Consider the following 243,793-nt stretch of genomic DNA (forward strand, 5'->3'; position numbering starts at 1 on the left):
TAATTTTTAATAACATTCTTTGTTCTGGTGGTTATTTTGTCTGATATTAATAAAGCTACCTAAGCTATATTTTAGTTAGTGTTTGTATAGTTTATGTATTACCATCTTTTTGCTATTAACCTGCCTATGTTTTTATTAAAGTGTTTTGGGGTTGTTTTTGGCAGGCAAAATTTAGTTTTCCTTAATTTTTTCTTTTTTGAAACCGACCTAGTAGTGTGTCTTTTATTGATTGTGTTGAGCCCATTGATATATAAGATGATAGCTGACATGACTAAATTAAAATCTACCATCTTGCCAGCTTTTATCCATTTGTTCCATCTGGTCTTGGTTTCTTGTATTTCCTTTTTCTGTTTTCTCAGATGAATTGAGTATTTTTATAATTCTACTTTATCTTCTTTGTTGTCATTTATTTACAGCATTAGACAATTAGGTTATACCATAGTTTGTGCAATACCATAGTCTGTACACAAATATATAATATGTGTACATATATATAATATATAATCAGAATGCAATATATATATTATATATTTTTTATGATTCTGATTATATATTATATATAATTCTGATTATGGCCAGGTGCAGTGGCTCAAGCCTGTAATCCCAGCACTTTGGGAGGCCTAGGCGGGTGGATCACGAGGTCAACAGATCTAGACCATCCTGGTCAACATGGTGAAACCCCGTCTCTACTAAAAATACAAAAAATTAGCTGGGCATGGTGACGCGTGCCTGTAATCCCAGCTACTCAGGAGGCTGAGGCAGGAGAATTGCCTGAACCCAGGAGGCGGAGGTTGTGGTGAGCCGAGATCGCGCCATTGCACTCCAGCCTGGGTAACAAGAGCGAAACTCCGTCTCAAAAAAAAAAAAATTCTGATTATATATTATATATATGTACACATTTATATAATAATCAGAATTTAAACTAATACTATTTAACATCGGATGTAGAGGAAATACTTTGTAGTAGTACATTCTCATTATTATCTTCATTTTCTTGAGCTATTATTGTAATATATTTTGATCTTACATATGCTCTAAGAACAACACATTATTGCTATATTGTTCTTTATGTAGTTACTGGCCCTTTAGAACAATTAAAAATGTTCTAAAAACTTTATTTTACCTTTATTTATTCTATTTCTAGTGTTCTTTATTTCTTTTTTTCAATCCATGTTTCTGTATGGTGTGATATTACTTCTGCCAAAAAAAATTATTGTTTCTTATAGTTTATTTTGCTGTCAATTAATTTTTCTTTTGTTTATAAAGGTCATTATTTTTCCTTAATTGTTTAAATTAATAAACTTTATTTTTAGAGATATTTAGGTTCATAGCAATTAAACAGGAAATACAAAGTTCCATTAACAATATTCTACACCAGAGTAGTACATTTGTTATAATCAATGAAACTACAGTATTACTCAAAGACCATTGTGTAGTGTTTATTCTTGGTGGTGTATATTTTATGAGGTTTATAAATATATAGACATGTATGTACCATTTTGGCTTTATACAAAATAGTTTCATCACCCTCAACTCTGCTGTGCTCTGCCTTTCCATTCTTCCTTCATGCTAAACATTGGAAATCACTGATTTATTTTTTACTATCCATAATTTTAACTCTTTGGGAATGTCATATAGTTGGAATTATATGGTATGTAGCTGTTTCAGATTAACTTTCACTTAGCTATATGCACTCAAGTTTCTTCTATATATTCTAGTGTCTTATAATGTCCCTGTAATATTATGCTTACATTTTTAGCATGAAATAATATTTCATTGTCTGAATGTATTACAGTTTATTTATCCATTTATCTACTGTAAGACATCTTAATTGCTTCCAAGTTTAGCAATTAGAGCTGCTATAATTATCCATATACAAACTTCTGTTTGGACATAAATTTTCAACTCCTTTGGGTAAAGTAGTATTGCTGGATCACATGGAAAATCCATATTTAATAAGAAATTGCCAAACTATCCTCTAAAGTAACTGTACGATTTTTCATTCCACATGCATTGAATGAGAGTTCCTGATACTCTACATTGTAATAAGAATTTGGTGTTTGTCAATGTTTTGAATTTTTGCCATTATTTTTAATGGCAAAACCACAATTACTTTTGTACCAACCTAATAATAGATATGCAATGGTATTTCATTGTTTTAATTTGCAGTGATATATGATGTTGAACCTCTTCATATGTTAACATGCTATTTTTTGGTGAGTCCCCAATTGTTATGGCAATAGAGTGTATTTCTTTTGCTCTAATAATATTTGCTTTATACCTCTGGGTACTCTGGTTTGGGATGCATATATTATTTAAAATTGCCATATTCCCTTGCTCTGTCAATTCCTTTTTTACTATATAATGACTCTTTTATTTCTTTTTATGGTTTTATCTTAAAGCCTATTTTGTCTGTTATACATATAGCTACTTTTTCACATTTTTGGTTTGTTTGCCCAGAATATGTTCTTCCATTCCTCACTTTAGTCTATGTATGACTTTACAGGTGAAGCGAGTTTCTTGTAGGCAAGTTACAGATAGGTCTTTATTATTATTATTATTATTATTATTATTATTATTCAGCAGATCTGTTTTTTAAATTTAAACCCTTTACATTCAAGCTTGCTATTGATAAGTGAAGAATTAATCTTATCCTTTTGTTTCTCGTTTTCTGATTGTACTGTATATGCTTTGTCTATTTCTTCCTGCCTTATTGCTTATCTTTGTAATATGGTGGCTCTCCCCAGTGATAGTGTTTGATTCCTTTATCTTTCTCCCTTGTATATTTTCTCTTTCAGTGAATTCTTTAATTTTGTGTCTCAGACTGTGTGGTTTTTAACACTGTAGTGAGACTTTGTGGGAGACGAGGAAGGGGGCACTGAGTAGACTGGTCCTCAGTCATCTAGGTGGCATGTGCAGACATGGCAGTGACAGTGGTGTGCCTCAGGTGGGCCAGTCTTTGGGCCCTATGCAGGGTGTATGAGTATTTCTGATGGCAACAGTAGGTTGGGTGGGCCACTTCTGAGTCTGTGAGTGACATGCATAGGCCCCACTAGCCTGGGAAGTCTGCTTCCAGGGCTTCTACATGGGGTGAATAGACACCAGCAGTGACCATGTCAGGGAAATTGGGCCAGTCCCTGGAACCTGAGTGAATTGCAAGGGTTAGCCAACCTCTGGCTCCTGGCCTTGGTGCTGGAAGGGAGTGGGCTCACTGTCTGTCGAAGTGTCCCTGGAAAGTCTTTCTGGCTCTAAGGAGTGCATACTTCAGTTCTTCATGTCCTGAGGGCAGACTCCCTCATGTGCTGGACTGCCTGTTCCCTGGGGTGTAAGTGATGTGCAAGCAGCTTGGGTACCAGTGATGTGACTACCCTGGCTCCAGTCAGCACAATAATGCTGCAGGCCTCTGAGTGGATATGAGGGGATATTAGCAGGGCCCCAGGCACGTAGAGATACAGGGGATACTGGATCCTAGGGAAAGATGTAGTCCAGGGTTTTCTCTGTTCTCAAAATGGTGGCATGCTGGAGGAGCTTGGGTACAGCATGAATTCCCTCTCTGGAAAAATGCAGCATGAGTCCTTCACCATATTCAGCTGCCCAATCTTCAACCTTCCTGCCACCAGTATTGTGAGCCAAATAAACGTATTTTTCTTATAAACTACCTAATCTTGGCTCAGGTATTCTGTTACTAACAACACTAAACAGACTGAATCATTGGGGAAAACTAGAATACAGTCCCAAAATTTTAGATAGAGCAATCCACAAATTGATCTCTTTGATATTAACTTTCTCATAAACATGCATACCCTGCATTTGAATGTGGACAAAAACTGAATATATTTTCGGTAGAAGAAATATTATGTTTTTCAGTAGAAGAAATATTATGTTTTTCAGTGGAAGAAATATTATGTTTTTCAGTAAAACAGATGCTAAAATTTAGTCTCTGGAAGAAAGTTTTTTAATTATAAAATGTAAATTGTTTTTAAACATTAAATCTACCTACAAATCACCAAATAAAGTGAATACAACTTTATTTGCTAAAAGAAACTTAAGCCCCATAGGACTTGGGCTAAATTTTTAAACTTCTGCATTCGAAAGAAAATGTCAAGGTAAGTTATGACTCAAAATTCTGTGGCCCAAATTAGGCCTCTAATCAAATGTCTTATTTATAATATTCTTGTATCTAATTTATCTCACAGTAAACAATCAAGAATTAGAAATGTCAGCCTTACTAGAAAGCACCTTTTCTGAATAAAGATTTATCAACGTTTCAACTCATAGTGCTGAGCACTTTTTTTTTTTTGAGACAGAATTTCACTCTTGTTACCCAGGCTGGAGTGCAATGGTGCCATCTCAGCTCACCGCAACCTCCACCTCCTGGGTTCAGGCAATTCTCCTGCCTCAGCCTCCTGAGTAGCTGGGATTACAAGCATGCGCCACCATGTCCAGCTAATTTTTTGTATTTTTAGTAGATACCAGGTTTCACCATGTTGACCAGGATGGTCTCGATTTCTTGACCTCGTGATCCACCCACCTCGGCCTCCCAAAGTGCTGGGATTACAGGTGTGAGCCACCGTGCCTGGTCAGTACTGAGCATTTTAAATGAAGTTATCAATGTAATGCTGAACATTGTTTTGAGATTTTGAAAGTTCAGAAGTATACTATTATATAATGTTTTAGATTCAATTTCATTTATTGTCTCTTAGAGAGGGTTCATTATGTTCTCCAAGTTCATTTTTATTTGTTACCTTAGAAATAGTCATATTTATGGACAACATTTTTTAACAAATATATTTCTTAAAAATTAGAATTCCTCTGTATTTATAGATTATAATCATTGTATAAGTAAGGCAGCAAAGGGAGTTACTTAAAGATGAACAAATTTCTATGGATTTATTTTTGCATGTGTTTGCTAAGTAACTAGACATAGTTGATATTAAAGAGTTATTCAAATATACTTTATGAGACATTGGTTTAAACTGGGGTCTCAGTTATAAAAAGTGCTGAAGTTCAAAAAAATAAACTATCGTTTACATTTCAATGCTTAGAATAATTATCTGGCTAAAGCAAGTTGACTGTCTCCCAGGAAGCCTCACAAGATGGAATTATGCTGGTAAATTTGCCATTGTTTGACATTTTTGCATTAGTCTTACTGTCTCATAAACTTTAATGTGTTCCATATTAAGAGTTTTCTAAAAAAGACATACTAAACTGATTTATGATACAAGAATATGGTTTTGTTTAGTTTACTTTAAGAAAAAGGACCAGAGTTTAGCCATCTAGCTAGCATTTTAAGCAAGTACTCAAAGATCGGTCTATGCTCAGAAAAGAAAAGTATTTTAAAATATAATGATAACCTTGCTGATATTATAGGGCAATACTAGTGCTATAAGCAGTGCTATCTCCCTCCAGAGAAATGACATACAGGAAATCTATTATCAGAAAGTTGTTCATTGTTAGTGGACAACAACGTGGGATCAAATGGTTCTTGTTTTAGTTACAACAAGGTAAAGAAAAGTTGAATTCTTTCAACTCTACTAAAATATATCTTTCAGATAAAATGTTTCTTGATTTTTCTATAAAACTTAAGAGTGTTGACTATAAATTTATTCTTGAAAATTCTTTATACTTAATTGATTCCATGCTTACTTCCATTTCTCCCTTCTTATTGAATGCTTATCCATTTCTTTTGTGGATTTTCTCCCTGCTATTTGTTGGAGACTTTGTATTCCTTGTGATTATTTCTCACTCTGTGATTCTATGACAATCAGTGATTACATTCACTAGGGCCTACATTGTTATCTATGTAATGGTAATTCCTAGCTTTCTCTCTTGAGTTTGAGGTACCTATATCCAAGGAAATACTAAGCCTTCCCTTTGTTGTCTTACAAATTTACCAACCTCCTTTGCTTACTATCTTAGTTATGATACTAATAGCCTCTCTATCTGAGGTCTCGCCTGACACTCTCAGGTACCTATTCCTGATATTGGAAATCTATTGCCTCTAGAATTTCCTTTTATAGCACTCCATGCATCTCCAGACAGAAGTTAAGTGCTTATAGAGCATGAACCATTTCTCAGTTCATGGCATATAAGAGGTATTTAAAGTATTTGTTGAATAAATGTCTATATAAATACATATGTTGTGTTTTGTTTTACTTTTTGGTTTTACCAATGCTTAATTCCCCTTGGATTTTTTTGAATATGAGATTTTCTAATATTTCTCTCCTATGCTTCTAGAAGGAACCACTCTTACTAGGCTTGACATATTATTTCTCTAGATGTGTTGGTACATTCACTTAGATTATAGCATGATCTAGTCTAGTAGAAACAGATTTTATTTTGTACATACCAGAGCTCTGCACATTCCTCTTCTTAATCCTCCTTTGTTGATTCTAATTTCTTTCTCATGCAAGCAATCACATCTTATGGAAAAATTTTTTGTAGAAGTAGGAACCAAATACCTATATCAGATAATATCACAGAAGTGATAGATTGCTTTGTGATTTAGCTTGTTATTATAATTTGAATATACAACTCTTCATATAAAAGATTAATGACGTAGAAATCTTACAGTCCAACCACCTATTTTCTTTTTTTTTTTAATTGCATTTTAGGTTTTGGGGTACATGTGAAGAACATGCAAAATAGTTGCATAGGTACACACGTGGCTGTGTGATTTGCTGTCTTAATCCCCTTCACCCACATCTGGCATTTCTCCCCATGCTATCCCTCCCCAGCTCCCCCCGCCCCACTGTCCCTCCCTTATTCCCCCCAATAGATCCCAGTGTGTAGTGCTCCCCTCCCTGTGTCCATGTGTTCTCCTTGTTCATCACCCGCCTGTGAGTGAGAATATGCTGTATTTCATTTTCTGTTCTTGTGTCAGTTTGCTGAGAATGATGTTCTCCAGATTCATCCATGTCCCTACAAAAGACACAAACTCATCGTTTTTGATTGCTGCATAATATTCCATGGTGTATATGTGCCACATTTTCCCAGTCCAGTCTATCGTCGATGGGCATTTGGGTTGGTTTCAGATCTTTGCTATTGCATACTATCTAAGGGGCTGCACAAGATTGCAAAACTGAATGATAGCGAAAAGATTAAAACCCAGAACTCCTAGAACAAACAGTCAGGGTTTCATTTATGAGATATTGTGTCTCTCTCAATAAGTTACAATGCTAGTATGATAACTAACATTTGTTTAACACTTAAGAGCTTGATAAGGATGGCAGTGGACATTATTTTCCTTAATTCTTACAAATTTTTTTGTGAAATTTGTCTCTTCTAAGATGAGAAAATTAACCAAATTGGAAAAGTTATTGTATTCTATATTGTTTTTAATTTCTGTCTCTCACAGTCCATTCCAAGTTATTATTTTATTAAGACTAAGGCATTGTGTAAATATTTAATCGTTTATTCACATCTAAAAATAATTTTGTTCATAAGTTAAAGTAGAACTATTTCCAGGAACTGGAAAGACTTGAAGCAGAAGCAATAACTATCTTTCAAGTGGGCATATCAACTTATGAGAGAATTAGGGCCAGAAATGTTTGTGAAATTATGAGGCAAGAATGCACATTATAAATACTGTAGAAGCAAGATAAGGCACACCATGCAGAAGGCTGAAAATCACCTTTTGTTACACCCAATCCTGTTCTGTGTTTGGCTATCTACAGTTGTGAGTCCGTAATTCTATGGGGGAATGTAGGGTTATGTTAGGCAATCTGTTTAGAAGGGTAAGTTAAAGATAGCTATTAATTATGTATTCACATAATAACTACAGTTTTATTTATATTGTAATTTTGTTTGGGGTGATTTTCAGGATGAGAAAAATTGAAGTCCCAAATCTTCCCCAGTCATTTCCTTTGGACAGCCACTGATGAGTTTATTCAGTGGCATATGACACACAAATCTGACTTTTAACTTCAGGAAAAATCTAATCATAATGGCCTAGTTTGCCTCACCTTTAATCTGTTAACCACATACTTGAAGTTATTTGTCTAAAAACAAATCTGATCATATAAGTTCCATAATGGAAGCCCAAAATTCACAGTATGGCATTAAAGTGCCCTTACTATATGATTCTAACATGTGCTGTCCATGGCTTTCTTCTACTCTCTGGTAATATTTTTGACATTTCAAATATTTATTTATTTCAATAAAATTTTAATCATCCTTGCTTCTATGGATACTATTCAACTTCTTAGTCTCACTCAATCATTATCTACCTGAGAGTTTTCCTAACGACTTTTCACCTCAGGAAGAATAAAATATTCCACATTAGTTGTGATCTATGTTGGATAATGAATTTTCTTTTATAGCGCTTTTGCCCTTACATGTTTGCCTGTTTCTCCTTCTAGATATAGAGCTCTTTAAAGATATAGAATGGGGCTGGGTGCGGAGGCTCACACCTGTAATCCCAGCACTTCAGGATGCCGAGGTGGGCAAATCATGAGATCAGGAGTTCAAGACCAGCCTGGCCAACATAATGAAACCCTGTCTTTATTAAAAATACAAAGAAATAGCTGGGTGTTGGTGGCACATGCCTGTAGTCCCAGCTATTCGGGAGGCTGAGGGAGGAGAATCACTTGAACCTGGGAGGTGGAGGTGGAGGTTTCAGTGAGCCAAAATTATGCTGTTGCATTCCAGCCTGGATGACAGAGTGAGACTTGGTCTTAACAACAACCACAACAACAAAAACAGATGTAGAATGAAATTTAATTTATCTTTTTCTTTTCTACTCCCCTTTACTAATCTTCTAGCCTAGAATCTGCCATAAGGTAGGGATAAATAAATATTTAGGGTAAATTTAATTCAAATTTAAAAGGATATAGCTGACAATGACAAAAACAACCCTTAAAAAAAAAAAAAGAACGAAAAGAAAAATGACTCTGGGAAGTAGGCATTCCAACATGTCTGACAGGAGTTTGACAAAACATGTGCCCAACGTGCAATAATAAAACTGTAAAACATTGACAAAAATAATTGTTGACAGTCTCTGGAAATTAACAAAAGGCATACAGCAAATTGAAAAGAATGTATTAAAGAAAATCTATTGGATTCCAGTCAGAAGAACAGGAGATTGTGGCGGTTTCATTCAAGGCTGCTTTCATCTCTCTCTCCCCAGCTACAATGCATTTAAGTTCTTTCTTGGCTGGAAGGGCAAGCCATGATATTGGGCAGCCCTTTTTCTTTGCTGAAAGATACTTAATTTATTTGGAGGTGAATATGCAAAAAAATTATTGTACACAACAGCCAAAAAGTGGAAATGACCCGAACATCTATCAACCTGTGAGCAAACAAAATGTAACCCATCCATATAATATTGAGCAATTAAAAGGAAAAGTACAGATATGTGCCACACATGGCTGGACCTCAGTGTAATTTTGCGACAGGAAAGAAGCCAGCCACAAAAGTCCACATAGTGAATGGCTCCATTAATGTGAAATGTTATTTAAGACATATATCTTCCTTGTTTTATTTGCATCTTACTCATTGCCTAAATGAAAATGCCAACCAACATGTTGATTGTCCTATCAGAAATATGTTCATAGTATGTCTTCAGAGATAGGAGTCCAGCAAAAATCAACAAAAGCATTTGTGGGCACCAATTGCCAATATGGAATCTATAATATGGGGCAATATAATTTGTTATTGTTTGTAAATTGTGTGCTATCATTATTTATATGAGTCAAGTGTATAATAAATGAATGTATTAGTATATAGGCACACAATTTTTATGTCCAGTAGTTAAACATAAACCTGACCACCAATGGATGAAGACAAGACCAACAGTTGCCTGAGACAAAAGATGGGTGCATAGGTGGAGTGTTTGACTACAAGCATGAGCATAAAACTGTGCACAAAAAATAATAAATTTTATTGTATGTAATTTAAGAATAAAATGTAGAAGTGCATCCAAGGGCCAACACTTTAAGTAAGATAGGGCCAGAGGGGCTCATTTTTCTGGCAAGCTTGGTTACAACATTCAAGACAAGCCTGCATTTGTCATTTAAGGATCAACAGACAACTTTGGGATTCTATTTGACCATTGGCCTTGATCTATACAGGTCTATCAAAAAAATAAAGTCATTATGATTTTTGTTATCACTTTGTTTACACATCTTTAAATATGATTTCAAGATTAGAATCTATTTTCCTGGGGTTTAATTGATGGGAGAGCTTTCCAGAAAAGTAAAAGCAATGCAAAGAAAAAGAGAAAATTTATTTTTGGCTCCAGACATAATACGCTTTCTCCTCCCCCAGATTTCAAATTATTTGATGCTTATTATGTGCTGCCTTGAAACAATCCTCTAAAAATAGTGCTGAATAAAATATTATATTTTAAATAAGTCATTGACATTCATGATTTCCAAAAGGAAAAAAATGGCTTTGTGTTTCTGAAATATTTAAAGATATAAAAGTGTATGTCTAGGGCCTGGAAAATAAGTCATTTGATATAAAATGCAATAACCTTTAAATTTCCTTATGTACATCTTCTACTTAAGAAATTAGTTTTCTCAGGAGGAAAATGCAACAGAAAAAATAATGTATGTAAAATTAGTAACTTGATTTGTAATAATCTGAAATTACTAGCTAATTCTGAACTTCAGTCTTCTGTATTTTATTTGCATAACAATACTACAATTTACAAATGTACTTGATTGGTATTGAGACGATTTAAAGGAAGTTTTTTGTTTAACATGGTTGATTGTGTCAAATTCTTCTTTTTGATTGCCCATCTAAAACATGTGGAATAAAATAGTGGAAAAGATAGCAGTTTGTATTTTCATATTCCTCTTTTCTAATTCAAGTCAGAAAAATAATTTAAGCCTCACTTGACACTTCTCCTATTATTTAAACATGACTAAACACTAGAATCTTAGAATTATAGTTAGTTGGAGACTGTTTTGGGCTTAGTTCAAGATTCTGACATTATCAGATACATGATTTACATTACTATACCACACCAAAATCTGGCCTCAGATTTTGGTTTTGTTGCTCATTGACTCATCTTAATGGGGATAGGGAAGAGAGGGGAAAATAATTTTTACTTGTAGATCCCAAGAACATGAAATAACCATCTAATTTTACAATAACCGAAAACAATAGTTACAGTGAAATGGGACATAGACATAAATTGCTACTCTTCATTCTTTCCCTTTCCCTCAGATCAGGTGTTTGAGGGGACACCTGGTTTCTGAAAGGAAAGAAATGACTTTGTATTTTCCCTTCCCCTCAGATCAGTTGTGGGGACAACTCTAAGTAAATAGTTAACTCTGTAATAGGTAACTCTGACAAAAGTTACCATTATCACCTTTGTTTCCAAATCCAATATGCCCACCTGTGTCCAATTACTCAATGCAACTTAAGATGCCATTAACTCTGATTTACTGTTCGAGAGGTATTTCTTTCTGGGTTTCTGCCTACATAAGTGATGTTTTGTTTGTTTGTTTGTTTGTTTTTTCCCTTGGCTCCCTTACCAGGTCCTTTTACTCTACGTTACAAAATAGTGGTGTTACCATGGTTTTTACCATATATACTCAATCTCTCCTACTTTAATACATTTTCCTGGGTAGCCCCATTTGTTCTCCTGATTTCAATTTCCAGCCAATGTTCATAACTTCTCCAAATGTATATGTCTAGCCCACATTCATTAAAATTTCTGGGACATATAAAGATACCTAAATTAAGAATATGGGACATTTCAAAAACAATACCTTAGAAGCACATCAAAAGTAACATAACAAAAACAACCCATTTTTCTTCCATTTTCACTATGAAACATAAATACATACATAAACCTTCCTAGTTCTGTCTTTTGTATCTCAGCATATATCATCATGAACTACTTTCCCCCTTTTCCCAAGTCACCAGAAGGAGGTGAGTGACTCAGGAATTATGTTATACCATTTTCTCTTTTGGTCCCAGTTTTAGTTGGTAGTAAAATCCTATTACTTCTGTTTCAATATATTATCTTCTACCAGTCTATTATCACCTCTACATTTTTAATTTTTTCTCACTTGACTATTTCACAAAATGTGTTTCTTTTTTTCTACTATATAGTAAGATTTCTAATATTAGCTATATAATTTATATTTTAAATATAATTGACCAAGATTACTTTCTAGTCCACCACCTACTTACATAACTAGTTTATGCACAAAAAAAGAAAAACAGATCCCTTCTTTAGACACCTTATTCCCTTTGACTATTGCCTTAGAAAAGATACAAATCTTATAAGGATGAGACAAATGACACCCCTGGAACTATTCAGTATAATACTTGCAAATAAGAGCATCACTCGTTCTTCATAGTATGGATCTGTTCACGTTGATGTCCTGTTTAAACTCTTACAGAATTTTCTTTTATCTACCACATTAAATTTACTCTTCATAAAAGAAGATATTCTCTAAGATTTTATTTCTATAGAGATCTCTTTGCTTGCATGTCTTCCCATGCTCTACTATTCGCCAATATTTTTAAATTCCAACTTTACAGAACTATATATAGACCCATACATTTTTGTTCACAATGTTTCCAAATACATAATCCTTATATCATTGCTTCAATTAATCTTTATTTAAACTCTACTTTTACAATTTTTCTGATAAAATCAACCATATCCTTTTCCATATGCTTATGAACAGCTCCATTCTAATATCTATGACAATGTATTGAATGGCATTTGTAAGTCTTATTCCTTGTATACCTCAGGACTCCTGCAACCAAGGATGGTCTTACTTGTTTTTTGTCCCCATGGCAAAAATGAACCATATATTTTTGTTGGATTAATTAATTAATTAATTAATATAACTGTACTAATTAATAATGTTAGGCAAAGAAGAGAAAAGGTGGGAGTTAAAATAGTTCTGGTTTCTAATACCATGCTAGATTCCTTACGTATACTAAACGATTATCAAACATAAGAGAAATTATATGGATTATGGATGCCTTTCTCATTTTCCAGAAAAGTAACTGAGGCTCACAATGGTTAAGTGACTTATCCAACGTTTTAGACAGCTGCTTTTTTTAATATATACTTTAATTTCTGAGATACATGTGCAGATCATTCGGAATTGTTATGTAGGTATACATTTGCCATGGTGATTTGCTACCTCCATCCCCCCGACCCCTACATTAAGTATTTCTCCCAATGTTATCCCTTCCCAATCTCCCTGGCCCCCACTGACCTTCCCTATCCCCCCACTCTCCAAAGATCTGACTGTATGATGTTCCCCTTTCTGCGTCCACGTGTTCTCATTGTTCAACACCCCACTATGAGTGAGAACATGCAGTGTTTGGTTTTCTATTATTGCATCTGTTTGTTGAGAATGATGGTCTCCAGATTCATCCATGTCCCTGCAAAGGATATGAACTCATCCTTTTTAGTAGCTGCATAATATTACATGGTGTATATGTGCCATATTTTCTTTATCTAGTCTATCATTGATGGGCATTTGGGTTGATTCCATGTTTTGTTATTGTAAACAGTGCCACAATGAACATACATGTGCATGTGTCTTTATAATAGAATGATTTATAATTCTTTGAGTATATAGCCAGTAATGGGATTGCTGGGTCAAATGGTATTTCTATTTCTGAATCCTTGAGGAATTGTCACACTGTCTTCCACAATGGTTGAACTAATTTACACTCTCACCAACAGTGTAAAAGCATTCCTATTTCTCTGCATCCTCTCCAGCATCTGTCCTCTCCAGACTTTTTAATGATTGCCATTCTAATTGGTGTGAGATGGTATCTCAATGCGGTTTTGGTATACATTTCTCTAATGACCAGTGACGGAGAGCATCCTTTCAAATGTGTGTCGGTCACATAAATGTCTTCTTTGTCTGAGAGAGACTTTATTTTTTCTTTATTTAGGAAGCTGACTTTGGCCATATATAAAATTCTTGGCTGGCATTTGTTTTTTCCTTTAAGAAGAATAAAAATAGGCTCCCAATTTTATCTGGATTTTAAGGTTTCTCTTGAAAAGTTTACTATTAATCTGATAGCATTTCCTTTATAAGTAATTTATTTCTTTTTTTTTTTAGCATTGACTTTGGATAGTCTGATGACCATATGCTTTGGCGATGGTTATCTTATATAGTATCTCACAAGCGATCTCACAAGCGTTCTCTGAATTTTTTGAATCTGGATATCCACCTCTCTAGCAAGATTAGGGATATTTTCCTAGATTATTCTTCCAAATTTGTTTTCCACATTGATTATTTTTTCTTATTCTCTTTCAGTAATGCCTATAAGTCAAAGGTTTGGTCACTTTACATAATCCCACATTTTTTGAAGTCAATATTCATTTTTTAAAATTCTTTTTTATTTATTTTGTTCTGACTGGCCTTATTCAAAAGACCACTCCTCAATCTCTAAAATTCTTTCTTCTGCTTGGTCTAGTCTATTGTTAAAGCTTCAAACTATATTTTAAAAATCACTTGGTGAATTTGTCAATTCCAGCTCTATTTTTTAAATATAGCTAATCCATCTTTCATATCCTAAATTTTTTTTATGTTTTTGTGTGTAGTGGCTTTCAACTTTCTCTTGCATATCAATGAGTTTCCTTGCAGTCCATAATTTGATTGATTTATTTGTCATTTCAGACTTTCCATTTTGAGTAAGAGTCATTGCTAGAGATCTAGTGTAATCCTTGGGAGGTGTCAATATACTCTGTTTTTTGTACTGCTGGAGTTCTTGCACTGATTCCATCTCGTCTGAAGGAGCTATTGCTTCTTATTTTTGAATCTGTCTATTGTTTGAATGGGACTTTTATATTTTTAGATTCTCATTTTCCATGAGGGAATGACTGTAGTGTATGTTTGGTATGAATGCTTACCTTTATTTCTAGGTTGTTTTAGAAGGCCAAGTATTTGTATGGGTTCCTTGGTGGTGGTTTTTTTTTTGGTTTGGTGTTTTCATTAATACTACTTGTTTTCACAATGTATTGGATGCATCAACTAACAACTGTCTCCTTCAGGGCTGAGCATGTGCAGGTATCAGGTTGCTTATCCACTGCACTAGCACTATGCCCTTTTGGAAGCAGGTTTTTTTATTTGGTTGTGCAGTTCAAGATTCAGTTCAGTGGGTGACAATTATTGGTAAGAGCTTGCTTGCCCTCAGGTAAGCAATGATGGGTAGAAGGCCTTGCTCTCATGGGACCAGTGGTGGTGGGAGATTTTGTTGGGGTGCTCTAAGATATCCTGGACTGGACTTGGGGAGTGCAACACCTCTTCATTGTGGGAAGATGAATGCGATCCGCTTCCTTTTCACACTCCTGTCACAGGGCTCAGGACTTTCAGTCTATATAGACTTTGTCCTTTGGCTCCAAGCCACAGCGTGGCTATGGACTACAAATATGCCCCTCTAGAGGCTTTCAACCAAATGGGCCAGGGCAGAGCTTTTCCCTGAGTCCAGAACTGACTACTCTGTGGCTTGTTTGCCTCTGTTGCTGGGATGTTCTGTGTAGGAAGCAGGAATCGAGCCCCACCCTTCATGCAAGAACTAGCTACACAGGCTCACTTTCAGTTGTCATAGAAGTCCCCCAGAAGGTCTGAAGTGACTTTCCCCCAGTGCATACAACTGCCCCAGTGAGAACAGTGTCTGCTGTGTCTGCAACAGTGAACAAGGAAAGCAGGAGATGACCCCCTCTCCATGTCTTTGTAAGTTGCTTTCTGAAACTCATTTATGTTTTATTTTTCACACTAATAGTTATAATTACTTGCATTCATAGGTATTTAAGTATTTTTCTTTCATAATAATCTGTGTTTTACAGCTGTGTCAACAATTCATAAAACATAATAATATGAGGAGGAAATGAAAAAATAAACAAATTAATCTCATTATCATCTGCTTCAAAGATACTACTAAAAAGTTACTAAGAAAGAGGAATGAATTCAGTAAATAGCTTCACAAGTTTTATTTAGTAGTTTGCAGTACTTATCACTGCTTCTCAATCACCTTAAAATCTGTGACAGTTAAAACAACATACACCTGAACTAGTTAATACTTTTAAATGTTCTGCCTTAATTCATTATCTTCATGCATATATATGTTTATAATATATTATTTAATTTAACTTTTACTGAGATTACTTTTGCTATGTTTGGTTATTTGCTATCTCTTCAGTGCCTCCCTTTACCCCATATCTTTTCCAGATTACAGATAATCGTAGTATTTTATTTCCAGGGCAAGAATTTATGTTTTAAAAATTCAAGAATTTAAAAAATTTTCTCGCAACAATGATTCTGTGTTTAAGTATTGTGTTATGCAGTATTAATTTTCATCTTTTTCCTTGTAATGTGTTTTAATCTGCTTTGAAGGTAAGCTTGAAAGCACCAAAATTATTGATATTTCATGTCTTCCATGACACTCCTGCATTGATTGTTAAGGTGTTGAAACTTCTACCATGTAATTTTTTCCTCTACACTCATAGAGAGGCTTATGGTAAACTTCTGAAGCATCTTATTAAAACAGGTTTCTTGCATCTAGGCCCTCAAACTTAACCCTTTTTTCCAATATTTAGAAAAGGCTTTTTGATTTAACACAGGTCTTTCTTGCCTCAAATTTTATTTAAAATTGTGATGCAAATATAATTATCTGTAGTGAATCTCCCTAACCTTTTCTATATTGAAAGCATTATGCAAGCATTTACATTAATTTAAACAATCCTTTTAGATAGCAATTTTATGAGTCAATATTTCTTTTCAAAAGAATGTTTGGCAAACTACAATTCTGGAAAATATATTAAGATTAACATTGTAGTTTCTAAAAATGCTTGTATTTGTACTATGAAGCCGAAAATGTATGTATGTACATTATTAAAAATAAAAAACTAGTTATTTTTAAAAATAACTTGAGTGCTCAAAAATGTAAATATCATATTTTATTATACAATATTAGTATTGATAAAAGATTAATATCATACTAATATAAATATTATCCATTAATACTTATACTAAATAATATTTTGAGTGGTTACTATAATTTTATATCTGTTTTCTCATTTAATCCACCCAAATATTATAACAAGTAGTTACTATTGTTATCAGCAATCATAGATGAAGAAATCGGGATGTAAGCATGTTGTTCAGGTCACATCTAATGAGTAATGAGGCTGGAATTCGAATCTATGTTCATATTATTCTTAAGCCTCATCTCTTAAATACTTATAATTAATATATAATATATTCTTTGAGTTGGCCACCTAGTATATCCCAGAATGTAAAATTACAGAAAGTTTCAAGTTTTGTGTTAATGTCAGTTTTAATCAACATAAAACATGTATAATATTTGATTTAAACTTTCATTACATTTATAATCCAATTTGGAACAGTGAATTCCATGGTAAATGTTTAAATACATTTTACATGTTCTATCCACTTATTTATAAGAGCATGAATCTTTGCTGAGTTATGCAAGGCAGAAAATTACAGTTCTTCCTATATTTAACCCCTTCCCTTAAGTTCCTTTGCCAAATGCTCCTTCCCTTTTATTTTCTAACTTTTAAACCTGTTAATTCTGCTTCATCCATTCTAATACTAATGCCACCATCTCATCTCATCAGGTCGTGACTGGATACATGCATATGTGTTTTACTGGTTTCCTTTGCCCATAATTTATTGTCACTGCAATGTAGCCCTGCCAACCCAACCCCTGCTGTCTCAATTTTGTTTTTAAAAAGGAAATCTCTAGTTTTTATTCTTTGTTGAAAAGCTACAGCCTTATTGAGCTCCAGTGACTAAATCCCCACCTACCACTACTTGACTGTTGCAGTCCCTAAAGCCCACCAAATTGCAGAATACTTGCTGGTTCTCAAACCACTAGATTACTTCACAATTTGGAATTTCACACGTATCCATTGCCTGATGTCCTTAGTATCTATTACTCTTGGAGACTTAGTTTCAATATCAAGCAATGAAGCCTTTCTAAAATACCTAGGAAAATCAATAATCCAGTTTTTCATGCCACCTTTGTGCACACTGCTTTCTGTTGTTACCTTTTTCAAATTATTTCACTATTATTTCTCTATGCATTTATTCATTATTTCAACAAGTATTTATTGGGTATCTACTATGTGTATAGCTCTTTGCTTAGCACTGAAGTTATACTTTGCTGTGGCACCCTGGTTAAACTCCACAGGGAAAAGATTGACACAAACAATCTCTATGAAGGACACATAAATAAATAGTTTGAGGGTACATCATGCCTGTGACTGATAGGAAGAAGATGTAAACAAATGTCTATTGAAAGAAAGAATACCTTAAATATTAGTTTGTAAGAGATACAGTTTTAGTGTTTGTTACAATAGTTAGAAAAGGCTTTCATGAATATGGGCAACTGTCTTGCATGTTCTGCACATGTACCCCCAAACCTAAAATGCAATAAAAAAAAAGAAAAGGCTTTCATGAATATGGAATGAAAGCTTAGACTACACTATTTTACAAAGTGATCTTAAAAGTAACTACTAAAATAATCTAGTAACACTTTTAGAGTCATTTAGAATAGAGTAAAATAATCTCAGCCTAGCTAATAGGATATTCCAATAAAACTGTTGTGATGTGGTAGGACTCTTGATTATGGTGAGAATAGGTCAGAATGAATGAATCAACACATTTGTATAAAGAATAATATCTAGAAATAATGACAATGTATATTTGAAATAAAAGAATATTAAAAATGTCTTTAAATTCTCTAGTTTGTTATATTCATAGAAAAATAGAATGTGCAAATGAAATATTTTAAGATATCTAATTTATTTCAAGAATTTGAGATAAACTGGAACTGCTCTTCCCAGTTAATATGTGAGATGACCAATTTAGGAGGGAGAGCAGGCTGGAAATGTGAATATACTGAACACCATGATAGTCATGTTGCTTAATGACTTAAGAATAGATAGTAAGAGAGGTTCCTCTATCATACCCCTGCATTCTCTGGAAATATATATGCTACATTAAAATTTGCATTTCTATTTCCATATGCTTTGTATGACCAATGGCAGAAACTGTAAAGAATCCTAGGAGAAAAATGGTCTGCATTTGCTTCATGCTAGTTGCAAAGCCCATGTATGAAGGAAAACATATTACTTCTAATTCTACGTGACCATCACCTGCATGAGTCCCTGTGACACCTCCTAAATCCATCTAAGTGCTAAGTGAAGTTTGAATTTATTATTTTCAAGTCTGATTTAAAGGCTCTTCTTTTTAAACTTGACACTGTATACTGTGCCTTAAATATTTAAGTAAGGCTCTTTCGAAGATTGAGGAAGAAACACTCCCACATCAAAAGGATCTAATGTTTAATTCAGTGAGGTAAACTTTCTCAAACCCTGAAGCTTATGTGAAGCTGTTTAGAATTTTTTCAGAGGTCTTTTATCTCTAAATCGAAATAGAAATTAAAAAGAAAATTATAGTAATTCTTCAAAATAAAAAATCTTCTGTCAGAGTTTTTTGGTTTCTACATGAAAGAAATAGTTACATGACAATTGTTTATTTATTTCTACATGAAACCAACATGTTCAAATTCTGAAAGAATTAGACAAGCTTGCTTCAGTCATACATAAAGGTTTGGAAAACGTATTATTCAAGCCAACTAAAATTCTTGCTAAAAAATTAAAATGAAGAAGAAAAATAATTAGTTTGAAAACTCCAGAATATACTTTGTAGATTTTGACTCTTCACTGACAAACAGAGATATAATCACCCACAAATTAAAAAAAAAAAGATTTTCCTTGAGAGAGTTTATAGAATTTGCTAATTTTCTCTTTTTTGTCTCATTTAATGTTAGTTGTCAAAGACAAGTCCTCCCAGGTCCTTACTAATTAATCTCAACAATTTGTTTCTGAAATTTTTAAAACATAGAAATATTAGAAGAATCTCCATTGGAGTGATTCAAGAGAGTTCTAAAACATAGGGATTGTCAAAAATATTTAGATAGAAATCCTGCAGTTAATAGTAATTAAATGATGGCAGTCACTGTGATGATATGATAATTGTGATGATTAGACTGCTGGTTTGGAATCCTGGATGAATCACTGAAACTAGCTTGATGGCTTTTAGCAAGTGATGCGGCCTTTGAAATACTCACCTTTTTTTAAAAAAACCACATACTGTGGATATAAGGTTTAAATAAGATAACATATATAAATAATGTAATATTATGTCTCGCACATACCAAGCACATGCTAAAATGTTTCCCATGCTTTCTTAAGCCTTTGTCCCTTTGTCCTTGAAAATCCTAATTCTTTTATTTATCAGGTTATGTGCCTGTGATAGACAAAGTTGTCTAGAATATTTTTACTGCTTTTAGCATGGCTTTTTCACCTTTCCTTCAATAAATGCTGGCTCATTTTAGGGTTCATTTTGAACACCGAGTCTAAAGGAATCCCCTCATAATCTAGACTGCTTATTATGATTTTAATAGCCTATGTATTCTTATTACTTATCACAATTTTTTTTTTTTAGCATTTCAGGAAAAGGTATTTAAACTGTGTCTTGAACATAGTTAATATTTTAAATTATTTGTAATGTTAAAACCTTTTCTATTTACTTTTCCCGCAGTTTTTAAGTTCTTGAGAATTGGACACTTGTTCAATTTTTACCATTTTATCTTGAAAACCTAAATGAAGCCTATATCTTATAAGAGCTCAATATTTGTTAATAAGCAAATTATTAAGTGAATGCATATTTATAAATTATGTGATTTCCCTACAACATCAATGTAAACAAAACATATTGTATAAATTAGAAGTAAAAGTTATGTGAATTATAGTATCTAATTACATTTGAGGGCTGTGCTGCAGGGTAAGAGACTTGTGTGAACTAGATATAGTGATTAGTATCCTTTTATATGGTGTTACTTTCTACTGTCAGCAATGACACATTAATTTTTAGAACTAGTTTCTTGATCTACATATTGGTATGGAAATATTTAGGTCCCCTAACACACACACACACACACACACACACACACACACACACAGAGAACATAAACATTTTTCTCTAGAACATAAAAATTTGTGGAAAAAGTAAATAAGAATCTTTTCTAAAAATTACAAATAACTGAAAACATTAAGTTCTAGGCACAGTTTAAGTAACTTTCACTGAAATGTTCAACAAATAAACTGAAAAATATATAGATAATAAAATAATAAGCAGTCTAGATTGTGAAGAGATTAACTTAGATTGGGTGTTCAGAATAGATCCTAAAATGAGGCAGCACTTATTTATTTTATGTTATTATTTATTTATTTATATCATTATAGTATTGAGGATGAAATTATTACATAACAATGTTTTCCAAAATACTGATTATTCAAGGACATATATTGGCAATTTTTTTGGCAGCAAATTCATGGATAAAATAGTTTCATTTATAAATGATATGGGAAAAATAAAAATGTTAGTGTATTTTTATTTTATTTATTTATTTATTTGGAGATGGAGTCTCTCTCTGTTGCCCATGCTGGAGTGCAGTGGCGCAATCATGACTCACCACAACTTTTGCCTCCCAGGTTCAAGTGATTCTCCTGCCTCAGCCTCCCAAGTACCTGGGACTAAAATCAGGCACCCCCATGCCCAGCTAATTTTTTGTATTTTAGTAGATACAGGGTTTTACCATGTTGCCCAGGCTAGTCTCCAACTCCTGATCTCAGGCAATCCACCTGCCTCGGCCTCCCAAAGTGGTAGTATTACAGGCATGAGCCACCACGCCCATCCTGTTAGTATATTTTTAATAAGTGTATAGTCTGTAAACACTTCAGTATGAACCTATTGAACATAAGACATAACCTAGCAGTCTAACACATTTCCTAGTATAATTATTTTACAAGCTCTATGTTATATCCTACTATTTGAATATACTGTATGGAATTGAGCAGACAGAAGTGTTTTTGTTTTTTGTTTTTGTCTTGTTTTTGAGACAGGGTCTCACTGTTGCCCAGGCTGAAGTGCAGTTGCATGTTCTCTACCCACTACAACCTCCATCTCCTGGGTTCAAGCAACTCTCCTTCCTCAACCTCCCAAGTAACTGGGACTACAGACGTGTGCCACCATGTCTGGCTAATGTTTGTATTTTTATTTATTTAGTAGAGACAGGGTTTCCCTATGTGCCCAGGTTGGTCTTGAACTCCTGGGATCCACCTGCTTTGTCTTCCCAAAGTGTTTTGTTTGGAACATGTTTGTTCGGCTTTGTTTTTGTTTTCCTTAGCAGGACTTAGAAGATAAACTCTTTCTACAATATGACTTTACATTCCAAGTTCTAATTTTCTGTTGTTCACTTGCTAGGAAAATGAGAACAAAAACATAATTGTTTATACACACACACACACACACACACACACACATATACATAATTGCACTTTAGATTCTGGGGTACATGTGCAGAACATGCAGGATTGTTGCATAGGTACATACATGGCAATGTGGTTTGCTGCCTCCATCCCCCTGTCACCTATATCTGGCATTTCTCCCCATGTGATCCCTCCCCATGTTATCCCTCCCCAACCTTCCTATCCCCTGCTGTCCCTCCCCATCCCTATCCCCTGCAACACACCCCAGGGTGTAATGCTTCCCTCCCTGTGTCCATGAGTTCTCATTGTTCAACACCCGCCTATGAGTGAGAATATCAAACAGATTTACAAGAAACAAACAAACAAACCCCTTCAAAAGTGGGCAAAGGACATGAATAGACGCTTTTCAAAAGAAGACGTATATGAAGCCAACAAACATAGGAAAAACTGCACATCATCACTGGTCATTAGAGAAATGCAAATCAAATCCACATTGAGATACAATCTCATGCCAGTTAGAATAGCAATCATTACAATATCTGGAAACAACAGATGCTGGAGTGGATGTGGAGAAATAGGAACACTTTTACACTGTTGGTGGGAATGCATGTTAGTTCACCCATTGTGGAAGACAGTGTGGCAATTCCTCAAGTACCTAGAAATAGAAATTCCATTTCACCCAGCAATCCCATTACTGGGTATATATCCAAAGCATTATAAATCATTCTATTATAAAGACACATGCACACGTATGTTCACTGCAGCAAGTTTCATTTAGGCAAGATGAGTAAACTCTGGAGATAATATACACCATGGTGACCATAGTTAGCAGTACTGTGTTGTATACTTAAAATTTGCTAAGAGGGAAAATCTTAAGTGTTCTTCTTTAAAAAGAAACAAAAGAAGGAAGGAAGAAGGAAGGGAGGAAGAAAAATCATACTATGTGAGGTATTGGATATGTTAATTAGCTTGATTATAGTGATCATTTTACAATGTGTACATATATGAAAATATCAATCTATGTACCTTACATATATACATTTCTTATTTTGTCAAATATATTTATACAATGTTGAAAACTGAATTTATATTAATTTTTCCTTTTGGCTCAAATGATAATAGAGCAAAAATGAGGAAAAACATTATTTCGTCTAATATTTTTTTTTTCTTTTTTCTTTTGAGACAGTCTTGCTCTGTCACCCAGGCTGGAGTGAAGTGGTGCGATCTTGGCTCACTCAACTTCTGCCTCCTGAATTCAAGCATTTCTCCTACCTCAGCCTCCTGAGTAGGTGGGAATATAGGCACATGCCACCATGATGGCTAACTTTTGTATTTTTTAGGGATGGGGTTTCACCATGTTGGCCAGGCTGGTCTTGAACTCCTGACCTCGTGATCCACCCACCTTGGCCTCCCAAAGTGCTGGGATTACAGGTGTAAGCCACTGTGCCTAGCCTCCCCTAAGTTTTAAACATAAGAACTTTCATATTTTCCTGTTCATGAAATAAAATATATTAAAAGTACAAATATATAAAACATTGTTTTATTACTACCTAAAGATGAACAATGCTGAAATATTAATGTATTTCTTGGAGGCCTATTCTTTCTCTCTTTCTCTCTGTCTCTCTCTATGTCTCTCCCTCTCTCTTTCTGTCTCTCTCTCTCACACACACACACACATACACACACACACACCCCCCTCCCTTTCACTTTTCCCTCTGTCTCCCTTTCCTTTCCGTCTTCGCCTTCTCCTAGTCTTTCTTTTTTTTTTTTTTTTAAATTTTTTATTGGATTTTAGGTTTGGGGGTACATGAGCAGAGCATGCAAGACACTTGCGTAGATACACACATGGCAGTGTGCTTTGCTTTTCTTCTCCCCTTCACCCACATTTGGCATTTCTCCCCAGGCTATCCCTCCCCACATCCCCCTCCCACTGGCCCTCCCCTTTTCCCCCCAATAGACCCCAGTGTTTAGTACTCCCCTTTCTGTGTCCATGTGTTCTCATTTTTCATCACCCGCCTATGAGTGAGAATATGCGGTGTTTCATTTTCTGTTCTTGTGTCAGTTTGCTGAGGATGACGTTCTCCAGATTCATCCATGTTTCAAATAACTGGTCATGTAGTTTTATGTCCTGCTGCTCTTACTTAACACATAACCAAGTTGCAAAACTCAACAGTAAAGTAACATAGTTAATCTGGACTCATCTAGTTCTGGGAGTTGGTAGTGGGCAGAAGTGTGAGTGTCATATAGCTATATAGCTTTGTTGTTTGGGCCAAGGAAAACAAAGACAAGAGCAAGTGCTTATAGCATGACTACAGATTAACTTAATTATTTTTTCTAACAATGCTAAAACAAGAAAGTGGGGCAAAGTGATATAGCATTTCCAGTTTCTGCTCAAGTATTCAAAATAATTTATGAATAGTTTCCCCACTATTGGAAGACTTAAACTCCAGTATTGATCATTCAAATTATTATGTAGTACTATCTTTAGTAGAAAATAAAAGGTGATTTCTTGAATAAAGTTCTCTCACCAATGTACCATCATCTGTTCTGAATATTTTCCTTTTAGCCTTGCAAAAAGAAGTCACTGGTTAATGTAGATATGAGGAAAAAAGGGAAATTTTCTGAATTTTAGCAAAGGGTTCCTCATATTTTATATATATATATATAATATATATATATAATATATATATAATGATTGTTATACTCAATTACAGTTACTTTATTGAACAGAAGATTACAAAACCCCACCTTCTCATATATATATATAGTATAACTGTAATTGAGTATAGCAATACTATAATTGAGTATAGCAACTGAACTATAATTTTATACGCAAACTGCAGCTGGGCTCCTCGTGCTTCTCCATTGGCCACCATGTGTCTGCAGTCACCACTCTATTCTGCTAGATGCAGCAGCTAGTTAAAACCCGCTTGCTTCTTCTTAAGCCTAGAACATCATCCCCTTCTTTGCTAGCAATAGCTCTGACTGCTTCCTTATTTTTCTGAAGCTATTCAGCTTTCTGAATATTTTACCTTTATGTATACCTTTCTTTCTTGTTTTCTACAGTGCCAAGTGAAAATACTCCTTTTCACTAATGAAGGATGATGCTTTCATTAGAAACTTGACAAGGGTGCTTACTCAAAAGACTACTACCACCTTTGTTTCATGCTTTCTTTATTGATTTCTTCTTTTAAGCAGTCTATCTACTTTTTTTTCAATTGTAAGAATCAAAACAAAAAAATAAGGAAGAAGAAATCTGCCTCAGGTCAACAACCTCTTTCCATTACTTCCTTTGCAAATATATTAAATCAACATTTGACCATGGCTATTATTTCTGCTTCTTTACTTCTTCTCACTAGTTACTAAGGACTTACACATTGCTAATTGTGATGTATACATGACAAAGTTAGGAGAGTATAGTAGATATGTACACAGGTTTAGGAATCAGATTGCTTGCATTTCAATCCTGATTCCAACTCTTTTGATCTATGCAAACTCAAGAGATTTTGTTGTTCTCTCTTTAATTTAGATTGCATATAAAAAGGGAAAAAATGCACTACTGATGGCATGGAGTTAGTAGAAGATTAACATGGTAAATTTATGTATGTCCGATATTGTTAGTTTAATCTTTGGAACATTTAATATTTTTGTCCACCCCTTCTACTTGTAGCATATTTGTAGCCCTCAATTAAGGTAAATCTCTTGATTTTATGCATATTTCACTAGCCTCAAGCTGCCTCCTTTTAAAACTCCTCCAACTGTAATCTCAAATGTGAATTATCTCTAGGAATAGGACCTCTACAACTTAATACTTAGTTTTGTTGGCATCCAAATCTGGGGTTAATTCTGTAGATTCTGAAACCAAAATGCATGAGTTCAAAACATAGTTCTACCACTTAGGAGCTGTGGGAGTATAAGCAAGTTACATAAATAGTCCATGCCTTAGTCCCTGCCTATATAAAATGGAGCTGATATATTCATACCCACAGTTGTAAGGATCAAATTAGCTACTGTATGTAATGATGCTCAGAATAGTGTTTGACACTAAAGCACTAAATAAATTTTATCTACTATACCCTCAGAGATGTTCTAAAAGCTTCAAAATCAACATAGCCCAATTGAAGTCATCTTCTAGCCACCCCTAATCTCCTTTTTCAAGGAATTGCATGCTATTTGCTCAGTTGGACAAATTCAACACCTGGCTACTCCCTTAACCTTATCCTCATATCATATACATTACTAAAATTCTGCCCATAATACCACCCTTAGACCAAGAAAATAGGGACCTCTGCCCTGGGTCCCTTGCTTTAGAGGGTCTGCTCTGGCCCTTCTCTAGCTTTTTACTTCTCCACACTAGTAAAGAACCTTTAGGGACCAGAGATTGTGTCATACTGGAGCCTAAAACTGTACCTCTTTCGCCCTCAGACTTTTGGTTGGATACTTAACAACTAAGAATAATCTGCCTAAATGGTATCTAACCTACTAAGTAGAGAAGATGTCTAGAATTCAGAAGGTACCTAGCTATTACAGGGATGAAGGGAAGGAGAAGAAGGTACAATAGGTTGAAATAACTTGAAGTATTAAACAGAGGATTACAAAACCCCACCTTCTCATATACTCTACCAGTTAAGAGAAAGAGACAATGTATTGACTTCATGATTTATGAAAGTTGAAAAGTGGGATGTTAAACTGAAAAAATTTGTTTTCCTGAAAAGAATTGGGTGGTGGTCATTTCTCCTTATAATTTATTTTTTTAATATAAAAATCTATTTAAAAATATATTTTCCTGATACATAATATAATAAACTGTATAATGATAAAATATTTACATATCTACATATTGCTTTCTGTTATTCATCAAAGAAGCTACTTCTTCATATGAAATTTGTAAAAATGAGCTTACCACTGACTTCCTTACCACTAATCAATCAACACTTTTGTTAATATGATATAGGAATTTTCTTCTTAGAATCAGGTGTTTGATTTGCTTATGCTGGTCCTTTTTAAAAGATATTTTATTTTGAAATAATTATAGATTCACTGCAAAAATAGGACTGAGATATGCCTTCTGCTCTTCACCCAGTTTCAACCAATGATTATAGTATACAAAATAATCGCACAATATCAAAACCAGAATATTAACACAGGTGCAATATTCGTGAAAAGTTATGTGCCATTTTATCACGTTTATAGCTGTGTAACCAGCACCACAGCTCAGATGTAGAACTATCCCACTGCCATCAAGACTTCCCTCATGCTGCTCCTTTATAAAACCACTAATCTGTTTTTCACATCTATTATTTTGTCATTTCAAGAATGTTACATAAACAGAAACATACATCATGTAACCTTTGAGGCTGGCATTTCTCATTTAGATAATTCCCTGAATTCCATTCAAGATTTTGTATATGTAAATAATTCGTTCATTTTTATAGCTGAATAGCTTTCCGTGGTATGGATGTATCACAATTTGCTCATCCATTTAAATGTCTATGAACTTGTAGGTTATTTTCAATTTTGTCCTATTATAAATTTACTGGGAAAAAGTATTATACAAATTTTTGTATGAACATAAATTTTTATTTCTCTGAAATAAAGTCCTAACAGTGCAATTGTTGTGTTATCATGGTAAGCACATTGCTTATTTTGCAAGAAATTGTTATACTCTTCCAGAGAAGTTGTATCATTTTACATTCCTACCTGCTAAATGTAAGTAACCCAGTTTGTCTGCATCCTCTTCAGCATTTGGTATTGTCACATTTTTTAAATTGTATCTATTCAGATAAATGTGTAGTGATACCATTGTAGTTTCAATTTATATTTTTTAACAGCTAATGATATTGATCACCCTTTTATGTGCTTATTACCATCTATAAATTCACTTAAATATAACAACATGCCACATAAATCATTTTAGATTGCTTATTATTTTACTGATGAATTTTGAGACTATTTTATATATTGTAGATAAAAATCCTATGTCAGATATGTGGCCTCAAATATTTTCTTCCTCGCCTAGGCTTGTCTTTTTCTCATCTGTCTTAGTCTGTTCAAGCTGCTATTACAACATACCTTAGTCTGAATAATCTATAAACAACAGAAATTTCTTTTGTACAGTTCTTTATGCTGGGAAGTTGAAGATCACGGTGCCAGGAGACTTGGTGTCTGGTGAGGTCTTCCTTTCTGCTTCGTCAGTGGTGTCTTCTTGCTGGGTTCTCACATGGTGGAATGGGCAATCAAGCTCTTTCAGGCCTCTTTTATAAAGGCATTAAACCTAATAATAATGGCAAAACGCTCATGACCTTATCAGCTCCTAAAGGCCTCACCTCTTAATACTGTCACACTGGGAATTAAATTTCAGTATATGAATTTGTGGGAAATGCAAACATTCAGATAACAGTACCATTTTAAAAGGATCTTTTGCATAGCAATGCCTTTAATTTTTATGGTGTACAATCTACTTTTAAAAATTTTCATGAATTATGTATGCTTTTAGTTCAAATCTGAGACCTCTTTGCTTAGCCCCAGGCTCCAATGATTTTTCTTTCTGTTTTTGTCTAACAGTTGTGTAAGTTTACTTTATAAACTTAAGTATGACCCATTTGAGTTAATTTTTTATAAGGTGTGGAGTTAAGGAAAAGCTTTGTTTTTTGCCTGTTTTTCATTTCTGGGTCCTATTTTGTCTGATATAAACATAGTCATTCCTACCATTTTATGTTTTAATGATACATACTTTTATATAGTATTACTTTCAACCTACCTGTATCATTTGATTTTAAGTGTGTTTCTCATAAATGGCATCTAGTTACCTGTTTTTTATCTCTGTCAATTTCTGTCTTTTAATTGGTATACTGAGACCTCTTACTACTATAATTATTGGTATGTCAGCGCTTAAATCTTCCATTTTATTTTTTGTTTACTGTTTATTTCTATATTTCATTATTTATGTATCTTTTTCTTATCCTCTGTGGGTTATTTGAATATTTTTTTAGAATTCCATTTGTATTTAATGTTGTGAGTATTCCTCTTTAACAGTGGGTTTTATAGTGGTTGTCTAAGTATTATTATACATTCAATAAATGTAACTTGCCACAATATATTAATATCAATAATTTTACCACTTCAAGTGAAGTTCAGATAGCTTACTTCCCTTTATGTTATTTTACCCTTTCCCATTTATAAAAGAGAAAAGAGAGAGAAGAAAAGAAAAGAAAATATAAAAGAAAGAGAAGAAAAGAAAGGGGAACAAATCAGGGAGTTGAACACTGTTTTGTTTCTTAGATCCTGAAATCCCTGTGTCATGTGCTGTTTTTGCTATATACTTCAAAGTCTTCCCATATTTTTTAATAAGTGTTGTCACTGCCATTTAATGAAACAAATTAGGAAAAGTATGTTTATTTTTTATTTCCAGAAGTGGATATCTGTTATAAAACTTTTTGGTCAGCATTATTTAGGTATGCTTTTAATACAATAAAATACACTTAAATGTACAATTTGGTGAAATTGTATATTTGAAAAATATATGCATCCAAGCTTTTAGATATTAGTTTTAGTAGCCCTGAACTTCCTAATATCAAAATCTGTATTGGTTTATTAGAGATGTTATCAAAAATTATGATAAAATAGGTAGCTTAAAAAAATGTACCTTCTTACAGTTCTGCAGGCCAGATGTCCAAACCAAGGTGTAAGCAGGACCGTACTCCTTCTTCTTATAAAAACACATCATTGAATTTTGGGCCCATCTTGCATTCAGTATTATTTTATATCAAGATCTTTAACTAATTACATCTGCAAAGACTCCATTTCTAAATGAGGTCATATTATGAGGTTCTGAATGGATATGCATTTTGGGGAGATACTATTCAACACACTATAGTGCCATAAACAAGTCTTCCTGTTTTTAAAAGGATTATGATACAATGCATGTATTCCAGCTAAAACAAATTAGAAATCAATGATTAGAAAAATATACATTTTTTATAATGTCTCAAAATTTTACAACTTCTAAATAACTGCTAGTTTAAAGAAGAAATCATAAAGAAAATTAGAAATATTTGGAGCTGAAAGAAAACACACACAAAAAAACCTAATACAGCCCACTCTTGAAATACAGCTAAACCAGTGCTTAGAAGAAAGTTTATAACATTAAACACAAATATTAGGAATAGATAAAATGAATTAATGTCTCATGTTTCTACCTTAAGCTAGAAAAGGAATAATAGATTAAATAAAAAGTAAACAGAATAAAATAAATGATATAGATAAGAATATAAATCAATGAAGTAAAAAGCAAGAAGGTGATTTTTAAAATATTTTAGTCTTATTCTTGGAGAAGATTGATTTAAAACAGATTTATCTGGATTTTAGAAAATAATAGGGAAGACATGAATTATAAATGTGAAAATAAAAGACAGTGCATCACTAGACTGTTACATGTAGTAAATAGACATATAATAAACAACTTTATGCCAATATTTGTAACAACTCAGATAAATTGGACAAAGTTCTTGAAAGACATAAAGTTCCATATTTATACAAATGAAAATAGATAAACAAGGAAACTTGGTTTGTAGGTAAAAACCTTTCCACATAAAAACAGTAGTTCTAGGTAAATTCATATGTAAATTCTATTCAGCATTTCAGAAAGATGTGCTCTCAATTCTACCCTAGACATTTTATAAATTATCCTATGAGACCAGCATCATCTTGATATGAAATCAGGAAATAATAGTACAAGGATACAAAAGTCCAAATCAATATCATTTCTAAATATAGATGTAGAAATCATTAATAAATTGAACTTAGTGACACAAGACAGTGTTACATCATAATCAAGCATGGTTTGCTTCAGTAATATGAGATTGGTTTAGCATTTTAAAATCAATCTATGTCTTTCGCTATAATAAAAATTTTTTAAAGAAAAACTTAAAAGTGATGAATTCAATAACTTGGAAAAGACATTTAACCAATTTAACACCCACTTATTTTAAAAACTCTTGGCAAATTAAAAATTTGTGGGAATTTTTTCAGAGCATCTACAAAAAAAAAACTAATTTATCAAAAAAACAAAAACAAAAACACCAAGAAACTAGTTAGCATCATACCTAATGGTGAAAACTGAAATGTTTCTTTTTAGGATTGGAGACAGAAAAAAATATGTTTACTTTGACATATTTTGCTTAGTATGTTACTGGAAGTTTTAGACAAGTGCAGTAAAAAAATTTTTTTTAATAAAATACATACTTATTGAAAAGCAAGGAACAAAACTTTCTTCATTCAGATTTATTTACTCTGTAGGAAGTCATAAGACATGTAAAAAAAATCTTCAAGTAGTATTAAATAAGTTTAGCAAAGTTTTGGGATGAAACGTCAACATAGAAAGACCAACTGCACTTCTCTTTTTAATAGTAAAAATGTAGAAATTAAAGCATTTTAATATTATTTATAATGGTTTACTAAATATGACTTAGCAATGAATTTAAAAAGAGATAGTTCTGTTCTTTTATTTTTTTATTATACCTTAAATTCTGGGGTACACATGCAGAATGTGCAGGTTTGTTACGTAGGAATATACATGTCATGGTGGTTTGCTGTATCCGTCATGTCCTCATCTACATTAGGTGTTTCTCCCAATGCTGTTCCTCCCCAATCCCCTCTACACACTGCTATCCCTCTCCTTGCTCCCCACCCCCCGGCAGGTCCCAGTGTGCGATGTTCCCCTCCTTGTTTTCATTGTTCAGCACCCACTTATGAGTGAGAACATGCGGCGTTTGGTTCTCTGTTCTTGTTTCAGAACAGTTGGAGTGAGAACCTGCAGTATTTGGTTTTCTGTTCTTGTGTCAGTTTGCTGAGAATGATGGTTTCCAGCAAAGGACATGAACCCATCCTTTTTTTTGGCTGCATAGTATTCCATGGTGTATATGTGCCACATTTTCTTTATCCAGTCTGTCATTGATGGGCATTTGGGTTGCTTCCAAGTCTTTGCTATTGTGAACAGTGCCACGATAAACATATGTGTGCAAGTGTCTTAATAATCCTTTCGGTATATAGCCAGTAATGGGATTGCTGGGTCAAATGGTATTTCTATTTCTAGATCCTTGAGAAATCGCCACACTGTCTTCCACAATGGTTGAACTAATTTACACTCCCACCAACAGTGTAAAAGTCTTCCTATTTGTCCACATCCTCTCCAGCATCTTTTGTCTCCTGACTTTTTTAATGATTGCCATTCTGACTGGCGTTCTAACGTGGTATCTCAATATGGTTTTCATTTGCATTTCTCTAACGACCAATGCTGATGAGCTTTTTTTATATGTTTGTTGGCCGCATAAATATCTTTTTTGGAGAAATGCCTGTTCATATTCTTCACCCACTTTTTAATGGGGTTGTTTTTTTCTTGCAAATGTGTTTAAGTTCTTTCTAGATTCTGGATATTAGCCCTTTGTCAGATGGATAAATTGCCATTTTCTTTTTCTATTCTGCTTGTTGCTTTTTCAATCTAATGATAGTTTCTTTTGCTGTACAGGAGCCCTTTAATTAGATCCCATTTGTCTATTTGGGATTTTGTTCTTTTAATATTTTGCTGCAGTGATTACATTTGTGTAATAATCTGTTCATCTTTGTGTTTATAAAAAATACATTTCTAGAAGTGGAAGCAAAAGTTGAGCACATTTTAAATATTTGATACATTCAAACAAAAATACTTCCATAAACATAATTTGCTAGCATAAAATTCCATCAGTATCAATGAGAGTGACTCTATCTTTATACTCTTGCCAACATTAGATATTAACAGTGCTGTAGTTGAATGATATTTGCAAATATAATAGCTGTTATAGGTTGTATTATGCCACTTCAAAATTCATGTGCTGGAGTCCTAAATTCCAGTACCTCAAAATGTGACCTTGCTTGAAGATAGGTTTGTTGCAGATGTAATTAGTTAGGTTAAGATGATGTTGTAGTGTTTATATAATTTCCTTTGATACATATTATTTTAATAAACTCTATCCTTGATCTTAATAATCATTACAGTCTCTTGGTTTAGATACAAAGTTGTTGAACTTTCTATGATAAAAGATTATTGTATTTAAATTTTTACTTCCTTTTAATATCAATACACAGCACTTTCATTCAGATAATGCTTGCCATAATGTAAGTATTTATGCCTCCATTCTCCTCTGTGCATGAGCTCCATGGTGGTAGCAACTGGGTCTCTCTTGTTCAGCATTATATTTGCAGTGAATAACATATTGCCTGACATAAGATAAATGCTCAAGGAAATTTTTGAATGTATAATTTATTAAGAAAGAAGCTAATCTACTATTAGGTGCACCAACAAACCTTAGAGCAAGGAGTTTTATGAATGAAGTTAGGATTTTATTCTACTTATTTTATGGATTGTGGAATGGAAAGAAAGTCTATTGTGTATCAAATGCCTAATTAAGAATATAAATGTCAATCACGATTGATAATATTCTTAGTTTTCAGCAAATAGAAAGGAAATGAAACTTTTCCTTTACTTTATATAATATTAACTTCTATTGTAAAATATAAAATGCTATGAAATAAAAAATATAAAGTATAAATGTCATTATTTTTAATTAAATATTATCAGTTTATCTTCTGCATTTGCCTCTATTACCATATACTAAGGTAATATAAGAAAGTATGTTTCAAAGCAGTGACGTTGGAATATATTTCCTCTGGCACAAATAACAGGCCTTTCAAGATTAACATTCGCTCTTTCCACAGTGTTGAGTTCAGTGCCATGCCTACCACAGTATTCAATATCACAACCTAATGGCAAGAGACTACTGGGAAGTAGAATGAAGATCAGATGAAATCACCTAAGAGTGTGACAAAGTGTACCATATGTTACAATTTCCCTTAGCTCATGAAAATACCAGGAATTTGAAGTCAGAATGAGATTAACAGACCTTTAGTCTTGTCAGTGCTTGGAATATAAATTCAGAGCAGGGTGCATATGAGGCAGAGTACTTGTCTATCAAAATAATTATTTCAGAATGACTGCAAAAGTGTCGTTAGGAAAAATAGCAATGCTAATGACTCTACCATCTAAGGCTTTCTTTTCAAACCAAAGAAAAACTGCTTTCAATATTTACAAGAATAATTTCAAAATTATGTAGCAGAAGACTTCTTAGACATAGAAAAATCTCAGAAGGACTCTCCAAGAGGAGTAATATTTTTGCAGAACGAATGACACCTGTTTGTCTAATTTCTGTTTTCACATTTATATTTTGTTATAGAAATAACATTTTTGGAATGATTTGGTGACAAGTAGCAGGCATATTAAAACTCAAGTCCAAGTTTTAATGGATAATTGAAGGGCTAATTATTCTAGAGAATAGGTAATGTTTATTACCTACAGATGGCTGGTTACAGCTGATTTTACAATGCGTTCATCCTTAATTGTGGCAGGGTTTGTTCTGCTGTGTATCTGTCAAATGATTTAAAACAATGCCAGAAAGGTTTTTCTTTTGTTTCAGTCAAGGAATCAAAAATGACTCAAAAATGTTTTCAGAGCAATGTGATTTGACTCCAACCCAATATATCCCAATTATGGCAGAATGAAAAAGAAATATATAAAATAATTATGCTCACCTACCTAAAGTAAGCTGTTATCTATATAATGGCACAATATATTTAAAGAAGAAACAGATGTAAGCAATATTTCTTAATAGTAACAACATTCTAGTTGGCTAGATATAAAAGCAAATTGTACTTTTGGAATCTGATTCTTTTTAATATTGTGGGGAATAATTGTTGCAATTATGACTATTCAAAGTAATCACAATTTTATTGGTTCATTGTTTTCCCTCTTATTTTGCATGTACTTGAGATAAGCAAGTGGAACATTTAACAGTAATCTAGCTTTAAGCCATATGTAAAAATTATTAAAGGTATAGGCTATAGAAATTTCAGAACTTACAGCGCCAGTTACAAGAAATGGAATACAAAAGAGGTGAAACTGTTAATTTCCCTGACTATCCTGGGCTTGTTATCATTAATAGCTTCCCAGAAATATACTGGAATGGTGCCTGCAGTAAATGTCCTGTTAAAAGTAGTAATTCAGAAGGCGGTGATAAGGAAGGGAAGGATAGAATAGATGTTTAACAACAGTTTACTTTACCTTTCCCCTATGTGATGTTACAGTTCTAAATTAACTTGAATAAATATATTTTGTAAAATCATCAAAGAAGGTGGAAGAAAAACAGCCAAGCTTTCTCTGCTGACATGATACACAACGATTCTACACTGCTGATGCTTATAAGTAATTGTGGCATTTTATTGAATGATTAGTTTTAAAACTCTGTAGAAAAATATCTAACAGATTTTATGTCCTTCACATTCTCCAAATTCAGCTGTACTTTGTTTCATGTGTTTTCTATATTTCCTTCCCCCGACTCCCAAATCAGAAAAGCGAAAGCATGTCTTTGTCCAGTACTGTCAAGTGCACAATGAGACAGGATTTTCTTTTATGAAAAGGAAAAACGTTGAGTGAAAGTTAAATTCATTTCTTGAAAAGTCAAAGCAATTTGCTATAAATCAACTTATAATGTTTTGTGGTGCAATCGGTCGTATTCTTTTTCGAAACTCTTACTTCCCTCAGTCAGCAATATTATCATTTTGACACATGAGGTCTATATCCATGCGTTTGGTGAGGTCTTTAAAACAGCTTTGACTAAGGATGTCAGTGTTTTATGAAGCCTTACTGAGACTTTGGGAGAAATTCCTCAAAGAATACTCATTGAGAATCAATTGCTTCTTCAGTAAATGTAAACATGGTGTGTATGTTCTGATGAAAGATAAAAGCTAATAGGAATACACTGGTTAAGGTTACTGAGACCCTTCTGAAGGTATAGTTCAAAATAACTCTGCTGGACATCATTCACTGCTATAGTTCTGAGTAAGTAATGGGCAGTGCCTACTGATACAGCTTTATAGCTTAATCTTTCTTATGGTTGTCATATTTTTGTCAAAGTGGAAGGGATTCTTATTATGTATCAAATGCTGTGGAGGAGGAAACGTTTGCTTGATTATATGGAAAGATGGCACCAATGAATATTTTTTCTTGCAAAGCATACAGTCTTCATCGTTTTCAATATTGAGTAGAAATAATTTTCATGATAAATGAGCATATGCTAGTGTTCTTTTTAAAAATGCAGCTTAGTTCTAAGTTCTCTAAGTTGTTACTTCAGTGTGATGAATATTGCCATTATTTTTACTTATGGTATTTGTCTGAGAACATATCAGGTTGAACATATAGAACAATTGCAAGTCTCATTTTGAGATAAACCTCCTTTTTTCCAATAACCACTCCCTTTATCTTTTACATATTATTAGTACATTGTGAGGAACCTATTTTTATACTTGTAGTTATTAGAATCTTAGTAAATCCTAAGCAACGTTTTCAAGTTCTACTGATTCTATTTATAACAACAAAATTCCAAAAGTATATTCAACTTCTTTAATGTCAACTGAAAAACTCCATATGACATATGGCTATTCAAAAATATCATTTTAATCAATTAGTTGGACTGTGTAGAAGTATCTTACCCAGTGTGATTAAGAAGACAATTACTTCTTTTTTTTTTAATTTTTTATTGGATTTTAGGTTTTGGGGTACATGAGCAGAGCATGTAAGACAGTTGCATAGGAACACACAGGGCAGTGTGCTTTTCTTTCCTTCTCCCCTTCACCCACATTTGGCATTTCTCCCCAGGCTATCCCTCCCCACCTTCCCCTCCCACTGGCCCTCCCCTTTTCCCCCCAATAGACCCCAGTGTTTAGTACTCCCCTTTCTGTGTCCATGTGTTCTCATTTTTCATCACCCACCTATGAGTGAGAATATGCCGTGTTTCATTTTCTGTTCTTGTGTCAGTTTGCTGAGGATGATGTTCTCCAGATTCATCCATGTCCCTACAAACGACACGAACTCATCATTTCTGATTGCTGCATAATATTCCATGGTGTATATGTGCCACATTTTTCCAATCCAGTCTATTATCAATGGGCATTTGGGTTGATTCCAGGTCTTTGCTACTGTAAACAGTGCTGCAATGAACATTCGTGTACATGTGTCCTTATAGTAGAACGATTTATAGTCTTTTGGATATATACCCAGTAATGGGATTGCTGGGTCAAATGGAATTTCTATTTCTAAGGCCTTGAGGAATCGCCACACCATCTTCCACAATGGTTGAACTAATTTACACTCCCACCAACAGTGTAAAAGTGTTCCATTTGTTAAACAAGGAATCCTTTCCCCCTTGCTTGTTTTTGTCAGGTTTATCAAAGATTGTATAGTTGTAGATATGTTGTGTTGCCTCCGGTGCCTCTGTTTTGTTCCATTGGTCTATATCTCTGTTTTGGTACCAGTACCATGCTGTTTTGATTACTGTAGCCTTGTAGTATAGTATGAAATCCGGTAGTGTGATGCCCCCCGCTGTGTTCTTTTTGCTGAGAATTGACTTGGCTATGTGGGCTCTCTTTTGGTTCCATATGAAGTTCATGGTGGTTTTTTTCCAGTTCTGTGAAGAAAGTCAATGGTAGCTTGATGGGGATAGCATTGATTCTGTAAATTACTTTGGGCAGCATAGCCATTTTCACTATATTAATTCTTCCTAACCATGAACATGGAATGTTTCCCAATCGGTTTGTGTCCTCTCTGATTTTGTTGAGCACTGGTTTGTAGTTCTCCTTGAAGAGGTCCCTTACATTCCTTGTGAGTTGTATTCCAAGGTATTTTATTCTTTTTGTAGCAATTGTGAATGGCAGTTCGTTCTTGATTTGGCTTTCTTTAAGTCTGTTATTGGTGTAGAGGAATGCTTGTGATTTTTGCACATTGATTTTATATCCTGAGACTTTGCTGAAGTTGCTTATCAGTTTCAGGAGTTTTTGGGCTGAGGTGATGGGGTCTTCTAGGTATACTATCATGTCGTCTGCAAATAGAGACAATTCGGCTTCCTCCATTCCTATGTGAATACCCTTTATTTCTTTTTCTTGCCTGATTGCTCTGGCTAGAACTTCCAGAACTATATTGAATAGGAGTGGTGAAAGAGGGCATCCTTGTCTAGTGGCAGATTTCAAAGGGAATGCTTGCAGTTTTTGCCCATTCAGTACGATATTGGCTGTTGGTTTGTCATAAATAGCTTTTATTACTTTGAGATACGTTCCATCGATACCGAGTTTATTGAGGGTTTTTAGCATAAAGGGCTGCTGAATTTTGTCAAATGCCTTCTCTGCGTCAATTGAGATAATCATGTGGTTTTTGTTTTTGGTTCTGTTTATGTGGTGAATTATGTTTATAGACTTGCGTATGTTGAACCAGCCTTACATCCCTGGGATGAATCCTACTTGATCATGGTGAATAAGTTTTTTGATTTGCTGTTGCATTCGGCTTTCCAATATTTTATTGAAGATTTTTTGCATCTATGTTCATAATGGATATTGGCCTGAAGTTTTCTTTTCTTGTTGGATCTCTGCCGGGTTTTGGTATGAGGATGATGTTGGTCTCGTAAAATGATTTGGGAAGTATTCCCTCTTTTTGTATTGTTTGAAATAGTTTTAGAAGGAGTGGTACCAGCTCCTCTTTGTGTGTCTGGTAGAATTCGGCTGTGAACCCGTCTGGACCTGGGCTTTTTTTGTGTGGTAGGCTCTTAACTGCTGCCTCGACTTCTGACCTTGTTATTGGTCTATTCATAGTTTCAGCTTCCTCCTGGTTTAGGCTTGGGAGGACACAGGAGTCCAGGAATTTATCCATTTCTTCCAGGTTTACTAGTTTATGTGCATAGAGTTGTTTGTAATATTCTCTGATGATGGTTTGAATTTCTGTGGAATCTGTGGTGATTTCCCCTTTATCATTTTTTATTGCATCTATTTGGTTGTTCTCTCTTTTCTTTTTAATCAATCTGGCTAGTGGTCTGTCTATTTTGTTGATCTTTTCAAAAAACCAGCTCTTGGATTTATTGATTTTTTGAAGGGTTTTTCGTATCTCAATCTCCTTCAGTTCAGCTCTGATCTTAGTTATTTCTTGTCTTCTGCTGGGTTTTGAGTTTTTTTGATCTTGCTCCTTTAGCTCTTTCAATTTTGATGCTAGGGTGTCAATTTTGGATCTCTCCATTCTCCTCATATAGGCACTTATTGCTATATACTTTCCTCTAGAGACTGCTTTAAATGTGTCCCAGAGGTTCTGGCATGTTGTGTCTTCATTCTCATTGGTTTCGAAGAACTTCTTTATTTCTGACTTCATTTCATTGTTTACCCAGTCAACATTCAAAAGCCAGTTGTTCAGTTTCCATGAAGCTGTGCGGTTCTGGGTTCGTTTCTGTATTCTGAGTTCTAACTTGATTGCACTATGATCTGAGAGGCTGTTTGTTATGATTTCAGTTGTTTTGCATTTTTTGAGCAGTGCTTTACTTCCAATTATGTGGTCAATTTTTGAGTAGGTGTGATGTGGTGCTGAGAAGAATGTATATTTTGTGGATTTGGGGTGGAGAGTTCTGTAAATGTCTATCAGGTTTGCTTGCTCCAGGTCTGAGTTCAAGCCCTGGATATCTTTATTGATTTTCTGTCTGGTTGATCTGTCTAATATTGACAGTGGAGTGTTAAAGTCTCCCACTATTATTGTGTGGGAGTCTAAGTCTCTTTGTAAGTCATTAAGAACTTGCCTTATGTATCTGGGTGCTCCTCCATTGGGTCCATATATGTTTAGGATCGTTAGCTCTTCTTGTTTTATCGATCATTTTACTTTGTCTCTTTTGATCTTTGTTGCTTTAAAGTCTATTTTATCAGATATGAGAATTATAACTCCTGCTTTTTTTTGCTCTCCATTTGCTTGGTAAATCTTCCTCCATCCCTTTATTTTGAGCCTTTGTGTATCCTTGCATGTGAGATGGGTTTCCTGGATACAGCACACTGATGGGTTTTGGATTTTTATCCAATTTGCCAGTCTGTGTCTTTTGATTGGTGCATTTAGTACATTTACATTTAGGGTTAATATTGCTATGTGTGAATTTGATACTGCCATTTTGATGCTAAGTGGCTGTTTTGCCTGTTAGTTGTTGTAGAATCTTCATTATGTTGATGCTCTTTAACTTTTAGTGTGATTTTGGAATGGCTGGTACTGGTTGTTCCTTTCTCTGTGTAGTGCCTCTTTTAGGAACTCTTGTAAAGCTGGCCTGGTGGTGACAAAATCTCTGAGTACTTGCTTGTTCACAAAGGATTTTATTTTTCCTTCACTTCTGAAGCTCAGTTTGGCTGGATATGAAATTCTGGGTTGAAAGTTCTTTTCTTTAAGAATGTTGAATATTGGCCCCCACTCTCTTCTGGCTTGTAGTGTTTCTGCCACGAGATCTGCTGTGAGTCTGATGGGCTTCCCTTTGTGGGTAACTCGACCTTTCTCTCTGGCTGCCCTTAGTATTTTCTTCTTTATTTCAACCTTGTTGAATCTGACGATTATGTGCCTTGGGGTTGCTCTTTTTGCAGAATATCTTTGTGGTGTTCTCTGTATTTCCTGCATTTGAGTGTTGGCCTGTCTTGCTAGGTGGGGGAAGTTTTCCTGGATGATGTCCTGAAGAGTATTTCCAGCTTGAATTCATTCTCTTCGTCCCCTTCTTGTACACCTATCAAACGTAGATTAGGTCTTTTCACATAGTCCCACATTTCTTGGATACTTTGTTCATTCCTTTTTGTGCTTTTTTCTCTAATCTTGGTTTCTCGTTTTATTTCATTGAGTTGTTCTTCGACTTCAGATATTCTTTCTTCTACTTGGTCAATTCAGCTATTGAAACTTGTGCATGCTTCGCGAAGTTCTCGTATTGTGTTTTTCAGCTCCTTTAATTCATTCATATTCCTCTCTAAGTTATCCATTCTTGTTATCATTTCCTCATATCTTTTTTTTAAGTTCCTTAGTTTCTTTGCATTGATTTAATACATGTTCTTTTAGCTCACAAAAGTTTCTCATTATCCACCTTCTGAAGTCTAATTCCGTCATTTCGTAACAGTCATTCTCCGTCCAGCTTTGCTCCCTTGCTGGTGAGGAGTTTTGGTCCTTTCTAGGAGGCGAGGTGTTCTGGTTTCGCGTGTTTTCCTCCTTTTTTCACTGGTTTCTTTCCATCTTTGTGGGTTTATCCGCTTGTCGTCTGCGTAGTTGCTGACTTTTCGATTGGGTCTCTGAGTGGACACCCAGATTGTTGATGATGAAGTATTTCTGTTACTTGGTTTTCCTTCTACCAGCCTAGCCCCTTCGCTGTACAACTGCTGAGGTCCACTCCAGGCCCTGCTTGTTTGGGGTGCACCTCTAGCAGCTGTGGCACAGTGAGGGATGCTATCCGTTTCTTTTTCTGCTATCTTTGTCCCAGGATGATGCCTGCAAAAATGTCAGTCTTTTGGATATAGAGGGTTCAGGGAGCTGCTTGAGGAGACAGTCTGTACTTTTTTGGAGCTCAATTGCTGAGCTGTGAGCTCTGTTGTTCATTCAGGGCTGTTAGGCTGCTATGTTTGATTCTGCTGCAACAGAGCTCATTAAAAAAATCCCTTTTTTTCTCAAATGCTCTGTGTTGGGGTGTTCGGGCTTTATTTTTCGATGTCCGATGAGGTGTCCTGCCCAGCTAGAAGGCAGACTAGCCACTGTTTGGCTGCCGAGGCTCCGCCCTGCTGTTGTGTGATTCGCCCTGTTCCTGCAGGCTCTGCTGTGGTCTCCGCCACTCCCTGCGTCGGAGTCTTTTTTTGTAGCATGTTGCCTTGGCAATGGCAGGCTGAGTCAGCAGTGGGCGTGTATCTCAGTAGGGACGGGTTGCCTCGGCAATGGCTGGCTGCGTCAGCAGTGGGCGTGTATCTCAGTTGGGGCAGATTGCCTCGGTAGTGGTGGACGCCCCTCCCCCACAGAGCGTCTTGGACCATCTGCTCCGGATAGTTTGAAATCGCGGTTTTGTTCATCCCACTGGGTGTCCTAAACGATCTGTCCCTGCAATCCCCTGGGCTGGCCTACTGTCCAAGTCTCGTTCAGTCTCAAGTCCAGCCCTCTCAAGTCTCAGGTTGCCCGTTCAACAGGGCACCTGGACAAGCGCGCCCTGTGGGGATTGCTGGGTAGGGCCGGCCGCCGCCGACCCGGCTGCCGGCTTCACCAGGCAGACCTACTGCCTGGCGTCCTGTGTCTTTTTTATACTTGGGAGTTTCCCCGTTCTGTGGGCAACAAAGATCAGTCTGGAAATGCCGCTCCAACTCACCGTTTGCGGATTCAGCGAGAGCTCCAATCCTGGGTTGTTCTCACAGCGCCATCTTCCTGAGGTTTCTGACAATTACTTCTTTAAATAAAATTATGAGTTATATAAAATCATGGCCACGAAATGATCTTATAATTAGCCTTCTAAAAATTCATTATAATTAATTCTATGGCTGATTAAGAAAATTAGAAATTGATTCTAAAGTTCTTTCTTCAATACATTGCATGTGCAATATGAGAAATAGTAGGGATACAAAAGATAAATCCATATTAGACAATAAGTAGTAATATAACTGTAATCTTCATTAACAGAGGACAACAATATATAAATTTATAATATTGTATATATAAGGAGAAATTGGTAGAAATACAAAATAAAGAGCTTTAACAAATGCTAGTAGGTCAATTACAGATGAACTGTATGCATAATAACAGTAATGATAACCAAAAACTAACAAATGGAACTTGAAATTGAATGAAAACTATCATAAAAGTAGAAAATAAGTATCCATTTTGCATCCTAAGAACAAGTATAAACTTGAGTACTACATTTTGCCTATAATAAATAATTACATAAAACAGAAACTGGACTGCTTTTACATAATAATCCTAGAGAAGGATTATATTCAAAACCTAAACAGAATCAAACAGAACACGAGATATTTTGAGATGAAAATTAAAGGCAACATATGAAATCTGGTATGGATAGAGAAAAAAAAGATAATTTTTAAATGTAAATTAAGGTTTACATTTACATTTACAAAAGACAGGATTTATTCTTCCACTTCAAAAGAAGGCAAAATATATTAAGCAATTGCTTCAAGACACTGGATATTAGGTAACAAAGGTCAATGATATCTGAAACATAGAAACAAATGCCCCATATTACTTCATTGAATGAATTTCTAGGCCAGAGAAAAATTAGGTGGAACTCAAGTGAAGCCCAGGGATTTGCCAAATTGAGGAGAATAAACTGACAATTCAAGAAATCAAAGTTGCTAGAGTCCTACATGACAGAATACCAGAGAGCACAATGCTACATATAGAAAAAACTTAGGAAATGTGCAGAGTCTTTCCAAGTATTCAGTGAAATATTAAAAAGCCCATAAATAAGAGGAAAGGGTCTGAAACCAAGTAAAATCTCCCTGAAAGAATTAGAGGAAACTGTATCTGACACTCATGCAGCACAAAGAATTAACTATATTAACTGTTTATATCAAAATTCATACAGAGGTGTTGGGTAGAAAACAAAGATATTCCCCAATAATTAATAAAAATTAGAGACTAAATTCTATTAAGGTGTCTCCTTAAAAAATTCTTAAAAGCAAGGTCCTAGAGAATCAAATTTTACCAAGTAACTTAACTGAATTCTATAATGATGTTCAGGTATTAGGAACACCAAAATATCAATCATCCAAAAACATAAAATTTCCAATGTCAGTCTTCTAATCAGAGCATAACCAGCATTTGAAGAAACATGGAAATAGACTTATAATCCAGCAAACAATGAAAACTCACAAGAGGAGGCCTAAATGTCAGAATTATCTGACATGCAGTAACCTGCAGATAGTACTGAATCCTCCATATATGTCTTTTCTTATATATATAGCTATAATCAAATTTAATTTAATTTAAATTAAGTTAATCTATCAAAATATATTACTGACAATCAGAACACATTTTCTTTTAATATCTTTCACTGACAAAGTTTGTCTTAATTAACAACTATGACACACTGTGCTATAACTTTTAAAGTTTGAAGTATGACAGCAAGACAAGCACAATTTTATTTTTCCCAGTTCCATAGATTGAATATTTAGTCTTACTATAGATCTTAGTAACCTTAACACAAGCATTTTTTTTTTCTTATTAAGAACTTTCACCTTTTCACGTCAAGGAAGCACTTTAAATGTTTCCTTTGGTATATCCAAATTTCCCATCTCATACTCTCACACTTTGGGGACATTATTAAGTACAGTAAGCATTACTTGAATAGAAGCACTGTGATACCATGACAGTCAACATGATAACCAAGATGGCTACTAAGCAGCTAATGCGTAGGTAGCAAAGTCAGCATTGATATACTGGACAAATGGATGAATCATTTCCCAGACAGGCCAGACCAGGACAGCATGAGATTTCATCACACTACTCAGGGTGGTACGCAATTTTAAATTTATGCATTCTTTCTGGATTTTTCCATTTAACATTTTAGACAGCAGTTGACCTGGGTAACTGAAACTACTATTAATATATTTCATATGCTGAAAATGTTAGGTAGAGACATGGAAAAAATAGAGTGACCCAAATCAAACTTTAGAATATGAAAATAAATATGTCTTAGAAAAATTACGCTGCATGAAGATAACATGAGATTAAAAAATTTCAGATGAAAATATTAGTGAGGTGGAAGACTAACAATGGAAAATAGTAAAACTGAAATAGGGGACAGAGGGAGGAAAGACAAAAAGCATGAGTGGATTAAGGAAAATGTTAAGCAGACAAATACAGGAGTGATGGGAGTTCTCAAATAAGAGAGAAGAGGGCAGAACAGGGTACAGGATAAAGTATTGGCCAAATGATTTCAAATTTGGTAAAGCTATGGACTGTCCCAAGCTTAATTAATCCAAAAAAAAAAAGAAAATGAAGAAAATTACAGTAGAGCACATTGTAATTACAGTGCAGAATTAGTCAACTAAATGCAGTTAAAATGAGAAAATACAAAACAGCTTTCAGAAATAAAAATATGTATTACATACAGAGAAAAAAATATAAGAACTGCAATAGATACACTATGGAAACAATCCAAACAAATAGATGGCAAAGAAACATTTTTAAAGTAAAAGGGAGAAAACTGCCCATCTAGAATTCTTCAGAAACAAAATCTCTTTAAAATTTTTCAGTTGATTACATTCTTGAACATAATAAAACTAAGAAAAAGTATTATCAACAGACCTATACTCCAAGAAATGTTATACAATGCCCTTCAGGCTGAGGAAAATGAAATCAGTTGAAATGTTTTAGATTTTTGTCAAATGTTGTTTCTATGGCTGTTGAGATGATCATGTGATGTTTGTCTTATGTTCAGCTGATCTTGCATTCCTTGGATAACTTGATCATGGTATCTAATCCACTTTTTAGGTTGTTTGATTTGATTTGCTGGTATTTCATAGACAGTAGATGTGGCTAGCTATATTCATTAAATTAATGGTTTGCTGTTTTATTATCTTGTTTGGGTTTGGTCTGAAGGGAATATTGACTTCATTAAATGAAAAGTGAAGGGTTTCCTTCTTTTCTATTACTTGAGAAAGTTTGCAAAGTGTTGATGTTAATTCTGCTTTGAAAATTTTGGAGGATTCACCAGTCAACCTATGTAAGTTTGGATATTTTATTGGAAAATGTTGTATTACTAAGTCATGCTCTTTGCTAGTTGTGGATGTATTCTAATGCTTATATCTTTTTGAGTCAGTTTTGGTAGTTTGTATCTTTCTAAAAATTTTCTCTTTCATCCAGGTTATTGACATTAAAATTTTTCATAGTATTTTATTGTAATAATTTTAATTCCTATAAGTTCAATAATAATGATCCCATTTCTATCTTCATTATAGTAATTTGAGACTTTACTTTTCCATTATTTATCTGAGTAAAGGTGTATAAATTGTATTGATTTTTTCCCCCCAAGAACCACTGCAGCTTGTCCTTTTTGCTTTGGTTTTCAATCTTTATTATTTTCTTCTGCTTATTTGTGTTTAGTTTGCTTCTTTTTTAAATTTCTTAAAAATTTACATTCATGATTTGAACTCTATCTTCTCTTATAATATAGGTATTGACAGCTATCTATTTTCTTCTAAGCACTGCTATAGCTGTGTCTCCTAAGATTTGTTACAGTGTGTTTTCATTTTTGTTCATCCCACAGCATTTTCTAATTTTCATTTGGATTTATTCCTTGACTCATTGCTTATCTAAGAGTACAATGTTTAATTTTCATATGTTTGAAAATTTACTTACGTCCTTTTGCTATTGATTTCTAACATTTCACTGTGATCAGAAAACATATTTTGTATGACTTTATTTTATCCTCCAGGCTTTCCTTTTAAGTTTTTCCCCTGCTTTGGTCAGCTTCTAGTTTTTCCCAATTTTTATCCCTATTCCAGGTAGCTATGATATTAAATACTTTTTGTCTTTGGCACTTATTGCTTTTGATTTTGCCACTAATTGTTTTTGATACTCTTCCCCCAATTGGAAAAAAGATTGTTGTCACTGAGCAAGATCTGGGTCAAGTCAAATGAAGGCAAGCCCCTGTGAATTCAAGTTCCTAGCGAACTCCCAAATCATTCACATAATAATTCTTCTCTGGGAATATTTGCTTTGGAAGAGTTCTAAACCCATTTTATTCCCCCTAGTGGGCCCAAGACAGCTCATTTTTATCATGATTATTAAGCCAAAATAAGAAGGAATACATGAAACAAAATGTTATTAATTGAAGATGGGCACTGTGGCTCACACTGTAATCCCAGCACTTTGGGAGGTTATGACGGGAAGTGTTTGAGTTCAGGAGATAGAGATCAGTCAGGAAACATAAAGACACCTCATCTACATAGAAAACAAAAGATTAGCTCTGCATGATGGTGTGTGCTTGTGGTCCCAGCTACTAGGGCAGCTGAAGTTGGGACGATTGCCTGAGCTCTGGAGATGAAGGCTGCAGTGAGCTGTGATAAAACCATTACACTCCATCATTGGTGATAAAGTAAGACTTTATCTCAAAAGTAAAATAAATAAATTAAAAAAAACAGAAAACATTCTTAACTATAAAAGAAAAACCAAAAAAAAAAAAAAAAAAAGAAGAAGTAAAAGAAAAGGAGAACGGATTGTACCAATAGAAAACAAGCAACAAGGTAATCAACATAACCCTAACCTTAACCATGTAGTCACATTAAATTGAAATACCTTAAACATATTAGTTGAAAGGCAGAGATTGTTATATTTTACTTTTAAAAAGGCAACATTATGCCACCTAAGGAACTATTTTTAAATAGAAAGAAATAGGTTTAATGTAAACTGATAAGGATATACTATGTAAACAATATGAAAAAGAAAAAAAAAGTTGTAGTGCTTATATTGATATCAGGTAAAGTAAAAGTCAAAGCCAAGAATAAAACCAAGAGTTCATGAGAGTCATTTACTAATAAGCAGTGATTTATTTAATCAAAAAGACATAAAAATTCTTTAAAAAGTAGTTACTAATAACAGAATTCTAAATATGTTAGGCAAAAACAAATGGAACTAGAAAGAGAAATAAACAAATCTACAATTAAAGATAGAGTTGTGAATACCAATATGTGAATAATTAATAGAAAGAGCAGGAAGAAAATCATTAAGAACCCTGAAATAACACTGCCAACAACTTGACCTAATAGATAATGATAGGACACTCGATTTAACAATAGCTTATCTTTTTCAAATGTGTTTTCTTTACAAATGTACACAGAACATTTATGAAATTAGACTATATTCTGTGCTATAGAACAAGTCCCAAGAAATGGAAAAGGATTCAAATCCTACAAAGTGTATTATCTGACAAAAAAAGAAAATAAATTAGAAATTAAAAGCAATGATTTTCAAGTATTTGTAAATCAAGTGACACATTTATTATTAACCCATATATTAAAAAAGAAATGAATTATAAAGCTATTTTGAACTGAAGTAAAATCAAAGCAACAAATGAAAATCTGGGGTACAAATAATTCAATACTTAGGGGGAAATTTATAGCATTATATACTTTAAAAAAATTATCCTTTAAGTTCTGGGGTACATGTGCAGATTTTACAGGATTATTACGTAGGTATTTACATGCCATGGTGGTTTACTCCCTCCATCCCCCCATCACCTACATTAGGTATTTCTCCTAATATTATCCTTCCCAAATTTCCCCATCCACTGCTATCCCTCCCTTAGTCCCCCAACCCCCTGCAGACCCCAGTGTGTGATGTGCCCCTCCCTGTTCCATGTGTTCACATTATTCAACACCCACTTATAAGTGAGAACATGTGGCATTTGGTTTTCTGTTCTTGTGTCAGTTTGCTGAGAATGATGGTTTCCAGATTCATCCATGTTCCTACAAAGGACATGAACTCATCCTTTTTTATGACTGCTTAGTATTCCATGGTGTATATGTGCCACATTTTCTTTATCCAGTCTATCGTTGATGGGCATTTGGGTTGCTTCCTTGTCTTTGCTATAGTGAACAGTGCCTCGATAAACATGTGTGCATGTATCTTTATAATAGAACAATTTATAATCCTTGGGGTATATAGCCAGTAATGGAATTGCTAGGTCAAATGGTATTTCTATTTCTAGATCCTTGAGGAATCCCCACACTGTCTTCCACAATGGTTGAACAAATTTACACTCCTACCAATGGTGTAAAAGTGTTCCTATTTCTCCACATCTTCCCCAGCATCTGTTGTCTCTAGATTTTTTTAATGATTGCCATTCTAACTGGTATGAGATGGTATCTCAGTGTGGTTTTGATTTGCATTTCTCTAATGACCAGTGATGATGAGCATTTTTTTCTTATGTTTGTTGGCTTCATATATGTCTTCTTTTGAAAATTGTCTGTTCATAACCTTTGCCCACATTTTGATGGGTTTGTTTTTTTCTTAAATCTGTTTTAGTTCTTTGTAGATGCTGAGCATTAGTCCTTTATCAGAGGAGTAACTTGCAAAAATTTTTTTCCCATTCTGTTGGTTGCCTATTCACTCTAATGATTGTTTCTTTTGCTGTGCAGAGACTCTTAAGTTTAATTAGATCCCATTTGTCTATTTTGGCTTTTGTTGCCATTGCTTTTGGTGTTTTAGTCATGAAGTCCTTGCCTATGCCTATGTCCTGAATGGCTTTGCCTAGGTTTTCTTCTAGGGTTTTTATGGTGTTAGGTCTTATGTTTAAATCTTTAATCCATCTAGAGTTAACTTTTGTATAAGGTGTAAGAAAGGGGTCTAGTTTCAGCTTTCTGCACATGGCTAGCCAGTTTTCCCATTACCATTTATTAAACAGGGAATCCTTTTTTCATTGCTTGTTTTTGTCAGGTTTGTCAGAGATTAGATAGTTGTAGATGTGTGACGTTACTTCTGAGGCCTCTGTTCTGTTCTGTTGGTCTACATCTCTTTTTTGGTACAAATCCCATGCTCTTTTGATTACTGTAGGCTTGTAGTATAGTTTGAAGTCAGGTAGTATGATGCATCCAGCTTTGTTCTTTTTGCTTAGTATTGTCTTGATGATGTGGGCTCTTTTTGGTTCCACATGAAGTTTAAGGTGGTTTTCTTCAGTTCTGTGAAGAAGGTCAGTGGTAGTTTTATGGGGATAGCATTGAATCTATATATTACTTTGGGCAGTATGGCCATTTTCACAATACTGATTCTTCCTAACCATGAGCATGGAATATTTTTCCACTTGTTTGTGTCCTCTCTTACTTTCTTCAGCAGTGGTTTGTAGTTCTCCTTGAAGAGGTCCTTCACGTCCTTTTTTAGTTGTATTCCTAGGTACTTTATTCTCTTTGTAGTAATTTTGAGTGTGAGTTCACTCATGATTTGGCTCTTTCTTTGTCTGTTATTGGTGTACAGGAATGCTTGTGATTTTTGAACATTGATTTAGTATCCTGAGACTTTACTGAAGTTACTTAACTTAAGAAGCTTTTAGGTTGAGATGATGGGGTCTTCTAAATATACCATCATGTCCTCCCTAAATAGAGACAATTTGATTTCCTCTTTTCCTAATTGCATACCTTTTATGTTTTTTTTCTTGCCTGATTGCTCTGGCTAGAAATTCCAAATCTGTGTTCAATAGGAATGGTAGGAGAGGGCTCCCTTGTCTAGTGCCAGTTTTCAAAGGGAATGCTTCCAGTTTTTGCCCATTCGATATATTTTCTCTGCATTTGTTGTAAATCATAAAATAGCTTTTATAATTTTGAGATACATTCCATGGATACCTAGTTTATTGAGAGTTTTTCGTATAAAGAGCTGTTGAATTTTGTCGAAGACCTTCTCTGCATCCATTGAGATATGGTCTGGTTTTTGTCTTTGTTTATGTGATGGATTCCTTTTATGAATTTGTGTGTGTTGAACCAGCCTTGCATCCCTGGGATGAAGCCTACTTGATCATGATGAATAAGGTTTTTGATGTGCTGTGGCATTCGGTTTGCCAGTATTTTACTCAAAACTACACAACTACACAGAAACTGAGCAACCTGCTCCTGAATGACTACTGGATACATAATGAAATGAAGGCAGAAATAAAGATGTTCTTTAAACCAATGAGAATGAAGACACAACATACCAGAATCTCTGGGACACATTTAAAGCAGTGTCTAGAGAAATATTTATAGCACTAATTGGCTGCATGAGAAGTGAGGAAAGATCTAAAATTGACATTTCATCATAATGAAAAAAAATAGAGGAGTAAGATCAAACAAATTCTAAATTAGCAGAAGAGAATAAATAACTAAGATCAGAGAAGAATTGAAGGAGCTAGAGGCACAAAATCTTTTTTAAAAAAATTAATAAATCCAGTAGCTGGCTTTTTTAAAAGATCAACAAAATTGATAGACCACTAGTCAGACTAATAAAAAAAGAATAGAGAGAAGAATTGAATAGATGCAATATAAAATGATAAAGAGGATATTACCACAGATTTCACAGAAATACAAACTACTATCAGAGATTACTACAAAGAACTCTATGCACATAAACCAGTAAATATATAAGAAATGGAAAAATTCCTGGACATTTACACACTCCTAAGTCTAAACTAGGAAGAAGTCGAATCCCTGAATAGACCAATAACAAGGTCTGAAGTTGAGGCAGCAAATAAGAGCCTACAAACCAAAAGTCCAGATCCAGATCAGGTTCACAGCTGAATTCTGCCAGACATGCAAAGAGCAGCTGGTACCATTCCTTCTGAAACTATTCCAATCAACACAAAAAGACAGAATCTCCCCTCTCGTTTAATGAGACCAACATCATCCTGACACCAAAACCTAGCAAAGATGCAACTAAAAAAGAAAATTTCAGGCCAATATCCGTGATGAACATCAATGCAAAAGTCTTCAATATATTTTTATATTAAAATGAGAAAAGTCTTACATTAATAAACTCTGAAACTAGTAAAAGAAAAACAAATATATTCCGAAGTTAGAAAAAGAAAGGCAATGATAAATAAGATCAGAAGTCAATGAAATAGATACTCAGAAAAGCAATAAAGTTAGAAATCTTTATTCTTTGAAAAGATCACCAAAGTGGAAAAATTTCTAGCAAGTTTATCATAAAAATACAGAAAACATAAACTAGCAGTATCAGGAATCAGAGAGTTGACATCATTGCAAATTCTTTAGGCATTTAAAGATTAAGTAGGGAACAGAGAAGAAATGACTAAACTTTAATTATTGCTAAAGAGTATGATTAAAAAGAAAGTAAGATATGCTAAAGATTCAATATCAATATTAATATGACTGTTGGTCTAAGATTATTCATAAAAAGTAAACCAACATACAAAAATCAACAGTGTTTCTTCAGAAGCATGATAACCAGTTTCAAAGACAGAAAAATAATTTAAAATGTTATTAATAATACTAACCATGGTTATAAAAAAGTTACAACATTTACTTTTTCCAAAATAAATCGAACAGTGTTGTGTAAAATCTGTACAGAGAAGTATAACCCTTTATTGAAGAAACAGAAAGAATACCTAAGCCAATATACTGTTCAATCCAGCATATAGAAAGCCTCTATATGATCAAAAGTACAATTCATTGCAAACTAATTTCAGAATTATATAAAATTCGCAATCAAAGATTTTAACATATATGCACAAATTCATCTTTAAAATTATATGGAGTTAAGTGTATCAAAAAATAACCAAAACTGTATCTATAATAAGAATATAATCCTTAGAAAGACATGATCAACATGATATCAAGCTAATAATGAAGCTATTATACATAAGATAATATTTTCTTTATGTTATTGACCAAGTATAGATAGATAGCTAATGGATCTGAACTGTGTTCCCATATGGAAATGTGGGGGAAATGGGAGGTTAGTATACAACATAATTGGCACAATACATCAATAGGGAAGCAACAAACTCAGGACACTTCATAGTCCACATATAAAAACTAAAATACAGTTTTGACTCACATTATACACAAAAATATATTTATATTAAGACATAATTATAAAATGCAAAATTTTAACATAGAATGGAATGCAGAACAACAGCTATATGACTTTGGAGTAGGAAAGACTAACATAAGAAAAAAACAAAGGACAATTAAAGAGGACAAAACTGATTAGTTTTACTATATTCAAACTTAAAAACTGATTTGCATATTAAGAAAGCATTTTATTTTTGCAAAAGTTAAATAATATGCTGAATATTTACAGAAGATATCTTGTATGTATATAAGTGATAAATCAAAACCAGGTTATAAAATGAATGTCATTAAAGCAATTTAAAAATTCAAAATAAAACATGACAAAATACATAAAGATGTTTTTCTAGAAAAATAAAACTGAATGCCCAGTCAATATTTTAAAAAATGTGTAACTTCAGTATTTATCCGGGAAATGCAAATTAGTGCAACCATGTATTAATATATACATTGGCATTGGCACTGAGAAATACTTAACACTAAGAACTTGAGTGTTGATGAAGTTTTAGGACAAGTAAAACTCTCAAGTACATTTGTAGAGAGTAAGTAGATATACATACTTTGTAAAGCAAAGTATAAATCATTGTTAAATTTACTTAAGTTTGCACATGTCTATGGCCAATAAATCACATCTAGTTTGAGTTAGTGTAGGCTCAACTGCTCTAATGAATGGATTTCCAAATAGAGAAAGGCTTAAATACAGTAAATTTTTTTTCTCATTTATGTATATTTTGAAAGCAGAAATATCTCCTTGGCAGGTGGCTCTCATCTACATCATGATTGAATAACCTAGGCTTTGTCCATATTGTGCTTTATTTGCAACGTGTCATTGTCTGCTTTAAACTAGAGGAAGAGGAAAAGGACAGCAAATGCCTCTTAAAACCCTTGAGCTGTCTTTTTGTTAAGAAGTATAAAAATACAGTTACGTAGAATAAATAAGTTATTGTATTAGATAGTACAGTAGGGAAATTATAGTTAATGATAAGTTATTGTATATTTAAAAATAGCTAGAAGAGTAGAATTATAATGTTCCCAACACAAAGAAAAGGTAAATGTTTGAGGTGATGGATATCCCAATTACACTGATTTTATTATTACACATTGTATACAGATATCAAAATGTCATATTTATTCCAAAACTATGTACAACTACAACATATTTCTTAACCGCCTTGAGCTGGATAGAGTACTCTTTTTTTTTTCTTTTTTATTGCATTTTAGGTTTGGGGGTACATGTGCAGAACGTGCAAAATAGTTGCATAGGTACACACATGGCCATGTGTTTTGCTGCCTTCCTGCTCTTCACCCATATTTGGCATTTCTCCCCAGCCTATCCCTCCCCAGCTCCCGCCTCTGCTGTTCCTCCCCATTCCCTCCAATAGACCCCGATGTGTAGTACTCGCTTCCCTGTGTCCATGTGTTCTCATTTTTCCTCACCCGCCTATGAGTGAGAATATGTGGTATTTCATTTTCTGTTCTTGTGTCAGTTTGCTGAGGATGATGTTCTCCAGATTCATCCATGTCCCAAAGGACACAAACTCATAGTTTTTTATTGCTGCATACTATTCCATGGTGTATATGTGCCACATTTTCCCAATCCAGTCTATCATCGATGGGCATTTGGGTTGGTTCCAGGTCTTTGCTATTGTAAACAGTGCTGCAATGAACATTCATATGCATGTGTCCTTATAGTAGAACTATTTATAGTCCTTTGGATATATACCCAGTAATGGGATTGCTGGGTCAAATGGAATTTCTATTTCTACGTCCTTGAGGAATTGCCACACTGTCTTCCACAATGGTTGGACTAATTTACACTCCCACCAGCAGTGTAAAGTGTTCCTATTTCTTCACATCCTCTCCAGCATCTGTTGTCTCCAGATTTTTTAATGATCGCCATTCTAACTGGCGTGAGATGGTATCTCAGTGTGGTTTTGATTTGCATCTCTCTAATGACCAGTGATGATGAGCATTTTTTCATATGATTATTGGCCTCATGTATGTCTTCTTTTGTAAAGTGTCTGTTCATATCCTTTGCCCATTTTTGAATGGGCTTGTTTGTTTTTTTCCTGTAAATCTGTTTGAGTTCTTTGTAAATTCTGGATATCAGCCCTTTGTCAGATGGGTAAACTGCAAAATTTTTTTCCCATTCTGTTGGTTGCCGATTCACTCTAGTGACTGTTTCTTTTGCCATGCAGAAGCTGTGGAGTTTCATTAGGTCCCATTTGTTTATTTTGGCTTTGGTTGCCATTGCTTTTGGTGTTTTAGTCATGAAGTCCTTGCCTACTCCTATGTCCTGGATGGTTTTGCCTAGATTTTCTTCTAGGGTTTTTAATGGTATCAGGTCTCATGTTTAAGTTTTCAATCCATGTGGAGTTAATTTTAGTGTAAGGTGTCAGGAAGGGGTCCAGTTTCTGCTTTCTGCACATGGCTAGCCAGTTTTCCAAACACCATTTATTAAACAGGGAATCCTTTCCCCATTGCTTGTTTTTGTCAGGTTTATCAAAGATTGTGTGGTTGTAGATACGTTGTGTTGCCTCTGATGCCTCTGTTTTGTTCCATTGGTCAATATCTCTGTTTTGGTACCAGTACCATGCTGTTTTTTTTTTTTTTTTTTTTTTTTTGAGACAGAGTTTTGCTCTTGTGACCCAGGCTGGAGTGCAATGGCGCTATCTCAGCTCACCACAACCTCCGCCTCCTGGGTTCAGGCAATTCTCCTGCCTCAGCCTCCCGAGTAGCTGGGATTACAGGCACGCGCCACCATGCCCAGCTCATCTTTTGTATTTTTAGTAGAGATGGGGTCTCACCATGTTGACCAAGATGGTCTCGAGCTCTTGACCTCATGATCCACCCACCTCGGCCTCCCAAAGTGCTGGGATTACCATGCTGTTTTGATTACTGTAGCCTTGTAGTATAGTTTGAAGTCCGGTAGTGTGATGCCTCCTGCTGTGTTCTTTTTGCTTAGAATTGATTTGGCTATCTGGGCTCTCTTTTGGTTCCATATGAAGTTCATGGTGGATTTTTTCAGTTCTGTGAAGAAAGTCAATGGTAGCTTGATGGGGATAGCGTTGATTCTGTAAATTACTTTGGGCAGTATAGCCATTTTCATGATATTGATTCTTTCTAACCATGAACATGGAATGTTTCTCCATCTGTTTGTGTCCTCTCTGATTTCATTGAGCAGTGATTTGTAGTTTTCCTTGAAGAGGTCCCTTATGTTCTTTGTAAGTTGTATTCCTAGGTATTTTATTGTTTTTGTAGCAATTGTGAATGGCAGTTCATTCTTGATTTGGCTCTCTTTAAGTCTGTTATTGGTGTATAGGAATACTTGTTATTTTTGCACCTTGATTTTATATCCTGAGACTTTGCTGAAGTTGCTTATCAGTTTCAGGAGTTTTTGGGCTGAAACGATCGGGTCTTCTGGGTATACTATCATGTCATCTGCAAATAGAGACAATTTGGCTTCCTCCTTTCCTATTTGAATACCTTTTATTTCTTTTTCTTGCCTGATTGCTCTGGCTAGAACTTCCAGTACTATATTGAATAGGAGTGGTGAGAGAGGGTATCCTTGTCTCGTGCCAGATCTCAAAGGGAATGCCTCCAGTTTTTGCTCATTCAGTATGATATTGGCTGTTGGTTTGTCATAAATATCTTTTATTGCTTTGAGATATGTTCCACCACTAGCCAGACTAATAAAAATGAGAAGAGAGAACAACCAAAGTAATAAAAAACGATAAAGGGTAAATCACCACAGATTCCACAGAAATTCAAACCATCATCAGAGAATATTACAAACAACTCTATGCACATAAACTAGTAAACCTGGAAGAAATAGATAAATTCCTGGACTCATGTGTCCTCCCAAGCCTAAACCAGGAGGAAGCCGAAACTATTAATAGACCAATAACAAGGTCTGAAGTCGAGGCAGCAATTAAGAGCCTACAACACAAAAAAAGCCCAGGTCCAGATAGGTTCACAGCTGAATTTTACCAGACACACAGAGAGGAGCTGGTACCATTCCTTCTGAAACTATTCCAAATAATCCAAAAAGAGGGAATCCTTCCCAAATCATTTTATGAGACCAACATCATCCTGATACCAAAACCCAGCAGAGACTCAACAAGAAAAGAAAACTTCAGGCCAATATCCATGATGAACATAGATGCAAAAATCTTCAATAAAATACTGACAAACCGATTGCAACAGCACATCAAAAACTTATCCATCATGATCAAGTAGGATTCATCCAGGGGATGCAAGGCTGGTTCAACGTACGCAAGTCTGTAAACGTAATTCACCACATAAACAGAACCAAAAACAAAAACCACATGATGCAGAGAAGGCATTTGACAAAATTCAACAGCCCTTTATGCTAAAAACCCTCAATTTGTTTTGTAACATTCTATCTTTCAAACGTTGCCCTATTATTTTTAAAAATGTTTATCAGCTTGTCTTTCACATAAGAAAGTAGCACGATTTTATTTTTCAGATTATAATTCTCAAAATACTATTTTGAAAATATTGCCATCATAGTTCCTTCATTTGTTTCATCCATATTCCCATTATCCATCTATTCATTCATGCATTTATTCATCCATACATTTCTCAGAAAACTTAAAACATTTTTATTCTAAATGAAAAAATTCTTTCAGTCACGAATACTGCTGTTCTTTTTTTTTTTTTTTTTTTTTTTGAGACAGAGTTTTGTTCTTGTTACCCAGGCTGGAGTACAATGGCACGATCTTGGCTCACCGCAACCTCTGCCTCCTGGCTTCAGGCAATTCTCCTGCCTCAGCCTCCTGAGTAGCTGGGATTACAGGCATGTGCCACCATGCCCAACTAATTTTTGTATTTTTGGTAGAGAGGGGGTTTCACCATGTTGACTAGGATGGTCTCAATCTCTTGACCTCATGATCCACCTGCCTCAGTCTCCCAAAGTGCTGGGATTACAGGCTTACAAATATGGCAGGCAAAGTCCTTGTGTTTTTCAAGTTTTAGAGGATAGGAGGATATAAAGAAAACTAATATTTTTTAAATTACATATTTGATACATGTTTTCAAAACATTTTATATTAGAACCATGATATTCTCTTGGTGGTGATGACATTTAAGTTGAGCCCTAAAAGGTTAGACATGGCTGGGCACCATGCATGAATTGGTGCTATTCAGATGATTAGAGTATGTTTTTAAAAGTCATTTGATGCAAAAAAGCATTATGGACTTTAGTGAATACCTTTCGAGATTAAAAAAAATCTTAGAGAATGTATAATAATTACGTCCCTTCATATAGAGATGCTTAACTTCCTTTATTCTCTTTCTTCTTCAGGTGAAGCAATACTGATTAGAGGCAAAAACAAACAAATAAACAAAACCCTACCATGTAAATTAGTGTCCAAGCTCTGTCAATTACCAGCTGAGTGAACTGGGCTACTGAGAATATGTTACTGTATCTCTGGTGTTTAAAGCTGAAACTTAGTATCTCACTTTTTTGCTGTTTCTTATAAGGTTTAAATTAGTACATATATTACTTACAATTATAAATTACTCAGAAATGACAGATTGTATGAGCTACATATATCTTAGCTATTATTAACATTTAAAAATTTACTCTTTTATTTTTTCTTTGATTCCCAATTTTGAAGGGTTATGTTATTTTGTTTTTTTGATATTACATTTGTTCTAAGACTTGAAATCTCATTAACTTTTTAGTGTCATCTCCCATCACCTCATGAGATGGTTCTCACTAATAACTGCAACATATTTCCCAATCTTGCCCTCAGTAACATTTGACACAGTTAAACCTCTCATATTCCTTAAAGATCTATTGGCTTCTATGATGATATCTTATATTCTTCACCTTCCACATTTCTACTCATTCCTTTATGACCTCCATAAAGGATGCTTTTTCATATCCTCTATCACTGATAGGTAAGCATCCTGTAGCATTTCTCAGGTAGTCTTCTATTCTCCTTATATTCTAATGGTGGCCATATTTACATTCACAGCTTCAGGTGATGATTCTCAAGATCCCTAAAATTTGTGTCTTTAATGTATACTTTTTTCTTTCATGCTTCAGATCGTGTTTCAGATTTCATGTAAAACAATCATCTTCAAACTCCCAAATGTTTGAAACATATATTTACTCAGCATAAAATCCTCCTTCTTAATGTTTTCCTGTATTGACCCCTACTTATACTCAGTTATCCAAGAAAAAAACTTGACTGAAATACCCCTGTTCCTCTAATCTGTAACTAAATCCTAACTTTTCTATGTATTTGATATCCCAAGTCTGTCTCCCTCTATCTCTAATGAAACAATGTTACTCAAACCCCAACAACTTTATCCGGATTTTTTTTCAGTTGTTTCCTAATTGGATTTTCTCTCTCTACTCTTGTGTCACTTTAATCAATCTGCTGCTCTGCAGAGCATCTTTCTATAATCCATGTTAACTCAGATAGCAAGTTATAAATAAAATCTTGGATGCAGTAAACAGTATTTCCAGAGATTATTTTTCTCCTCTTAATGTTAAAGGATATCTAACTTCTAACACATACTTTTCTGCCTCAATTACATGCCGTTTATTTTTTTTTTAATGTTTTTATTTGTGTACCTTTGCTGAGGCAATTTCAGCTATCCAGGAGGCCACATGACAGCTTTCCTGCCTTATTCTGTGTCTTCCTATATCTCCTTGAAACCTTAAGCTGAATTATATATGTCTTAGAAAATCTTGTCTGTCCACACACTATTAACCTGTGGCCTGCTTCTTCAAACTGTCTAAGACTCCAGCCCCGTTAAGTTGGTCAGAAATAGAAGCAGAAATTTTCTTTCATAAGCATCTGTATATAAACCACTTCTTCAAAGACTCTTAACAATCATTCTAGATAATACATGAACTTGGGGATGAGTTGATTCCAACAGTCCATAAAACACACCTAATCTATGAATGTCACTTTAGATTTAGCTGAATACCCAGCTTTAAAAATTTGGCACTTAAAATAGTGCTCCTCATTTTGGAAGTAAAAATGTTTAAACATAGGTATGGATACAATATCTAGAGAGAGAAAATAGAGATAATATAATTTTTTTATCTCTAAATAGTCTTTGGTTTTTCTCTTGATAATAAACAAGAAGCGATTTGGGTTCACAATAAGACAGATTAAGTTCAATACTGGTGAACAAGAAAATGATTAAAAATGGTTTCTGACATTCAGTAAATATTTGATGAATCATGAAATGGATGGTTAAATGGCAGAGAGAGTACTGTGTTGATTGATGAGACAAGTCCAACTGAAAGAGCATTTTAGAAACAAAGGTAATTGCTATTGGCGCTGCAGAACATCTTTAAATATTGTTTTATATCTTGAAACAATAGGAAATAAGATAAATTCTCTTATTTGATATGTTTATTAAATTGCTGTTCTCTTATGTCTTCTATATGCACTTTTATGCCTAGCCTAAATATAGGCACTTCATAAATAATTAAATCAACTTCATATGGCTTGCCAATTTTTTTCGGGTCTGTTTAATCCCAAAATTCTTGAGTTATGCATTAAAAATAATCACTATTTTACTTTTCATGAATGAAATGTAATATTCTTTGGTTTCTTTAACATTTAATATTACTCTAAGGTACTCAATTTCAGATCATTTTAATATAACTTTACGCATCTTCAAGTTAATCCAAAATTATGTCATTATTCTTTTATAGACCTTATATCTATTCATGTTCTGTTCATTCCTAAGTGTATTTGCTCACCATAAAGATAATTTGTATAAAATGTCTAAAACAATACTTGATTTATTCAATCAAAGGTAATTTTTATTCAGTAACAGGCACTTGCTCTCTTCTCTCCTAAGGTTCTTCCCTGATCTCATTAACTCCATTTCTTCCCTTATGTTTTGAAACATTTTTACTATTTTTATTCTAAAACCTCCGTTAGATTGTTTTATTATATGTAATCCAAAAGGCATTGTGCTCTATTTTTTTAACTATAATTTAACCAGTTCTCCCATTTTTGAGGGGTGGGAATAAGGTGATGACAAAGCCTTTATGTTTCCCCTATTTGGTAGATGTTTTAGATGGCCCCTCTCTTGCTAGCTGTGATTAAGCAAGCTGCTATGTTGGGCAAACTGGTTATCACCAAGTGAGTAACTGAGGCCTTCAGTTATAATAGGCCCTGAAAACTGAATAATGCCAAAATTAGGTGAGTGAATTTCAAAGCAGAACTCTCCCTACTGGAGCTTTAAAATAAGACAGCAGCATATAAGAGACACTAAATGAGAATCCAGCTACACCAACTAAATTGCTGAACCATAATTATTGAAAGAAAAAAAAAATCTGGGTTACTGTAAGATACTAAGTTTTGGGGTAATTTTAATTTTTTTCTTTTGCTTTCTTTTTTCTTTCTTTCTTATTTATTTATTTATTTATTTATTTATTTATTTATTTATTTATTTTTTGAGATGGAGTCTCACCCTATCGCCCAGGCTAGAGTATAGTGGCACGATTTTAGCCTACTGCAACCTTTGCCTCCTGGGTTCAAGTGATTCTCCTGCCTCAGCCTCCCAAGTAGCTGGGATTACAGGTGCACCATGCCCAGCTAATTTTTTGTATTTTTAGTAGAGACGGTGTTTCATCATGTTGGTCAGGCTGATCTTGAACTCCTGACCTCAGGTGATCTTCCTCCTTGACTTCCCAATGTGCTGGGATTACAGGTGTGAGCCACACAACCGGCCAAGTTTTGTGGTAGTTTCTTATGAAGCAATAGATAATTAATACACACTTATGTTTGAATAATGTTTGGTGTGGGGGCTATATATAGAGCATTAGTTGGCAATTACCCCCACCCTCATCCCAACACTTTAAAGATGTTTTTACATTCCTTTGTATTTTATATTTTGTATTGTTTCTTGGATATTTATATTTTTTATCTGGCTGTTTCTAAGATGTTTTTCTCCATCTTTATTTTGAACAAAATGATTTTGTAGTGCCTAGGCAAAATTTTCCTTGTATTTATTCAGGTTAAAGTTACTGATCTTACTGAATTCATAGATGGATGTCTTCTTTCACATTTTTTTAAATAAGTTTTTATTATTTCAGTATTTCTCTGTTCCATTCTCTCTTTCTCTGTGAAGCTAATAATATTAATGCTAATTTTTTTCTTTTTTTTTTGAGACGGAATGTTTTTCTTTTTTTTTTTGAGAAACAGAATGAGTTTCTCAGGCTGGAGTGCAATGGCACAATCTCAGCTCACTGCAATCTCTCCCTCCCAGGTTCAAGTGATCCTCTTGCTTCAGCCCCCGCGCCCCCCCCCCCCAGTAGCTGGGATTACAGGCACCATGCACCACCACACCCAGCTAATTTTTAGTAGAGATGGGGTTTCACCATGTTGGCCAGACTCATTTAACTTTCCATTTTAGTGTGTTCCACTTGTCTTTACACTTTACTCTCTGACATTTCTTTTCTTAATCCTTTGATTTCTGTATTTCATTTTAGATATTATTTCATTAAACTCTTGAATTTAACCCTATACAGGAACTCCTTAAGTTTGTATTATTATGTTTTCCAATTTATGATCTTCCATTGGTTTTTCTGAAGTCTATATTTATCTGTTGAAATTGTTAGCATATAGGATAACATGACTTAGGTTTTAAAAAATCATAACCAAACTTATGTTAGATTGATATCAAACCTAAAATTTGGAACCAGAAAATGTTTAATCTCCTAGGGAAAGCTAAAACCACAAACAAAAACAAAACATGAGTACCACAATAATACAAACAAGAGAGACACCAGCATCAATCAGCAGAAAGTAGAAATGGATGACATTTCTTTGGCTCATGCCTAGCAGGGAGGCTGACGATCCTTTGCATGTGCTGATAACCAGAGGATATCCAGTTAGGAGCTTCCATTGGAGAGGAGCTCAGTATATGAATTCTTCAAGAGTCACATGTATCATCAAAAAAGTGATTGTGGGCCAGGTGCGGTGGCTCTCACTTGTAATCCCAGCACTTTGGGAGGCCAAGGCAGGTGGATCACAAAGGTCAGGATTTGAGACCAGACAGACCAACATGGTGAAACCCCATCTCTACTGAAAAAACAAAAATTAGCCAGGCATGGTGATGTACACCTGTAATCCTAATTACTCAGGAGGCCAAGGCAGGAGAATCACTTGAATCCGGAAATAGGAGGTTGCAGTGAGCCGAGATCACACCATCGCACTCCAGCCTGGGGACAGAGCCAGAATCTATCTCAAAAAAAAAAAAAAAAAAAGCGATCGTGGTGCCGCATGTTAACACTTACTGCACAGAAACCCAGAAGATCTATGAAATTTGACAGACTACCTTTCACCATGAAACACTTTGGGAATCATCCACTTGAAAGCAAAGAGAAGCCAATTTTCTGTCCATTCAATTTTGGAAGACTGACCATGGGGAAAGTAAGTGAACAAGCAAACAAGAGAAATACCAGGAAAATAGCAGCCAATACTGATTACTCACTTGTGGTTTAATAAGAAATACACTTGGTATTTTTTTCTCAGTTCCTAGCACAGCTCCTAAAACTCTTGAAACTTCCTAAGTGACAGGAGTGTCTTTTTTAATTCATAATAAGCTCCTTTTGATCACCCTTGAGGTTATGCTAATAAGGTGGTTTCGTGTAGGGCTCCAGATATCATCAGGAAGGGTCTACTCACAAAACAAAAAACCAAGTGATTCGAAGATGGACTAAGTGATTGGAAGATGAATCCAGCCTCACCCACCACCAACCAGAGAAGAGAGTGGGAAGGAGTAGGGACTGGAGATTAAACTGAATAAAAGCTCTCCAACCATGAGATTTGATGAGCTTTCCAGTTGGTGAATGCTTCCACATGCTGGGAGAGTGGTGCACACCAACACCAAGGGGAGAGAAACTCCTGTTCTTTGGAGCCTTCATCTGACTGTTTCTAGGTACCTTTTCATCTGGCTGTTCATCTGTATCTTTTGTAGTAACCCAGAACACATAAGTGTTTCCCTAAATTCAGTGAGCCATTCTAGCAAAATATCAAACCTTAGGAGGTCACAGGGACCCTCCCTACAGATTATTCGTCAGAAGAATGGGAGGCCCAGACTTGTGTTTGGTCTTGAAGTGGGAGTGCCTTGTGAGACCAACCCTTAGTTATGGAATCTGATGCAAAATCCAACTAGATGGTGTCAAAATGCAATCAAATTACAGAATACTAGCTGGTGTTAGAGAACTAATTGGTTTGAGGAAAAAAATTCACACATCTGGTCTCAGATGTATTTTGTTTGGGTATAGAGAAACAATTTTCCCCAGAGCATTATTTTTTTAGACTAAATATATCAACAAGTTGATGAGGCCTCTGGAAAATATTAGTTATAATATTGCTAAAGGGGCTCCTAAAAGTTCTATATTTTATATTCTAATCAGAATTTCCAGTATTTGTCAAATATTACCACGTAAGCAATCCAAGTTTGTTCCAGCAGGACCTAAGAGGGTAGTTATAGATTATAAATACATGACATTAAATTAGTAGGACAAATATAGAGAGATCAGTAAGAACTCTCTATATTTGTCTTACTAATTTAAATAAAGTACAAATAGTACAAGCCTTTTCCCTTCAGGAAAAAATAATTCTAAAGCTTTAATCTATTTACCTTGATTCATGTGACATATCAGACACTGAAAAGCAGGAGCACTGAGGACATAGTTTACAAGGTGCTGATGCCTTTTATTTTTGAAAGAGAAACACGGAAACCAGTGCAATTCCTAGTAAAATGACTGTCAATTCATCTTTAAGTAAATTAAACATTTATAGAATATTTAAACTTTCACAAATAGCCTCCTGGACACTAAAACTGCTTGTATTCTGTATCTATCTATGAAAAGATAAAGAGCCGAGTCAATTATGTGGAATTTAAAATTATGGCTCTAGGGAGTCTGAATATTTTGAACATAGAGCAGAAGATAGGGCACCTGAAGATTCATTTATAATATAAAGCTCTCTGCTACAGTATGGTGTTTTTTGGATTGACTCTCACTTTGAATTTTCATGACTTATTTAAAACGTATTTATTACAGAAGAAAAATTGGATTTTAGGTTCCCACAATAAAGGGCATAAATAAATATAATATGTGAAATTGTAAATATTTTATTGATTTATTCAGCTTTCTAAATTTATCTTAATTAAAAGTGTTTTTTGTGTGCATCAGTACTTTTGCCATCACATATTTAATTCCTTCCAGAAAAGAGTTATATAAATGTTCAGTTTTGAATATCACCCATAAAATACCTTTCAGTAAGCAGAATAGATTAGATGTGCCATTGCATACTTATGTAGCAGTTTCAGGTCTCTTTTTTCATATTATTAAGTTATCATGGCATGTAATTATCATAATCCAAAACAAGGCTACTTGGAAATTTTTAAATGCCATAAAGAAAACAATGCACTTGTCTCAGTTACAAATCCTGGATTTATAATAATAAATGCCAAAGATTCTTCAAGAGGATTGCAAAGGTACAGCTTAGGGAAAGCTAACTAAGAGAGTTTAGGAAACTTTTCAATCCCATTCTTATTTGCCTTCTAAGAAGCATTTGACACAGTAGAACAATCACACGTTGCCTTTGTGAAAGTTACTTCTCATGGATTTTGTAATAACACAGTATCCTTTGATGAATTCCTTTTCTTGACTGGACTCCTAAATGTTGAGTCTCTCAAGGCTTCGTCCCAAGCCCTTCTTTGTTCATTTTCTACATTTTCACCTTAGGCTCTTTACCTGGCTTTATATGCCAGCTATATGCTAATATTAAAAATGGAAGAAAGAGTTAAAGCCCTAGAGACAGAAGGAAATTCTTAGAAAGTTCTTGGTTTTAATTACTAGCTGCTAAAAAGTTGATCTCATAGAAGTAAAAAATAGAACAGAAAATACTAGAAGCTGGGAAAGGTTAGGAGGAAGGGAGGGATAGAAAGATTTGTTAAGGATGCAAAATTACAACTACATAGGAGAAAAAAGTTCTAGTGGTAAAATACCACTAGGCAATGATAGTTAAAAATAACATAGTTTCAAATAACCTGAAAGGAAATATTGAACATATCCATCCCAGAGAAATGACAAATACTTGAGATTATGGATATGCTGATTATCCTAATCTGATTACTATACATGATGTGTTTTGAAATATCATTATGTACCCCATTAACATGTACAATCATTATTTATCAATTAAAAGTAAATTTTTAGAAAATCAGCCATATTCTATATGTCTTAAATGTGAATTCAATCTCAGACCTCTGCTCTCAGCTCCAGTCATTTATTTAACTTGCAGTTTAGTTATTACTCTTAGAGCCACACAAGTATCAAGATTTATCATGTCCTGCCAAAATTTAATGTACTCTAGGTCTTCTTTATTTCAGTAAGTGACTTTTCATCCACACTCAGTGCCTTAAAGTCATCATTAAACTATTTAGAACTTGGAAGACATTGTTAACAATTCTTTGTTACTTTCATCCCAATGCTCTATTAGGAAGTAGTGGCGTGGATAGCTATAAAATCTGTCTGAAATCACTCGTAAAACAAACTAAAATCCTTGTCACCTGAATACAAATGTCTTTCAGTAGTGCCCATTTCTATTTTGATTCTATCCAAAGCATGTTTATACCTTTATTATACTAATATAATAATATAGAAAAAACATATAGTCATTTAAATAGATGCTAGAAAAGCATTTAACAAAATTATATACATATTCATGTTGAAACAACCAGAAAAAGAGTAATATAAGGAGGTCACTTCAATCTTGTAAAGAGTATCTATGAAAACCTTACAGTTAAAATCATACTGAAGAAGAAACACTGAATGTATTCCTCCTAAAATTAGTTAAGGCAAAGAAGTTTGCATTTACAACTGTTAGTCAATAGTTGATTGGATTTTCTGTTAGCGAAATAAAGCAAAGAGGAGAGAAGTGATAGATATTAGAAAAGAAAAACAAAATAAATTTACTTGCAGAGGGCATGATTTCTTATGGAGAGAATTCCAAGGATTCATTAAACAGACACAAAATTATGAATGTAGTAAGGTTGCAAAGTACAAGGTCAATGCAATTATAATTCTATATACTGGCAAATAATACATGAAACAAAAATTTTAAAATGCATTTACAATAGCACTAAAAACATGAAATACTTACGAATGAATTTAGCAACATATATACAAGACATGTACAATTGAAACATATGATATTCTGCTGTGAGAAATTGCAGAAGAGGTGAACAGATGGTGAGATATACCAAGCTCATAAATTGGAAAACACAATTTTTTATATTATCCTAAAATTTATCTAAAGAACCAATACACTACCAGCCACAATCTCTAGGGCTTTTCTTTGTTTTGTTTCATTTTGGTTTGGTTTTAGTAAAAATTGCCATATTGATTTTAAAGTGACAAATACCTCATTATCTCACTTCACATATTTATATGTAGAATACAAAATTTGTCCTCTTAGAAATAGACAGTAGAATAGTGGTTACTAGAGGATTGGGAGAATAAAGAGGAGGTGGGAATGGGGAGAGATTGGTCAATCAATACAAAGTTACAGTTAGAAAAATTTCAATTGTCCTATTGTACATTATGATGACTCAATAGTAGTGTATTGTGTATTTCAAAATAACTGGAACAAGTTCTTTAATGTTCTTAATACAAGGAAATGATGTTTAAGGTGATGGATATGTTAATTACCCAGATTTGGTCATGTGTAATGTTTACATGTAAAAAAAACACATTATAACTAAAAAATATGAGTCAATCATAAATTTTAAGAATGAAATGAAAAGAATCTTTAACAGCCAAAACAATTTTGAAAATAGAAGACACATTTAAAGACTTTATTTCAAGACGTTTTTTGTTTTCTTTTTGAGACAGGGTCTTGCTTTGTCACCCAGGCTGATAGGCAGTGGAGTGATCTCTGCTAACTGCAGCCTCAACCTCCTGGGTTCAAGCAGTCTTCCCACTTCAGGCTCCAAGTGCTGAGACTGCAGGCATGAACCCAGATAGTTTTTCTATTTTTTGTAAAGAAGGAGTCTCATCATATTGCCCAGGCTGGAAAACTTTGATAAGGCTATTCTAATAAATATTTTGTAAAGATGGAATCTCACCATATTGCCCAGGCTAAAGAACTATAATGAGGCTATTCTAATAAATAGCCTTATTATATTATGTTGGTATAAGAATAGGCATAGAAATCAATCAAGCAGAGATGTTAAAAGCATTTCACTTCTTAAAAGAGCATAAAGGGGAAAAAAATCTACAATCTCTGTGATTTTGTTGTTGGTAATTTTTAGATAAGAATGCCCCAAATCATGAACTGTAAAAATATAAATAAGTAATTTTGTTATTCCTAAAACATAAATGATATGGTTTGGCTGTTTTCCCATCCAAATGTCATCTTGAATACCCATGTGTTGAGGGAGGAACCCAGTGGGAGGTAACTGAATCATGGGGTCAGGTCTTTCCTGTGCTATTCTCAAGATAGTGAATAAGTCTCACAAATCTGATGACTATTCAAGGGGGAGTTTCTCTGCCCAAGCTCTTTTCTCTTGTCTGCCACCATGCGATATGTGCCTTTCACCTTCCACATGATTGTGAGGCCTCCCTAGCCACGTGGAGTCCATTAAATCATTTTTTCTACCCACTCTCAGGTATGTCTTTATTAGCAGCATGAAAACAGCCTAATACAATAAATTTCTTCTTTTCAAAAGAGATTCCCCCCAAAATAAAAATGCTTAGTCCAGATTGGGAGAAAATATACATACATCTGAAAAAAACTGGTATGCAGAATAATGAATTCTTATAATTCAACAATAAAAGGACAATACAACAAATGTAGGTAACAGATTTGAACAAATATTTTATATACGAAGTATAAAAATGATCAGTAAGCACAGGAACAGGTGCTCAATAACCAAGAAAGCTTTTATATAATTTAATAAATTGTAATGAGATGCTATTACATAACCACTAGAATACCAATAAAAATCATACCAGCAATATTAATTGTTGGTAAAGATGTTGAGCAATTTGAATTCTCATCCATTGTGGATACAGATGAAAAATTGTGCAGTCACTTGGAACACTGGTTATTTCCTATAAAGCTAAACAATTACCATATGACACAGAAAATCTACTTTTAGATAGTTACAAGAGACAGATTAAAATATATTTACACAAAAATTATTTGTGTGAAAATGTTCATAACAACTTTATTTACCATAACGAAAAATGAAAAGCAGCCCATATGTCCATAAGTGAATTAATGGATAAGGAACTATGATATATTAAAATAATGGAATATTGCTGAGCAATAAAAAGGAAGAACTTCAGGATATGCAAATTGTTGTCAAATTTTAAAACATGCTGAATGAAAGAAGGCAACAAAAAAAAATACACATTGTAGAATTCCATTTGTATGAAATTTTAGAAAAAGCCAAAGTAACTTATATTTCTAAAATAAAATCCAATTGTTGCCTGAGACTGAAAAAAGCAGAAATAATTTTTTGAAGTGATAGAAGTTTTCATACTTGTATTGTGGTGGTGATTACACAGAGGATATATTTGTCAAAATTTATTCTACTTGACTCTTAAACTGGGGCCTTTTATTGTATGTTAGCAAGCGATGTTGCTTTAAAATATATAACCTAGAAAAGAGAAGATAAATAAGCCTCCTGACATAATACAAATACCACCATTTATTACTTACTGAGCATGCACTAGGTCTTTGTCTAAGTATTTTAAATGCACTATTCCACTTAATCCTCATAACATCCTTAACTAGCAGAAATTATTGCTGTCCCTGTCTTATAGATGATGGAAGTAAGTTTTAGAGAGCAAGAAACCAGACTTTTTCTTGCATTAAGCACTCAAAGATTATTTAGTGTTGTCTTACATTTTCTAGAATGCTAAAAATATTTCCTGTTTCTACTTTTGAAATTGCTTTTTCTTGGCATTGAGATTAAGTCTACTTCCTGTGGAGTGAAACCTTGAAAATCAATATATCTGTTTAAGTTTGAAATCTCTGGAATTCTCACTGAGGCTTTCTTCCTATATAAAAAAGCAGGCCAAATTGATGACTTCAACATTATCAAGTGTAAAATGAAACCTACAAATAGAAAAAGCATTCTACATTTTAATGTAAATTTTATATAAGTATCTATGCTATATTCATGCAGTTTCTTCAAAAACATGATAATCTTCCCATATTTAAATTTGTATAGGGATAAACTGAAAACACAAAAGAAAAAAATACTTTTAAAATATATACAGAATAATATTATACAATAATATATGAAATATGAAAAAGACAATATTTTGCTAAAAGTTATGCTGATAGCAGCATATTGGATTTTACACACAAAAAAAGTATTAGCAGAAGGAAATTTTCTGGAGAGAATATTTAATCTTCCTCAAATTTCTATTCCCACTGTGTGTAGTAGAGAGTCAGAATGCCATTTCCAATAGTGTTCTTAGTGTCTTCCGAAGAATTCTTCCTCTTGCATGTCCTGGCTACTCTACAATTAGTTATTACTAGAAGCAGACAGCAAGCATGCAAATGAAATAGAAATTATCTATTTCAGCTATTTAAGATATACGTAATATTTGTGACAAACAGCTTCATAGCATGTCTCTTTTTTAAAGTTTATCTTATAACCTATGTGTCGAATTCAGAATATCTTATTATAGGTGATGCCTTTCACAGAACACACAGTGTATGCTCATCATTGTCCTTTGCCTTTATGACCCAAATTTTCTCTGCAAATTTAGGTAAACTGTTTTCACAGCCACTTTATTCAAAGAATACCTTATTCAGAGACTAAGATTATATACATATACATACTCACATATGCACATGCCTTCATGTATACTCATACAAACACACACACACATATACATGTCTATATTATATGTTTATAATTTATGTCTCTGGAAGCAGTTTAAGCAGCAAATGTACAATATGATCAATGACCTAGATTGTCCCTTGAAATTCACTATAATCATATCTAACAAGTAACATTAATAGTAGCAAGAAGCAAACAAATTCCTTGGCAAATGGAGTGGGCCTGGGTCCCCATGAAACCTGACCTTTAAGCCAAAATCAGCCTGAAGCCTGAAAATAGGGTTGCCAGTTTAGGATGGAGTCTGCAACAGTAGTGAGAACTTCTGTTCCTGTTCTCCCACTCTTTCCTGACTGGTTCTTTCTAAATAGTGCTTTCTAACCAATTGAATGTTGCCTTTTCCAAGCCTACCTTCAGCCTACACCTCCCCCATTATAAGCCTGTAAAAACCCCAGATTCAGCCATACAGGGGGACTATCTGCCTTTAGGTATGAACTGCCCAGCTCAGGTTGCCTCTGTGCTGAAAGCTGTTCTGTCATTCAATAAAACTGCTCTATGCTTTGCTCACTCTTCAGTTGTCCACAAAATGTCGTTCTTCTTGGATACAGGACAAGGGAACCAGTGGGTGTGAAACGAGCTGCAACACTGTAGCCCTTCTGCCCTCTGCTGGTGTCTGGTGACCACCTTACACAACAGGAAGCAGTGGCAGAACTGGACCAGTCCAGGAGTAGTGAGTCGGAGCAGTGCAATGGGACCAAACAAGCTGGGACACACTGCAGGAACCAATGAACTGTAACACAAATGAGCTGCAACCCTTCTGGGGCCCAGACCTCAGGACTCCCCAAGACAGAGTGGTAACATACTGTAACACCCCCTTTGTGGTTCCATGGTTCCTGGTGTCTCTGAGTTTTTCAGGTCCCATTGCATACCCCTCATCCAAACATCAGAACCCAAGCCAGAAGCTGCTTGCAGTACGCCTCATCCAGCTGCAGCCTCACACAGAGCCAGCACCTGGAGCTGCCTGCCCCACAACAGCAGCCAACATGCCTGGCTTGCCTTTGGCAGGCATTAGATGCAGGCCACTAGCATGAGCTAAGTGCAGTCTGCCAGGGCAGGTGGGTGGAACAAAACCCAGCAGGTGCAAACAAAACTAAAGCAGAGGTGCTACTGGCCATGGACATCTCTGACTGGTGAAGCAACAATGAAAAACTCCTGTGTCAATATCTTATCTCAATGGATACTATCTTTCAGAAATAAGAAAGCATTTTATACAGAAGGCTTTATGAAAACCCACCATAAAGGAATATTTTTGGTTTATATACAATGATCTTTCTACAAATAATAATTTTGAACATTTCTGCCTGTCATGTTTGACCATACAGCCTGCCTAGTGATTAAACAATAACCATAAGTCTGTGTCCAGGCATGCAAGTGAACATATACTCACAGCACAAAAGTAAACAAAAGCCACTTATGATGATATGTTCAGTCCTGGAAGATCAGAGAGGAGGATATTGCTGACCTTTTGTAAACAAACATCAAAGAGCCATTTCTCTTTAGTTGTCTTTTGTGTGAAACAACTCTAACAATGCCAATACTATATTCATCTGAACTTCCAAATCCTTCAGTAATCACATGAAAACTGGATACTACAAGTTTTGAGATTTCGCGAGAAAGCAAAGCATGGCATGGACAAAACTACCTCTTAGTGCGTTTGTATGAAATAAACTCAACAGAATTTATCAAATATGTGCTATGTACAAGTTATTGAGTAATAGTCTGAGGGGAAAAAGCCAGACTCTGTTCTCACCTACGTAAAGCTTACAGTCTACTCTCAGGTTGGGTTATTTTTATTTGTTCATCAGTACACTTAGTGAGCAGCATCTGTGATCCAGGCTAACTACTGGGAATAGGGTGCTAGATATTAGATCAGAACTTCAAATTTGAATAGACAAGCAAACAATTAATAGCACTAAACACTATGGTGTGAGTGATGTGTGATCATGAAGAATAAAATGGTATGCCATGAGATACTGTAAAAAAAAAAAAAAAAAAAAAGAAAGCACCAGTATATAGTTTCCTTAAGAGGCCAGAATCATTACAAGCTGCTCTAGATTTGTAAACAGCATGGACACTGTAGCAAAATAAGCATGATAAGAGATAAATTTCATAATAATGTGCCTTGCTAATAGATCCAATTCTCCTAACATGGATATTATGGAGAGTAAGAAGTTCTTTGCCAAGTCTCATTAGACCCTTTAACAAGTTTCTATACAAACTGATGCTTCAATTACTAGGTTACACAGTTTAATTGACAACCACAGAAATGGAAATCATGTTATTTTTCAATACAGACTTGACAACTAAGTGACTGTGGTTCTGACAAGTCACTTAAAGAAAGTGCTTATTTTACCCTAGATGTTGAAGAGAGTAATATTTATTTGCTCATCTACTTTACAATGCTTGTATAGTAATGGATGGGAGAGATTGTAATGAAGCAACACATTTAGGCTCCAGAAAAGAAAAATGGCATGTATAAACGAAATATTCTAATGCTGTCATTTAATATTGCAGAGAAAGAGTTATAATAAATTTCAGCATTTTTACCTTTAAAAAGACCTTTCTCTTCATTAAGTTGTCAGTGGCAACAGAGGAGGCAGTTTAAGGGTTGCAAGAGGACGAGCATGAACAGATTCCCTCTAGGTCCAGATTAAATTTCAACTTTCATTTGAAAATTTAAAAAACTCTAGACTCTTAGAGTTGGTCAGAAAAAAGTGTGACTAATATTCTTTCTTCTGAAAAGTAGTTACTGAACATTTTAACTGTGGGGAACCTCATCAGTCCAAGTCATTTCAGCTTAACTCTGCATCAAACTGGCAACAAATGCGTCATTGATAGTATACAGATAGTATACAGATGCTTGTAAAAGAATACTTTATGACGCACATTCTGTCCATATTTTGCTATTAAAGAGTCATTAATGAATGTCTGTGAAACAGGAATATATGCAACATACATCCATGATTCATTCTTAGATGGTCAAATATAAAATTGTAAATTAAAAGGAAATGGTTTGAGATCACATAAAAAGACACCGAAAGAAAGGAAGAGAGAGAGAGAGAAAACATCAAACTACTTGCAAAAGGATACATAGAAGAATGTAGTATTCAGCCCTGACCCAGTTTCACGTGTGCCACAAAAGCAGCTTTGGTCATTCACAAAAAAGATTCAATGAAATTCCAAATTTAGTATGACTTCCAAGCTAATAAGCAAATTGGTTTCCATTAGTAGGTGGCCTGCTATTCAGCTTGAGAAAATAAAAACCATCAGTGAATTCAACAACTGAAAGGCACTTTTACTCAAGCCATCTAAGTGAGCTTTAGGCATTTTATTTACTTATTTTCATTTTTTAATTGACAGATAAAAGTTTATGTGTTTACCATGTACAACATATTGTTTTGAAATAAATGTGCTAATGGATGAATACATCTAGCTAATTCACATATGCACTACATCATAAACTTGTCATTTTTATGGTGAGACTCCTCCTTTACATCCACTCTCTCAGCAATTCCAAGAATCCTGTATCTTGCCACCTGTAGTCACCATATCACAGTATAGATGATGCTGATGTTCCTTTTGTGAATTTCACAAAAGAAGCCAGAACAAAAGCCAGAGAGAACCAATGGGTGAAGCAAGGGAGTTAAGAAATTAATATAGATAAAATTAAGTGACATGTATTCTCTCCTCACTGTTTTTTACTCAATCTACAACTCTAGACCACATATTGAATTTTTAGACATAATCATTTCAGTTTCTCTAAATCATTTTACCAAATGTTGTTCTTCTGAAGGCAGTGAAATAATACACTATCCAAAAAAATTGTATGGATATAAAGTCACATGTTCCCAAGGGATAGTGCATCCTAACAGAAAACTCTGGACCCTATGAATAAATTCTTAGCACCGGTTGAGGGAGACTAAAACAAAAGAAATCAGAAAGTAGCAAATGCCATGTAACCGAATGCATTTAAAATAGAGAGCTCCTGCCTTCTGTGTGTGGCTGGTATCTGGACCACAGGTCACCTTATGTTTCACATATATCTATAAATCTCATTTATCAATTATGTATATAACAGCATCTCTAATGATTTGTAAAGAGTAAGGAAGCATAGGACATAAACTCTTTCCTTTAAATGAACTGGGACACACAGATTCACATCAAATATTTTAAAATGATAAAAAATATATAACAATGAACTTTTGATTTATTGTTAGATTTCTCTTTTTAGTTCACACATGAGACTTCTTCTGTGATCAAATATCTATTTCCTAATATATATGCTTGTAGAAACCTTACGAACTATTTTGCTACATAACATGTTGTAAAGTAAAAACTTATTGGAGATTATTATAATAAGAAAAATTAATGATTTTATCAGGAAATGTCTGATAGTTTCTTGCAGCATGGAAAAAATCATAATGTGGAATAAGAAAGGCACAAAAACCTTTGTCCTCTAGTGAAAATGACAGATTAAACACTATATTATGAAATCACAAGCAGAAACAACTTAGTCACTTTCTATTTTATAACACTGCAGAAAGACTTGTAGGAAATATACCAAATATACTAAATTAGAAGGCTAAAGAACTAGATTCTAATTCAACCTTTGTGACTTACTAAAGATAAGCTCTTTGAGTTTTAGCTTCCTCATCTATAAAATTGGTAAGCATTATTACAGTTAAGCAATTATAATTATCTGTGTGAAACTGTTTCACTTGTTTTGGATTTATTATAATTACATGCTTAGTTCCTAGAATGTAACACACAAAAGAAACAACCTTTGAAAAGAATGCTGTTTTAGGTATGAGATAATTTTAATGTTAATTTTGCCATATGACAGATGAAATCAAACCCCTTGGATACTTAAATTTGAATGGAAAAGTAAATAATACATATGGGTTAAGCATCCCTAATCTAAAAATTTTAAAATGTGAAATGCTCGAAAATCTAAAACATTTTGAAGGCTAACATTATGCCACAAGTGGAAGGCCCCACACTTGACCTCATGTGATATGCTGTAGTCATAAGTTTGTTTTATGCACAAAATTATTTAAGATATTATATAAAATTACCTTTAGGCTGTATGTTTAAAGTATATGAAAAACATACATTTTGTTTTTAGACTTGGTTTCCATCCCCAAGATATTTTATTATATATATGCAAATATTCTAACCCCCGCAAAAAATGTTCAAAGTTTGAGACACTTCTGGTCCCAAAGCATTTTGGATAAGAGATACTGTATCTGTACAGCTTTTTATTGTTTCAGTGGGCATTAAAATTGACTTCCAAAGTCAGTTCTTGATGGATCTTACATCTTGACTTAACCTAAAGCTCTCATTATGTCATTTGGATTAGAAGACATGAAGCATCAATGTGTCTTAGGAACTCTCTGCACATTTTCTATGGCCCAGAATTGTGCAACCTTTGTAGCTGTTTTTGTGAGTGTTGTTGGTAGAATGTGGATGTACGCATGTATGTAGGAAAAAAAAGTTTATGAATGATGGGGCCCCTGGACCTAGTCTTTACTTCCTCTTCTGAATATCGTAATGTCAGAGACTTGTTATGGGTGGGTCAAGGCTGGAAAGTCCACTTGGCTAAAAGCTATGCATTCCATATCCTCAGCATTCCGAAGAATGCATTACAGTATCTGTCTTTCCTTCGAAATTCTTCAAAAATATTTTTGATATGTGCAGCTCACAGATAGTAATGGTTTATTACTCCCTTCTTAGGCCTTACCTGTTTATTTTTTCTCTTATATTCAAAGTGTGTAGAAGAGTGAACGCAGTTTGAATTTCTATCTTGTTCCAAAAATCTGGCATCCATTAAAACACAGTAGAAGTCTAATTAGACACTCCGGATTCTTCTAACATCTGATTAATCCTCAAAATAGTGTCACATACAATTGAGTATTAACATTTTGTCAGAATATTTGAAATCTTCAAAACTTTTATACTTTTTTTTAATCTAAAACTTGATGGCAGAGTTGCTTCTAAGACATCTATAGACTCCAGGAAAATACTTTAGGGGAGAAGGAGAAAGCAGCAGCAGCAATTCCTTGCTCAGCTGACATCCTAAATTGGGCATAACCGCTGACTAATCCCTGCAAAATCTCATAGGTGTAAGGCATGGAAATTTTCAAAGCCTCTAGTTAATCCTTCTTGGGGAAGAGAGGGAGTTTTGGAAATTAACTTAAAGGGAAAAAGAAGAACAGGTCTCACATAGGTCAGCACTTAGGTGACATTAGCAGAGCTGGTAGATCATATCCTCATGATATGGGACACTAGAGGAAAGCTTGCTATTTTTCAAGGAAAGCGTTCCAAAACATAGGGCCAGGGTAAGAGTTCTACTTGTTAGTACAAAATGGTGGCACTGCTTAGAGAAAATATTTATTGGCCTTATCAAAATTCCCGTGGTTCTGTTAGAGGAAGCAAACTACAAGCTCCGTGCAAACTAGACTGTGTAGAAAGAAGGCTCTTTGTCTAAGAGTTTAAGTAGGTCCTTATAAACAATAACATTAATATCAATACTGAGTTTTTGCAATTGCAAAAGATAATCCCTTGCTATATTTCCAGACATGGGACATGGAAAAACCCTAAATACCTTTGCATACAAAAGGAAGGTTTTTTTTCCTCCGGCCCTGAAAATGGTCACTTGAAATAGAGAGTAAGAGAAGGTCCAGCAAGAAAATGAAATAACCAAAGTGTGTTTGAAACAAGGACTTAAGTTTATTCTACAGTGATGTGAAAAGTTAAAAAACTAAAACCTCTTCTGTTTCCCTAAGCATGATATTAGTCAGGGCTTTATAAAGGAACAGGATTAAAAGGATAGATGTATATAAAGAGGGGAGTTTATTAAGAAGTATTGACTCACAGGATCACAAGGTGAAGTCCCACAGTAGGCTGTCTGCAAGCTGTGGAGCAAGGAAGCCAGTCTGAGTCCCAAAACCTCAAAAGTAGGAAAGCCAACAGTGCAGGCTTCAGTCTGCTGCTGGCTGGAGGTTCCAGTGCCCCTGGGAAACCACTGGTGAAACTCCAACAGTATAAAGTTGAAGAACTTGGAGTCCGATGTTCAATGTCTAGAAACATTCAGCACAGACAAAGTCTCAGACAGTCTAGTCCTTTCATGTGTCTGTGCCGGTTTATCTCCTAACCATGGTGGCAGCTGATTGGATCGTACCCACCTAGATGGAGGGCGGGTCTGTATCTCCCAGTCCACTAACTCAAATGTTCATCTCCTTTGGCAACACCCTCACAGACACATCCAGACACAACACTTTGCATCCTTCAACCCAATCAACCAGAAAATAAACAATGCAGATAAAAATGTATGGCTATTAATGATTTTAAAAAATTTAACTTCATTTAGGAAAAAAATGAAAGAATAGTTATCAGACAAAATGCAGAGAACAAGAGTTCCAAAGGGGTAGGAAGTCCAAGATGAAAGAGCCCATGAAACTTCTGGATGTTTTGTTGAGAGTCTCAGCAACAGTTGTGGTGGGGTTTTTTTGTCTTTCTTTTTTATTATTAATATAACAGTGAAAGGGAGGTTCTTGTCACACTTTAGTTAGATCTTAATGAGTAGCTGACAACCAGACTTCAAGTGCATCTCAAAGGCCCTCCTTGGGTCCTAATTATCATTTAAATCTGATCCAGTATACTGATTAGGATTGCCAGATGAAATCCTGAAAGCCCAGTTAAATTCAAATTACAAATTTAAAAAATAACTTTTTTTGTGTGTTACAAATGATATATAGGCCATGGCTTTACTAAAAATTTAATCATTGTTCTGTAATCCTGGCTCTTGGGGAAGCTGAGACTAGTGGATCACTTGAGATCAGGAGTTTGAGAGCAGCCTGGCCAACATGGTGAAACCCCGTCTCTACTAAAAATACAAAAAGTAGCTGGGCATGCTGGTGCACGCCTGTAATCCCAGCTACCTGGGAGGCTAAGGCACAAGAATTTCTTAAACCTGGGAGGCGGAGGTTGCAGTGAGCTGAGATCGAGCCACTGTACACCAGTCTGAGTGAAAGAGCAAGACTGTCCCAAAAGAAAAAAAAAAATTATTCATTGCATGTCTGAAATTCAAATTTAACTGGGTATTCTGTATTTTATTTTAGTTGTTCAATCTGGCAACTATAACATAGATATAATTTTTCTTTTTGTTTACTTAAGCTTAATTTCTGACTGCTCAAACTGTCTCTCATTAGTCTTCATCATCATGGTGGTTCTTCAGATGGAGTCACTTTGTCTTATCCGTCAACTTGGTATTAAGTTTCTGTGAGTGATTTCTATTATTGGATGTCTTTTAATATGTTAGCTAACAGAGCTGCCTTCTGCCTCTGGTGAACTGAATATATACAGGTTCCTTTTCATTAGGGAATAACATTTTGCCATAAATAGACATAAATATCATCCCAAGCTTCACAGATAAAAGTAGACATTCTAATTATGATAGTTGCTGTGGATACCTTTTTAGGCATCTTTCCAATTAATAAATGCATCATAGATGAGGCAGTATTCTAGGTAATCATAATAAAAAATTAAAATATAAGATAGGATTCTTGTCCTTAATATTTTCACATTGCATTTGGAAAAAATGTGAATAAATGAGTAATTTCAATATTAATTGCAAGAGAAGAGGTTTGCACAAGAAGTGGCCACTAGAAGCTGAGGCAGGTGGATCCCTTAAGGTCAGGAGTTCAAGCCTGGCTAAAATGGTAAAACCTCATCTTTTCTAAAAATACAAAAATTAACCAGGCATGGTGATGCATGTCTGTAACCCCAGCTACTTGGGAGGCTGAGGCAGGAGAATCGCTTGAACCTGGTGGCAGAAGTTGAAGTGAGCCAAGGCTGCACTACTGCACTTCATCCTGGGTGACAGAGGAAGTATCTGTCTCAAAAAAAAAAAAAAAGGAAGAAGAGGAATTACAATATTTGATATTAATACTTACAACAATGTCATAGTAATTTTAGCCTTTGTACTTGAATAAACAATTAGATCAATGGAGCTAAGTAGAGAACAAAGAAACTTACTCATGCATATACAGAATTTTACTCCTACTGGTAGACTTTAGCGATCAGAGGAAAACAATGACTGATTCAATAGGTAGTGCTGATACATCTGATTATCCATATAGAAATCAAATTTGATTCTATGTCACATCATTTTAAAAAAATCAAATTAAGGTAGAATGAAGACTTACATATTAAAAACAATGACATAACTTTTATAAACCAATCAAGGAAATTATTTCTGACTTTGAAGTAGACAGTACTTCCTCAAAAAGACACAAAGAAATTTGTACATTTGAAGACACTAAGCACTAAAGACACTGAAGGTGTAATATATCAAGCCACAGACTGTGACAAACCACAACCCATTGAACGATGGATCAACATTGTTAAATGAACAAATAAGTGCTACAGATCAATAATACAATATTGTCATTACTATAGAGAAATGAACAAAATAATTGGCCGGTGTGGTTGCTCAAGCATGTGATCCTAGCACATTGGGAGGCCGAGGTGGATAAATCACGAGGTCAGGAGTTCAAGACTTGTATGGCCAAGATGGTGAAACCCCATCTCTGCTAAAAATACAAAAATTAGCCTGGTGTAGTGGCAGGCGTCTGTAATCCTAGCTACTCAGGAGGCTGAGGCAGAAGAATCACTTTAACCCAGGAGTCAGAGGTTGAAAAAGAAAAGAAAATAGGTAAAATATATAAGCAGTCAATTTTGTATAATGGCCAAAAAGCCCTATAAAAGGATAACAAATATCATTTAATAAACAAAGAAATATACAATAAGAAGAAGGAATATTTCTAGAACAGTAAAAATTAAAAGATTTGACAACACCAAATGCTGTATGTACATGCATTAGGTCTTTTCACATGGGACTTTTTAAATGAAACTTGGCACTATTATTTTTGAAAATCTTTTGACAATTTGTAATAAATTTTTACATGAGAAGATAAAATGATCCAATAATTCCATTTTAAGGTACACACTCTGAAGAAACTCTTAACACATGTGAACCAGGAGACAGGTCCAAAAATTTAGAAGTTGCAATGTTCATTGCTACTTTGTCATTTTGAAAATCTAGAAAAAGTATCATTGCCAGTAAAACAGATGGGTACATTGTATGTGGACTGAACCAAATGCAAAGCAGTCAAAATGAATAAAATACGGTTGCGGCCGGGCGCGGTGGCTCAAGCCTGTAATCCCAGCACTTTGGGAGGCCGAGGCGGGTGGATCACGAGGTCAACAGATCGAGACCATCTTGGTCAACATGGTGAAACCCCGTCTCTACTAAAATTACAAAAAATTAGCTGGGCATGGTGGCGCGTGCCTGTAATCCCAGCTGCTCGGGAGGCTGAGGCAGGAGAATTGCCTGAACCCAGGAGGCGGAGATTGCGGTGAGCCGAGATCGCGCCATTGCACTCCAGCCTGGGTAACAAGAGCGAAACTCCGTCTCAAAAAAAAAAAAAAAAAAAAAAAAAAATACAGTTGCACATTTCATCAGGGATTAATCTCCGTACAGTGTTTCACAAAATATTTTTATTAGAAAGTTAATAAAATACGTATTATATAATTTTATTTATATGCAGTGCAAAACAAATATATAGGATAGTAGTTTTCATAAAAAAGAAAGATAGGTGTAAAATTAGAAAGTAAAATCCAGAAAGCATTCAATGAACAGGTAATATTTTATTTTAAATCTGTATAGTCTATTCATAAATGTTTATTTCATTTTTGGACTGTTAATACATTATGTGTATCATTTATATAATGCTTTTTTGAATAAATCCAATAATTGATGCCTCAGTTTCTATGTTGATAATGTCTTAGATGCAAATCTTGGCACCTACCATAATAGTCTAGATATTCTGCCTGATCATCATTATCACACATTTCAGATCTATTTGTTCCTGGCTTCCATGATGAATAACCAAACAACATTTTTTTCTTCCTCAAACAACTTTCTTGGTGTCCATCTTTAGAAATATTGTGAATTATTCACTAGTTGAATTCGTTTGTGATCACAGAACCTCCAGATTCTTCCAGTATCTGGTATTACCATTGCTGCTTAGCCAGCTCCTTAGTAGCCCAATTTTAGGCTAATTATTGCCTGGGCAAAATGTCTGTGGTTTGCATGTTTTACATCATAACATTATATTTTCCTGTAAACTATCATATCTGCCTGGTTGATGTATTTCTTTACCTGTAACCAATTATACTTTGTCCAACAGTTACTTTACTTCATCCAAAGGTTTTATTTATTCACAGCGTGCTTGACACCATTGTCAATTGTAAAAGTCATAAAATCACTTTTATTTCATCCAGCCTTGTTAAAGTTTTGGGAGTAGTTTGAGTTTATATTATGTTTTCAATCCCTAAAAGATCTTTTACACATATCATGCATTTTCCTACCATAAGCCCTAATAACTTTAATTAACCTGCCAGCATTCTTTCTCCAACTAAGGCCAGTTTAGTGACAATGTAATGCATTTCCTCATTGAACCTGACTATAGTTCAATACATACTTTTTTTAAAAAAATGATGACAGTTTTTTTGTTTGCTTGTTTGTTTCCTCAGTGCAAAACCTCTTTACCTCTCTCAGATAATGGTGGGGAGATTTCTATGTAATGATAATATTTGAAGGTAATCAGAATTTTACCTCAGAAGAGAGAGCCAATAAGAATGGATTTTCATAAGTTAGGTTCATCATTTTTTGGTCTTATAAAAAGATTTGTTAGGTCAGAATGAGAGGAGTAAAGGCCTCGACCATTCATCTTTTACCTGATGGCAAAAGATGCTCTGATTTTGGCTCTTCTCAAGAGCAGTCCTTGTAGAGGTAATGACTTTGATAATGAGTTCCTGCTGAGCTATCTAAACCTCTGGGCTTAATCCATAATACATTCCCCACCCTTCACCCTGCTTTTCTGCAAATCATTCATCAATATGTATTGTTGCTTATTATTTTCTAAGATCTTATTTGTAATTTAGAGAAAATATAGATACAACAAAATGACAGGTAAATTAAATTGGAAGGCAGAAACACACACACACACACAAAGACCCACAAATACACAGCCACACTGCAACTGTCATCATGAATCATGAACACTACCACCATTACCAACAAACAGTAATCCTAAATTGGAGTGATGAAGGGGAATAAATCTAGAAAAATATCACACTTTCAAAACTGTAAAAGTGATTAGATGTTTGAAAATGAAAACTTTATTTTAATTAATATAGGTATTACACTGACTCATAATTAGCTGATACTTTTGAGAACAAGAAAATATAAACTATGATTTTTGTGTTGTTATGCAGGAGTATCTTTTATAATGAATTTGCAAGTAGAGAATGTAACAGAATTATACGCATGAAGGGCTTTTTTTTTCTTTTGCATACTCAGAATAAATGCTATTTGTTAAGGTTAACAAAGCTCACACAGAAGCTTTTCTGATCCAGGGTTTAATAGTGTAAACTCGAAGGCATTACCTTGTGGATTTACCTTACATCCCTGGGTTGAATGTGTTTGTGACTGGCTTTGATCAAAACTAAAGTAGAGGCAAATCCTCCTCTGCCTAATGAGTATCAGGTCAGTCTGGAACAGGATATTGTTAAATCTACAAAGATACTGACTAAATCTAGGCTCAACAAGATAAAATGTATTATCATTTTTAATTTTGATACATGAGTGTCTCAAAATCAGTTGTATACTCATATTAAATATTACTGTAACATAAAGGTCAAAAGATCTTCTCAAAGCCAAATTATTCAGAAAAGGAAAATGTACTAGAAAGAACATAGGCTTGAAATTTAAACAGACTGGTTATGTTCAAACTCTTTTTACAACCTACCGTTTGTGTGATTTGAAGCAATGCACTTAAATTTTCTGTGTGTGTTTTCTAAACTTTAAAATGAGAAAAACATTATTTACTTTAGAGATTTTTAAACTTTTTTATGTATGGCACGTGAGATTAAATAAGAGGCAATGTGTGAGTATTTATGTGGAGCTTGGCAAAATATAATCTTTATATTACATATTTATTAGAAAAATACAAATCAAGTTGGGCAAAATATTGTATTAGTTTGTATAATACTTCCAAATAGTTTCATAAGTTTGCTTAAACTTTCATAATCTTTCCAAATAGTTAGTTGTCATGAATATGTAACTTTGCACAAGTGCATAAAGAAATATAAAGCATTGGTCAGGTGTGGTGGCTCACACCTGTAATCGCAGCCCTTAGGGAGATTTAGGCCGGGGGATCATGAGGTCAAAGAGATTGAGACCATCCTGGCCAACATGGTGAAACCCTGTCTCTACTAAAAATATAAAAATTAGCTGGGCATGGTGGTATGTGCCTGTCATCCCAGCTACTCTGGAGGCTAAGGCATGAGAATCACTTGAACCTGGGTTGTGGAGGTTGCACTGAGCCAAAACCAGGACACTGAATGCCAGCCTGGTGACAGTGAGACTGCATCTCAAAATATAAACACACACACACACACACATATATGATTTTAGAACAATGCAAAATTGTTCAACTGAATTGTATTTAGAGTTGAATAACTCTTCTTTTATTAATGAATATAATATTCAATGTATTGGTATAATGTTACTGTATTTTAAACATAACTGAATTTTTCATATAAATGATTTCACAGTAAGATGAAGCCTTTATTGTGAATGTATTTTAAATATAACTGAATTTTTTATATAATTGATTTTACAGTAAGATGAAGCCTTTATTTGCAAAGTTTTGTATACTTTCTGAGCAATTAGCTATGGAGCAAGTTTAAACAGCACTATTAGTTCCAGTTATCTATTGCTACATAACAAACCACCCTTAAATTTTTCAACATAAAACAATAATATTAATTTAGTTTTCTCACAAACTTGCAATTTGGGTAGGGTTCAGCAAGAATGGCTTATTTCCCCCCAACCCCCACTCCAGTGGTATCAGTTTCAATAGCCTGAGTGCAGCTAAAGGATCTATTTTCAAGAAAGACCATTTACATGCTGACACCTTGATGTTGGATGCCGGCTGGAAGCTCGTCCAGGTGCTGTCAGCCCGGGGCCTTAGTTTATATTCATGTAGGCAACTTCATAGAGATCCTGTGGCTTCTCTCAGAATGATGACTGGGTTCCAAGAGCTAGTATTCCAAGAGACAGGAACATATAAGCTGCTAGTTTTTTATTACCTGGGCTTAGAAACTAGGCATCACTTCTGTTTTATTCTATTGATGAAACAGTTACAAAAATTCACCCAGAATCAAGAAGAGGGAGGGACTTCCACGATTTTCAGTCCACAACAATATTTAAAGATAGAAACTTGGAAGTTCCACTCATAGCCATGTGTGTCATGAGACAGTTGGCCTGCTTGTTATGCTCCACAGAGCTCTGAAACCCAAACCCCTTCAGCGGCATCACCAGTTCCTTGTGAGTAATGGGCAGTAGTGAATTCTGCATCAATTACAATTGTTGAAGTAGCTATCTAGGTAATAGAGCATTTCCCTGGCCAAGCCCAGAATATTAATGAATATCAGCAAGTACCTATGCTGCTCACTGTTTGTAAAGATCATGGAGTGTTCATCTGCCTGTGCTGTGCTCTGCTACCCATGGGGTACTTCTCATTGACAGAATGCATTTCCAGGAAGTCTGACAACTGGAAACCCTTCAAGTTATCTTGAATGTTCAACATCTTGTACACCTGTTTTAGTCAGTTTGGGCCATAGACTGAGTGGCTTATAAACAACAGAATTATATTAAGTAGTTGCATTCTTTTATTAGGTTGATGCAAAAACCACAATTATGTTTGTACCAACTTAATATTTCTCACAGTTCTGGAGACGCAAAGTCCAAGATCAGTATACAGCTTGGCCAAGTTCTGGTGAGGGCCTCCCAGGTGCAGACTGACCTGGGAGTCTTGTTACAAGTTCTTACATAATAAAAAGAGGAGAAGAGAGGTTGAAAACTCTCTAGAGCCTTTCTTTTTTTTCTTTTTTTTGAGACAGACTCGCCTTGCCTTCCCAGCCTAGAATTCCTGGGCTTAAGGGATCCTCCCACCTTAAGCTCCCAAGGAGCTGAGATTATAGGCACAAGCTACCATGCCTGGCACTTGGGGTCCCTTTTATAATCCTGTTCATAAGGGATCCATCCTCATGAACTAATTATTGGTAAAAAGTTTCACCTCCTAATTTCATCAAAATGGAGCTGGAATTTCATGTATGCGTTTTAGGGAGACAAAAAGTTTCAGTCCATAACAACACCTATAACTTATTGCAGCAAATTAGGTGTGAAACTTGTTTACCTTCATAGAAGGATTAACTGTGATGCATATAATATGAGCTAATAGTAGGTATATAAATACTGGTTAAAAAGGTGGGCTCTGGATTCAGACCATTAAAATTCAGTTTCTGGTTTTATCTTTATCTAGTTGTTTGAACTTATTGGAAAAATAGAGATTAAAAAAGGTTTTACCTGGGGTTATAAGAAATAGATAGGATAAGCCATATAATAGATAAGATCCAGCATGTATTCCATATTATAAGAAAATAACCTTATTGCTCTAATTATAATAAATCTCATACATCACATATCTGCAAGCCATGGGTAAACCCAAGGTTTTCAGTGGAGCTTACTTTTATTACCTTTTCAAAACAATAGTTAATGGTCCTTTACTCCATTTGATAAGTTAGAAACAATTTAGCCATTTTTTCTTACACTTAATGTTCTCTAACTATTTTCCTCTCATTTACACTGCTTGAAACACCTCCTATTTCAATGTTGCCTATGGTATGTGATAAAGCACTTCAAATTTCATACAGTACAATATTAATGAAGAGGCCAAGGAAAAACAGACCACAGATTTGCTAGACCTATAACTTAAAACTTTAAATTTATTATTATGTTTTCTTTATAGTCTCGAAGCCAGCTTTCAATCTAATAGACTCAATTTTTATATAGGATTTTTTTTAAACAAAATTTCAGAAACGCTACATAGTAAGAGAAAATTAAATTTTACAACTCGAAAGTTCATTTAATTGATTTTTAATGATATAAGTTAAGCTTTCCAAGGGTTAGGTTTTTATTAAAAAAGCATAGTTAATCAGTAAATGCATGGTGCCTCCCTGCCTTTCCCCCATATACTTCTGTTAAGATTGGCACCCAGAGATGACTGACGAGATCACAATATGTGGGGACATCTGCCTCTTAGTGTGCTGAGTGTCATTGAGGGACAAGGCTGAGTAGAGAAGGGACGGCAAGGAAAAAGAGCAGAGACCCAGAAAATTGAAACAGAATAATATTATTTTCTCAAGAACAAACTAAGGGTGATTTCTTAGAATATTATAGGTATTTCCAACCCACTTGTGTCCAAATAATATTTAAGAAACAAAGGAAATCTGTTCCTGGGCGAGCAGAATAGATTATATATATGTAGTGGTAAAATAATCATGAGACACTCATAGAAATCCAGTCATTTGGCGAAGTTTGCCAAACATAACAGTAGAGACAAAAGAAAAATTCAGATGCCCCCAGAAATAGGGATTAAGAAAAAAGGAGAGTGAATTAATAGACTTGGATCAGATGGCTGAAGTCCTTCACAATATTTCATTCTCAAAATATCAGTAGTTTGCAAGGAGTAATCAGAGACCATCATACCAAAGGCATGTGTCAGAAGTGAATCTAATAGAGAAGACTGACCTATTTTCCCTGCTTTCCTTTAGTTTCAGGGAGTTATCTATTAGTATCACTCAAATTTACTGTGGCTTTGTCAATTTTTCTTTATGTATCTCCAACTTATGTTGTGTTTATTTAGCCCTAGTTTCAAAGCCTTCTGTAGAACTTGAAAGGCCTTCCTTTCATTCATTACCTTCCTTCATTATCTTCTTTCACCTAATTTATCTTTCCTCAGAACCCTGTGGGTAAACTTTCCTTCAGAGCCAGGTAGCAAATCCGCTATGTTTGAATTTTTAGGGGGTGGTTGAATGGACCCTGTTACAAGTTGTCAATTCTGCCTTTGCCATGCAAAAATAGCCATAGACAGTAAGCAAATTCATGGGTGTGTCTGTGTCCTAGTGAAATTTTATTTACACAAATATACAGCCTGTTGTCTGTAGTTGTAGTTTACTGACCATTGCCTTTAGAGAGTAAATACGCCCCTTTCCTGAAAAAGCTTTTGATGTTTGTTTTTTCAAATTCTTAGTTTTGCTATTACTAGGATATGACTTCTTGGAGAATTTTTTTATTTCATTAATCCTGAATGTCAAACAATAACTTTTTTCCAAAGACTGGAGATTTTATTATGGAAAATGTCCTTCTGTTAGACTGATGATTTTCTCTGCCCATTCTCTCAATTATATTATTTTGTGTTTATATTAAAGAATAGTTGGAATTCTTGAACTAGCCATTTTCTGTTTCTTTTTTCTCTGGTCATTATAAAAAATAATTAAGATATTTCTTTATCTCATGTATTTTAACATTGATTGGGTCAAATTTGCTATTGACTTTTTTCTAAAAATAGTATTTGGTGGGTTTTTTTCACAATAATTTATTAAGATAATTCTGTTTTATTTTTATTTATTTGGATGGGTTAATTTTCTCTTTACCATGTTTGCTATTTCAGTTTTTTTGTGCTAGGCAGAGTAAAATGCTTATTTTTGTTTATTACAAATATACTTTGTCATATAAGCAGAATAATATTTATCCCTAAAATGTGTGGATGAGAATTTGAATGAGGAGGAATTTTTATTCACCATTTAGTGAAGTTCAAGTGTTTGCTGCAGAAACCTTGTTCCTAATAATTAGGGTGCACATCGTGCAACTGGGGCAAGGCATGCAGGTGTTTTTTTAAATTCTGGGTGATTGAGATCCTTTCCCTCTTGGCAGTCCTAAATTACTTGTTATTCTATTGTGTTTTCTTTCCCAAGTGATCCATCTAGGTGTATCTTATGTTAAAATTCTTGCTGCAGAGAGCCATGATTGTAGTTTAAACTCAAATCCCATTAAAATAAAAACAAGAACAAACACTAATACTGCACTTAATATATTCAGGTATCATTCTAAGTACTTCCCATTTATTAATATTTTTAATATTCACAATTCCATATGAACAATTATTATCCCTTATATACCAATGGATACATTAAAATTTGCTATATCATACAATTTGCTCAAGTTTACACAGATAACAAGTGGAAGATGTAGTACTTAATCCGATAATTTGACTCCCAAGTCAGTGCTTTTAACCACCACCATACTATTCTAGTTACCTGCTGAACATTACCTAAGTCATTATCTCAGATTGTTAGGCAATGGTTGGTCTAATCTCATCTTTGACAAATCACTCAGTCCTTCTCTGATACTTGATCTTGTGATTCCAAAGTTATTTTGGAATATTTTAGTTGTTTTAGATGTCTGCCTTTTTGCCTATATAGAATTAATTCCTCAGTTCTAATGAGTTTCATTATTAATTTATGCAATTCATATTTATCTGAAATTCTTCAGTATTCCATTCTTCTTCTAGTTTATTCTTATCCTTCCAATGTTTCTATGTTTTTATGCTTATTCTTTAAATTGTTATTATATTATTTTAATGAGATCTAAGATGAAAGGAAAGGTAAATGAATTTAAAGAGTGATCTTGAGCTAGAAAATTCCCCTTGAGCTTTACAAAAATGTGGTCAATTCCTGAAAGAATTGCATTGGAATTTTGATTGAAGCCTCGACTAATTACATATTTACTTAAGGATATATGACACTAATTTTTTTTCTTTATTTAAAATTGTTCATGTGCATGCGTGCGTGTGTGTGTGTGTGTGTGTGCGCGCGTGCATAAATTTGTCTGGATGTCCACATATCATAGTGAAGTTATTTGAATGTTATGAAATATATTTTTGATGTTTTTAAAACAGAAAGCATGAAATTATACTCTTAATATGTATTCTTAAGACTTTCATTTTGCTAATATTACTGAACGTCTACTCGGCCCTCCTATAGGTGCTAGATATATAACGGTGAAAATAAAAAATAAACTTACTATTGTAACTTACGCCTAGTAGGAAAATCTATAGCCCATTTTTATAAAAAATAAATACATTATAAAATATACACATACAAATATGTAGATTGAACAAATTTAAACTATCCAATACCTTAGAAAGCCTAGAGAAATAAAGTATTTCCTCATTAACTGAAAATCAATTCCAGATTAGCACTTTCAAAATAAATGTAACCTTGATATTTTCTTACATGCCTGGGGAATGGAGCTTTCTTATAGGTATTCTTAGTGTTAGAAGGTGAATTTAAATCAGCAACCACTTATTGATTAACTATTGTGTAGTCAGCACCATGTACACAAAACTATTCTAGTGAATGCATTAAAAATCAGAAAAGAAATATTCACAACTAAAACACTTATCAATATCAGATGGTAAATTACTAAGATGCAAATCAGATGTATGATGAGTTCCCACAGGATTTCAGAAGTTATATAATGTTTGTACAAAAATACAATTATCAATAACAATAAACTGAAATAAATCTAATTTTGACTTAGCAACTCAGTAGGCATTCAGCATATTGTGCCTTCCTCAAGATATATTATGAACATCAAAATAAGGCACAGTATATGAGAGCTAAAAATTACTTTAATTCATTGATTATAATAACCCAAAACTTAAACAGAATACTTTTTGCCAATGGCACATATGTCTTGTTTACTTATTCAAAAATTCAGGGTATTTCTCTATTTTTTACATATGCATAATAAGACATTTTACTTTACCATGAAAAATGCTGTGTTTTGCCAAAAAATAAAATGTACTTTTGCATTATTTTGAAGCTTGTAATACATACAAAATATCTTCTTACATGGTCTGTAGTAATCTCTAGAATATAATATGTCATTATAAATAAAAAGATTTTATAAACACATAAGCATATAGTGATGGCACAGTATATAGGCACAGATTATATATTCACAGGGCATTGTATTAGGATAGTTTTTATGCCAGTGTTCACAAAACATAAAGATAGTTTTATGTTGAACTTTTAAAGCCTGTAATATTATTCCTTAGAGAAGGAGAAAATGAATGCCACACTTAAGTGAAAGTGTTACTATGAAATTATGGATTTTGTTACTATAAGACCATTTTCTGAGTAACGACAGTGATATTGTATAGTTGACAGAAAACTTGCTAATTAAAGTATGACTATAACTTTTCAAGCTATGTATATGATAGTATAAGACATTTTAACTTAGGGTACAATATGGAGTTAATTTTTTTTCAGTGCTATCAGTTTTAATTTGATGTGGTAAGCTAAAGATCCTCTATAGTATATTCCTCTATAGTATATTCAAGATTTGAATGGGGAAAGGAAGTCAAAATAGGGATTGACTTAAGAGTCGAATACACAAATGAATACTACATGCCAATTTCCTTGTTTCAACTATAAAACAAGGAATATGTAGCATGAAAAGATAGAGATATTGATATGAGAGTAGAATTGTCTGGAACTAACAAGGTTCAGGGGAAAAAAAGCCCCTTTTTAATTTTAACATATAACTATCTTCCTCACTTGACTGAATATCCCTAAAGGTAAGGACAAAATAGAAATAAACCTTGACACCATCTACAATTATTCATTGAAGTTGAGTACCCCCTATTATTTTTTTCTCACAATATTTATCAAACTGATAAATCACTTTATAATTATGGAAAATTATGTATAACATGATGTAATTTTAGCCATTTGTAAATACACAATTTAGTTGCATTAAATTTATTCACGTTTGTTGGCTGTATAAATGTCTTCTTTTGAAAAGTGTCTGTTCATATCCATCACCCACTTTTTGATGGGGTTGTTTGTTTTCTTCTTGTAAATTTGTTTAAGTCCTTTGTAGATTCTGGATATTAGCCCTTTGTCAAATGGGTAGATTGCAAAAAATTTTTTCCCATTCTATTGGTTGCCAGTTCACTCTAATGATAGTTTCTCCTTCATATGCGGGTGTTGAACAATGAGAACACATCGACACAGAGAGGGAAATATCACATACAGGGGCCTGTTGAGGGGTGGAGCCCTGAGGGAGGGATAGCAGTGGGTGGCGGGATTGGGGAGGGATAACATTAGGAGAAATATCTAATGGAAATAATGGGGGGATGGATGCAGCAAACCACCATGGCATGTGTATACCCACATAACAAGCCTGCATAATCTACACATGTACCCCAGAACTTAAAGTATAATAATAATTTATTCACAGTGCAATCAACCCTCACTGTTATCTATGCCCCCAAACATTTCTTTTCTTTCTTTTATTTATTTTTTTTTTTTGAGACAGAGTTTTGCTCTTATTACCCAGGCTGGAGTGCAATGGTGCAATCTTGGCTCACCGCAACCTCTGCCTCCTGGGATCAGGCAATTCTCCTGCCTCAGCCTCCTGAGTAGCTGGAATTACAGGCATGCACCACCATGCCCAGCTAATTTTTGTATTTTTAGTAGAGACAGGGTTTCACCATGTTGACCAGGATGGTCTCGATCTCTTTACCTCGTGATCGCCTTGGCCTCCCAAAGTGCTGGGATTACAGGCTTGAGCCACCGCACCTGGCTGTCCCCAAACATTTCAAACATGTTATCATCCCCGAGGTAAACTGTGTACCCATACCCATTAAACAATAACTCTCCTTTTTTCTCCTCAATAATCCTTTCAACCCTTAGTGTAATTTATAATGTCCTTTCTGTTTCTATGAATTTGTTAATTCTCAATACCTGACGCACATGGAATCATACAATATTTATTTTGTGTTGCCAATGCTTTTGGTGTTTTAGTCATGAAGTTCTTGCCTATGCCTGTGTCCTGAATGGTTTCACCTAGGTTTTCTTCTAGGGTTTTTATGGTATTAGGTCTTATGTGTAAGTCTTAATCCACCTGGAGTTAATTTTAGTGTAAGGTGTCAGGAAAGCATCCAGTTGCTGCTTTCTGCACATAGTTAGTCAGTTTTCCCAGCACCTTTTATTAAACAGGAAATCCTTTCCCCATTGCTTGTTTTTGTGAGGTTTATCAAAGATCAGATGGTTGTAGATGTGTGGCATTGCCTCCGAGGCCTCTGTTCTGTTCCATTGGTCTATATCTCTGTTTTGGTACCAGTACCATGCTCTTTTGATTACTGTAGCCTTGTAGTATATTGTGAAGTCAGGTAGTGTGATGCTTCCAGCTTTGTTCTTTTTGCTTAGAATTGACTTGGCTATGCTGGCTCTCTTTTGGTTCCATACAAAGTTTAAGGTGGTTTTTTCCAGTTCTGTGAAGAAGGTCATTGGTAGCTTGATGGGGATAGCATTGAATCTATTAATTACTTTGGGTGGTATGGCCATTTTCACGCTATTGATTCTTTCTAACCATGAGCATGGAATGTTTCTCCATCTGTTTTTGTCCTCTCTTATTTCATTGAGCAGTGGTTTGTAGTTCTCCTTGAGGAGTTCCTTTACATTCTTTGTTAGTTGTATTGCTATGTATTTTATTCTCTCTGTAGCAATTGTGAATGGCAGTTCGTTCTTGATTTGGCTCTCTTTAAGTCTGTTATTGGTGTATAGGAATGCTGGTGATGTTTGCACATTGATTTTGTATCCTGAGACTTTGCTGAAGTTGCTTATACAAATAGCAAAGAAGAAACAATTCCAGAGTTGGAGTTTAGAAAAAGTAAGCCCTAGAAGAAAACCTAGGCAAAACTATTCAGGACATAGGCATAGGCAAGAACTTCACGACTAAAACACCAAAAGGATTGGCAACAAAAGCCAAAATAGACAAATGGGATCTAATTAAACTCCAAAGCTTCCATACAGCAAAAGTAACAATCATTAGAGTGAACTAGAAACCAACAAAATGGGAAAAAATCTACCCATCTGACAAGGGACTAATATCCAGAATCTACAAAGAACTAAAACTAAGATTTACAAGAAAAAAATAAGCAAACTCATTCAAAAGTGAGCAAAGGACATGAACAGACACTTTTCAAAAGAAGACATTTATGCAGCCAACAAACATATGAAAAAATCCTCATCATCCCTGGTCATTAGAGAAGTGCAAATCGAAACCACATTGGGATACCATCTCAAGCCAGTTAGAATGACAATCATTAAAAAATCTGGAGACAAAAGATGCTGGAGAGGATGTGAAGAAATAGGAACACTTTTACACTGTTGGTGGGAGTGTAAATTTGTTCAACCATTGTGGAAGACAGTGTCGCAATTCCTCAAATACCTAGAAATAGAAATTCCATTTGACCCAGTAATCCCATTACTGATTATAAATTGCACTGTTATAAATACACATGCACACATATGTTCACTGTGGAGCTGCTTACAATAGCAAAGACCTGGAAACAACCCAAATACCCATCAATGATAGATTGGACAGGAAAAATGTGGCACTTATACACCAAGGAATATTATGCAGCCATAAAAACAATGAGTTTGTGTCCTTTGTAGGGACATGGATGAATGTGAAAACCATCACTCTCAGCAAACTGACACAAGAACAGAAAATCAAACACTGCATGTTCTCACTCATAGGCAGGTGATGAACAATGAGAACACATGGACACAGGGAGGGGAGCATCACACACTCGGATCTGTTGGGGGGGACCAGGGGGGAACTAGGAGAAGGACAGCAGTGGGTGGGGAGGGTCAGGAGGGATAATATGGGGTGAAACACCAGATATAGGTGACAGGGGATGGAAGCAGCAAACCACATTGCCATGTATGTGCCTATGCAACAATCCTGCACGATCTGCACATGTACCCCAGAACCTAAAGTACAATAAAAAGAAAAAATAAATAGAAAAAGAAAATAGAAAAAAGAAGCCCTTTATTAGACTAAAAGAGAGACCACTCAGATAATAAAATCAGACATGAAAGAGATCTTACAATGGATGTCTTAGGAATAAAAATGATAATGAAGACATAGTATGAATAATCTTATGCCAATGAGTTGCATAAGCTAGAATAAATGAATAAATACCTAGAACCATATAACTTAATAAAATGAAATCAAGAAGAAATTAAAAAACAAGAATAAATAAAGAAATTAAAAAGATTGAAGCAATAATCAAATATCTCCTAACAAATAAAAACTTAAGACTAGATAGCTTTATAGATAAATTCTAAGATTTTCAATCTAGCCAATTTTTTTCAAAATAGCACTGAAAGACCTAGCCAAAATGATTAGACAAGAAAAACAAATAAATGGCATCCAAATCTGAAAGATAGAAGTAAAATCATTTCTATTTTTTGATGACATAATCAGATATGTGGAAAACTATAAAGATTTTTTAAAACTGTTAGAACTAATATATCTTTAGTAAAATTGCAAGTTATAAAATCAAAATACAAAAATAATCACATTTCTATAAATACTCACTTATACACACAAGGAAATATTCTGTTTTAGGAAAGAAAAAATTCATGCCATTTATGACAACAGGCATAAAACTAGAGGGTATTATGCTAAATGAAACAAGCCTGAAAGACAAAGTACAGCATAGGTTCATGTGGAATCTGAAAAAGTCAAACCCGTAGAAACAAAAATTAGAATGGTATTCACCAGGGGTTGGAAGAAAGGGATATGGAGAGATGCTGATCAAAGGGTAAAAAGTTTTATTTAAGATAATTAAGTTCTAAAGATCTAATGTACAACAATGTGACTATAGTTAATAGTATTGTGTACTTGAAATTTACTAAGATAAATCTTGTTTTCACAACGAAAAAGTAAATATAGTGAGGTTATATATATGTTGGTTTAGTTGATTTGATGAACATTCCTGAATGTATTCATATATTACATTCATACACTAAATCTTCTGGTTGTACACTATATATATATATATGTGTGTATTCATAACATTTTTAACTGCAAACTGTATTTCAATAAAGTAGGAAAAGAATTCTTTTTATAGCTGAATAGTATTCCATTGTGTCTTTATACCACATGTTGCTTATTTATTTTCTATTAATGGACACTTGAGTTGTTTCTACCTTTTGCCTATTATGAATAATGCTGCTAAGAACATTGGTGTATGGGTTTCTGTTCCCTTCTTCAATTACTTTGGATAAATACCTAGTAGTGAAACTTCTGGGTCATATGATTATTCTATTTTTAACTTTTTTAGAAAGCAATGAACTGTTTTCCACAGTGGCTGCACCATTTAACATTCCCACCAGCAATGCAAGAGGGTTTCAATTTTTCCACATCCTCACCAATACTAGGTATTTTTCACAGTTTTTGGTAGTTGCTCTCCTAGTAGTTATGAAGTGGTGTCTAATTTTGGTTTTGATTTGCATTTTCCTAATAACTAATGATGTTGAGCATCTTTCCATGTGTTTATTGGCCATTTGTGTATCTTTAAAGAAATGTTTCTCAAGTGCTTTGATCATTTTGGCTTTTGTTGTTGTTTGTTGTAATTATTGTTGAATTTTATATATTCTACATATTAATCTTTTATCATTTATTTAATTTGTAATGCTTTAACTCATTCTACAGGTTTTCTTTTAATTTTTTGCAGGGTTGGGGAAATCCTCGTTTTGTTTTTGTTTTTGTTTTTTCATCTTGTTCTCTATAAACAAACTAAAAAACATTTTTTCCATTAGCAGAAGCCAGAATCAATCTCGTCATCTCTTAACCTCTCAAAACCACACCAATATATTCAATTTCATAACCTTTTATCCACTTTTATTCCTGTGACCACCTTGTAAGTTACTATCATCCATAGCATTCATAGGCTCTAAAAAATCACAGTAAACGTGTAGGAAATAAGTTACCATCATTCATAGCAATCATAGACTCTAAAAAATCACGGTAAACTTGTAGGAAATAAGTTACCATTATTCATAGCAATCATAGACTCTAAAAAATCACGGTAAACTTGTAGGAAATAAGTTACCATTATTCATAGCAATCATAGACTAAAAAATCGTAGTAAACTTGTAGGAAATAAGTTGTATAAACTTTCTGCAAAATATTTAAATAATTTATGCTAAGCAGCTTTTTTATTTCTTTTTCAACTTTTATTTTAGAATCAGGCTGTATATGTGCAGGTTTGTTATAAAGGTATATTGTGTGATGCTGACGCTTGAACTATGATTGAATCCATTGCCCACATAGTGATCATAATACCGATCCCAAAGGTAGTTTTTCATCTTTGCTCCTCTCCCTCCTTTTTCCCTATATTATTACCCAGTCTCTACTCTCCCCATCTTTATTTTTATGTGTACCCCATGTTTAACTCTCACTTATAAAAGAAATACGCATTATAATTGATACCACAGAAACACAAAAGATCTTCAGAGACATTTATAAACACCTTTATGCACATAAAGTCAAAAATCTAGAGAAAATGGATAAATTCTTGGAAATGTAGCCTACCAACATTGAACTGAGATGAAAGTAGAAACCTAAACAGACCAATAACAAGTTCTGAACCTGAATCAGTAATTAAAAAAAAAAAAAAAATCCTACAGAACAAAACAGCCCTGGACCAGATGGACTTACAGCCAAATTCTACCCGATGTACAAAGAAGAACAAGTACCAATCCTACTGAAATTATTCACAAAAAATTGAGGAGGAGGATTCTTCCAAGCCAACATCATCCTGATAACAAAATCTGACAGACACAATGAAAAAATAAAACTTCAGCCCAATATTCCTGATGAACATAGATGCAAAATTCTTCAACAAAATACTAGCAACCAGACACTTTTAACTTTCTTGATACTGTTTTCTGATGAACAAAAATTATTAATTTTGATGAAGTTCAACATTGGTGAATTTTTTCTTACTTATGTATTTGGTGTCATATCAATGAAATCATTACCAAATCCAATGTCATGAAGATTTTCCCCAATTATTTCCTCTAACACTTTTGTAATTTCAGTCGTTAAAGTTTTTGATAATTTTGAGTTAATTTTTATATATATTGTAAGGGTAAGGGTCGAAATTCATTTTTTTGGACATATAGTTTTCTCAGCACTATTTATTGAAAAGATTGACCTTTCACTCTGTGTGGTTTTGGCATCCTTGTAGATTATTTGACTAAGTATGCAAAGGTTACTTTTGCGCTTTTTATTATATTTTGTTAGTCCGCATGTTTGTCTTTATGTCAACACCATACTGTTTTAAGTACTGTAGCTTTGTGGTACATTGCAAAGTCAGAAAATATAAGACCTCTAGATTTATTTTTCTTCTTTATATAGTTCAGTATTTGGGGCCCCTTAAAATTCCATAGGAATTTGAGAATCTCTTTCCCATTTCTATGAAAAAGTCTGTTAGAATTTGTATAGGAATTGCATTGAATCTGCAGATCACTTTATGTGGTATTAACACATTAACAATATTAAGTCTTCCTGTCCATAAACACAAATGTCTTTATTATTCATGTCTTATTTATTTTATTTCAGCAATATCCATAGCTTTCAACATACAAGTATTTCACCTACCTGTTTAGAGCTATTCCTAAGTATTTAATTACTTTAGACTCTATTGCAAGGAAAATTGCTTTCTTAATCTTCGCTTTAATTGGGCATCATATTGTCATATAAACACTTAACTGATTTTTCTTTATTGAGTTTTATACTATAATTTTGCTGAATTCATTTATTAGCTATTGGAGATTTCTACTAGGTTCTTTGGGATTTTTCTATGTATAAGACCATGCCATCTATAAATAGGGATCATTTCAGCTCTTCTTTTTCTTTTTCAACATGAATGCTTTTCCTTTTCTTTCTTTTTTTTCTTTTGTAATAACTCTGGCAGGCACTTCCAGTTCCATGCTAAATAGACGTGGTGAAAGCAAGCATTCTGGTATGCTTCCTACTCTTAGGGGTAAAGCCTTCACTTTCACCATTGAATAAAATACTTGCTGTTTTTTTCATAAGAGCCCTTTATCATGTTGAGTAATTATTCTAAGTTTTCTGAGAGTTTTTATCGTGAATTTTTTCTCAATTTTGCTGAATATCTCTTCTTCATCAATCGAAATGTTCATGTGTTTGTTTTTTACCTTTATTTCATTTGTGTGATGTATTACATGGACTGATTTTCTTACCTTGAGGCACCCTTGGTTTTCTGATATTAATCCCACTTGATTGAGTTGAATAATACTTTGAATATGTTGTTAGATTATATTTGTTAATATTTTATTGAGGATTGATATTTGCATCTATATTCATAAAAGATATTGGTCTATAATTTAATTTTCTTTTTATTTTATTATCTGGCTTTGGTATCCAAGTAATGGTAGCCTCATAAAATGAGCTAGAAAGTGTTTCCTCCTCTTCTACTTATTGAAAAAGCTTAAGAAAGGTGCATATTAATTCTTCTCCAACTGTTTGTTAGAATTCACCTGTAAATACATCTGGTCCTGGGCTTTTCTTTGTTGGAAGGTTTCTAATGACTGATTCAATCTCTTTACTTAGTATAGGTCTGCTAAGATGTTCCATCTCTTTTTGAGCCAGTTTACCTAATTGTGCTTTCAGGATTTTTTTCCAGTTGTTCTTTATTATCTAATTTGCTTGAGTACAATTGTTAGTAGTATGCTTTTTTGATTGTTTATTATAAATATTGTCATACTTACTACCCATTTAGTCAAAGTTTCAAAAAATGTACACTTTGGGTTTGTCATGCTATAACAATAGTTCTTAAAGTGACAGAATGGTAAAAGAGTGGAACTCAAAGCATAGACATTCAGATCACAAAAGCTGGAGTTTATATGGCTTGAATTGTCATTGAGTAATGGATTGAGAAAGAGTGCTGATGAAGGAGTTAGAATGCCAAGTTAGGGACTAAATGCCTAATATTGTAAAGTCATTTATCACGTAGGTGTTGGGTGTAGGACTTTGACCCTTATTCTAGGATGTATTTTCAAGATATAAGTGAATATATTTCTATTAAGAGCTATAATTAATTACATAAATTATTCAACTGAGTTGAAAGTATTCAGGCTCTGCTGATGTTCTGATGAATTTTCTCTGCCATACTGAAAAAAAAAGAATTTGAAATCCTGTCAAAAATTGGTCATTTGACTGCATGCAAAATATAAATTGTAAAATTTGATTAATGCTCAGTTGTTCTCCTCTGGGACTCAAGTGACTTAACTCACCGATATTTCCTCTTTTTCTTTTTCAATTACTACACCTTTTCCAAATCATCTGATGAGTCAAAGTCATAAGAAGTTTATGGTGCAGTGAAAGTCAGCTGCTCTTAGGTATAATCAATGTTCAAAGAGCTTTAACCTATGTTTTCAAGATTCATGGCCTGATGCCCAGTTAAGATTACTTAAGATAGACCAGCTGTGTCATCACCCAGAATTCTGATTTCTTGTAGGCATGCTAAGTCAGAAAAACGATCAACATTATCTAATTACTCTCCTCATCTGCGTCCACACAGTGACCTTCTTCACTGAAGATTCAAAGTTTAAAATCACTATTCACCCTTTCCAGTTGTCAAGGACCTATCTACCAAAGAAATGCATTATGTAAGTTAGTCATCTGTTTGTGATTTTTCTTGTTTGATATGGCAAGGAGCCATGCTGACCCAGAGCCAAGTCAGTAGCCAAAGCTTTAGAAAATCACTTGACATGTAAACATATTCAAATCCTCTAATCTTTCAAACTCTACATTCTAAGGAAAGACTATATATAATCTCTGCCATTTTATAGCCTTCAAGCAACCACATTGGTGCTTTTGTCCTCAGTTTCCTCCTTTATAAAATAAGGAATTTGGACTCTATAACCTTCTGGATCATTTTGGGTCCTATACATTGCTGTTTCTCTTTTCAAGTTTTGCTGAAGTTGTATTGTTTACTTTGTCAACTGAAGAAAAGTTAGTGTGAATCTCAGCAGTTACTGAAATTGAAATATTCTATTATTTCAGAATTTCACCCAGGCATTTTTAAAAACCTGACAATCTATTTTTTAGATATTAAGCAAAAGATGGTCCAGAAAATCCAAAAATATTAGTAAATAAATTTTAAGAGCTATTGCAGGTAGACATTACTGTCCTAGCAAACCATTAGCAACTATTTGAGGAGGAATTTTCTATGTTCAACCCAAAAGGATCCAGAAGGTTATAGAGTCCAACTAGTATGGTTTGGAACTTTCCCTTTCCAATGGTGGGTGAAAAACAATGTATACTTAAAAGTATGTTCCCAAGTCATTAAAATTACTGATCATGGTGCTCTCTTGATGTCAAGGTAGGTATTATCTGGTTATTTAAAAAGAAAATTCTATGGGATATTATTTAGACACTAACTTTGGAAGAAGAAAAATGCTGTTTCTAATAGGAAGATTAGCAATCCAGCTAAGCCATCAACAGAGAACAAAAGTGTTAGAGAGGAAAGCTTTTCCTCTACTGTCTCAAATTCAGGATCTTGGTGGACGGATGGTCTGTGAAAATATAGATTAAGAAGATTAAAAAAAACAGATTATTTGCATAAAAGAGTTTACAAAAGAAGTAGTTTCCTAAATGGTTAAAGTTAGAAGTTTATATATCTATAAACAGAAAGCTGGGAGAAAAGGCTTCTATAAGAAAAATAAATGGATTTCTCTGGAAGGACAAATAAGTTTTCAGAAGAACAAACAGGAGATAAGAAAGTTTGTGATAACATTTGTTTATGCAGGTGTGAATGCTCTTTTCATCTTCTTTATGGCCATATCAAACTCCCCTGGAGAGGGGATTTATGGTAGATTTATCACTGGTCTTGTTTCTGGGAGTAAAACCACCCTCAAGAGAGAATTTATGGCAGCTTTATTTCCCAGAAGTGGCTGCCTTTAGTTAGATGAAGGAAGCTCTGAGAAGGTTCTTTTCTGCATCTGTTGAATCTCAAATGTCTTCAACTAAAAGCAATCATACCAACCCAAGGATTCTCTGTGAGTTTCAGCAATTCTTTCATTTTGAAACGTCTTGAGAAGTTTTACGAATGAGAACCTGTGTTGATTACTATAGAGAGAAGATTTTGATTAAAAGCTCTGAGGCAAAATATCTGCAAAAAGAGAGAAGAACATAGATTAGAAGAAGGATGAATAAACAGAAAATAACAAACCTGAGTACATTGCCTCATACCCCGCTGAACCTATTTCCCCATCTTGGGAATAGGCCAGCCTAGTTAAAAACTATGCCCTATTCATTTGATGGAGAGTATTAATCTTTTTTTAAAAAGATGTGAATTTGACACAATTCCTGCCTCATTTATATAGAAGCAGCATTGTTTTCCCATCAGTGCACAAGTTCCACCTTATGTTACACTCCAAAATTGGCCCATTCAGAATAATTCAGTGTATCCAGAATGGGACAATCTTGGAGCACAACAGAAGGTAAAATTAACTCCCAATTGGAGTGCTTCTAGAGACTTTATGTGTTATTGAATATTTATTCTAGTACTTTGGAAATATCTACCATCATTTTTTTTCCAAATCATATTTCCCAAACTTGGAAAAAAGGTCTTCATCACTAAATAGAGGATGGAGCTGTAATACACAAGTGGGTTTTCTATGATGTTTCATTGAGTACAGCCATGTGGTGATACCTTATGAACAAAGAGCTCAGATTTGTTATTTGGCTTACATTTAAGTTAGGTTTCCTAATGAAGGAGGGTGCCAGGTATCCAAATTCACATTGCACTCAGCATTTAGGTAGAAACACTTTATTAACATATGCTTTGTTGCCCTCTAAAATACAGAGACTGGTGTTGTTTATGAACAAGGTAAAATGGGAAACTGTGACTCACCAAGTTGGGATCTGATGCCTTTCACAACCTCTGTCATCAGTTCTGCTTCTATATTTACATATGTCTCTATCAGCATGTAAGAGCAAAATAAGTTGTGAAATATTTGCTAGAGAAAGCCTACAGCCTGATCTTGGCAGAAATGAAAATCAATTTTATTACTTAACCAAGTTAATAAAAAGTTTTGGTTTACCCACATATGATTTTGTATAATAAGCAGCCTGATCAGGGAAATAGTTAAGCTATTCCAGATCCTGCTGGCATGGCCCATAAACCAAGAGTGACACCCAGTGACCAGACAAATGCTTGTATCTTAAGTTACTAATAGAACCATCCATGACATTTGTCCAGGGTTTAAAATTACCCTGTGCTTTGATTCCAATGTTGTCATGGTATCTTACCTAGAAAGGCAATGAAAGGGAAATTTTTTTTTCTTATCTCCTGTTTGTTCTTCTGAAACAAAAACAAAATTTTGTTTTCAATGAAAGCGAAAATTGTCCATTCAGTAACGTCACCTGAACAAAGAACAGAACTTGAGCTTTCAAGAGAAGTTTCCAAGTGCCAAATCAGTTTACCCAGAAAGATGAGGAGTGATTTTTGTCTTCCTGTTTGTAGATGCCATACCCTTTTGTACAGTCCAGTGTCCACCAGGTGTTAGCATTGGCAAAAACATAAACTATTAGCTTCTTTTGTATACCTATATGTTGACATTAACAAAAATTCAGATTGATTAAAGTTGTCAGTGTTTAGAAGACTGGTGCAGGTGGGTGTTGGATTTGTGTTAGAATTGTCAAAAGAGCCATAAGGGTTAGTTGAAGCAAGACACAGTTGGGAAAACATCTCATTGTGGAGAAACAGAAGAAAAATACAGTAGCAATCTCCAGACAGTCCATCAGTAAATAAGATAGGAAGGTTTCTGTTTAGAGCTCAATGGGGTTTTTGAACTTTTTATTTACATTTTTTTTCTTCTGTTCAGAGAAGAGAAAGACATTAATGGAAAATAGGTAGAAAAGTAGTAATTGATCCAAGATATTGGAAAAAATAGTCCAATTTGTGTTGTCATCTGCTTTGGGACCCTGTGAATTGGCCCTGAAAATCCTTAGTTTGAAGTCAATTGTTAAGAATCGCCTTTCCATTTTCCTTGAAGTGACGATCTGGGTCTAGCTTGGCATGACTTGCATGAATCCAGGAAAGATTTATTGGTTGTTTTGATGGCAATGTAGGTGTTCAGTAGTGCTTCATAAGGTACTTCCCAGCAAGATGACAGTACATGATTTCCTGTCAAAATTTTGATGTATACTTTGGTCAAAAGGGATAGCAAGTCTTGTTGGTAGACAATGGCCATGATGTTTTTGCCTGTTTATGGTAAGCTCCAAGTTGTTTTAGTTATCTAGTCATAAAATTGAACCCTTCACCCAGGTCCCCGTAATGCTCGCTCATCTCAGGAACAAAAAGTTTGGAGGTGCAAATAGGCATAAAGCTATCAAAAATTAATCAAAAAGCAGCTAATCCATGTTCCTTGTTTGGGGCTTTCCAGATTTGATAGGAGTCCGGGGTGATGCTCTGGCTACTTAAGTCTATTGTATTGAGGTTTTTATAATTCTTTTACTGTCTAAATAATCATGTTCCACCTCTGTGAGGACTGAGGATGGTAAAGACTATAGAGTTTTAATAACTATCCTAGAATTTTTATGAGCATGTGATTCACTTCTGTAAAGTGTGTTCCTTGGTCTGACTTAATCCATAAAGTAATGCCAAAGTGAAGAATTATCTCAGTTATCAGATTCCTTACTACTACTGTGGCATCAGCATGTCTAGTTGGATAGCATTCAGTCCATCTACTAACTGTGCAGGTAATCACGAATTGTGAATTGCATATTCCTTATCTGAAATGCTTGGGTGGGACCAGAAGAGTTTCAGATTTGGCATCATTTTGTCCACTGAAATAGTGGCATCATATTTACTGGATGAGCATCCTTAATCCAAAGATGTTAAATACAAAATGCTTTAATGAGCATTTCCTTTGAGCATTATGCCAAGACTCAAAAAGTTCTGGGTTTTGTATAATTTTGGAGTTTGGATTTTCAGATTAGATATAGTCAGCCTATAGTGAGGTAATCACCAATTGTGAATTGCATATTCCTTATCTGAAATGCTTGGGTGGGACCAGAAGAGTTTCAGTCTGAGGGAAATCTAAAAACTCCACCAGGAGTGTTGCAAAGGGAAAGGTGGGTCTCAGAGGATTTCCTGGGGTATGCTACTTATACCCAGAACTCTGACAAGATTTACAAGTAACACGTTGATCAGAATATTACAAGTAAAGTTAGAAATAACTACAAGTAATAATTTGATCTGAAATGTTGTGGATTCCAGGGCAAAACCAAATCTTTTGATTTTCCCAAAATCAAAAGTAATTTAGCTCTTCGATTTTCCCTTGTTTACACATATGTTCCATTTGATGCGCGATAAATAGAAGCACGAAACATCAAAAGATAAGGGTCTATAGGAAGTCCATTTAGTTCAATGCATAATCCTTTTGACAATTGTCTGGCATCTTCTTTGAGCCTTTTTTTTAATGTCGGGCATCCGCCAAATATTATTGATATCAGACAGTGTTAAAGGCAATGTTGTAAGCTGGGTGAAAAAAGGATTATTGCCAGAGTAACGGGTCCATAGTTTTGCAACTTTGCCAGACATGCTGTCCGCCAGAGATATAGTGTCAGTCTCCTTGGTGTGTGCCAACAATAAACAAAAGCAACCTCGGTAAGAAGATGAATAGGCCATAATAGGGTAGCAATTATATGGCCGTTGGTACTAGGGGTATCAGCAGAGGTCAGAAATGAGACTTTTCAATAGTGTCAGACTCCAAAGCACATCTCGATTGTGAACAGTCTCAGTGTTCTCTTTGCCATGGCTCAGATAAGGTCCAGATCCAGTGGCTCAGGCTGATTAAATAGAAGGCAAAATTGGTCTCAAGTGTTTCATGTAAGGAAACTATGGCATAGCCACTTGTTATGTATCCGTGAGAATTCTGCTTATAACAGTCATGACAAAACAGAAGTCTGGACTGTCTAAGGATGTACCTCCTAAATCTTTTTGTAATTTTGAGATCATTTATATAGCTATATGGCAATTGTATAGAATAGAATGAGCTTTCCGTCACCAGGGAGGAATAATAGAATAGCACGGTTCAGGGTGTTACAATGATCCGAGAGAGAGAATTGTTAATAGGACCTGTTCATCAGTGGTCTGCTATTGTATAAAGAGGTGCTGTGTTTTCTGAGCTTGCAATCACTGACACAGCATAGGTGACACAGAGGTGAGTAGGGAGGTCTAACATAAGAATACTGGCTTTGTCAGTTAGAGTGGCAGCTGTAGCTTCTGCATACAAGCATGGAGGCATGCCAGATATCACAGGGTTGATCAAAATGAGAAATATACCATAGAATGTATTTGGGGACAAACGACTGTTCTGGAATACTAGCAACAGTCTCATTAATTTTATGGCAAAATTGCTGAAAAGGTTTGTCAAAATTTGATAAACTGAGAGCTGGGGGTGCAGACAATGCTTATTTTAATGCTTCAAGGAGGCCAGTGTCTCAGATGGCCAAAGAATTGGTTCTGAGGTTTTACTTGAGTGGAGAAAATATCAAGGCTTTGCTAGGGTGGCAAAATAAAGAACCCATTGATGGCAATAGCCAGCTGCCTCTGAAAATTTTCATTTTTTCTTTCTTTGTTCTTAAGAAAGAGATTGACAAAATTGGATCAAGGCATTTTGGTTTGAGTTTTTGAGTGTCCTGTGATGTTTTCTGGCCTAAATATGTCAGTTGTTTGTACCCATTGAAGTTTAGATTTGGAGGCTTGTAGCTTTGCTCAGTCAGCACCTTCAGAAGAATTAGGAAGTCTATAAGAACATTCTGTTCAGTTTGGTTGCAAAGTAGGAGGTCATCAACAAATTGGATAAGAGTTGAGTCCTGGATAATGATTATAGCATCTCAATCCATTTGAAGACTTGGGAAATATTGAGGGTGACTTTGCAACTTTTACTGGTGTGAGATTCTTGACTCTCCACATAATAGCAATTAACACAAGGTCACACAAATTTTTCCCAGATAAGGTCTATTAAAACTTATGTCCAGAAATGTTGGGCTTAAGGGATAGAGTGCAGGACAAGTGTTCTCTGGCTGGCTCCCCAAGGGTGGGTCTTTGTGGTGTCTTCAGGAGCATAACATGAATGATCTATTAGGTAAGCAAGCATCATTACAGGTGCAGAGTGGAGTGCTGAGTACACAGGCACAGTAAGAAATCATACTAACACATATATTGCATGATCAGAAAATGACAGATAAGATCCACCCTGAGCAAGGATCGTGATTTCACCCTGAGGGGAAGGTTACTGTCAGTCACCTTCCTGGTCTTGTGTGCCTGTGGGTGGTAGGGTCCACTGTCCTGGGTAAGCTTTGTAATGGAATGTTGTTTATCCTATCTCTCTAATAACTTACAGTATCTCAGTGAGTATGGCGGTGATAGGGCAAGGTCTGATGATTAGAGGGTATACATGAAAAAATACATTAGTGGGAATGGGTCCGAGTCCCATGTCTACTCTGTCTCAAGTTCAAATCTAGAGACATGTATTTTTAGATATTTTTATTCTATCATCATTTAATTTATAAGTTTCTATGTTATTTAACTTTTGTTAGAGTGCCAAGAAGTTAAAATATTAGAGACTTAACATAAGAAAATACTTTTTTGCTCAGATTAATTCATGTAGGCTCAGCTAAGCTTCATTTGTCTTCTCCCTCTAGAACCCCAGCTTAATGAGTAGTCCCTATTCAGAATGTGATGTTTTCAAGGAAGAAAGTAGAAGAAGGGGAGATGTAGAAAAACAAAACAAATGTATTTTTAATGCCTCTGCTGGGACATGGCATAATGTCACGTTTTCTCATATTCAATTCATCAAAGCAGTCACATGGCCAAGCCCGAATCAATGGGTCTCATAGGTATACTCCACACCCAGTAAAACATAGCAAGGGAGAGAGGAAATTAAGGGTTGTAAGAAAACAAAACATGTACAACAATGTGCAGGGTAAAATATTTAACTGAAGGTCAGAAAGTAAGTGTCTAATAAAAATATCTGTAATTATAATCATTACATTGTTTTACTTATTAGTGCAAACATGGTATGTATACTAAATTCTCACAAGTTACACAGTTATTAGCTTAGTAAACATGAGATGTCATAACATTTATTAATGTCTTTTTCCATTTTATTACATAGAAATCATTAGTAAAATAAGTTGCAAAAAATAAAACATGATTTGGTATGGCTTTATTATCAGCCATAGCACCGTGTTCTATAAATGAATTTGTCTTTAAAGGTGTGGAGCATAAGCAGTAATATCTGTACTTTTTAATTTAAAAAATAGCATTCTGGTGAATATTGGTAATACTTGATTTAGAGGAAATACAATAGAAAGAAGACAGTAATAACTTCAGGGTTTTACATAAGGAATTGGCACCTCCATCCTGAAATGCATCAGTAGTCCTCAAGTTATATTTGTGTTGGAGAGATAAACCAAATGCCATTACTCTGACCTACAGTGGTTTGTATTTTTAGAAAAGATGAAAAAACCAACACTTGCATTTTTATATCTGTGATATGAACCAATAACCCCATGAAATTGGTTGAGCACTAAACTTTTGTAAAAAATGATTAGTCCTACTTCCTAAGATAAAAATAATAAAATATGAAAATATTTGAAGGAGAGATTTTCGTCTTCTAAGCTGTGAATTAGATTTCTTTAAGAAAATGTTGAAAGCCACACATTTCCCTGAGAAGATGAAAAACTAAGCTGTATTATTTATTATTTTGAACTTAGCAAAGAGAGTGCTAAAATATTACATATTCTCCTAAAAACAATTTGCTCCCTAGCATATTTTTCCAACCCCTTTCATTTCTATGTGCAAAGAGAACAGAAGCACAGAGGAAGAGTGTGCCAGTAGTGATGTCAACTACAGAGGAATAAAGTTCATGGGCTGATGTAGAAGCATAAACAGCATACAAATCAATGCATTCTAAGGATTGCTAAAACCCAAATATAATCTGGTTTTTCTGAAACAATATGTTCTTTTGCTTGAGGCGTCAAACATATTATAGCATTACATTATTTTCCAAAAAAATTTTGGGAGAAATATTATTGAGCTTCAATAATGAATACATGCTTCGAAAGCTCATCTGCCTTCTGAGCATGTAGATATGCTTTATAATACAGATTTTCTGTTGTCATAAAAATACTAATATATGCTGTCATATCTTATGTTTACTAAGTTAAATCTGTTGATAAGACATAAGCTCATTAAAAGTTGAAGAAATCTATGCAGGGGGCCGGGCTCACGCCTGTAACCCCAGCACTTTGGGAGGCCGAGGTGGGTGGATCACGAGGTCAAGAGATCGAGACCATCCTGGTCAACATGGTGAAACCCCGTCTCTACTAAAAATACAAAAAATTAGATGGGCATGGTGGCGAACGCCTGTAATCCCAGCTACTCAGGAGGCTGAGGCAGGAGAATTGCCTGAACCCAGGAGGCAGAGGTTGCGGTGAGCCGAGATCGCGCCATTGCACTCCAGCCTGGGTAACAAGAGCGAAACTCCGTCTCAAAAAAAAAAAAAGAAAGAAATCTGTGCAATGCTACCTCTTCTGTTAAACTGTAGTAACGAATGATTTCAATTAAAATTTTAAAATGCCACAGTCATTATGATTTTAAAAATTCTCATTTCTAAAATTTATTTTGAAAAATATTTTGGCCTATTGGCTTATGTAGAAAAATAACTGGGAAAAAATGTGAAGGAACAATGCTGCAAATAAAGATTATGCTAAATTACCCATAGACTCATAATACGTTTGATAACTATTTAATGGAATTGCAAATAATAAGGCATATGTTTTATATATATTCTGTTGCTTAAGAGTCACAGTAAACTACAGACAAATTTATGGCATAATAAACCTTTATGATTTCCAATTAAATAGATTAAGTACATTTAGTTTATTTATGATGATATAACTACATGCTTAAATGATTAAGATGCTTCTTGAAGAACGAGCAGTAGAATGTAAGTCTATCAACTCCAAACTGGTGGCCTAATGAGGGCTCAGGGCTGTATTTCCTTTATTTTTCATTAGCTCAATGATATTAATCAAGGCTGAAGCAAGTATCTGATTATAGGGTTGGAAGGAGTCACTTGTATGAGAGGCAAAGAGGTTGAAGGCTGTTATCTTCATGGGATTGGTACTTTTACAAGGCTTGCCTCAGTAGATTGCTTCTTTGTATTAAACCCTCTATGTAGTCAGTGAGTACAATGAATTTGTGATGAAGAGCTTTTTGCTTAGATGGGCACTTTGTCCTGGGAAGACCAGAGATTCTAGGATAGGGCCCAGAGAAAAAGAGAATTTGGTATTTTTCGTATGTTGCTCTAGGCTTGGGAAAGAAAATGTCCTTTACTTATTTTTCATCTTTCTTGCCACTGGAATTATAAAATGCTAAATGTCTTTGGAAATGAGTCAAAAAAGCCGAAAGAAATTCTCCAACTTTACATGGTTCAAACTGACTTACCAGAGTAGAAGCCTACATAAGGCTTTGTGAGTGGAGGGCGAAGAACATCTTACAGCAACTGTAGAAGCTAACGTTCTCCTAAATGCTATTATTCTAGTAACTTCACACTTCTTTCACCCTAATTTTGAAGAATAAATATATACATTAATCTCAAAAATGCGATGCAGAATACTTGGAACTTGTACATGGGGGAAAAAATGACTTATCACTACATAATGTGCCAATGATTTTTCTATGTTTTGTACCAAAAATGGAAAAATAGGACAATTCCATGCAAAGAAATGTATCTAAATTATTTCTGTTGGATGATGAGAGAACTTGCTTGGTCAGGACAGCAGCCAGCTTTGTATTGTAATGCTATATTATGTAAATGTGATGAAAATGTTTTTGTGAAGTACTTGTAACTAAATTTCTACACCCATTTTTCTAAAAAACAAAATGTGATGCAGTTATAGAGCTAGAGGTGGAGCTTTAGGTATTTAGTTTTAAAAACCTAAAAAATGATTAGAAAAGTCTTTATTTGTCATTTTTGCATTATCCTCACTCTGTATATAACCCCTTGTGGAAAGACTGCATGAGATCTTTGCAAGAAATATGATCTTCTAGCTCATACTAGTGCTTTTCTTTCTATCTGGATCTGAGGGTTGGGGGAAGGTGAAATAGATTCATTACCTGCATTTAATTGTTCATTATTTTAATGTTCTACAATCTTATTTTCTTGGTAGCATTAATTAATTGCTTTACCTATATCTACTATTAGTTTTTTATGTTTTCTTCTTATTCCCTTTTTATCTTATGTGTTTGTTCCAGACTTTATATTTTAGAGCAGTTTTAAGTTCACAGAAAAATTGAGTGGGAAGTACACAGAGTTCTCAAGTAACTCCTGACTCTACACACATACAGCATCCCAAATTATAAATATCCCAGATAAGAGTGGCGTATTTGTTACAATCAGCGAACCTGCATTGACATGTCACTATGATCCAAAGTCCATAGTTTATGCTAGAATTCACTCTTGGTGTTGTACAGCATACGGATTCTGACAATGTCAAAGGCTACTTTTTATAGTAACCTAACAACACTGATACATGTATGTAGGTATATTAATATTCAAAGTCTGATTTTAAGCACAGGGTTGACAAAAATCATGGAATTTAATAGTAATTGGAAGTGCTATTATTCGAGAAACTTTCCTCTTGTCCTTTATTGGAGGCAGTTCTCAGGATTAGGGGAAGAGATAGAACTGGATAGAGTCTATTTTTTAAGGTAATATTATAGAAACTCTCCGTGAAAGTCTTACTCTCTGACTCGGGCCTACACAGTGCAGTTATCTGGCCCCCATAGCCTAGTCACCAGTACTTTATAAAAAGTCTAAGATGCTGTGATTAAAAAGTCTTTTGCTCCTTTCCACAGTTACCCAAGACCACAGGAGAAATAGTTATTGGGGAATAAATTCTAGTATAGGTGACAGCCTTGGTCTTATATTTTCTCCTTACTCTGTGCCCTATTTTTCTAAAATATGCCTACTCATTACTTAGAAATCAGTTCATACCTCATCCTGTTGAGGAAGGCTTTTCTTATTACTGTAACATGACAAAGTTAATCACTCCTCATTTTCTGCTTAATACATTATTCTATCAGTGCACTGCATATTAATTTCTGTGTTTACATGAACATATCCTAGAATAGATTTCCTTAGTTGAAAGTTGGAGGTCTCATTAATCTTTGTTGTACAGCACAAAGCACAATGTCCTGCCTGATGTATGTGCTCAATAAATAATTTTTATTTGAATTAACTAATGACTACACTACGGCTTGTATTTTATTCCCTTTAGTTTAGACTTATCTTTGTTTCTCCATATGGTTTTTCTGTTATATCTCAAAACCATTCACTGTTCAAATAAACAAAGAAAATGTGACTTTAATTTTTCTATAACTGACCTAATATTTATCATAAGCACCACCATCTCCAGCTGGATAACTCAATAAAATTAAATGAGATCCACTTTAGTTAACTCAGTCCAATTCCGTAACTTAAGCAGTCTCTTCTGATGACCCATTTCTACATTCATTGTTTTACCAATGTTAAGTTTTTGAGTTTTTCACTATGCTTATTTTCAAGATAGTATATGTGTATATGGTAGAGATGAGTATTTAAATCCTTCATCATTTATATGACCTCACTAGTCTCTCCTGTAAAGGCAATAATGTAGTCTTCTTCTTGGACTAGTGACTGATATAAAATGGTCTTATTAGGATTTTTGTTCGTTTTTTGTGGGGAAGACAATAAACTTTTATCAGAAACTGTAATCTCTATTTCTAATCATTGGTCTATTAACTCCTCACTCATTTTGCCTTCATCATCATGATCCCAACCCTTTGTTAGTGCCATTAAAATATAATTTCAATTAGTTCAAAATATAATTCTCATACATACAGCCCAATTATATGGTAAACGTGTTAAAAATGTCTTAACTCACAAATGAGAGAAACAGCAACATAGTAAAGCTTGCTGAAAGAAAAATTCAATAAGTGGAGGCTTATATATAAACAGTCAACAAAAGAAATGCTGAAATATGTTTTCTAAGATAAAAATTATTCATCATCTTTCTGGGCATGAAAACCTTTCTTAGTTATCTTTTCTCCTGAAGAGAAGTCAACCATTGAACATATAACTTTACAAAGTCTGGGTCCTAATAAAGGGTAAATAATGTAATAAAAATGGTATACTTTTAGAGTATTAAATAATCTTTAGGTAGACATGTTAGGCAATGCTTAACCATAATGTTGAAAAGTCATATCATCTTTTTTTACTATTTCCAAGTTTCGGATTATTTCTCTTAACAGTGATCAAGTCCTCTAGGGAATTTTGGTTTCATTCATTGTATCACATATGAATGTCTGGATTCTTACCATGCCATGCGTAGAGCATAGGAAATCAGAAGGCATACAAAAGGTTTTTCCCCAAACTCAGATAACAACCTTCCAACATAGCTGCTATTGCACTATTGCCTTTTAACATGTTAAAAGTGTTTGTTCATAGTGTTTTTTTTTTTCCAAAATATTGTGGGCTTCCTCTTTTAGCTCTTATGGAACTTAACATTAAATCTATATCTATCTGCATGTTTCTACCATTTCTCTTCTATTTTGTGGTATCAAATTGTTTAGTGTCAGGATGGGGCCAACAGAGTGGCTAAAGAAGAAAACTCATTCAAGTTATATATTTCCCCCAATGTTAAAGCCAAGATGATAAAGCTTTCAGATTTCTCTTTCTTTCTGGTCAGAACATCATATAAAATTTATAATCAAGTACATCAGGCCTTGCTTTCAGAATGTCAATGAAGGATATATGGTAATTATCATACCTTAATAATTATTTTCTCCAGTCTCATAAAATAGTGCAGAAATAAGTTTGAGTCCCAAATATCATCAGTTACTCCTTTGTTGCGTTATTCAAATTTTATAAGCCTTAAAGTCATTATTATAATTTTGATGTTTTATGGTTAATTTCTCATTTCTAATTTAGTCAAAGAAAAGAGTATGTTATACTCTAGTCTCTCTCTCAACTTATCTCTTAGCACTTCCCTCATCATATGCTATTCTCTAATCAAAATGTGATCTGTACCTGGGCTTGGTGGCTCATGCCTGTAATCCTAGCAGTTTGGGAGGCTGAGGCGAGTAAATGAATATTGACTAATGGTATATAGTAAATGCAATTTGGGAAAATATATACAGGTGTCCATTTTTCTGAATAATCTACAAATACAACAGAATCTTAAAAACTCAAACCATGTACTTGGGAAATATTCAAATTAGAATATATTGCAGTCAAATGCAAGCATCAATTAGGATATTACAGCTTGGGTTATCATTAGCATGTACACAAAGAAGGTAGTCACTAGAGTGAATCGGCAACCAACAGAATGGGAAAAAATTTTTGCAGTTTACCCATCTGACAAAGGGCTGATATCCAGAATTTACAAAGAACTCAAACAGATTTACAGGAAAAAAACAAACAAGCCCATCCAAAAATGGGAAAAGGATATGAACAGACACTTTACAAAAGAAGACATACATGAGGCCAACAATCATATGAAAAAATGCTCATCATCACTGGTCATCAGAGAGATGCAAATCAAAACCACATTGAGATACCATCTCACGCCAGTTAGAATGGCGATCATTAAAAAATCTGGAGACAACAGATGCTGGAGAGGATGTGGAGAAAAAGGAACACTTTTACACTGTTGGTGGAAGTGTAAATTAGTTCAACCATTGTGGAAGACAGTGTGGCGATTCCTCAAGGTCTTAGAAATAGAAATTCCATTTGACCCAGCAATCCCATTACTGGGTATATATCCAAAGGACTATAAGTCATTCTACTATAATGGCACATGCACACAAATGTTCATTGCAGCACTGTCTACAATAGCAAAGACCTAGAACCAACCCAAATGCCCATCGATGATAGACTGGATTGGGAAAATGTGGCACATATACACCATGGAATATTATGCAGCAATCAAAAATGATGAGTTCATGTCCTTTGTAGGGTCATAGATGAATCTGAAGAACATCATTCTCAGCAAACTGACACAAGAACAGAAAATGAAATACTGCATATTCTCACTCATAGGCGGGTGAGGAAAAATGAGAACACATGGACACAGGGAAGGGGGTATTACACACTGGGGTCTATTGGGGGGAATAAGGGAGGGACAGTGGTGGGGGAGCTGGGGAGGGATAGCCTGGGGAGAAATGCCAATTGTGGGTGAAGGGGAGGAAGGCAGCAAAATGCACTGCCACGTGTGTACCTATGCAACTATCTTGCACGTTCTTCACATGTACCCCAAAACCTAAAATGCAATTAAAATAAATAAATAAATAAATAATAATAAGGTAAAATTTACAATCTAGAGTCATATTATTGCCAATATAGGCATCTTGAAGCAATGGAAAAACTGAGAACAGTGGAAAATTTCCCTGAAAATAAAGAGGAATGCTCTGAAAAGGGACCAGCTGAAGGTGGCACAAATACTGTAGGACACCCAAGGTCACACCTAGAACACAGCCTGGATCAAAACAGACCTTCTGTTTCTGGGTCTAGTGTTATTTCCCTGACCCAATGGACCCTGGGCATTTTATTTTATCCATAAAATTTTTTTCATATTTACATGTAACTGTTTTAGTCAAAATTTCATAGTAATTTGCCATGTAAAGCTTTAGGAAAATTTGTGCTTTTGTAGATTATCCGACTTTTCTTTACTGAAGTGAGAATGATGCTCTTTCCAGATTTATATACCACAAGTGGAAGCCAAAAGACCTACAGAAGTGAATTTTTACTATTTTCTTAATACTGATAAAATTCTTCCTAGAATCATATTCACCTTTTAACATATATTCCTTATCATCTTCAGTCATATTAATGTTTTAAATGTCAACAAGAAACATTAGAGATTCGTGGATATTTTCTTGATAAGTTACCCAAATCTAAAAGAAGCTTGACTTTAAAATGTAAGACTGAAAGCACAAAGTTCTGTATCTTTGGGATATATGATAAAATTTATTTTGGCCTTTAAATATGTGTACAATTAATTAACTGTTTCCTTAACTGAGTCTCAAAAAAAGGCAGCTCACTTCAGTTTCACTCTCCAACATAAAGCAAAGTTTTTTTTCTTGTTTTTATTTTATAATGTTTTATTTTTTCTTCTAAAACAACAGCTGCTTTGTGGTCACCTTGGGCCTTAAAGAGAGTTAATATGATTTTATGTGTGATATATTTCACTAATATTTTATCCCTCACCTCCACAAGTTGTATTTAAAGCTAAGAACAATTTTAAATCTTCTTTATGTTAATAAGAACAATTTCATAAATTAGTTATTAATTTTCCTTGGTATGCAATCACATTAACCATGCTATCGCAGTAAACCTTGTTTTATTACATTATTGCTAGTATCTTTTCTGTATAGTTCAAATTTTCAACTACATATTTTAGTGATAGGTTTAAGTCATACAGATAAACATGCTTTAAAACTCAATTTAGTCATTTATTAAATTTGAAGATTTAAAACAAAATTCCATGACTGAGAGGAGTTTGCCATAATTTTAGTCTGCCTCTTTCTGTAAACAAACAGCAAATATAAGGGCCTATTTGTAAATATTTGGGGTTATAATATCATGCTATACCTTTATCAATTAATTAGGTAACACATTTCTGGAATCTGTTTTAAGAAGACTGAGTATTCATACAGGTTTCTCATATGTGTAGACATAATTTAAAAAATTTAAAAAGCTCATATTCTTAACTGAGCTCTTGGTAAATTCAGTGTAGCTTTATTATATTGGATTTATTAAATAATTTATTTTCTAGATTTAATTGTATTTATTTAATTGTATATTTACATTTGATATTTATTTATACTTATATTTATTATGTTTATCCTTAAGTTTATAATATATAAATATAGATTTATATAATAGATTATTCATAAATATTAAATTTATTTTCTATATCAGTCAGCTATTCTTCTAGTAAAAAGCTCTAACTGACACCAAAATGAGTTAGAAGTGTAAATGGACTAAATGCATGGACACATCAAAAATGGGAATTTTGTTTTAAAAATATTACTATCACTTTTTCAAATGCCAAGATAACATATCTAGTTTAATAAAATTTTCTACCTTTTTGTTTACCAATTTATAATCAGCTAGCATTTATTGCCTAACACTAGGTTGACACATTGTTGTAAAGCCATCTACTTTGCCAACAATATGTTATTTCTTAATTAATTGCTTTATATATGCATTCAGTTATCCAACTAATAGAGATAGGAAAATTAGTCACTTATTGTTCATTTTCTTGAAATTGTAATCAATAAGAGAAAATTCATTTTCTTACATAACAATTAAGAAGAGGAGACAGATATGTTAGGAACTAGTTGTAAGATAGAGTGATGAACGTTAATCACGTATGTATGTGTCACTTCTTAAATCTGATATGGTTTGGCTATGTCCCTGCTCAAATCTCTTCTTGAACAGTAGTTCCCATAATCCCCCTGTGTTGTAGGAGGGACATGGTGGGAGGTAATTGAATCATGGGGTGGTTACCCCCATGTTGCTATTCTCGTGATAGTGTGTTCTCAAAAGATCTGATGATTTTATAATGGGCTTTTTCCCTACCTTCACTCTGCAGTTCTCCTGGCTGCTGCTGTGTGAAGAAGGACATGTTTGCTTCCCCTTCTGCCATGATTGTAAGATTCCTGAGGCTTCCCCATCCCTGAAGAATTGTAAGTCAATTAAACGTCTTTCCTGGCTGGGCATGGTGGCTCATGCCTGTAATCATAGCACTTTGGGGGTCCTAAGTGGGCAGATTGCCAGAGTTCAGGAGTTCGAGACCAGCCTGGGCAACATGAAGAAACCCCATCTCTATTAAAAATACAAAAAAATTAGACAGCATGTGCCTGTAGTCCTAGCTACTCAGGAGGCTAAAGAATAAGAATTGCTTGAACCTGGGAGGCAGAGGTTGCAGTGAGGCAAGATTGCATACTGCACTACAGCCTGAGTGACAGAGCAAGACTGTCTCAAAAAAAATCCTTTTTCTTTTCTCAATTACCCAGTCTTGGTTATGTCTTTATTAACAGCATAAGAATATATTAATACCTTGTCCTTCCACTTACTCTAACTGGGGATATAAAACTAACATAAAGAAATTATCTGAGACCTCTCAAGAGTGTAACTAGGCTTTATTGAAAGAAAGATACACTGAGAGTTGACTTTTTTTATCCCCTTTGGTTGAAAGATAAATGTTTTAGAATCTGACAGACTTCAATTTGAATCCTGGCTCTGATATTTATTTGCTATATTATCTTAATCTCCAGGAATCTTACCAGGTTCTCAAAGTGAAAATCTAGGAAATATCTCCTTACATCCTACCATGGGAGGGCAAGAGTAATCCTTTTAAAATACAGAGAACATCCCTTGTAGGAAAAGCCTAATCTTCAATGAAAAAGACTTTAGCAGAGTCTTGCTTTAGAGCTTCTTGCCCCAGGGCTGTGATAGAAGGCCATCTCTCTTATTCTAGCTCTTCTAGCTTTTCTGTTTTACTTAATGGGTTGTGGGGACACTATACAAGAGGAAACTCTCATGAAACTCATTGACTAGTGAAATAGGTCCACTGAAAAACAGACGGAATTGGCTACAGAGTGCTCCTTCCCTTCCATGTTTCATTGTCACAACTACCAGATTCAAGTGCAGTAAGAGTAAATTACAGCTGAAAGACAAAGACTAAGTAGGTGTACATAACAAAGCCGAAAGTCAAGAGCGGAAACAAAAACGACAGCGGAAAATTTTCAAGACTCAAACCTAATAATTATTAAATACAATTCAACTTATAACCAAATTATTATAAGTCCACACACTAAAGGACTATTTTCCTGAGTTCCTAACTCTAATTTATTATGTTTGACTTTCATCAATAACAACAACAAAAATCACAAGGCATACTAAAAGGCAAGAAAAAACACAGCTTAAGGAGACAAAGCAAGCATCATAACATGACTGAGGTATGATACACCTGTAGGAGTTATTAGATAGGGAATATAATTAATATAGTAAACGCTTTAATGAATAAAGTAGGCATCATGCAAAAACAGATGACTAATTAGTATTTAACATGATAGTATTAGCCTACATATGAATATGCATTTTAGTTTATTCTTGTGATAAATTCATACTGATTTTAGCAGAACACTACACAAATAAAATGTCCCATTGCATGAGATTTAAAAAGTGCAAAGGAAAGAAAGAATATGAGTAAAAGTACTGAACATATTCTTAAAAAGAGTGAGGAATTAGCAACCTGATTAAGATCTGTGATGTAGTATGCAGCTGCTGGATATTTTAGCTGCCTTAAAACATTTTGAAAGATTTTATGAACTGTCATATAATTAAGATAGGAACCTTAGCAATTTATATATGTCTTGAAGACAGCAGGCAGTTTACCTCAATGGACAAAGTTTGCAATAATATATTTATTTTCTTAAATTCTTATTTTACTTAATACAAATAGCATTTCTTAAAACCTTGTTTCCTTCTAATAGCTACAAAATATTATTTAAAATTTAAAGTTAATTCTCTATTTGTTCAATAATATTAACCAAGATAGTGAAACAGGTACAGTTTATAAATGACATTTTTAGGTCTGCATCCAGCAATTGAAACTCTCTAACACTGCAATTACAGCAGCATTCTTTCAAAATAATTCTGTATAACAATGAGCCAATGGCTTCCCTTATGAAAGATAAATGGGTAGTAACTGTACTTTATTCGTGAATTTTCATATTAGAAAGGACAGAGGCTGAAATCATTTCAAAAGGTAAATTCTATGGAAGGTTGATTTAAGTTCATGGTTTTTGTGCCCTTTAAGCTAGTCATCTGCATCCTGAAGAGAGAATAGTCTACACTCTTTTTTCAATTGTTGAGTCATATCCCAATTATGCAATAAGTGATTATCTAACTGACAAACTATTTAAAAGTTCTAAAATCTCTCCCCACATCCCCAATAGTTTGATTTTAGTCATTACTTTCTTTACACAGGTTATGTGATACAGTAGGTGGGTTTATTTCTATGTGTAAAACATATTAGAGTAGGGCAGGAAACTTCTGGTTTCAAAACAGATGTGTAGAAGCAAGCTGGCTTTACTTCCACCATAAGGGAAAGCAAATTACATCATCATGGTTTTGACCAGCAATATCCCAGAACTCAAATATGAAAATGAGACAGCTTCCAGGACAACAGACAAGTGAAAAATCTCTGACAAAAGAAAATCAATCTTCCATTTCTGTGATGTGTCTCTAATCTCCTGGTACCAGGAATGTAGAAAATTCCCCCATGTCATGATTTCTACACTAGAAATAGTGAGATCAAGGTGAACAACCATATTCCCTACAATTTTGAGTTCCCCGTCAGGAGGTATGTTCCTGCCTCAACCCATGGGAAGCATTGTGAGTGTCTGAAGGAAGAAATCATCCCACGGACAGTCAGAGACAAAGGATGGAGTTAGAACTACTAACTCCAGCCCTAGAAGCTGTTCTTTAACTTGGCTAAAGGAGATACCAAATCACAGTAGTTGTTCAGCAGCACTACAGTACAGGAAATACATTCCACAAGATGCCTGGGCACAAATCTCTAGACAACCTTTCCATACTTCTTGGATATCCCCTTTGGAGCCTCTCCTATTCTACACAAGCAGCCCTCTATTGTGTACTAGAGCTAAGGCACACCTGGGATTAAGACATTATCCAGTGCCAAAAAGGAGGCAGAAACCTAGTGAGAAAAAAAAATCAACAGGTAAATTACCAAAAAGAAACCAACAAAAATTAATCAAATATATCCAATAAAAACCAAAACAAGCCACACAGACTGGAATAAATAAATAATAATTCAATGCAGAGACGTAGATGTACATCCACAAGAAACAATAGCAAATAAGAAATAATGAGTGCACCAAGCAGACAAAGCAAGGAACCAGTAATTGACCCTATGATATGGTGGAATGTGATCTCTCTAAGAATTCAAAATAGTGTGTCTTAGAAACTCAGTAATCTCCTAGATAATAGAGAAAAGCAATTCAGAGCAGAGAAAGGTAACAAAGAGATGGAAATAACAAAAACAAACAGAAAACTTGGAATTGAAAAACACATTTGCCGAACTGAAACATTTTACAAAGATACTCAACAGCAGACCATATCAAGGTGAGGAAAGAATCCATGAGCCCAAATATATGCTGTTTGAAAAGATACAGTCAGAGAAGAAAAAAAAAATGAGAAGAAACAAGCACCACCTACAAGATATATAAAATTATGTCAAAAGTTTAAATCTAAACATTATTGGTGTTCAAGAAGTAGCTGAACAAAAGCAACGTATAGAAAAACAACAAAAATCATTCTAAAACTTAAGGAAACTGTAAATAACCAAGTACAAGAGGGTCAAAGAACATAAAATAAATTGAGCCCATGTAAGACTACCCCAAGGCATCTCATAGTCAGACTCTCAAAGATTAAGCACAGAGAGAGTATCCTAAAAGTAGCAAATATCATACAAAGGAGAAAAGAAGCAAATATCATATAAAGGAGCTCTCATTTATCCAGAAACAGACTTCTCACTGAAAACCACACAGGCCAAGAGGCAGTGGAATAACGTTTTCAAAACATTAACAAACCAAGAACAAATAACATATGATCATTTTAATAGGTGGTAAAAAGGCAGTTGATAAAATTCAACATCCCTTTATGATAAAATCCCTGAAAAAACTGTGTATAGAAAGAACATACCCCAAATTAAGAAAGACTATATATGAAAAAGCCATAGCTAAGATCGTAATGAATGGGGCAAAATGGAAAGCCTTTTTTCAGAGATCTGGAATCAGATAAAGATACAAATTGACCACTTTTATTCAACATAATACTGTAAGTCCCAGCTAGAGTTATCAGACAAGAGAAAGAAATAAAGTGCATCCAAATTGGAAAGGAAGAAGTCAAATTATCTCTGTTCACAGATGACATGATCGTATATTTGGAGAACTCTAAAGACTCAACCAAAATCTGTTAGAACTGGAGAGCAAATTTAGTAAATCTACAGGATACAAAATCAACATATAAAAATCAGTAGTGTTTCAGTGTATCAGTACGGAAATAGCTGGAAAAGAAATAAAAAAGGCAATGCCACTTACAAAAGCCACAAAAAATATAAAATATCTAGGAAAAAAACAAGGAGGTGAAATATTTCTTCAAGAAAAACTACAAAAGACTGATGAAAGAAATGGAAGAGGATGCATGCCAATGAAAAGACATTCCATGCTCATAGATCAGAAGAATAATTGTTAAAATGTACATTCCCTAATGCTGTGTATTCATGTCAGTGGATTTTCTATTGGGTTGTGTCGTACAACCTCCAGGCCAGTAGGAGGCACTTAGGGATAAAAGCCAGCTGCAACCAATGCAGATGGACATAGACTTGATCTTTATTTTCTGTGGGAAGTACTATGCTGCCTCAGGCAATGGTCTGTCCTGGGGAATGCACCATGGTCTGAGCTCCCAGCTCAGCCTCTAGAGTGTGACCAAGCTAGGCAGGGCCCAGACTTCACCACTAAGCAATATATCCATGTAACACAACTGAAATTGTACCCCTAAGTCCAAAGAAATAAAAAAATAAATAAAGATAATATTTCCTTTAGGAAACAAGAGGGAAAAAATTTGAGGAACATAACTGTATAATAACATTTATTTATATAACATATTGTTATTGTCTTTATTTTTTCAGCCTCTGTCCAACTGTAAATTATGACTTTTTAAAGGGTTAACACTCTGTTTTGCTCATTTTAAAATCTCAACTTTCTATTATAGTATATTCCTATTTTATGTATAAAATAAATGTTTGTTGAATAAATATATATTTTTGTATGTAAACTATATATGGTTAAATATATATGATCTATGTATGTGTGTGTATGTGTGAATATATATAAATAGAGAGTTATGCATGTATTTATATGTGTGTGTGTGTGTGTGTATATATATATATATATATACATATAGTTAAAAAGACCATACTGCCCAAGGCAATCTACAGATTCAATGCAATCCCTGTCAAATACCAAGTCATTTTCAAGGAAATAGAGAAAAAAACCCTAAAATATGTATGGAGCCAAAAAGGCACTAGAATAGCCAAAGCAATCCTGGGCAAAAAGAAAAACATCTGGAGTCATCAACTACCTAACTTCCAATTATATTACAAGTCTATAGTAGTGAAACAACATGGTATAAAAATAGGCACACACACCAAAAGCACAGATTAGACAACCCAGAAATAAATCCATGTATTTATAGCTAACTGATCTTCAACAAAGCTGACAGAAACATTCATTAGTGAAATAATCCCCACTTCAATAAGGGATGCTGAGAAAACTGGATAATCTTATGCAGAAGAGTAAAACTAGACCCATATATCTTATTATATATAAAAATCAAATCAAAATGGATTAAATGTTTGAATCTAAGGCCTGAAACTATAAAACTACTAGAAGAAAACAAGGGGAAAATGCTCGAGGACACTGGATTGGACAGATTTTTGTGTAAGACCTGAAAACCCCCAGGTAACCTGAGCAAAACTAGACAAATGGAATTACATCAAGCTAAAAACCTTCTGCAAAGCAATGGAAACAACAAAGTGAAAAACAACCCAAAGAATGGGAGAAAATATTTGCAAACTATCCATATGACAAGGGGTTAATAATAAGAATTTATATGGAGCTCAAAAAACTCAATAGCAATAATAATCATCATAATAATCCAATTACAAAGTGTGTAGAAGATCTGTATAGAAATTTCTTAAAAGAAGTCACAGAAATGGTCAACAGGTGTATAAAGAAATGCTCAACATCACTAATCATTAGATAAATGTGAATCAAAACCATAATGAGATATTATCTCACCCCATTTTAAATGGCTTACATAAAAAACACAAGGAATAGTGGATGCTAAGGAGGGTGTGGAAAAAAGGGAACGCTCCTGCACTATTAGTAATAATGTAAATTATTGCAACCACTATGGAAAACAATATGGAGGTTCTTTGAGAAACTAAAAACAGAACTGCCATATGATTCAGCAATTCCACTACAGAGTATATATCCAAAAGAAAGACAACCAATATATCGAAGAGATACCCACACTTCCATGTTGATTGTAGCACTATTCACAATAGCTAAAATACGGTATCAACTTAGGTGCCCATAATTGCATGAATGATAAGGAAAATATAGTATATATACACATTGGAATGTTATGTAGCCATAAAAAATGACATCCTGTCATTTGCAGCAACATGGATGGAACAGGAAGATTATGTTAAGTGAAGTAAGCCAGGCAAGAAAGACAAATATAGCATGTTCTCACTCATAAGCAGGAGCTAAAAACGTAGATCTTATGGAGGTAGTAGATTGCTGGTTACCAGAGGCCAGAAACAGGAAGGAGACATAGAGTTTGAGTGAGTACAAATATACAGTCAGATAGAAGTAATAATACCTAGTGTTTGACAGATCAGTAGGGTGACTATATAGTTAACAATAATCTATTCAAAATCTATTTCAAAATATCTGGAAGAGAATTATACAGATGTTTCTAGCATAAGAAAAAATAAATATTTAAGGTGATAGAAATCTCAGTTACCCTGATTTGATCTTTACACAATATAATATACCTAAATATCAAATGTACCCTGAAAATGTGTACATCTATTATGTATCAATACAAAAATAAAATAGGGCAGTGAAAAACTTCTCAAACAAAACACAAGAAGCCCAAATTACAGAGAAAATATTGAAGAGTTTAACTGTAGCAAAAATCAGAAGTTTGGGTATAATAAAAACAACCACAGAGTAGGAGAACATATTGGCAACACATATACATGGCAGATTATGTTTATGTTTTGGAATCTCAGTTCAAAGCCTTGCTCCTCCATCTCTTGCATTCTTGAAGGAGGCTTTGTCTGGCCATGAGCTGACATTAAATCAGCAGTTCACAGTGACTTTTCTGCACTCATATTAAGAATATCAGAGATTCCAGGTCTGGCTGAAAAGGTATGTTGCTCTCTCCAACCTCCCTGTTGTATACAGCTTTTATACCCCATGGTCCTAGGTAATGAGTATAGCCTTTAGGCACACCCAAACTCTCAAGTTCCAGCCTGGTTCCAGTCCACCGATGCTTTAAAGTGTGTGTGTGTGTGTGTGTGTGTATGTGTGTGTGTGTGAGAGAGAGAGAGAGAGAGAGAGAGAGAGAGAGAGAGAGAGAGAGAGAGCCTGTATGTACAGCAGGTCATCCCATTACCTTTAAAGTTGAGTTCCAGCATCAGATTGCATAGTGTTCAGCATTTGATGGAGATACTTCCTGAGTTGTTGAGTTTGATTTTGTCAGTTACTTCCTCTTTTAAATATTTTTATTTATCATTGCTATGTACTTGCTTTAAAATGTTCTCAAAGCATGTGTTCACCATGCACATCTTGGCTAAAATTTGAGTCCTCAGCACTTTTACCCTAAGCATTTCATGTTTCATTAAAAAATAGTATGTTAGTATTATTTAGAACACCAAGGATTTCAGTATACATACTAATATTCAATTATAATATTCATTTAAACTAATGTTGAAATAGAAATGTTCGATAGTCTTACCCTTCTTCATTGTCTTCATTATTTGAATAAGCAATCATAGTTCTCAGCATGAGTTGGCATTTAAAGAGAAAAATTCTACTGAATATTATGATTCTACTGTTATTTAATGTAAATTAGTCTTTGCAATTTTAGTGACAGTTGTATGAATGGAATGCCTGCAGGTCTGAATCCTGTTTGATATTTCTAGCAGGTGGCTCTATAGGAAATGTAACATAAAATAATTGAATAGTTTCAAAGCTTTAAGCAACAAAAAACTTTGAGTTTATTGATTCAGCCCTTTCTTCCATCCTATTGTACCAATGATTTTTCATAGTTCTGTGTTTGACTTTGTAACATTTACAGTAAAAATATTTTAAAATATGTTTATATGTTCTACTATTTAGAATCAATGGCATCTTTTGTTAGTCCTACTATTTCTGCTAATGTATTGAAGAATTTAGTGTTATCAAAAAATATGTGATATTAAGCTCTCCATGTTTAGGGATATAGGCAATATAACATACCAGTGAAAACTCAGGGTTCAAACCCTGCCTCTACCGACAATTAGCTGTGTGGTTGGGCCAATAACATTACCCTTCCGAGCACTATATTAGAGAATTATTTGTAAGAAATATTTTTAAAGCACTAGAAAAATACCTTGCACAAAGCAAGTGCTTGATAGTTAACAGCTATTATTTTTATGAAGATTGTCTTATTTATCTTTGAATCCCCAAATGACCTATCATACTTCCTTGCATATTGCAGTTGCTGATTAGATTTTATCTGATTATGTATCTCCTTTTAACTAATTTTTCAACCTTAGGATTTTTTATTTTTTGGGAACTTAAAAGTATTTCAAATAAAAGTAATGTAAGTGGTGTTCAGCATTAAAATGTTATAAAAATACAAATTCTGTTGGCATGCCTTACTTTTAAGATGATACTGACCATATCTACAAGTGTACCAGTAGTAAGGGGTAAATTATATGAGCGTGAGCAGTAAAATCTCTCTCTCTCTCTCTTTTTTTTTAATTGTACTTTAGGTTCTGGGACACATGTACAGATCATGCAGTATTGTTGCATAAGTACACACATGGCAATGTGGTTTGCTGCCTCCATCCCCCCATCACCTATATCTGGCATTTCTCCCCATGTTATCCCTCCCCAACCTTCCTACCCCCCACTGACCCTCCCTTACCCCCTGCAACAGCCTCAGTGTGTGATGCTCCTCTCCCTGTGTCCATGTGTTCTCATTGTTCATCACCTGCCTATGAGTGGGAACACGCGGTGTGTGATTTTCTGTTCTTGGGTTAGTTTGCTGAGAATTATGGTCAACAGTAAACGTCTCTCTTATGCATAGTAAGCATGTGAAACTTTTGGTGTTGGTTTTGAAATAACATGAGGGGTTTTTGTTTATTTGCCTGCTTGCATGTTTGTTCCTAAGACTCAGTATTAGCCTGGATGAAGTTTTTTCTTCCAAATAGTGAAAAAGGGTGAATGTATCACTTTATTCCTTACCAAAATCATTCAACAGGAAACGGAGGGACACAAAGGTTAAGTAATTTGACAGTTAGCCCAGCAAATTGCCTTCTGAACATTACCATCTGTATTTCCTGGTATGCATGTAAAGATGTACAGTGTCTCTTTAAGATAAAATGACTTCACTTTAGTGGATAAAAGTACACAGGCACATCAGCATCAACACATCTATACTTTGCTCATGCTTTGTTTATTTCATCTGAATTTTTAACATTTTAAAGGGAGGTTGATTGAAACATTTTATTTTCCTGTGTCATTTTTCATACATTCTATAGATACTCTCAGTATCATTTCATTTCTTCTTAAAATCAGCTTGATTCCCTAGGAATTAGGTTACTCTCATTTCTGAGAGACTGGATTTCCAGAGAGTATACAGTCAGGGTCGTTTTTAAAAAAATTAATCTTCCAAACCTCCACTGTCTCTAAGTATTTTTAAGTATTCTATAAATATTCCATATGTATTCTTTCCTAAAATCATTCCCACCTAAAAATACACCCTGCTGTCTGTTCTTTATTTAGCACAACTCTGTTCATCATTACCTTTACCTCACTTCACACACACAAAAAAAGAAGAACAAAGAAAAGAATGCACACTTCCCTCTCTCCTTAAACCAAAGGATGGTGCACTGCTCTATGGAGTGTATAAAGCTCTGTGGCATCAACCAAAGACACAGATGGAGAATATATAGCTCTTGAAAAAGTGTAAGAGGAACCAAATATGAAGAAGTCTTTGTTATGAGATAATAACAGGGCCAACACTTATTCATCTAAGGCATGCTTTATACTAATGCTCGTCTTTCCATTCCATCTGTCTGTCTGTCTGCCTATCTACATACCTATCCACTCTTCAATGCATCTATGTTAGAATTAGATTTCAGAAGTGAGATATTAATTATAATGATTCATAAAATGCATGTTGATTTGAATTTTAAAAAAACAGTAAGCCTGACCAGGTGCAGTGGCTTACACCTGTAATCCCAGCACTTTGGGAGGCCAAGGTGGGCGGATTGCCTGAGCTCAGGAGTTTGAAACCACCCTGGGCAATATGATGAAACCCTGTCTCTACTAAAGTACAAAAAAAATTATCCTGGTGGATTTACAGGTGGTGGCAAACGCCTGTAATTCCAGCTACTCAGGAGGTTGAGACAGGAGAATTGCTTGAATCTGGGAAGCAGAGATTGCAATGAGCCAAGATCTTGCCATTGCACTCCAGCCTGTGCAACAGAGCGAGGTTCCAGCTAGGAAAAAAAAAAAAAAGTAAGGCTGATTTTCCTGATTATTTGAACAATGAGAAATGGCGTTGCCTATTGATTAGGGGGCAGCATTTTTCTTGAATTGACTGAGTTATATCTGCAGTTCTAGGGAATTTATATTTACTATATATATTGTATAAATTATTTATATGTTAACATATAAATATTTCAATTATTTCAAGGTGCCATAAAATATAAAAATATAATATTTATTTATTTTTTCACTTATATGCAGTTATTTATGCTGTTCTTTTAGTCACTAAAAAAAGCACCATAAACATTCCGTATCTCCCTATATACAAACTGAATATAGGAATTCACAGAAAACTGTCATATTATAATATTTGTACTTTTCCAACTTTATAATAGATATTTCAAAAATATTTTCAAACATGATTATATCACATTATATTGTAACTCTGGCACAGTTTAGGAATTTCTATTCATTCTCATTCTCTCTAATAATTGCTCTTATTACGGTTTAACTTTTTCTTTTATCTACTTTAGGAAGAAAATATAGTCACTTCTCATTCTTTGCAGTATATTCTATAAAATTGCTATGAACACTGAATAAGTGAATATTGAACTACTCCTCCAAGAGGAAATACAGAGTTAGGTTCCAATGAGCTGGTCACAGTTTCATCAACCAAAACACCATTGTATCGTATAGGTTTGTTTGTCCACATCCTCGTAAAACAAGCCAGCTTTATCAGTGTCAACAGCCTGCACTTCCACATGATCTGTTCCTGTATAATTCTTAGCAGGTATTTTCAGATTTCTTCTACAGCCTCCTGATCTGTAGATACTGCCACTCTTGTAAGTTTAACAATTTACAGAAACTTAAGAAATGGAAGCTAGCCAGCTACACAAGAAGAGTTTGACATTTCCTGACTCTGGCTTTCAGCCTCACAATAATGCTGTCCGCTATGCTTTTTCTCTTTTAATAGAGCATCATCCCATGAATCCATGTTTAGTTGCTTTTCCATCTTTCCAATAGTTACATCACAGACTATAGATGTTACTTTAGCACTTTCCAGAGTGGTCTCACATGCAGCTCAGTGAATTTTCTCTTCCTTTCTCTGGATGTACGGTATTATTGATTCATTAACATTGAACTCACAGCCAACAGCACTGGAACTCGTGACTGCATGAAGCTTATCTAACACATGTATTTTCTCCATATGGCACATCACAGCCTTCGTGTGCTTGGGAAGACTAGGCAGTATTTCAGCACTTTGCATAAGAGACCATTTTAACCAGAATCCCCCAAAAAAGACACAGAAAATATGAAAAACTTGTCACTCAGTTGACCACAAAAAGGAAACTTGTTTACTGCCTGAGAGCAAAACCAGGGAGAAAGGGCATTGTTTTCAACCTCAGCTGAGAACATGTGTGTTGAGTGACTCAAGTTTTGAGCACTCTGAGTATGCCCAGAATTTATTGGAAAAGTGCTATTAATACTAGCTTTGAAGTTATAAGTAATTTTAACAAATAGGCAAATAATGGTGATTGACATCACAAGGAGACAGAAAATACAAAAAGATGTTAACCAAAAAATTCGGTGGGCACGTTAACCAAAATTTGTCAGTGCTCTGCTAAACCAAAAAAATTATAAGTAATTTTACACAAAAACAATTGTACTTAAAATATTAAACAAAAGTAACATATAATGGGGGAAATCAAAATTAATACTTGATATGTTTGTCCATAGAAGAGTGTCATTTAAGTCAACTAAGAATATTGAAAAATTAATTGTAATTAAAGAATGGAAGTAGAATATTTTACATTCAAGCAATATAGAAAATAAATGGGAACAAATAAAATGCAATCAACCCATGATACAAAAAAAAAAAAAAATAGAAAAAGGCAAGGAAAAAACCATGTTAAAGAGAAAGCATAAATTAAAAAGTAAAAAGCAAATATGGGAATTTGGAGAAATAGAAATGTTTTTACACTGTTGGTAGGAGTTACTTCAACCATTGTGGAAGACGGTATGGCAATTCCCAAGGATCTAGAACCAGAAATCCATTTGACCCAGGAATCCCATTACTGGGCATATACCCAAAGAATTATACATGTTTTTATTATAAAGACACATGTACATGTATGTCAACTGCAGCGCTGTTCACAATAGCAAAGACTTGGAACCAACCCAAATGCCCATGAATGGGCATTTGGACTGGATAAAGAAAATGTGGCACATATACACCATGGAATACTGTCATACGAAAGGATAGTTCATGTCCTTTGCAGGGACATGGATGAAGCTGGAAACCATCATTCTCAGCAAGCTAACACAAGAACAGAAAACCAAAGTGGGAGTTGAACGATGAGAACACAAGGACACGGGAAGGGGAACATCACACACCAGGGACTGTCGGGGGGTGGGGGGATTGGGAATGGATAGCATTAGGAGAAGTAACTAATGTAGATGACAGGGTGACGGATGCAGCCAACCATCATGGCACATGTCTATGTAACAAACCTTCATGTCCTGCACATGTACCACAGAACTTAAAGTACATAATAAAGAAAGAGAAAAAAACTAAGATGACAATAAAAGACAGAGGTTGGAAAAGATCTATATATTATTTAAAAATATCATGGCACAGAAGCTGAGAAATAAGTTGAACAGTTTTACTCGATAAATGCTAATTAACAGCAACATTTACAACAAGCAAAATAGAATGCAGTCAAAATGCATTAATAGTAATAAATAATAAAAAGAACAATCCACCAAGAATCTTAGTCATGAACTTGTATTCACTTTAAAAATCTCAGAATTTATATAACAAAACAAACATAATTTCAAGGAAAATAATAACACATCTTTATCAGAAACAGACATAATAAGCTGACCAAACAAAGAGTTGTAAGAATACAGAAGATATAAATTATATGAGTAAAAGTCGTATAAAAATATTGTACAAAGACCTCTCTACACAGTATCCATTCTGCTCAAATACATGTGAAACTTTTATAAATGATCAAATTTTGGTTAATTTAGAATTGATAGCAAAAGGTTAATTGTTTAATATTTTATTTCTTATAAACTTATTTTAAAACTTTCTTATAAACTTATTTTAAATTTTTATTTTAAAACAATCTTAAACTTACAGAAAAAAAATGCAAGTACAATACATAGAAAGTCTTTTACATTTTTTCATGTGCTATATGAGAGTAAGTTGCCAATCTGATGTTTCATCACCCCTGACTATTTTAGTGTGTATTTCCTATAAACAAGGACATTATCCTGCGAAAGAAACAATCATGAAATTTAAATTTATAAATTATAAATCTAAATTGCATTTTGCCGGTTGTCACAATAATATTCTTTATACTAAAGGCATTAGGTTTGGAATTGTGTATTACATTTAGTTGTCATGTCATTATATATCCTTCAGTAATATATAACAGTTATTTCGACACTTGGGCATTTGGGGGAACTTTAGGCTATTTTGTACTATACTTTCTTGTGAGGCTACACTTTTCCCTTTTCATAACTAATAAATATTTTGTAGAGAAGTAATTTGAAGCAATGTAAACATTCCCTTTCTGTTCAAACTTTCATTTATTAGTATATTAATGTATATTAATATAGACTCATTTTCTTACTATCATTGTTTATTTGAATGGTTCACATTCCCCTAAGTTTGGTCAGTAGGATCCCACTGAAGCTCACTTCTGTATCCTTTGGACATGTCCCCACTACTCTGAACACTTTCTTACTTTCTGGTACATAAAGATATTTCAGGCTCATCTCTTATTTTCCCTGAACTTGGTGAATTCAGTCATTTCTGCAAGAAATCTAGTTACTTTTGGACAAGAATGGTATACATCATGCTCTTCAGGCTAAATTGCCTATTTAGGTATGAGGAATTTACTACTGAAAGGCACTCGCCATGGACAGAAGTAGGAAATGTATGTGTATATATGTGTGTAAACATATTTGTGTGTGTGTGTATATATATATACACACACATATAGATATTCAAATTTTTCTATCTATAACCTATTTATTGTTTATTGACCATAATTTATAAATTTGCATCAATATTTTAAATTCCATCACAAAAGGAGAACTTTTTTCCATTATCTACTTACTTGTTAATACTTTTTCGACAGAAACCTGATTCCTGTGTGCTTGCTCTTTTCCTAGTTCTATTCCAGTAGTTTTAAACATAACTACTGATATAGCTATATTTAACTAGTTTTAAATATGTAACTATATGCCTACTGATATAGTTATTTTTTCCTAGTTTTAAATATAACTACTGATATAATCAATCTCCATTATACAACCAACTTCTGATTGCAGCAGCCTACCTCTCCCTTCACATGATTGCCCTTCTCACCTGGTTTGGGTTTTATATCTCCTGATGCCATGTTCCCTCTCTATATGGGCACTCTGCTCAGGCTTTGACACACTGACCCAGGCTGCCATCAAGAAGATCCATGTTCTCACTTCCTTTGAGCACCCACTTCAGGCATCCCTCTGCATAAACACCCTACTAAGTCGTCTTGGACTCTGACACTATATGGTAACCAGTCTCTGAAATGATCTCAGGTGATCTCTGTCTTCCAGTGTTCATAATCTAACAAGAATAGCTACCATTTGTTGCTGTTTATATTACTTATTACTATGTGTTAATACAGACAAGAAGAGATACCACTTGCAATAACAAAAAATATATAAATATAACAAAGACCCAAAAGAAGTGAAACAGGTAGCATAACCATGATTGGCAATTTTCAATATAAAAAATCATTTTGAATTTAGTAAAGTTAATTCCATTTTTATCAAATTCCAATAGGAACATTCACTGGGCTTGATTAAATGAAATGGAATGTAATCATGAAATATAAATGCCAGATAAATGCCACTAGAGTTCTGAAGCTGAAAGAAAGGAAGAAATAGGAGGGTTAATGAGGTGGTGATGAGGATAGTTATTCCATCCTAGATATTAAAACGTAATATATAGTTATAATAATTTGAACAGCCTTCTGGTACAATAAAGGAAGCTCTGAAATAAGAACTTTCAATTTATAATAAATAATATATTATACAAAATATATTCTATACAGTCTTTAATAAAACTTGCAAAAAATTCCATATTTATTATTAAATACATTAAAATATATTGTCAGTAGATTAGAAACTTGAGGGTTAAAAATATAAAACTTTAGGTAAAAATATAAGCGATGAAGTTGATTATCTCAGAGATGCAAAATATTTTCTTAGGCAGACACAGAAAACACATTGAGAAAATAGGGATGTGTTATTAATACATTACAATGAAAACTTCTGTGTGGCAAAATACACCAAGAACAAACTAAAAATATAAGTAAGAGATGTGTTCAATATATTTGAATAAATTTAAAAGTTAAAAAACTCTGCCAAAATATAAGAAAAGACAAACAACCTTTTAGAATAGTGGATGTGGGCTAAAAATTGCTTAGTAACAAAGAGGAAAAAATGGGTCACAAAAGAACTAAAATATGCTGGATTGTTTGAAAGTCAAGATAATACAACAAGATTAAAATTAGAAATTATTTTTACACTGATCCTGTTGGCAAAAATCACAAATCTAATAAACTCCAGTGTTGGCAATGATATGGTAAATATTTTTTAAACCTGATAAGGGCATCAATGGGTATAATTGATTTTTGAGAGCAATTTGTTAATAGCTCTTAATGTCTCAGAAAAGAAACCCACTTGTTCATGATGAAGTATCACTTTTATATATTACCGTACCTAATTTGGTAATTTTGATTCAGAGTTTAATGCTAATGTTCATGAGAGATATTGTCCTGTGATTCTCTTTCTTGTGATATTTTCAGTTTTGGTGTTAGTATAGTATTGCTGTAATAAAATCATTTAAGACTTTCCTCCTTTATTTTTTGAACAAATTCTTTGGAGGTATGTTCATTTGTGTGTGGTGGGGTAGATAATTTAACTAAAAATCCAACATCTTTAGTTGATCTAGGGTATTAGTGTTTTATGTTTATATCTGAAATATTTTAAAATTTCTATGCATTTGTGCATTTCCATAAGTTGTCATGTTAGCATAAAATTGTTTATGATATCCTAATTTTTTTCTTTTAATGTCAGTAGGATACGTAATATGTTTCCTGTTCCATTCTAGATATTGACAATTTGTGGTTTCTCTGTTCCTTTCCAGATCAGACTGTCCAGATACTTATGTAGGTTCTTGATCTTTAAAAAAGAAAAAAAAAGGGGGGGAAGAAAAAGACAAACAATTTTGGTTTCATTAATTTTCTCTATTTTGTTCTTTGTGTTTAACTTTTTCCTCTTTTTCTAGTTTCTTAAGGTGGGAATTCTTACTTTGTATATTTATCTTTGTTTAATATAAACACTGATTTAGCAGCATTTCACAAATTTTTACAGGTTAGATCTTCATCTTTACTCAAATCAAAGTATTTTTTCAGTTTCTCTCATAATTTATTCCATGACCTATGGGGATTATTTATAAGCATATTTTAAAATTGCAACTGATCAGTGTTTTTCTAGTGACATCAGCATTTACATGGCTTAGTATTGGTAAGTTGTGTTTGTTTCCTAGGACTGCCATAGAAAAATACCATGGACTGGTGGCTTAAACAACAGTAATTCATTTTCTCACAGTTTTGTATGCTAAAATCCAAGATCAAGATGATGGCAGGGTTGGTTTCCTCTGTGCCTTGCTCTTTGGATTACAGATGGCTACACTCTAGCAGTCTCTTCACAAGATCTTTCTTCTGTGTGCACACATCTCTGGTGCCTCACCTGTTCTGCCTAATCTTTTCTTCTTGTAAGTACATAGATTCGATTAGGTTCCCCTCAAATTGTATTATTTTAACAACCATCAATTTGAATATCTTCCTACCAATATAATTACACTGAGCTCCTGGGGATGGGATTTCAACATATGAATTCTGGAGAGCACAATTCAGCCAATAACACATGATCAACTTTCTCTATGAATTTACTTTCAGCCTATCTGTATCTTAAAACTTTAAGCACTTCTCTTGAAAAGTGCATTTAGTTTTGTCTTGTTTGTTGTTTTAATCCACTAAGACTATTTCAAAATTTCAGTTGAAGATTTGCTATATTGTCTTTCTTTAAGTAACACACTATTTTTGATGGATATATTTAAGATATAAAACATGTTTATATACTACAGATAAGCAAATTAACATATTCATTAACCTTCATTAACCTTCTTTTTCTTCTAGTGTTAAGAGCACCTACTCTCTTAGCAAATTTTTATTATACAATATTATTAACTGTAATCCTCCTGCAGTACATTAGATTTCTAGGCTTATTCCTCCTACAAAATTGCTACTTTGTGCCCTCTGACCTACATCTCCCCATTTTCCCTCCACACTGTTTTAACCACCATTATACCGTTTTTATGTTTTCAGCTTTATTTTAGACTTCACATATAAATGGAATCAAGCAGCATTTGTATTTTTGTTCCTATACTAATTCACTTAGCATAATGTTCTCCATGTGATCCATGTTGTTGCAAATGACAGGATCTCCTACATTTTTAAGGTTAAATAATATGCCATTGTACATTTATGTATGTACCGCAATGTATACATTTCTTTCTTCATTTATCTGCTGATGGACATTTAGGTAGCTTTCGTACCTTGGCTATTTCAAATAATGCTGCAATTAATATGGGAGCTCAGATATCTCTCCAGGTGCTAATGTTATCCCCTTTGGGTATATAGATAGCAGAAAAACTACTGGGTCACATGGTAATTCTAATTAATTTTTTGAGGAACAATCATGCTGTATTACATAATGGCTATACTAATTTACATTACCAACAATGGTGCACAAGGGTTCCCTTTTCTCCACACCCTTGTCTGCACTTCTCTCTTGTATTTTTGGTAATAGCCATCCTAACAGTTGCGAAGTGATGTCTCATAGTTTTGATTAGTGATGTTGAGCACCTTTTTATATACCTGTTGGCCATATTTATAGCTTCTTTGGGAAAATGTCTATTCAGGTCCTTTACTCATTTTTATTTATTTATTTGTTCATTTGTTTGTTTATTTATTGATATTGAATTCTATCAGTTCCTTATGTATCTTGATATTAACCATTCATTAGATATATAGTTTGCCAATATTTTCACCCCATCTGTAGGTTGCCTTTTACTTTTGATGATTGTTTCCTTGGCTGTGTGGTATATTTTTAGTTTGATTTAGTTCCACTCTTTATTGGCTTCTGTTGCTTGAGTTTTTGGCATCATGTTGAAAAAATTATTGCAAACCCAATATCAAAGAAATTTCGTCTTATGTTTTCTTCTAGAGGTGCATTGGTTTCAGGTCTTTTAGTTAGATCTTCAATTCAGTTTGAGATAATTATTGTTTTTGGTGTGAGATGAGTGTACAAATTCATTTCTCTGCCTGTGGACATTTAGTTTTACCAGCACTACTTATTGAAATGTGTATCCTTTCCCCATTGTGTATTCTTGGCATTCATGTGAAAGATCAGTTGACCATAAATAGCAGACTTATTTCTGGGCTTTCTGTTCACTTTCATTGGTACCTATGTCTGTTTTCTGCCAGAAGCTTACTGTTTTGCTTGCTGTAGCTTTTTAACATGTTTTGAAATTAGAAAATGTGATACCTCTGGCTTTGTTTGTCTTGCTCAATTGATTCAACTATTTGGGACCTTTCGTGGTTGACAAAAATTTTGGAAATCTTTTTCTACTTTGTGAAATATGTTATCGAAACTTTGGTAGGGGTTGGATTGTATCTGTATGTTGGTTTGGGTAATATGGGTATTTTAACAATATTAAGTAATACAAGGCTGGCTTATAACATGCAGATCAGTTAATGTGATTATCACATTATTAGAAGAAAAACAAAAACCATATAGTCATCTCAATAGATGCAAAAAAACCATTTGACAATGATTAATATCTCTACGTGCTAAAAACTGTCAATAAAAAAAGATGTAAAAGAAAACATTCTCGACATAGTAAAGACCATTTATAAAAAGCCCACAAATAATATCATAATGAATAGGGAAAATCTGAAAGCTTTTGATTTAAGATTGGTATAAGGCAGGAACGCCCACTCTCACCTCATCTATTAACATAGTACTGGAAGTACTAGCATAAACAATCAGACAAGAAAAAGAAATAAAAGTCATCCAAATCACGAAAGAGGTAACACTATCCAAGTTTATGGATGACATGATTCTATATATAGAAAATTCAAAGGACCCCATCAAAACCTATTTGCACTAATAAATGAATTCAATAAAGTAGCAAGATACAAACTCAATAGCAAAATATACAAATTAGTTTTGTTTATGACAATTATGACCGATGAGAAAAATAAAGAAAACAATCTCACTTATATCATCTAAAAGGGTAAAGTACTTAAGAATAAATTTGACCAAAAATCTAAAATATTTTTACACTGAGAACTATAAAACACTGATGAAAGGAATTGAAAAAGGTATCAGTAGATGGAAAGATAACCCATGCTCCATTTTCAATTAATGTAATTATTGAAATGACTGGATTTAAGTCTATAATTTATTATAATATTTCTTTTTTTTTTTTTTTGAGATGGAGTTTCGCTCTTGTTACCCAGGCTGGAGTGCAATGGTGCAATCTCGGCTCACCGCAACCTCTGCCTCCTGGGTTCAGCCAATTCTTCTGCCTCAGCCTTCTGAGTAGCTGGGATTACAGGCAGGCACCACCGTGTCCAGCTAATTTTTTGAATTTTTAGTAGAGACTAGGTTTCACCATGTTGACCAGGATGGTCTCAATCTCTTGACCTCGTGATCCACCCGCCTCGGCCTCCCAAAGTGCTGGGATTATAGGCGTGAGCCACTGTGCCTGGCTAATTTTTTATTTGTCTCTTCTACTTTTTATTTACTCTCTGCTATTTTTGCCCTGTTATGAATCAGCTTTAGAATTCTGGTTTTAAGTTTTCTATTTTGCTAGCTATATCTTATTGTTTTTTGTTTGTGAGTTTAGTGATTGTCTGAGATAAAATATACATCCTTAACTTTTCTTAATTTATATGTAATTCTTATTGTAGTTCTTTGAATGAAGAACAGTAATTTTGCAAAAATATAGAGAATAAGTTGATATCTTCTCATTTTTTATATTGCAGTTCATATAGACACTACACAATTTGGCTTCCAAGAATTATGTAATTTGTAAAGTAGTTAGGAGGAAAAAGACAAATAGTTTTTGCATTAACTATTTCTGATAATATTTATTTATTTATTTTGGAAAAGTTGTGTCTGCAATTGTGTCATTTTCCATATGCCTAAATAACTTTCCTTCTCATTACTTGTGCAGGTCTGATCACATGAATCATCTTAGTTTTCTTTCACCTAACAATGTCTTTACTACACCTTTTATTTTCAAAAGATATTTTTGCTAAATATCAAATTCCAGTTTGACTTTGTTTTCTTTCAACACTTCAAAGATGTTCCTTTTCGTGGGCCTTAATGATTTCTCATTACAAGTCCAGACATTCATTTGTTCACTGTTTTCCTACCTGTAATGTGCCATGGTTTTCTTGAAGCTTTTGAGATTAGCTCACAACATTTACCTATCAGCAATTTGGCTTGGCACAATTCTTTTTTGTTTTTTTTTTCTACATGTGCTTATAAATCATCTAATATTTATATATTTCTGTTTTCATTAAATTTAGGAGATTTTATATAATATTACTTCAAATATTATTTTCTGACTCATTATTTTTCTTTTCCCTTCCAGGATCCAATTATGTGTATGTTGGACCATATGATACTATCAAAAAAGTTTCTGAGTCTCTCTTTTCTTCTCATAATATTTACAATTTTTCTCTCTCTTCTTTATTTTCTATATTTTTAGTAATAAATGTTCAAGATCATTTACTCTTTTTTCTTTTACAGTTAATACCTTACAGTTTTTTTTTCTCATTTTAGTTAACACATAGTCTAGGCCCATGATTGAATTTCAATATTTTTCATTGTTTATGTTTATCTACTGAAATAGTCTATATTTGTATTCATTGTGGTCATATTTTATTTGACCCTATTAGAGTGGTCATAAAAGCCACTTAAAAATTTCTCTTTTGGAAGTATTTCATCTGACTGATATAAATATTTGGTTTTATTATTTTCTCCTTTATTTTTGAGACTATGTCCAATTTTCTGTACTCCCATGTTGTATAAATTTGGATTATGTACTAGACATTATGTACATTATGTTATAGATAGTTGAATTTTGGGTTTTTTTTTGTGTGTTTTTTTAATGAGTGTTGATTCCTTAGGTTTAGATTCGCTGGCTTTAATTGCAAAACTGCTTCTTAGATAACAGCTCCATTGTCAGATGATATCTTTGCCTTTTGTTGAGTTGCTCTGGGTCAGTTTACTTCAAGCATGGTTTAGAGGTGAATCAGAGATATACATAGACAAATTTGGGGATGTCTCTTCTAGAAGTTTCCTTCTTGAAATTTTACTACTGTCTTCTGCAATTATATTTTCCTGGTTTAAGTTTTCTGGTTGTCCAGGGCTTAAAGATAACAGTTTATTCAAATCCATCACTGACATGCTTTTTATCAATAACTCTGCTGCCATTGTCATGTTCATACCATGCCACCTGTAATTGCCCAGGCTAAAAATTGCCAAGTGGCAACTCGCTTGTTCACTTTTCTCCAAAGGAGTCTGAACTTGCTGCAAGAATCTGTTTCTATTCACTTTCTGGTACTGTCATATAACTGCTTTTGTATTAGACTTTCATATTGTAAATTTTTCTTTGCAGGTTAAATGGTTGCTTTTAGAGTGTGAAGACTTTATACTCCAGAGCAAATGTTTTTATTGTCCTCTTTTGATTTAATTTTTCTTCTTACCATACATTTTTGAGTCTTTGATTATTTCCACTTTCTCTTATCCATATTCTTCTCTTTTAAACACAAGCTACACATTATATTTTTAAACCTTTTCAATGGTAATCTATATACACATACATGTTCATGCACACATATTTTCTAATATATAGTCATTTAATACCTGTATTTTGCTGCTAAACATAACAAGAATCTTTTCATGATTTAAATATCACTGAATTATATAACCACATATTCTTGATTATTTATGTCTAGAATTTTTGTTTCATGTATGATATATAGATATTATTATATTTATTTATATAAATATTATTATATTATATTTATATTATTATTATATTTTTTACTGAAATTTATCAAGAAAATTAGCTCACTCTTTAGGGAGTTATGTTCTCCTTCTTTTGCCTGTGTCCATTTCCTCCTGTTAGAATTTTAACCTTTTGGAAATATTTGATTGAAGTGGTAAATCTCCATAGCTTTTGCTTGTTTGTTTATTCTGTTACCTTATACTTGTTGTTGATGATAGTTTAGCTAACTATAAAATTCTGGAATGAGAAGGATTTCTCATTAGCTCTTCAATGACGTGAATGTTTTTTCGGACTCTTCTGGTTAGCAAAAGGTGTCTACTTGTTTCTGAATTTAGACCATGTTATCAGCCCCTGCTTAGTTCATTCCCATTTTTAGAGATTCTGCTTTTTATTTTTAAAATCTCTTCACATGTTCCTTGACCTAGCTATACTCTTATGCCCAGGATGACCCATGGAACAGGCTGGGGAATGAGATTGAGAATACAAAGGAGCTACACATTCATTGACCCTTTCCTAAGCCTCAGTATGGCTAATTGGTAGGGCTTTTACCTATAGTTCCCATACAAAAGGATTTGGTCATGCATTCCGACCCAGAAGCCCCTTTCAAGAAGGCAATTTTCATTCTCTGTACAGTGTAAAATGCCCTCAGATGGAGTTTGAGGCAAGGTAGATATAATGGGCAGATACAATTTATAAAACAATATTTATGTATTGCGAAGGATAAACCATTAAAGTTGAGGTATTATCACAGTTTTAAATGTAATATTTCAAATAATTGGAAGGTCCTCTATCACACAACACTTACAGAAAAATATTATTACCTGCAGCAAATTTGAATTTTATAACTCTATTTGGCAAAGACATTTCAATGTAGGTTAAGATAAATGTTTGTCTCATTTGTAATTATAGTGTCGATATTTTTTTACTGAACCATTTTTCCTACTATATTATAGAAATAACTAAAGAAAAAAGAGTTGTATGCCTTATACCACCTTGAAGAAGGACACCCACACCTTACTTAACATGTACATTAACACCTGCATTTGCAAAAACCTAAAAAATAAAATATTTACTGAGCAAAGAAACATATTTACATGAGTCTTACTTTCCTAAATATTACTTTAATTGAAGACACTTGTTTTGGTGTCAAACACTACCTAAATTAAAATGTTTATTTAAATAATTATGGCAAAACAAATGTTTGTTTTTGGCCCAATGTAAATTCACAAATGTTCTTGCAAATGTTCCATAGGCCAGCTGCTACTAACACTCCTTTTTAAACTTTCTTTGCCAAAAATTTTATCTATGCTGGCTGCCTATTGAAGAAATTCATGAAAATGTTTACCAGGTAGAATGTTATTCATGTTTATAAATGTTTTCTATTTATTATACTTTTTGATTTCCAACCATAAAATATTTTCATGTGCATACTTCTTGTAGATTAGTAGATGGAATTATTTAAAATAAAATGGAAGAAATATATCATGTTAATTCCTTAAAAGGGAATAAAAACGAAACCCGAATAAAATTACTCGCTTGATAAAGTACACAAAGAAGATTGGCATTTAAAAATCTAAAAGGAAAAAGATTAATACAGAAAATTGGTTATTTACAAATATTTTGAAGTGGCTAGGCATGGAGGCTCTAAACTGTGCTTGCAGGTTGATTCCTAGGATAATACAGAGCTTGCCTTCTAAAGAAAGTTCTCTCTGTTTCAATTCAAAATCTAGAAAATAGAAAAGCTGCCACTGCAACTAATGATGCAAGCTGTGCTAAAATTCAAGGACCAGGAAATCTATATCTAATCTCCAGGATAAACATTTCTCAGTCTTGACATTGTCAACAAAACTGATATCCAATGCCCATGAAGCTAGGGATTGAACACTAAATCCTCTGTTTTAATGCTACTGAAATAACCATATGCATCTATGAAAATATCTGCAAGCAAAAACAAGGGAAGCCACAGAATCTTTCTATCATTTCACCTTTTTCTGTTTCAGGAAGGTACATCAGGTTGGCAGGAGCTAGAATATATGTAGTACATAAACTGTAAAAAGATCCAGGAATTTTAGACTTTGTAGCCTCTAGAATGTAGTAAGTCCTGAAATAAAGGGGTTGGAGTTGCATTTATTGATTTAAGCTGAAATAATAGCCAGGATTCATATTAAAGAGACCGCTTTATCAACTCTACAGTCTTATTTCTAAAACAGCATCTGACATGAAGTGCAAATCTATTAGCTAATGATGCAAATTGAAATTGTGGATTGCCAAGTAAGATTACCCAATAATTCTATCAAAATATATTCATGAGCCTTTGCACCATGCTGATTTAAATGGCTTCTCCTTTAAAGAGAGAAACTTAAATTGCTATTTTCACATTAATTCTTCACTGGTTTAAAAAATATCTGATGTGTGGATTATGGAATATTTCAAACACATAAACTCAATCAGGAAGCATTTACAATTGCAGCTACTATTCATATGTAGACTTTACTGGTATTCATCTATTCTGCTTTTGGTACCTGATGTATGACTAAGAAATTGGCAGCTACACTATTTGGGTCTTGCCTTTTCTTTTTCCATACAAAGTCTTGCTCTGTCACCCAGGTTGAAGTACGGCAGCACAATCTCAGCTCATTGCAGCCTCCACTTCCTTCATTAAAGCGATTTTTGTGCCTCAGCCTCCTGAGTAGCTAGGATTATGCATGTCACCACACCTGGCTAATTTTTGTATTTGTGGTAGAGATGGGTTTTTGCCATGTTAGCCAGGTTGGTCTTGAACTGCTGACCTCAAGTGATCTTCTTGCCTTGGCCTCCCAAACTGCTGGGATTACAGGCATGAACCACCATTTCTGGGACAGGGGTTTTACCTTTATAATAATTGACTGCATAAATTTTTTCACCTGATAACTTTGAACTGGATTCATAGAAACTCTCTAACTCGATGTCAAAATATTCACACTACCATCCCACGTGGCAGTCCACTGATTCATTTCAGTGATCACAATGTGTAGGAAGGCCTTGTACCTCAGGATACAGTAGCCAACCTAGTTAGTACAAAACATGCACGCCAGAGAGTGGGACATAAATGTCACAAAACCAGGGATGAATGAAGTGTTAGGAGATTCACTCGATGATGCGTTAGGGGATTCCAGTTGTCTGAAGCATGTTGTGATAGTTTCTTAGATGTGAAAGACAAGTTGTCCCTCCTATCTCCTTCGACTAAAAATCAGCTAATGTTTTTCAGGTCTTACTGTATAAATGTATGTTGTTTTAGTCTATTTATCAAGAAACTAATAAAGCTCCTTGAGTTGGGCCAGATGCTGAGAAGATTCTCTAACTGGTTCAGCCTCTTATAGCAAGAATTCTGTCACCCTGCTTTTATGATCCAGCTGTTCCAATGGTACTCACTGAGTCTGTGGTTGATCAGGATGTTCTATGGAACTTGCTTTAAAGTCTGTAGAATAATCACATCCATAATTTTGAAATATGTATATCTATATATGGATATCATAATAATGAGAAAAGTCCATTGTAATTGCAAAATAAAAATAAAATCAACTTCCCCTTTCCCATCCCCTCCCCTCCCCTCCTCTCTCCTCTCCTCCCCTCTCCTCCCTTCTCCTCCCCTCTCCTCCCTTCTCTCCTCTCCTTTCCTTTTTTTTTTGAGATGGAGTTTCTCTTTTGTTGCCCAGGCTGGAGTGAAGTAACATGATCTCAGCTTACTGCAACCCTGGAACCTCTGCCTCCTGGATTCAAGCAATTCTTCTGCCTCAGTCACCCAGGTAGCTGGGATTACAGGCATGCACCACCATGCCTGGCTAAGTTTGCATTTTTAGTAGAGACAGGGTTTCACCATGTTGGTCAGGCTAGTCTCAAACTCCTGACCTTAGGTGATCCATTGACCTTGGCCTCCCACAGTGCTGGGATTACAGGTATGAGCCACCACACCCAGCCACAATAACTTTTCAATAACCACCATGAAAACACACAGCCAGTGTCATTTCTCTGTGCTTTGGTGTGACTTCTTCATATAGCAAATTGCTAGTTACCTTTCAGGCACTATACTGGTTGGCAGCTGTGGTTAGTAATTATACAGTTTAAATTTTGTTTGATATTTCCAACCATTATGAACCAATATGAAAAAAATACTTGACTAGGAGGGGTGGCACATGACTATAGTCCTAGATACTATAGTGGAAGGGAAGGATTGCTTAAGCCCAGGAGTTGGAGGCTGCAGTAAACTATGATTGCACCACTGTACTCCAGAGTGAGATACTGTCTCAAAAGGAAAAAGGAAAAATAAAAAAATTACTCACGGGCTGGGCCCAATTCCCAACCTTCTATAAAGCATTGCTACCAACATTTGAAATGTATTCAACAATCTTATAACTGCCATTTTTCTTGAACCATTTTACATTTTTCATTTTGCAGGGGAATTATTTCAGTTAAACTTGTGAACAAATCTAGTTAAGACCTTCCTGTAAGTGTCATAAGTGAGAAATGATTTAAAAATGAATAGTTTGTAAGGATTACGTTTTCTAATAAGAGGTGTTTATTTGTAGAGACTTAATTAACTGCCCTAATTCTTCTGGAATAACTAGACAGCCCTGAGATATTTTTCCACTTAATAAATTTAAATTACTCACTAGGTTATATCATAATTACACATGCATTTGCAATTGTCAGGTTGTTGCAAATAACCAATTATAACTTAAAAGTGTCTTGAAAGTGCCAATATTGTTGACATGAGCCTAAAAGTAGCCTTTGCCAGGTTTGTGCTTTGGGCTTTTTTTTAAATGTACTTGGAATTAGGTGTCATTTTATTTTCACACTTTAACTGTGAGTAGGCCACTTCAATATTATTTTCTTGTCTTTATTCTTTCTTTTTCTTCTATTCTGTAGAGTATTTGCCCCATAATCCACAGATGACAAAATTCTAAGAGAATATTTATAATTAGGTATTTACATATGAGGTATTAAAATAACATTTGACAAGAACACCATGGTGAGGGTATGAAATGTATCCTACAGAACTATTTGCATGCAAAATTACTTATAAAAAAGACAATGCACTAAGAACTAGTGATAATATAAGGATATCGAAGACAAACTAATTTTATAAAAAAGACAATGCACTAAGAACTAGTGATAATATAAGGATATCGAAGACAAACTAATTTTATACAAATAGAGCATGGATAAAATTAATTACTATGTATCTATTTACTAGCATATTAATGGAGTAAATATATATATTTATTTTACTATTACATATTAATATATTATTGTGTCATTAATTCATATTAATAACTGTAATGTGTAAATATATGCATTTTATGTATGAATGTATTACTATTTTATAACAGTACATGCATGTAAATTCAGTGACTCTCTGGAAAGAGACATAAGGGCCTTATAAATAGTTTGTCTCCTTGAAGAAGAACTGAGTGACTTTGAGAGGCAGTCCAGCTGGAAAAAGTAAACTAAGGAACTTTCATAGCGAACTGTTTTTATTTAACAGATTTCAAATTCAGAGTGTTCAAAATATATTACAAGATGTTCAAAGTGTTTTATTTGATGTTACAAATGTGGCAGTGGTATTGTTTTACTCCACTCCCTCAAAACTCACTGATAACCAAATGAAACAAAATGGAGAAGAAAATTACCACAATGGCAAATCACAATGAGTTGTGATCAACAACCAATCAGATAAACAATATCTGCCAATTAAAATAAAATATGTTTCAAAACTTTAAGCTTACATAGAACAGATACATGCCTTCTTGACCTCAGACAGCATGCAGATTTTTCTAGACATAGTCTCGAAAGATTCATCTAATAATATACCTTTAATCTTACTACAATAGTGCTCTATAGAAGAAACTGGAAATATTCTTGCATGGATTCAGTTTAATGGCACAAAAAGTGTGGGGAATCTGAAAGAAGAAAAGGCAAATCGTGATCTTCCTTAGTGATTTTCTTTATCAGTGCTGTCCGGAGACAGCTGAGCGAGTATAGACAACAAGCCACTACATATATGCAGGTTAAGGAAGGCCATCACCAAAAGCCACAGCAATCTCTTATTGTCCCAGTGAGAGTGATAATGAAATACAAAAGAAGAATATGCCCCAGCAATAAGTATATCATAAATTTGTGAGAGTGTCATCAGAGAACAAAACTGCTAACTAAAGCTTCCAACACATGCGTCTTCCTTCAACACCTTCTCAGTTATTCTCAAAGTACTGGCTTGCATGGATCTACCCCACTTAAAAAGAAATAACATGAAAGGAACCAACAGTGGACCAATCTAAAAATATGTTTTCGACTACATGATATACATTAGAAGAGGAATTAAATTCCCCAAATCTTCAGACATGTAGTTCTCTATACTACCAAAGGAATGAACGGTCACAGGTCAGCTTTCCAGGAGAAAAGGTCACAGGTCAGCTTTCCAGGAGAAAAATACTCGGAGTGTCAACCCTAAATTTAAATAGACTAAATCCCCCAATCAAAAGATACAGCCAAAACCTAACGGTGTATCCAAAGATACACAAAGACTCAGAACAAAGGGTTGGAGAAAAATTTACCAACCAAATGGAGAGCAAAAATAAATAAATAAACAAAAAGCAGGAGTTGCAATTCTCACATTTGATAAAATAGATTTCAAAGCAACAAAGATACAGTGGTCAAAGGATCAATGTAACAATAAGAGATCTTAATACCCAGATACATAAGACCCATAACAAGATTTAGACTCAACGAGACAGAAAATTAATAAGGATATCCAGGACTTCAACTCAGATCCGGAACAAGGAAACTCAATAAATATTTATAGAGTTCTCCATTTTAAATACACAAAATATTGATCGGCCATTATTAATACCCATTTTTAGAATGAAGCAATATTTCTGTTCTCCCTCCCTCTTTTTCTTCCTCTTTCTTCCTCTCCTTCTCTCCTTTTTTTACTTTCCAACATCCTAGTTCCTCACCTCTACTCAATACATTCCTCTGAACACCTGATTCCTTGTGATTCTCCCGTCCCATTGAAACCTCCAAAAAAAAAAAAAAAAAAAAGAAAAAGAAAAATACACGGAATGAAGGATATTAATGAGAAAATAATAAGAAAATTAAAGAAAATAGATGTGATCTAAAGGTTTTAGCAAAACAACTAGAAAAATCAAATAAAATTATCACTAAAGCCCAAATGAAAACAAAATGAAAGCAATTATCACTAAGGACATGAACAGAGTCTATACAAATTTCAATAAAACAAAATCATATTAAAGCAAGAGATAAAAGAGATCAAAAAATGATGGTAGATATATAAGAAAGGAAATCCAAATAAGCACAATTGATATTCCTTGGAAATTAAAATAAACAAGTAGAGGATACATAGAAAAATGAAAGATAAATATTTATATATATACACATATATACATATGTAAAGAAATAACTGATGCTACAAATTAAATGAAAAAACTCTGTCCCAGGAAGAACTGATAAAAAATGATCCATTGCTAATCATATCTTGGTAAATTTGCTAAATCTCAAATATAATAAAAATACTCTAAATATACTGACAGGAACATTTAAGGAAAAATCAATCTAAACTCAAGTTTTCAGTACCCCAAATTCAATGGCAAAAAATGCAGTCAAACTTCATATAAAAATTCTAAATGTCACGTTATGTGTTCAAGAAAATTGGCAATCACATAGAAAAACAATGGACAGATCATCTCAAACATGTAAACACTCTGATCAAATATGCCACTGATCCTATGTCACAGTTTATTAGAACTCACTATGCCTGTTGTTCTTAATTGGCATTAAAACTCTCTTTTTCATTTTTATACTTATCCTGGTTTGGATAATACATTATATTGTTATAATAAACTATACTTAAAATTTAAAACAACAAAATTCAACCATCTAAAATATGTATACAAATGAAAAAAATCATAAATGATAACATATAGCTTCCAGTTTCGGCTCTAACATGGAAACAACTTAGAAGTCATCACCTGGATTCTAACAAGACAAATAGCTGAACAGTGTAAAAGTCAGTAACTTTGCTTGGCCCATGAGACAACTGAGGTTTCAGGACAAATCATCTCCCTGTACTCAGCAGAGACAGGTAAATATAGTGAGTCACAGCCAGCAGCTTAGCTGAGTAGAAGCCCCTGGAGCCATAAACTGGCAGACACACTTAATAGGAGCTTTGATGAGTGGCTGGAGGCTGAGCATGAACTAATCTCAGAGTGAGAAACTCCCTGGGCCGCAGTTTTAGTGGTACTTACATGGTTTCATGGGTTTTACCTCCAGGAGTCCCTACCAGGTTCTCAAGGTAGAAAGCCAAGAAACAAAACAAAACAAAAACCCCTCCTGTTTTGGAAGAGAGAGGAAAAGTAAACATTTAAAAATACTCCCAGAATTTTCTCCAAAATAAAGATGTACTCCGACTTTAGCTTAGCCTTTTCCAACTACGGGAGGAAAATTAAGCAGCTCCAGCTGCCTCTGGCCTAAAAGCTAAGTAACACTTATGAAGTTCACAGTCCAGAGACAAGGACTCAGTAAAGACAGAAATTTAATCATGAGATTATAAAGCCTTTTTCGCCTACCACATCATAAATAGGGCTTCAGTGTAATAATACTGTATTACAGTTAAAGCTATAAGGTGAAACTTCTTTATCAGAAGGAGATCTTTAAAAAAACCCAAAGACAACATGGGGGGAAAAACAAGAACACTAGAGGAAACTTACACCTACAGTTACAGCAAACATGAAACACAACCCAACTCCTAGTTGGATTATCAAAATTTAACACTGAAGGCCTACCTGATGCAACATGTGTATCTTTCAACAACAAAAATACAAGGCATTCTAAAAGGCAAGAAAAAACAAAGTTTGAAGAGACAAAGCAGACATCAGAAATAGATGCATATATGATACAGCCTTTAGAAAAACAAACATAAAATTTAAACTATGACTAAATTATTAAGGGCTCTAATGGAAAAAGAGAGCAACATGGAAGAACAGATAGGTAATGGAGGCAGAGACATTGAAACTCAAAGAATCAAAAAGAAATACTTGAATAAAAAACACTAACAGAAATGCAGAAAGGTATTGATGTTTTATCAGTAGACAGAGTATGCCTGAGTAAAGAATCAGTGAGCTTGAAGGTAAGTCCACAGAAACTCTCAAAATTAAAATGCAAAGAGAAAAGAGGTAAAAAGCAGAAAAACAATCAAGTAACTATGAGACAATTTCAAAAGTTGTAATTCGCATAGTTGAAATACCAAGATGAGAAGAGAGAAGGGAGTAAAATAAATATTTGAACTAATAATGGCTGAGAACTTTCCAAAAATTGCTATAAACACTAAATCACAGATTCATAAAACTCAGAGAACATAAAGCAGGCTACTCACCAAGAAAATCTAGACCCAGGAGTGGCATGCTTAAATTGCAGAAATCCAAAGACAAGGAGAAAATGTTAAAAGTAGCCAGAGAAAAACAACCTTACTTGTAGAGGAAAAATAAGAATTATAGTACATTTCATGTCAGAAATCTTGAAAACATGAAAAGAGTAAAGTAAACTATTTACAATGTTGATAGCAAAAGAACTCACCAACCTAGAATTCTATAGTGAAATTATACTTTGAAATAAAAGATAAAGATTTTCTCAAACAAAAACTGAGATAATATGGTATCAATTGAAAAAAATTGGTATGCTTTGAAAAAAAGCATAAAAGACGTTTTTTAGGAAGAAGGAAAAGGATACATGTCTACATAGTAAATGGGAGCATGACAAAGAAGAAATAAATGGAAGTAAAATACAGCATTTTTTTCTTAATTGACCTAATGGTAACTCTTTTAATAATTATATTATATTGGGTGATTATAGTATATGGGTAAGTGAAAGGAATGAAAGCAATGTTACAAGGAACAGAGGGAGAAGCTGGGATATTCTGTATTATGCTATCTGTACCACCTGTGAAGCAGTACAGTGTTATTTCAAAGTGGATTTATATTTGTTGTAAATATATATTGCAGAATCTAAGAAAATCACTAAAACTTTTTATAGAACTATATTTGATATGCTAAGATAACTTTAAAATTGAATCATATAACATTTTACACTAAAACCAAAGAAGGCAGAACAAGAGCAGAAGAAAAAAAAAGGAGAAAAGAAAGACACCATAATTTTTTTTTTTTTTTTTTTTTTTTGAGACGAAGTTTCACTCTTGTTACCCAGGCTGGAGTGCAATGGCATGATCTCTGCTCACCGCAACCTCCGCATCCTGGGTTCAGCCAATTCTCCTGCCTCAGCCTCCTGAGTAGCTGGGATTACAGGCATGCACCACCATGCCTAGCTAATTTTTTTTGTAGTTTTAGTAGAGATGCGGTTTCACCATGTTGACCAGGTTGGTCTCGATCTCTTGACTTCGTGATCCACCTGCCTCGGCCTCCCAAAGAAAGTTTTTTTTTCTAATTTGGTCCTTCTGTTACCCAAGATCATGCTGTCACATTTTATACACTACAAACTAATTATAACAACAATAATAGAGATAACATGAAAAAAGCCTTATGGAAATATGCCAAAAGAATTCTTACGCTTTCTTGTAACCCTATTCATCACAGAACACAATAATAAGAGAAGTAGGTACTTAGGTGAATCTTTGTTCTTCATTTCTCATGTTATAACAACACAAATAACTAACTATGGAATTGTTATTTGACCCTCATTCTTTTGGTGCTTATGGATGTAATCCTGTTTAATCTTCACAACAACTTTTTGAGCTAGTTATTCCTAGCTTTATTTTACTGATGAGGAAGAACTCAGAGAATTTGCATGCCTTAGCCATCAGCAAGCAATAAGTCAGAATTTAATTCAGGTTTTCTGTCTTTTAAACCTCTTATTCCTAGTTTCCATTATTACTTTCCCCATAAGAAATGTTCTGATTAGTGAAAATAAAAATGTAAAGGTTAAATTATGTATTTTATCTAGCACTGGCATGAAATAACACTCTATAAAATATTACACTAAAATTTCATGACATCAAAGTTTCTGAAGTTCAGTGTTTTTATAAACTCACCAAATTCACATTGAAATTACTCAGATTATATTACATATCAAATCTCATTGGATGTTTTAGAAGTGGATAAAACTTGTTTATCTCTATATTTTGAAAACTTTTCATTCTTTAACACTAGTAACATAGACGTATTGATACAATATATGCTAACCTTTCTTTGAGAGGAAAGCAAAACTCCAAATCAATTCTGGTTGAACTTACAAAAGAATTATGTTGTGTGGTACTATGTATTAATCTCAATAGGATCTTGCATCAGAGGTTACACTCAAAAGAGTCATCTCATAGCCATTCCTGCTAAGGATTAGCAATAAGAATCTGGGAACAGATGTCTGTTAGGTATCCCTGCATGCCTGAGTGTAGACTATGATCTCATTTTATGCACTATTCTAATATCCTTGTTTTTTTGTTGTTCAGCAGTGAAGCCTGTGGAGAGCTGGAAAGAAATATTATTTCCTGTAGTTCACCATCTGTGGACCAAGGTTTGTTTTTCTTTTTCCTTGTGGTATAATGCAATGCTTACACCATACAATCTTGGCCTACACCAAATCGTTTGTTTCATCTTTAATTTGTAATTGGTTGAGTATACAAGTGCAGATAAATGCAGATTTAATTTGCAGAATATGCAGAAAGAAGAAAGTCATAAGAATATAAAACATATGCGACAAATATTCAGCTGCTGAAGTAAAATGATCATATAGCTTTTATTTGTGGGTCAAAGTGCATAAAAATAAAGGTGATATGGTTGGGGTCTAAGTCCCCACCAAATCTCCAGTTGAAGTGTAATCCCCAGTGCTGGAGGTGGGGCCTGGTGGGAGGTGATTGGATTATGGCTGTAGTTTCTAATGGTTTAATACCACCCACCTAGTGCTGTCCTCCTGGTAGAGTTCTTGTGAGATCTGGTTGTTTAAAAGTGTGTAGCACCTTCCCCCCTCCGTCTCTTCCTCCTATTCTGGCCCTGTGAAGTGCTGGCTTCCCCTTGGCCTTCTGCTATAGATTCTCAGTTTCTTGAGGCCTCCCAGAAGCTGAGCTGAAGCTATCATGCTTCCTATGCAGCTTGCAGAACCATGAGCCAATTAAACCTCTTTTCTTTATAAATTACCTGGTCTCAGGTATTTCTTTATAGCAGTGTGAGAACAGACTAGGGAAAAGACAAACTCATGGTAGATATTGACATGATCATAGAGCAACATGTAAGAAGTAGTATTTGAGTTGTTATTCAAGATTCAAGTTAAGAGAATACAGGTTGAAGATGCTTAAAATGGTCAAAAAACAACTTAATAACAAACACAAAACAGAAAAGACCAAATCAAGAGTTAGTTTTGTCATGTGAAGCTAATTAGGAAACTTGGGTGCAGTTATCTGACTGCACACATCATGCCAAAGATGACTGAATGTCAAAAGCTGTTTATCAAAAATGGGAGCATGTGGCAAGGACTGGGGATCCTTGTTGCTTTTGTGGTATGCCAACTTGCGTATTTTACCTTATAACATTTATTGATGGAATTCTGTTTTCAAAAAGTTCTCATGCTGTGAAAGTTCTTGTCTGATTCTCCTACTATAAAGAAATGCACATTTTTAAATTTTGCTGTCTCTGTACAGAAATAGACTACCTGACTGAATTATCATCTGATGAATCATTTCATTGTATCACATCTACATCTGATACTAAGCTTTATTAATATCTATATTTACTCTAAACTCTCAAACACATCTTATAACCTATTTACACAAATCCATATGTGACGTAATTATAAAGTCAGGGCAATATGATATTATACTAAATTTTAATGTTGATGAATGCTCACTTAGAGCAAATAGTTATAATAAAAAACATATAATCATTAAATTACATTTTGAAAGTCAGTAATATTTTACTCAATACAACTTTACATTTTATAAATCTGTGGACATTTTATTTAAACTAAGTATCTCAGGGTTTATTAATAATAAAAAACGTATTTTGAATTGCCTAATTTAGTTTCTTAAGGGTTCCCTGTGCAATTAGACTCTGTGGAACAGAGAATGTTAGTAACTAGTTAGAAAATCAATAATTCAATAGATAATGAATGAGTGAATAAACCTATGAATATATAAAAAAAAGAAAAAGTGTTCAAAACTGCCTAATATTAGAACAACATTGAAAAGTACTGAGAAAATGTAGACAAGTTCCTCAACACTTGTAACATGTTGATGTGGATATTTAGGTTCTTATTATTTGAAGTATAGACACACATGCACAAATGCACACATATAAATACACAAATCATTGAGATGAGATAAATATAACTAAGATAAATATAGATAAGAGTCAAAACTAATTTTCATCTTGGATTTCATAAGGAAATTATATGTCCATTCCAAAGTAGGCATCTTTTAAAAACTGCCAATATAATACACCCTCAAATACTATTAGAGCAAACATCATTTTATAGAAATGATGTAGACCTTTTAGATGCAGATTTTTTGCCAATCCTAATAGCCAAGGATCATGCACATTAGTTCAGGAAGAGAGGTCTTTGGCTCTCACTTGAATTTATATCCTAACAATATGGTAGAGGAAAACCCCAAGTTGGGAAATAGATCTGCTTGATACCTGTCCAAAGACCCTGACAGAGTAGAAATATGTCAATGAAGAAGAGGTTCTGCCTCAAGGGAGGCATCTCAAAACAACTGTGGAAAAATCTCTATCAACCATGAGGTCACAGTTCAAAATCATGAAATATATAGGAAATAAGTTATCATAAAAAAATAAGAAAAACAAGCAGTAAAGTTGAACTTACCATTAACTTTTGATATTCAAGACTCCTCAGGCATGGGGCCTAAAATAACTATGTTTACAATATTTAAAGAATAAAAGAGACTATTTAGAACTTGTAGAGGGAAAATTATACTATAAAAATAAGAGAACAAATAAATTTGAAAGAAAACTAAGGACACATTCTCTAAGTATTAACACCAAAATTAAGATCTTAATGTCAAATAATGCATAAGTAAAAATTAGGAAATTGAATATTAAACTCAAGAAATTAGGATGCATCAGAGAGAGAGAGATGTAGAGACAGAAAATATATCAGAGAAGTTAAGTATAAAAAGACTTTATATTTTATTGTATTTTCAGAAGCCTGAAGTAGAAAAAATAAAGGCAATATGATATTTATAAAGCTTATGTCTAATAAATTTCTAGACTTGATGAAATACAATGACCCTTTTGCTGTGATTTAGGAACCACAGCAAATCCCATGAATATATTTTTTAAAAGAAGAAATCAAATGTAAGCCTATTATGGATACAATACCCCAAAATATTGGTGGCTTAACCAACCCAAATCTCTATTCTATGGAGTTATTGTTACATCTAATTGTAACATCCCCCAAAAAGATGTCCTCATTCACATGATTTAAGGCAGGTCAGTTGTCTACATTTTAAAAAGTCATAAAGAAGTAAAGAAAAGAAGAGGAGCATAATATCCATCAAAGGGCATGATCTGGAAGTTGTTTATATTGTGCTTTTTATTTATTTTATCCCTTTGCTAAAGCTAACTCGACTTGACCATGGCCAAATATAAACATGAGGAAATCTGGAAATCATATCTTTCAATAGAAAGTTATATGCACAGGGAAAACAAATTACCAATGAATTACTATAAAACTGTGCTGCCTGAGAAGGTAGCCACTAGTCACATGAGGCTGTTTTAATTTAAATCAATTAAAATGAAATACAATTAAAAATTTGGTTTCTCATTTCCACTAACCATATTCTAAGTGTTCAATAGACACATAAGGTTAGTGTTAGAAACAGTAGCTTAAGACATTTTCATAATTCAGTACACAACATTCTATGGTCTAGTGCTACTCTAGAAGGATAGACTACAGATTAAAGGAATTTATCTTTCTGAGTCATTAGCTTTTCCATTTGCCACCCACATATTTATGTAAACCTTTATTTCTGCACTTGAAACATACTCTAATTCAAGAAAGACAATCGCAACATCTTATCCAGTTACATTAATCATTCTCAAGTTCAAAATCTTTGGGTTCCACTCCTTCCAACAGATTCAGAAGTGACTATTTATTCTAGTGATCTACATAATGAAAGTTAATTGATCTATCTGTGGCCACCCTATACACAGTGGTGGAGCAGGAAAAGGAAAAGCACATTAAAAATGCCATTTAACCAAAGGGAGAAAAGGAACCACCCAGCAGTCACTGCCCCTACACAATTACAAAATTCCTCCCACTTGCACAGAAGAATTGTTAAATACCCAGGCTGGGTTCAGTTGCTCAGACTGTCTAGCAGTCTTGGTTTTGCTTTCTGGGAGTTATTCTCTGGCCCACTGTTGCCTTTAGCTCTAGCCATGGATTTATGGAAATGTCTTCCTTGGGGCCATAGCTGAAGCAAGCATTGGAGAATATTCTTCCTGAATATCCTGTGCAGATTTGTGGGTTACTTTAGGTTGAACAATCACAAGCTTTTACACTCCTCGAGGTCATGTGAAATCAAGGTTTTGCATAGGAGCACAAGATTCTTAATTCATTGCCACTGGGCAGATTCTTAGTTTTCTGGCTTAAAACTCTTAATGGAAAATGCTCGAGAGTGATTGGTACTAGAGTTGAACCTCCTGCTAATGCTGCCTTTTTAAAGATATTTTTTTAAGTCGCTTTTGGTTGGGGTACAGAAATAAATGGATTTCTAAAGATTATCAACTTAACATTGCAGGCTACAGGCATAGAGTGCTAGGGCTTTCTAATTATTTTGTGACAATGGCAATATTCTATATACTTTGCATTTTCTTCCTCTAGCAGGTCAGTGTGTATTAAGAAAATGGAGGCATTAGCTAAACAAAATTATTGAGGAATGAATGAAAAGGTGTCCAGAATAGTTTTTGTACTACGATGTGTAAGTGAAATTTGATTCTATTTACAAAATTAAAAGAGATAAACTACTTTAGTGTCCTCTGGCATTTCTGTGAGATTTGATGGAACTTGTTCAAACAATTTTAATATTGGCAAGTGAAGGGCACTCACAGGTAGACTGAGTGATTTATAGCAGAAAGACTTTTCACTATCTGGTCTATTAATCATTCACTTGTGTCTGAAAAAGGTCCAGTTGTTTCTTAAGCCAATTGACTGACAGCAGCTTGCAGGTATAAAACAGTCTGAGTTCTGGTCCTAGCTTTACTACTGTCATAGCTATGTCACTGCAAACCTTTTTATTTCTTGCTTACAAGATAACAAATATACTTTAGTCCTACTATTTGGAATTAAGCTGACAACACAGCTTATGTGACATGCTTTGAACTAGGAAATATTGAAGTAATAGCTGAATTTTCTTTCTTAAGGCCTAGAGAATGATATCCTTTCAGCCAATGGAAGAAATCCTAACCAAGTGTAGCCAGGCGAGAACAAGTAAACAGAACAAGGCTCAATAATAAGTATAGTTATAACCCATTGTCTCATTTCACCAGTTGTAAAAATAGCTGTTGTAGCCTTTTGGTATTCTACCCAGAAGTGTGGGATTTATAACACAGGACATTTCTTATTAAATAATGTGAAGGGTATTCAGCAGAAGCATCTATCTCAAAACATTTTTCTAAATACGTGTCCAAAGTATATAAATAACAAGAATGAAGAATGGTTCCCCTGCATTTTCAAGGTTTTCAACAAGCTCTTTAAAAATGAAATTTTTAATGCCACAGAATTAACTGTACACTTAAAAATGGTTAAATGCTAAATATCATGTTATTTATTTTTATCACAATTTTTAAAGGGATATTTACCAGGTTTGCAGAGAAAGCTCTTGGAGAACAAATATGAAAAATAACCTTATTGGTTTTATTTCTGAAATTTTATTTTTATAAAAATTATATTTGTTATTTGATGGGTGTGACAAACCTGCACGTTCTGCACATGTATCCCAGAACTTAAATTATAATAAATAAATAAATAAATAACCTTATATTTTGAGTGCTTACTTTAAGTTAGGTGTTTTCTATTTGTTACTACATTTACTGTTCACAAGAACTCTTACAGCTGTTATTCACATTTGCAGATGATAAGCTGAGGTTCATAAATAATACACAGTGTACCTGACGTTGTGGAACTAATAAGTAGAAGAACTAGGATTCAAACCCATTCTATTGGCCTTCAAAGTCACTACAAAGAATGCCTTTGAAACCAGAAACAAAGGAAGTTATGTAGAAAAGAGCTCATGGGTTCCATAGACTGTGGAAAAATGGAATAGAATATCTCTATCATATTGCAGCTACCCTAAGAATTTTACTATAGTCCACTCCAGAGCAGTTCCCTGAATGATCATGAAGATCACACAACCTGAATCCAGCAATCAATGCAATTAAAAGAGAGAAATATAAATATCCTGTTGATTGATTGGTCAGTTGGTTGGCTGATTTTAGCCAGTAAAAGTCTTACACTGTCTAAGGAAAATAAGTCTTTTGTTTAGTATTGAATATGGCATCCTATCCAAAGTATGTTTCAAACTGAATCTCTTTGAAGTTTTCTCTCTGAAAGAGCTAACTTTAAAATGAAATTTCAAAATTTTATTTTATCAGAAATGTAGCCTTTATTCAATCATGAAAAACAAATAAAACATCTGCCTTTCTGAAAGGGTAAAGAGTAAAGATGAGTTATAAATACTGTTTCAAATATACACACACACAAAAGTTCTATAAAAATGGAATGCAGGTAGTAATGCTTTCCTCATTCTTTGCAATTCTTCTCTGTTCACTTTTCTCAACTTTACAACTAGTAGCACACATAAAATATTAACTATGAGAATCTTAATCTTAAAATAAGATTTACTAAAACTCTTAAAATGAATCCACAGCAAAAATCTGCCTATGGCACTCACTACTTTTTATAGGAACAGTGAAAACCATTCCTCATCATATGCAATCAAGAAAAAGTCTTTAACACTTAGGTTTAGAGGGTGACAAAACGTTTTAAGAGTTGAAGTCTCATATACAATTTTTTGTTTCTCAACAAAACCTTATGACTAACTACTATTCTTTTCCTAACATTAGTATGATCCAGGAGAAGAGTAAAAGATACAGGCTGTAATTGCCTTTGGGTTGCTGTGGTATGTGCTGAAATAATTGAAAATTATTTTTCTAGTATTAGAAGCGGGAAATCTGCGGGTCTGCAGCAACTCAGTTCTTGTCTTCTTATAGGAAAGAATTCAGCTGGGAGGTATAAAACAGAGTGAGACATTGAAGCAAGTTTTAGAGCAAGAGTGGAAGTTTAGTAAAAAGTTTTAGAGTGAGAACAAGAGGAAGTAAAATATACTTGGGAGAGGGCCAAGCAGGTAAATTGAGAGATCCAAGAGCACTATTTGGTCTTCGACTTGGAGTTTCATACATTGTCGGTTCTGGGACCTCTGTTTCTCCTCCCTTGATTTTTTTTTTTCCTTGGGGTGGGTTGTCTGCATGCATGGTGGCCTGTCAGCACTTGGGATGTGCCACATGCACAGTGTGTTTACTAAAGTTTGTGTTCATGCTTGCTTAAAGTGATATTCCCTTACCAGTGCAGTGTTCCCTGGAGGAAGGCATATACCTATTAAACTCTGTCATTTTGCCTCTTAGTGCAGATGCTCCCAGGTTCTGATATCTTATTGGGAAGACATATCTATTTGGAGACTCTCTTTCCCTAGTGCCAGCTGAGACCAATTGTTATCTTGGCAAGACAGTTTAACAATCACCTGACTGTCACCTAATGGTTGCCCGACATTAGTGGGGGTCCCTTTTCTTCCCTGGTCATGTCTGCTTAGTTACCTACTCTAACACTAGGAATCACATCAAAAACTTATCAGAGGAGTATTTTGTTTATTTTTAAAAAATAATTCACATTACCTTGAAAAATTTATAAATAGGCTACTACATAAAGATCTCCAGATTGCTAAATATCAAATGATTCAATTTTATGATGGCTCACTGCAGGAGTTAGCTCACTACAAGTTAGAGGGACATTCACCACAAGAGACCACCTCCACATTTGACATCAACTGCAAGTTCAGGAGATTTCCAAGACCACCTTCATGTTTTATAGTTTTGGGGAAGAACCCAGAACTTACAGAGAGCTATTATACTCATGTTTGTGGTTTATTTCAGAGAATAGATGCAGAATAAAATCACCCAAGAGAAGCAATGCAGAGGGCAGAGTTTAGGAAATTACCAAACATAGAACCTCTGCTGTATTCTCCACATGCGGTAGGAGGCATTTCTTTCTTAGCACTGATATCTGATGATATACATGGAGTATTGCCAAATGGTAAGGTTGGTTCAGAGATTTTATCAGAACACCATCACATAAGTATGATTAATTGATTTGTTGATTGTCCATGTGTTTGGTTTCATTCCACAAGTTCACTGATAGCCCATGACTCAAAGTCCCCACCATATGTCATATTGTTTCTCATTCTGGTATAGCCAGATCCCATCCTAAATCACATTGCTGCTATCTGGCTAGCCCAAGCCTCCCAGAAAAACAAAGACTATCTTTCAGAAGCTAAGGGCATAGAGCTGACCTCTGCTGGGGCAAGGTTATATTCTCACATGTATTAGTTTGCTACAGTTACCATAACAAAATACCACACCTTTGGTAGCTTAAACAACAGAAATTTATTTTCTCTCCATTCTGAAGGTAAAAGTCCAATATCAAGGTGCCACCAAGATTTATTTTCTCTGAGCCCTCCTTTTTTGGCTTGCAGATAGCCATCTTTTTGATTCTTCCTCATGTGGTCTTTCCACTCCCTGGTGTCTCTCCTGTGTGTCTTAATCTCCTCTTGTAAAGACACCAGTCAGATTGGATCTGGTCTCTCCCTAAGAGCCTTGTTTTAGATTAATCACCTCTGTAAACACCTTATCTCCAAATACAGTCACAGACAGTCTCAAGTACTGGGAATTAGAGCTTCTACCTATGAATCGAGGGGAAAGAATTTAGCCCATAACACTGCCTAAGTTCTAAGGTAAGGCCAATGGCTTCTATCTTGCCTTCTTTGCAGCACTTAGCACAATTCAAGGTGTATGTTACAAATCAAGTCAGCAAACAAGTATTAATTCATTGATTTAAAAAATTAGTCTATCTTCCTGGAATTGACATTTCACAGGAAACTATACAAAAAAGGAATCTGGGTGTTTGCTTATTTGTTCCAGTCAGCATTTCAGTCTCAGTGCTTTTGTTCCCATTACAAAGAGACAGAATTAGATATTACAACAGTGTCTGCAAGGGAACAATCATCTTGAGCTATGTTTTTTTTTCTGTATCTATGAATTTAGTTTCAATAACATTAACCTGGGTTGAAATAAAATTTTGTTGTGATTATAGAAGAAACTGTCAAGGTAAGACTAAATATGCCATATATTCAGCATGTTAAAATAGAAAGTCTGATAAAACCAATTTTTAGATTGTTGATTTTGTCTATCTGCAATTTTTCGTAGTTCTTTGAATACTCTGTTGCCATTGGCAAAGAACTTTGTGTCTTTATGTGTTTGACTATCTCTAGTATTCAGTGCTGAAATTTAAGAACTCAAGATCTTATGTTTTAAAGCATGAGTTTGAGAATCTGATGTAGCTTTTTGTTTTGTTTCACTTTGCTTTGCCTTTTGTGTGTGTGTGTGTCTCATTTGGAAATAAAACTCTCACTCTAATGCCCAGGCTGGAGTGCAGTGACGCAGTCATGACTCACTACAGCCTCAACCTCCCAGTATCAAGTGATTCTCTTACCTCAGCCTCCTAAGTAATAGGACAACAGATGCTTGCCACCACACCCGACTAATTTTTTAAAATTTTTTGTTGAGATAAGGTCTCACTATGTTGCCCAGGCTGGTCTTAAACTCCTAGCCTCACACAGTCCTCCTGCCTCAGCACTGATATGTGATATCTTTCCCGACACCATGTAACGATATACCATAGTCTTTTTTTTTTTTTGAGATGGAGTTTCGCTCTTGTTGCCCAGGCTGGAGTGCAATGGCATGATCTCAGTTACAGCAACCTCTGCTTCCCATGTTCAAGTGATTCTCCTGACTCAGTCTGCTGAGTAGCTAGGATTACAAGCATGCACCACCATGCCCGGCTAATTTTGTATTTTTAGCAGAGATGGGGTTTCTCCATGTTGGTCAGGCTGGTCTCAAATTGCGACCTCAGGTGATCCATCTGTCTGGGCCTCCCAAAGTGTTGGGATTATAAGCTTGAGACAATGCGCCTGGCTACATAGAGTATTTCTAAATGGAGGAACTCACCCAAGCCCTGGTTTGGGGTTTTGTGCTGAGATTAAAGGCCTGAACCTCCACTCCTGGCCTGATGTGACTCTTTTGAAGGGATATTTAACATTGTTATCAGAGATCGCATTTAAAAAAAAATAGATTTTAATTTTTAGTACTGTTTTAGATTAACTGAAAATTTTTAAAAAGAGAGTTCCCATATGCCTTACACCCAGTTTCTCCTATCATTAACATCTTACACTATTGTGGTGTCTTTTTTTATTAGTGATTAATATTGATATTAGTAACTAAAGCTCATAGTTTATTCAGGTTTTTTTCTTAATTAAATTCTTTTTTCTGTTCCAATCCCATCCAGGATATGAAATTGCATTTAGTTGTCATGGTTCCATAGGCTTCTCTTGACTATGACTATTTCTTGGACTTTCCTTGCTTTTGATGATCTTAATAGATATAAGAAATACTTGATAGGTATCTCATAAAATATTCCTCTATCCTGTTTTAAAATATATCTCATATTTTAGTGCTTTTTGTTCTCGTTGTTCTTTATGATAAGACACATATTATAGATTTAGGGAAAGAAGATCACAAGGAAAGTGCCACTTGTGTCACATCTTATCAAGTATGCACAGTATCAATATCATTCATAACTGTTGATGTTAGCCTTAATCACCTTACTGAGGTAGTGTTGGTCAGGCTTCTCCACTGAGAAGTAACTCTATATGTCTCTTTTTACAACCTGGCCGTCAGAAGGAAGTCATTTCCCAAGTCAAGCCTGTACTTAAGAAGCAGAGAGTTATGATTCCCTGGCTGGAAATTCCATATAAATTATTTCAGATTCTTCTGGATGGAACATTCTTTTCTTCTCCCCTATTTATTCATTTATGCAATCCTTTATTTATATCAGAATGGGCTTATGAAAAGTTATTTTATTGTTTGTATTCTAAATCATCAATCCTTTATTTTGTTGTTCATATTGTTTCAACTTAGGGATTGGGAGACTTTTCAGTTGACTTTTATGCTGCTTTGAGTGACCTAATTTTCAGAAAACATGAAATGGTATAATAAAAATTATTCTACTAAATAATAAATCCAAGAAAATACTAGAGATTGTGTTCAAAAAGCCATACATGCCCCACTGTATGTTGTCTTTTTCTGGCTGTGCATTTTCTACCTTTTTGAAATTATTTTATAACCATTACTTCTCCTATTGTCAGGTTCATGACTAAACTATACCCCAAATTATTGCATGTTATTTGCAGTTCAGCAAGAACAGATAAACTTCAATATAATGTAAAACAGTGATTCCTTCATATATCCTAGCAATCTTCTCCAACCCTGACTGTTGTTCAGCTTAGTAGATTATTGTAGCATAAATAAGTTGTATAACTCAATATTAGGGCAAACTGTAAAACACTAAAAAGAAAACATGCTTTCTATATACTCTTCTTTAAGGAAAAATGATCATGCCAATTTTTATTTAGCTCTGTTCAATGATATAAATAAAACATCATTTTTGCTGGAACTCGTAAATGCTTTAGCAAATGAATTTTACAGTCTTGGGTCAGATACAATGATTTTAGCACATATTCAGCGAAGTTAGGAGATAGTCCAGCAGGCAAAAAAAGTTCCAAAAGCAAATTTGATATTGTAATCTCAGACTCTTTTTCCTCTTGAGTTCTGAAAGTGAACATGCTTTCTGTAGACAAATGTTTTCGTTATATATGTTGTTTTACATCGAGCTTAGAATAAATACACAGATGTGATCTGCATTGTTCAAGAACTGTCTTTATAAACATCAACATCGTTTTAAGTGTTAGGCAATGCATATTACATTCTATGTGATCCTTTGAAAATGAACAAACAAAAAGTCTGATATTCTGGTTGTTAAAATAAAAGAGATGAAACAAAAGTAAGATTATTTTCCTCTAACATGAGAGAGACATCAGTCACTTTTCTATGCTTTGTTCTTTATAAGGCTCTTAATCTAAAATATTTTCTACTTTTTAAAAATTGTCTTATTTGGTCATAGTTCAATGATTTTATATTAACCAATAGTTTCACAGTCAAGTACTTTATGCTAGTTATCAATAGCAAGATTAATGATAGATATCTTATAATCCTAAAGGGATTTTTTGATTGAGTGAAAATATACAACTTTACTAGGATCTAATATATTTTATGAATATTTAAATTCATTTTATTTAGTTAAGTTCATATAAATTAAGATTTCAATTACATTTGTTCAATGTTTTAATTCACACTTAGTATGTCTTCTTGTAGTACCTGTATAATTTTAGGTTTTTCCACATTAACTTTAGCTTGCTGCTGATTCACAACCAGTACATCCCTCTATTTAACTCATCCTTTGTTATTTCCAATGGTCATTACCAGGTTTTTGTTTTCTCTGATATCTGTCAGCAGAGCAGAGGAATCTCTTTCTTTTCTCTTTAATTATTCTAATGTTTCATTAGCACTCTGCTACAGTTTCTTAAACTCCTTATAGTTCAGTCATATTTACATTTTTGAAAAATTTTAAACGTGACCTAATATAGGGATTTTTATTAAGTGAGGTTTTAGAAACACAGAACTTGTATAACAACTCTTAAGCACTATGTAAATATCTATCATAAGGGCTATTAGTTAAAAATGTAAGCAACTATTATGACCAATATCTATTTGTCTAATTTGGGGGTCAATATAAAGGACACTTATAAAAGTGATAGATGAGTTTATGTCATAGATTGTGCTGATGGTTTCACAGGAATATCCTTATCTCCAAACTTAAGTATGAATGGCTTCTGAAGGTCAACCTTACCACAATAAAAGTGTTTTTAAAAATATTATATCTAGAAATTACTAAAATGTATCTATAATTAAAAATTTTAGGTCTCAATACTATAAAATGTGGAATATAAATTATTAATGCAAGTATTACAGTAAAGGGAGTATACTTGGAAAAAAATGAAATTTAAACATACTGATTTCTTCCAGTAACTGAAATCTTTTAGGATTGGTACCACTGGGAGAAGCATTTGTAAAGATCACTGTCCTAAGACACAGGCCCACAGAAACACTGACATTTAATGGTAAGATTACCGAATGAACCCCTTCCCTATGCCTTACACCACACCACCATGGCTCCAGTGTAGCAGTCTGTTATACCTAGAAAACCTGCAAGACTCTCATTGGGAAGGAATAGTTTAGGGAAGCCCAAAGTTAAGAGTGGGAACAAGAAGTTATTAGAGGATTTTGAAGTTTCTGGGACTTACAGCTACAACAAACATTAAATACTGCCCAATCTCTAGTTGGTTTAATATAAAATCTTATACAAAATGTTTAATTATCTCAATTTATATTATCTAATATATGTCTTACTTTCAAGCAAGATTAAAAAGCATGTGAAGAAATGCTGAAAGTCTTAAGGGAAAATAAATCAAGGATAGAATCAGACTTAGATATGACACAAATTGAAAGTTTAATAATAACACTAATATGTTAAAAGCTCTAATGAAGAAATAAATGATATGCAAGATATGATGCCCTTGCAGCAGAGAAATGGAAAATATAGGAATAAATCAAATAAGTACACTGGAAACCAAAGACAACAGTAGAAATTATGACCTTCAAAGTGTTCATTATTAGACTCAAGAAAGCACAAGAAAGAATCAGTGAACTTGAAGAAAGGTCAGCAGAAATTATGCAAACTGAAACATAAGTATAAAGAAATTAGCAAGCAGCATTATTCCAAGAACTGAAGGATAATATAAAACCACATAATATACTCATAACAGAGATCTCTGATACTGGAAAATTGGGCAGAGGAAATAATTAAATGAATAATGTTAAGAATTTTCTAACAGTAGTGGGAGATAGCAAATTGCAAGATGTAATAAGCTCAGAAACCAAGAAGAAGAAAAAGTGCTAAAAATCAATGACATAAAGAAAAGTATCAAAAGTAACATGGAGAAGAAAAGAATATTTTCTCTCTAGAGGAATAAGGATAATTACACTACATTGCTTGTCAAACTATAAGGAAGCCAGAAGAAAAAGAATTGGCATTGTTCTCAATTTGAAAGGAAATGAACCAAAGCAGAATTCTATACCCAGCAAAATTAACTTTCTAAGGCAGAGTAGATATAAAGACTATCTCAGACAAACAAAAACATAAACATTCCATGTTCATGGTTAGGAAGAATTAATATCGTGAAAATGGCTATACTGCCCAAAGTAATTTACAGAATCAACGCTATCCCCATCAAGCTACCATTGACTTTCTTCACAGAACTGGAAAAAACCACCATGAACTTCATATGGAACCAAAAGAGAGCCCGCATAGCCAAGTCAATTCTAAGCAAAAAGAACACAGCGGGGGGCATCACACTACCGGATTTCAAACTATACTACAAGGCTACAGTAATCAAAACAGCATGGTACTGGTACCAAAACAGAGATATAGACCAATGGAACAAAACAGAGGCACCGGAGGCAACACAACATACATACAACTATACAATCTTTGATAAACCTGACAAAAACAAGCAATGGGGCAAGGATTCCATGTTTAACAAATGGTGTTGGGAAAACTGGCTAGCCATGTGCAGAAAGCAGAAACTGGACCCCTTCCTGACACCTTACACTAAAATTAACTCCAGATGGATTAAACACTTAAACATAAGACCTGGCACCATAAAAACCCTAGAAGGAAATCTAGGCAAAACTATCCAGGACATAGGAGTAGGCAAGGACTTCATGAACAAAACACCAAGAGCATTGGCAACAAAAGCCAAAATAGACAAATGGGACCTAATGAAACTCCACAGCTTCTGCACGGCAAAAGAAACAGTCACTAGAGTGGATCGGCAACCAACAGAATGGGAAAAAATTTTCGCAGTCTACCCATCTGACAAAGGGCTGATATCCAGAATTTACAAACAACTCAAGCAGATTTACAGGAAAAAAACAAGCCCATTCAAAAGTGGGCAAAGGATATGAACAGATACTTTACGAAAGAAGACATATATGAGGCCAACAATCATATGAAAAAATGCTCATCGTCACTGGTCATCAGAGAGATGCAAATCAAAACCACATTGAGATACCATCTCACGCCAGTTAGAATGGCGATCATTAAAAAATCTGGAGACAACAGATGCTGGAGAGGATGTGGAGAAAAAGGAACACTTTTACACTGTTGGTGGGAGTGTAAATTAGTTCAACCATTGTGGAAGACGGTGTGGCGATTCCTCAAGGCCTTAGAAATAGAAATTCCATTTGACCCAGCAATCCCATTACTGGGTATATATCCAAAAGACTATAAATCGTTCTACTATAAGGACACATGTACACGAATGTTCATTGCAGCACTGTTTACAATAGCAAAGACCTGGAATCAACCCAAATGCCCATTGATAATAGACTGGATTGGAAAAATGTGGCACATATACACCATGGAATATTATGCAGCAATCAGAAATGATGAGTTCGTGTCGTTTGTAGGGACATGGATGAATCTGGAAAACATCATCCTCAGCAAACTGACACAAGAACAGAAAATGAAACACTGCATATTCTCACTCATAGGTGGGTGATGAAAAATGAGAACACATGGACACAGGGAGGGGAGTACTAAACACTGGGGTCTATTGGGGGGAAAAGGGGAGGGCCAGTGGGAGGGGGAGGTGGGGAGGGATAGCCTGGGGAGAAATGCCAAATGTGGGTGAAGGGGAGAAGAAAAGCAAAGCACACTGCCATGTGTGTACCTACGCAACTGTCTTGCATGCTCTGCTCATGTACCCCAAAACCTATAATCCAATAAAAAATTAAAAAAAAAAATAAATAAATAAATAAATAAAATAGAAGCACAAGTCAAAAAAAAAAAAACATAAACAAATTTTAATTGCTAGCAGACCTACTTTTAACCCTGGGATACTGACTAAAATTATTTCAACAGGCAAATAATAAAAGACAATAGAAGAGAAGGAATTAAATCATAAAATATCTCCAACTGAATCTAGAGAAGGCAAAAACAAAGGCCACAAAAATAAAGCAGCTAGGTCTCCTCAAACTATTCCAAACTATTCCAAAACATTTAACAGGAATAATTTTCCCTAACTCCTTGTACCAGGCCAGCATTATCCTGATTAGCAAAACCAGATAAAGATGCAATAAAGAAAACTACAAGCCAATATCCCTGATAAATATAGATGCAAAATTTTCAACAAAGTACTGGCAAACAGTTTCCAACTGCACATCAAAAAGATAATATACCACAATCAAGTTGGATTTAACCCAGGGATGCAAGGATGATTCAACATATACAAATCAAAAAGTACAATTAAAAAAAAACATGATATATCACATCAAAAGAATGAAAGACAAAAATCATATGATCATCTTCTTAGACACAGAAAAAGCATTTCATAAAATTTAACATCCATTCATGATAAAAAGTTTCAACATAGACATAGAAGGAACATATCTCAACGTAATAAAGGCCATATATAACACAAACACAGATAACATCAGAAGGAATGAGGAAAACTGAATGGGGAAAAGTTGAAAGTCTTTCCTTTAATAACTGAAAGAGGGTAAGACCTCTTATTCAACATAGTAATGGAAATCAGCCACAGCAATCAAATAGGAAGAAATAAATGGCATCCAAATCTGATAAGAGGAATTGAAATTATCCTTTTTTGCTGATGACATGATTTTGTATCTAGAGAAACCTACACTTCATCAAAATATCTCAAAGACTCAATAAATACATTCAGTAAAATTACAGAATACAAAATCAATATACAAAAATCACCAGCATTTCTATATGAATCAAAACCACATTGAGATACCATCCCACATGAGTCAGAATGGTGATCATTAAAAAATCTGGGGACAGCAGATGCTGGAGAGAATGCAGAATGGGGGATGGGGGGTGGAGAGGGTGGGGAGGTTTAACATGGGAAGAAATGCCAGATATAGATGATGGGGCGATAGAGGCAGCAAACCACCTTGCCATGTATGTACCTATGCAACAATCCTGCATAATCTGCACATGTACCCCAAAACATAAGAAAAAAAATCAGTAACATTTCTATATACTATGAACAAACTAGCTGAGAAAGAAACCAAGAAGGCAATCGGATTTACAATAGCAACAACAATGATGACAACAACAATTAAAACTTAGAAATAAATGTAACCAAAAAGGTGAAAGATCACTACAAGGAAAAATGCAAAACACTGATGAAAGAAACTAAAAAAGACACATAAAAATATTGGGAAGACATCCAGTGCTCATGGATTGGAAGCACTCATATTGTTAAAGTGACCATTTTGCCCAAAGCCATCTACAAATTCATTGCAATTCCTAACAAAATATCGAATGTCATTTTTCACAGAATTTTTTTTAATACTGAAATTTATATGGAACCAAAAAGGAGCTCAAGTAGCCAAAGCAATCCTGAGGTTGGGGGAAGGTGGGAAACCCTGGAGGCATTACACTGCCTGACTTCAAAATAGTTTTCAAGTCTACAGTAACTCACATGGCACGGTATTGACATAAAAACAGATGCATAGACCAATGGAAGAGAATAGAAAATACAAAAATAAATCCATGTATTTACAGCCAGCTGGTCTTAGGCAAAACCAGTATGAACATGCCCTGGGTAGAGGATACCCTTTTCAGTAAATGGTGATGGGAAAATTGGATAACCATATGTAGAAGAGTGAAACTGAACCCTGTCTCTCGACATATACCAAAGATGCTCAAAATAAATTCAGGACTTAAGTGTAAAATCCCAAAATACAAAACTACTAAAAGAAACATAAGGCTAAGATTTCAAAGCACAGACAACAGAAACAAAAATAGACAAATTGGATTATATCAACCTAAGAAGCTTATGCATGGATAGCAAAAGAAAGAGTCAACAGAGTGAAGGAACAACCTGTTGAATGGGAGAAAATATTTATAAATAATCCAATAAGGGCTAAATATCCAGAATATACAAAATACTCAACTCAATAGTAAAACACACATGCACACACACACACACACACACACACACACACATACACACACACTTCCATTTTAAAGCAGAAGACACAAATGGACATTTCTCAAAAGAAAATACATAGACAATAAACATATGAAAAAATGCTCAACATCATTAATTATTAAAGAAATGCAAGACAAACCTTCACATATTGCCTTACTCTAGTTAGAATGACTGTTATTAAGAAGGTAAAAAATAACAGATTCTGGTGAGGTTGCACTGAAAAGGGAATTCTTATACAATATTGGGGTGAATGTAAATTAATACAGCCATTATGGAAAATCGTATGAAAATTTATCACAAACCTAAAAATAGAGCTGCCATATAATTAAGCAATCCCACTACTGGTTATTTATCCAAAGGAAAAGATATTAATGTATCAAAGTGGTACCTATACTCACATGTTTATTGTAGCACTATTGACAATAGCATAGATATGGAATCAACCTAAATGTCTTTCAGAAAATGAATGAAGGAAATGTATATATAAAATGAAATACTATTCAGCCATAAAAAATGAAATCACATTATTTACAGCAACATATATGGAACTGGAGGTCATTATGTTAAGTGGAATAAACCAGACACAGAATGGCAAATTTCAAATGTTCTTACTCATATTTGATGGCTAAAGAAGTTGATCTATGGAAGTAGAAAGTAGAATGGTAGATACCGGAGGCTGGAAAGGATGTGTGCAGAGTGGAGGAGGGAATTAAATGAGGTTGATCAATTAGTGCCAACTTCCGGTTAGATAGAAAGTATAAGTTCTAATGTTCAATAGAATAGGGTGAGTATAGTTAGCAACAATGTATTTTATATTACAAACTGACCAGAAAGGAGAATTTGAAATGTTTCTACAACATAGAAATGATACTCAAGGTGACCCTGACTTGATCATTACACATTCTATGCATGCAACAAAATATCATACATACCCCACAAATATGTAAAATATTATGTGTCAGTAAAAAATAAAGCAGCTCAAAAGACAACAGCACATCATTTAATGATTACTTTAAACGTGAACTTCTAAAAATACACTGAAATGACAAAAATTGTCAAACTATATAAGAGAACAAAGCCCATCTATACGCTTCTTAAAAGAAACCACACTGTTGGTATAAGACTTAAAAAAACAATTTTTTTAATGGGGAAATACATTTCACAAATATAATTAACTAATTTTTAACAAAAGCAAAAGAAATTCAATGCAGAAAGCATGGTCTTTTCAACAGAAGTTTCTCAACAATTGAACTTTGGCAGGAGAAATATAAACTTTGAGACATATCTTACACCTCTTTAAAAATTAACTCAAAATAAATTAGAGACCTAAACGTAAAATATAAAATTATAGGATTTCTAGAAATAGTCACAGTAGAAAATGCATGTAATCTTGAACTATGTGATCAGTTTTAGAAAGGCAACACAAATTGCATGATCTATAAAGAAAAAAATCTTAATAAATTTGTTTTTATTAAAATTCTAATATTTGCTCAGCAACATACACTACTAAGACAATGAAGAGACAAGCCTCAGACTAATATTAAATATTTCTAAATTATGTATGTGATGCAGGATGTTCAAACTCCAGTAATAAGTAATGTTGATACATTGATATTGACATGTACCTTGAGATATGATTTGATGAGAGCAATAATTTACATAATAATTATCTCTTGGAATCTCCTACGAAAAAAAAAACTCTTACTCCCAGTCTAATCATGAAGATAGCATCAAACCAACCCAAATGGAAATAAGTCTTCAATTGTCTTCAAATTTTCAATATCAGGATTGATAACGAAAGACTAAGAAACTCCAGTACCTCAAAGGAGACTAAGTACCCATAATGACAAACTGCAGTGTGGTGTCATGCATGGGATTCTGGAACAATGCTTAAATTCTAATAAAGCTCTGTTTGGTTAACAGTATTTTACCAATTTCAATTTCTTAGCTTTGACAAATGTGCCAGTTAAGGAAGGGGAAACTAAATCAAGTATGCAGCAACACTGCATCATGCTTGTAACTTTTTGGAAAAACTTTAATTATTTCAAATTTTAAAAGATTATTCAAAAAACTTAATTTGGTTTATGTTCCTTATAGCCAAGAGCTACTAAACGCATATACTACTATAACAGTTTCTGTGAAATCAAAGGAAAATAAATAAAAGAAAATAACTCTAGCCATAAGAGGAATGAGGATCTTGAAAACAGTTACAAGGAAAAGTAATGATTCAAATTGTGATACTGAGAAAGAACGTGTAGTAAAACAAAATAGAAATAATTAAAGTTCTAGTTTTTGCCATTGGAAGAAATAGAGACATCCCTAACAGAAACGCTGAAAATAATCAGGAAGAGAAAGAAATTTGAGAAAAGAACTGATTTCTTCAGTTTTGCCAATGGTAACTATGCCTTGATGTGCTAGAAGTGTGTGCAGTGAAGCAGTTATTGGAATGTAACAGTCAGGAGACAGATTAGAACTGGAGATAATGATCTGGTGCTGTCACAAAGAAAGAAAATAGCTGAAATTATAAGAGTAAACAGCCAAGGTAGAAATATTTGAAAAAAGTCAAGTTAATTAAAGAGAATAATAGAGCATAGAAAGGAAGGGTGTTCTAAAAACAGCACTTTAAAAATACACTAAGAATTCATGAAGAAGATGAAGAACAATAAAAGAAAATGGCAAAAGAGAAGGGAGGTATCAGGTAAGCAATGATTGGACTATATTACCACCTAAAGAGACAAGAGGATGGCAAGAATTAGAAGTATTCACTAGTGTCAAGTACTACAGAGACAAGGATCTATGTTAACTGAATGAACACCTTAAGATATGGAAACTGAAAAGTCATCGACTAACAAAGGCCTTGATAGATAGCCAAGGAACAAAAGTAGAGGAAGTAGTTCTTCCTCTAAGAATAAGAGATGCCACTTCTCAATTTTTGGGACACAGTAAAAGCTCGTTTCCCCCCTTTATATACAGTGATTCCTCCAGCAAAATGCCCCACTCTTGAAAAGCTCAGCAGAAAATGTTGGTCCAGTATATATACTTTTTATTTTGTAGAAAATCCATTTTCGTGAAATGAGAAAGGATGCAATGAATAGCCCCAAACTTAAGCTCTAAATATAAACTCTGCAGCTATAAACTATGGAGCTAAGGCCACAATTATATTTAAACATTGTGTTTATGGAAGAGGCAATTAATAAGTAAATAGTGTAGGTAATGTGTACTAAGCAACTGAAGAGATACAATGGTAAATCAACTATACTAGACTTCCTCAAATATAGAAACATCTAATTAGTGTGATTTGTGAATACACACACACATACATATATACATAGCATATAAGCATTATTTTTATACAACATCTTTGAAATGGAAACTAGTAGTTAGTAGTCACAATCTGGCTGCCGGCAGGCAAAAGACAGCCAAAAGCATTCTATTATGCTTGTGTTTGGCCATCATGTTGGTTTCTCGTTTGTGTTTTGCTTTTTGTTGGTTATTTGAGCACTTCTGGTTGAGGAATATGCTTTCTATGTTACTATATTTAGCAACATTCTTTATCATTCTTACCTATAGCTAACATTTTTATTGCTCTTTTGTGGCCCTTGAAGGTAGTTCAGTTTGTGCCTCTGGTCTGTACATTATATGCTACTATTTATTCTTGCACCACAGAGCAATAGAGCAAGCTTTTTTTTTCTTATTTTTGGAAAATCAAACATTATGAGCATTTTTAAGTAGAAATGTTTAACATTGGTTTACTTTGGATTCTACCATTTTCCTCTTTCTGTGTTGACACACAGTTTCTCTTTAGAAATTCCAGTCATGCTTTCTAGCCTTCTCTGGATTTGGAAAGAAGCAGACAGAAATGCAATAGAAATTCATTATACTGGAATCTATGAGCATGAACAATAGTTCTAACTGCTTGAATAAAAATGCCGTGATATTTATACCTGGATTTATAAATATGGAAATTCTGAAGCAAGACCATATATCCAAAAATTCTCAAAATAGCTCTAGGCCAATTATCTATCTGCATTTATATATATCACAAATGAAAGCAAACCAGGAGATCAGAAATCAATCAATCACTATTTATTGTTTCCTTAGAGCTTTCTTCTATGCATGTAGCTTACAGCTGTAGCTTTATTGACTGTTGTGGATCACTGCAATCAATATGGCTAGGGCAATATTTATCAGTCACAAAATCTGGCTGGGACACACAAATAGATGTGTTTATCCTGCAGGTTACATTATAATTATATGAGAACATGACTTCCATTTGAAATGTTTAAATAACTAATAATAGATAAGAATTTTCTTAACTCAGATTATTTAGATAAGGCCTCCAAAATTTATTCTGCAGTATGTATTACATATTAATGCAACTTTTTCATTATCAGAGTGTTTCGAAATACTTCTACTTTAATGAATTTTATGTTAAAAGACTATTTTTCCATTTTATTAATTTTTTGTGTTCTAAAATCTTATAATATAAACCAGGATAGAATATAAGTTACTGAAAATAAATGTCAGTGGAATACAGGATAACAGATCTGGAAAATATTTTGGAGGAATGAAATAAAGTGACTCTCTTCTATTTAATCCTTAATAATTGGTACCAAAAAGAGGATTGTTACTATCTTTCCAAAGAGTGTAACAGAACTCTGAGCCTCTACCAACCACAGTTTGACCTCAACCTAAAATCCTTTGGTTTAGTAGGTGGAATAAAGGAGAGATAAAGAGAGACCATAGAGTTCAGAGAAGTCACTGCTGCCTTAACAGCACAAAACCAGTGTTCATAAAACCCTCTCTAGGAAGCTTTCACCAGAGATCACACTTCAAATATTTGATCATTTCTTTTTTTTTTTTGTGGACACAGTAAGCAAGGTAGAGAAAAAAATCTGTACAAAAGCATAGCTGGCTTTTCCAATGGTCTCTGATTTATTCCTTCTATTCTTTATGGAATAGCTGATACTAAGCAAAAACTTTATTTTTAAATAAATTACATAAAATGCATTTGCCTTCTTGTAACATGCTTGAAAGAAAATACATAACACCCATTTTGATATGTATAAATGTTTTAAATATGCAGATAACAGAAAAAAAAGATCATCCTAATATTTCAGATATTTGTTTTGTTTCTTTCATTAGTTGTTATTTTATGAAATATTTATTTGAAAATAGACTTTGACCCATGTACACAGTTTTAATATAGAGAATGTTTGGAATACTTAACAAATGTTTAGATTATTATTTGGCACCTATGATTACCTGTTCACATGTAATGTCAGAAATATCCTATATCAATTGATACAATTTTATTTCAGCAATCCTCTTTTTTTTAAAGGTCCAGAATACATCTTCAGTGGAAGTCTCAACTGAGCACAAACTGACATTTAGAGTCTAGTTATAGCCAAAAAACTACATAGACAGTCCTGAGGGGATAGAAAACCAAAATGCAGGAAAAGGGAGTTTCAGAGGATGGGGAAAGCCTGTTAAAAAGAACATTTGTGAAGGGCTATAAGGAAATTAAGATAAAGAAAAGGTCAAGCAAATGAACAGACAAGAAATGCCATTTAGTTATTAGTGTAACCTCATGAAAAGAAAATTTAAGTTTAACAATTGTGAAATAGGGGCTGTCTCTATGTCCTAAATATTAACCCTTTGTCAGGTATATATGATTAAAAATATTTGCTCCCATTCTACGAGTTGTCATTTCACTCATTGATAGTTTCATTTAATGCACAAAAGTTTTTAGTTTTGATAAAATCCAATTTATCTATTTTTTATTTTGTTTCCTGTGCTTTTGGTACCATTTGAGACCAACCGTATTCCTATTATGGCACATCCAAGAAACCACTGCCAAATCGAATGTCATAAAGATTTTTCCCATTGTTTTTCTTAAAGCTTTATGATTTTGCCTCTTATATGCAGATTTTTAAATTTATTTTGAATTAAATTTTTAATAGAATTTAAGGTATGAGTACAACTTAATTCTTTCTTGTCTGGATATCTCAATATCATTTATTAAGAAAGGCTGCTTAAACCTTTTTCTCTTTTCTTTTTTTCTTTTTCAAAGTAGGTCCAAAGATAGTACTTACACCTCACTATGCATTTATTGTCAATTATTTATAATTATTTATAAATCACACAAGTTATCAGGAAAAAAATTCTAACATGCTGTTATAATTTATTTGCACAAAACTGGGCACCAATTAAAGAGTATTCTTTGTAGTTGAATTTTTTGTGCATGCAAGATATAAGGTCTGTTTCTATACAGTAACATAATTGAAGGATGCATATATCTGACTCTGAGACATTGAAGTGTTGGGTTAATCGTTAAAAAGATTTATTGGAGAGGTCGAGAAGATTACGCATAGGAAAACCTCTTGACTATATTTAGACTTCTCTCACCAAATTCTACTCATCACACTATCTACTCTACTAACCTGCTTCACCTTATCATATGCTGACTTTCTGACTGTCAGGCCCCTCTTTCTCTCATCTTCTACTTCAGAGAAGATCCATACCTTCTGCTGTGTAATCAGCCTCTCTCAGTTCTTCCCATTTGCTTTCATTTTCTGCCTTTTTCTCAGCAAAACAAAAGAATCTTACAGTTAATCCACTTTACAAGAAGAGAACAGAAGGGCAGGAGAATAACAACATATTGTGTAATTACCAATATGATTCTTTTTTTTGAGATGGAGTTTCAAATCTCGTCACCCAAGCTGGAGCGCAATGATGCAATCTCGGCTCACTGCAACCTCCGCCTCCCAGGTTCAAGCAATTCTCCTGGCTTAGCCTCCCCAGTAACTGGAACTACAGATGCCCGCCACCACACCTGGCTAAGTTTTGTATTTTTAGTAGAGACGGGGTTTCACCATGTTGGCCAGGCTAATCTCAAACTCCTGACTTCAGGTGATCAACCTGTCTCGGCCTCCCAAAGTGCTGGGATTATAGGAGTAAGCCACTGTGCCCAGCCGATTCATTTTTTCATTTTCACATATAGCATACACAAAAAATTATATGTGACATAATTAAATAATGACAAAGTCTTATGTCCTTTAAAGTTCCATGGATACCACATCTAATTACATCCCCTACCATTTCCCAAAATATACTCATAATCATGAGTTTGTGTTTAACATTCTTTTGCTTTTCTTTACAGTTTTTACTATAATTTGTTTTCTAAAGACAATAAGATACAGTGTTACCTAGCAGACAGAAAAATGTTAAAGTTTGAAAATACCAAAAATGAGCCAAGATTTTGGACATGGGATTTCCCATACACCACTGAAGAATATATTGTTGTACAGGCTATTTTTGAAACAATTTGGTGTTACTTTATAAAAGAGACTCTACAGTCCAGCAGTTTTCTTTTGCAAAACTCTTCTACATATTCTCTGGGAGAGATGTATTTGAACATTCAGAGCAGCACTTTTGTAGTATAAATTTTAAATAACTCAAATGTTCATCAGCATACTAGTGCACAAAGATAAAGGGATTCCAATTTTAGGTATCAAAATAAATTATTCTCAAATATTTAATGTATGAAAAAGCAAGTCACTATATAAAATATATGATTTAATATTTTATTATATAAGATATAAGATGTGAAACACCATTATCAAGATCATATGGTAGACCTTACTAGTGTTCATTGACCTCTGGTCTTTAGATATGATATAGCTTAAGGGAGATTATACTTTGTTGCTTTCTTACAGTCAGTTTATGTCATATGATTAGTAAGGGCCATGATGAGAAGATCCTGGATTAAATAATCCAAGTGCAGATGTGTGACATCCATGACTTCTGTTCCACATCCACAGCAATTGAAGGGGCCATAGATTTTAGAGGGTACATCTTCAAACTGGTGAAACCTCTTTCTGCCTAGCAACTAGAGTGACATTATGGAGTAGAGCCCATATGGAAGACTACGAAAGACATATAGCTTGAATGAGAAATAAGCTTTCATCTGTTAAGATGGTAAAGGTTTAGGCATTGTTTATTATTGCATTAGGCTATCTTATTCAACTGTTGCAGTTGACATGATATTCTGTATGTGTTTTTCTAAAAAAAATCAAGTTTTAATTAAAAGAAATCACACACAAGCAAGTGTATGCTGTATGATATCATTATTATAGAGTTGTAAGGCAAGCAAAACTAACATAATTGTTTTAGAAGTCAAGAAAGTACCTGCCTTTATGTTTTATAGATTGAAAAGGCATCTGAGTGGGGTTTCTGGGGAGCTCTGGTATTGTTCTATTCTTGATTCCTGTGGTCTTTATACAACTTTACAGATTGCAGTTTCATTCTTGTTATCTCTAGTAATAATCCATAAGGTCTGTGGTGATGTTCTCCTATTTTTTTGATAATTGTAACTTGTACCTTTTCTCTTTTTTGCTTGTGCAGTTTTGTTAGGGTATATTAAATTTTATTAGATTTTTTTGAAAAAATTAGTTTTGGCTTCGTTAGTTTGTGTGTGTGTGTGTGTGTGTGTGTGTGTGTGTGTGTGTATGTTATAAATTCCAGTCTGTGATTTTATTAATTCTTTCTATTTTCTTTAGATTAAATTTACTTTTTTTTTAACTTTGTGGGAGTATAAATGGTTTAGTTTATTGATTATAAGCCATAGAATTGAAAAATGCATGTAGGATTATAAATTAACCTGTACTCATGGCTTTATCTGCACTGCATATGTAGTATTTTCTTATATTTTAATTTCATTTAGTTAACCATTTTCTAATTCCAGTTGGTGATTTCTTCTTTCATTCATGATCATTTACAAGTTTTGTAGTCGTTTGCAGAATTTCAAAATATTTAGAAATTGTCTAGTTTTTATATGATAAATTATTAAATTTCAAGGTCAAATCTACTGTAATCAGGTGACAAAATATGTAAATTCAAAAAGATTCGAGTTTTGCATCTCACATTAAGTCATTGATACATATGGAATTGAGTTTAGTAATAAGGTATAAAGTAATGATCCATTCTCATTTTCCCCAGATATTTAGTTATCTTGGCACCATTTATTAAATAACCAATTATTTTTCCATTAACTTGCAATGCCAAAGCAATTTGTAATGCCAAAACCGTCACATATCAGATTCCCTAAAATCTGATATATAATTTCTGTTTTATTGCTCTTTTTGTCTACCCCTTAGTCAATATCAGGTATTTTAGTTAGTAGAACATTAAAATAAGTCTTAGGACCTGAAAGAACAAATCTGCCCCCGCCCACTACCTGATTCTTCTTGTTTAGGTTTTGTTTTTTTTTTTGCCTCTCCAGATGCTGTGTCTTTCTAATCAATTTTTAAATCAACCTGTCAAGTTTCTCATATATAAAAATGATATATATCAGTTTGCACAGAATTAACACCTGTATGATATGTTGCTAATCATGCTAATCTTTTAATTCACTCAGATTTTCTTTAATGAGCTTTAATGTTTGTATTTTATTATAAATTTGTTTTAGATAACATATATTTCATTGCGATCGTAAATGGTATCCTGCATGTGTGTGTACTTTCAAATAGTTTGTTGCTTTTGTATATAAATATGCTGAAGTTTTGAATTTAAATTTTGATCTTTTCTTGGAAACTTGCTGAATTATCTCATCCAATCAAAGGATTTTTTCCTTGATACATTTAAGCTGTTCTTCCTTTCCTATCTCACTTTTTTTAATGTCCCTTATTGCACTGACTGGAATGTTCTTATTGTAAACAGATTGCTTTTACCACTTAAGATGGTTTTTCTAATTGCTTCTCGGGTCAAATAAGTTCTTATCTATTTCTAATGTGCTAAGAATTTCATCATAAATCCTGGCTGATTTTTTAAAGATTATTTTCTTCACCAATTGCCATAATCACTTAGATCATTTTCTTCTCTAATTTGTTATGTTTACATATCCTCTAATTTTGAAGCAATCTTTCATTCATAAAGTGAATGTAGTATCTTGCAGCATTTTACCTTTTTACAAAGCATTACTGTATTTGGTTTGTAATAATTGTTTATATCTCTACTTACATTCAATAAATTTGGATTTTATTTCCTTTCAATTTACTGACCTTGCCTGGCCTTGATTTAAACATAAAATTAAAGTTATATTGAAACATACCTTCTTTTTCCTAGTTTTTGAAGACATCTTAGAAAGCTTAATATTATCTATTCCATGGATATTTCGTAGAACAACAATGCAAAGTTGTTTGGATATGTGATTTTATGTGAATACGGAAGTGTAAAGGAAGATTTTAGCCTTTTTGATCTAATTTCTTTTTTTGAGATAGGCCAATTTGAGTTTTCCAAATTTGTTTGAATTACTTTTGATAATATTTTTCAATGAATTTGTTTTTTCATTTCATATTTTTATGTCTGTTTCTACATATTTTTCTTTCTACTAATTCTTGAACCAGGAAGCTTAAATATTTACTTTTAGTAATTTTTATGTGTAGGTGTGATTAAGTTAGTGTTCATAAACTTGGTGAGAATTGTTTGAAGTTTGTCCAACAGGACTTTTTTTAGAGATTATTTGCATTCCAAATCCCATCTCAAACAATGTGAGCTTGAGTTAGCAAATCCCTTTGAGATTTGCTAACTTGGTAGAAACTCTAGTTAGAGACCTACTCAGACACCTACAGTCCTATAGATCTCAGGATCTATGTCCCCATCTCCGACATCACATCTCAATTGTGGGGGTTTGTCCTTTTTAGTCTTTATGGCTTCTGAAAAAATTATATATTTTTGACAAGTCCAGCCACATGATAAAATATATTTGAAAAATTACCCATTACTGTACAGTCTGAACATCTATCTAGTTTCAGGGAAGATAATGGATTAATAAATATATTTTCTTTAATTCTGTTAATTTCATTTGCCATTTCACCTTTTCCTATTTAAACTGGAATTTTTCATCCATAACTTGGAGAATGGAAGACATAATAGATGAGATAGAACAAAAGAAGATGATATCTGTTTTTGAAACTTCAAGGCTAAGGACCCAGGACAAACAATAGATCAGAAAATTACTTGGGGATCCAACTTCTTCTACCCAACTCAGCTACTCACCTAAGCAGAAATTAGATTCCTCAGTCAAGAATAATTTTGAAAATAATAAATAAAAACTCATGTGACGGTCTGAGAAGACAGGCCCTGTATCTTGCCTATGTACTTTGCTCAATAATTGATTAGAAGGGGGATGAAATCTTAGAGTAGACATTGTCTGGATTCCTGTGGACAGAAACAGGATATCAGAATTCCCATGCAATATGGTGTGAGAAAAATGAATTACAAGTGGGTATTCGACATGTTGATGCATAAGAAAAATCTTTTCTAGACCATGAGACAGCTTTTCTGCTGTCCTTTTGAGAGGAGGGTACAAGCAGCTGAAATAAAAAGCCAGATCGAAATCTGTCTTGTGTTGAAAGAGGAGCATGCAGAGCACATTCTATTATCAAGCAATGACAGGGATCGTGGTGGTACACATATTATTCCTCAGAGTCTAACTACTCAGAGCATGAGCCCCACCCGGCCAAGCACCAGCACCAGCAGCTTTTCTTAGCAGCTTGTCATAAGCACAGGAGTTCAGGCCCTAGCCCAGGTCTATTTAACCTGAATCTGTATTTTAATAATATCCTACAGGAGATGACAGCAATAAACAATGAAAAGAAATAAACAAATAGATGAGACAAAATATATCCCGAAAAGTGAAATCAGATGACATCACAGTACTCAACACTTCTTTCTATATGATTACTGATTGGCATTATATAAGCTTTCCAAGTAACTGAAGGAAGTAGAGAAGAGGACTAAATCGTCAGAGACCCTGATATTACAAGTTTATTTGAAGATTAAATGTCTGCCTCCAGAAAGATGTGGTTATACAATAGAGATAAAATATCAGAGAAAATTAAATGAAAAAGAATTTTATTTTCTAGTGTGGGCTGAAATGTGTTCCTGCCATATAAAGTTTATTCTTGCAATGAATGGGTCCTTTAAATCTTTGAGGGCAGGGATTATGTTACATAATTTCCAAACCTCTCCCAGCACTTTGCTCAGAATGTTTCAAAAATAATGTGCTCAATATATGTTTATAAATAAATAGAAATAAATTTTGCTGTAAATATTTTTATTGCTAATTCTACTATATTCTTTGTATTTTATATGAGAATGGTATATGTAAATTAAACAAATATAATATACCTAATAGTAAATGAAGAGTATGATTTACAAAGTTATTCAAAATTGTCCCTTAACATAAATATCTCAGGAGGCTAATTGAATAGTTCCCTTCAGTCTTGTTGAAAATGGAAGTCCCAGGATAAAGGAGACATCTTGCCACCAAAAAAGTAAACTTTTATTTATATTTGCTAATTACTAAACATCTGTCTTATTTTACAAAGGAGACATATTAGTATTAATGCCTAAATGATGCTGTCTTTTTTGGGACAAATATATTCTTTTTTCAAATTTCTTATAGTCTTTCCTTATATTCATGTGACTTTAAAGGGGAAGATCAGCTTCTATCATCTTGAGATTGCTATTTGTCACACATGTTTTTTTCCCTCACCATATCTCCAGTAACTTTTAATGCTAAAAACCATAGCTGAGAGGAGCATTCAGCCCTGAGTGTCAAGTGGTACTCAGCACCAAGTGAGAAGAGCATATTACTGATTTCTGATAAAATTCCCATCATACTAACTTTAAAGAGAGCCAAGAAAGTTTGTTAAAGTCAGTATCTCCAAGTTTTGGTGTAACCCCTGTCACAGCTTCCCAGCTTTTTCAGAGAAGATGAAAGTAATTTCTGAAGTGCTAGGTACTACCCCACCCTCCCTGTGTCATAAATATCTTAAATATTGCTCATTAAAATAACTACCAAGGTGCAAACACAGACAGACATCTACGTGTTGATTTGTTACATTGTCTAGACAAATCTATACTCTATTTTATAGAATTTTATAAAATTATATATTTTTAGATGTAGCCCTTTTACAAAGCAAGGTGAAATATGGCTCTTTAAAGTAAATCATTACTAGTAAAGGACATTAAATTATCTGCAAATGTATTAGAGCAAGACTGTTTATGAACAATCTCGACTCTTCAAATATTTATTTCTATTTACTAATAATTATAACAATTATTATTTTGGCATGTACTATGAAAACAAACTTATTCATTATATAATCAAAGTTTGAGCCATGGAGATTTTTGTTTTTAAGGAGGTTTGTGTTTAAGAAGACTTATTTTGGGGGAAAATGCTTCCATGGTAAAATATTACATCTCTGGCATTAAATTTGTAGCAATATTTAAAACTCTTAAGTTTGCAAAAAGCACATACCATTCTCTAAAGTGTAATGAAATATCTTTACATGTATATGATTTACAAACATGAAAACTCAGTGCAGGAGAAAATGTCCCCAAAATTAAGAATTGCATATGATGGTTCTAAGGGTAAATCCATTCAGATTCATCATATTCCACTCTTACATCATATTATAACAGAGTGAAACATTATACATTGTATTATGCCAAATTTAAATTTATTGTTTATTTTTCTAAACATCAGACTAAGATTGTGAATGATATTTTCTCAAAAATGACTCCATTTCTAAAATATTTTAAAATGTGTGTTATATAAAATACAGAGGGGCTGCTAATTTTCAATTTATTTTAAATGAGATATTTTCACAGTCAAGTATAAGCTTGTTAAACCCATGATAACTTTCTTCTCATTCTGAAAAAGACCATAAGTGACAATTTGCCTTTGAATGTAAAGAAAATACTAACTTTACAATCCTACACTGAAAAAATGTCCACTTATATCATTAAGTTTTACTCTTTATGCTTATGTAATTGAAAATAATACAAAATAGGAGCTTATTATATTGACCTATGTGAAAATTTTCATCATTTTTAAAGTAACTATTTCAACATGTATAGCAAAATGGTAACAATGCATTTAAATTAATGTATATCAATCTTAATCAGGAATTTAAGAATATGATATAGTACACAAAAATATTTACTAAGGAGTTTATAATACTAAAGATTCTTAAGACAATATAATGGAAAAAAATTGCTATGGAGAAAAATCAAGTAATCTTCCAGTATCTCCATGAATTAGATGTAAAGCATTCAAGGAAATTCTGATGAGTTCCCTTACTTTTAAATATCTTTTGGCAAGGAGATTTCATAAATGTCTTTAATATTATATAGTCTTTACTTAGCTTTTGGGTTTGATACCTAACTTTAATATGATTTCTGACTCTAAACTACACATATTTCTCTACAGGTTTTGATGTTACTCCACATAATTAAATAATAATTTTTATGTGTGAATTGAGTAAATAATTGATATCATAGTATTTCCCAACAGAAGATTCTTTGGCTGATAATAATTGTAGATCTGGTATATTTTAAAGGAATATTACCTTCCTGTGGAAATAAATCATCTTTTGACCAGGTCACTGGGTAACTGGTGATTAAGTACTTTCTACTCACTGTTCTCCATGGTTCAAACTTTCATTATGTAATGAATAAGTATTAACACTTCACATTTAAATGTATCTAGGTTTGAACATAATTTCTATTTACCTGTTTAACTGAGACTTGTTTCAATACATATAAAATGGAGATGATTATACTTATCTCCCATGACTGCTATAAGTATTAAATGTGTTAATTTTAGTAAAAGTATCCAGCATATTACTTGATATATAAAAAATACTCCAAACATTTTTTTTCTTGATCTGTTAGGAGTGAAGTTGAGCCCATCTTATCCAAATCAAGCTCTCCGCTTAGCTAGGATTATTTCTATTTCAGAGAAAAACGATATCAATTCAATTGACTACCTCTTCCTTGCAGGCACCCCAGAGTTTGATTGTTAGTCTGCACACTATCTGACTTAAGCCCACATACACCTTTTAAGTAGTCCCAGTGCTTTGTAGAATACACCACAGGAATCACATCCTACTGTCATTGTCAATTGTGAAATGTCTCCGTGAGTTTCCTGATAGGACAGGGAAAGTGTATCCACACATTCTCTCCCTTGAGGGAAATTCTCAGTTGTAGACTCCCCATGTGCTCAGATTTGTCTCATCAATATATATAGATCTTTTGCCCTCTCAGACATCTGGACACTGCAGGATGGCTATGAAGAACAGTTTAATGTGAAATATAGCAAAACTATTTTGACATAGCTTTTTTCTCTCCAAGTGAACCTCCTCATGAAGAAGGAAATGAGAGATTTAGAGTGAAGAATTCTGCTCGTAACCAACTCTATTAGTTCAGCTGGTCTAGAATATGTCTGACAATAAATAAGACATTTTAAAAGCATATTTGATATTTATTGCTTTTTATTTTGATTTTGAAAAATAAAAGCTGTCTTTGATTATATTTTACTTTACTATGATGTAAGCTGTTTCTGAGGAAAGCTTTAAGTTTTATTTACCTTTGTGTCACTGGAGGCTAACACAGTGCATGGAACATAAAAGCATTCAAAAGGTGTTTGTTGGATGAGTAAACAAATAATTGAAGTGAAGAATTATGTAATGTAATTCCGAGGTAGGAGGCAAGACTCAACTCTGAAGGCAGGCCTCAGACATCAGGTCAAGTAACTGGGTACTAGGTAAAACAGGGTTGTGGGTGGTGGAAGCAGCTTTCCAGAAGGCACACCCACCAGTGAGCCATGTCAGTTTACCACTGCCATGGAAACACCTTAAAGTTACATCTCCTTTCCATGGCAACAACCTAGAATTTACCATCCTTTTCCTAGAAATGTCTGCATAACCTGCCCCTTAATTTGCATATAATTAAAACTGAGTATAAATATGACAGCAGAACTGCCTTACAGCTTTGGGCTCCCTACCTAGGTGGTAACCCTACTCTACAAGAAATTGTACCTCTGTTGCTGCTGCACACTGCTGCTTCAATAAAAGTTTCTGTTTAATTCCACCAGCTAACTCTTGAATCCTTTCCTGGGTGAAATCAAAAAACTTCCTGGGCTAAGCTCCAATTTTGAGATTTGTCTTCCCTGCATCAGAATTCATTTATTGATGTCTTAATTTCTTGTCCAACTCTATAATTAAAAGTAATCTACAACCTTGAGTCACTTTTTAAGTTTTCTTTCAGTTTGTCCAAGCTAAAATTAATATCTCCCCATGTTCCCACAACCTGCCTTTTCCTACTAACCAAAATCATAAAATAATAGCACTTGTTATTGACCTGTATATTTTATCTCTCTATACGACCATTTCCATTTAATTGTGCATTTATTTTTACTCTTTGGCTAACATTGTTTTACATATTAATTGAGAAATGTAGGCTTCTTTATGAAGACAGTAACTATTTTCTGTAATATAACATGTAAGACTTTTCTTTTGATAGAGACAAATTAGTTCCATTCATGGTGACAATGAGTATCAACTGTTTCAAAGCCCTCTTCTGAATATTTCAGTAGATGAAAATGTAGAATGTATAAAAGCTGCTCTCAAGTAACAATAGTCTCATAGAAGTTATGAGAAGCATACATTAACATATAAATATTCTTGGTGTTGAGATTTGAAGTGATAGAAATCTGGAAATCAGAGGAAATAGTCTAGGCAAAGAAAAGAGGCATTTGCAAAGATTTATACTTACAAGGCCATATAATAAGTTCAGCAAACTATGATTAACATAGTTTGCCCAAAGAATAAAATGGACATGTTTCAGGAGCTTGAGAATTTGACACACCTAGAGATTGCAAATATTAGCATTAAATTATACTTTAACCTTTCATGGTCATGTCCCCAGTCAATAGGTGAAAATCAAACTTCATTCATTAAAGCTAAGACCAAGAGTCATAAGAAGAAATCCTGTTAAAATTACTTTCTGCCTCCTGCTCCTCGTTTGTAGGTTTTGTGATTCCTCGGTTTAATGTTTTGTTAGTAAATGAATAAAGTTGTCAAAGGGGGATTATGCAATTAATGGCATATAAAAATAAAGCCACACATATGTATTTTTTTTTTTTTTTGCAAATTATCATCTCAAACATTGACTGCAGTTGGTAAACACCTTAACATTTTATTTTTTGTCTAAGGAATGATACTGACAATGAAATGTAAGTGATGCTGGGGGAGGTCAGCATGACTGGCTCCAATTATGGATAGAGGTAGGCCAAAGAGACAGATTAATATCAGTTTATGTTTGAGAGAGGAGGTAATTTTTGAAGAGTTGGGAAATGTTACTCAACCTAATGTAATTGGCAGAAAATTGCTACAGGCTTATAGTATTTGCATGAGATTTGGCTTTCTAGAACAAGAAGCATATTGGAAGAGGTGAGCAAATTAGAGTGGACAAATGAGGTCATTCTACTGTGACTGGAACAATAAAATGAAGAGAAGGCAAATGCACTGTGTGATACATTTTTTCTCACATAGACAGCTCTAAAAAGAGCTCATTGACTTAAAAGAGGTGAAACCATGTAAAACTGAGAGCTACAATGGCAATCATAGCTGTAGCAGAATATCCTTTATTATGGTGTTTCTTGTAGTTAATCTTCATCGCATGGCATGAACTATGTTGCTTATTTAGCCTACTAATTTTCAGTTACTGTATGCAGCTGTATTACAGGAAGAATCCAAATTAAGCAGTAAGGTCATTTCCTAGCTTCAGTTTAGTGAAAGTGTACATGATCAATTACATTCTGTAATTTAGAGCAGCCAGTGTCCCAGGCTGTTTTATTTTATTCTAGAAAGAAAAAGGAGGTATGTGTGACAGGAATAGGCTACACAAAACAGGTGGAACAAAATAATGTTAGCAATAAATGGGAAACAAAAAGTATAACTTGGTATTTTACATTTTACGATCATACTGTTTCACTACAGACATAAAAACAGGCCTTGGTATTATTATGATCATTTGTTATCAAAACCTTTAGAGCACATCTTCTATGTGCTAGGTACTTTGTTAGACTTTAGGATGCAAAAATAAACAAGATATAATTTCTGCCTGAAAGAAGTCCACTGAATAATGAGAGACAGAGAACATGTTATATGTGCTGTGGAAAGACAATGGGATTAAAGATCTGGATGCGTCTCAAGGGAGGACCTGAAGGTAAAAACATTGACTTAGAAGATCCAGGTACATAAACAATAAAAAAGAAAACAAAACAAAGAAAGTGTGTGGGAGAACACTGTAATTAGAAGAGAAGTAAAAGAACAAAACTCTGGATAACACCAACATGTAGGGAGTGGGTAAGAGAGGAAGCCAATACAGAATAGCTAAGAGAGGGCCATGTGTGGTGGCTCACACTGTAATCCCAGGACTTTGGGAGGCTAAGGCTAGCCAATCGCTTAAGCGCAGGAGTTCAAGACCTGCCTGGGCAACATGGTGAAACTCTTTCTCTAAAAAAACATACAAAATTTAGCTAGGCATGGTGGCATGTGGACTTGATTCCTGGACTAGGAGTCAAGAGTTACTACATCCTATTTCACTTTAAACTATCATTTTAACTTCTCTTATTCCGAATTTCCTTACATATAACCATCAGATGACAACCATTTCTATAATCACGTTTATCAGGAAAAATGTCAGATAAAATATGAAAATATGCTCCATAAGTGATAAAGGACTATAGATTCAAAATAGTAATGATATTAAAAATACAATATAAAAAGTAAAATAAAATGTGATGTTTTTCAAGATATTTTTTGAAGAAGTGCATTTTTAGTTCATAACTGAGGACCAACATTAACTGTTGTTTTAGTTTAGTTTTTCTTTTTTTTAATTTTATTGCACTTTAGGTTCTGGGGTACATATGCAGATCATGCAGGATTGTTGCATACATACATACATGGCAATGTGGTTGCTGCCTCCATCACCATCACCCATATCGGCCATTTCTTCCCACGTTATCCCTCCCCAACTCCCTACCCTCTGGTGTCCCTCCACTAGAACCCCCCAACAGACCCCAGTGTGTGATACTCCCCTCCCTGTGTCCATGTGTTCTCATTGTTCAACACCCGCCTATGAGTGAGACCATGTGGTGTTTGGTTTTCTGTTCTTGTGTCAGTTTGCTGAAAATTATGGTTTCCAGATTCATCCATGTCCGTACAAAGGACAGGAACTCATCATTGTTTATGGTTGCATAGTATTCCATGGTGGATATGTGCCACATTTTCCTTGTCCAGTCTATCATTGATGGGCATTTGGGTTGGTTCCAGGTCTTTGCTATTGTAAACAGTGCCCCAGTGAACACACGTGTATATGTGTCTTTATAACAGAAGGATTGATATTCCTTTGGATATATATACCCAGTAATGGGATTGCTGGGTCAAATGGAATTTCTATTTCTAGGTCCTTGAGGAATTGCCACACTGTCTTCCACAATGGTTGAACTAATTTACACTCCCACCAATAGTGTAAAAGTGTTCCTGGTTATCCAGATCCTCTCCAGCATCCAGATTTTTTAATGATTGCCATTCTAACTGGTGTGAGATGATATCTCAATGTGGTTTTGATTGGTATTTCATTAATGACAGTGATGATGAGCATTTTTTCATATGTTTCTTGGCCTCATATATGTATTTTTTGAAAAGTGTCTATTCACATCCTTTGCCCACTTTAGAATGGGTTTTTTTTTTTTTTTCTTGTAAATCTGTTTTAGTTCTTTGTAGATTCTGGATATTAACCCTTTGTCAAATAGGTAGATTGCAAAAATTTTTTCCCATTCTCTTGGTTGCTGGTTCACTCTAATGATTCTTTCTTTTGCTGTGCAGAAGCTCTGGAGTTTAATTAGATCCCATTTGTCTATTTTGGCTTTTGTTGCCAATGCTTTTGGTGTTTTAGTCATGAAGTCCTTGCCTAAGCCTATGCCTGAATGGTTTTGCCTTGGTTTTCTTCTAGGGTTTTTATGGTGTTAGGTCTTATGTTTAAGTCTTTAATCCATCTGGAGTTAATTTTAGTGAGAGGTGTCAGGAAGGAGTCCAGTTTCTGCTTTCTGCACATGGCTAGCCAGTTTTCCCAACATCATTTATTAAACAGGGATTCCTTTCCCCATTGTTTGTTTTTGTCATGTGTGTCAAAGATCAGATGGTTATAGATGTGTGGTGTTGCCTCCAAGGCCTCTGTTCTGTTCCATATCTCTGGTCTATATCTCTGCTTTGGTGCCTGTGCCATGCTATTTTGATTACTGTAGCCTTGTAGTATAGTTTAAAGTCGGGTAACATGATGCCTCCAGCTTTGTTCTTTTTGCTTAGAATTGACTTGGCTATGTGGACTCTCTTTTGGTTCCATATGAAGTTTAAGGTGGTATTTTTCTGGTTCTGTGAAGGGGATCATAGGTAGCTTGATGGGGTCAGTGTTGAATCTATAAATTGCTTTGGGCAGTATGGCCATTTTCACAATATTGATTCTTTCTAACCATGAGCATCAAATGTTTTTCCATCTGTTTGTGTCCTCTCTTATTTTCTTGAGCAGTGGTTTGTAGTTCTCCTTAAAGAGGTACTTTAGGCCAGGTGCAGTGGCTCATGCCTATAATCCAAGCACTTTGGAGGCCAAGGCATGTGGATCACCTGAGGTCAGGAGTTCAAGACCAGCCTGACCAACATGGTGAAAACCCGTCTTAAAAAAAAAAAAAAAAAAAAAAAAAAAGTCCTTTAAATCCTGTCAGTTTTATTCCTAGGTATTTTATTCTCTTTGTAGCAATTGTGAATGGCAGTTTTTTCTTGATTTGGCTCTCTTTAAGTCTACTATTGGTATATAGGAATCCTTGTGATTTCTGCACATTGATTTTGTATCCTGAAACTTTACTGAAGTTGCTTGTCAATTTCAGGAGATTTTGGGCTGAGACAATGGGGTCTTCTAAACATATAATCATGTCATCTGAAAATAGAGACAATTTGACTTCCTCTTTTCCTAATTGAATACCCTTTATTTCTTTTTCTTGCCTGATTGCTCTGGCTAGAACCATTTCCTCTTCTCCACTTGACCCTAAGATAAGACTTACACTCATGCATGGTCTTTAAACCCTACTGCTGCCACCATATTATGAGCAATCAATAAGCCAGTTTCCTTGAATAGGTAATCTAAAGCTAATTTCAGAATTCTTAAAATATAATTCTATAAGTTTGAACCTAAAACAGAAATGTTTGAAGCAAAAAAGAAAAGAAAAAACTATTTTATTCTTATACAAAATAAAATGGAACTTTTAAAGTTCCAAAACATCCATTAGGAATTTCAGAGGAATTAAATCAAAACAGACATTACTTGTGGGAAAATTGACGTGTAAATAATATTCAGTCATTTCATTCAAAAATGTCATCATCTGCCTCATACATTATTTCAATTTCCTCTTTATTTCCTAATAATGTTTAGAAGTTTCTTTGCTAGAGTTTTATTCCTTTCATGAAAGAAGTCTTATTTCTGTAAGATTTCTAAATGAATTACTGTTGACATATACAAGCTATTAATTGTTCTGTATTCAGTTGGTTAACAAACATCTTAATGAAGTCTTTTGTTACTTTAAATAGATTTTCATTCTATTCCCTTGAGTTTTCCACTTAGGCCATCTTAAAATCTTCGAATAAAAACAATTGTTTTTTGGTTACCATAGGTTTTAATTCTTAATATTTCTTGTTCATGCATTAACTAAAATTTTAGGACAATATAAAATAATTGTAATAACGGTAGTTATCTTCTGATTTTCTTAACTTGAATTTATAAAAGAATCAAAATGTATCACTTTCCGAATTTTAATCTATTAAGAATCTGCATCAAATGAATAAAGCCATATACAAGATTAATTAAACCTAAATGATAATTTGAAAGTGCAATGAACTGTGTCCCATGATTTGAATGTTTGTTTCTTCCAAAACTCATGTTAAAATTTAATTGCCATTGTGATGGTATTGGGAGGTGGGGCCTTTAAGAACTATTTGGGTCATGATGGCTGCATCTTCATGAATGAACTAATGCCTTATCCTGGAAGTGGGTTCTCCCTTTCTTGCTCTCTATCTCACCCTCTTTGTTCCCATCTACCATAAAATGATGCAGCAAAAAGGCCCTTGCAAGATACTGGCCTCTTCATCTTAGACTCCACAGTCTCTAGAACCATGAGTCAATCATTTTCTGTTTATTATAAATTACTCAATCTGTGGTATTCTGTTATAGCAAAACAAAGCAAACTAAGACAATGTGCAAGTTTTGATCAAGATTATTTAATAGTGTTTTCCAAATTGTAGGATTAATATAAAAATCATTTTATAGCTAGGTTGTCCAGAATAACAGTTGACTTAAGTGATATATAAATGTATAGCTTTCTGATCTTACAGTAGGAGCTTAAGCTCAGCATTATGTCATGCCTTAAGTCTCACCCATATTTGATTTAGATGAGACTTTGGACTTTTGAGCTGGTGCCAGAATGAATTCAGCCTTAAGCAGCTATTGGGTTAGAATAAATGATATTGTTTGTTAATCGACAGGAGGTTTTGGAGCAGTGAGTAGAATGCTGTTGTTTGAATGTTTGTCCCTTCTAAAACTCATGTTGAAATTTAATTGTCATTGTGATGGTCACTGGGCTGACACAACAGCTTCTTTTGTTGTGTTGTGCTGCTGCAAAGAGGCTATTGCCCTCATCTATAGGGTTCCAGATGACTTGCTGTTGTGTCCACTTTCCAAATAGACACAATTTTATTTCCTCTTTTCCTAACTGAATACCTTTATTTCTTTTTCTTGCCTGATTGCTCTGGCTAGAACCATTTTCTCTTCTCCACTTGACCCTAGGATAAGATGACTTGCTGTTGTGTCATGTCACAATGACTTGCATTTGTTCCACAAAATGGAAACCTGAAGGGACAGAAGGAGCACAACCCTTCCCTTAAGGGCTTACCCTGGCATGTAAATTTATCATTTTATGCATCTGTAATTGACAGAACTGAGTTCCATGGCTGCACTGGCTGCAAAAGGGCTGAGAAATGTATTATTTAGCTAATCAGACAAGCTCACAGCTTAATATTCCATTACTATATATAAGAAGGGCAAAACAGGTGTTGGGACTCACAGAAGATAGCTACCAGGATTTGCTAAAATGTCATAGTATTTTGAAATATTAACCAATGCTGACTTTTTCCCTCATTTTCTTGAAACGTTTGCTGTCTTCTATGGTCTAAAAATTTTTGTGTCCCTCAAATTCATAGTGAAACCTAACCCTCATTGTGACAGCATTAGAAGGTGGGGTCTTGAGGAAGTGAACAGGTCATTAGGGCTCTGCCTTCATGAATGGAATTAGTGTCATTGTAAAAGAGACTCCTGAGATCTAACTAGTCACTTTCACCCCTTAAAGACATAGTGAGAAGGTGTCATCTATGAAACAGAGAACCCTTGCCTGACACTGAATCTCCTGAAGCCTTCATCTTTGATTTTCCAGCCTCTATAACTGTAAAAAATAATTTTCTCTTGTCTACAAGTCACCCAATTCATGATATTTTTATTATAGCCACATGAATATACTAAGATATTCTCCATTAGCTTCATCTGCATTTTAGTCTGTGCTGACTGTTGTCTAAGAGAAAAGACAATAATGCCCAAAGTAGAAAAAATTGCATGAGTATAATTTTGTTCAGTTTCAAACACTGAAAGCTTCAGTGCATTAAGCTTTTTTCTTAAACAATATGTGTTGTGCATATGAATAGTTATCACACTAAGGAGGAGGTAGGAGTTAAAATGAAGTGAGAGAGAAAATAATACACACCGTAATTGTTGGAGGGAGGTAGAGAAGAGGGAGCAGATTGATAGCATTCTTATGTCACCATCTTGCTCCTTGGTCCTAAAGAAGCTATCAGATTCTATAGTTGTTTCAGTCAATCTCTGGCATAGCACAAAAATATTACAGGTTCTGAAAAACATAATTACATCAACTATCATATATTCAACTTTACATTGTCAAAAAAAAGCCAACTTCCCTCACCCCAGCTTCCATCTAATTTAGTTCTGGACTCTACAATTTGGGAAGCCAAATGTGTTCGGTTTCTTTTTTTTCCACCATTCTCTTTAGTAACTTGAGGATATGAAAATTCTCATTCATGAGAAAGAGGAAACACAGCTACAACCAAAACTTGACAAGTTGCCTACAAAATGTGTAATAACGGCAGAGAGTAACAACTATGGAGATTTAAAAGAAAATCAAAAACTAGAACAGTTGCCCAAAGCATGTTAATATGCTGTTCTTTTTGCCATAGCTAATTTCTTATTTATGACAAAATCTGTATTGCCTTAGGCAGTAACTTAAAATCACATTATAGTGATTACTAGGAAGTTTCAGAAACTAAATATAAAGAGTATTAACAATAAATATTGATTGCAGTGTAAATGAATGTGTGAGAACCTCACTGCCATTTAAAAAAAAGAAAGAGAGACACTGTGCTTCAAGAGGTTGGGTGGAAATTATAGAGGTGTTAAGTTTTTCATCTGACTTTTGACTGGACTCATTGCATTATTTTTTTGTCATTGGTCATCTAGTTCTAACTCTAAGTTTAATATGCATCTAAGGATCAGTCATCTTTTACTAATCTTTTGTTTAAAAAGATGAATTTTTCCACCATATCTGTTCCTTCACACTGACTATGATTTAAAACACTTTTGCTGTACGAACTGTTGAATGTAAAGTGAAAGATCAGTCCCACATATAGGACTTACAAAAAGGTAGAATATTATATTTTCTAATGCAGGCATTTAAACATGCTGTAATTTATGTTTTATGATTTATTGATTTATTCAAGTATGGTCATGTATTAAGAAAAATACTTTGTAAAAAGTCATTTAACTTTGGGAGACCAATGTGGGTGGATCACGAGGTCCAAGAGCAAAAACTCTTTGATCAAGAGTTCAAGACCATCCTGGCCAACATGATGAAACCCCCTCTCTACTAAAAATACAAAAATTAGCTGGGTATAGTAGCATGCACCTGTAATCCCAGCTACTCAGGAGGCTGAGGCAGGAGAACCACTTGAACCCAGGAGGCAGAGGTTGTAGTGAACCGAGATCGCACCACTGCACTCCAGCCTGGCAACCGAATGAGATTCCATCTCAAAAATCAGTCAATTAATCAATCAATCAATCCTTTAATCCTGAAAAATACTAGAGAGCTTATCATATCTTTCTATTAGTAATATATTGTACTTCACACATCCAGTAAAGACACCTTTTCTATTCTCTTCTGTTTCATGCATTTTAAGCTTAGTTTTGTCTCTTTCTTCCCTTGTCCTCCTTCCCCATAGGTACCCACACCAATGTATATCCTTATCTATGAATTTGTCCTATAATATATGTAGTTGTTGTGAGAAGAGGAAGTATGGTTTCAAATTTACATAAATGTTAATGTTTTCCAAATTTGTTTTGTTGACTACTTTTATTATTCATCAACATTTTTTAGATTTATATTGTTCCATAAATAATTAAATTTTTGTTTCCTGTTGCTGCTAAGTGTCCAATATTACAGATTTGCAGCACTTTACTGATCCATTACTTTAATGATTGATACCCAGAGTCACCCTCAATTCCCAGCTGCCATAAATAAGGCTATACTAAACATCCTTTCACACACCACCTCATGGACCTATGTGAGAACATTTCAAAGCTAAATACCCAGGAGTGCAATACAGGGCCTTAGGTGATGCAAATACATGATTTTATTAAGTTCAATCAGGTTGATCTGGTATATAACCTCATTAATGGACATTTCCAGTTCAGAGCTCTTAACTATCAACACCTCCAAGAGTAATTACCATTATCCATCTTTCCAATACTTGACACATTATGAAGTAATTACTGCTATTGCTTAACTTATTTAATTTGCACTTCTTTAATGAGCTAAAGAAATTCTTTATATACTTGTCAGTCATTCAGACTTCTTTTTTCATTTTTCTCTTGGATCTTCACTCCTTTTGGTGACATGGGAGGTTGTTTTTTATAGCCTACATATTAGTAACTTGTTAATTTTAAACATTGCAAAAGTCCATTCTTCATGTCATAATCTGCCAGATTTATCGGTGGAATTTTTGTTCAATATATACTGTTATTTTTGTTGTAGCCAAATTCATCATTTTTAAGCCTTAGAAAGCTTACACTTTTAAAATCTCAAAAAATTATCCCCAACATTTGGTCAGCAGGATTATGTTCCTAAATTTAAGAGAAGAAACTTTACAAAGAGTTTAAGGTAATCATGCAGAGTTTATATCTGTTTTCAGATTTCATTTATTTACCTTATATAAAAACTTCACAATAACATTTGTGAATATAATTATATTAATTCTTTTCACAAAATCATGTGGTTATACAAAATAATTCAATGCGAATAACCATTAAAATATATGAATAAAAGAACAAAGATTTTCTTCAGCTATCAATGGTGGTTATGAAAAGAAATGAATTACAAGAGACCAATAAATGCCAAGCAGTATTGTTAGATGCTTGAAAGTGTTCAAATTATATCCTCTCACTTCAAAATTAACCTGAAACCTAAAAGAATGATTGGAATACAAGCAGTATGAGAGATACTGCACAGCCTTTGTACAAGTAAGTTAAAGAAAAGGTAGACACATTTATTTACAAAGAGATAATCATATTTTCTTTCCTTGGCAATTGTCAAAAATATCTTCTCTCCACTAGAATATTGAGTACTTACTCAATAAGTATGCAAAACTGTTATGAACATTTAGTGTTGGCCATTTTCCCAGCTATCCGTCAGTGTCTTTCTATCTATAGGTCCAGATTGAGTTTGTACTATTTAGATCAGGGGTCCTCAACCCCTGGGTCATGGACCAGTACCAGTCTGTGGCCTGTTAGGAACCTGGCAGCACAGCAGGAGGTGAGCAGCAGGCTAGGGAGCATTACTGCCTAAGCTCTGCCTCCTGTCAGATCAGCAGGAGCATTATATTCTCATAGAAGTGTGAACCCTACTGTGAACTGTGTATGCAAGGGATCTAGGTTGCATGCTTCTTATGAGAATGTCTGATAATGTATGGTGGGACAGGTTCATTCCAAAGCCAAAAGAATCTTCCCCCTGCCATCCATGGAAAAATTGTCATCCACAAAAGTGCTACCTGGTGCCAAAAAGGTTGGGGACAGCTTATTTAGTGCTTCTAAAATTACTCCTATATTTTATCCTATCCTCATCCCACACTCTACTTGGATGAGCTCCACATCCATAATTGTCAACAACCTGCCATTCATAATCTCCCATTGCCTGCATCTCTCAGAACAATACATCCAACATAGGTGCTATTTCCCTTGAAGAATCTCTTTAAATCTTTTTTGCTCTCCTTCTTGCTCTTTCTCTCTAACACTATTTATCTCTCTTCCTTTCCTCATTTGACCCCAAAACGACTCATTCCTATCTGATTGCAGATCGCTTATAACCCATGACTTACTTCCATAAAAATATAAAAATGAATTCTAAAGATTTTTCTCTCAAAACCTACATATGAAAAATATTACACAAATACTACACCTAGTTTGATGGTTATGTTTTTTGTTGGTTGGAGGATGCAGATAGGAAGCAATATGAAGAGTCACAGAGGAATATAAGAAAATTCCATATTTTCCACATTATTTGTATGACTCTTATTTGGCCAGAAGAAGAAGAATTTGACTCCAAGTTTATTAATAACATTTTATTAAAGTATAATTTTGAGACTATATTATTTCAAATACAAATTTTTATCATAAGCCTTTGTAACTCAAGACTTTTTTAAAACTTAATTATCTTAACCTATGTTGTTCAAATTTGAAAGAAAAGTAGGACAGGAAAAAAGAAAGTAGGGTCCCAAATGACAATGCTGCATTTCTTGATACTTTTCTCAATTTTTCTTACATGATAGTGATTAATGATTCCTGACTTTGGCTGCCTCTTATCAAATTCCTTCAGGTCCTGAATTAGAAAGTGAAGCTTAACCTTTCTACTCTTGATCAAGGATATGGAGAGCCTTCTGGATAATGACAGATTACAAATGAGAGCTCCTTAAACTGGAAAGATAAAAGCTGAGAAATAAGATAATGACTTTTCAAATCATGAAGTTTACAGATGGGGTAGACATAAACTTATTCCCAAAATTTTAGTCTACTAACATCAGGGGGATTTATTGAGATTTACTTAAAAATAACAATAGAACTATTAAATTGCAAGTCATCTGTTCATATAGAGTGGTAAAATGTAGTCCATGCATGTAAACAAATTTAAGGAATTTTAGGTATATTCATAGAGAATAAATTTAGGCTTATTCATAAATGATAAATCTGAATTTAACAAAATAAGATAAGAATATTTAGAAATTTATGTCTAAATGTAGAGGTAAATAAATTGGGAAAATTTCCACTTTGCCCATACACAAAATATCTGGCTATATAGAACATTTTGTTAATCAAAACAAGCATGTTCTCCTTTATAAAATTGTATCTTTGTGCTCCGGATGTTATATGTGAAGTCTAGAGGTCTGGATATAATACATCTTTGCATCTTGCCCTCACATATCCTTGGCAGAACTCTGCATGCTCCTGGAAAGTGTCCCTCCCTGTCCCCAATGATTCCCTCCCCAACCCCACTCACAACACTCACTGAGTCATCACCATCACTTGTACTATAAGCACCAGCTTTAGTCTTCTTAGGTTCCTGTCAAAACCCAAACCAAAAAACCCAAGATCCTCAAAAAGGAAAAAGACAGGCGAGCACAGTGGCTCATACCTGTAATCCCAGCACTTTGGGAGGCTTAGGTGGGCAGCTCACTTGAGGTCAGGAGTTTGAGACCTGCCTGGCCAACACAGTGAAACCCCATCTCTACTAAAGATTCAAAAAATTGCATGGACCTGGTGGCCCGAGCCTGTAATCCCAGCTACTCAGGAGGTTGAGACAGGAAAATCATTGGAACCCAGGAGGCGGAGGCTGCAGTGATCTGAGATTGTGCTATGCACTCCAGCCTGGGCAACAGAGCAACACTCCATCTCAAATAAATAAATAAATAATAAAAAGACAATAATACAAGAGTTATTAATAAATAATTTTTAGGAAGCTTAGAAAGGGTGAAAGTTCCCAGTGGAATTTTCCTCTTCTAAAAAGCAGCCCCCAACCCATTTCTTCTCTAACAGAAAGCAGCCTAAGAGGTCAGGCACAGACATGCAAACTAGGAGCTTTTATATGTAAATATTGGAAGCTGTACCTGGAAGCCAGCTACATTCAATATGGCATCTCCTGCCCTCTTTTCCTTATCACCATGTTTGTAGGTATCATGGTAGCCTCCAGGTGAAACCACAGTGCAGACATTATGGCTGCCACCAGGTGGAGGCCATATTTGCATAATAAAAGACTAGGGTGGGAGGGTCAGTCTTTTAGCAGGCTATGTAAATAGCACACCTGGTCAACGCAATCCCCTGAGCCCTATGTGAATCAACCACTGCGTCCTCAAGTCTCTGTACAAAACTGACTGCATTCCATGGCAAATTGCATGGAATTTGACCCTTTTTAGGTGACCTGCTTTCGAAGCATTAGGAAGCTTTTTCTCTTTTTGTTCTTTTTCTATTAAGCTTTCCACTCCTAAACTCACTCCTCACTCCATGTCCTGAATTCTTTCTAGATTGAGACACAGAGCCAGGGTGTAAACTCCAGAAAATGGAACCTTTTCAACAATGCTGAGTTTACTTACTTGTCAGTCAAGTGAACACGCATTAGAAGAAAGGCATTGAGTACGTTAATGAGGGGGAAAAGGTGAGCTTTTTAAGTGCTAGAAAGGTGAGGAGTCTGTGGTGGCTGTGCTTGTTAAGGTCTAAAAACAAACACTCTATCAGACAAAACAGTCTACAGATCTATACATAGTTGGGCTCAACAATATCTATTTGCTATTTCTCATGAAAAAGTCTTCAGTTAGGGCCATTAAATTTCTGATAAACTTGAAATAACTCAATTCTTGGGTCCTTCAATAACTTTATTTGTTTAGAGTCAGGTATGAAAAAAACACAACAATCCATTTGATATCTCCTAAGCAAGAAATATGTTGGAAATGGGCTTGTAACATAAGGAAAAATCCATACCAAGACAATGGATCACTAAGCAAAACTTGTTTACTTTCTGCAGAAAGGGTGCAGTTCACTGGCAGCCTTGCCATGAGACCACACCTGAACAGAGGAGACAGGGACATTTATAACTTTCATAACCTGATGCAATTACCCTGCTGCTGTGTCCAGTTGCCATTGGCCATAACAGGACCTCACATTCTATGCTTGACCCAATTGGCTAAAAGCTTGAAAATTTCCTGAGTAGCTAAGGGGGAAAGAAGACAAAGAAGAAGACAAGGAAGAAGAGGAAGCTAGTCAGGAGAAGGTCCAGAAGGTTTCCAAATAAGGAATGGCATTTACCAGCTTTTGGAGCTTGCCCAGTTCCGTTCAAACATGCTGGAGTGAGTCAAGGTAGTTGACTTAAGACATAGCTGATTTAAAGAATATATATACATGGGCATACATTTATGCTAAGCGTGGATAATGGCCATAGAGCAAGAGACTGTAATTCTTTATAATGTAGTCTAAGATATAAACTCTGAAGAAGAACTTTCCCATCTCTCACAGAATACATTGGTCTCAGAATGAACATCCAGGTTACCCTGATTACCTGGCCTCTCATCCCCTAATTTGATCTTATCTGGCATACCTCCTCAACTACCAAGACCAATAGGAAATTATTGTCATTCTTATCCAAATCTCCTATTCCCTGCAGGTCTTCATTCTTCTGTTTGGACTCTACCCTGATGAGATTTAATCCCTCCAGACCCATGAGAAGGTAGCTATTTTTTTCTTAAAACCTCATAACACTGGGCTTCTAAGTGTCCTCTATGCTTATATTGCCTCTTCTTGTCCTCCCCACCCCCACAAAGAACAGCTTTGAATCCCATGTCGATAAGCCATATTGTAGACTGAGTAGTCTACCCCACATTGGCCCTGGGTTTGCTCCAGTCATTTGCTTTGGCCAATGAAGTAACTGCAAACATTATGCAAGTAAGCATTTGCAAACTGCTAACACTTGGGGCTTGCTCTTTGTTTATGAGAATTTGGCAACCACTGGAATGTGTAAGAGCCCAGGCAATCATGTTGTGTAACCACAGACCCTTGGTCAAGTCATCTCATTGCCCAAACAGGCACCCATTCAACTTTTAGATATTTCAGTGAGTTCACACCCACCTCTAGCCAAATTAATCCAGAGCAGGAAAAAAAAAATCTCCTAGCTAATCCACAGAATCATGAGATATAGTAACTGTTTATTGTCTTAAATCTCTAATTATAGAGTGGACTTTTTTTGATATTGCAAAAGCTAACTAATACAGATTACATCACCCAATTCTCTTGCTAGACGGTAAACCCTGTGAGGACAAAGATAAAATTATTTTCTCCACTGCTGTAGGTCCAATGTCTAGAAAAGTTTAGATGTTCAACAATTTCTTCTTCAATAAATAAAAATGTTAAATATATTGTTAGTTCAATATTGCCCAAAATTAATATTCAAATAAAATAATTTTTTATGATTCACAATTCCTGAAAATTAGAATACATAAATTTCCTAGACAATAATTTTACTAAAACTACAGTAAACTTAAATTTTTTCCAACCCTCTCTGTCCCCAAATTAAAGCAGTAATGTGATATTGATGACATGGTAATGGTAAATTATAATGATTATAACATTAACATAATATAATTATTCTTATTTATTGAAAATCCATTGAATCCTCATGTTATACCATCCAATCTTCAACTGGAACTTCTAAGATAAACAATATTGTTATATATGTTTTATTGAGGAAAAAACGTAAGCCTTCACAATATTAGCCATTAATCCAAAGTCTCACGGTTAGCAAGTGATCAATTATATATCCAAAGCCAGATATTTCTTATTCCAAGGCATTAGTATTATTCCTTCTCGGAGTGAATCTTATTTATATCCCTGATCTTAAAATAGTTTTGAGATAGAAGATAATTTAGAATATATCTGATTCCATTTCTCTATTTAGGAGGTGAGGAAACAGAAAACAAAGAGGTCAACTAATGTGTCCAAAAGGGCATAGAGAATAATTTGTTCAATAAATGTGTGAGGAATTTAAAGACTAGTAGCAAATGGAAGGAGAAAAGGTGTTTTCATTTATTAAGATTCTACCAGAGCCAGGCATGGTAGCTCATGCCTGCAATCCCAGCACTTTAGAAGGCCAAAGTGGGTGGGTCATGAGGTCAAGAGATCGACACCACCCTGGCCAACATGGTGAAACCCTGTCTCTACTAAAAATACAAAAATTAGCTGGGCTTGGTGGCACGTGCCTGTAGTCCTAGCTATTCTGGAGGCTGAGGCAGGAGAATCACTTGAACACTGGAGGCAGAGGTTGCAGTGAGCTGAGATCAGCCACTGCATTGCATCCTGGCCACAGAGTGAGACTCTATCTCAAAAAAAAAAAAAAGATTCTACCATGTGCTGGGCAATGGATAGGCATAGTCATGTTTATAACTTGGTTTATTCCTCCTCACAGAATGCCAGTTAGGCAAGTGCATCATTTCTACTGATGAGGAATCTGGAGTTCAGAAGTGACTAGAAGCGAAATATGTGTGAAATTCAAACATACTTCTGTCTGAATTCAAATAGCATGCTTTGTCAGTAAATATACATCGGGTTGGATTTATATTCTTTTTCTGTATTTTCAGCAGTGTCTTATCAAAAAAGGCAATTTATCTTAAAAAGAATATTCTATTAATTCTATTAAAAAGAAATCTCTGTGTAAGAAAACTAGGAATATTTTGTTAGTTAAACTGGTGAGCAAGAGGCACTTGGGTTAAGGTAAATTCCAGGTCACAGGAGGTAATTTGTTTTAAAAAGATTATTCAAAAATGTGTTTCTGAAATAGAGTATATGTCAGCAACGTGCAACACACATACTCTATTTCAGAAACATATACAAAACTGCATAAACATATACATAAATATGTGTTATATGAAGTATATATATACTAGAAACATACATAAATTTATAGTATATGTTGTATATTATATATATATATATATATCCAACATATACTTAGAGTTTACATATACACACACACACACACACACACACACACATATATACTATTAACACAGAATTCATTAGGATTTCACAATAGGTTTTCCACAAATGTCATTTGTCTGTTCCAGGATACACTGTAGATTCCCACATTAATTGTCATGTCCCATAGTCTCATCCATGCACTTTTATTTCCCCAGTGCCTTTAAATATATTGTTCCTTCTCTACTTTGACTTTTCCTTCCTTGCCTGCTTGGTGACCCTGTCATTTTTTCTTTCATATAATTTCAAATTTTATTTTAGATTCAGGGAGTACATATGCAAGTTTTTTATATGCTGATGAATATATTAAAACTATGATATCATTCACTCTTTTTTCTTCTGTAATAAAAATTGCTACAGATTAACAATCTGGGAATTAAATCAAGGTTCTGTTTATATAGTACCCATAAAATGCATAAGAATATCTTTTAAAATACCAGGAGGCACTGTCTTCAACAATGTACATGAAGGAGTGAATCACCTAGAAAAACCTGGCTTCAGTGGCCAGGTCCAGCATTCCACATCAGTGGTGATCAGTTTACTGAGAAGGAAGCCATGTGATGTACAGGTTCTTCAAAAGGTAACTCAGTATTTTAATTGCTTAATTGTCTATCTCCTGAACCAGACTGTGAGTTATTTTAGTGATTGAAATTAATAATTGATGAGTAAATTACTTAATGGATGAGGCAAGGGTTAGAATGGAGTTACCAAATGAAAAACTTAGCTATTTGTAAGATATGATATACCTTGGTCAGAGACGGGTCAGGATGATACAATATAGATGAAAACTTACAAAAAATGCATCAATATGTAACATTTTAAAACACATATTTTACACTCACTGAATCTTTGCTCCAGGTACTACAGATGACAAAGAAGATCACAAGTTATTTTTAAATTTTTATGTATTAAAATATTATTAAGAATATTATCAAATTAAAGTTAGAAATGCCTCCTATTTTCATGAGTTTAGATTAGTGACATATTAAAATGCATTTTAATATACTGATTAAAACAGCCCAAACTTGATGAGAGTTACCATTTTACATTAACATAATGCCAGCATAATTTCAATTTAAATACATTTCCATATCTTTTGATCAGAATTGTGTTAATATTCAAGTTCATTACCTCTTAACAGAGACTTATTCCATTTAGAGGTTCTATGAATATGTTACTTGTTAAGCATACTTACAACAGTTGAAATTTCTTAATTAAAAATTGTAATTGAAATAGAAAATGTGCAGCATACCAGTAGGCAAAGCAAGCCAGATACAATTCTTTTTGTGTGTCTTTGGCTGTTGTCTCTTTTCCAATACACTTGAGAACCTAGGAAGATAAGTTAATATCCTTTTCTGCTTAATTTCATTTATTGTAATAATTGTAAATGATATTCAGAAATGCTATTTTTCTTTGAGTTTAATTCTAAAAATCTTTTCTCCATGCCCTGAAAACCAGTCTTCTGTGCTTTTTGAGAAATAGTAAGTGCTTTACTTAGCTTTAAGGGGGAAGCCACTTTGACTACTTATTGGAAGTGGTTTTCTATAGAGCCTGGTTGCTATAAATCAGTATTCATGTCATAAAAAATATTAGATGATTTGAGGGGGAAAATATCATTATGGAAATCTTTGACTAGGTTACTAATTGTATGCAATTAAGACATTTACCACACATTCAGGATTTAAAACATTATCTTTTGGGACATATTGACAGGCAGTCAGGAAATAAATTTTCAGTTAGAACGTGACCACCAAATAGTGTCTTATTGACTGACAGTTCCATTATGAATTTAAGCTGGGGATATAAAGGAGTCAATTGAACTACACATTTATCACTGCCTACATTTGTGGATAAGAGGAAAAGAACTTGTTAACATGGGTAGGTGGAGGTTACAGTTTCCAGGAGCTATTGATTTAGTTCTGTCTACAACTCAATTACAATTGAGGTGTATGGGGAAGAGGAAAATTGGGAAACTAACGCTAAAACAAAACATAACTAATTATTTAAAATACAGAAAATCATGGGCCAAATGTGTAGCCTCTGGGAACCTGGATTTAGTCCAAAGTGGACCTTGAACACCTAGAGCCAATGTTGTCATTAACAGACATGTAACCAGTGGCAAACTATTTAAAATTTTTAAGCTTTAATGTGTTCATCTGGAAAAAACACTGAAGGGGTTTTCATAGTTTCAGTAATGGCATAAATCAACACTCAAAATGCTTAAATTGTAAGGACCATGTTAGAATTCTTGTTTTATTGTGGGCTCATGACACAAAGCATCCGTCACTAGAAAAGCCCTAAGTTGGAAATGGAAAGAAAGGACATCTTGAAATAAAGTAACATTAATAAATATCAATAAATAAGAAAAAATATATAATTATACAATTACTATATGTCATAAAGAGAATAAAAAGTCAGCATTGAAGGTCATGGCTCAATATTTAATCATAAATTAGAATGCAGGATGGAAAACTCAGTGTGTGGACTAATCTATTGAAAAGACAGTGCAATTGTTTTTTGTCAAGTTTTCAGATATTCCTATGATTCAAATGGAAGAGAATACATACTTATAAAGATTGTCTTTTCTGCTCTTTAGGCGTACAATACCATTGCATTTGAGTATGCCTCTTAAACCCCAATGCAAACATAAACTGCCAAAATGTCTTCATCAGAATTTCATCATGAAACATATATGATGCCCTATATAGTTTTCAGAGTTTACTATTAAAAAATAAATTGAAAATCAAAGCATTGTAATTTTGTCACTGTCCTTGCTATTTGGTATTATTTATTCTAGGATTATATAGCCCAAAGACCACTGATTATAACCATAAGATATACAAGAATAACAGAAGGGATTTTCTCTTTCTTAATTACTCACATTACCCATGATATTGATTATAAGCCAAAACCCAGAAAACATAAAAATAATCAAGAATAAAGTAAATAAAAACTGAAATAAAAGAGTGGAGGTATAAAGTCATTCTTAATACATCCTGGACAATTGATAACAATAAAGTAAAAATATTCCAAGATGTGTCTTGTGATTATTTGATATTTTTCACCATCAAAAGAGTCAATAACATGACTTTTATCAAGAGAGGGAAAATAATCAGCTTTAGAAAGTCACAAGTAGAGAAAAACTGTATTTGTACTGTACTTCTTTATTGTTGAGGTTTTAATGAGTCTGTTCACTAAAATGTAAAACAATTCTATTAATTAAAAATAATTATTTTGATAGAAGAAACATACCTCAACATTATAATAGTCATATATGACAGACCCACGGCTAATATTATACTGAATGGGGAAAAACTGAAAACCTTTCCTCTAAGATCAGGAGCATGAAAAGGATGCCCACTGCTTCCACTGTTATTCAACATAGTACTGGAAATCCTTGCTAGAGCAATTAGACAAGATAAAGAAATAAAGGGCATCCAAACTGGAAAGGAAGAAGTTAAATTATTCGTGGTGCCTGATGATATGATGTTATATTTGGAAAACTCTAAAGACTCTAAACACAAAAAAACTATTAAAACTGAAAAGCAAATTCAGTAAAGTTGCAGGATATAAAACCAACGTACAAAAATTAGTAGCATTTATATATGCCAATAGTAAACAATATGAAAAAGAAATAAAAAGTAATCCCATTTACAGTAGCCACACATACAATTAAATACCCAAGAATTAACCAAAGAAATCAAAGATCTCTGTAATAAAAAGTATAAAACACTGAGGACAAGATGGCCAACTAGAAGCAGTGGCAATCAGAGGCTCCCATTGACAAGATCCAAAACAGCATGCTAATCCTACCCCCAGCAACTGAGCTATCCAGGTTCTCTTATTAGAACTGACTAGGCAGCTGGTGTGACCCACAGAGAGGAAGGAACAGCAGTGTGGTATGGCAGCCCACCTGAAAACCACATGGACAGGGGAGCCCCCAACCCCAGCCAAGGTAGGCTGTTAAGTTAGCATTCTATGCAGCCTGGGAAACTATGCTTTTTACATGGAACTGTGCAACCTACAGATCAGAAGATCCCTCTTGTGAGTAGGTGCCACTGGGGTCACTGGGCTAGGATCTGCCTAAGCCTACTGAGTTCTTAAGGGGAAAGATGGCCATTATCACTGCTATGGCCATCTGCTGTCTAGGCTAGCTGAGCTCTTTGTAGGAGGGGCAATAGCCAATGCTAGCTGCAGGACCTCCTTGCAGGAACCCCACAACTACAGTCAGGGTCTCAGGAACAGAATTCTGATCTCCCTGGGCCTTAGCACCTAGTGGAGAGGTGGCCATGGTCTCCATGGACCAGCAGACTTAGTCTTTGCTCCTCCTAGCTCTGAGGAATCTCGCAGCCTAGATGAGTGGGTTTTCCTCCAGTACAGCACAACCTCTTCTTTAAGGGACAGCCAAAATGTTTCATCAAATAGGTCTTGCTTCCCATGCCACCCAACTGAATGAGACACTCCAACAAGGGTTGTCAGACACCCTAAACAGCGGCGTTCTTACTGTTATCAGGTCAGTGCCCCTTAAGGTTAGAGATCCCAGAGGAAGAAGCAGGCACCCATTTTTCTGTTCTCCAGCCTCCTTGAGTGCCATTTCTAGGCATGGGAACAAACATGATAGATAGGGCCTGAAGTGAACCCCCAGCCAACTGCAGCAGACCTACAGAAGAGGGGCCTGTCTACTGAAAGAAAAACAGACAGAAAGCAACAACAGTAGCAACAAAAAGTCCCCACAAAAACATCATCCAAAGGTCAGCAGCCTCAAAGTTCAAAATTAGACAAACTCATGAATATAAGGAATCATTAAAAAAAAACACTAAAAACTTATAAGGCCAGAGTGTCTATTCTCCTCCAAATGATCGTAACACCTCTCCAGCAAGGGTCCAGAACTGAATGGAGGATGAGATAGAAGAATTGATAGAAGTAGGCTTCAGAAGACAGGTAATAACCAACTTTGCTGAGGTAAAGGAGCATCTTCTAACTCAATGCAAAGAAGCTGAGAACCTTGATAAAAGGTTACTCAATTGATAAAATAATCAATTGAGAAAGGAACATAAATGACTTGATGGAGCTGAGATACATTGCACAAGAACTTTAAGAGGCATACACAGGTATCAATAGCCAAATTGATCACCTGGAAAAACAATATCAAAAATGGAAGAATATCTTGCTGAAAGAAGGTAGGCAGAGAAGATGAGAAAAAAATAATGAAACCAAATGAACAAAACCTATAAGAAAAATGGGACTATGTAAAAAGACCACACATACAACTGATTGGAGTACCTGAAAAGACAGGGAGAATGAAACCAAGGTGGAAAACACACTTCAGTATATTATCCAGTAGAGCTTCCCCAACCTAGCAAGACAGACCAACATTCAAATTCAGGAAATACAGAGGACACCACTAAGATACTCCACAAGAAGATCAACCCCAACACACATAATCATCAGATTCTTCAAGATTGAAATAAAAGAAAAAATGTTAAGGAGAGTCAGAGAGAAAGGCAAGGTCACCTACATAGGGAACCCATTAGACTAACAGTGGATCTCTCAGCAGAAACACTGCAAGCCAGAAGAGAGTGGGGCCAATATTCAATATTCTTATTGAAAGGAATTTTCAACCCCAAATTTCATATCTAGCCAAACTAAGCTTTATAAGCAAAGGAAAAATAAAATCCTTTTCAGACAAGCAAATGCTGAGGGAATTTGTGACCACTAGGCCTGCCTTGCAAGACCTCTTAAAGGAAGCACTAAATATGAAAAGGGAAAGCTGGTACCAGCCACTGCAAAACACATGAAAATATGAAGACCAATGATACTATGAAGAAATGGCATCAACTAGTGTTAAAATAACCAGCTAGCATCATGAGGACAGGATCAAATTCACACATTATAATATGAACCTTAAATGTAAATGGGCTAAATGTCACCAATTAAAAGACACAGACTGGCAAATTGGATAAAGTCAAGATCCACCAGTGTGCTGTATTCAACAGACCCATCTTACCTGCAAAGACACACTTAGGCTCAAAATAAAGGGATGGAGGAAAATCTACCAAGCAAATGGAGGGAAAAAAAAAAAATGCAGGGGTTGCAATCCAAGTCTATAACAGAACAGACCTTGAACCAACAAAGATCAACAAAGACAAAAAAGGACATTACATAATGGTAAAGGGATCAATTCAATAAGAAGGGCTAACTATCCTAAATATATATGCACCCAACACAGGAGCACCTAGATTCATCAAGTAAGTTCTTAAAGACCAACAAAGAGACTTACACTCCCACACAATAATAGTGGGAAACTTCAACATCCCAATGTCAGTATTAGATCAACAAGACAAAATTATCAAGGATATTCAGAACTTCGACCCAGCTCTGGATAAAGTGTACCTAACAGACATCTATAGAACTCTCCATCCCAAATCAACTGAATATACATTCTTCTCAGTGCCACATGGCACTTATTCTAAAATGAAACACACAATTGAAAGTAAAACACAGCTCAGTGAATGCAAGAGAACTGAAATCATAACAGTCTCTCAGACCACAGTGCAATCGAATTAGAACTCAGAATTAAGAAACTCACTCAAAACCACACATGGAAATTGAACAACCTGTTCCTGAATGACTCCTGGATAATGAAATTAAGGCAGATATAAAGAAGTTCTTCAAAACCAATGAGAACAAAGAGACAACATAGCAGAATTTCTGGGATGCAGCTAAAGCTGTGTAAAGAGAAAAATCTATAGCAATAAATGCCATCAGAAAGCTAGAAACATCTTAAATTAAGACTCTACATCACAATTAAAAAAGGAAAAGGAAACAAATCCAAAAGCTAGCAGAAGACAGTGTGGAACCAAAGTAGATAGAGACACAAAAAGCCCTTCAAGAAATCAATAAATCAAGGAGCTATTTTTTGAAAAAAATTAATAAAGTAGATATACCACTACCTTGACTAATAAAGAAGAAAAGAGAACAGAATCAAATAGACACAATAAAGATGATAAAAGAAATATCACCACTGACCCCGCAGAAATACAAGCTACCATCATAGAATACCATAAACACCCCTATGCAAATAAACTAGAAATGCCAGAAGAAATGGATAACTTCCTGGACACATAAACCCTCTTAAGAGTAAACCAGGAAGAACCCAATACCTGAGTATACCAATAACAAGTTCTGAAATTGAGGTAGTAATAAATAGCCTACAAACCAAAAAAAACCCAGGGCCAAATGGACTCACAGCCAAATTTTACTAGAGATACAAAGAGGAACTGATACCATTCCATTAGAAACTATTTCACACAATTAAAAAGGGGGGACTCTTCTCTAACTCATTTTATGATGCCAGTATCATCCTAATACCAAATCCTGAGAAAGACACAACAACAAAAAAACTTCAGACCAATATCCCTGATGAACATCAATGCCAAAATCCTCAAAAAAGTACTGGCAAACCAAATCCAGCAGCACACTGAAAAGCTTACCCACCATGATCAAATTGGCTTCACCTCTGAGATCCAAGGCTGGTTCAACATATGCAAGTCAATAAACATTATCCATCACATAAACCGAACCAATGACAAAAACCACATAATTATCTCAGTTGACAAAGAAAAGGCCTTTGGTAAAATTCAACATCCCTTTATGTTAAACACAATCAGTAAACTAGGTATTGATGGAACATACCTCATGATAATAAGAGCTATTTATGACAAACCCACAGCCCATATCATACTGAATGAGCAAAAACTGGAAGTATTTTATTTGAAAACTGGCACGAGAGAAGGATGCCCTCTCTCAGCACTCCCATTCAACATAGTTTTGGAATTTTAGGCCAGGATAATCAGGCAAGATAAAAAAAAAAGGGGTATTCAAATAGGAAATCAAATTGTTTGTTTGCAGATGACATGAGACTATATTTAGAAGACCTCCTCATCTCAGCCCAAAACCCCCTTACCCTGATAAGCAAATTCAGCAAAGTCCCAGAATGCAAAATCAATGTGCAAAAATCACAAGCATTCTTATACACCAACAACAGACAAGCAGAGAGCCAAATCATGAATAAATTCCCATTTAAAATTGCTACAAAGAGAATAAAATACCTAGGAATACATCTTACAAGGGATGTAAAAGACCTCTTCAAGGAGAACTACAAACCATTGCTCAAGGAAATAAGAGAGGACACAAACAAATGGAAAACTTTTCATTCTCATAGACAGAAAGAATCAATATCTTGAAAATGGCCACATTGCCCAAAGTAATTTATAGATTCAATACTATTCCCATCAAGCTACCATTGACATTCTTCACAGAATTAAGAAAAAACTAGTATAAAATTCATATGGAACAAAAAAAGAGCCTGTATAGCCAAGAAAATGCTAGAGTCATCACGCTACCCAACTTCAAAGCATGCTATAAGGCTACAGGAACCACAACAGCGTGGTATTGGTACCCGAAGAGACATATAGACCAATGGAAAGGAAGAGAGACATCAGAAATAAGACCACACATCTACAATAATCTGATTTTAGACAAACCAGACAAAATCAAGCAATGGGGAAAGGAGTCTATATTTAATAGACTGTGCTGGAAAACTGTCTAGACACACAGAAAGCAGAAACTGAACCCCTTTCTTACACCTTATACAAAAATTAACTCAAGATGGATTAAAGACTTAAACCTCAAACCATAAAAGCCCTAGAGAAAAACAGGCAATACCATTCAGGAGATAGGCATGGGCAAAAATTTTATGAGGAAATTGCCAAAAGCAATTGCAACAATAGCTAAAATTGACAAATGGAATCTAATTAAGTTAAAGAATTTCATCAGAGTGAACAGGCAACCTACAGATTGGGAGAACATTTTTGCGATCTACCCATCTGACAAAGGTCAGATATGATGACGTTTCAAAGTCCTGAAGACAGAAATAACATTCAACCCAGCAATTACAATAAAATGATTTATATTCCTTTAATTTTATGTCATTGCATACAACAGCATAACGGTACATTTGTATTTTGGAAATATTTTCTTTCCACTATAAGAAAGCCTCATTTTTAAATAAAATTATTTTCCATGGGTGATATGCAAAACAAAATATCTAAATTCATATCTTTTTACTTAGAAATGTGATTCTAATGTCTTTTACATACATACACACACACACACACACACACACACACACACACACATATATTATATAAACATTAAATTTATATCACTGTGAGGGCCAGCAAGACTGCCCTCCTACCAATGGATTCTTTCCACTTGGGCATGTCTCTTAAAATGACTATTACTTTCTTATTATGTTAATGTTTTTCTGCATATATAATACTTTCCCTTGGTAGATTTTATGTAACCTTTTTAACTCATGCTTTCAGTAAAGGTGACCTTTAAAATATATGTTTCCAAAATAGGAAATGCAAATCTTAATAGAGAATTACATCTATACAAACTAAGAGTTCCTGAGGATATACAGGTCACTGTACTTTATTTGTACAGGAAATTTCGAAATGCAAGAAAATAGAAATGTAAATTAATTAAAACCATTTTATACTCTGCTTACATAAATAATAAAACTAACAGATACAATTGTTCTCAAACTCTAGTAATCTGATTATCCCTCTGTTTCACATCCTTTGAACAATGCTAAAAATTTTCATCATACATTAATTATAATTTTCCAGTATAACCTTGTTTAAATGGTAACTATTAAGATAAATAATGATGTTATCAATGAAACAACGAAAAAACAACAACAATACATACTATACATTGTTGTTACCAAAAAAAGAAAGTTTTTATTATTAATTTGTTATTGTGGGGATGAAAACTTAAAGAACTATTAAATATCAACTATTGTATTTTTCACAAAAATTCTTACAGCCAAAATCACTATATATGATGGCCTCTATTTCAAAGTAAAGTTTGATATCATATTTATAGCTCATTATAGTGGAGAATATCATATTACTTCTGAAGGCAGTGGCTCCAAAATTGTATTAAGTTTAATAATGTATTCATATTTTTTCAAACTATAAGTGTGCCTAATCATAGTTGATGATTGAGGATTTCTTACAGAAAGTTTTATGTAAGTTAGTGAAAACTTCCTTATTAAGTTATTGAAGGATTTCAGCTCCCTCCATTCTGTGACACAACCATCTGTAAATGTCTTCTGAGGTTGTTGAGATGATGAGGGAATTGCAGGAGGCACAACAGCTTTTAATTGACTTGACTGAAAGTAACCCACATCACATTTAATCATAGTTCATTGGAAAAACTAGCTATTGTCCTATCCTAACTGCAAGAGAGTTTGAGAAATGTAAGACTATTATAAAACCTACTTATCTGTCTCTTTCACTATTATCAAGAATTTACTAAAAATTACTAAGATGCATGGTAGATGTTTAAAAAGCAATTTAAAAAGCCCATGTCTTCTGAGATTACATGTTAGCAAAGTAGGAAAAATTTTCGCTGATGTTTATGTTCTACATGAAGCAAACATGAATTAAAGTACTAATTCTACATAGGAATCATAGAAAATGTAGGTATAGGAGGTAACATTTAAGGTGGGCTTTAAAGCATGAGGATTTTGTCAAGTGGAGAAGAGGAAGAGAGAATGTTTTAAGTAGAAGCAATAATGCACACTTTTAGTCCCCTGACATGGTTCAAACTAAGTTCTGGTAATGGGACTCAGCCTAGTTTGCTGAAGTTTGGCAACCTGCTGGAGATACTGCATGTGATGATGTGGAGACAGATGAAAAAGATATAAAAGCCACTTCAATATTCCTTTATTGGCATCAATCAATATGTTCCACAAAATGAGAATAAGTCATATCTGGGGGGCATACACACAGGTATAAATAAATAATTGTAACTTGTATTAATAGGTGTTAATATAATTATATTTTATAATACATACAAAACTTCAAGACTGATAAAAGGGAAATAATTTGTTTTGAATAAAGGAAATAGAATTTTAAAAATGATAATAAAATTGACCTCACACAGACAAGTGGGGCAAGGCAGCTCAGGCCGAGGAAGCAAGTGAAAGTATGTGGACAAGAAGTTTCAGGATTCATCCAGAACATAACAAATAGCTGGGGTTGCTGGAGATGAAAAGGAAAAGAAGAACCCATGGAAGGCAAAATTTTAAGAGCAATCATTTTGGCAGGAGACTTAGGGTGGGCAGAAAACCAAAGTGATCTGGATGAGAAATTTTGAGATCCAATGAGGCTATTACAGTGAGAGGGGAGAAGAGTACAGGTTGGTTTTTAGGAGGTGGTTCCAGTGGTTCTTGGTAACTGATACCTCGAGGGAGGTAGGAGGGGCAGTCTAGAATTCCTTCTGGTTTGCTGTATTAGGCCATTCTTGCAATGCTATAAAGAAATGCCTGGGACTGAATAATTTATATATTAAAAAAAAGTATAATTGGCTCTCAGTTCTGCAGGCTGTACAGGAAACATAGCACCAGCATCTTTTTCTAGGGAGGCCTCAGCAATCTTACAATCATGGAACAAGGCAAAGCTTACAATCACGGAGCAGGCACATCACATGGTGAAAGCAGAAGCAAGAAAAACAGAGAGAGTGGGAGGGGGAGGTGCCATACTTTACAATGGGATCTCATGAGAACTCACTCACTATCTCTTGAGAGGACAGCACCAAAAGGACGTTGCTAAACCAATTATGAGAAATCCAGTCTCAGCCCCAGGATCCAATCACGTTCTACCAGGCCCCACCTCCAATACAGGGAATTACAATTCAACATAAGATTTGAGCAGGGAGAAATACACAAACTTATCATTGCCTGATTTGAACATCCATGTCAAAGGAACGTCCAAGAAAATGCTGACAAATTACAATTTCCCTCGTGAACTCACCTGATCCTCCCAATGAAGCAATCTGGGCTCTAATCCTGTCCACTTTGGATAAGCGTTTCTTCTGTCAAGCCATGTGTGAGGCTGGAGGAGATTAACGTGTCCTATTTCTCAGACTGTTTAGTTTGTCTTACTCCTTCTGATGTGAGTTGATCATTACAATGTTGAGCAGGAAATCCTCGGCCCAGGGAAAATCTTCAACCAACAAGGGACAGCATTGATGGGTAAACACTACCACCTCTTGTCTCTCAGTGAGACAATTCATATGTACAATCAACCTGTCTCCTCTTAGGGTACCCGGTAGGAATGAGTTCCAAGCTGATAATGGGTAATGGAAATTTTCTCTATTTTGCCTAAGATAGTGTCCTATGTACAATAACATCAAAATGATAAAAGTATTTGAGCTGATATTTGGAATCTCACTCTCCCATACCTCTGACATATGGATGAGAAAAATGGGTCAAAAAAAACTAAATGATTTGTTAAAGGTAAGTGGCAGATTTCAAGATTAAGCCAGGGTCTTTTTAATGATAAGAAACAGAAATGTTAATTTAAAAAGAAGACTTGGAAGCAATCCAAATGCTCATCAATTATAGACTGGATAAAGATAATGTGACACATATACACCATGGAATACTACACAGTCATAAAAAGAATGAATTCTTGTCCTTTGCAGGGACATGGATGAAGCAGGAAACCATCATTCTCAGCAAACTGACACAAGAACAGAAATCCAAACACCACATGTTTTCTCTCATAAGAGGGAGTTGTCAAGTGAAAACACATGGACATGGGGAGGGGAACATCACACACTGGGGCATGTCAGGGTCTGGGGGTCTGGGGAGGGATAGCAGGGGATGGGGGGATTGGGGAAAGATAGCATTAAGAGAAATACCTAATTTAGATGATGGGGTGATGGATGAAGCACACAACCATGGCATGTGTATACCGTGTAGCAAACCTGCATGTTCTGAACATGTACCCCAGATCTTAAGGTATAATAAATAAATAGTTTTTAAAAAATAAAGAAAAACAGCTGATGGAACAGAGCCCTGGAAATACCTCCAGTGGGGTTCTCTGGAGGGTGAGCTTCCAACCAGAGTGCAGAAAATTAAGAACTGGGCCTACATTGCTGAGAGCAAAGAAGAGAAGGTAAGAGGGAAAGAAGGAAACAGGAGAGGAATGAATACCAAAAAAGCAAAGAGCAAAAATAAGTGGGATCTTACAAGCAGCAGGGAGTATGTGAGAGGGCAAGAATGAAGACAGGACTTCGTGTGGTTCACAGCAGATGGATGGAGAGGTGTGGAGGAAAGAGAAGGCTCACAGAGGGAATGAGCAGATGAACAGAGAAGGAACAAAAACTGAAGAAGAAAAGAGAATCAGGATTCTCATTTTGAATAGAAATAGGATTATTTAACTCTCTCATCCATTCACCAAAAATCTTACCAGTGTGAGGTCTCCTGGCATCCTGCTAGCTGTGTCTTCATGAAGAATTTGAGATTGAGTAGAGAAAACTCACACTTTTAAATAGAACAATATAATATCATTTTCTGCTGTGTGAACACAGATGCAGCCAATCTGTATGTAGGTATGAAAGGGAAAAAAAACAGCACAAAGGGTCTGTAACCTTAAAAAATTGATTCTAGGCTAGGCTATCAAGAAATAGAACATTTCGATTAAAAAATAAAAACTAGGTCAATAAGATAATGGACATGATTTAAATGAAAATCACAGTATTTGTAATGGGCTAAAAATGGTATGTATACTAAAAAAAGAAAATTCACAAAAGATAATACACTAAGCAGGAAATCATTGCCTTTACAATAGAATTTTTTTTTTAAACACAGGAGATTCTCACGTATCCAAGTTAACATTATGAAACAACATACATGTATTTTCACTGATTGGTCCAATATTGCTATCTTCCCTTTCCTTTCAAAGAAGAAATTATAATCAAACATAGAAATCTGGCATATATGTGATTATCTTAGTAACTTATTTTAGCCTTTTTAAAACATGGCGATTGGTAAGAAATTCGAATACCAAAGATATCATATAGATGGGCAGAAAAGGAAATTAAGTTGGTTGACCGTGGTTAGGTATCAGTTATTTGATGGTAGGATAAACTTGTGAAGAATTTGTTAAAACAATAAACTTAGAAGGGTCATGAAATTTTGGAGATATATATTTTAATCTGCATATAAAGAATTTACTAGAAGACAGCAAGTTTATGAATGTTTATATTTATTTTTATAAAATATGCTTAGACTTTATTAAGATTTGGTGACAAGAAACATTTCTAAGATGTTCAACATGGTGTGTCTATGTTTTACTAGAAAATTTTAAAGAGAAATTTCACTGCACTGTGTAAATGTTAGATGCAAATGAGCTATATGAATAAGTAGCAATATTTACTCTCTAAAGAAAAGATTAAAGCAGGCTGGGCACGGTGGTTCACACTTGTAATCCCACCAGTTTGGGAGGCTGAGGTTGGTGGATCACTTGAGGTCAGGAGTTCAAGGCCATTCTGGCCAAGATGGTGACATCATCTCTACTAAAAATACAAAATTAGCCCGGTGGGGTGGTGTCGCCTGTAGTCCCAGCGACTCAGGAGGCTGAGGCGAGAATTGCTTGAACTTGGGAGGTTGCAGGGAGCTGAGTTCACACCACTGCACTCCAGACTGAGCAACACAGTAAGACTCAAAAAAAAAAAAAAAAAAAAAAAAAGAAAGAAAGAATAAAATAATAAAAAGTAGATATCCTATTTTAACTTATTTATAACATATTTAGTCTCTAACCGCACACTTAAATACTTTAAAATGTCTTTTTAGATGCAGATCTTTTAGGAAAAAATCTGACTTTTCAAATAGAATTAAGAAAATGGACTTATCCATGCAATAGTAGTGAATAGTGCTGTTTACTTAAAAATAAAGTTCATGTAGTTTTTCATAAGCCTATTAACACCATGCAAATAACAAAGAGATGCATTTTGTTATCAGATGCTGTACTAGGGTTATATCTATCTCTCTCCAGAAAATCAGTTCCCAGAAGAGGCCTCTGGATGACTTCCATAAACTTTGAAGTCATAGCACCCTTATAATATCCTCAGCATGGCAGATGAGGTCTTCCCTTCCAAAGAAGTGATGCAAATCACATATGAGAGGAAAACTGTTTTGCTGCTTATACAATTTTGCCTAGATAAAAGGTGAGATATCACTTTCATGAACCCAAAATATTCAGGAGGAAGTATTGTATCTACCTAATAATATAAAGGCTTAAAGAATGAAAGTTCTCAGATGAAGCGTAACTACAGCAAAGCAGTTTCTTGCCCCAAATCCTACAATATTTACTCTGGGTGACACTACTCTGCAATTGTAGAACAGATTCTTCTATTTCATTGCATGCCCTTGCTTAGCTCTTATTATCTTCTTAGACAAGCCTCTACCCAAAACACAAGCACTTCAGCCTTGACCTCAGGATCATCCAGTTAAGACAACTCAACTCAGATATATTTTCAATGCTACTTTATAGAATGTGTATATACAGAGATGAATAAAAAATGGTTACTTCCTACAAGTAACCATTGGCTTTTGGTCAAGTTGAAGGAACAGATATGTTTTTAAATGACTCTAACATGATGGAAAATACACAGGGTGCCAGTTCTTAAAAGATCAGCACAGGAAAACTCAGGAAGTTACAGAGCGGTTCAAAGCAGGGTAGGGCTAGTCTTATCAACCTTTGATGACATTTTGTTTTAACACATACACAGCTTAATTGCTAAAATGCTTGTCTCCTGTCCAACATTAGAAGAACAGTGCTCTGGATAAGTTAGAAGAATTTTTTTCCCACAGAGATCTTTTAAAATGATAAGTTGAAGTAGCTTGGCAAAATGATATTTTATGGTTCCAACAAGTTCAAATTCCTATTGAGCTTGAACCTTCATATAAATACTTAATGGGAATGTAAAAAATTGAAGGACCATAGGCCAGATACGAGAAACCACATAAGCCATAGAATACTTCATATTGATTTGATTTGATTTTCTGCTGCAGGTCACAAGTATATCATTATATAATAATCTAGTTTCCTGGAATAAAGAATAATCTTTATACTTAATCATTTTATTCAATAGTTAGTGCTTTTAGCTCCTAGATCTAGAATTTTTGTGATCCATTATTTTTCATAAGACTCCATTCATGTTCTATTTGAAATTCCATTAATTTTCTACAAATAACATGGGCAATATTAGGTAATACTCTTTTTTATTCATCCACTGTATTTGAACAAACCATTTTCCACTTTTACCATCTCATACTAGATTTAATCATGACTTAAGCAGTTATTAAACAATTCATCTAATTGTATATAACACAATTCTATTCTCACTTATCTTTTTTATTGTTATTATTATGATCTCCTATTTTAACCCCACGATTTCATATGAATCTTTCTTCAGTATTCACTACGTGTAATTTCTATAATATTCTTTCTTGAGATTTGCAAACTAATATCTATTTTTGCCTAACAGCAAGCACAACTGTCTATTCTATATGTTGTATGTTTTCCTTTGTTATTTTATATATAACTAGCCACCTATTAGCCCTAGAATTAATTAATTATACTTTTATAATAAAATCTATGCCCTCAACTACATTATTTTTTTCAGTTGCTGAAAGCTTCTTATCACACCACATTGCACAGTCCATATTAAATGATGAACATAAAATTGCACAAAGTGGGGTGCTGCTGTTGGCAGTAAATTTTCCACTGACAATTTCTTCTTTTTTTTAATGTCTGCTTAGGAGACACACTTTGAATCTCATTTTTTGAATTTTTTAGTCAATATTCAAGTTTTATTGTACTTTATTTTTTCCACAAAAATTCTTGCTAAGTTCTCCCCATCTCTGCATATTCTTCATTAGATATTTATATAGGAACATACTCTCCATCTTATGTATAAGATGCCCCCCTTAGCCTCCCTTACACTTCTCTTTTAGTTTCCTGGACAGGATTATCAATGATAATCATTCTATTAGTGAAAACAAAACATTTTAATATGTCCCATATGTAAAAACTGGAATTTATGAGGATTAAAATATTAGTGTTTCTGAAAAGCAATATAGAAATGTGGCATATTTTCTAAGAGAAGTTGTAATATAGCCTAAATGGTTTCTTTTAATGAATAATTTTTTGCCCATTCTATAATAGAAATATTGCTGAAAAAGAAATCTTGATGAAATAGTAAGTATAGTATTCGTTTCTCACTAAATGATATAAGGAATACCCAAATCGAACTTATTGAATTAGCAACTAATTAGGAGTATATATTGACTTCATTGAAAAGAATTTTAAAAACCTTTAATCTGTAAAAACACCATTAAAAGAAATGGTAAATTACTGATTGGGAGATAATAAATATTGGTAAATCATACATCTAACACACATTTAGAATATAAAAAGATGGCTTTAAACCATGCTAACAACACCACAAATTAACATAGAAAATGAGAAAAATACACATACAGACATTTCACTGAAGAAGATAAACATGGCAAATAAGCATATAAAAGGAATTTCTATATCATTATCCACCAGGAAAATGCAAATTAAAACTCAAATGAGATAGTACTACATACCTATATAAATTATAAAAATAAAAGCTTATGAAAATTCTCAATGCTGGCAAAACAGAAACACTAAATCACTCATATATTGCTGAAGAAAATGTAAAATGATACAACTACTCTGGAAAATAGTTTGTCAGTTTCTTTTAAAACAAAAAATGACCTAAAATAAGTCTCAAGAATGGCACTCTTAGGGATTTATCCCAGAGAAATGACACTGATGTTCATACAGAAACTTGTACTTGAAACCTCATAGCAGCTTTATATTCAATATCCAAGACCTGGAAATAATCTAGATTTCATTTCACAGGTGAATGACTATACAAGCTGTGATACATCCAAACCACAGAATACCACTTAGAAATATAAAGGAACAGACTATTGATACATAAAACTACTTGGATGAACCTCAGGCAATTATCCTGAGTGGAAAAAGCTAACCTCCAATGATTACTTAGTGTATAATTCCATTTATATAACATTCTTGAAATGCCGAGACTATAGAAAATGGAAAACAGGTTAGTGGTTGTCAGAGGTTAAGATGAGTATGTGTAAGGATGTCTATAGTTGGGTAGAACAAAGGAGCCATTTGATGATGGGACAGTCTGTATCTTAAATATGGTAAGTTACATGACAAAATTTCCAAGAAATACATAGATTTATAATAATCACTGTATCTATACCTGTGAATTATGAATAAGTTCTGTAGTTTTACCAATGTCAATTTTCTGGTTTTGGTTTTGGTATTGCACTAATTTAACATTAGAGAAGGGTGGTAAGTCTTCCTTACCAGGGGGTTTCCATGGGACCTCCCTGTACCCTTCCTTGTAACATCCTGTGAATCTATAATTACTTCAAAATAAAAAGCTACAAAAAAAGTCACTCAAAAGAAAATAAACCACGTATGGTATATAGGATAATAATATTGTCAGTTTTCTTATTTGCTGTAACAGCATCCAGCATGTATATTGGAGACACTCAAGAAATAGTTATTTATTTTATTTTATTTTTATTATATTTTATTTTTTGAGACAGAGTTTTACTCTTGTTGTCCAGGCTGAAGTGCAAAGGCACAATCTTGGCTCACCTCAACCCCTACATCCCGGGTTCAAGTGATTCTCCTTCCTCAGCCTCCCAAGTAGCTGGTATTATAGACATGTGCCACCATGCCTGGTTAATTTTGTATTTTTAGTATAAACAGGGTTTCTCCATGTTGGTCAGGCTGGTCTTGAACTCCTGACCTCAGGTTATCCTCCCATCTCGGCCTCCCAAAATGCTGGGATTAAGTGTGAGCCACCATGCCTGGCCAAGAAATAGTTACTTAATTACAAAAAATGCTCATCAATAATAAAAGCAATATCTTTAAATTCAGTCTCACAATTAACATATATATAACATGTTCAGAATGGTTTTAATATTTATTATCCAGTACTAACTTTTGTAATGGACATGCAATCAATGCATCTTAGAGCTTAACAAATAGGTTTCAAGACATTAATAAGACTGGGACAATAAATTGTTTTTTACTGATATATCATAGTTGTACATATTTTGAGGGTACACATGTGGTATTTTCATACATGTGTATAATGTGTAACAATCAAATCAGGATAACTGGGATACCCATTACCTCATTTATCTTTTTCTGGTGTTGAGAACATTACAATTCTTCTCTTCTAGCTATATTGAAATATATAACAAATTATTTTTAACTGTAATATCCTTATTGTACTATTAAATATCTATATTCAGAATAATTAAACTAAATCTCCATCTGTAAAGAGTAGAACTTATTTCTCGTAAATATTTTTTTTACCCTTAACTTCTCTTTATTCCTCCCCTACTCATCCTCCCTTCCCAGCCTCTGGTAACCAACATCCTATTCACTACCTTCAAGAGATCCACTTGTTAGTTCCCACATATGAATGAGAACATACAGTATTTGTCTTTCTTCCCTGGCTTATTTCACTTAACATAATGACCTTAATGACCTCCTTCCATGTTGCTACAAATAGCAAATGACAGGACTCCATTTTTCTTATGACCTAATAATATTCCATCATATGTGTATGTATATATACACATGTTTATATTTATATCACATTTTTAATCCATTTATCTATAGATTGACCCTCAGGATGATTTCACATTTTGGCTGTTGTGAATAGTGTTCAGTAAACATGGGAGGGCAAATATCTCTTTGATATAAGAATTTTCTTTCCTTTGGATACATACCTTGCAGTGGAATTGCTGAATTGTATTTTTAGTTTTTTGAGGCACAACACAATTCTTTTCCTAATGACTGCACTACTTTACATTTTCATTTATGGTGCATAAGCATTCCCTTTCTCTGCACCCTCACTGGCATTTGTTATTTATTGTGTTTTTGGTAATAACTCTTTTAACTGGGGGTGAGATGATATCTAATTGTGTTTTTGATTTGCATTTCCTTGATGATTAGTGACCTGAGCATTTTTTCATATATCTGTTGGCCATTTGTATATCTTCTTTTTAGAAATGTCTGTTCAGTTCTTTTGTCCATTTTTTAACTGGATTATTTGTTACTGAGTTGTTTCGGTCCTTTATTATTCTGGTTATTAATCTCTTGCTGAATAGATGGTTTGCTAATGTTTTCTCCCATTCTTTAGGTTATCTCTTCACTTTTTAAATTGTTTTCTTTGCTGAGAAGAAGCCTTTTAGCTTGATGTAATTCCATTTGCTTGTTTTTGCTTCTGTTGTCTGTGCTTCTTAGGTTTTCCTAAAAATTTCTTTGTCCAGACCAATGTCCTTAGTGCTTCCCCAAAGTTTTCTTTTAGTACTTTCATAGTTTAAGGTCTTACATTTAAATATCTAATCCACTTTGAGTTGATTTTTTTATATGGGGGAAGATGAGGATTTAGTTTTATTCTTTCACATATGGATATCCTGTTATCCCAAAACCATTTATTTAAAAGGCTGTCTTTTCCCCAATGTATGTTCTTGGCACCTTTGTGGAAAATAAATTATTAAATCTAAGATTTCTTAAGAGAATCCAAATATAGCATACACTAAGGCTACAAAAGTGGATGTCATTTATATAAAATAAGTACAGTAAGCAAAGACAACCTTGATTACATGAACACTGAGGAAAAGGCTCAAATCTCTCATGTTGCCCAATTTTAAAACTTAGATGCAATATTGATTTTGTACCTCGTTAAACTAAAACTTACTGCCAGGGGCCATTTTTTTTTTCAGGAGACCTTTTAAAATAAGAAAATTGGATTCCATTTTATCTTAATTCACCTGATGAAAGCGTTCTCATTGTCTCTCTAATTCTGTCCCTTCACTACCTTCCCATTTCACTCCTTAATAGACAAAGCTTCACTTCAGACACACAAGAATCAATACAAAACTAAATACAGTGTGCTGCTACCCATCAAGGACTAAATGAAGAAGTATATGAAAAGTCTTGTGCTTTGAGTAAAAACAGTAAAAACTGCCCTTTTGCTACTTGACCTTTAGTCAAAAGCCTTATTTTACTAGAAATAAGAGTATTTGATACATTTTCTCAGATGCTGACTCAGTTATAAAAGTAATATAGACTCCATCAAAATAGTGGTGTAAGCATGACTAGAATTTCTTTATGAAGTGAAGAAATACTTAAGTAGGGTGCGCGGATTGGTTTCATATCTCTATGAAAACATTAGCATCAAGCACCAAGTTATCTTCCAGTTCATCTCTCTGCAAATTCTAGGTTATAGCTTTTATTACCATGCCATAAGATGGATGCTAGAGTGCCAGCTAGCTCAAGGCTCTCAGAAGTTCCACATAGTACCTTCATTCACATATCAATAACAGTAACTTGATCAACTAGTATTGCAAAGGAAGCTGAAAGTTTCTTTTTTAAATGTTGGCAATATGCCCATTAAAATGTATCATTTTCTAAATCTAAAGGAAGAAAACATACAATGCTTCTTAGAGGTAAATAAAACCCCCAAAATAAATGCTATATTAAGGTTCTTCAGAAAAATAGAACCAATATTATATATATATATAACCTATATATGTATCATCTATATTTTCTATCAAAAAGATAGAAATGTAGATAGATAGATAGATAGATAGATAGATAGATAGATAGATAGATAGATAGATAGATGATAGGCAGATAGACAGAAATAATGGGGGTTGAGCAATCTCAAAATGTACAGTCAGCAATCTAGAGATTCAGGAGAGCTAGTGATGGCATAGTTCCAGTCCAAATCCAAAGGTCTAAAAACAAGGAGAGCTAATAGTGTAAGTTCTAGTGTGAGTTTGAAGATGTGAGAACAAGGAGAGCTGATGGTTTAAGTTCCAATAGCAGGAAAAGACTGATGTCTCAGCTCAGGAAGTCACACAGGTGAAGTTTCTTTTTACTCTGCCTTTTTTATTCTACTCAGATCTTCAAGTAATTGAAGGAGGCTTACCCACTTTAGGGAAAGCAATCTTCTTTTACTCAGTATACTGACTTAAATATTAATTATATCCAGAAACACCTCACAAGCACATCCAGAATAATATTTGACCAACTGCCTGTACACCCAAAGGCCCAATAAAGTTAACACTTAAAAATTAACCCTCACAAACATATTCATAACAAAATAAATAGGAAATACTCAAGAAAAATAATCCTTACTGGTCACATGGTCATAACAGGTATTTATAACTACCTTCTTTCATCACAATTCTGTATTCTCTCTGCTTTCACAAGTTCTCAGTTATCTGGCAGGATGATCCAAGTCTATTCTTGAAGGATCTGGGCCATTTGTTGACTTGCCTGCATTGGGTTGTTGTAGTTTTCCATTGAGTTTAATCACAGGGTATGGTGATACTTAGATGGAAATCTCTTGTATTTCAACTATGTTCTCCATTTCACATCTCCATTGTGAAATAGAAGACCAACTTCCCCTCAGTAGTTAGGCTTAATCACACAAACCAACTCAGTAACTCCATTCATTAGCTAGTGATTCAGAGACATAAGGAGTCCAAAGTGGCTGAACAGCAGTCTAAACTTCCAGGTCAATGCAATTATTGTTGCCTATTCCGATGAACTTATGCTCTGCTGGCTTAGAGGTCTTGTTCTAAAAGAGACTGCTTCTACTGCTTCTACTGTCTCCTTTGGAACAAGACCTCTAAGCCAGCAGAGCATAAGTTCATCAGAATAGGAGACAAATTTTTGCTAATGTGTCACTAGGGATCACAGTGAGTGGTTCCACCCTTATTTCCACCCCTGACTCACAGATCCATGAATCTTAGCTATAGGAGAAGAGTACCATATATTGAACGCTGATTCGGAGCATTCTCCTTCTGTAGAAGCTTTCCTCAGCCCTAGAAGGTATTGCCATGTATCTCGTGCTGTAAGTCAGTCTTCAAATGGCAATTCCACTATTTTGTCAAGCCAACTGCTTCACAATGATGTATAACATAATAAGATTAATGTCTTCCATAAGCATGGTCCCATTGCTGTACTTTTTCTGGCTATGAAATGAGTTCACTGATCAGAAACAATGCTGTGTGGAATGACATGATTTTGGATAGGGCATTCTGTAAGTCCATGGATAGTAGTTTTGGCAAAAGCATTGGGAAGCAATTGACATCCAAATTATATGTCTACTCCAGTAAGAACAAAATGCTGCACTTCCATATAGGAGTGGTCTAATCTAATCAACCTGCTACTAAGTAGCAGGCTTATCACCCCAGAGAGGACTCAGTCTTCATCTCTGCTATTGGCAGATTGGGCATCTAGAGTAGCAATAGCCAGGTCAGCCTCGGAGAGTGGAAGTCTATGTTGCTGAATGCCAACATAATCTCCATCCTGCCATCATGACTACTTCATTCATTGTAACCACCTTGGCTGCTGCCTAGACAGAGCCAATTTTTCAAGACAGGAGAATTGCAATAGAGAAAGAGTAATTCATGCAGAGCTGACGGTGTGAGAGACTGGAGTTTTATTTTTAGTCAAATCAGTCTCCTGAGAATCTGGGGAGCAGAGTTTTTAAGGACAACTTGGTGAGTGCAGAAACCATTGAGCCGACAGTGCTGATTGGTCAGGGATGAAATAATAAGGATTCGAATCTGTATTCTGGCTCTGAGTCAGTTCCTGAGTGGGGGCCACAATATTCAATGAGCCAGTTTATTGATCTGTGTGGTGCCAGCTGACCCATCAAGTACAGGGTTTGCAAAATATTTCAAGTACTGGTCTTAGGAGCAGTTTAGGGAGGGTCAGAATCTTGTAGTCTCCAGCTGCATGACTCCTAAACCAATATTTGTAATGCATTCTGAGATTATGAATAATATTTGTTCAGTGCAAAGAACTTTGTGTATGCAAAGAAAGGATAATATAGTTTATATTATATTTCTATTTTTAAATAAAAAATAGACCTTTCATTGATTCCTAGACTAGAACTAAGGAAACAAAAAGAGATTTAAAAAAAAAAGATTGAAGGTTTTAGATCTTATGTTTAAAAGATAATTAAATTATATAAGTTAAAAAAAAAAACCTTTAGGAAGTGTGAGGTCCAAAGTTGATGTCTGTCAAAACATTTATATTCATGAAAATAAAACAGCCTAAAGTATATTATTGTTATTTTAATTAATATTAATACTTACTACGACCAAGCACTTTGCTAAATTCTTTGGGCGAATAATGTCATTGTACTTCGTAAATAATAATATCACTTTCCCATTTTAAGTGAAGGGAAATGAGGCTAAGCAGTATCTGTTAATTTATCCAAAGTTATAGCTAGAATTCAAGTATAAGTGAGTCAGTACCCCAGCCTCATATTCAATGCCTATTTCAATTTTTACTAAATCATATATATATATATATATATATGATACTTTACTATGCTATTCAAAAAAGACCAATGGGATAAGAAAAATAGCAATAATAGTAGATAATATTTATTTTAAATATACCTAGTACTAAACACAATGCTGAGTTTATGGTATCATTTAATGAAAATGATTATGGAGGATATTATATTGAATAGGACAATATTACTGAGTATTATAAAATTAAATTCTATCACTAATGATGTTAGGATGATGAGGATGACAAAGTTAAGGAAAGGATATGCAGATCATTGCAAGAGAACTTCTTAAAGAGAACAATGGGGAAAGGATTCCCTATTTAATAAATTGTGCTGGGAAAACTGACTAGCCATATGCAGAAAGCTGAAACTGGATCCCTTCCTTACACCTTATACAAAAATTAACTCAAGATGGATTAAAGGTTTAAACATAAGACCTAACACCATAAAAACCCTAGAAGAAAACCTTGGTGTTACCACTAAGGGTATAGGCATGGGCAAGGACTTCATGACTAAAATACCAAAAGCACTGGCAACAAAAGCCAAAATAGTCAAATGGGATCTAATTAAACTAAAGATCTTCTGCACAGCCAAAAAAAAAAAAAACCATTAGAGTGAGCTGGCAACCAACAGAATGGGAAAACAGTTTGCAATCTACCCACCTGACAAAGGGCTAATATCCAGAATCTAAAAAAAACTTAAACACATTTACAAGAAAGAAGCAACCCCATCAAAAGCAGGTGAATAATATGAACAGACACTTTTCAGTATAAGTGACATCTTATACTGAAATTATACTGAATTATTCAGTATAAGACGACATCTATGCAGACAACAAACGTGAAAAAAAGCTCATCATCACTTGTCATTAGAGAAATGCAAATCAAAACCATATTGAGATACCATCTCATACCAGTTAGAATGGTGATCATTAAAAATATCTGGAGACAACATATGCTAGAGAGGATGTGGAGAAATAGGAATGCTTTTACACTGTTGGTGGGAGTGTAAAATTAGTTCAACCATTGTGGAAGACAGTGTGGTGATGCCTCAAGGATCGAGAAATAGAAATACCAATTGACCTAGCAATCCCATTACTGGGTATATACCCAAAAGATTATAAATCATTCTATTCTAAAGACACATGCACACATATGTTTATTGCGGCACTGTTGACAATAGCAAGGACTTGGAACCAATCCAAATGCCTATCAATGATAGACTGGATAAAGAAAATGTGGCACATATACACCATGGAATACTATGTGGCCATAAAAAAGGATGAGTTCTTGTCCTTTGCAGGGACATGGATAAAGCTGGAAACCATCATTTTCAGCAAAATGACCCAAGAACAGAAAATCAAACACGACCTGTTCTCACTCATAAGTGGGTATTGAACAATGAGAACACATGGACCTAGGGATAGAAACGTCACACACCGGGGCCTGTCTGGAGTTGGGGGGATAAGAAAAGAATAGCAGGGGAATGGAGGGATTGGGGAGGAATAGCATTAGGAGACATACCTAATGTAGATGATGGGGTGATGGATGTAGCAAACCACCATGGCATGTGTATACATATGTAACAAACCTGCATGTTCTGCACATGTACCCCAGAACTTAAAGTATAATGATAAAAATAAAAAAAAAAAGAAATAAAATATACCAAAAAAAGCTCAATTGTTAATTTAAGGGTTTAGCAGGAAACTCACTATCAAGTATGTTTTAATGGATATGCAAAATTAGTTTTTTTCTCTCACTGAAAAAATATGAAGTACATGCTGAGTAGTCTTTTTTAAAAGATTTCTTTTTTGCCATTTTATATCTTGTAGAAAAATCAAGCTTTGTCTGAAGGCCAAGCTTTATTACAAGGAGGGATCAATTTCCACTATTTAAGGATATCAAAGAGGTTTCAAATCACCTTCAATATTGCTCAATTAGTTGAAAGTGAGTTTCATTGTGGACCTATATTTTTCTGTATCCCTGTCATTACTCATAGTAATGACCTAATATTTAAGATCCAATTCAGACCTCTTATGAGGGTGAAATCAATTACTTTATTTAGGTCAATTATATTGAATTCTATACTCAAATATTTTACAAATACAGCTTTGTTTGTTTATTCCTTTGTTTACTTTATTTTCCCATTGTAAGAACATTACCTGTGATTTGATTCTGTAATATATCATGTATTTCTTTTCTCAGTTCAATCATGGGCAAAGGTAAGATTTCCTATTGTTTATTTAATGTAACCTTAGGAATGACTTGATAAATTTTACAATATAATTTGACACCCATCTGCTGTAATTTTTTTTTTGAAGCTTTGATTGTATTTTGAGTCATGTTGGTAAATGAACAAAGTAAATAGACTTGGTGTGGGAGGAGGCAGCACAAACAAACACTAGCATAAGCACAGATTAATTGCACCGAGTGATTAGTTTTAGAATCCGTAACATTTGGTTGAGATACTATCCTTTTACTTGTATGTGTCATTTAACCTCATAAAGAAAAATTATAAAAAGGAAGTGACCATTATCTCTTTTATATGATCAGAACCAGAAAAGAGTGTTATGAGGGAAAGAGGTGAGGGGATGGCCCATGCCACTTTAAGAGTATAAGTGTTTAAAACACCATAGTACATTAGGGATTTCTCCAAGAAGCCATTTGTTTCAGTTTAGTCACTTTTTTTTTATAAGAGACAGTAACTCAGCTCAAAATTGCTTAAGTAAAGAAGTATTCGGCTTACATTTTCTTACTTCAGGTGTAAATGGATCTTCCTGTTCATACCATGCCAGTCAATAAACTGAATGTTATTGGTTCTGAATCACATGATAGTATCTTCCATCCATCTTTAATCCAATCACTGTGGTTGAAAGAATGACATGCTCTAATAAACCATCCCTAGATTCTGTTATCATCCCTGGAACCAATGGCATCTAGACCTCATAGGCTAATACTTAATGAGGCATGGATTATCAAGGAAAATTGGGGTGCACTTACCATGAGGAAGATGGATAAATGCCAGGCAGACAAATTAACAGGTGTCTACTAAACCATCTGAAAAATAAAAACACTAGACATTAGACATTGATTAGCATTGCTAGAGGCCAGGTGTGGTGGCTCACACCTGTAATCCCAGCATACTGGGAGGCTGAGGCTTGAGGTCAGGAGATTGAGACCAGCCTAGCCAATATGGTGAAACTCTGTCTCTACTAAAAATGTAAAAATTAGCCAGCCTGTAGTCTCAGCTACTCAGGAGGCTGAGTCAGGAGAATCACTTGAACCTGAGAAGTGAAGGTTGCAGTGAACTGAGATCACACCATTGTACTCAAGCCTGGCCATCACGGTGAGAATCTGTCTCAAAAAAAGCAAAACAAAACAAAAACCAATCATTACTAGAAAAAATAAGACATGACATCCTATTGCAAAACTGGCAATTGTCATTTTACTTAAAGTATTCAGTTAAATAAGCCTCTGTTTATTGCTCTAAGATACTGTATAAATGCAACATTGCTCAATTACTCTTCTTATCACATATTAGATTGCACAGCATAGTGTATCTCCTTACTTGATTAAACTATTTTTGAATTTCACTGTTGCAAAATAATTTTGTTAGATATTGCATATTTTCTGATAGTTTTATTTCTTAACAGGAAGAGTATACTTTGAAAGCATAAAAGGAACAAAACCGTTCACTTAAACATCTGGTTTTAATATGGTGATTTCTAATTCTTTTATGTAGTCAATTATTTTCCTTTCAAATGGAATCTAACTTAAAAGCAGCTTTGAGAAGCCTTATTAAAAGGAATTACTAAACAGCAGTGCTGGCCTTGGCAACAGAGCATTAACAAAAGGAGAAATAATTAATTATTTAAAAAGCTATTCATGAAGCTTTGTTCCAAACCACACAACCTTATATGTTTACCTGTTCTGATACCATTTAACAGTTGAAAAATCAATTCCTAATCCCATTCTATTCAAAGGCTCATCAGTGTCGTACTAACAGGAACCCTGTGCTAACAGTCAGTGTGTAATGGACACTCAGCCTATCATTTTCTTAATTTGTTCCATTTGCAAAGAAAATCTACACATTGACCTTTTAAATGAATAACTACCCTGAAATGACCTCAACTAATATAACTGATGAATTGCCTCCTTTTCTTCTGTCTCTTTAAACAGATCATTTTTGTTCTGACATCTCCCAATGTTTTCTGCTACTAAAATGTTCATGCTGTTCATCCAGTCTTCTGTGGCTCTGTATAAATTAACTCCTATGGATAGCTGGAAGTTCAAAAGGATAATATTTATCTTTGTGAAAGGTGTGTATGATGAAAACATCAAGTTAAAATTGCTCTATTTGCTTCCAACCTACCCTTCCACACACATCTCCTGCCGGATTTGAATTACTTCAAGTTATGTTTAACCTTCTAAACACAATCTTCCAAAGCACTCTGCATAAACCAGCATTTTCTCAGGTAAATGTTCCTTGATTTCTGGTGGGATGCCATTTCTATGATTTCTAGCTTTAGAAAATTGCATACTTTTTACCCCTAAAAATATCAATATTTTCCATAATATTGTATTCCAGCCCATGTTAGGAGAGAGAATTAAGCAGATGAATAAAGAGACTTTAGAGTTGAAAGGTTTGGTATAAGTATTTTGGAAAGAAAAATATGGCTAAAATCTCAGGAAATGCTTGATTGCCCTGGGGTTACTAATGGATAAGGTAGTTTAGAGAGCGTGATTTGAGCTGTCACTAGTTTATAAGCCATAATTATTTCCTGGAACAGCATTCAGCTGCAATATGATTTGAGAAGTCAGCTATAAAAAAATACATATATTTTCAACTTTAGAGATTATGACAGAAAAAATGAAAGATTCATAACACATCTAAGTTCCAGCATATGTCCATGTAGTGGGCTATGGAATGGAATCCTCAGGCTAGTATTGAAATTGAATAGATCTTTATAACTATATTGTTGGGCATGTTTAAAACATGAATGTTAGATTATTTCCCTGATGACAGTAGGAACTGACATCAAGAGATTTTAAGTTGGGACTCACTACCCTCTCTAATACTTGGGGAAAATATAATAATTTGGAGATTAAATATTAAGAGAAGCAGGAGGCAGCCAAATCCCTAAGCAGATAGGGGTGGGTCCCCAGTGAAACCCCGCCTCCAAGCCGAAGACAAGTTTAAGCCCTGAAAGTCAAGCTACAAGTTTTATCCATGCACCAAATTAGAAACTTGTCTTCATGTTTGGTGCATTTACCTTTGATTGATCCCCACCCTTTCCTAATTGGTTTTCTACACTGTTGTGCCCACCTTTGAGTGATGTCTTCAATTTATTTAATGTTTTTTGCATACTCACAAACCGATTGGCACATACTTCCCATTCCCAACCACATGGGTGACTTTCCCACTTCAGGTAGGGTAACCGCCCTCTGTGTCGCCTCTTTGCTGAGAGCTTTCCTTTTGCTTAATAAATTCTACTCCACTCACTCTCTGGTGTCATTGCACATAATTTTTTCTGGTTGTGAGACAAGAACTGAGACATAGCTGAGCTAAGGATCAGAAAGACCTCAATAATATGATAGTAAAGGAAGTTTTTATATTGACTAGTGACGTATTTCATGAAACTGAATAAAGGGGTTCTCTTTCAATGAAGAAAAACAATGGTGTCAATTTAATGCCATTAGCACCATTATTTATCCTGGCTTGTAATATATTAGAATGGGAGTTTGACTCATTTCCACTTCGGAAGGTAACAGGCTCTCTAGGGAAAAGGTAACGGCACTTTAGGGAAAACTGAGTCTTAGTGAAGGCAAAGGAAGAAAGAAATAGTTCATTTAGATCCTGAAGTTATGTACAAGTTTTGGAGCACAGCGGTGGGGAAACAAAATCAAAAGGAAGAAGCATTAGCCATCAAATGATGAATGTGCATAAGAGGATAATTGAAAGCTTGCATTTCACATGGTAAAGGGTAGGAGTGAAAAGATTGACAGCTTGATGAAAATAGTGATTTTTACTCAAAGTGTATGTTACTAATAATTTTTTCTTGTATCTCTGAAGAAATCGCTTCCAAAAAGCTAGTTGGGAAGATTATTTAGATTACAGTATATCTACCTTCTATTAAAAAGTAGTTAGTTGTAGTAGTTTCTATTAGAAAAAGTTAGTTGAAATTTCTAGGAGAACCCAGGCTTCAGAAAGATGCAAAAGTGAGGATGGCTGTAGAGAATTTAGAGAAAAATACTTTGATCAAAGATTCCCAAGTGATTTATATTCTCAATCACTCACTTCCCAGTGGAAATGCATATAGTCTTTCTGTGGCTATAAACACAAAGCTTTATTGGAAAATCTATATATCCACTGGGAAAATGGCCCTTGGTTAGAATTTATTTTACCCCACATGGAAGAAATCAATGGTTATCCAATGGATCTTCTGCCAAGAGAATCACAGCAGGTAGAATTTGATCCTTGAGGGTATTTATTGTATTTTCTCACCATGCTATATATCACTAATCCAATAAGCTTATATTACTTAATTTCTTATTTTTGGATTTTATTTTTGAATGCTTATTATAGGATATCATCTTAAATAAACATTGTCTACATTCAAGACTTCCAACCTCTAGCAATTGCATTTATTTATCTTGCTAGAAATAAAATGACTAAGAATATAAATATGAGTAAGAATATGATGGTTTTTAAAATACCTAATATTTCTGTAGGACTAACTAGGTGTGAAAACAACTAACATTTTTTAAATGCATAATATCATTACAGTGTTTTTATTGACATGGTTATATGTGTCCTGTCTTCTATTTAAAATAAATTCAATCCTTTGCTAGGAACAGTATGTGATGTTTTCCATTTAAGGTAGCAGTGAGTTTATTGTCCTCCAGATAGATTATTTATCCTTATGAATGCAGATAAATAAAATCATTGTTACAGGAATAGAGATGGGATGACAAGACAACACATGCTATAGTCTGACTAGGCTATTGACTACAATACTGGTCAACATTAACTAGTATGAGACTCCTGTAAATTATAAACTGAAAGATTAGACTGGTGGAGGACCCCTAAGAGATCATGCAGAAATCAGTAAAGGAGTGTTTCCAAATATATTCCTGCAAGATAATCATCTGTTTAAACATTCTAGTGATGAGATAACTATATTTTTTTGTTTTTCTTTATAAATTACTTAAGCCATAGATTTATCTCAAGTAAGCTTTAGTCATCCCCATCAGGACAATCTATTAAGATTATTCTTAAATTTAATGTAATTATTAAAAATAACTGCTATATCTTCTTTTTGTAATTTAAGTTCTGAGGTACATGTGCAGATCATGCAGGATTGTTCATATGTATACACATGCCATACATAAGGTTTGCTGCATGAATCTTCCTGTCATCTACATTAGGTATTTCTCCTAATGTTATCCCTCCCCAAGACCTCCACCTCCTGCTATCCCTCCCCTAGCTCCACCCCCGCCCCAACAGGGCCTGGTGTGTGATGTTTCCCTCCCTGTGTCCATGTATTCTCATTGTTCAACACCCACTTATGAGTGAGAATATGTGGTGTTTGGTTTTCATTTGGTTTTCTATTCTTGCATCAGTTTGCCGAGAATTATGGTTTCCAGCTTCATCCATATCCCTGCAAAAGACATGAACTAATCCCTTTTTATGGCTACATAGTATTCCATGGTGTATATGTGCCACATTTTCTTTATCCAGTCTATCATTGATGGGCATTTGGATTGGTTCCAAGTCTTTGCTATTGTGAACAGTGCCACATAAACATGTGTGCACGTGACTCTAGAATAGAATGATTTATAATCCTTTGGATATATACCCAGTAATGGGATTGCTGGGTCAAATGGTATTTGTCATCCTAGATCCTTAAGGAATGGCCACACTGTCTTCCACAATGGTTGAACTAATTTCACACTCCCACCAACAGTGTAAAAGCATTCCTATTTCTCCACATCCTTTCCAGCATCTGCTGTCTTCAGATTTTTTAATGATCACCATTCTAACTGGTGAGAGATGGTATCTAATGTAGTTTTGATTTGCATGTCTTTAATGACCAATGATGATGAGATTTTTTTTTTCATATGTTTGCTGGCTGCATAAATGTCTTCTTTTAAAAAGTGTCTGTTTATATGCTTCACCCACTTTTTGATGGGATCATTTGCTTTTTCTTGTAAATTTGTTTAAGGTTTTTTTAGATTCTGGATATTAGCCCTTTGTCAGATGGGTAGGTTGCAAAACTTTTTTCCCATTCTGTTCTTTGTCAGTTCACTCCAATGAAAGTCTCTTTGGCCCTGCAGAAGCTCTTACGTTTAATTAGATCCCGTTAGTCTATTTTGGCTTTTGTTGCCATTGCTTTTGGTGTCCTTGCCTATGCCTCTGTCCTGAATGGTATTGCCAAGGTTTAGTTCTAGGGTTTTTATGATGTTAGGTCTTATGTTTAAATTATTAATCCATCTGGAGTTGATTTTTGTATAAGGTGTAAGGAAGGGGTCCAGTTTCAGCTTTCTGCATATGGCAAGCCAGTTTTCCCGACACCATTTATTAAATAGGGAATCCTTTCCCCATTGCCTGTCTTTGTCAGGTTTGTCAAAGATCAGATGGTTGCAGACGTGTGGCATTACTTCTGAAGCCTCTGTTCCATTCCATTGGTCTATATCTCTGTTTTGGTACCAGTACCATGCTGTTTTGATTACTGTAGCCATGCAGTATGGTTTGAAATCAAGTAGCCAGGTAGTGTGCGGCCTCCAGCTTTTTTTTTTTTTCCTTTGGAATGGAGTGTCTTGGCTATGTGGGCTATTTTTTATTTCCATTTGAAGTTTAAGGTGTTTTTCTCCAGCTCTGTGATGAAAGTCAATGGTATCTTGATTGGGATAGTATTGAATCTATAAATTACTTTGGGCAGTATGACCATTTTCACAATATTGATTCTTCATAACCATGAGCATGGAATGCTTTTCTGTCTGTTTGTGTCCTCTCTTATTTCCTTGAGCAGTGGTTTGTAGTTCTTCTTGAAGAGGCCCTTCACATACCTTGTTAGCTGTATTTCTAGGTATTCTATTAATTTTGTAGCAATTGTGAATGGGACTTCACTCATGATTTGGCTGTCTGTTATTGGTTTATAGGAATGCTTGTGATTTTTGCACACTGATTTTTGTATCCTGAGACTTTGCTGAAGTTGCTTATCAGCTTAAGGAGATTTTGGGCTGAGACAATGGGGTCTTGTAAATATACAATCATGTTGTCTGCAAATAGAAACAATTTGACTTACTCTTTTCTGAATTGAATACACTTTATTTCTTTTTCTTGCCTGATTGCTCTGGCTAGAAGTTCTAATACTATGTTGAACAGGAGTGGTGAGAGATGGCACTCTTGTCTTTTGCCAGTTTTCAAATGCTTCCAGTCTTTGCTCATTCAGTATGATATTGACTGTGGGTTTGTCATAAATAGCTTTTATTATTTTGAGGTACATTCCATCAATACCTAGTTTATTGAGAGCTTTTGGCACAAACAGCTGTTGAATCTTGTCAAAGGCCTTCTCTGCATCTACTGAAATAATCATGGGATTTTGCTTTTGGTTCTGTTTATAGATTTGCATATGTTAAACCAGCCTTGCATCCCAGGATGAAGCTGATTTGATGGTGATGGATAAGCTTGTAGATGTGCTGTTGGATTTGGTTTGCCTGTATTTTATTGAAGATTTTTGCATCAATGTTCACCACAGACATTGGCCTAAATTTTTGTTGTTGTTGTTGTTGTTGTTGAATCTCTGCCTGTTTTTGGTATCAGGATAATTTGGGTCTCATAAAAGAGTTAGGGAGGATTCCCTCTTTTTGTATTGTTTGGAATAGTTTCAGAAGGAATGGTACCTGCTTCTCTTGGTATGTCTGGTAGAATTCTTCTGCAAATGCATCTGGTCCTGGGCTTTTGTTGATTGGTAGGCTATTAATTGTTGCCTCAACTTCAGACCTTGTTATTGGTCTATTCAGGGATTCAATTTCATCCTGGTTTATTTTGGGAAGGTGTAAGTGTCAAGGTATCCATTTCTTCTAGATTTACTGGTTTGTGTGCATAGAGGTGTTTGTAGTAATCTCTGATGGTAGTCTGTATTTCTGTGGAATTGGTGGTTATATCCCCTTTATAATTTTTTATTGCATCTATTTGATTCTTCTCTCTTTTTTACTAGTCTGGTTAGTGGAGCAATTCTGAAAGATTTTGTCACCACCAGGCCTGCCTTACAACAGCTCCTAAAGGAAGCACTAAACATGGAAAGAAGCAACCAGTACCAGCCACTGCAAAAACATACCAAATTGTAACGACCATTAAAACAATGAAGAAACTGCATCAACTAATGGGCAAAACAACCAGCTAGCATCAAAATGCCAGGATTGAATTCACACATAACAATATTAACCTTAAATATAAATGGGATAAATGCCCCAATCAAAAGACACAGACTTGCCAACTGGATAAAGAGAGAAGAGCCATCAGTGTGCTGTATTCAGGAGACCCATCTCACTTGCAAAGACACAAATAGGCTCAAAATGAAGGGATGGATGAAGATTTCCCAAGCAAATAGAGAGAGAGAGAAAAAAAGAAGGAGTTGCAATCCTAGTCTCTGATAAAACAGACTTTAAACCAACAAAGATCAAAAGAGACAAAGAAGGGCATTACATAATTGTAAAGGGATCAATGCAACAAGAAGAGCTAACTATTCTAAATATATATGTACCCAATGCAGGAGCACCCAGATACATAAAGCAAGTTCTTAATGACCTACAAAGAGACAGACTCCCACACAACAATAGTGGGAGACTTAAACACTCCACTGTCAATATTAGACAGATCAATGAGACAGAAAATTAACAAGGATATCCAGGACTTGAACTCAGAGCTGGATCAAGGGGACCGAACAGACATCTACAGAACTCTCTACTCCAAATCTACATAATACACATCCTTCTCAGCACTACATTGCACTTACTCTAAAATTGATCACATAATTGGAAGTAAATCAATCTGCAGCAAATGCAAAAGAACAAAAATCATAATAAGCAGTCTCTCAGACTACAGTGCAATCAAATTAGAATTCAGGATTAAGAAGCTCACTCAAAACTGTACAACTACATGGAAACTGAATAACCTGCTCCTGTATCACTACTAGATAAATAATGAAATGAAGGCATAAATAAAGATGTTCTTCAAAACCAATGAAAGCAAAGATGCAACGTATCAGGATCTCTGGGACACATTTAAAGCAGTGTCTAGAGGGAAATTTATAGCACTAAATGCCCACATGAGAAACAAGGAAAGATCTAAAATGGACACCCTAACCTCAAAATTAAAAGAACTAGAGGAGCAAGATCAAATAAATCAAAAGCTAGCAGAAGACAAGAAATAACTAAGATCAGAGCAGAACTGAAGAATATAGACACACGCACACACACATAAAATCCCTTCAAAAAATCAATAAATCCAGGAGTTGGTTTTTCAAAAAGATCAACAAAATAGAAAATAACTACTGTATCTTCTAACTTTGGATTAGGCACACCTTTGATAAGATGTCTTCTATGTTCCTAGGTTGTCTTGAAACTTCCTCCGAGTTATCTATGCAACAGTATACTTCTTATGTGGTCACAGAATCAGCTATGTGTACTCTCTGCTTTTGTTAGGTTTCCATTTGCTTTTGCACTGTAGCTTTTATAATTTGTCAATTAAAGTGTATAAATGAAAATGTAGCTTTTACAACTTGTCAATTAAAGTGTGTAAAAAGAGAATACAACAGAATTTTAAAATATTGTGTAGTATCAGACAACTATGGTAGAAAATAATCTAATAGCTCCAGTAGACAGACCACTAAAATCAAAGAACAACAAGAGTCAATAACAAGAATTAGCATGATAGCAGATTGGTAGATTAAAATAGCAGTGGAATAACATTTAGCAATCATACTAAAATTTATATCTACATTCTAGAAGAAAGTTTTGGTAACCAGACCTCAGAGGAAGGACCCATGGAATTCTGCGAGGAAAGTCTTGGAATTTAGGAATGGTCATTGGAACACAACAGAAAATTTGTCATTTCCTTTAATGAGTTAGTAAGCATAGGAACATTGTAATTTAACTGCAGTACAAGTTCAGAGTAACATAGGAATAAAGATATAATTCAGCCACATCATTGTATTATTGAATTTGCTGTCTTGTTTTGTTTTGTCTTGTTTTTCATTACCTTAATTAGGAAATGGGATTGAATCCCTACTCTGGACCAGAGCTGTCTGGGTCTGCATTTAGAGCTTCATCTGATGGATTTAGGAACAAGGAACCAGACAAGTTATTACACCAGAATTTATTTTACTAGTTTATAAAATGCTTTTCTGGATATTGAAGAGTTTATTCATTGTAAAATTTTACTTTTGATTACTCCCCTATATCATCTAGTTCACAAAATGGCAGGTAAAAATAGGCCTATTATATAATACTTAATGGCATTATAATTCTGGTTCTCTAACACCAACATTTTAATGAAACGCTACCTTATTTTCTCTGTCTAGAATAGCAACCACTCAATAATTCCAAAGATGCTAATTATATCATATATTTACATGTAAAATATTCATGCATTTGAGTCTTGTGATGAAGTATAATATACTTTGAGCTCTAAACAGTAGTTTTGAAATAGGAGTTTGCCAAATGAAGCTGTAACTATTACTCAAGTCACAGTTTCTTTTAGTCTCAGTTCTCTATTAAAAGAAAGTAGCAATAACTAGTCTACACTCTTCACATGACCTTGTAACAATCACAATAACTGATGTGAAGAGAAACTCTGGAAGGCATGAAGAACTTTTGCTTACTTTCTAGTCTCTAGTTTATATCAAGTGTTAGTAACTGATCAGCCCACACCAGGAGCACAAGGATTGTGACTTTAATGTTGCTTGGGTCCACCCAGTTCAGAAGTTCCTCATAAATAATACCCAGTAACTTACGTTTTATTTCCTTTCATTTCTTAAGAACAGTATAAGTTGTAGTTGAGAAGAATATAACTTCTACTAGGAATTGACTGTACACAGAATACTAAATATTTAACAAATATATAAGTAGTTATAAAAATAAGGATGATAATGATACTAAGTAACATCAAGTAATATCTATCATTCGTTAAGTCCTTGATAGAACAGTATTACAGATTATTAATTTATTCTGTACAATCTATGCTTGAGATATTCTTATAACCATTTTATTGATTAAAATGAAACAAAACAAAAATACCATATTTCAGGATGTTAAGTATTACACTCAAAATCAGGAATTGGATTCAGGTTGACCAGTCTTGAAACCATTAATAGCCACTATGATTAACTGAGTATATAGCAGTAGGTATGTTTCTATGTAAACTATCAAGTATTACTTAGTGCTTTAACAATAACAATAGGAAATATGAGTTCCTCATACTTGCTGCAGTGCTTGCTATATTATTGAATCTTGTTTTAATACCAAAAATTATTCTCTTTTCAATGAGATATTTAGGTAAACCCAGACAGGTATGGTTAAGGAAATGCATTTGTTCTTACATTATATGTAACTTACAAATTCATAATACAGATTGTTTATCTTTTTCCTAGACACTGTCCAATAAAAAGAATTTATAACTAACAATGATATATTGTGTATTTCAGACAAACCAAACTTTCAGTGTAATATTCTTATAGGTCTGTTTTCATAATGCATTTTCCTTTGCCTTTATTTATTCCAAAACTTACAGCTCTATAATGTGAGTCTAAGTTTTGTGCTGATCATATTTATTCAAGTAAAACTCTTCACTATTACAACTCAAAGTTTCTAAAAAATTATACTTGCATTGGATATAGGTCTTGTACACCTTCCCAAGCTCCCTCAACTGCCTTCACCATAATTGTTCCTAGTTGATGCTCCATTTCTTCTAGATGACCTCTTCATTTTTAGACTTGGAAGAAATGCTTCGCTTGCTGCATGGCCACCAAGAGAACAGAGGCAGATTGAAGTTTCAGTGACTAAACTCCCTCTGGGATAAAACTTAATCTGTAGAATATGTATAGGGAGAAAGGTGGCAGGTAAATTCTTCTGCCCTTTGCTCTTCCAGAAATCTGGAGTTCCACTAAACAAGTGATCACCCTGCTGACTGACCTGCTTTATCTTTTACAGCTCCTTTTGAAGTCATGCTTCTCATTGTTTTGCATCTTTCTTAGCACCTCTAGTCTTTTTTTCCCCTAAATATTCTCATAAGTAAATTTTTAGTATTATATACTTGACTTTCTAGAAAGCTATAATAACACTTAAAATTACTAAGAATTTGTTAATTTTATTTTTAGTGTCCTTAGGTCAGTGATTTTTAAAATTGTATATTTTTTTTGGTGAAGAAACAATTTCTTCAAATACATTATCAGAAGGAAATCAACATGTTTAAGTAGAGGAACAGCTGCTAAACTGAAGTAACAGTTGGTGTGTGTGTTTGTGTGAAAGTGTATGTGTGTGTCTGGAATCCTAACTTTTCATCTTGCTTTCCCTTGAGGAAATGCTGAAGTACATCTTAGGAAACGATAGAGCTTACTGCTCAGCAGATGATTTGGAACTAAGTGCTCTATTTCTGATGCTCCTTGTTACTTCATATCCTTGTAAAAATGCAGGACCTTCAAGGTGTGATTCTCCTCTAATACAAACTTAGCCGAAAGCCTTGCTAAGATTGATGGAGATGAGAACACTGTCTCCTCTTTGTTATTGTGGAAGGAGTTATTTTTTCTCTTTCTGTTTTTCTCTTTGTCTTTCTTTCTCTCTCTCTTTTTCCCTCTCTCTGTTGCTCTGGCTTGCTCTCTCTCTCTCTCTGTCAGGAAGAGAACAACTTATATTCCAAGTACTCCATAAAAAATAATGTTTCCGCATTTCTGAGAAGGTTTTACTTTTTGTTTATTTCCAACTTACGTTGTACCACCAACTTTTCTGGCACTCTGGCTGTATCTTCTTGAATTTTCTTACGGGACTCTTACATGTGCACATACATATTTATTATAGAAATATTTTCAAACCATAAAGGGATAAGGAAATATAAAGTATTAAAAGAATTATAAGAGCTCTACTAGTTTTTAAAATTGAACTATCTGCATGCAATTATACAAAGGGTCTACTAGAATTTGCATTTCATTAGTACCCAAAATTCAACTTAATAAGCATTTATTGAGAGCATACTTTCTTTAAGATCCTTTAGTAAGAAAAAGAATAACCCAAATATAAATGTCATAATCCACTAGAAATACAAAAAGTACACAGCAATGACTCAATTCAGATTGTACTACATGATACCAACAGATAGAAAGAAAGGCATTCGTTATGGGAACACAAAAGCATTAGGTGATTAGTATTGAGTAAGAGGATCAAGGAAAACTTCATGGAGTAGAAGACAGTTGAACTGAAACTTGAACTACTTCAACAGCCTAAGAAGATAAAAGGTACAGAGAGAGCATCACAAGCAAAATATGGAGGTGTGATATGCTCAGATTACAAGTATTCTGAGAACTAAGGAGGATAGTTTTCACTTGTAAAGCAATTACCACCAGTAGTCAAAACATTTTAGAAGGCAGAATGCACTATTACAAATCATGCTGAAGCACTGCTCCACAATGGCAAATTTTTAAAATGCTTGACACATGTTTGGTGTAAACGTTGTGCAATATCCAATATAGCTCATAGGGTGTCTTGAATAAGATCTAGAGGAGAAGTGTGAATGAAGTCCCATGTCTAATTTGTGCCTTAGATATTTAAAATTTCCAAGCAAAAGTTATCATTCCATTTGTGTAAATAAGTCAGGGGTCCAAAAATATCATAGAAAAGCAGCTAGGATAACAGAAATTTTAGAAGAGTGTCTATCATAGTTTATAGAAATAAAGGAGGCCATAAAGTCCATGTTAAACCAAGACTCTTCCCAAGGTTTTTACCTCCCATCAATGCTGCCCAGGGAACTTACAAAGGACGTCAGCTGCTCACCCTTTCCAGAGACATCCCTGCTTCTTGACAGCTCTTGTCTCCTTAACATACCTCCAGCCTTCTTCAAGCAGCTTCGGGTCTGCTCTGAATCTAGGTCTGCTTAGACATAAAGTCTCTGCTTCTGTGCTATTCTGAAAGTCAAAGGAGAGATTTCCCAATTAAACCAGAACATGTGCAGCTATGCTTGCAAATGTGTCACGTTAGCTTAGATTCAAGTATAAGTCCAAAAACCTGTAGTCAACCTCCTACTTACATCTGTGAATAAGCACATAAGCAACTGCAGGGTTGTTCAGGCTAAACAGATGGATGGTCCTGTCAGGAACAGATTGTGGTAGAGCTAGGATGTAGGATGAAATGCCACCCCCTCTGAACTGAGAAACATATTCACTAGCAGGAAAGATGTCCTTTTAATGTAGATATTCTTTTTAAATTCTTCACATTTAAATGATACTAAGGAAAGGTTAAATCCTTTTGTCCTCCAAATATTTTTTTCCTGTTAGTTTTGTTTTCTTTCATTTCATTCTACAGAATCCAGATATTACATCCACTTTAAATAGTAACTACCATCATATATATTTTAATGCTTTAATAATCATCAAACATTAACTAAGTTTATTAATATAAATGTCATAATATATAAAAAGCATATAATACATTTTACATAGAACAAAC

At 34.3% G+C, this 243,793-nt stretch overlaps 1 long non-coding RNA gene across 4 annotated transcripts; it reads right to left on the bottom strand.

Annotated features, from left to right (window-relative positions):
- Positions 1 to 77,399: 77,399 nt before the first annotated feature.
- LOC103788544 (uncharacterized) lies at positions 77,400 to 243,254 on the bottom strand. Of its 4 annotated transcripts, none has more exons than XR_013528266.1 (4): positions 243,102 to 243,254; positions 230,075 to 230,131; positions 84,736 to 84,862; positions 77,400 to 79,583 (listed from the first exon to the last, which is right to left on the bottom strand). It is a non-coding gene; the product is annotated as an uncharacterized LOC103788544 (long non-coding RNA). The 4 variants fall into 4 exon arrangements; XR_013528267.1 differs by having other exon boundaries at positions 84,726 to 84,862; XR_008477130.2 differs by lacking the exon at positions 77,400 to 79,583 and adding an exon at positions 193,369 to 193,512 and having other exon boundaries at positions 81,381 to 84,862; positions 243,122 to 243,254.
- Between the last annotated feature and the right edge of the window lie 539 nt (positions 243,255 to 243,793).

Source organism: Callithrix jacchus, chromosome 16, assembly GCF_049354715.1.
Source record: "Callithrix jacchus isolate 240 chromosome 16, calJac240_pri, whole genome shotgun sequence".
Classification (NCBI taxonomy): Eukaryota; Metazoa; Chordata; class Mammalia; order Primates; family Cebidae; genus Callithrix; species Callithrix jacchus.